This window comes from Peromyscus leucopus, chromosome 5 (assembly GCF_004664715.2).
Source record: "Peromyscus leucopus breed LL Stock chromosome 5, UCI_PerLeu_2.1, whole genome shotgun sequence".
Taxonomy (NCBI): Eukaryota; Metazoa; Chordata; class Mammalia; order Rodentia; family Cricetidae; genus Peromyscus; species Peromyscus leucopus.
The window spans coordinates 119,781,616-120,023,797 of NC_051067.1; the positions used below are offsets into that span (position 1 = coordinate 119,781,616).

The following is a 242,182-nucleotide window of genomic DNA, read 5'->3' on the forward strand; positions in this document are numbered from 1 at the left end:
CACCGTACTGTTACTTTCTCTGCTCTTACACAGGCCTTGACATTGGATCCCCAGTCCCTCTAATCTAGGATGACCTCATTTTGAGAGCCTTAATTTAGACGTATTTGCCAAGATCCTTTTTTCCAAATAAGGTCATATCCGTGAATTCTGGGTGGTTGGGGGCGGTATTCTTGGGGGAAGGTGGACATGACCATCTATAAAAGGATAAGAAGTTTCCACAGGATAAGGAAAGCATCACATGTCCCAGAGAGCATGCACTTCCTGGACCCTATATTCCATGATGGCACCCCAGCCACCATTTTTCTTAATGCCTGTGGTGGTTTGAAAGAAAATGGCCCCCAAAGGGAGTGGCACTGTTAGAAAGTGTGGCTTTGTTAGAGTAGGTGTGGTCATGTTGGAGGAAGTGTGTCACTATGGAGACAGGCTTTGAGGGTTCACATATGGTCAAGCCACACCCAGTAAGACAGTCTACTTCCTGATGCTTGCATATCAGCATGCAGCTCCTTCTCCAGCACCACGCCTGCTACCTAAATGTTTCCCTTTATAAGAGTTGCCATGGTCATGGTGTCTCTTCACAGCCATAGAAACCCTAAGACAATACCTAAATCTTCAACCCCAGCAATGCTTTATCCCACCCCTAGAAATGTATCTTGTTTTATTGTTGTTGTTATTACTATTATTATTTATGTGCACTAGTATTTTGCCTGTGAGGGTGTCGGGTCCCCCGGAACTAGAATTACAGACAGTTGTGAGCTGTCGTGTGGGTGTTGTGAATCGAACCCAGATCCCCTGGAAGAGCAGTCATTGCTCTTAACTGCTGAGCCATCTCTCCAGCCCCTAGAAATGTATGGTAAGGAAGCCATTCATCTTCACAGTGTGTGTGGGGGGGAACCCTCCTTTGTTGATGCTTTAATACTTACATGAAGGCCACCCCCAGGAGAGGAGGTAATTACTTAACTACTTCAATGTAATCTTACTGAGAAGCTGCTGAGAGTAGCCTTTGGGGAAGGCAAGAGTGGCTGTCGGCCTCTGGATGGGGAATACTCAACACCCACAGTGACTCAAGTCAGGTAACCTAGATGAGGAATGGACTAGGAGGGAAATCTCAGGTGTTAGCCAAGCATACACCTATCAGGTAAGAGTTCATGGTAGACAGTCAAGTACTTGAAGCAGGAGACACAGGTGCAGACAAAGAGGATGTCTTTAGAGGATGACCTCACAGAGATGTCACGCTGCCTTCTGGGCCCCAGGTGTGGCCATCCAAACCACAAAAGCATGGCAGCATAAAAAGGCTCCTGGTGCCCGGGATGTGCTTCAGCAGGCAGAGTGCTTGTCTAGTTTTCGTGAAGCCCTGGGTTCTGTCATCCACATAAAACTGGGCATGATGTCCCATGCCTATAATCACAGCACTTGGAAAGTGCAGGCAGGAGGATCAGAAGTTCAAGGTCATCCTTTGCTACATAGTAAGTTTGAGGCCAGCCTGGGCTACATGAGACACTGTCTCAAAAAAATGTTTCTTTTTCCTTATTTCATTTATTCTTCTGGCTCCAGGGTAAGTGCATGAGAGAGAGAGAGAGAGAGAGAGAGAGAGAGAGAGAGAGAGAGAGAGAGAGAGAGAGAGAGACAGAGAGAGACAGAGAGAGAGAGACAGAGACAGAGAGACAGAGACAGAGAGAGACAGAGAGGGAAAGAGAGACAGAGACAGAGAGAGACAGAGAGGGAAAGAGAGAGAGAGAGACAGAGAAAGAGAGAGAGAGAGAGAGAGAGAAAGAGAGAGAATGACACCATCCCATGTGTGGAAGTCAGAGGACAACCTGTGGGAGTCAGTTCTCTCCTTCCATCATGTGAGTCCCAAGGATTGAATTCAGGTTATCAGGCTTGGCATTGGGTGCCTTTACCATCTGGCCTATTTCTCTGACTCCACAAAATGAGTGTTTCATAGTGACATTGGTTATTAGCCAACCAGGGACCAAGGAGTCAATTTTTGCTGGTTGCTGAGCCCTACTTGTCCTCAGAAGGGCCTCCCGGCCCTGAGCATCTATCTGCAGGTGACAGAGCAGAGCGTGAGAACCCAAGCACCAGGGATACTACTGCGGCAGGGTCGCAGCAGAGGCAGGACTCCTAGCCTTCTCCGGGGCTCCAGATGATGAGGTCACCAGAGGGAACCCAAAAAATGCAGGATTGGATAGGAGATGCACCAGTGCACGTCATCAGGGAGAGAACGAACAGCAGGTGGCCTCCAGGGTCTGAGGCAGATGGAGCAGGAACAAGGTGAGCCTCCCCAGGGGACTGCCGTCACAGATGCAGACAACAAGCAGACAGGTGAGAAATACACATGTTGCTGGCATACTCCGGAGTGAAGCTGGAGGAAGACAGGAGATCAGTGGGGGTGTTCTGAGCCTTCTATTGCTACTCATTACCTAGATGGTGTTGGTAAATTTCCTTCTAAATCCCATTTGTGAGACTTAATCTTCCCATCTTTGAACCCTCCTAGGGTCTCCTTCCCCAAAAAGCCAGTGTTCCATATCAATGGGTACTCTCCGAATCCTTACAGGTTGACCGCTGGGATTTAGCTATATTGATGGTTGTCTATGGTTGGTGATGTCTGCCCTAGCTGAAGACTAGGAGAGTCAGCTTCCCTCAGCTTAACCAAGACCCAGAGCTTTGGAAACGCAATCAACACTCGTGATAGGTTTGGCCAATTAACCTTCAGGAAAGATCTACTTAAAGTTTTTAGCCAAATGAAAGAGAAAAATGGATAAATATAGGAATAAAATGGGACTACAGAGAAGGCTCACCAGTTAAGAACATTTGCTGCTCTTGCAGAGGACCTGAGTTAGGTTCCCAGCTCCCATGTCAGTTGGCTTACAACTGCCCGTAACTCCAGCTCCAGGGGATCCAATGCCTTCCCCTGGCCTCTGTGAGCTCTCACTCACATGCACATACCCACATATAGATATCCACACATGTGCATACTTTTAAAAAATATGGAAAAAAAAGAAATAAACAGGCTGGGTAAGAGTGCTTGCTGCTTTATCATGATCCCAGCACCATGTGGGTGACTCATAAATGCCTTAACTCCAGACCTAAGAGACCTAAGAAGCCTTCTGGCCTCCATGAGTGCTCTCTCTCTCTCTCTCTCTCTCTCTCTCTCTCTCTCTCTCTCACACACACACACACACACACACACACACACACACACATCTTCAAATCTTTATAAATAGACTACTGTGTGACTAACTGTCTGGTCCAGGCCCTAGCTACCTGTCAGTCACCACTGCTGTTTAAATTTGTAGGGCTGCCACTGCTCATGCTGAGTGAAATCCAGTCGTCCCTTGTGAGCTGTTCAGGTTCACCACCTTTAACACTGTCCCGAGAAACCAGAGCATGGTGAAGACCACAGACAATGACTGACCATTTGGATAAAGCCTTCTAGTGCTGAACTAGAAATTGAGTCACCTTCTTTCTGCCAGGGGCATCCTTGTGAGCCGAGTGAATCATGACTACATCCTGTGAATGTTCTAGCATGAGATTGAGGCCAGTAGGGCAGACTTGTGTCCACGCCTGTTCCAGACCAGATGGGGTGGCTAATGTGTCCTCTCTCAGGTGGAGAGGAAATCCAGGAGTGAGCTATCTCAGGCTGGGAAATAGTTGGGGGGCTTTGGGCTCTGTTTCCCATGGAACTATGCCCATCTCCAGGAGTCTTAACCCCCGGCACCTCTGAATGTGACCTTATTTGGAAGTGGGTGGCTGTGGATGTCATAAGTCAAGATGAAGTCATGTTGGGTGGGGAGGAATCTTTATAAAAAGGGGAAGCTGGAACATGGACACAGAGGGAGAATGCCTTGACCGTGAAGGCAGAGATAGGGTGAGGCTTCTGTACAAGCCAAGCTATGCCAAGTACTGCCAGCAGAGGCCTGGGACAGACCCTTGCAAAGAGAGAATTATGCCACAGACACCTGGTGTCAAGCTTCTAGTCTCTGTAACAAGGGCTTTCTGTTGTTTAGGGTGTCCCCACACCCCAGTCCAAAGTCATTTGTTAGAGAACAACAGGAAGGTCCTGGGGATGAGGACGGATGGAGGAGGGGAAGAGTCCTGGCCTCCTTTGAGCCTAGGTGACTTAAGTCTCAGGGGCCTGGTTGGATGGAAATGAGCAGGTGTGTCTGGTTTCTTACCTGGATGTCTGAGCGTGGGGACCACTTTGTCCCCCATCTCTCCCCCATCTCTCCCTCATCTTCCCCCATCTCCCCATCTCCCCCATCTCTCCCCATCTCCCTCCACCTCCCCATCTCCCCCACCTCTCCCTTATCTCCCCCATCTCTCCCCTCATCTTCCCATCTCCCCCTCCATCTCTCCCGCCTCTTTTGATTCAGGGTCTCATGTGCCTCAGGATGACTTAGAACCCCTGTCCTTGTGCTTCCCTCCTGAGTGCTGGGCTCACAGGCAGGCAGCGCTGGGTTTGAACACACAGCTTTGTTTGTGCAAGGCAAGCCCTCTACCAACCAGGCTCCATGTGCAACCCATGCTGGACCTCTTGATTTCTCTCTCGATGTGCTTTCACCAAGTGGTCTTGGGCTGTGGCTCTAAGAGATCTGAAGCCAAACTATGTGTCACCAGGTCCCATGTGACTACTGCAGCTTCTTCCCCAATTCCTCGGGATGGCCAGAAAAATCTGTTTTTTCCATTGTCAGCTGTGAAATGTCAGGTCTCAAATTCTCCCACCACCCTCACGATTTTTTCAATAACAACATTTACTTCATTCATTCTCATTTTAAGTTTTTTTTTGAGACAAAGACTCATGTAGTGCAGGGTGGACTGAATTTCACTATGGAACCAAGGAGGACCCTGGACTCGATCATCCCGCCTCTGCCTCCCAAGTGCTAACACTACCGACATGTATGCCTCCATGCCTGGGTTATGTGGTGCTAGGGATTAAGTCTCTAATCTCACAAGTACTGTGTAAGCACTCTCCCGACTGAGCTACATCCCAAGTCAATCTTTTTTTCTCATTATGAAAGACAAATTAGAAAATAAAGGATTGAAGTTAAAATGAGGCAAGCAGATATGGCTGTTAAGAGAGTGGGTCTGGCTGGGCGGTGGTGGCACACACCTTTAATCCCAGCACTTGGGAGGCAGAGCCAGGCAGATCTCTGTGAGTTCCAGGCCAGCCTGGTCTACAGAGTGAGTTCCAGGACAGGCACCAAAACTACATAGAGAAACCCTGGCTCAGGGAAAAAAAAAAAGAGTGGGTCTGAAACCAGATTGGTCCACTTCAAGCTGTTTAACCTTGTTTTGCCTCAGTTTCCTCATCTCCACAATGGACATATTTTTCACTGCGTTATTGTAGGAATTAATTTAAATAAATGAATATGTGAAAATTATTTACAAAATTGCCTGGTACATGGTAATTACTATGCCAGTCTGAGTTAGTACTATTAACAAAATGCCTGAATGTGGTGGCATCTCAGCACTTGAGAGGTGGAAGCAGGTAGATCTTGGGTTTGATGCCACTCTGGGCTACAGAGGGGCACCCTGTGCATTAGTCACTTTTCCTGTGGCTGTGACAAACTAACTCACCAAGGGAGATTCAGGAGGGAAGGGTTTATTGCTGCTCACAGCTGAGAGTCCAGTCCATCAGGGTAGGGAGTGTGCATGATAACAGAAGTGTGCAGTAGCTGTTTACATTGTGTCTGCAGCAGGAAGCAGAGAGAGAGAGAGAGAGAGAGAGAGAGAGAGAGAGAGAGAGAGAGAGAGAGAGAGCAGAGAGAGCAGGTACACTCAGTTTACTTTTTCCTTTTTTTTTTTTTTTTTTTTTTTTTTGGTTTTTTCGAGACAGGGTTTCACTGTGTAGCTTTGGAGCCTATCCTGGAACTCACTCTGTAGACCAGGCTGGCCCTGAACTCACAGAGATCCACCTGGCTCTGCCTCCTGCCTGCTGTGATTAAAGGCGTGCGTCACCACCGCCCGGCTTACTTTTTTCTTTCTATTCAGTCCACATCTTAGCCCATGGTGCTTCCCCATTCAGGGCCAATCTCCCCTGTTCGCTGGATCTAGAAATTCCCTCACAGACACACCCAGGAGTCTATCTCCTAGGTAATTCTAGGTGCTCTTAAATTGGCAATCAAGATTAACTCTCTCTCTGAGAGGGAAAGCAAGAGAGGATGCATCTCCACTCCCCCCACCCCCGCCTCTGCCCTTGTCAGCAATTTGTTGGCCTGTTCTCATGTCATAGCTCAGGTAGGGGAGCCAGATCTGGGGATGTAGCTCAGTGGTAGAATACTTGCTTAGCATGGGCAAAGCCCTGCGTTCAATCCGCGCCACCATAAAATTAAGGTAACTTCTACAGGAATAAAAGACAGGCGTGTGCAAGACTGGGCTGCAGCCAGGAAGCGGTGGTTACTCTAAGTATTAAGAGACCTCTTTGCGGGGTCTGCCCAGCTCATAGTCACTCGCCTCCAGAGGATAGTTACTACAGTGTAGCTCAGACACCGGCTGGAGTGGGCATTTGCTCCAAGCAGGGCCAAGCAAATTCTTCCCTTGGAACTGGGCCACAGGTACCCTAGGTCAGTTTGAACTCCTCTGTAGAATGCCAAGGCCACACTGCAGGGAAGGCCAGTGTGACAGAGAGACAGAAAGAAGGCCCCAGGAGCGTTGGCTCTGGCCACTGAGGTTCTGTGAGACATCTCAGCACTTTGTAAACCACGCCTTCCCTTTGTTAAAGCTGCTCTGATTGGTTTGTGTCGTTCTGACTGCCACCACCTCTCCTTGGTTCTGGACATTCCCCTGCATCCAGAGGCAAGGCTCCCTGGAGCTACAAGAAAATGTTCACTCTTTTCCCTCTCACCAGGCATGTGGGGACAGCTCTGAGTTCATGAAGGTGAAGGAGAAGAGGACTTGAGCCCCCCGCCACACTTGTTCAGCACTGACTTCCACCTAAGCCTTGTTCTGAGCTCTTCACCACACTGTCTCTTGTCAGGAGAGACATGAAAAGATGGGTTGGTGCTATCCAGTTATCCAGGGGAGAGAACTGGGCTTCACTGCTTTCCAAAGTACTTGCTCTCCACATCTCTTGGATGGACTCCCTCCACTCTCTTGAATACCTAAGCTTTTTCTTAAAGTAGCCCAGGCTGGCCTCAAATTTCCTATATAGCTGAGGTTGATCTTGAACTCCTGATCCACCTGCATTCACTTCCTGAGTGCTTAGATTATAGACGTGCATTTCTACACCAGGCTTACAAAATACTTGGAAATCAAACCTACAGCTTCGTGCATGGTAGACAAACCAACCTAGTGATATCTCTTGCCTCAGCCACTGCTGAGTTTTTATTCGTCTTCTTCTTCTCCTCCTCCTTCTCCTCCTCTTCCTCCTCCTCCTCCTTCATTTGTTTTTCGAGACAGGGTTTCTCTGTGTAGTTCTGGCTATCCTGGAATTCAATCTGTAGACTAGGTTGGTCTTGAACTCAGGGATCCACCTGCCTCTGCCTCCTGAGTGCTCAATTCTCCCGAGTGCTCCACCACCACCCTGTGCCTCAGCTTCTTCACATGCAGAATCAATTAGTGTTGTTACCCTTGCTCATCCGAGGACTGTTTGGAGGGGGTCAATGAAGGAGTTGGGGGTGAGTGTGGAAGAACGTGACACTCTCGAGACACACATCACAGCCCTCAAACCTTCCTCTCGTTGCCGCTTAGTGACTGACTCAGCCGATGGAGGTGGAAAGAAAGGAGATCACACGCAAATTGGTCAATTTGAGCAGCGTCAGAGACAAGGCTGGTGCGGGAGAGAGACGCAATTAATATGACACACACAGAGGTTTTGCTTTCTCCTTTCTTTTTTGAGGGAGAGCATTGTTGTTGTTATTTTTGTTTTTCGAGACAGGGGGTTTCTTCGTTTTACAGCCCTGGCTGTTCTGTAGACTAGACGGCTCGAACTCACAAAGATCTGCCTGCCTCTGACCCTGAGTGCTGAGATTAAAGGCATGTGCCACCACATCCCGGCCAGGTTTTTCTTTAAAAAATCAAATAAAAGATCCATGATTTTCTACTCTGTGGCTGGGCCAGGTAGTCAGTCACTTGCAAGAATCAGCCATGCTTAGGGCTGGAGAGATGGTTCAGTAGTTAAGAGTACTGGCTGCTCTCCCAGAGGACCTGGGTTCAATTCCCAGCACTCATATGGCAGCTCACAACTGTCTGTAACTCCAAGGAATCCAAAACACCAATGCACACGAAATACAAATAAATAAATCACTTTAAAAGAAAGAATCACCAGGCATGGTGGTTCATGCCTTTAATCCCAGCACTCAGGGCAGAGGCAGATGGCTCTCTGTGAGTTCCAGGACAGCCTGGTGTGCGTAGTGAGTTCCAGGACGGCCAGAGCTACATAGTGAGACCTTGTCTCAAAAGAAAAATAAAAATTGACAGTACCTGATGTGTTCATGAAGTACCCAAGGGGTTAAGGAAATAGAGTAAAGGCAAGGAAAAGAAACAGGAGGGAGAGAGGGAGATGAAAAAGGAGGGAGGGAGAGAGAAGGAGGGATTCTCATCTATGAACGGACTAGCCAGCATCCAGAGGACCTGACAGCACAGGAACCAGAGGGATCTATCTCCATCGCTGTGCTGAGCCAAAGAAGATGTGGCCATTGGTTCTGTCTACACAGGACCTCTGAGAAACGGGGATCCTGTCTGTAGTGATGGACGGTAGATCAGGGATTGCTTGGGTCAGCTGCACAGGGGCAGAGAAACTTCCCTAGGGTGTGGGGCACCCCATATCTGTATTTCAAGTGAGGTCAAGGTCACATGGCTGAGGAGTCACCCAAACTTGACCTGATCTTTCACACGAGTGTGGTTTATTGCATGTACAGTTCCGCTTCAAGGGTGAAGGTACCAAGGCCTGGGTTCATTCCCCAGTGTCGAGAGCAAGACAAGCAAAACACTTCAGTGTGTGTATGTGCGCACACGCGCGTGCACGCACGCACGCACGTGTGTGAGTACACATAAGTGCGGGTGCCCTCAGAGATCAGAGGCATCAGATCACCTTGGAGCTGGAGTTGCAGGCAGTTGTGAGCCGCTGATGTGTATTCTGGGATTGGAAGGCAGATCCTCTACATGCTCTTGACCCCTGAATAGTCTCTCCACCTCTCTATTTTCTATTTTATTCCTTCCTTTTCTTTTTTTTTGTTTTTTGAGACCTGGTTTCTCTGTGCAGCTTTGCGCCTTTCCTGGATCTCACACTGTAGACCAGGCTGGCCTCGAACTCACAGAGATCCGCCTGGCTCTGCCTCCCAAGTGCTGGGGTTAAAGGCGTGCGCCGCCACCACCGCCCGGTTTATTCCTTCTTTTTTTGAAAATACAGTCTCACCATGAGCACGCACGAGCCTTGTTCTTAAAATTCTCCCACCTCAGCCTCCAAAGGGCTGGGATTATAGGTATGTGCCACCAAGCCTGACTGAGTAACATTGATTCAAGAGGAGGAAAACCAGACAACACCCTGTAGCTGGTTATGCTGTCACATTCCTGTTATCTCAGCATTGAGGAGGTTGAGGCAGGAGTATTAGTGCTAATTTGAGGACATCCTAGGGTACATAGTGAGTTCAAGGACAGCCTTGGTTCTATACGGAGACCTTATCTCAAACCAACAAACATTAAAGCCAAACAAATACTAAGATGTGTGTGTGTGTGTGTGTGTGTGTGTGTGTATACCAGTCAATTTATTGATTGTACGAAATGTGAATCCCAAAGCAGCACTCAGTCCTCCGTAGTGCTTTTTCTTTAAGTCCGCAGACTGTGGTGCAATGAGAGGAGGAGGGAGTGGTGCTTCATGTTCTCTCCTTGGCCTCTTGGTCCCCTGAAACCTGAGAAGGTGGGCAGGGGCAGAGTGGAGTCGACATTCAGTTCACAGTCACGGTCCCAGGTCGACACATATGGAATCACACTCCCACCTCTTCCTGTCCTCGAGGCCCGCTAACGTCGCCGTGAAAAAGACAAGAGCCTCCCAGCAGCCCAGGAGGAGGAGCAGGGAGGAGGAGATCCAGGCTCCAGGAAGCAAAGGACCTCCTCTATACTGGGAGAGTAAATAGGTGCGTTTTATTATCTGATTAAATTAAATGCCATGGGCACGCAGTGTATGCTCTGTGAAGTGGGTGTCTGATGCTTGCGAGAAGCCAGGTTCTGGAATGTTCTGCAAGCGAATGCAATTTCAGCGAGAACCTTTTCATACTAAGCTTCCGGAGAATTCTACCAAACCCAGAGCACCATGGAGAGCTGGGACCATTTGGGGACATACATTCCATTGCTTACATTCAGTATCCGATCTTTGTTACGCACGTGGCTTGTTGCTATTAAGCAGGCACCCAAACCATGACCTCATTCATGCTGCACATTACAGCATCCTATGGGTCCCCACATTTGCTGGTAGTCAGAAAATGGCTGTGAAGACATTTGCTCCCAGCTCCTCTGCGTGACTTCCTCTATAAGGAAGTCACCACGGTGTGAGTATAAATGCTGTAGCCTGTGACCCACAAAATGGCTGAACAGAAGGCTGGCACAGGGGCAGCCACCACAGACTGAGAGGAAAGGGAACATTTCCCTTTAAACCAGGAGTGATTTTTGCCCCCACACCCATCAGGTGACATTTAGAAATGTCCAGAGATCTTTTTATTTGTCACAACTTGGGGGTGCTGGTAGTATGCAAGAGGTGGAGGCCATGGGTGCAGTGGAACAGGGCAGCTGCCTGCCTGTCACAAAGAAAGATCTGTCCCAACTGTTCAGAATGATCAGAATCTGCACCATCCCCACAGAGATGCAGAGAACCAAGTTAGGTGAGAACTTAGGATGTTCTAAGCAATATGGCTTCTAAACAAAAGCAGGGGTGAAGGGGTGTGTGAGACGATACACAGAGTAAAAGTACTCGCCACCAAGCTTGATGGCCTGAGTTTGAGCTCCAGAACCCACATGGTAGCATGTATATGTCCGTATACATACACAAATAAATAAGTGTAAAAAAATCAATAGGGGATGAGAAACAGTTAGTTCTTATTGAAAATGCCATGGACTTGATGTGGGGTCCCGTGGAGCTTCTGTAACCCGGGAGGAAGGTGCTGTGACCACCTCACTTTGTGGTCCATCAACCGAGGATGCTCAGAGCAGGATCCCGGAAGAAGAGACTTTTTTTAAAGATTTATTTATTTTGTATACAGCATGTATGACCAGAAGAGGGCACCAGATCTCATTGCAGATGGTTATGAGCCACCATGTGGTTGCTGGGAATTGAACTCAGGACCTCTGGAAGAGCAGTCAGTGCTCTTAACCTCTGAGCCATCTCTCCAGCCCCTTGTTTTCTTTTTGAAGACTCCTTTCAAGGGATGACCCTTTGGATCTGGCTTCTCCACATAAATGTGAATGTGACGTGTTACCTTTATGATACCTGTCAAAGCCCTGGCATTCAAGTGAGCTATAAGAAATAAGTGTCTAGGGATAGGCACATAGCTCAGGTGGTAAAGCGCTTGCCTAGCATTCATGAAGCCCCAGGTTTGATTCCCAGCGTCATGTAAGCCAACATGGTGACCCACACCTGTAACCCCAGCACTTGGGAGATAGAGAAAGGATCAGGAATTCAACATCACCCTCAACTACTCAACAAGTTTGAGGCCAGGTTAGGAAATGAGACCTTGTCTCAAAAAGCAAAACCCAACAAGAATATGAATCTAATAAAATCAAATGAATGGATGGATGGATAGATGGATGATGAATGAATGAATGAATGAATGAATGAATGAATGAATGGAGGCCAGCCTGACACAGTGGTGTCAGGCTGATGGATGTTAGAAGAAGTTGATGTATTAGAAGATGGATGAAGCAATGATAGACCCATCTATCCCATAGAGAACTCCTGGACACTTGATTTATGCCAGGCTCTAAAGAGGTGTGCAACCATGAGCTAGGCTGACCTCAACTAGCTCATGTGGGTTGACTGTTCACTCTGCAGGAACTTTACAAGCTGGCTGTCAAAGGCTATTTAGAAAGATTATATAGGGGACTGGAGTGAAGGATCAGCCGTTAAAACACTTGCTGCTCTTCCAGAGGAGGGCCTGAGTTTGAGTCCCAGCATTCACGTGGTATCTTGCAACTGTCTGTAACTACCATCTAAAGGGATCACAACCCTCTTCTGGCCTTCACAGGTACTACATGAATGTGGTGCACAGACACACATGCTCGAGAAACACCCATACAGATACTAAATGAATAAATACTTTAAAAAAAAAAAAGATTATGTTAGGGTTATTAAGATGGATCAGCGCTTGCTGCCAAGCCTGATGACCTGAGTCCACCCCCTAGAATCCACATAATGAAAGAAGAAAAAATGTCTCCAATAAGTCACCCTCTGACCTCTACAGTGCACCATAGCACACATTTATCCACATGTCATGTAACCTATGGTGGTATTTTATTTGTACTGAAATGTGATTTTAATTGTATGTTAATAAATAAAGTTGCCCTGGGGTCAGAGCTATTAGAGCCATAGCAACAGCATGGTGGTTAGAAGAGCTAGGTAGATTTCTGTGTGTTCAGTGATACAGCCAGTATTGGAGACATACGCCTTTAAGACCTGGAGGGCGGTACTTACAGGCAGTGACGAGGCAGTCATGTGTTTGGGTTTACAACCAATGAGAAGGCAGAACAGAAAGACTATTTAAAGACAGACACACAGGAAGTAGCTCTCTCTCTCGGGGAAGCTAGGAGCACTGCAGGATTTTAGCTCTGAGCTCTGACCTCTCGGCTTTCTCTTTTACATTGGTTCTGTGTTTCTTATTTTAATAAGACGGTTGGTTACATCTACAGTAACCCCCCTCAAATACATGTAATAAAAGATTATGTTCTATAAATCAATAATTAATGCTATATCCTTTTTAAATATATTCTTTTTTTAAAATATGGAACGCTTCTTATTCTTAAAAATTATGTGTATGCATGTGTGTCTGTGGGTGCGCTATGTGCATGTTGGTACGGTCACCCTCAGAGACCAGAGGCATTAGAGATCTTTGAAGCTGGAGCTGCAGTTGATTGTCGACCTTCTGGTGTGGGTGCTGGGAATAGAACTCTCATCCTCAGCAAGAGCAGTATGTGCTCTTAACTGCCAAGCCATTTCTGCAGCCCCAAATGTTATATCCGTTGTGTTTGTTCCTATTAGCTGGGATTCGAGACCTGTACCATCGTCCCTGGCTCTGGGGTTCATCTCTCCTGAACTTCCTGTTCAGCAATGAACTCAATAGCTCATAATGAGTCTCAGTGGGAGTATTTACACCAGGGGAGTTGGCAAGCTGTGAACCAGGGCTTTCTTTTATTTCAGTAAGCTGACTTGTTTGAACAGGTACCACTGGATGCAAAGGCGAGCCTCTCCAGAAGGAACCCTACTTGCCTGGTCTGCATCAGGATTTACATGTCACTTCACGAACTATGCAAAGGCCAAGCAGAGATTGACACTGGACCTGACCCCGAGCTGCATGTGCCCTTGCCTAGCCGGGACTTTACCACTTCAGCACAGTCTTTAGTAGAGTGGAGGATGCACACACTTATGTTCCTTCTCTTATCTGTACAGCTCTCACATTCAGCACTGGAAGGGAGACTCTCAGGGTGTCTGTCCTGTCTAAGAAGAGTCTGGAATCTTATGGTACCGAGGACAACTTGGACATATGTTCTTCAGCGCACAGTCAATGGGCCTGTGTCTCCTCCTAGGGAGGCCTAGACCTCCTGGGATGGGGCTTCTGAGGCCATCTAAGGGCTGAACTCAGATTCAGTTCTAGGACAGGAACCTGGGGAAGAGTGGGGCAGGGACTCAATCGCGCTATACCTGTCCCAGTCTAGGAGTCCCATGACTCCACCATTACAGGCTGGATATCTAATGCCATCTCATATGGCAACTTCTGAGTCAGCCCTGTGTCTGACACTTTTCCACAGCCAGGGGATGGGTGACTCTGAAGCAGTCATTGTCTTGTCCTTCCTTCTCCTCTTCCTTTTCTATTTTTTTTTTATTATTTTTGAGGCAGGGTCTCATATAATTCAAATCATGCTGGAACTCACTGTATAACCAAGGATGACCTAGAAGCCAAGATGGTCCTCCTGCTTCCACCTCCCAAGAGCTAGGATCACAGGCATGGGCTCCCACGATTGGCTTTCTTGAGCCTCTGTTTCACTGATTCCAACCTAAAGCTAAATGGTAGTATTACCAAAAGATGGCAGCGATCGGATTCAGAGTTTTCTGAGTGCCATCTCGGAAACAAAAAGGCTATTCGTCGGGTCTCCTAGCACTCCTGGAGGAGTGAGCAAGAAGTGGAAATGGAGGTCAAGTCAATCCTGAGTTTGGCTTTGGTTTTTATTTTTCTTTTCTTTCTTTATTATATGTGTGTGTGTGTGTGTGTGTGTGTGTGTGTGTGTGTGTGTGTGTATTTTGCCTGTATATATGTGTGCACCATATATAATGCCTGGAGTCCTTGGAGGCCAGAAGAGGGAGTCCAGTACTCTGGAACTGGAGGTCCAGATGGCTCTGAGCTTTCAGGTGGGGGCAGGAAACTGAACCCAGGTTCTCTGCAAGAATAGGAAGTACTCTTACTGCTGCTCGCCATCTCTATTCTCTCCCTGCCTCGTGTAGCACGGGCTGGCCTTGAACTTCTCATGTGGACATGGATAGCCTTGATTTCTGATCCTGCTGCCTCCACTGCTCATGCTGGGGTTACAGACATCCACCACCATGTCTAGATTATGTGGTGCTGGGGATGGACCTAGGGCTCAGTTGCGAGCCAGGCACACACTCCGGTCTGAGCTATAGGCCCAGTACTCAGTCTTAGGTTGGAATCTTGGCTGGATCTCTCTAGTTCATTAACTGACTCACTCTGAGCCTTGACTCTCTCTCTCTCTAAAGATGATGGCCTTCTGGGCTGGCTGGGAGAACAAACCGAAACCAAACAGAATCTGCCTCTGGGCACTGGCTGCTGCTGTCATGACTTTTCTGCTTAATGTTTAAGGCATCAACCCAGTGACCGCACTGAGTATGGCCATACTAAATCCAGCTTAGTCACCTTTCTGCTGGATCCCGGGACCCCGGAGGAGTAGAGGAAGTGTACAGATGTCCCAGACACAGAGAACAGCCCTGCCAAGCAGATTACCCCACCCAGTGGGATAATTGGACTACCTTGCCTTCTGTCTGAGTGCCCTGGACAGCCTCTTCCTGGCCTTCTCACAGCCAGGCGATGTGGCTGCTGCCTTCAGCCACACCATGCTGTAGCTACTGACCTTTTGAAAATGCCACATACAAGTCACTCTGTGCCTAGTTCAGGAGGTCACTCTCCGCCACTACGGTTCCTGGACTTGGATTTCTGGACACTGGCCACTCACCTCTCAGGCCTCTGCCTTGACCCACTCTGCATCCAGACAAATGGCTATAGTTTTCTGAATGGGCCAAACAGCCGTCTGCCTCTTTGCCTTCTTGTGGGCCATTCATCTTCCTCGGAGCATCAGTCCCTTTATCTGAGTCCTTTTTTTTTTTTTTTTTTAAAGAAAATTCATTTTATTTTCAATTATGTGGATGTGTGTGTGTGTCTGTGTTTGGTGTTGTGCACACAAGTGCAGGTGATCTCAGAGTCCAGTAGAGGGCATTGGATCACCAAAAGTCGGAGTTAAGGATGGTTTTGAGCTGCCTAATGTGGGTTCAGAGAACTAAACTCAGGACTCAGGTCTTATGCAAGAACAGAAAGCATTTTCTCTCTCTCTCTCTCTCTCTCTCTCTCTCTCTCTCTCTCTCTCTCTCTCTCTCTCTCTCCCTCACCCTCTTTTTCTCCTTTTACTTCTTTAGGGCAGGGTTTCTCTGTGTAGCTTTGGCACCTTTCTTGGAAATCACTTTGTAGACCTGGCTGGCCTTGAACTCACAGGGACCCGCCTGCCTCTGCTTCCCGAGTGCTGGGATTAAAGGCGTGCGCCACCACTGCACGGCTCTAGAGAGCATTCTTAACTGTTGAACACCTCTCTGGGGGCTTCATGTGATTCGCAAGGCCCTCTTGGATCAGGGACACTTGTTATGCTCACCCTACCCAGCTGGGTTAGGTACTCCTTCTCTTTCACCTATCCCAGAGTGCAACGTGCCCCCTGTCTGCTTTGGCACTTCTCCTGGGCTCCAGCCCATCCCGACTGGCTGGGGGCCTTGATGGGGCCTTTCAAGGGCTCTGTGTCTTTATCTGAGAGCATCCTTGCAGAGCCTAGGACTGAGAGTAACAGCTACTAATAACCCAACCCCTGGCCTAGGCCCACAGAGAGCAAGAGCTAAACAAAGGTTTGCGTGAACCTAACCCCCACCCCTAAACAGGCTGAAGGGATTTTGACCACCACCATCCTCCACACCTGTATTTCTATCAAGGGGTGGGGACTAAGGGCTTTTTCCTTTATTGCCTGTTGAAGTTTGGCACTCAAGTGAGATGCCAGTAAATTGTGGGGAGGTAATGCATTTCCAGTTTCCAACCTAACAGTGTCTGCCATGGGGCACAGAGAACAGTTTTGTCCATCTCCTGTACAGATGGAATAAGACATGTAGCTCAGGCTGGCCTCTAACTTGTGGTCCTCCAGCCTTAGCCTTCGTAAGTGCTGGGCTTATACACTTGTGCTACCACAACTGGCTAAGTGTTTTATTTAGTGAGGGAGGCAGGCTGAGACCAGTCCTTCCCTCTCCCCAGACCTTGATGGCTGTTCTTAGGAGGGGTATGTGTGAGTAGTACCATCTCAAGGACTCTAAGGACTTTCTGTGGCATTCACCATACAGTTCAACATAGGCTGAACACATGGGACCCTCACTTAACAAGAAGGTAGAGAGTTGCGGGGGGTGTGTGTGTGTGTGTGTGTGTGTGTGTGTGTGTGTGTGTGTGTAAAACATTTGTGTGCATATTCATGAGTGAATGCAGGCATGCGCATGCCATAGCACTGGTGTAGAGGTCAGAGGACAATCCTGGGTATTAGTTGTTGCTTTCCATCTTGTTTGAGACAGGGTCTCCAGTTTTGCCAGTGAATGCCAGGCTAGCTTGGCCCTTGAACTTCTGGGGTTTTTCTTGACTCTGTTTCCATTTTGCAGTAGGAGTGCTAGGATTACAGACACATGTTACTGAGTTCCTGTTTGTGAATTCTGAGGATTTGAACTCAGGTCTTAATTCTTTTTTTTTTTTTCTTGAGACAGGGTTTTTCTGTGTAGTTTTGATGCCTGTCCTGGATCTTATGCTGTAGACCAGGCTGGCTTTGAACTCACAGAGATCCGCCTGCCTCTGCCTCCCGAGTGCTTGGATTAAAGGTGTGTGCCATCACCACCAGGCATCAGGTCTTTATTCTTGCACAGCAAGCCGTTTTGCCTCTCCCCAGCCCTGCTTCAGGGTTTAGAGGTATGATGTATAGGAGGCTGGAGATGAGAAAGTCCCATGGAAGAGCTCTGGTGCTCCTTGCCAGCAATGATAGAAGGGGGCCTGTTTTGTTTCCAAGCTGTCACACTGGTTCATTTGATAGGATTCTCTCCTAGGCAGGTGGGGGACTGAGGACCAGAGCCATCCAGGGTCAGTGTGAGACTCTGGAGCTGCCTGAGTTGTGGGTGGAATACAGGGAGGCTAGATCACTTTGGGAGCTTTGTTACCTGAGATCCTAGGAGGGAGCCTGTGTTCAGGATGCTGGCTCCCACGAAGGACTCCAAGAAAAGGCCAGGAGGCATCAAAGACTAGAGGAGAGGAATTCAGTAAGGACTATTCTCAGATGAGGGAGGGGATTTTTTTTCTTTTCCTTTTTTCTTTTCTTTTTTTTTTTGAGACAGGGTTTCTCTGTGTACTTCTGGTGCCTGTCCTGGATCTTGCTCTGTAGCCCAGGCTGGCTTCAAACTCACAGAGATCTGCCTGGCTCTGCCTCCTGAGTGCAGGGATTAAAGTTGTGAGCCACCACCGCCCGGCGATATTTTCTTTTTAAAGGAATTTAAGTTTTGTTTTGTTTTTTTGAGATATGTACTCCAGGTTGGCCTTGAACTCACAGCCAAAGATGACCTTGAACTAAAATCCTCTTGCCTCCACCTCCCTATTGCTGGGATTACAGGCACATGACACTTTGTGGATCCAGTTTAGGATTTTATGCATGCTAGGCAAACACTACTGGCAACTGAGATACACCCCCAGTGCTACTTAAAACAAAAAAAAATTTTTGAGACAGGGCTTGCTGTTTTGAAGGTCCTGAAATTTACTATGTAGCTCAAACTGGCCTTAAGCTCACAGCAATCCTCCTGCCTCAGTCCCGTGAGTGCTGGGGTTGTAATGGTGTTCTACCCACCATACATAGTTCTCTGTGTGTTTGGGGGACTGGGGGGCGCGATCAATTTCAGTTTCAAGAAACTGTCCTATGGCCCAATCTGGCCATCCTTGGGGAAGCAGTTTGAATTGGGGAGGCGGTCTCAGTGGTGCAGTGGGCAGCACCCCAGCTTTCAGTTCAGCCTTGGACTGGGAAGGGGAAGCACTGGTCTGCATCCTCTCGATCATGGGGCAGAATTTATTTCCCAAGCCCAACCCAGCCCAGGATGGTGGGGTGGCTAGGGGCGCAGGGCTCGGTTGTGCACTCTCGGGGGCGCGGCCCGCGTGACGTCCCCCTGCATACTGCCCACATTCCGGGGCGCGGCGCGGGGACTGTCGAGGCTCGCCCAGCCCTGGCCCCCTCCCCAGAGGCTGCCGCTCCCGTCGGGCCGCGCCCGCCTCCAAGTCCCCGCCCGGGGCCCGGCCCATCCCGGACTCCGCCCGCCCCGGGGAGGCCGAAGCCGCTGTTGCCGCCATTGACGTCAGAGGGCGGGCACATGACCCCGCGGGGACCAATCGCGCGCGCCAGCCTCCCGCAATCTCCCCGGCAGCCGGCGCGGCCCCCGCCCGCAGCACACACTAGCGGACGGACGCGGACACACGCACCGCACAGCGCGCCCGCGCGAGGCCGAGACACGCCCGCGCCCGCCGTCCCCGGCGCCGCCCCCAACCCCCGAGGACCCGATCCTCTCTGCGCCCCGCGATCGCCCGCCGCCCGCGCCGCAGTCGCCAACCCGTTCGCGCCGGCATGCGCCCCAGCAGCTAGAAGGAAGCAGCCCAGGAAGCGCCCCGCGCGCACCCGCCCGCCCCCGCGCGCTCCCGTTCGTCCCCGCGGGGCGCCCCCAGCCCACGCCCCCCCACCTTCCCGGCGGTGGGGGGGTGCGGGCCCTCCGCGGGGGCCCCGCCGGCCCGGCCCCACGCCAGCCGCGATCGCGCGCGCGGCCCCCGCCCCGGCGCGGCCATGGATGTGACGAGCAGCTCGGGCGGCGGCGACCCCCGGCAGATCGAGGAGACCAAGCCGCTGCTAGGGAGCGACGTGTCGGGCCCCGAGGGCACCAAGGTGATGGGCGCCGTGCCTTGCCGCCGGGCCCTGCTGCTGTGCAACGGGATGAGGTACAAGCTGCTGCAGGAGGGCGACATTCAGGTCTGTGTCATCCGGCACCCTCGGACCTTTCTCAGCAAGATCCTCACCTCCAAATTTCTGAGGCGCTGGGAGCCGCACCACCTAACGCTGGCCGACAACAGCTTGGCATCCGCCACGGTGAGTGGCCCTGCGTGGCCGTGGAGCTCCCCAAGCTGGGGTCCCCCGGGACCGAGGCACCCCCGCTGGCTGCCCCCGAGCGTGCGGCCCCCGGGGCCCCGGCCTGCGCGCGGAGCTGGGCTGGAACCTCCAGACCTGATCCTCCAGTGCAGGCTGGGGAGCCCTTCTTCGTGTCCTGGACACTTAGCCCACCCGGACTGAGTGCTTGGGGACTTTTTGCCAGAGCGCCTGCGTTTCCGATGGCTGGGACCCCGGGGTGAACCTTAGACTGGGCCCTCGGGTAGTGGTGTGTTGTTCCGTTTCCGAACTCGTTGCCCATCTGGATTTGAGCTACAGGGGGAAAACAAAACACAGCCCTCTCCTCCATAAAAACCGTAAACCACCCCTCCCCAACCCCCCAGCGCCAACAATTTCCAGAAAGCAACTCCTGCGCTTGCTTTGGCTTTCCTTTATTCTTTTTTCTGCCCGGCCTGGCAAGGCAAAACCGGGTGCCTGCCCTTTCTGAAAACCTCTTTCGCACGTTGGGAGGTTGGAGGGGGAGGGGGTCGAGGTCCAGGACCCGGACCCGCTCAGGCCCTGGGGTAGTCGAGTTCTCTGGGTAGTAGAAGCTGGGCTACCCAGCCTGCCCTTGCGTTGTCTGTGGAGCGTGTGTAAGCATGTTTTGTGGCTGCGTCCTGTTTTGTTAGTTTTTTTGCTGTGTGGCCAGGGCCGGGTCAGCTGGATGAGATGGAGAAAGGAGGATCTTACTAGTTGCTTTCGGAAATCGAATCTGCAAATGGTGGCCTTCTTCCTCCTGGGGACAGACAGCTGTGGTGGGGTCGAGGAGGGGGAGTGGGGGCGGTGGGCAGGGCCTAAACAGGATGCTTTGTGTTTTCCAACAAGGGCAGTTTCAAATACAGGCTCTGGCTGGGCCTTGGCTTGGCGCTTGGGGACCCATCTTTGTAAGGGCCCCCTTCTTGTCTAGAATGTACACGTCCCCCCATGGCAGGCTCCATGGTGTTTACTAAACACCATGGGAAAGGGTAGAATCCACTGCCTGCTCACACCTGTGCCAAGAAAGCCCAGCCAGGAAACAGGGTGTTGCTTACATGCATGCCACAAATGTGTAGCGTGTGTAGACATTTCCTCGGCATCCATGTTCCCTTGGTGGTGTGTCACAGGCTGTGACACATGCTCCTAAGAATGGGAGGGGGAAAAGTTAGCCTAGACTCTGTACTCCTTGAGTCTCGATCCCCTACCCACCCTTGAGAGCACTGTGGCATATGAGGACTTTTATTCTGAATTTTGGGTCTGATGTGCTTAAAGCACCTATTTTTTTTTTTTTTTTCTATCCTCTTCTGGGCATGCTGGTGCAGTAACTGCAGACTTTGTCCCCGGGAGGATTGAGGGTTGCCGGAGGCGGCCCAGTCTTCTCCCAGATCGGTGGTGTGTGTTCTTAAACCCTCTTTTGAGTCATAGGCCTCGGCCTTGATTTTCATTTGATTGGCCAGTCCTGGGGCTTTCGCGTCCCAGAGGTGGTTGGTAACCTTCCCTGGGCTCTGGAGCCCCTAAGTCTGGTTTTAGCATTATTACCTGCCTGAGTTGAGCTGGGCGGGGGCTGGGGGGTCCTTTATTAGGCTCTGTTCTTTTTCCAGCCATCCTTCCAAATGCAGAGGAGTTGTCAGGGGAAGGACAGTAGTTGAGAGGGATAGTGACCTGCTGTAGGAAGGACAGGACATTCCCTGGTCTTCCAGGGCACCGTCATGGTGTGGCTAGCTTGATCTTCCTGCTTTGGGAGAGGCAAGCTCTGGAGACAAGAGGGCTCCCTACTTTCCCTGGCTGCTCAAGAGGTCTGTCTATTTGAGAGAGTCAGAAAGGACTCAGGCCCAAGAGTCTCTAGCAGCCAGGGCCTCTTCTATCCTTGGCCAGCTGAGGTCTGGGGGCTGCCTCTGAGGAACACCTGAGTCCTTCGTGTGGCCCTAGGTTATCTAAGGAGCAAGTTGGGTCTTGGCAGAGCCTTGTTCTCTGATAGAAAATAGGGACTAAGGAACTGGGAGGAAGTGTCTCACAGGCTGCCATAATCCTGCCCTTCCCTTTCTTCACCTGGTACGAGGGAATTCCTTCAGTGGAGCGTTGGCTTTGTGGGGGCGTCAATGGGGGCCTCCAGTGGAGGCCTCTAGTGGAGGTGTGTGGCTCCCCTACCCCTAGGGCCTGTGTGGATGGAGGTGTGGCCACCAGGGCCTGGAGCCTCCAGACCAGAGGTGGGGTTAGGGTTTGCTGCTATGGATCTTGTCCCGTGTTGAGATGTCGGTGGTGTCCACTCCTTGGCAAGTGGAGGAGCCTCTCCTCGGGGCTCCCTGAGGCCTGGGCATTATGTAACCTGTCTGCATTTTATAGTGCGGCCCAACCACGCTGTTGAGAAATATTTGCTCAAATGAAACAAAGGTGGATGTGAGTGCAGTTCATTCCCAGAAAACCCTCTGCAGCCACTATAGCCCAGCCTCGAGTTGCCCATGTAGAAGCATGTCTCGCAGAGCGCTGAAGTGTATGTTGCTCCTAGGAAGCCCTGTTCAGAACTGTCTGGGGATTATCCGGTTAATTGTGTGGGCTTCAGGAACGGGACCCAGAGTGACTGATCTGGGATTCAAACCAGTCAACAAAGACACCACTCCTTTTTGGCCAAACCATCCACTGAGTCTACACGGATTCAGTTACCTGAATCATGACAGATTTGAGAGGCTTGGACCCCAGCTGCACCAGGCTAGGGTATCTCTAAGCCAAATTTCTGGGGTCTCCTGGTCCCTCCTGGCATGGGTCTCCAGCTGGTGACACAGTGTGGAAATCTCTTGGTTCCCTGGGGAGGGAGACCCGAACAGGAATCTGGTGCCATGGAACCTGACACCCCTCCCCTGACCTGGCTGTAAACTTTGCCCTCAGTGGGGTCAGGTCAGGGCCTGCCCCGCGCTGCTGTCTACGAGGCCGGTTACTGATTAAACCCTGGCAGAAGCAACAGCCTGCCTGACATAGGCCAGGTTTGGTGGGCCTAGGAGACTTTGGATCCTTTGGAACCAGAATGCTTGTCAACAAAGAGGAAGCTCCCCAGCTTCCGTGGGAGGGGTCGTGCGGAGGGGGGGGGTACCTCCTGGGAGGCAGAGGCCGCACCTTCTTGGGGAAGGGCCCTGCCTGCCCACGCCCGCCCGAAAGAGGATTCTTTTTCCTCATTTACACTTCCCCATCCCTGGGATCTTTCTGGACTCAGGGGTGGCTGCCCACCCCGCGTGTGTGTTATAGGTTGAAATCGGCAGCCAGCCCAGGCTTTTGTGGACGTGTTCCTGTTGGGGAGGACAGGAATCCATCTTGCCATTCGTGGCTCGGCTGAATTTGATCACCTGCTAGACCGTGTTTGTCTTTTGTCTACATGTAGCCTTTGTCTCCCCTGAGCCAAAGAAGTACAGAAAGGCACCTTACCTTTCATTTCTTGTCACCGTTGAAAACAAAACAGAACAAAACAAAAACCAAAAAGACGATGACGACGGAGGCCCACGGTTTCAGAATGGTGGATCTAATCCCCCAGGTCCTTCCTGGGTTTACCGCGCAGGGATTCGGACACCAGGGGACGGGGTAGCCTTCTTTATTCTGGAACCACGTTCCTCCAGGGCTGCCTGCCGCTTGCATTGTCTCCACGGCTGCTGGGCTGCAATGTCTCCGGGAATCTGGTCGGGTGAACAGAAGCCACCTTCGTTTCTGTCCGGGGCTTTTTTTTTTTAACCCCCTCTGTAGTATCTGAGCATCCATCCTGTGAACTTGGAATTTGTTTCAACAACAACAGCAACAACAAAAAACCGCTTCTGAGAGCTACGGTGTAGCTAAGTGTCACCTCCAGGTGCTGGGATCTTTTCCTTGAGAATGAAACCCTCCAGTCCCCAGGGACCCCATCGGTGTACACCCTACACAGGGTGCTTGTGTGCTAAGGTTTTTCTATTTTGCCATATAGGTCCTTCTTCTGTGTGCCCATTCTTCCTTCCGTTTATGATTCTGGCATTTAGTAAGCACTTTTTTTTTTTATGTCACAAGTAGATTTTGGAGTGCATCAGATTTGTTTTGTAGATAGTTGTGTGTTCAGAGATGGGGGCAGCAGGGATGGCGCAGGCAGGAGCAAGCATACAGCATTCTCTGTGACCAGGTGGTGTGGCCTGCCTTCCACGGGCTCTAGGAAGTCCGTGCATTTTGAGGAGAGATGCTCTGTCGGGCTCCCGATGCCCTTCCAGGTGATGGGTGTTTTGCTGTGCGGCAATGTACTCTGTCCTACCAGGCCACAAGGGAGGGAGTCTTGTGCTAAGAGTCTGGTTTTGGGGACCCAGGGTGGCTTGTGTATGGTCCTGTTTGCTCAGTTGGTAGAGGGAAAGGACTTTGTTGGGGGCATTTGGTGGGGAGCACAGAAGCTGAATCATCCCAAAGGCAAAGTGCCCCAGGGTACCCCACTGCTGGCCGCCTCCCCCTTGTGCTCTCCAAGGGGACCAGCCTGGTATTTCATCGGAATGGATATTTGAGATGGACTAGTTACGCCTTTGATTAAAGGATTAAATGAGACAGAGCCGGGCAGCCTAGCCTTCCGTGTCCCCGCCGTGGGGCAGAACAAACTCGGGTTTTACTGTAGTCACGTGCAGCAGGGCTGGAGCCTGAGGTTGCAACTTCCGGGCTGTGTAACTTTGGGCAGCTTGCTTTCCCTGAGGGGCCTTGCTTTGTCTCCACGTGTAGGGTGACAATTGCGTCTCACTTATTATGGTGACAGTTGAGATGTTGACGCTGGTTCTGGTGAACACCGGGTAGCAGGACGGCCAGCAGAGTCAGAAACAGTTTCTACGGCGTGAGTCCCCTGAGTGAGCTCTGTAGAAATGGAAGGATTATGGGCAGCCGAGATGGCTGAGCACTTAAAGGCAGGATGCTGCCAAGCCCCACTACCCCAATACAACCCTTGGGGACCACGGGGTGGAAGGAGAGACTTCCATAAGCTGTCTTGACCTCCACACACATGAACATGTCTCCTACTCCCTACACCAAAAAGGATTCTTTCTCTCTGTCTGTCTGTCTGTCTGTCTGTCTCTCTCTCTCTCCTTTTTTTGTGGCGGGGTTTCTCTGTGTAGTTTTGGTGGTCCTGGAACTCACTCTGTAGACCAGGCTGGCCTCGAACTCACAGAGATCCGCCTGCCTCTGCCTCCCAAGTGCTGGGATTAAAGGCGTGCGCCACCACTGCCTGGCTTAAAAAAAAATTTTATTTAAAGGAAAGATCTTTGCAATTTTTTTTTTTTTTTTTTTTTTTTTTTGAGACAGGGTTTCTCTGTGTAGTTTTGGTGCCTGTCCTGGATCTCCCTCTGTAGACCAGGCTGGCCTGGAACTTACAGAGATCCCACCAGGCTTTGCCTCCCAAGTGCTGGGATTAAAGGTGTGCACCACCACTGCCCAGCTAGATCTTGGCTATTTAAAAAGAGGGGCCGTCACCTGAGGTACACTGAGCACTTCAGTAAGTTAGGGGTGTCTGCAGAAGCACTGAATAGGAGGCAGTGGGCATTTTAGAATTTCTCAAGGGGTGCTTGAAAATCCCCAACATATATACTACGTGTGTGTGTGTGTGTGTGTGTGTAATGGAATCATCGTGCACTTTTTACCACATGTATCCAAAGTGTGGGAAGAGGCTGCAGCCTTACCTCATGCTCCCAGAATCCTCGGTGGTCCTCTTTCAAGGTAAAACCTGTAGCCTGTTTTCTGAACATGAAGAAACGGTTCTGCGTTGTTACTCCTAGTCCTTGGAGGCTGTGTTTGGAGTTCACTTCAGATCCACACACGTGTGACTGCCCCGTTCTTTTCTCACTGCTTCGTAACTTTCCCATCTTGAAGTGTACTGTACTAATGTGGTGGGCAGACCAGTTCCTCTGTTGCTGGGCATTTCCTCTGTCTCAGTTGTTGGCTGTTATGAACAAGGCACTTCCCATTTTTATAAGCGGAATTGTACCTGTTTTAACAGTTTCAGTGTTTGCCTGCTTTCTCGGGGAGTCGGGGGCATGCATCAGTCTGGCAGAAAGTCACCAGGAAGTGGGTTCCCACAGGGGAACCCAGCCAGCCCTACCACCAAGCTGAGGGAAGAGAGTGCCAGCTACATTCATCTCCACTCTCAGGACAGGGGTCTGGGCTGCTCCAACTGAGAGCCTTGGTTTTTTTTTTTCCCTGCCTTCAGACTTCCTGTTTTCCTCAGGATGGAAGCCAGGTGGCTAAGCCCCATAGTAGAGAAAGGGGGAGTGAGGATTTCTCTTCCTCTCTCCTTATTCTGATGAACAGGTACCCAGTGTGTCCCTCCCTAGGGTGTGGAGGGGTCGGTATACCTTTGAAAAGGACACTTTCCTCCCTGCCCATAGAGCCCTAACCAGAGGTGCCTGCTCTATATGATTTGTATAATCTCCAGACTGAGGGGGGTGGCAAAGCAGAAATTTCTGGGGTTGAAATTGTTCCTGTCTTAAGGATCCACCTCCTCACCTCTGCCATGGGTAAGATGTGCTGTGTATGGGGAGAGAACCGGGAGGAGACGAGACGGTGACACAGACTTGACATCAGACAGGTGATCTGGAATCCTGCAGCTTCCCGGATGACTTGCCTTATCCGTAGAGGGGGGGTTGTGAGGACTTCCTTCATGATGTCGGGGTTACGGGAGGCAGGTATTCATTCAGTAGAGAAATCCCACGGCTCTGGGTGCTTGGAAGACAGCAGGCTAGTCAGACTAGTAAGCAAGGAGTCTGGAGGTCAGGGAAGGTGTAGCGTCACTATCTGGGGGAAGGGCTTTTCAGGTGGGGGGACAGGGTAAATGCACAGGCCCTGAGGCCAGAGGGAATTTAAGAAAGCACCTGGCTGGCATTTAATAAACGCCCAGTGTTCACTTTCCTCTCCTCTCCAGCGGACTGGTTTATTTATTTATTGTTTATTTTTTTTTTAAACCATGTCATCTTAGCACTCAGGAGGTTGAGGCAGAAGGATTGATACTGGTTTTGAGGCTAGCCTGGACTACATAGTGAGACCCTGTCTCAAATATATATATATATATATATATATATATATATATATATATATATATTATTTTTTTTCAGCAAGCATTTAGAATGTTCAAGATGCTAGGCAAATAGGCTATTGCTTGTCCCCGGAAGTTTCATTCTAGTTCCTCTCTCCTTCCCTCCCTCTCCACCTCCCTTTTTCCCTTTCCTTTTGAAAACCAGCTTCTTTCGAATGAAGAGTGAAGAACAGCTTTGTCTTAATGCTCTGAGAGGGTCTTAAATTACCCAGCCTGGCAGAATGTTTTTTTAAAAGCCAACTCCCTTGGTTGAATAACCAGGTTCCAAGGATCCCAGGCTTTAGAGTCCCCGGAGTCCCCGCTGGCTTTGCAGGTGGGGGTGGGCTGATGGGAAGCGAGGCACCCCAAAGACCCCTGAGGTGACTCAGCAGTGGGGGTGCCCACAGTCGCCTCCCATCCTGGCCTTCGCCCTCTTGTTTTCTTGGCTGTTATCAGCAGTGAGAATTAGGCTGTGGAACCAGGCAGGTGAGCTGGCTCCTCCAGTCTGCAGGTGGGCGGGCCTGTAGCAATGGGCCGGGAAGCAGGTGCTTGCTGGGGCTGGGCTCCCTAGGTCTCACTCCGGAGAGGTCACCTGTGGGGAGCAAACACCTGGACTTGTGTTGGTTTTTGTGAGTGTCCTGAGGCAGTCCTGGACTCTCGAGACATCAAGAATAGCTAAAGACAGCAGGCCTGGCTTCTCTGCTTCCCACTCTGGCTCCCTGGCCAGGCTGATTGAATAAAGGCCCAGCTAGAGGATGTGTCAGCCAGGGCAGATTAGCTGTGTAACAAACAGCCCCCTCCACCAAGAGGCCTCCTGGCTGCAGGCAGTGGTTTCTTCTTGCTCATCACAGTCCCGGGGAATCTCTGGCGAGACACTGCCTGACTTATCTCTTAGGTCTCCTTTGTACTTTTTTCCAGCCTGGGCCTCCTTTAGGTCCTCTGTGGGGATGGGGGCGGGGCAAGAAGAGGGCCAGGACCACACCAGAGTCCAGGTGAGGCTGGGAAATGTGCTTTAGAGGTGTGTCTTGGTGCTGCTGTGGTGGAGTGTATCTGTGGTCTCAGCATTTGGGAGTCTGAGGCAGGAGGATCACTAGTTTGAGGCCAGCCTAGGCTACACAGGAAGTTTTAGGCCAGCCTGAGCTACAGAGAGATCCTGTCTCAAACAAGCAAATGAAAACAAACTAACAAAACAAAATAGATGATACTTAGGAAGAAGGGAGCCCCTGAGGAGTGGCATGCAACAGTGGCCTTGAGGTCCCCAAGGCACAGGCAGCGCAGCCCCTTAGAATGAAAAGGACCAATCTCTTGGAGGCCGCTGTTAGGCTTGGAATTTGCTGTTCTCTGGTGAGGAACCGTGGAGGGAAGGAAGCCTGCTGGAAGATGTGTAGAGCAAGATGTTCAGGGAGCAGTGACCGTTGTCATTTACCTGGTGTGTGTGGGCATCGCACTCACTTGGCTTTCAGAGTGAGCCTATGCCTCCAGGTGGTTTTCATGAGCTGGGAGGAAGAAGGGTCAGTCAGGAGGCAGAATCAGGTGTGAGTCTGAACTGATTGCTAGTTACTGTGTAATCAGCCTGAGTACCACAAGTACTGTGCTCATAGTGAGTATTTAAGACACTCACTTAGAGCTGGGTGGTAGTGGCACACGCCTTTAATCCCTACACTCGGGAGGCAGAGGCAGGTGGATCTCTGTGGGTTCGAGGCCAGCCTGGTCTACAGAGCGAGTTCCAAAGCAACATCAAGAAACCCTATCTGGAAAAAAACCAAAAAAAAAAAAAAAAAAAAAAAAAAAAAAAAAGACACTCATTTAGAGAGTGAGTTCTACCCAGGTACCGTGCTCACAGTGAGTACTTAAGGCACTTAGAAAGTGAGTGTTTCAGGTACTGTGCTCACAGAGAGGAAGTACCCCAGGTACTTTGTTCACAGTGAGTACTTAACACAGTCACTTAGAGAGTGAGTGAGTGCTCTAGGTACCATGCCCATGAAGAGGAAGTACCCTAGGTACTGTATAATCAGCGTGAGTACCGCAAAGTACTGTGCTCACAATGGGTACTTAAGACAGTCACTTAGAGAGTGAGTGCTCCGGGTACTGTGCTCACAGAGAGGAGGTACCGCAGGTACTGTCCCTGTCAAGGGAGCACACCGGAGAAGGCCACCATAGTCTTCTCTCCAAAAGGGCTGGCTGTGCCTAAGTCATTGTACAGTGTGGGGTGAGCAGCGGCGGAGTACATGTCTTTGGAGGTTTGCTCCTCCTCTTGGAGTCTGGGGGAAGAGTGTTGGCTATCTTGCAAGCAGGTGGCTTTAGGAAGACCCTTTGTTTATTTAATTAAATCTTTTTTAAATATCTTATCAATAACGATTATTTTGCCTGCCTGTGCGTGTGCATGTATGAATGTGCCGTGGCACGTGTGGTCAGGGCACAGCCTTTTTGAGGGGTCGGCTTGCTTGTTTACCTTGTTTCCGATGCAGGGCGTGCACACTCCAGGGTAGCTGCCCTGCAAGCTTCCAGGCGGTTCTCCTGTCCCCCCTTGAGTGCTGGGATTACAGATGCACAGTGTCTCTCTTGAGTGCTGGGATTACAGATGCACAGTGTCTCTCTTGAGTGCTGGGATTACAGATGCACAGTGTCTCTCTCATCCAGCGTTTTTTTTTTTTTTTTTTAAATGTGGCTTCTGGGGATCTAACTCACGTTGTCCGCCTTACGAGGCTAGCGCTTCCCCTCACCTTGCCATCTCCCCAGCCTTAGGGAGGCCTTTGTGGTGGGATTGGAAGTGGTAGAGGAAAGGCTGGTGGTCAGAGTGGACAGAAGGACAGGTGAGCCAGGGCTAAGGTTGGAGGGGCAGTGGCACATTTTAGGAGGCCATGTGGTTGTGGGTAGCACAACCCTGTGCACAAGTGTGAGAGAGAGAGGGATAGATGAGATGTGATCTGGGGAAGCTCGTCCGAGGGTTGGAGTGGGGGAGCCCTGACGGCTGCTTTACTGGGCAGGTAGGGTTTACTTACATACAGAGATTGGGGACTCCAGGCATGTCTGAGTCACCAGGGTCAGGAAATTAGGTACAGTAGTGACCAGGCAGAGGCCACTCCACATTGGTCGTTAATGACTCTCACAGCCTTGTCAGTTACAGTTACCCTCTGTTTTACAGCTGGGGAGACTGAGGCAGTGTTTCCCAGTCGACTTCCTCCTTAGGGGTGGATGAATACATGGCGCTGTTTACTCCCTAGCTGGGAGTCCTCTCCTGTTGAAAGGGGGTGGCCACGCCACTGAGGAATGTTTGCGCCTCCGGCTCTCCATAGCCCTGCAGCACTTGTGCCTCTCCGGCCATAGGGGCAGCAGCTGGAGATCTGGAGATCTTGGAGATCCCCGCCTGCTACCTACGGTGTGCTTGAAGAACTCCCACCACAGTGTGAGGCACCATGCATAGCTCCCCGACCTCCCTTCCTGTCCCTCTTTGAGGCCTGGGAGGAAGGGAGGTCCAGGCCAGCCCTGTGGGGCTCCATCCAAAGCCAGAGGATGGACAGGCACTTTGCAGGTGACCGAGGGTGTCTCTGCTTTGTGTCCCACAGTAGAGGAAGTTCAGAGGGGTGGCTGGCAGTGGGGGCAGGGCTGCCTGTTACAAAGGGGAACAAGGTCTTGTTTTGCTCTGGCTGGTTCTTGGTTCATCAGGGTTCGCCAGTCTGCAACAGGCTCTCTTCAGGGGTGGGCAGGTGATAACTGCTGCTGGGCTGGGGGATCTAGTAAGCCAGGCAGATCACAGAGCCCAAGAGCACACTCAAGATGGCAGACAGTGATCCAGGTGGTACTGATAACTTCCTCTAGGGTCTCTTTGTCTTTCGTATTTGAACACTTAACTTTGCAGCAGTCCCATAAGGCAGGAGGGGAGACTTCAGCGAACGCTCCTGGTACTGTGCTTACAGAGTGAGCGTCTCTTGAGAGATTAAGGCTATAATCAGGCAACGTGGCTTCCAAATCAGTGGCCTCCAGATGCCACCGTGACTCCATAGGATCCTGACAGCAAGGGCTGAGTCACCAACAAGGTACCGGTAACAGCAGCTTCCCTTACACACTGCTTACCATGTGCCTTATCGCTCCAACCCCTTCCAATAAAAGAGTTCCCCAGTCTTCATGACCGCTGTGAGGTGGTGCCCGTTTTACAGATGAACATCTCAGGAGCATCACTATGTGTGGCTGGTGAGCGGGGCTCTAGAGCAACGGCTGTCAGCCTGTGGGTCACGACCCCCTCGGGGTCTCCCATATCAAGATATCCTGCCTCTCAGACATCACGGTTCATAGCAGTAGAAAAATGACAGTTATGAAGTAGCAACGACATGGTTTTATGGTTGGGGGGGTCTCCATAACATAAGGGACTGTATTAAAGAGGATTATGTGGGCAGAGCAGGGGGCTGCACCCGGGTGGAGAGGGGCCCTGGAGACACCAGAGACTGAATCCGTCACCCAGATAGCTTTCTGAAGACCCATCTCAGTAGACACAGGCAGGTAGCTTGTGTCTTGGCTGCCCCTTGTTGCTCTGGGGACAGCCACTCAGCTTAACCTCATAGCGCCTCAGTCTATCACCTGAATTGGCCTTAAGGGCTGCCCCATTCCAGCTGACCCTGATGTATTAGCCAATACCAGCATGCTGGTTAGTGGCCATGGAGTGGTACCCTACTTCCCTCTTTACCCTCAGGGTCTCTACCCTCAGGGATCCCATGGGCTTTGGTACTTCTAACTTCTTTGTTCTGCCCAGAATTTCTGTCAACCACTCTGATCTCTGATAGCCTTTTAGGGTCATCTTGCCTGCTTGTAATGGGGCATGCTCCCTTGTAGATGACTCTTGCCTTGTAGATGACTCTTGCCTTGTAGATGACTCTTGCCTTGTAGGTGACTCTTGCCTTGTAGGTGACTCTTGCCTTGTAGGTGACTCTTGCCTTGTAGGTGGTCTGGGGAGCCCTCTCTTGATCACCCTCTTTACCAGCTGTCCACTTTCCTGCTTTAATAACAACACATAGTTGAGGACAGTCTTATGAAATAGAGGAAGAAAAACCTTCCCCTCAGCCCTACCACCCTGCAGGGAGCCATGACTCCCATGTTGGGAGAACCACCTCTGCTCTGTGTAGCAAGGAATTCCATTTTCTCCCTTCCACATGGGTTCACATGACTGTCAGTGACACAGAGCCCAGCATTGGCCCCTATGTATCTTGGTGTCTTGTCACTAAGGTTAAGTCCCTTGAGTGTTTACCATCTGCTAAGCGGTGGTCACATGCCAACTCAAGGGGTCTCATTTGGCCACTCTTGTCATGGGGCCCAATCAGCTGTGGCGTAAGACCCGTCCCGTGTATATACTCTGTTGAGCAGCATCTCTGGCCTTGACCTGCACGCTGCTCACACTAGGCGTTGCCTCACGTTCCCTTCCCTACTGAACATAGCACCCATGATTGATTGAGAGCCATTTGGCTTCCTCACAGGTTATCATCACCCCGTCTATGAATTCCCATATTCTGGAGAAGTCGCTGCCCATGGCAGCGCTGGGCCTTCTTATCCTCACCCCAGTCACCTTGTTTCTTCAGTACTGTCTCCAGGGAGTCACGGGAACTGTGGGTGCAGGAGAGTCAGCCCCTTTTCCCATGTAGTAAGGAGCCAAGAACCCAGGAGGGAATCCAGGCTGGCAGAGTGTTAGCAAGCCACCTACCCTAGATTCTTCCCTGTGACCCACTGCTGTTCCTGCCTTGGCTGATGACTCAGGACTTTTTTTTCCTGTTTTTTTTTTTCTTCGAGACAGGGTTTCTCTGTGTAGTTTTGGGTTTTGGTGTCTGTCCTGGATCTCACTCTGTAGACCAGGCTGGCTCGAACCAGAGATCCGCCTGGCTCTGCCTCCCCAGTGCTGGGATTAAAGGCCTGTGCCACCAGCACCCGGTGAGTCCTATGTCTTTGAAGGATAATTGAACCACATGGAGAAAAGAGAGCAAAGGGAAGCTTTTGGAGTTGTGGGTGGGTCCTGCCAGTAGGCTCCATACAAAGTGGGGCATCTTAGAGCCATGCAGAGAATCTTCTGGGGTCGTCCCCTGGGTTGTAGCTACTCTCAGGGCGTGTCCAGGAGACCTGCCACTGGAGGACTTCAGCCTCTGCCTGTTGCCCCTGGGTAGGGCCCTTCCTGCCCAGCCAGAGAATAGCCTTGCATGAAGATGGCCCTGGACCTCTGTCCTCTGGACGTGGCATGGCCCTTCCCATCTTATCAGGGAAGGTGTGGTTACCTGAAGGAGACTCTCAGGAGATCTGCTTATTGGCATTCCCTTATGGAAGAGTACAGGGACGCCACCATCCCTCATGTGGGATTCTGGACATCACCCCTCCTGTGCCCTGACTGCCAGGGTCTCTGGAGATGTTGGAGTGTAAAACATGTGGGACATTAACTATAGGCGGACTCCACCTACGCAGCCTTGGGGAAGTTATCCATACTGGAGTGGGACTCTTTGGTTGATGCGGCTGTTTGGGGGTCACCTATTCTACCTCTAAGGAAGAATAATGCCTCATCGAGCTAGACTTGGGATTTGTTCCTCTGGTCTGTCTTGTTGGTACCCTTCGTGGGATGAATTGACATTTGTGCAGATCTTCCTGACAGCCAGGATCTCTTCTGGGTATGTGGTCTGGGAGCCCAGAGTGCCCTGTGAATAATTGGACACCCTGCCCACTCTAGCGAGGGCTGCCCTGAAAGACGCACTTCTCGGTGAGGTGGGAGAAGTTTGCAAGTGCCTGTGTTATTTTAGATTGCCACCTTTTGCGTGAGCTCATCTCAATATGGAGGACCTAGCTCAGATGTCGCCACCCCCTGCTGCTGGGGGAAGGTAGAGCCCACCACCCAGGGTGGGGAGAGTAAGGGCCTGTGCTGTGGTCAGTGCTTCTTTTTTTTTTTTTTTTAATTTTATTTTATAATTTAATTTTACATGTCAGCCATGAATTCCCTTGTTCTCCCCCCTCCCGGGTCAATGCTTCTTAAGGGTGTACCATTGCCACTCACTTCCTCCAGTGCCGTGGCTATTCCCCTTTGCCCCACACCAGAATCACACACTATGTTCTATGGGTGGGTGAATCTGAAGGTAGTTTTGGGGTTCTCTCACCCATGGATGCCAGGTTCAGCCCAGGCCTTTGAGTGAATGTAGTCACTTGTTGGGGCTCAGGTTGTGAAGAGAGAGAGAGAAAAATCTTGAGCCAGCTGTGGTGGCCCACCACCTTTAATCCCAGCACTTGGGAGGCAGAGGCAGGTGGATCGCTGAGTTCAAGACCAGCCTGGTCTACATAGCGAGTTCCAGGACAGCCGGGGCTACACAGAGAAATCCTGTCTCAAAACCAAAAAAACAAAAACAACAACAAAAACAAACAAACAAAACCCCCAGTTTTCTTGGAGGGTCCTGCCCTGTCTGGTGGCCTTGGGGCCAAAAGACTCCTGTAGGGTATGTGCGCGAGACCACGCTGGGACCCTAGCTCCTTGTTCCAGTTTTGATCCCCACCACCAAGTCTCTGGCTTGCACAGCATGGAGTTGGAGCATTAAGACATCTCCATGGCTTCTACCTTAGCTTTCAGCAGCAGTACTTGGTAAATAAGATTTTGATCTTAGAAAATATGATTTAAAAACAGAATTGAAAGTTGTTTTTATTTTCTAAACGGTATTGCTTGTGACACATGTGTTGGGTCAGAGCGGTGGCCTCAGTCAGAGCATATGAGCAGGAGAAAGCTGCTGGGAGTCCCTCTATGCACCTGGGTCTGTCTGATGGACCGACTCCCCCTGCAGACCAGGCGCTCTGCTTTGGATGCCCTAATAACCTGGGGCTGCTGTGTCTAGACTACCTGCTTCCTACAGGGGCCACTGGGAAGCTACTCTATTCCCTCCTTCTGTCTCTCTGTTTCTGTTTCTGTGTGTCTGTGTGTGTCTGTCTGTCTCTGTGTGTGTGTGTGTGGGGGGGTCATCTTAGCCTTGCTCAGTGTTGGGTCACTGCCAGGTGCAGGGGGCTACTTCTTTAACCTGTCAACCCTGTAATCCAAGCTCAGTGGCCTTGGTGGATTCAGAGAACTCTTGAGTCTAGCATACCAGTAACATTCGGTGGCCTCTTCCTTCAGAGAGGGAAGATCCTCTTCTTCCTGTAGGATGAGTGCTGGGCACTGAGTCTCTTCTGAGCCCTGCTGAGGAGCCTTCTCACAGGTGGCCCCTGGCTGGCCTGGGAGAACTCGGATTCCTGTCCTGACTGTCCCTCATCTGTTCCTGATAGCCCATCCTCCATTCTCCATGTACTCTCCCAGGAGCTGCTTCGAGGCTCTCCATTATCAGGTCCTTCCTGGATTCTGGGACCACCCTGGGATTTTCTCACTGGATGTCTTTTGTCTCAGGAAACTCTGTCCGTGACAGAGAGAGAGGGCTGGTCTTCCTGGGCAGAAGACATCTCTGCTTTTCCCTTCTAGACCACCCACACATTCATGTCTCCTGTCCTTTGTTTAAATATCTTCAAATTCACGCCATTTTGTGTCTAGCCTCTGTGTCCTCCTGGGGATACCAGGAGCTTGCAGAACATGAAGTTGGTTTCAGGTCCCTTCTTGTTAGAGTGTGTGGTCAGTGAACGGGCGTAGTGCTGCTGAGTGTGTCCTGGGCTTACACCAACATTTACCTCTCCGAAGAAAAATGGTAGTGTTGATGCCAGTGATGGGAACAGCAGTCCTTGTTTGTTGAGACCTTGGATGTTCTAGTGCATCAATTACTGTGATCATCCTAGGTGGTGGGAAGCAGAGATGTCTGGCCGTGGTTGATCCAGAAGGTCCTTTCGAACGGTTGTGCACTTATAGGTGGGGGGGCCAGATAGCCAAGGCCACACCAGGCAAACCCAAGCACTTGCCGTTTCCAGTCCTCTTGCTGGGTATGAGGACAGCAGATGTGTCTTCCACTTCCTGGCTTACAGCTTACATTTTGCTGGAATGGGCCGACATCTGTGTTGGAACATGTCTGTCTGTTTTCTGTTCTTCCCTTTCCCCCTTTTTCTTTTGATGGCTAGACTCAGAGCTGGTTGGAGTTGGAAGAGAACCTGCAGGTCATCCAGCTCTGGAGTGACACAGATGTGACACATGCTGATACTTGTCCCTTGGCCTGCAGTAGACATTACTAATCAATTCTTGTGTGTCCGGTCTTCCCGGTGAACCCAGACACAGCCACGATTAATCAGTATTAGACTCAGTGTTCAATTTCTTACAGTGTGGACTAAGAAACCACTGCCCAGAGTCACTGAATGACCCCCTGGGGTTGCACAGATTTCCTGCCATGGTGGTGGTTGCTAAGAGGTGATTTTGAGTTAAGTTGGATGTCGGGGGGCTGGGGAGATAACTTCGGTTGGCAGTGTACCTACTTGCTCTGCAAGTGTGAGGACCTGAGTTCGAGCCCCAGCACCCATGTGAAAATTGGCACAGTGGCTTACACCTGTGATCCCAGCACTGGGAAGGAGACAGGAGGATCCCTGAGGCTCACTTGGCCCAGCCAGTGGAGCAGAACTAGTTCAATGAAAGACCTTACCTCAAAAAATATGGTGGAGAAATGATTGAAGAATATACCTGGCATTGACCTCTGACCTCCACGGGCACGTAGACACACATGCGCTTGCACGCATGCACACCCACACGTGTGCACGTGCCTGAGTACCTGTATACACACAAATGCTTTTGTTTGTTTGTTTGTTCGATTTTGGAGACAGAGTTTCTCTGTGTACCCCTGGCTGTCCTAGAACTAGCTCTGTAAACCAGGCTGGCCTCGAACTCCCAGAGATTCACTTGCTTCTGCCTCCCAAGTGCTGGGATTAAAGGCGTGAGCCACTACTACCTAGCCACACTGAATGCTTTTAAGACATTGCACAGCAGTACTGCACAGATCCGGGCTCAAATCCTAGTTATACTACTTCCTGGTTTTGGCTAGGATCAGGTGACATGACTTCCCTGAGCCCCATCTGCCCGACTGGGAATGATGACACCCCCCCCCTCCATGCCAGGCTTGTGAGGGATAAATGATGCTCAGCAGGTATTTCCTGCCAGGTACCACATATGCCCTCAAACAAAGCAGTAGATGAAGACGAGGCTGGCATACGCCCCCATCCCTGTGCCTTCCTGGAGACCAGGAAGCTGGCTAACTGTCCATTTACCTTCTGTCCTGACCCACCCACTTAGGGTTCGTCCTGCTCACAATCACAGCAGGGGGAGGAGGGGGCACAGCCTGCCCACTGAAGGGGGTTCTGGGATGTTCCGAGCCTAGATGTCTGAATCTTTACGCCAGCCCAATGGTAAAGATGACCGTGCAGGCATGCAGATGAGGCTTCGCACGTGTGCATTTTCCTGGTGTCCGTAATTTAGACAGCGTGGCTTCAGGCCACAGAGCTGCGAGTGGAGGTAAACATGTGAACGACAGGGCATTTCATTAGGAGCGAAAGCTCAAGGCTTCCCTTTGGAGTTCTGCAGGCAAGGGAAGCCACGATTTATCTGTGCAGCTTTCTGGGCCTGCAGAGCCCTGTTTAGTCTTCTGGGCTGTGGTGAAATATTTCTTCTTTTATCCAAGTCTGGAGTTTCAAGGTTGGCACTCCTTGCCCCTTAAATGTTTTTTTATTTTTTTTTTTAATTTGTGGCATCTTGGCACTGTCTGGTAAAGAGACTATCAAGGAAAATGCATGTGGCCTCTGTCCCATGGGGGTCATCTGCAGTCAGACAGGTGCGGCCCCTGGCTAAGGCTCCACAACCTTCCCAATAAATGGGGTGACCTTGGCTACCTCACATCTGTAACCTGAAAAACAGAGTGACCGAATGACCACAAACCCTGACGGCTAAGGATTATATTCCACTGAGCATTGAAAAATCTCATCCAAGCTGGCGGTGGTGACGCACACCTTTAGACCCGGCAGCACTCTGGAGGCAGAGGCAGGCGGATCTCTGAGTTTGAGGTCAGCCAGCTTCTACAGAGTGAGTTCCAGGACAGCCAGGGCTGAACACAGAGAAGCCTTGTCTTGAAAAAGCAAAAGCTAGAAACCAAACCAAACCAGGAAGCAAGCAAACAATAACAACAAACAAACAAACAAATCACACTCAGGAAACTCAGTAGGCCCTAGCGGGTTCTGCCTTTGAACCCTTGGCTTTGACTCTTGAGGGTGGGTCCCGTGTGCTGGGAAAGGTTGGCGGTCTTACTGAATCCGTTCCAGCCTGGCAGAGTCAGCGGGAGCCAGCCAGCTCCCTGCATGCTCGGTTGTAATGCACCTCTTCCTCTGGGGTCTCTGAACACTTCAGTCAAACTAGCAAACTAGCAGGGAGAGCCAGGCCGCAGGGCCTTGGCTGCCTGTTCATGTGTAAAGAGCCCTGGCGGCCGAGTTCTCCATCCGCTGTCTGCCTCTTCGGACTCAGGTGGGCATCGATCTTGAACTACCACAGGGAGTGGCTCTGGAAGACTGAATGACTGGAGGGGCAGAGGTTGCAGGGCCTGTCACAGGTGCAGGTCTGAAGCTTGTGAGGATGCACCCCCCCCCCCCCATCTCACTCTGTAGACCAGGCTGGCCTTGAACTCAGAGATCTGCCTGCCTCTGCCTCCCGAGTGCGGGGATTAAAGGCACGTGCCACCACCGCCCAGCTTTTTTTTTTGTTTGTTTGTTTTTTATTTTACTCTGTGTGTGTTCATTTGTTTGTGTGAGCATGTGCATGCCACAGTGTGTGTATGAAGATCAGAGAAGAGAATTATCGAGAGCCTCTTCCGTCTTCCTTCATGTGGGTCCCAGGGATTGAACTCGGGTCACTAGGCTTGGTGGCGATGACTTTTTCCTTCTGAGCCATCCAGCAGGCTCCTGGGTGCCTTTCTCCAGGTAGCATGATCTTGCCTCTGTCTACCTCTGCTTGGTGGTCTTGCAGGGAGGTGGGGGTGGGGGTCTGGGTGCAGATAGGCGACTGTAGAGTGAGCACTCTGTCTTGTAGGGAGCAGGGCCTGGGTGTGATCTCGTCTGGGCTGTTCTAGAAGTTGGTTTCTGACCTCTTGACCTGGAGGTATGCTCTAGGGGCCTCCAGAGATGGCATAGGCTGATCCTTCTGGTTTATAGCTGGAGATCCAGGGAGAGATGGTCTCAAGTACCACCCCCACCCCAGCCTACCTGACTTGATCAAAACACACGTACCCGACCAGGAAGCAGGGGAGGGTTCATGCACTTGCTTATTCCTGCATTTATCTTAGCATTTAAAGCTCCAACTTAACATTTGTTTCTGAGGAAGGGTCTTATTATGTAGCCCTGGCTGGCTTGGAACTTGATATGTAGACTAGGGTGGTCTGAACTCACAGAGATCTGCCTGCCTCTGCCTCTCTAGGGCTAAGATGAAAGGTATGAGTACTTTTTTTTTGCTTCTCATTGTAGTATCGGGCACACACGATAATGCTGATCATAGCCGGAAGTGTCCAGTTGAGAGCATCGGCCACTACTGATGCTGATGCTGGAGCTGTTGTGCCGTTTCTTCTGCAGTGTGGTGTGATTGTCTCCGACCCCCACAGCCCACACTTCATCCTCCTCGGCACCGCATGAACTAAACATTCCCTCCCCTCCCCACTGCTCACCTTGGAGAACACTGCTTTCTGGCTCTCTGAACTGCTGAGTGCTGGTACCTCCGTCAGACCAGGAGAACCTGGCCTGGTCTGCATATGCCACTTAGCATGGTGTTCCAAGTTTCCTTCTTATTATGTAGTATATATTGGAAGTCCTTCTTAACCTACATTAAATATATTATTGTATGTACGTGGGTACCTGTGTGCCAGGGTACATATCAAGGCCAGAGGACAATTTGTAGGGGTCAGTTCTCTTGGCTTCTTGGGGTTGTACTCGGGTCTTTGGTAAGCGTTTTTTTTCTGACTGAGCTAGCCTCTGCTACCCTGGTTTTCTTCTTTTAAATGTCCATTAGAGGACAATGGTGTATATTTTCTGGACTCGAATCCCAGTTCTACCACTTACCAGCACTGATCTTAGCCACGACCCTGAACTTTGGAAGCCTGGGTTGACCTGTCTGTATCGTGTATGTGGCCTGTGTCCACTTTGTGGGTCACTGGGAAGCCTGGCTGAGACCTTATTCATGTATGCCTCCCTACGCCTTGAGTTCCCAGTTCTGAGCAAGGTGGATGGGACTGTCGTTAGGCTGACACAGAGTGAATGGTTCCCACACACCCTGCCCCCACCAGTGGCTTGGTGGTCCTCAGGTTCACACAGATTTGGGAGAGCAACATCTTTCTCCAGGAGAGGTTGGCTAAACTGAAGCTGTGTCGTCTCACACTGCCCCTGGGTCAGAGTCTGTCTCCTCCCTGGAAACCAGAACAAAAGGGCCCCTCTTGAAAGAGGCCCTTGTTCCTCGGTTAGGGAAGGCTCAGTTGGGGCTGGCCAGGCCTTTTCCTCTTTCCTGGCCTCATTTTGGGCCAAATTTTCTGGATCGAGGGCTGAAATGAACAAAGCATTGCCAGGCATTAAACCGAGGGACACAAACGTCATTTGACATGTGCTAGCCCAGGCAGGGCAGGGACTGGGGTCTTCTAGGGCTCTGAGAGGTTTTGTTTTCTTTTTACTTTCAAAGGCATTCTCATGTAACCCTGGCCTTGAACTCACTGAATACCCAAGACTGGCGGAGAACTTCTGATCCTCTGACCTCTACTTCCTGAGTGCTGGGCTTCCCAGAGTGTGCCACCAAGTCCAGTTTCTGTCATGTTGGGGATGGAACCCGGGGTGCCATGCGTGCCAGGCAGGCCTTTACAGCTGTTGAGAGGTCTTGAGTCATTGACTTTCTGAGGGTCAGATGGGGCTGGGGGAAATGGTGGCAGTATGGGCTTGATGCCCACCTTGGAACCCAGGCAGAGCACCCTGGCCTTGGTGGCCCATAAATGAGGTGCTTGATGAGACAAGTTGTGTTGAGGTGGGATGAAAGTGTGTGCCCTAGGTGTGGGCTCATTACAGATCACTCTTAGCAGAATGCTCCACCTTTGTCCCCCCCTTTGGGGGAGATGGGATTGGGGTGCCCCACTTTCAATGTCATGTGATCTGGGAAGGAAGGACTTTGGAATCTGCAGTCTCAGCTAGCTTCCTTCTGCACCCTTGTCTCTGATGGTGCCTCTGCTCCAGGTCCCTGGGTACTCAGTGCAGGAGAGAACTCATGGTCCTATGCATCTTGAGATGACAAAGTTGGCATCACAGCTGGGATGCAGTCGGGGAGGCCCAGTGCCACCCTTCTCTAGGCGTGGCAAGGCTCTGCCTCTCTCAGAATAAATCGTAAGGCCTCTCTCTCTCTCTCTCTCTGTCTCTCTCTGTCTCTCTGTCTCTCTCTCTCTCTCTCTCTCTCTCTCAACAGGGTTTCTCTGTGTAACAGCTCTGGTTGTCCTGGAACTCACTCTGTAGACCAAGCTGGCCTTGAACTCACAGAGACCCGTCTGCCTCTGCCTCTGGAGCACTGGGACTAAAGGTGCGTGCCATCACTGCCTCCGCCTGTCTTCATTACTTTTCCTCACTGTGACGAAATACCTAACAGAGACAGCTGAAGGAGGCTGTTTTGGCTCACCGTTTTAGAGGCTTTTTAGCTCATCTGAGCAGTGAAGGCCCGGTCGAATGTCTTTGTGTGCACGGCAGTAGGAGTGTGTGGTAGGTGCCGTACGCAGCAGGCGACCAGGAAGCAGAGGAGAGATATGGCCGGACTGTATCACTCCAGAGCCCCAGTGACCTACTTCTGATGGGAGGCCTTACTTCCTGAAGGTCCTACTGCTTCCTAAAATAGTGCCACCAGCTGGGAACTAAGCATTGGGAACACAAGGTTGTGCGTGTGCGTGTGCGTGTGCGTGTGCGTGCGTGCGTGCGTGCGTGCGTGCGTGCGTGCGTGCGTGCGTGCGTGCGTGTGTGTGTGTGTGTGAGTGTGTGTATTTCAGATCCAAACCACAACAGGTGGGTTCACCCACTCCCACACACCCCATCCTCTGCCTGCCTGGCAGTGTGTCTATGTCCTCAGTCACAGCCTCGCTTCTCTCCCTGGTCTAACCTTGGCTGTTTCCTACAAGCATTATAGAGGTCAAGGGTGGAGCCCTCCTGCTAGGTGGGAACCGTCAACTCACAGGTCCTCAGGCCTCTTGGGAAGTCCCTACTCAGGCTTCATCTTCCTGCCTACCTGTGTGTATGTTTTCTGGCTTAGCATTGAGTCATGCACTTATGGGGCACCTGTTGGATACAGGCATGGGAGTCTGGAGTGAGCAGCCTGGGGAGAGAGTGCAGGGGAGTGTAGATTCTAGTGCCTTCTGTGGCTCCAACACAAACAAGGATGACTCAGAATAGGAGCTTGCAGGAAGCACCAAGGTCCCTGTGGGCAAGTCTGCCCATCAAAGCAGGTCGGCTAGGCCATAGAAGGCAGGCCCGGGAGATGGGAGGCACTTGGTGTCGGGGGAGGGCAGCACCCCACAGTCTTGAGTGGGTGGCACACTGTGGGCCCTGAGAGCTGTCTTGTGTGTTGGCTTTGGGACTTTGGATGGCAGCAGGGAAGCCGCCTCCCGGGAACAGCACCGGGAAGAAAGTACACAGGAAAAAGTTGGACTCTCAGGAGAGAAGGGGCCGCCGAGGCAGATGCATCCAGCTTTGGAGTGAGACATCCTGAGTTCAGGCTCTACCAGTTTCTGGCCGTGCTGACACTGGACAGAGCGTTGGTGTTGAGCTGAGTGTGTTATTTACTTAGTGCTTGCCTACTTACTCTGCCCGGATGATGGGCCAATAATGCTGCAGCCCAGAGGCTGTGTGGGGCACAGAGCTATGGGGTCAGTCTCTCTGTGCGAATGGTTTTAGGATAGTCTTCAGGCAGGGGGAGGGGCAGAGGACTCTGGGCACTCTTGACCAGTAAAGTAAACACGTGGGGCAAGTCAGGAGCAGAGCGGTGGATGGTAGATGACATTTGATCAGCACACATAACACACGGGGTGTTAGCTTTTTTTCTCTCTTTAAAAATAATTTTTTTAGATTTGTTATTATTTTTTTTTTGTGTCTGAGTGGTTTAAACCACACGCATGCCTGGTGCTCGAGGAGGTGTTGAGCCGCCATATGGGTGGGTGTTGGGAATCAAACCTGGGCCCCTGTGCAAGGCCAGCAAGTGCTCTTAACCACCGAGCCAACTCTCCAGGCCTGGGTGTTAGCTTTTGCGGGGACTGGGTGTGGAAGGTCAGGCCACTTCCTCTGTAGCCTTGACATCAATCAGGCATAGCTCTGTTGGTTTCAGTTTAAAGGAACCAAAGAAAGATGCAGAAAGTATAGTGAAGCGGCCTCTGCCCTCTGGCCTCCTCTCTCTGTACTTCCGCCATTTGGTGCCTGGGCGGCTCCAGAGGTGCCTCAGGGTGCGTTCTTACACACCCTGGACTCCTTGCGCGGTGGCCTGGGTTCCAAGCACCTAGCTGAGGAGGTTTCAGAGGCCCCACCCAGCATGGTTTTATATTTCCTCTCTTGGCCTACACAAAGGACAAAAGCAGGCTTCCAGGAGTGTACGGGGATGCCAGGCCACCTAGTGGTCAGGTAGACCCCGACTCTCTCCAGTCGGCCCGCCACAGTGGGCCAATGTTGGCTGGAGCAGAAAAAACGTTGCTTTTGCAAGTCACAAATGACTTCGCCCTTTAATAGTCTGTCCTGGTGGTTTGTAAGTAAACACGGTTCCTGACTTCCGGGTGTCAGCTCTGCCAAGCCTGAGTCAAGTTGTTCGAGTCAGCTCAGATGGGAACATGTATGCCCCTTTACACATATAAACACACTCACATATGTGAGTGTGCATTCCTGTACATGTATACATCCCTGGACAGATATAAGTGCACACACCCTTAACACATAAAGGTGTATACAGTTGAACACACACATGGTGTACACCTGACACATACGTGTGTGCAGACACATTGAACGTATACATATAGATAATACATGTGCATACAGACTCACATGCACATGTATACGCTTATACATAGCAATGCAGATATGTGTGTATGCAAACACATACATGATCAGGCACGTGCGCACACATAACACAACCTGAGTATGTACTTGTGTACACGTGTGGGTACACATCCATACAGATACACACATACACGTGGGTGTGTACACATACACCCCGTTCACCCATGTGACATGCGCACACGTGCATCTTCCAAGGCCATCCTTGGTATTTCTCGGTATTCGTGTTGGCTGGATGCATGTGTGGCTCTGGGCAAGCTTTGAGTCCTCCAGGCTTCATTTTCCCCATCTGGACATGAGGAGCAGTACTGCTGACTTGGAATGGGATTGGATTGGTGAGCCTGTGCTGTCTGAGTCCCAGCACCCGCACTTTTCAAAGCCCCCCCCCCCTTCTCGGGTCCCCACTCTCTATGTACGTGAGGAACTGGGATCAGAGAGATGGCAGGCCCTCCGAGTTCCCTTGGCCTGCCCCATGGTGCCTGCCTCCCCCGGGCTCTGCTGTGAGTGCCTTCGGTTTAGCTGAATGTGCCTGTTTAGCTCCAGGTGGGGCAGACATGGCCATCCGGTCACTGACCGTCCTCTTGCTGAAGTTGGGGGGTCATTGCATTCCTGAGGAGTGAATGGCAGGGGGGCTGGGGGTAGGGATGCGGGCCACGCCGCTCTGTAATCTTGGAGTCTGGGCCGGTTTCAGTGGTGGCCACTTTTGCTCAGTAACCAGCAGAGCCTGCCGCCCAAGTCCATAGCCATGGTTGTGAGCGCGTCACCTCTGGCTGGCTTTCTCCTTTCTTCTTTTTGAAATAGCTTCCCCCCCCCCCTATGAAATTAAACTAGCAACTTTGGGTGTGGTGGTTCAGAGTTCGTGGTTCCCCGCTTCAGTGTAGGAATCAAGAGTAGGCTCAGGGAAACAAACGTTTACTTCCTATTAGCCTACCTGGCCTTGGAGGCTGGTGTTGATGTGGCATGATTCCTGGTCTCTTAGGACTTGGGGGTCTGTGGAGGGTTTGGCCCATCTCAGAGTGAGCCTGGGACTCGGTGAGCCAGTGATCTGCTGGCCAGGTCCAGCCTGTGATGTTACACTTGGCCTGTTCAGTAGTTCCTTCCTCTCTCTCCCTCCTTCCACCGTCCGTCTGTCCATCTGTCTGTCCCTCCCTCCCTCCCTCCCACCCTTCCTTCCTTCCTCTGCTCCCCCTTTTGAAAAAGTCTCAGTAAGTTTCTGCATGTAAAAACTGCGAGAGTGCCCTTAAAAAAATTCTAGTTTTCCATTTTTGAATAATAATGATAAAAGCCAGAATTTATGAGCCACTTTGAAGCCTGGTACCACTCCTGGGACTGCGTGTGTGTGTCTCTTTGTTTCTTGAACCCAGCAGCTCTGGGTACCAGTGGGTATCATTTCCCTACTCTGTGGCAAAGTGGAGGCTGATGGGCTCCAGCCTGCCCACCTTCTCTCCTCACCATGGCCTCAGCGCTGGGTCTCTCTCTACACTGGCCTCAGTTTCCAGGGTGTGGCTTTTTACCAGGATGCCCTGAGAGTATACTGCAGCCTCACCCCTACTTTTCCCTCCTCTTCTTCTGGGTCTTCTCCCCCATCCCCGTCCACATGATGCCTAAGGAACCCCCCTGGAATTTTGATGTTGCTCCGTGCATCTAGACAAGAGTCCTGCTGCTTAAAGATCTTGGAGTCAGCCGTAGGAGTCAGGGTCCTGGGCTTCCCAAGAGCTCTAAGACACATAAAGGTGTATACAGTTGAACACACACATGGTGAACACCTGACACATACGTGTGTGCAGACACATTGAACGTATACATATAGCTGTTCTTGTCCTGTGCTAGCATGGGCAGACAGAGGGCTATTTGAGAGACAGAGACTTCCATGCCTACCCATGAAGGGTGTCATGGGAACCTGGGCACCCTCTTCTTGGGACCCTCTGCTGCCCTCTGGGTGTTAGGGGGCCAGCCAGGCTGCTCTCCCCTAGTGCAGGAGAGGAGGGGATGACTGCCGTCTGTGTCTGTTTCTGCGCCACTGTGGGGGGTGGTTGTGCTTCTGGGGTGAGTCATTTTAGGATCTCTTAGATGTCATTTCTAAGGAGGCTTTGGCTACATTGAAGAGGGGGCCCCTCCTCCCTCCTGGAGGACATGTGGCTTCCAGGATGCGGCTGCTGTGGTTGACATGGTCATGCCTCCAGGAGTATTGGCCAGGGTCAGGGGAGCTAGGTTGGAGAACTGAGCCCACCCCCACTCTCCTTCCACACTTTCTGACTCTCTCATCTCTCTTTCTGGGTATATTAGAGTCACTTTGCTGAGGTACCTTGTTCTTGATTTCCTTTTTTTCCCCCCCCTTTTGGAGACAGGGTTTCTCTGTGTATCCTGGCTGTTCTGGAGTTTGCTCTGTAGCCCAGGCTGGCCTGGAACTCACAGAGATCCGCCTGCCTTTGCCTCCCGAGTGCTGGGATTAAAGGCGTGCACCACCACTGCTCTACTATAAAGACATTTTAGTGTATTTATTTTAGGCTTTAAGCACAAGGATTAGGAGAAAGAGGTTTTTCAAAAAGAAAACACACCCAAGATCACAGGTACAGGCTCTTCAAGGGAGAGTCAGAATTGTCTCAGTATTACCTATATAGATGCCGTTTTGGTATAAATATCAAAGTACATCTCAGAGTACTGTTTGAACTTTTATTTTTCTCTTCAAATATTTATTTTTAAAAAAATACTTATTTATTTTATGTATATGGATATTTTATCTGCATGTGCAGTGCCCAAAGAAGCCAGAAGGGGGCGTTGGATCAGCTGGATCTGGAGTCACGGATGGTTGTCAGCTGCCTGATGTGGGTGCTGGGAATCAAACCTGAGTCCTCTGCGAGAGCAGCAGCTGCTGTTACCTGCTGTGGCATCTTTCCAGCCCTTATTTTGAAATTACGTGTATGTAGGTATGTGCACTCCTGAGGGCAGGTGCCCTGTGGTGTCCAAAAGAAGGGACTGGATACTCTGGAGCTGGAGTTACAGGCAGTTGCGAGCTCTCCAGTATGGGTGCTAAGAACCGAACTGGAGTCCTGTAGAGCACGACTCACTCTTAACCATGCAGTCACATCTCCAGCCTTCCCCTCTTGCTCTCCTTTGGTAAGTGAGATTATAGGGTGGCTCTGGAGATGCACGGTATGGGATTAAAATCTGATAAGGTAAAACCAGAAACCGTTAAGGTTGCTACACCAGAGCCTTAGGACATGTCCTTGCTCTGTGCAATTTCTGGTGCATTTCCTAGAAAAAGGACAGGTTTACAGGTTGGGAAAGGAGAAAAGCTTTAATCAGTTGCTAACTGCTGGAATTCTTGCTTCTCTGCTGGAGGGAAACTTCAACTAGATTCCTGGGCAGGAGTTTGATGGCCTTTCCTAGGAATGCCTGGCTGATGTGATGGAGAGAAGCCTGGAGGGAGAGTGGCTGGAGGTTTGGTAGAGGCTGTGCTTGGACTAGGTAGTGTACAGCCTTCTAAGACCCCCCAAGTCTGGGCTGGGGGACCATCCTCAATCCACTCCTCCAGCTCTGGTCTCTGGGGGTCACTTACGACTTTTGCCACAGTGGTTTACGAACTTCTAGACTTTTGCAGCCCTGTTCACTTTTCCTGTGAATGGGGATTGTGAAGAAACTTGAAGGCGGTAGATGGATTGTTTTCATGCCTCTTTCCGTCCAGGGGTCTCTCCTTCAGCCGACAACTTCCCAATTTCTGGGTAAGGTATTGTGTCTAGTTCCGCCTGGTATCTCCCTTCTATATTTAGCTGTTGCAAGGAAAATGAATCAGTCAATATTTGTTGAGTAGCTACTGTGTGTTGGGTTTTCTGCTAGCCATGGGCTTCTGTGGCAGCCAGAACACCCTGTGCCTCAAGTCAATGAATTGACAAGGTACGCCAGGCTTCCACCTTCTACTCTGATCCCCGGGTAGCCTGGAGGCTCACATCAGGCTGTTCTTTCCAGGACCCCTCATCTGTCTCTTCCTGGTCAAATTCTTCCGTCAAAGTTGATTTTGGTTTTGCTGGTCAGCCCCGGGACCAATTCAGGGAGTCCAGGAGGCAGAAACTACCTGTGTTGGCCCCTTGCGGACACCCAACAAGCCCTGGCTTGGACCCACATGTTGGCTGTGGTTGCTACAGCAACCCATTATCTCCCCCCACCCCCAGCCTCACCCCGGGCATGGATTGAATTGTGAGTTGAACTCCACCTTGTTTCTGATGGAGAGAGGATCCCTGCTTGGAAATACCTAAGGTGGAGGCAGACTCCCTCCTCCTTGGACCGTGGGAACGGGGACCTGGTAGGCTGTAGGTCTCTGCTCTGGTCTGTGAATTAATTAAAGCCCTGATGGGATCTTGATGGGTGGGCAAGTGATGGAGACATTAGAAATATTAGGCAGATTCTGTGCTAGGGAGTCTCTGCGAAGGACTCGAAGACCAGAGCTCATTCTTCAGCCTTCCCAGGGTGACTCTGGGTTTCCTGTTCCATGTTCTCATGTCTTTCCTGGGGTGTGCACTCTGTCACCCTCTTCTACCCACACGTCCCTCCTCATTTACCTTAGGGTAACCAGAAGACCTCTTTGTTTTCTGCCCCTGACTTTCTTGGGGGGCTTCCAACAGCAGCAGCAAACCCCTTTGAGCTGTACATCAGAATGACCTGGAAGCTAACAAATCCCGAGCCGGGTCTCCACCGGCGATGAGGAATATTGCCTTTTAATCTAATGTCATCCTTGTTGAGCCACTGAGTGTCTTTCGCTGCTTGATGGTGGGATTTAATCCCCACTACTTCCCTCTTGAGGGTCCTCAGAGTCATTTCTTAGTTTCAAGTCTGAAATATGTTCTGTGTACGTCAAGTCACAGGGGATTGGGCAGAGAGGGAGGTGACGTGGTGTCAGGTGATTTCCGTGCGTCCGGTTTCCTGTTGTCCCTCTGGAGTGAGTGGGGATCCATATTGGTTTAGTTTGCTCTTTTGGAACCTAGCCAGTGGGAATAAGAGGGAAACGTTTACTGGACACGTAGGGTGTGCCAGGCGCGTTGAGAACCTTAAGCATGCATCTTTCCTTTAGCCCTGTGGACACCATTGACACAGGCAAGTAGCAGATGATGAAAGAGACTCTTGTTTTTGTCTGTTCTTTGAGACAAGGTTGGTCTCTATAACTCAGGCTGGCCTCAAACTTTGATGCAGCCATCCTCCTACCTCAGCTTCCACAATACTGCAAATATAATCATGTGCCACCATTGATGGTACTTTCTTACCCCTTTAGTAGTGATAGAGATGGAACATGGGGCCCAGGCATGCTGGGAAAGTGCCCTTCCATTTACCTACTTCCCCAGCCCTGAAATACACACCCCACTTATCCCCCAATGCGGATGGGGGGTGGAGGCAGGAGGTGTTGCTAATGACTCAACCAGCTGTGACTGATCTGTGTCACCGCATTGTGGGCCCCACAAATTTCTTTGGGTTCCGCCCCCTCCTGGAGCCCATTCCTTAGCTGCCTATTCTGAGTCTGTGTCGGGGGCTGGTGACTGTGGCTCCCAGATCATCAGCTGTTCAGGGCTGGGAGCCTGCCACTGTGCCTGGGCAGCTAAGAGGGGCTTCGGAAGGCCATGGTCATAGCCATCCCTTCATGTTCGTGGTGTGTTGGTTTGCACACGCTTTGCCTGTGTGGTCAAACCATTCCAGTACAGAGGGCTGAGAGAGAGAGAGGGGGGCGGGGCAGGAATTTCCGTTACTGTTCTTCCTCAGATGTGCGGTTTCCTTGGACCAACTATGAGGTTTGGACTTCAAAATCGTGTGTGTGTGTGTGTGTGTGTGTGTGTGTGTGTGTGGTGTGGTGTGGTGTGGTGGAGGCCAGAGTACAGCCTCAGGTGTTGTTCCTCAGGCACCATCCACATCCCCCCCCTTTTTTTTTTGAGACGGTTTCTCACTGGCTTGGCACTCGTCAAGTAGGCTAGGCCTGCCAGCTCCGGGAACCTTCCTGTTTCTGCCTTTCCCAGGATTACAAGTGCACACGTTTATGCCTGGCTTTTTTTTTTTTTTTAAGCATTTTATTAGTGTGGGTTCTAGAGATTGAACTCAGGCCCTCGGGCCGCTGCAGCGAGTTTCCTCAGCCTGCGGGCGGGTTTTGGATTTGCCTGTGATGCAATGTATGCAAGTGTCAATCACATCACACCTCATTCCCACGTGCAGTTCCCAGGTGTCACTAGCAAAGTGACTGCAGATACACCAACACTCTGCCTCTGAGGCGCATCAGCCACCCTCAGTCCTAGACACAGACAAATGCGTCCCCATTCATCAGATGGATTATTTGAGGCCATTCATTTGTTCGTGGCTGCTGTCACATCCCATGTGGATCTAGACAGAGGCAGGGCCAGGATATGCTGCACTTCAGGTTCTCAAGTTCAGTCTCAAGGGCTGCGGGAGCCATGCAGCTCGGAAGTCCTGTCCTTGTGCCTTGCCCTGCCAGGGCACCCTCTCAAGCCATGTTACATGAGAGTGTACACACTGACTCTCCAAGTAGATCACAAAGTGCCTTTTCCCCAGGCAGACAGTTTCTAGGTGTCCTTGGCCTAAGGGGGTGCGGCTGGAGCAGGTCAGCCCCTCTCCCAATCCCCAGAGAGACACAGGCTCCCCAGGAACTAGTTTCTTAGCAGAACTTTATGGCGCTTAACTCCCTAAGCGAATCCAGATGCGCCCTGTGGCCGGCGCAGCTGCAGATGTCCTGGCCAAAGCCAACTTGGTTTGGAAGCTCGGCTCCAGCAGCAGCAGCAGCAGAGTCTGGAAATGAAGCAAATGAGCGCGTTGTTCTTGGCCATCTTCCCTCGGCTGGGCTCAAATCATCAGCCAGGCTTTGACCTCAGGCATCACACATCCCATATCCCCATCCTCCTTGGGCTCAGAGGTGCTAGGTGCTGAGCAGGACAGGGATGCGCCACACTCTGACCATGGGATTTGGGGTGGGAGCAGCTGAGGTGATGGTATTCCTGTGGACACCAGTCCTTGGAGGAGCAGAGAGAACTCTGCCTGCTGGATCAGGTCTAGGGTCCTAAGAGTGGGTCTTGGTATGGCTGGGGATAGAAAGGAGGAACAGGGGCTGGTTCTAACCACCCCTATCCCCGCAGAGCCTCTCTGAACTGTCAGGGAGCTAAGATACGACTTCTTAGAAATGGCAGCCTCTTACAAAGGAGGTGGCCTCAGCCAGTCAGCCTCCACAAACTGGCACCAGAATTCCTGAGGTCCCGGGAAACCCAGTTCAAACCTGGGTGGTCAGGGGTAAGCACTGCCCTATGCCAGCACTGCCTAAGGCCTCAAGCCCCAACCACACAGCCCTGCCCGGTGAATCACTTTGAAGTGAGGGGTTCCGGACCTGTGGTGGGCTCGGGGAGCCGCCTTGGCGGGAATGGGCAGGCCCGGCAGTTTGTCCTGCTGGGTTTCCAGGCAACTCCTCCTCTCTGAAGAGGATGCCAGAGCCACAGCACCAAGGTCTGGAACGTGGATCATAGGCTGAGTTTCTAATGACACTTTCGAGCTCTGTGACATTAGACACGCCACTTCACTCCTCAGAGCCCCAGCCTGATTTTTCTGTGAACTTGGAGCATCCTTATGGAGCATCCTCGTGCCACTTTCAAAGGGGTCTGTGTGTCAGAGGAGAAAGTCATGGGCAGTGTTTAGCTTGGTGCCTGGCACAAGACGGGCATCCTGCATGGAATTACTGCCTTTGCCTGCTGTATATGTTCCGCTTCAGGAGGCTCTGTCGGGGGCGGGGGCGAGGGCGAGGGTGGGGGTGGGGGGAGCCTCTGTCTATCATGTTTGGTCACATGACTTTCACATACTAAGCTGAAAGTATTGCTGTCTTCTTTCTCTCTTCCTTTGAGCCCATGTATTTGTGTGCGTGTGCGTGTGCGTGTGCGTGTGCGTGTGTGTGTGTGTGTGTGTGTGTGTGTGTGTGTGTGTGTATGTGTGCCTGCCTATACCAGATGTCAACTTCAGTCGTCTTTTTCATTCACTTTGCTCCTTCCTGTTTGAATAGGGTCTCTTACTCAACCCGGAGCTTTCCAGTTTAGCTAGACAGGCTGGCTGGCCTGTGAGCCCTGGACATCCTCCTCTCTCTACCAGCACTGGGATCGTAGGTGTGTGGCTTTGCGCCTAGCTCTTTGTATGGATGCTGGGGATTTGAACTCAGGTTCTCATGCCTACAGTACCACAAAGCACTTTACCTGCCCAGCCATTTCCTCAGCCCTGTTACTATTGACTGACGTTAGCATCATAAACATGGGTGTATTAGCTCATAATTGTTGCTTTGGCTTCCCGCCAAAGCTAAGAGGCAGCGACTGTAGCTACCAAGAACCCAGGGCCTGAAGGAGTCTGCCTGAGTGTAGGTTCTTCTCCTCCCCTCTAGCTGTGTGACCTTGGGTCTTTAGTGAGGGTCTCTGAGACAGTTCTCCACTCTCTTGAGATAGTGCTGCTACCGTGGTCTTGGGTCCTCTTTATCCAGGAAGGCAGATGAGGCCGGATGTGTAAAGTGCTTAGAATGAGGCTGCACAGAGGGAGTGTGATGTTGTCATGGTTACTGCAATCAGTCCCTCATCCTGGCCAGGGCTCTTTGTGGCCTCCACCATGTCTGGACACCGCTGGTTTTCTGGCACTGTCATGAGAGAGACGTGCTCGTTAGTGCCTTCTGGCGTGGGCCTCAGTTTCTCTTGCTTCCCTCCTGCCTCAATGAGGCTGCGGGCTGGGTCCTTACTCTTGTCCTGCATATCTCATAGGACGTTCATGGTGGGACGGGAACTTCACTAGGATGGAGAAGAAGTCCAAGCCTGTCACTCTTGTTGACACTTGACCCAGGCAGAGTGATGGATGGCCTTGTGGTCTTTCCATACAGTTCTCTTTATGCTTCATCTACACACACACACACACACACACACACACACACACACACACACACGCCTCCTTTTTTTTTAAACTTGTATGTGATATGTGTGATGCATGTTTGTATATGTGTGCGTACACATGCATGTGGAGGTCGGAGGTCCTCTTCAGTGGCTTCCCACCGTTGTTTGGGAGACAGAGGCCCTCACTGAAACTAGATCTCACCCGCCTTGCTAGACTGGCTGGCCAGTGAGTTACAGGGATTTGCTTCCTCCACTGCTGGGATTTCAGACGGTGGCCACCACGCCTGCTTTTTAGATGGGTGCCAGGGATCCGAACTCAGACCCCATGCTTGCACAGCAGGCAGCCTCCCGACTGCGAGTCCCGCCCTCTTTTGTTCTCTTTGCATGCTTTTTACCTTCTTCATTTTGCTCGTGCATGTATCCATCCGTTTTCCAGTTTGGAGAGCCTCTGTTGTGTCTGGATCCCACTCCAGCTGGTGTGGAGTTTGGGCTTGGTACAGTGACCAGGAAGTTATGGCCCGTCTGGTTCCAGACCTGGAGCTTCCATCTGGTCCAGTCAGAGCTGTGAAATTGTCCCTGCAGAGGATGTCAGGCTCTGGAAGTTGACTTGAGAGGTCAAGGAAGCTCCTCTCTGCTCCTGCAGGCAGCATCTTCACGGACCCCCAGGGCAGGGGTTGGAAAGGACCAAGGAGGAAGGGAGGTAGTGTCTATACCCAAGTCCCCACAGGGGCCTTTACAATGGAGCACCAGCCTCCACGCCTGCAGAGACAATATGCAGTCAGAGTGCTTACTGAGCATGTGGGAAGCTCTGGGTTCAATCCCCAGTGCTGCATAAACTGAGTGTCTCTGGCCAGTACCTGTGATCTCATCAGGTATATGTGCCAGGTAGAGGCAGGGGGGATCAGGAATTCAAGATCATCCTTGGACAGGGTCTCATGTAGCCCAGACTGTCCCTTGAGCCCTCTGTGGATCCTAGAATGACTTTGAGGTCCTTCCTGACCCTCAGGCTTCCACCTTCCAAGTGCTGAGATGACTGGCCCCTGCCGCCACACCCAGTGTGTGCCCTGCATGGGGTGGGGCTCCGGGCTTGGTGACTGCTTGGCCTCGACTAACTGAGCTACATCCCGAGCCACTCGCTTTTTTTCTCGGTGGAAAAATATGGGCTGCACTCCCTGCCCCACCTCCCTTCCATGGCTTTTGTGACCATCAGGTAAAATTACCTATGAGAAAGTTCTGTGTCAGCTCCCAAGCCCCGTACGCGAGAATTCTCAAGTCCTTTCCCTTTATGTAGTTGCCAACTCAGTACGAGGCACATTAAAGGGAGTTTAAAAGGAGGGAGTATCTACCTACAACCCTACCTCCTTAAGGGAACCACAGCAAGCCTGCACGGCGCAGTCACACTGGCCCGGCGGATGGGGATGTTCTCAGATGAGTTCTTTGCCGGTCCGCTTTTGCATTTCTTGCTGTCCCAAAGCAGATCCTGGTCACTTGGCCTCCTTCCTGGTTGGAGCTCCCACGCTGCGTGGATCTGGCTGAGGACACTTTCTGTTGACTTCTTACTCCTCTGGGGGCTCTGCCCGTCTCTATGCATGTTTCAGTGTCATTATGAGCATTTGTGAGACCCCAGTTCCTTTTCACTGACCCCTTGCTGCCACCCCAGAGCTCCCCGTGGCCATCAGCTCCCTGTGACCTGCTCCAGAGTCCCACCGTGCTCTAGGAAGCTGCCTCCTGCTAAGCCCCGAGTCCTGCCCTCCCCCTTTTCCCTCCCGAAGCAAGTGCACTGTGAATAGCATCTGTATGCTGCTTGCTTTTCTTTCTCAGTGAAGACGAGTGATTGCTTGGGAAGTTTCCAGGAGGGAGACTCACGGAGCTTGGGTCTGAACAGTGCATTGGTTTGGGTGAGGGTGAGGTAGAGCTGCTCCTCAGAGGAGCCGACCCCATCTGTGATGGATGCTGGCCACTGAGTGCACATGGCTTCTTTCTAATACGGTTCGGTCAGCATCGGTGTCCCTCTTCCTTCCTCTCTCCCTCCCTCCCTTCCTTTTATTTATTCATTCTTTCCTCCCTTCCCACCTCCCCGCCCCCCCCAAGACAGGACTTCTTTGTGTAGCCTTGGCTCTCTTGGAACTCGTTCTGGAGACCAGGCTGGTCTCAAATGCACAGAGATCTGCCTGCCTCTGCCTCCCAAGTGCTGGGATCAAAGGCGTGTGCCACCACACCTGGCTGGCATCACTCTATCTTTTCCCGCTTAATTTGCTTCTCCAGTTGAAAATGCTCGTGCTTTTAGTGTCTCCAGTCAACAACTGACACAGAGCCATGAATGTCTTCAGCTCCTGGTGTGGCCTCTGCCCTGTGTCCCCATCACTCCGTCATTAGGACCACCGTTAGCAGGGGAGATGTGATGGGCCCCCTTCCTATTGACTGAGGTCTTGAGGGTAAAGAGTAGAAAAGAAGGCTTGGCAGCAGGGACCTGGGCCTCACAGCCACCTCTGTTGGGTTTGGGGGGACAAACGCTTCTGAGGAGGAGGCAGAGGGAGAAGGAGGAAAACCTGGAGGGAGGGAGATGCCGGGACAAAGGCCGGCCGCCATAGGCATGGTCAGACGCAGATGAGGAGAGCAGGGGGAAGCGTGACTGTAGCCAGAGCAGAGATAAAGGATGAGCTGGAGCAGCGGGGTGTGGGTGTGCGTGAGAGAGAAGCTGAGAGACTGAATGGAATAGGCTTGGGAGGGAAGGGAAGGGAGTCACACCCTGTCGCGATCTTCCTTGGAAACTTGAATGGGAAGTTGTATTAGTTACTTTCCTGGTCACTGGGGCCGAAGGCTTGACTGGAGCAGCTGAGGTTTAGTATGGGGGAAGGTATGGTGCATGAGGCAGCTGGGCACATGCAACCTGCAGCCAGGAAGCAGGGAGAAGAAGCTAATGCTAGCGCTCAACTGGCTTTCTCCTTTTCAGGAGGAAGAGTTCAAGGTGCAAGCCCACAGGGGGCCACCACTCCCATGTAGGGTGTGTCTTCCCGTCTCTATTAAAGCAATTTAGATAATCCTTCATGGACACAGCCATTCGTTTCCATGGTGATTCTAAAGCCATCAAATTGACATTCAAGAGTGATTATCACAGAGGTAGAGCCACAGTTGGGTCTGGGTGGCCTGGGCTCCTACCTAGCAGCATCCTTCTTCCCAGCTGTCCCTGGCAGAGTCATGAGTACAGTTCTGGCACACAGATGTCCCTGGCATGTCAGCATTATGGAGCTGCCCTGCCCACTCTTCCCCATGGCTGCAGCAGCTTTAGAAGCAGCTTGGGGAGGCACCTGTCTTCTCCCCAGCTGCCTTCTGCTTGTGAAGTGTTGTTAAGCGGGCATCCATGTTGCCTGCCCCCTCGGCTTGCAGAGAGCTGGGGGAATGAGATCCACCACTCACCTGGGGGCAGGGCCTGGTACTTGGTGTGGACTATACAAGGTGTGACCTAAGGGTGATGACCTTGGACATTGGTGATGTGAGGTGAGTCCCTATATGTGACATTTGAGGTTTTTTTTTTTTTTTTTTTTGTTACACATTGGGAAACCGAGGCAGGGTTAGTGTAAATGTGGTAATGTTTCTGTGAGAGGCACACACCAAAAGCATGCCTTGTGACCCTCCACGTGGGACAGCCAACAGGAAATCAAACTTCAGGAGGCCCAAGTCTCTTGTCGATCAGTTCTCACTATGACCCCAGGGTTGAGTAGAACCAGCCTAGCCTGGTTCAGTTTCAGGTCTAGCCTGTGCCTAGCCTGGTTCAGGTTCAGGTCTAGCCTGTGGACTGGTGGTTCCTTTTAGAAAGTTTTAGGAAAGATGACTTACTTATTAGCTGATTTTTTTTTTTTAAATCTCTCAACAAACAAGGGACATGAGCCTGCAAAAACAAACAAACAAACAAATAAATAAAGATTACACTGGCTAGTTTTATGTCAACTTGACACAGCTGGAGTCTTTAGAGAGGAGGGAGCCTCGATTGAGGAAATGTAAGATCAGGCTGCAGGCAAACCTGTAGGGCATTTTCTTAATTAGTGATTGATCTGGTTGCCTGGGCTGGTAGTTCTGGGTTCTATAAGAAAGCAGGCCAAGCAAGCCACGGAGAGCAGCCCTCCGCCATGGTCTCTGCATCAGTTCCTGCCTCCTCGTTCCTGCCCTGTTTGACTTCCTGTCCTGACTTCTTTCAATGATGTGGAAATATAAGCCAAATAAACCCTTTCCTTCCCCAAGTTGCTTTTGGTCATGGTGTTTCATCACAGCAATAGGAACCCTAACTAAGGGAATGATTTGGGGAATAATAGAAGGTCAGAAATGTAATAGTCGCCTCTACCCGGATGAAGAATGTTCCAGAAGCTTCCATTCCAAGTGCCTGCTGGCTCTCTGAAGAGTTCCCTGGGTGAAAGAATGGGGCTAGGTTGGTGCTAGGCTGTTGGAGCCCTCCCCTCCCTCACCCCAGGTCAGGTTTAATTTCGGATATGTGTTTATCATTCCCGTGTGTCCTGAGCCTAGTCCTGGGGACTCAGATCAGTGCCTGTCCGTGCTGTCCACACACGTGCTGAGAACTGAGCAGCTGTGGGAGCCGGGATCCTGTCCCGGAATTAGCCTATGTTGACCCAGCAGGCGAGAGAGCAGCTACGTGGCTACACAGAGTGAGGACCTCTTCCTCCCCACCCCCAACTGGTGGGCCTTCCCGGGGAGTCTGGGTGGCTCCTTACTTCTTTGAGGAAGGGATAAGCTGCCTGGGGGAGGTGGGGCATCAGGAAAGAGGACTGAAGAGGAACTGAGTTTGGAGGCAGTATGAAGTGTCTTACTGGTCTAGGGGAATCATTGCATCCCCTTACCACTAAGAGCCACATAATGCCTAGGGCCACACAAATGGCCACGACAGATACCCGGGACGGCACTGATGCTCAGAGACTGTATTTTAGGCAAGCCAGGTTTCCTCTGTGGAACCATTTAAGCTGTCTGCCCGGCTTTGAATGATGTAAACTCATGGCTAGTGCCTGGCTCTTGCACGTGGCGGAAGCTCGCCAAGTGTCACCTGTGGCTGTCACCACCTGAGTTACAGTCATCACACAAGGAATGTATGTACTTCCATGGTCCAGAGGGACTTCTGGCTTATGGGAAGGGAAGGCCTGGGGAGGGTGGGAGCGAGGAGGCCACAGGGTGCAGCAGCTTGGATGTACCCTGGCGTGCCCAGAGTGGCTCTGTAGAGAAAAACAAAACAACCCTGCCACTCCATTTCCTGTGAAGAAGGAAGTTGCAGATTTCCCCCCTGGCGTCCAGGGAAGGATGGGACAGGCTGCGCAGGGTGTGACCCACGTGGGGAGGATGGTGGGTCTGGCTGGAGGGGATCTGTACCCAGAGCACAGCCTTTCTGCTGCTGTCAGCCCCTGGCTAGAGTCTCGGAGCTACTTCCTCGAGGAGGCAGGTATCCCTGCATCTGGAACAACTTGGATCCATCTCTTCTCTTTTGTGCTGGACAAATAGCAAAGGGTCCAGAGGCCCAAGACACCTTGATCTGTCACCTCCTCTTGGGAGCCACTGCCCCTTCCTTTGGAGTCCCCCTGTCCTTACTCTTCCACTGGCTGCCAGTTTTCTTTTCTACCTCTTCCTAAGGAGACTGGAAGCTGTTACTCCACAGCCTCTTTTCTCCTGACTGTGCACATTTGTGTGATAAGTATCCTGCACTCCCAGAAATGAGGGAACGGTGTGTGTGTGTGTGTGTGTGTGTGTGTGTGTGTGTGTGTGTGAGAGAGAGAGAGAGAGAGAGAGAGAGAGAGAGAGAGAGAGAGAGAGAGAGAGAGAGAAAGAAGTGGGTGAAGTCATGCACTGGATATGGAGGATCCGATAAGCCTTTGGCTGAGGGTGGCGCCTTGGTGACCCTTCAAATCCCAGGTAGTGAGCTCATTGCTGCCTCAGTATTACCATCTGTACTGTGGGGTAGTAATGACCTCACTTTAGGGTTGCTGTGAGTGGCGAGAGCAGGGCCTGCCTGCAGGGAGTGTGCTGTGTGGTTAGTTATTACTTATTGTATTCACTCACCTAAAGTAAGCATATTAAAACTTCTTTTCCTTACATTTATTTATTTTAAGGTGTTTATGTACATGCACACATGCACCAGAGTGTGCATGTAGAAGTCAGGAGACAACTCGTGGGAGTTGGTTCTCTCCACCACGTCGTTAGGCTTGGTGGCCAGCTCCTTTTCCCACTGCGCCATCTTACAGGCCTTAAAATAAATATTAAGCTGATGTTTGCTGTATGCTGAATAAGCTTCAGGTTGAGTAATCCTCTCTGTGCCTTTCCTTCATGAAGCCTGTGCACATCGGGGTGGTGGCTCCCCAGCAGCTTAGGCACCAGCCTGGGCGGAGTTCTCGGCTTTAAATTGGGTGGACTTTGTCCACAGGTTTCCAGTGAACTTGGTGTCCTGTTTCTCTCTTCAGCTGACACGATGGAGATAAGACTCATCAAGGCACACCATCCAGGGTGAAAAGTGGGTGGTGGGCTCCAGGGACTCCAGAGCACACTTGGGGTCCCCAGAGCTGAGGGAATCCCAGCTCGAAAGCTGTCATTCTGCCTTTGAGCCGCTTCTCGGAGAAGTGTGTCATCTGACTCCGAGAAGAGCGTTTTTGCCAAACGAAATAGGGGAGGAGGGACAAAGGGCACGTTCGAGAGGGAGAGAGAGCATCGGATGATGCCTGGGACACCTCCCGCAGCCTGGCACACGGGCCCGTGCTAGCCTCCGCCGGCCAGTGATCTCAGCAGCTGGAAAAGGGTTGCAGGGATGGCCTAAGTGTCTGGGTCCCTTAGAGTGTCTGGGCTCTGGGAGATCTCACTGAGGAGGTAGCTGAAGTTCCTGGCTCCCCAGAGAAGGCCTCGGGGGCAGGTGGAAGTATTAGTTTCTGTATGGAAGTCCCTTCCAGCCGTGGTAGAGCCTGCAGGGTCTGGTAGCGTCTGCCACGTAAAGCTCGGTTCTAGGGCTACCCTTTTAAGAACAGCCTTCCTCTGCGAGGCTCTAGGTCTTGCGAACGTTTCTTAGACCTCGGCCTGGCCTAGCTTCCTGGCACTGTAGCCCTCAGCAGGTGACCCATCCCAGACTGCCTGAGTGAGCCTAGACCGGGCTGGTGCTCCAGGCCTCCCAGAGCTGTGAGCTGACCCCCGGGGCTGCTTAGCTTGGCCGGGTGGGCTCTCGGACCCCTTTTCAGAGGACCTTGAGTTCAGCTGGTAGCTTCCAGAAGGGACCATGGGACTCTCATTGCTCCCTCAGGACCTGATGGCACGGCCCTCTCTGAGAAGTCCTCAATGTAAGTCATCGCGCTGCTGACATCCTAGCTAGGCAGCCTGGCCCTCTGAGGGCATCTGGGCCTTGGCACCTGAAAGCTTGTTAATCTACAACCACACTGGACTTGGGAGCTCAGGATGCCAGCCTTCTGGATTTCCACAGAAGGCTTCCTGATGCCCTGGGCTATATGAAGCCACCACTTCGGCTCTGGAAACTCCTTCCTCATCAGTCCCTCAGTGGCTGTAGCCCAAACAAAGATGGCCTCCTTTGCTTGCCTGGCATCCTGCTCTGCTCCAGGGGTGGAGAGGGGAACTCCCTTCCCACCTGCCCCTCCCATGGCAGCGTCCATGCCGATCTGTCACTTCCCATGTTTGATGTCTAGGTGGGCACTGGGTTTTCGTTTCCTTTACTCTGCTTGGCTCTCTCATTTCCCACGCGCCATCCCTTTGCTCTCAGAGTGGATGCGTGGCAGGAAGGCAGATTCCAGGGTTGTGTATGGGCCTGCAACCCCCCTGGTCACTGCTGTGGGCCTCTGGGTGGACCTGACTCACTCAGAACTCGGTCTTGTGATAGCAGGAGGTGGAGGTTGATAAAAATCACGTGACAGACGCTGGCATAGACTGTGTTCCCATGCAAGGTCCTAGTCACATGGTGTCCCTTGCGTTGTCTCAGGACACTTCCTCTTTTCCTGTTCAGCTTCTATAAGAGCAGGATTCTGGGGGCTAAGGTACACTCTCCCTGGAGTATGGGGACACAAGCATCTCCCATGCCCGGAAGTGGGCAGACATTTGCTCTTGCACACCCTCCAACTTCTAGCTCCTGAGTGGGCACACTATCCGTTACTGTGTGCGGCACACCCCTTGGAGTGTACCCAGCCTTGTGTCCAGTGCTGTAAGTGTCCACACACACTGTTATTGATTTTGAACTGGAGTCTAGCGCAGTCTCACTTCAAACCCCCTTATGCATCTAAGACCAGCTTTTTGTTTCTCAACTTTTTGTGGGGGAGGGGCACCAGAAACCAAACCCAGGGCCTCACACACGCTAGGTAAGCACTACCACCGCGCTCCTGCGGCAGCCAGGAATTTATTCTTTTAGCGCATGTATGTGAAGTGTATGTAGGGCCCTGACCAATAACACTAAGGAGTCGATGACTATTAATAACCTTATTTTATAGATAAAGAAACTGAGGCCAGAGAAGTTAGGTTACCGGCTTGCATGGAGCAAGGCCAAGATTCCATTCCAGTTTGTCTCCAGGACAGGCTCTTAAGTCTAATACAATGCTGTTTTTCCATGCTGGTGTGTGTATGTTTGTGTGTGAGTGCGTGTGCATGCACGTGCATGCGTTCGTTCAAGTCCAGCACAACACCCGTGAGCACAGCTGTGCATAGTTACCAGCATGCGTATGTGGTGCGACAGTGGTGCCAGGTCGTGGATGCGCAGGCCTCACACCTACGCAGCAGAAGACTTGTGCATAGACCTGAGTGTACACCTGTCTCCGTGTCTGCACTTCATGCATACTTCGCCCTTCCCCTAATCTCCAGAGCCCCGACTAGACTGCCCTTGGCTTTCTGGCTCAGAGGTTGGGTGGCGGCAGTAGGCCCGGATTCTCCCATCCCACTCACTGTGCATTGCACACTGGCCCCCAGGCTTGTGACCTCGCTTTCAGAGGCAATCCTGGCCCGGCGTCCTTGTCTCCTATTTGTCTGCCCAGCTCCCATGTCTCTTCCCTCTGTCGGGCCCTTACTTGGCTTTGTAGATAGATGTCGATGCCCATGTCCTCGGCCAGGAGCATCTACACTGTATGGGGTCAGGGTCTGAAGAGACTCCCTGAAGGCTTCCCACGATGTTGGGGCAGGGAATGATGATTATCACTTCTGGCTATTGACTGCCAGCCGCCCCCAGAGAGTCTGTGACTAGAACACTGTGTGGAAGCCCGGCCCGGCCCGGCCCGGCCCAGCTCAGGGCCTGCAGTTGTTGCTCTGGACTATCCGATTCAAGCCTGGGCTTGTCAGCTGCTGAGGCACTCCTGTTTTGACCCCATGTTGGAAGCATCGAGATTCCTCTGCCCTGGCCTTGCCACAACCCCAGCATACTCGGCCGATCCTGTCCCTGTGCCTTTGGAAATAGGGTGAGGGTCTCTTCCTGCCTCTAGGGAGGCCCTTCAGCCTCGTTTCAGGTCCACTCTCTCCATCCTTGTACGTGGTTCATGCCAGCTCTACCTTGGATTTCCTATAGAATCAATTCTCGGCATGGCTCTCTTTGATAGGAGGCCTCAGTTGGGTGTGGTTTAACTTGGCTTTTGGTGAATTTGGGCTTTTTGTTTTCAATATTTTTTCATTCATTATTTTATCCCTAATGTGTTTTGGTCATATTTAGTCCTTATTATCCTCATTCCCCCTTCCTCTCCATCCTAACATGTTTCCCTTCTGCCTTCATGGTGTGTGTGTGTGTGTGTGTGTGTGTGTGTGTGTGTGTGTCCCCGTGTCCCCGTCTGTCTGTCCATCCATCCGTCCGTCCGTCCGTCTGCCTTGCTCAGGGCCCAATCTTGTGCTGGTTGCATCTAGGTTTGCTGTGAGTTAATGAGAGCGAGCATTTGAGTCGTTCATACCCCGCCCTCCAATTTCTCTGTTTCTCCCCTTTCCCCTGCCTTCCCTGTGCCAAGGCCCAAGCACCTGCTTCTTTTTGAAGGCCCCACGAACAGGCGGAAGAAGGAAACCCCAGGAAGATGGGATATTGCCGGCTTGCGTAGGTGCTCTCTGCCAAAACAGTTTAAAAAGTTAAAGGGCTTTTCTGAGCAAATCTGGTGGTTATCCTTTGAAAAACAAGCAAAGGCCGATCACTTCCTGCAGTGTCTTGGAGCTCCGCTCCTGGACCTACCGAGAACTCTGGACTCTAGACTCAGTCTTCCTGGAGAACTCTGACATTTGTGTTGGTGAAATTCCACTGGCCTGATGGGTGGGCTTGGGGCTTGCATCTCAGTCTCGTCTTGTAAACGGCAAGTGACTTGGCAGGAAGCGAAACGGAGGACTTAGGGTCGGGACCATGGAGCAGGCGATGCCCTTCCTATTTTGGGGCCAGTTTTTCTGAGTTTGCTTGCACCATAAAGCCTCAGGGGACTCTAGCCCTCCTTTGAGGCGGCCGCCCTTGGCCCCAGGGGCAGTGCCTGGCCACATGTTGCTCTGGCCTCCTTGCCCTTCCTGCTTGACATGTGTCCCACATTCCTGAAGGGGACAGAGAAGGCTGGAGTTGGCTGATGGCTGCCATTGTGAAAGGGGTGTGTGTGTGTGTGTGTGTGTGTGTGTGTGTGTGTGTGTGTGTGTGTGTGTTATGTGGAGGAGGTGTGAGACCCTGGTTCTAGGGGGATTCTGGTTCTGTCACCAAGGCTAACATTTCCTTACCTGTGAGGAAAGATGACTGCAGGGCCTGTCCTTACTGAGCAAACACCCAAGGGGCTTCTCCTTCCTGATTGGTCTCTGCCAGGCCTATGAGGCAGCTGCTACCTAGCTTCGCTGTGCAGATGGGGAAGCTGAGGTCCAGAGGTGTGAGTCAGCCAGCTTGCTTGCAGGTGGCCAGGCTGGAGTTCAGACCAAGGAAGCTGGCCCCATGTCTGGGCTGTGCTCATCAGATCTTACTGCCTCTCTAGATGGTGTTGCAAGAGGCCCATCAGGGAGATGGCCACTGGTTCTGCTTTGCCTGGGGGGCAGTCCCAGTTTCTGATTGCCATCTTGGTGAAATGGTCATCTAAGTCACACCCCATTCCATGTTCAGTGGGCCCCAGCTTCCTGTGTTTAGAATGATCCATGGAGGGGTAGGGTCACATGATCTCAGAAGCTCATCCAGGGTTCCTCAGTTACTCCTGGAATGGAGGTGTCTTCATTCATTTCATTCACTTTTTTCTTTTTTTTTGGTTTTTCGAGATAGGGTTTCTCTGTGTCGTTTTGGTGCCTGTCCTGGATCTCGCTCTGTAGACCAGGCTGGCCTCGAACTCACAGAGATCCGCCTGGCTCTGCCTCCTGAGTGCTGGGTTTAAAGGCGTGCGCCACCACCGCCCGCCCGGCTTCGTTTCATTCCCTCTTGGGAGATCCTTGAGCATCTATCTCATCCACACCAGACATCTGTGGGTGGACAACAGACAGAGCTAGCAGCTCTGGGAAGAGAAGTCACACCCGAGACCCGCCCTTCTAAGAAATTCAAAGTATGATTCCCCTGGCTTTGTTTGGCAAATCACCACAGTGTGGCCATTGATGACTTCTTGTTTGAAGAGGGGTGGGGGTGGGGGGCGGAGCAAGCAAGAAAAAGTTCTCTGGTGTGAGAACTTTTTTTTTTTAAACTGTGTTTATTCTTGAACGGGCCTCGAGGCAGGGCTGTCTCCAGGCTGTGGAGCCATTTCTGTCCCCAGGTGCCTGTTTATCGGCTTGTCTCGATTGGATGTCCAAGGCACTGTGTCTCTGGCGTTGCCTGCTTGTCACGGTTTTTCCTGGCAGCGAGGGAGAGTTCCTCTGAGCCCTGTTCGTTCCTGTCCACAGACCTGCTAAGTACGGTGGTTGCAGAAGGCGTCTGAACCATCCCCTTTGTTACAGACTCTGTCCGCTTTGCAGAAGTGTGATCTCATACCCTAAAGTCTTGGGAATCTCAGGAAAGTCAGGACAGTTGGACACCCTGCTCTGGGAAGAACTCACCTCTGGGTCACCAGATGGCTCTAAATATCGTATTTAGCCGGACCAAACTTGACTTTCTTCAAAGTGGCCTCAGTGACATCTCAGGGCGAAGCGTCGCTCATTTTTATGAGAAGGGTCCAGCCTCAGGCATCTTGCAAGTGGCAGCGGGCATGGCTTTGTATTGCTGTTAGAAATAAGTTCGAGGTCACAAAGAAAGACCATCGTTCCTAACTGGAGTGTCTGGACAAAACACACTTTGCTTGAGGGTGTGCTGGAGGGGAAGAGCCCACACGCAAGACCGGAAGCGCTTTTGGTTTGTAGTCTAACGCTTTTGGTTTGTAGTCTAACTCCTGTGGTGGCTGTGTCTTTCCCCGTTGCCTGGGCTCTGACCTCAGTTTTCTCAGTTGGCACAGGAAATAGTGGAAGAGGAAAGAGGTCCCTGCTCCAGGGAGGAAAGGGTCAGTGCTCCAGGCCATCAAATTCCTAAAATAGAGGAGGGGCCCTCTGTGTCAACAAAGGTTTCACTGGCTGGGGAGAATTAAAATATTTGCATAAAAGTCTTACAAGGTGAGGGAGAGACAAAGATCTTAGTTTTTTTTTCCCCCTAAACACAATCAGTTTTGTTTGTCTTTATGTTTTTTTTTTTTGGGGGGGGGTATGTGGGGTGGGATGGAGGAAGACAGGGTCTCACTGTAATGTAACTTTGGCTATCCTGGAACTCACTATGTAGACGAGGCTGGCCTCAAACTCTCTGAGATTCACTTTCCTCTGCCTCTGGAATGCTGGGCCTGGCTCTAAACACAAGCTTTGTGTCTGTGATAGAAAAGACTTATTTGATATTTCTTACAGTGGTGATAAATTGTCTTGGGGATTTCCTCTCGTGGTAATAGGCAATAGATGTTATCCTTCCGGTCTCAGTGGGCCATCAAACTATGGTCCCGTCATACATCACTTCTGTTTAGATGTGATCCTGTCCATCATATCTCTAAGTGGGTGTGTGGAAATGAATTCCTAATTTCCGTCTCTGTCTGTCTTGTTCTCTGAGGTTGCCTGAAGTTTGTGGTCATAGCCCAGATGCCCAAGCCAGGCACTGGGCCTGCCTATGATATGGATGTTACCTCGACAGGATGAGAGTGAGCAGCTGACATTTACCGAGCTTGTCTCTTAGACCCTGGCATCATGTGGTATACACTCTGTATTTAAATCCTCGCTGGAAAACCCTCATTTTTACAAACTGGTAGTGGAACCTGGGAAGGGCGGTCAATTATTTCCCCAGTTTCAGAGGTGTGTGCCGGGGCCTGAGCCTGCCTCCCTGAGCCTGCCTCCATTGTGCTTCTGACCTGGACGCTCCTGGTCTACATTCCCAGGGGACTTATAAACTGCGTGATAGGAATCTGTGAAGAAGCAAGTAGAGGAAGCACGCGGAAGAGCAGAGAGCCTTCTAGCAAACTGCAGAAAATCCGGCTTTCCCTGTCAGGAGTTCTGAGAAGCGATACCTTCCACCAGGCTCTTGAACATCCTGGTACCAGCTAGTCAAGCTGGGTCCTGCTGCAGTGACAGACAGCCCCGCCTGTCCATTCCTTGACACCATGCCAGATGTCCAGGGCACACTGCAGTGGGCTTTGTTCACCTGCTCCCCCAGGGGCACATTGTTAGGTTTCCTTTGAGCGTGCCCATGCACATCCTGGGCTACTGGACTGGGCCTGCTCGCTCACCACTCCTCCCCGGCTCTGGCCAAGGCAGGTTATGTGGCTGCACCTGTAATTCAGAGGGCCCCTTAGGGAAGCAGGGGGAGGGGAAGGCTGGGCTTGTTGGGAGGGCAGCCAGAGTGTTGCAGTTTTGCTGTCAGGGCCTCTGGGCCAGGATGGCTTCCTATGGACAGTTCCAGTCGCCATTCCGTCTGGTTTCAGAAGGCGGCAGAACCCAGGCGGCAGGCTTCCTGGGATGGGCTTGTGGGGCTGGGCTGTTGCTCCCCGCTGGAGGAACTGATGCTTTCTGGATTCCTTTCCCATCAGGCCCTGGGAGTAGTGTCAGCAAATTGTGAGGTTTTTAACTAAGACTCCCCTTTCCCTCCTCCTCTCCCTTTCCCTCCTGCTCTTCTGGCCTCTCTTCACTGAGGCATGTCTGGTTTGAGTCAGGGGTTCGACTGTCATGGCCAGAGTTCTTCCTTAGTGTTGGTCACCCCTGTCTCCTCCTCCAGCCACTTCCATAAATTAGCCCCATTTATGGAAGAAACTCAGAACATCACTTATGTGTATGAGGCTCAGAACAAGGCTCAGAGAGGTGAAGGGGCTTTGGTAGGCTGCGCATCCCTGACTTGGCTTACGGGGGTTAGATCTAGGCTTGTGGCATTCTGGGCTGGCATGTGGAACTGGTCCACAACACTTGCTGAATCCGGGTTCTGAAACAGTCATTACCCAAAGGGGATTTGAGAAACATTTTCCACCCTTCAGAGAGAGCCCAGGGAGATCTTGACCTCTGTTTCTTGGGAAGTGAAACTTGGCTCAGTTACATTCGGCCATTTCATTGTAGCGAGATCTGATCCTTTAACTGCAATTTATTGGTCTTAAAAAAAAAAAATAGCAGAGCAGAATTGGCCTTCTATCATGGAAGGTTCATTGGAAACTGGAAGTCACCTCTGGGAATGGTTTAGGAGGGGCGGTTGGAGGTGTGTGTGGGCAGTGGCATAATAAAGTCAATCTCTGAAGTTTGATTGGTGTGGATTGGTGGTATTCCCAAATGTTTCCCGAAGAAAGGAACATTCGTCCTGCACCAGATTTCTGGGGGGTTCTGCTTACCCTTCCCCTGTAGATGTCAAAGAGGACCCCGAAACTCCTTTTACGCTGCGATGCTTGCTGCCTGTGGGGAGATAGGAGTTGGAGAAGCCCGGTCTGTCTTCTTGGTGTGTGCCTTTGACCTGCCCACCCAGAGGAGAAAGGTTGAGTGATTTCACTAATATGTAATTTAAAACACGGCCCAGAGACCATGCCGGCCGGGGTGGTTTGTGTTTCCTCTGAGGTGGAAAGGGGACCGAGTTTAACTGGTGTGCAATTGAGAATGTGGAGCCCTTTTCTGGCCGCATTTACTTTAGAAGATTTGGCTGAGGGGGCAAAGGTTAAACCATTTAAACCAGGAAACCGTTTAAAATATTATTTTGCTATTAAAGTAGGCACAGATTTGGAGTGGAATGTGAAATTCACAAGGCTTATAAGATTAAACAGATGGCCTCAGTGGAATTCTTGATTGGGTGGCTGTGGTGGTACTTGACTCTACTCTGGGTTGGGGTTTTGTGCTTGGGGGTGCTCAGCATGGGGCTGCTGGGGACATTGGCCCAGACTATGGGGTTGGACTCTTCTGTTGATTGTGTGTGTGTGTGTGTGTGTGTGTGTGTGTGTGTGTGTGTATGTGAATGTATCTATGTTCATGCATGTGTGTATATGATCACGTGTAGGCCAGAGGTCAGTGTTGTGTGTGTGTGTGTGTGTGTGTGTGTGTGTGTGTGTGTGTGTGTGTGTGTGTGTGTGTTTTGAGACAGGGTTTCTTTGTGTAGCACTGGCTGTCCTGGAACTCACTCTATAGACCAGGCTGGCCTGAAACTCAGAGAGAGATCCACTTGCCTCTGGGATTAAAGGCATGCTCTACTGCTCGGTTTATATTAGGGTATCTTTATCTCTCTGCACCTTAATTTTTTGAGGCAGGGTCTCTCCCTGGACCTGGAATTCACCCCTTCTGCTCTTGGAAACAAGTATGCCCCTGATGTACCTGGATTTTTATGTGGGCGGGGCATCCGAACTCAGGTTCTTACGCCTGCACAGCATGCACTTCAGTCCCGAAGTACATGTGACCGGCCTCCTCCTCACCCTGTGGTCGAGCCACCTCTCCCCTTCTCCCAGAGGACAGAAGTACTCATCCTTGGGCGTCTCCTTCCAAGATAGTCTAGTTCTAGTACACAGAAGCCAGTGCGTACAAAGTCTATTTCTTTTTTGTGCTTGTTTAAACAAATGACGGAATCCTGTACACATGTCCCAGGATGTTTTTAGTCTAAACAATAACAAGGGGTTGTTGTGGGTTGCGATCCTTCTCCATGGCTGCGGACGCTTCCTTCGTAGGAATTTATCTAAACATTTTCCTGGGGGTGGATGTGTTTCCAGCCGTTGGCTCTCTCAAGTGGTTGTCCTCTGTCCGTCTTTGAGACTGTTGCATGACCATTCCCAAGGTTAGGTGGGACGGCCTGGCCAAAGAGATACTGTGCCTGTGAGAGCCATAGGTGTTCCAAGCCCCTGGGACCATTGGCGCCAGTTAACTGCTCTGGCCTGATCCTTGAAATGAGGCAGAGGGATCAGGTTTTGCTAGAGGGACCTGAGCAGGTGCCAGGGTGGGGATCTGTCTCCCATCCTAGGGCCCTTTCTGGAATGTGCTTAGTCAAAACCTGCGGCGCTGGGGTATGCTGCGCAGGGCAGGTTGTGCCAAAGCTCCCTCACTTAGGAGCCGGACTTGGTGGTTGGGTATGTGGAATGTGGATTCCCCTTTGGACCGGGTAGCAATGTCCACCAGCAAAGAGTGGAGTCCTGAGTGCAGTCCAGGCCCCCTTTTACTTTGCCTCCAAAGTGGAGACTTTGATGACAAGAAGGGATCATTTGTGTATTGCTTTTTTGACAGTCCTATTCTTCAGGGAGAAAGAGTGCCACCAGACCCCATGACAAAGTGCCACCAATCCCTGCTGATTATTTGCAGTGATGTTACTCACACATCCATGGCCAGTCTTCCTTCTGCATTCTCGATGGATGTCACCCTAACTGCAGTGGGCTTGTGTTAGCTCTACTCCGTAGATGAGCAGATGTGTGAAGAGAAGTTTTTAGACAAGGCACTCTGCCATAGTCCCCTTCCCCACCTCCAGCCCCAAGGAGTAATTTTGACTTGTGCCGTTCAGGTAGGGTGCCTTTGGTTTTGGACATGACATGGGTATTTTAACTTGGACTCCACATGGAGGGAGTCCTTGGTCCTTTCCATAATCACTCTGCCTCTGACATTCCTGAATTTAGGATTTTTCAGTTGAAAAACGAGAATGAAAACCATCTCACCCACATGTGCCTGCCAGCGGGTAGGCATTCACGGAGCCGTGCTCCTGGGGACTCCCTTGTCTGCCCTTCTTTTTAAATCTTCCATTCATCCTGAGAGGTTGGGGCAGTGAGGCCACATAAGCAGAGCCAGGCTCCACAGATGGCCTGGGGACACAGAATCCTGCCGGGACCACCCAAGGCTTGAGAAATCTCTGCTCCAGCTGCACATGTCTGGCCCTGTCACCCTGCTGTCTTCCTGTCCTTCCTGAGCAGTTGGGAGGTGGCAGCTGGCTGCCTTGGAGGGCTGAAGCAGGAAGTAGGAGGGATAGGGCTTCCAGCCCAAATCAGTTTGATTGCCAAATGGAGCCTCGTTTTCAGATCGATTGGCATTATAGTTGGAGATGAAGGTGCTTCTCTTCTATCGCGGATGGGCCATTTGGCAACGCCCTACTGACTCTGGCTTTGACTGACCCCAAGTGCCTTAATGGGGGGGGCATTGACCAGTATCCTCAGCATTCCTTCACCACACTGCCATTCCTTTCAGCTACGACTTCCGGTTTTCAAGGTTTGATGGAGATGGAAGGTATCAGGACCTTACCTCTGTCCAGGGGCTCCACAGAGGGACCTTTGTGTCCTTGAATGGGGAACCATAGCTCATCAGAGTGACGTTGCCCAGGTGGGGCCCGTGATTGACACCTTCTTCACTGATGCCAGTGACATCATTAGTTGGTGGGTGTCTGCAACTAAGCTTGATCCGGTCTGCTTGGCTGATTTTACTTAACCCTGGGACAGTCTCTCTTGGGGGGAATTTTTGACATCAGTTCCCCTTAGTAGTAAACTGAGGCTTAGCCGCCATTGGGACATCCTTGAAGTCACATAAGGAGCCAGAGAAGGAGCTCGGTTTTAAACCTCTAAGGGGCCATTCCAGAGTCCGTCCCCCCCCCCCCCCCTTTGCAGGTGCTCTGTCAGGGCAACTGTGCATAAGGCTCTCCTCAGTCACAAGAAGTACAGCTCTTCATTTGGGGAAAGCATATGCCGAAGCCCAGAAGAGTAAAATTAAATAGCCTTCACCTTCATAGCTGCACCAGCCGTTAACGCACTCCTGACCTGTCTTGGGCAGAGCTAAGGCATGGACACTGCTCAGTCCTGGTCACTGGGCTGTTTTGATGCAAATTCCCAGTGTTGTTATTTCTTAAGAGGTCATTTAAATGATGATCTCCCTCCCCTCTCCCCCCTCTCCCACTACCCTCCCCTCCCCCTCTCTCCCCCCCCCCCCTCTGTGCACATGTGTTGGCGCCCCAGGTGCAGGTGTTTTTTTGTATGTGTGCACCCATGTGGAGGTCAGACAGACAACAACTTAGAGGAGGAGTATTTTCTCCTTCCACTGCGTGTGTCCTGGGGCTTGAACTCAGGTCATCAGACTTGGTGGTAAATGCTCTGACGGGCTGAGCCATTTCATCAACGCCCTCTGCTTTAGTGTTGGAGACAGGATCTCTTGCTGAATCTGCAGCTAACCAGTTCAGCTAGGCCAGCCAGCCAGTGAGCCCAAGGCCTCTTCCTCTCTGCGTCTCGGTGCTGGGGAATACCAGTGCTTATACCAGTGCTTGCTGCCACATCTGGCTTGTTATGTGAGGGCTGGGGATCTGAACTCAGTTCCTTATGCTTGTGTGGCCAACGCTTCACTGAATGAGCCTTTTCTCAGCCCAGGTTTTTTTTTTTTTTTTTTTTTTTTTTTTAATTTATTTTTATTTTTTGAGATAGGGTCTCATATGTTCTGGCTGTCTTGGAACTCATTATATAGTCCAGGCTAGTCTATATAATGAGTTCCATATAAAGCTCACAAACCTCCTCCTGCCTCTGCTCCCTATTGCAGGGATTAAAGGTGTGTACTACCACAGCCATTTTCTGTTGTCAAACGGCCAGGCAATATTGGAAACTCTTAACTGTCTTATAAGTTATTTTCACCATGGGTTTGTTCAGATAAGAGTCCAGATAGAAGCCCGGTGGTGGTGGTGGCACACACCATCAATCCCAGCACTTGGGAGGCAGAGGCAGGTGGATCTCTTGAGTTCGAGGCCAGCCTGGTCTATAGAATGAGTTCCAGGACAGACAGGGCTACACAGAGAAACCAGGTTTCGGGGGGTGGAGGGGAGTCTCGCTAGATATGGTTGTCACTGCATGTCTGCCTAGTAAGTCTCTAGAGGACTTTAAAATACCTTTTCCAGTCAGGCGTCCACCCTGCATAGTTTTTCATATGGAGGCCTGGTGATCTCTTCCCCATGGTGTCATTGAACAGTTCGGAGCCACGTATTTCCTGTGCATTTCTGACTCTCAGCCTGAGCCGTGCAGTCCCCCAGCCCCCAGCCCCATGTGACCCATGAGCTCTGGAAATGTGAGTGGTCCTAACAGGAATGTGCCAACACATCAGATAGATGTCAGACTTTAGAGATTTTGTATAGAAAAAATAAACTATCTTACTTTTTTTTTTTAATCACTTGTATGTTGAGATAACATGTTGGCTATATTGGGGTTAAAAAAATGTGTTGTAGTTCACCTCATTTTGTTAAAAATGTAGCTACCAAGGGCCGAGGAGATGGTAGAGTCAGTCAAGTGCATGTTATGTTAGCATGAGGACCTGAATTCGAATCCTCAGCTTCATGCTGGGTCTGGGATTTGGGGGTAGAATCCTCGGAGCTTACTGGCCATTTCCTTTTGTTAAATGAGTGAACTGGTTCCGTGAGACCTTGTCACAAAAAGGTGGCTAACAATAGAGGAAGACACCAGTTATTTACCCCTGGCCTCTACATACGTGTATACATGTTAGTACATGGACACGCAGCCCCGCCCCACGCGCACACTAAAAAGAACGTGGCTACCACACAGAATTTAAACTCACCTCTTGTGACTTACATAATATCTCCATTGGAGATTGCTCATCTTAAGCAATGGTCAATTTGTGTTAAAATGTTAGACTTGAACCTTTGCCGGAGTCACTCCAGGGATCCTTGTGTCTGGTGGCCCCTGGGTGTGATGGGCAACCCATCTCTTAGCAACTTTACCGTCAGTTTCTCTGCTTATGTTTTAGCCATCATTACCAACGAACGCATTGGTATACCTTTCTAGCCATTGCAGAGCATGGAAGATACTGTAAGCCCACTTTAGGGTGAGATGGGTTGTCCTGATGTGGGCTTCCCTTGCCTGGATCCTTGGCCATTCTGATGCTCAGCACGAGCAGGAAAGGTATCAAGGAGGTCTGGTCTTCCCTTGTACATCAAGTTTTAGCCTCAGCAGCTAAATTGGTAGGACCTTCCAGAAGTATGCTCATGCTTTTATGTTTCTGCTATCAGAATGAATTCAGGGATTTGTGTGTATAGTCAGTTCCAGTCTTTTTCAGGTAAACTACTTTGGAATCTCTGGTTGTTTTTGGCCATTGGAGCCTTACACATTGATTGTGTTTCCCTGTCCTTTTCTCTGCTTAGCTGGTTGGGATTCTCTGGATGGAGTTCTGTTTGCTTTGTGTTCTGTTGGCGCATAATAACTGTGCATACTTATAGAGTACACTGTAAGGCTTTCATGCATATGTGTGTAATGTTCAAGGCAGGGTACTTAGCACACCTATTCCCTTTACCATTTACAGTTTCCTAGGGGTAAGTAAAGTCCCGAGTGTGGGAACTGTCTGCATTCACCACTGTCTAGAAGACCCAGGATGTGGGGGCTTCCTTCCAGCAGGATATTTGTAGGTGCCTCCTCCCCTCCAGCCTCATTGCCAGTTTCCAGGGAGAGGCTCCTGTAGAGGGGGCAGGCCAGATCAGCTGGCCCGAGCCCCACAACTAGTAGGTGTTCCGGAAACAGCTGTCGCCTGAAAGATGATCCATCCCACCACCTGGCCGGATTGGATGCCTCTCCAACCCGAGACTCTCCAGGGAGGCTAGCTCCACATGGGGTTGGCCTTTGATCCTCTGCTGCAGCAACTGGGACACCTCTCTGGGGTCACACACAGCTCATTGACCAGGGAACGGAGCTTCCCACCTGATTGCTGTGTGTGCGGTGGCTTGAGGGGGCTCCTATTGGCTGATCCCCAGAGAGGAGCAGCCCCCATTTCCAGGCTGAGCTGTTTTGTAGGGCTGCAGACATCGCCTGACTATTGCAACTTTGTGGTGCGAGCCCAGCATTCTAAGCCTCCGGGTTGTCCTGTACTCCCCTAACACGTAGCCTTTGCACTGTGCATTGGCCACAGCATTTACTTTGCAATCTCTGACTGGCCGTTCTCAGTTCCACGGGCCAGCATGACCGGGGGCCCAGAGGAAGGCTCTGTCTTCTGGTCCCAAAACAGATGACGATGTCTCTGTTGTAGCTACTGCTGCTAGTTTAAAAACGGCAACAAACAAACACCAAAGGCCCTGCAGCCGGCCTGCGCAGTGTTCTGAGAATGTCCACCTCCAAAATAACTGTGTTTATGGAGACTGACTTCACTGGCTTACGAGAGACGGAGGCTGGAAACGGGTGACACTTCCGCTCTATTTGAAGAATGGGTTTATGCTGGATGCTGTGGTGAGGGCAGCAGGTGCTCTGCCTTATGTACTTGGGGCTGAGACTGGCACGGAGGAATGAGGCTTGGGAAACGTGCCTTGAGGGGTGCACATGCCCGCTCCCAGAGGATCAGGGTGCAGTGAGCTTCTAGAATGCCTTAGAGGGAGAAAGGGGCCGCTCAGCCTGAATAGTAAGGCTGGCTTGGGGGAGGGCATGTGAGTTCTGGAAGCAGGCAGCTACTCATTGGTCTGCTACGTTGGACAGATGACTTGGCCTGGATCAAGGCTCATTTCTTTAACCACAGAGAGGGGCTGTCGTGAGGACACCATGGGAAGGCCCCTGTGTGGCTCTGACCTGGCTTTGCACACGACCTGCACACATGAGAAGTGGCTGCAGGGTCTCAGCAACCAGGTAGGCCCCACAGTGTGAGTCTTAGGGATGAGCTACAGTACTACTATATACAACTCTCCTGCCTTCGAGGGTTCTTGTGAAGATCAAGGGTTAGTGTAACACCCTCCCGAGGAGGTGCCTGCCCCTGGATGACGGCCACTGCTGCTTCCGGTGTCACTGGTGCTGCCACCTGTCAGATTAGGTACCACAGGCCCTTTGCTCCAGGGGTAAGCTTCAGAGAACAGCACTCTAGGGTATTCTTAGCTGAGGAACTGCTGTGTGTCCCGGCAGCCTTGGGGCAGATCACAGCCTTCTGTTTTCCAGCTGTGGTCCAGACTGGGGAGTTCCTTAGGGTCACCTGGCGGCTTCCTTGGCAGGGCCTTGACGTCCCAAGTTGCTCAGCCTTTTCCTTTGAGCCCGTGTGGCTCCTGCCAGTGAGGCCAGAGCAGAGGCGACCTGGAGGAACCAGTGTCTCCTTTGAACGCAGCTAGGGGCTGAGTGAGGGGTGAGGCTGGATAAATGAAAGGAGCCCACATTCTTCCTCTGAGCTGAGAGGCCTCACGATGACCCATGGTTCTTCATGGAGAGGTCCTGTGTGGTGGCAATACAGGGCTCCCATTGGCTCCAGCGAGCAGCTGTTTCAGAGAAGAACTGTGGGCTTGCTGCTGAATGCTATGACTCCAGGGCCTAGTTGGGTATGTGTGTGTATAAGCTGAGGGACGGTTCATTAGTCTGAAAGCAAGTGACTTGAAGCCAGTCTCAAGAGATGGTAGGGGTGCGTGTGTGTGTGTGTGTGTGTGTGTGTGTTTGTGCGTGCACGCGCGCTCCACCAAGTGCTATTGTAGTCCTGGAGGTGAGTGTGCAGCTTGGGTCTGTTTCCCGTTCTTTCTCTGATTGCCGCCTGTATCCCAGGCTGGCCAGTGCAGCCCAGGCTGGCCAGTGAAGCCCAGCTTGGCCAGTGAAGCCCAGCCTGGCCAGTGCAGCCCAGCCTGACCAGTACAGCCCTGGGTCCGGGCATCTGTGCTGCTGGGCTCAGCCTGAGCCAGCAGGAAGCTTGAAGAGTCTCAGTGAGCCGTAGCAGTGGCTCAGTCTCCCCTGGGCTCCCTCCTTGAGGCCAGTCTACTGCTGGGTTCCCAGGCTCTGCTCCCAGCTCCACCCCTCTCTCAGTCCTTCTGCCTGCCCCTTATCTCTGGGTTTCTCAGTGCCCCCCCCCCCCTTTTGATTTCTGGTGACTTTATTCTCCCATGTAACCACTTCCCAGAGTTAACGTCCGGTAGTTCCGATGCCTGAGTGGATGGTTGGACCCTGGATAACCCAGCCAGTGAAGATGCCATGGCTGGCTTTTACGTGGTTGCTTGTCACCTGACTCCAGCTGGACCATCTGTTCGTTTAACCTTTGCCATTTGCCACGCATGGAGACTCCTGAAAGGTCTCGCCAACCTGCTGACGTGGCCTTTCCTCGCAGCCTGTCTTCGCAGCCTGAGCTTGTATCTCGGGGTGGCTCAGTCTTGACTCTTCTTGGGCTCTTGTCGCCTCACCTTCCTACCCTCTGGCTGCGAAGCGTCCTCCCCAGGGTGCTGGACTTTCTGTGCCCAGATGATCCGCTCTCTTCACCTGGGGCTCTCTGCAGGCATGTTGTATCCCAGGCCCGGAATCCCTCACTCTGCCGCCCTCTCTCTCTCTCCAACATGCTAATGCTCCGTCCTCTCTTGGCTAGGGCCTTTTATCTGTGCCCTGGTTCCTCTCGGGTCCCAGCTGTGGGGTTTCCCACTCTGGCTTGATGGCTTCTTGAGCTGTCTTTGTAAGCTGTGGGTCTCATGGGGGCAGAGGCAGGGCTGGCTTGTTCACTGGAGTCTCAGCTCTGACTAGCTATGACTGAACGACTGGCCTCAGGTATTCGCACTTCTGAGTGTCTTCCTAGAAGAAGCCCTGTGTCGGCCAGAGAGGCATGCCCAAGGATGCTTGAAGCACAGTGGAGGAGCGGATAGGACATTTGCCGCTCCTATCTGTAAGACGCGGGTTTAGTTCCCAGCATCCACAAGGGTGGCTCACAATTACCTGGAACTCTGGTTTCAGGGGATCTGACGCCTCCTCTGACCTCTGTGAGTTCTTACATGCGCATGGTGCACGTACATACACTCATGCAGTCATGGACACAGCTAAAAAAAAAATGTTTGTTTTTATTTTAAAGAGTACTTGAAACACAACAGGAAAGAAAATGGCAGTCAAGATTCTTAATGAAAGCCCAGGTAGGTACGTTAATAGTGTGTCTACCCAGGGGACTAGGGTGCAGGGCCGTCAAATGATGAGGTGCATCTAACATGCCTGTCTGTGGCTAGGTCGCCAAGATCTGCCCTTCTCCGTGACTTGTTATTACACAGAGGTGTTGAACAGAGGTACCTGACAGGTGTGTAAATGTGTAAAAACAATGACTTGAGGGAACACCTGATGCTGGCGAGAGGGGTGATCTCTGGGGGAGGAAGTGGGGCTGAGAGAGGAGCAGGGGTGGGGTGGGGGAGACCAGGGCACTTTGGGCCTTCATCCCTTCCTGTTTCTATTGGATTTTACTGGCAGCCCTCACATTTGCTGTTAATTGCCAAATACCTTACAAGCTGCTTGGGGAAGCAAAGCCCTTGGAGTCTCCCCTGGCTGCCCTAGGGAGTCAGGGAACGTTTTTCCCCCGGAACTCCAGGGCAGTGGTGACTCTCTGGGGCATTGGTCGGAAATGATCCCATCCCCTGGGAATGCCAATTTTGGAGCTCTAAGTCTCTCCAGAGGCTTGGAAGAAAGACGTAGCTATGGCACAAAGTTGGCAGTGGCGTGAGATGTCTATTTCAGGGCTGACCTCCCGCCCTGGCCACGGGAACCTTTTATTGGTAGAGGATTTTCTAGGAAAATGAACGTGGGTGAAGGTGTGGAATTTCTTCGTAGGCAAAGCGAATGCCAGGGGTCCTATTGTGCCACTGTGGTTGACTGTGTGTGTTGGAAGTAGAAGGGGTGGGTCATGTGGCTCCTGGAAGGCACCCCACTCTTTGGAAGGCTGGAGTCAGGAGCGTGCTATTTCTTGAGTCCGCTTTGACCTGTCGTCTAGGGCCAAAGCCCCGTGGATTACCTCATCCCAACATTTCCTCTTCAGCTCTCTGTCAGATCTGAAGACAGCAGAGCACAGCAGGCTTGTCTGTCCTCCTTTTGAAATCGTGACCCACTGTTGGCTAAGGGTCAGCTTACCTGTCCCAGGGGGCTTGCTGATGTGCAGAGCTGGGAGCTAGGAAGTGTCAACATGGTGAGTGATGACCATGGCCTTCCGGGGATGGGATCTTTTGATGTCCTGACCTGCACCCTGACCTTCCTGGCAACAAACCATAGTCTTGGGAAGAGCTGGCTTCCGAAGTCCCCATGGGACCCAGGCTGGATTACATCTTGGCAAGGGAAGGAATTGGGTATGGAGCAGCACCTAGCTTGCTGGGTTCTTGGCCATATGAGTGTGCTTGCTACTAACCCCACTTGCACGGTTTGTAAGCATCCCTTACCCCATCCTTAGGGAGCACCAGCCGACAGGGCCAAGGCAGATTAGATGATGGTCCACTTGTGTGTACGTCTCTTGACGTTGATTGAAAAACTTAAGACCTCTGATTACCATTACCCTCTTACCACCCTTCAGTTTGAGAGCAGAACTTGGGTGGCTCCCACACAGCCCTGACCCCTCACTCATGTTCCAGCCAGCAGAGGAAACGGGTTCTCAGAGTTGTATTCCCAGTCATTTATACCAGCCCTGGTCTCCAGAGCTCTGCAGAGGTGGGACTCTGCATCGGTGAGGGGAAGGAGAGGACCCTGGGCCTTGAAGCCAAGGAAGTGAGCGTGAGTCATCTCTGTCTTCTAGTCTTCTCTCGGGCACTTCTGAGCTTCCCTGAGCCTCACTTCTTATCCATAAAGTAGGGGTTGTTAGGAAGCTTAGCCATTAGGATAAATCAGAAATTGCCGGCATCTGACTGTGGTGCCGCCGCCGCCGCCGCCGCCGCCGCCGCCGCCACCATCCTCAACGACAACACAACCAGCTTCATGTGGCCAGCGAGATGTTTCAGTGGGCCAAGGCCCCTGCTACCAGCCCTAATGGCCTGAGTTAAATCCCCAAGAGCCATGTGGTGGAAGAGGAGAACCAGTTCCAGCAAGTTGTCCTTTGAACTCATGCGGTGGCACAAACACGCTCACACAGGTGCATGTGCACGCACGCACACACACTTTCACATTTACACACACACACACACACACACACACACACACACACACACACACACACACACGCAATGATCGTGCATGAAGTGCTGGAGAGGCGTTCAGAGGTGTTTGTGCTTTCTCTTCAAGCCCTCAGAGGGATGAGGTGGGAGCAGGAAGGTCTGTCCGAAGGGCCATGACCGGAGCTGACATGACTAAAGATGGCCTTGTGTGTGGGACTGCAGCAGTGGGGTGACATGGTGCAGTCTGGGAGACTGAGCTCAAGTGCAGGGTGATGTATGTGTGTGTGTGTGTGTGTGTGTGTGTGGTGTGTAGTGAGTGTGTGTAGTGTCTGTGTGCAGTGTGTGTGTAGTTGTATGTGTAGTGTGTGTGCAGTGTGTGTGGTATGTGTGCAGTGTGTGTAGTGAGTGTGTAGTGTGTGGTGTGTGTGTAGGGAGTGTGTGGTGTGTGCGGTATGTGTGTGTCTGTATGTGCAGTATGTGTGCAGTGTGTGTGTGTGGTGTGTATGTGTGTGAGTTTTTATGCACACATGCTGCTGCTTGTCTCAGTTGCCAGATTTCTAGGAATAGCATTGGCCAACTGGCCTCATGCAGAGTGGACCCTGTGTTGTTACCTGTGGAGTGCCTGGAGCCCTCCTGCCAGGGGTGTGTACCCCACATTTGCCTCTTACCTGCTATGTGCCCTCAGACAGATTCGTGTCTGTGAGCCTCCATCTTCACATGTGTAGTGGTTTCCACTGTGGGAGAACCTGACACAGAGCCTGACACAGAGCCTGATACACAGTCCTCTCAATGGAGCGGCTGTGAATGTCTAATGAAAATAACACTTATTAAGAAGAAGTCAGTGCTGACTGTTTTAAATAAACCTGTAGACTTTGTATGAGTGTAACTGTGCTAGCTAGAATTTTTCAGATAGTTGGAAAGAAAAATAGCCCAGCCTTTTATGCTATGTGACTCCCCTCCCCCACTCCTGGGCACATCATGTAGTTTCTCTGAGCCCCATTCACCTTTGAAATGTGGTTAGAATGCAGGGAATCAGGTTCATGAGGAGGGCTGGGAGGATGAAGCCATGTATTCTTCTGGAAGGGCCTAACCCCGCAGTGTCTGGTCCTGTAGAATGGTTGACGTGAGTGCACTTTTACTGAGGCCACATCTCCTGCTGGTATCACATCCTCTTTATCTCAGCCACAGCCACGGTCAGAAGAAGCCCAGTGTCCTGTCCCATCCCCCCAGGCTCCTCACTGATGCTTTTGCCTGGGAACTGGAACGTATTTAATTAGGGAGGGGAGTGGGTAAGTCCTTAACAAGCAGGAAGTAGGCTTTTAAACTCTAAACTGCATCACTTGGAAGGCTCTTTGCTGTCACTTCCTGGACCCATGACGGGGACCGCAGGACACTCAGCACCAAGGCCTTGCAGCAGCCTTCCTGAGTGGCCTCTGCATCATTGCTTGCGAAGCGGCTGGTACTGCATGGTTGCCATGGTAGCAGCAGGATGTGGTTTCTATGGTGATGGTCCGCAGTGGCAGGAAGACAGCCGAGGTTTCAGTTATCTGGTGGCTTCTCGTTCTCCTCCCCCAACCCCCTCCCAGCAACACACTGGAGCTTCCTCTGCTGTTGCTGTGTACAGGGGAGAGGGCAGAAGCCAGCTGCCTCCCAGACATTTCACTGCTGGGTATTGGAAGGACAGGCTGCACAGGACAGTTTCTGCTTCCAGAGGGGACTGTCGGCCCGAACAGTTGGGCTGGGATGGGGATGGGTGGCTCATGTTTGAGCCTAGCAGGCTGCGTCTGTGGGGACCCTCTCCAAAAAGTCCCCCTCTAGAGGGAGGCTTTTCTGACGTCTCTGTATTGTTAACTTGCCAGTGGGTGTGAGGTAACGGAGTTAGCAGAAAACAAATAGCTTGTAAGCTCTGCACGTTTGCATTGGGATTTAAAAAATGGCTGAAGTTAGGGGTGGGTGGGTCTTCCCAGGGTCTTTTTCTTCCTCAGGAGCTTACTGAGATCAAGACAAACCACCGAGTGTAGTCAATACACTTTTTCCTTAATGGCCTAATCAGTTGACAGATGGGCGTCTCTGGGGAAGGGTGGGGGTCTGGTACAGAGCAGGGCAAGGTCCAGGGAGATACGCTGCCTTTTATCTACGAGGGAGGAGGAGACAGTGGGGTTCCGTGAGTTTCAGGGTCAACTTACAGTGGAGGGGTGGAATTAGACGACCATCTGCTCCCATGTACCCCTGTGCTAGATGAAGCTGCCCAGGATGAGATGCCCCTGTGTCTCAGCCTCCAGCTGGAATCTTATCAGTCCCATGTGGTAACACTACTTCTCCCCGGCCTATCAGCAGCTCCCATTGGTGATCGATGATGTCACCGGGCTCCTGGAGTATGGCTGGTGGGTTGGACCCTGTCCTCAGCTTTCAGGAGTGAAAGCCTGCTGGCTGCTGCTTTCTTGTCCCTCCCTTGAAGGGACTTGGACTTCAGATGCCCATCGTGGAGAAGGCAGGTCTGGGCAGGGCATGAACAAGTTGCTCTATCCTGGTGAGGTTTCTGCTTGGCCAGGGGAAGCGGAAGCCAGGGATTATGTTCCAGCAGGGCCAAGGTGGGTGCTGCAGCCAGCACTCAGGGTTAGGCTACATCGCCCTCATGAATTCTGAAAATTAAAAATACACGACATGCATTATTTGTGCTGTGCAGCCACTGTTGGGGCGTTTCCATGTTAGCTGAAGACCCGCCCATCTCCACCTCTGGACCTGACTGTTGGTGACATTCTGCTGTCTCCAATTTCTTAAAAAAAAAAAAAAAAAACAGTCAAGTATCCATGGATAAAGTATTGTTACCTCATTGCTCGCTTCTGGTTCACTGCCCCTCTCCAGGGTTCCCTGAGAATGTGCTGTGGATCTTTGCATTGCACCCCACCCCCCCACCCCCACCCATCATTGCACCCCCCCCCTTCGTCCCCACAGCTGTTAGGGTACCAGGAGAGCTTTGTATTTCTTTTTTTTGAGACAGGCTCATCATGTAGCTCAGGCTGGCCTTGGACTCACTGTGTAGCCCAGACTGGCCTTGAGTAGTCTAGATCTTACATTTGCTTCTTTGAGTGCTGTTAACGGTGCTTTTCAGGCGTACCCCAAGCTTGCCTCTGTGTGAGTGTTGAAGATCGTCAGTTCCTAGGGATGGAGCTCCTTTCAGCCTCGAACCCAGGGCCTCATGAATGCCAGGCAGGGACTCTCCCGTAGATCTGTGTCCTTAGCCACCTGCTCTTCTGACATATCAATCCATCCCAGGGACAGCCCTCCTTAGACCCCCCCCTGGAGCTATAACCGTGGCCACTGGGTGGGCCTGGTGGCCTTCCTGCCTCCGCTTCGGTTGGCTTCAAATGCTGGGCTACCCTGCACCACCCCCAGCTTCCCTGGGCTCTGGCCAGGTGACTGACTAAGGCAGCCCAACAAATCCAAGTTCCTACAGCCACCGGCCCGACTGTGTTTGCCTCCCGCAGGCCACTGCCAAGCCCCTCCCTCAGAGGGTACAGTGGCCTCAAGGCTGAGCTGTCTGGGAAAGAATGGTGAGGACGTGCTTCCGGTTTGGGGGACTGCTGTGCCTATGCCCTGACTGACTGTCAGCTTTTGTGGGGAAAGCCCCCCGAGGGGAGCCCGAGTGTGGCTGGAACCCTGCCTGGCTCCAGCCTCTCACCTCCCTATTTGTCCATAGTGAACACACCTCCCCTCCTGTGTTTGTGGTGAATTTTTCACACCCAGTGTCCTTGAGTCATAGGTGTGTTCTCAAGTGTGTAATAAGCGTGTGCCCATGGGTAGACTTCATGCACAAACATCCTGGTGAATTTGTCTGTCTGTCCTTTTAGCTGTGGCTTCCTTCATCCCCACAGCTGTTAGGGTACCAGGAGAGCAACGGTCTGCCACAGGCCAGCTCTGGGGACCTGCAAGCGGCCCCTGGAGAAGCTGCAATATCCCTTGCCTACAGATGCCAATGTCAGCCCCATACACTGGAGTTAGCTGCCCAGCACACATGTATGGAGGACCTATTATTATTCCATGGTGTCTCTGGGAGAGGCATGACGTGAAGCTCGACACCCAGGTGGTGGCTAGCCTGCCATAGCTTGGAGGGACAGACAGACGCAGAGAGAACTTTGAGTCTGAGTTCCTTGGCCAGCTGGACTCTGCCATGCCCCAGCCAGTGGTCTTGGGTAAGTTAACCAAGCTGTAACATGTATCGTGCTAACTGCAATCCTACCAACTTCTCAGGGTTGCCGGGAAGTCTCGGGTCGGTGCGCCAGCCAGCGCATGACAGCCACAGCCATGACCCTTCCCCTCATTTCACAGATGGGGAAATCAGGTCAGAGAGGTGAAGTGACTTGCCCGAGGTGGCCCAGCCCGGAAATGGTGGAACAGCTCTGGGTAGCCAGCCCTGTCTCACTAGGGGCAGGACCTGCTCGGTCCTCGGGTGGCCCCATCTGGCCCACAGTTCTCGGGTGGTCAGATACACACAGCCCAGAGCTAGCTGTTTTAACGGACGTTAGCGCGCACAGCCCCTTGGGCTTACACTCAAGTGTTTGACATCATCAGGGCCTGGCATCTCCCTCCTGAAACTGTTCCGTGGCCTGAGTTTGACACGGAGCTCCGAGGTTGGAAGGACAGCTTGTGGGCGTCAATATTCTCCTTTCACCATGTGAAAGGGTCCTGGAGATGAATTCCAGTTGTCAGGCTTGGCAGCAAACACTTTTTTTGGGGGGCGGGGGAAAGTTTCGTGACAGGGTTTCTCTGTGTAGCCCTGGCTGTCCTGGAACTCACTCCGTACACTAGGCTGGCCTCAGCTCAGAGATCCGCCTGCTTCCTGAGTGCTGGGACTAAAGGTGTGTGCCACCACCGCCCGGCTGGCAGCAAGCACTTTTACTGCCCCTCCCCCGCCCCCTGCCATGTCCCTGTCCTGTTAAAATAGCAGGTCCCCATTTGCCTTTCCCATCCGAGGCCCTTCACCCCATCTTCTTTTGGCTTCTGAATGTGAGGATTTTTAAGCAAGATTCGGTCTCCTGCAACTGGCTTCTTTCACTCAGCAAAATGGCCTCAAGGTTCATCTGTGTTGTACGGAGTGTGTGGACCTCCTTCCTTTTGTTTTTGGAAACAGGGTCTCACTGCATGGTGTAGCTTGGCCTTGAACTCTTGATATTCCTTCCTCGGCTGCTCCCGTGCCACCATACCTGATTCCGATTTCCTTCTTTTGTAAGGCTGAGTTCATGCTCCATTGTGAATGAACGTGTCTGTATGTGTCCGTCCGTCCGTCCGTCCGTCCGTCTGTTAGCATTTGGGTTGTCTCTACCTTCTGGTTGTTGGATCAGGGCTGTGATGCACACCTGTTGCTTAGACTCCCTATTTCAGTGTCTTTGTCTTCCTGGATGCAAGAGTATTTCATGACCAGGAGTGAAACCGAGGTAACAGAAAGAAAACTCCAGCTTCTGGGATTGGCAGTCTTGGGTCCTTGTATAGAATTCAGGTACCCGGGGAGCACTCATCTGTAAGTGAAATTTCCTTGGAGGATGGTTGTAGGTGGTGTGGCCTGATTACCTTTAGAAATCATATCCAGCCGATGGCATGGAGAGCTGGGGACACCATTACCTTCACCACAGTTCCAGAGCCACATAGTCGTCTGACCTGTGGTTGGATTTTGTCATTTGGTAGGTTAATAAGAAGGACGTCTGGCACTCATCATGGATTTTAAAGATTAAATTCTGATAAGCACATTTCTACGTGGTCCGTCTGTGTAATTTCCTCTGAATGGGTTTTCTATGTTTACAAAAACCAACCAAACAAAAACCATTGTTCTAGCCAGGTGTGGTACTGCATGCCTGTAATCCCAGCACCTGGGAGATGGAAGCAGGAGGATTACAAATTTAAGAAGGGCCTGGGGTGTATGACACACCCCTCCCCCCGAAAGAAAGTTTGATCTATGAAAAGATGCTCTTGCTCAGCTGCCAGGGAGCCCAGCATGAATGCACAGGTGCCTAGAGGTCCCCTGGGAGGAGTAGTGTGTGACACACACACACACACACACACACACACACACACACACACACCCAACCCAGGGACAGGTAGGTAGTGAGTGATGTGTGCAGGTAGCAAAGTACAAAGGGCTTCCTCTGTGCTGGCCTCAGCCCCTCCTCACGGTCCCTGTATAATCACTAGGAATCTTCCCTTAGTTCTGGAATGGCTGTGGACATGTCAGGAGTTGTCGGGACTTCCCACAGTGAGCAAGCAGGGTGTGAGCCCTGCAGTTGGCTTCCCTGGGGAAGCAGCGGCGGCGAGTGCAGGTATGGCCCAGACAGCACGTGCAGCCCAGGCAGGCCTGAACCTGAAGAGGAATGTGTTTGCCTGGCTCTCTGTCATCAGAGCACCCTTGTCCCCAGCTGGCCTGCTCTGAGTGCGCCCTGGAGGGGAGTCAGTGGGTAGTCGGGAACGTGTCCCACTCTGTCTTAGCAAAGAGCCCAGGGAAGGGAGCAGGCGGAGCTGTAAGGACCTTGTGTCAGAAACGGCATTTGTCAGTAGTAAGAAAGGAAGGGGTGATTAAGGGCTGACTAGAGAGAGAAGGCGAGACTTGTAATATGTTCACTGTGGAGCCCAGGAGGTGGGCATGTGCATACATTCCCTGGGAGAATCTTTTGAACTTTCCTACTCTCCTTGTAGTAGCAGTATTATTTATGTTTTTTGTGGTGCTGTGTTCAAAGCCAGAACCTCGCTCATACTAAGTAAGTGTTCTACCATTGAGCTGTATGTATCCCCAGCAGTTATTTTATTTTTTGGTGTGCATATATGTGGGCGTGTGTGTGTGTGTGTGTGTGTGTGTGTGTGTGTGTGTGTGTGTGTTATATGTGTGGGTGGAGGTCAGAGGTCAGCCTCAGGTATCATTCCACAAAGTGCCACCCATCTTGTTGTTATTTAATTTAAGAGAGTTTCTCACTGACCTGGAACTCTTTTAAGTGGGCTACACTGGTAGGCCAGGGAACTCCAGGAATCCTCTTGTCTCTGTGTGCCCAGCACTGGGCTGGGAGCACTGGGCTGGGAGCACTGGGCTGGGATTACAGGCATGTACCAAATCCCCCCACCCCGTCCATTCTGGAAACTGAGCTCAGGCCTTCAATGCTCACACACCTAGCACTTTGCTGACTGGGCCGTATCTCCTCAACCTCTGATATTAAAAAAAGGACACCACTGAAATCGACTGTCTTAGTGAATTAGCACACTCATGTACCTGCCACCTCGGCCCGCAACCCAGAAGCCCTCTGGGATCCCCTTCCAATTATCCTCTCCTTATTCTCCCCTAATTCTCCCGACCGCTGCACTGCCTGTGGCTGTGCCGTTCTCTCTAAGGTTCATTTTCACAAACAAATTGACCAGCATTATTTTCTGGCAGCTTCTTTGGTTCAGCGTGGTGTTTGTGAACCTCCTCCCTGTTCTGTTCATAGCTGAAGGTGTGTGTGTGTGTGTGTGTGTGTGTGTGTGTGTGTGTGTTTTAAATCGTCATCGTCATCGTCGTCTCTGTGTAACTCTTTCTCTTAAGTATTCGCCATTTGGGCAATTAGTGAAATGACTCAGCAGATAAAGGTGCTTGCCACCAAGCCAGATAGCCTGAGTTCGAACCCTGGGACCTTCATGGTGGAAGGAGAGACGCGACCACACGTAAATACCCACCCACATCAGCACCGGAGCTGTCTCCTTTCTTAGGCTTTTAGGGAGCAATATTTCTAGGGACCCCGTGACATACAGCTTTCAAGGAACACATGTGGGGTTTGGTGACGCAGGCTTGGGAATGAACCCCACTGGCCTCGGGCTGTATACAGATGTAGCTTGTGCAGTGAGCTAATGCCCAGCAGCTATTCACGTTGGTTGCACCCGGCCATACCCCCCAGGAACAGGCGTGATGTCCTGCTGCTTCCCGTCTGCGCCAACTTGTTATTGTCAGTCTCCAGCTTTAGCCATTTTGGTGGTTGTGTCCGTGTTCACCATTCCTTGGTGGTTGAAGTCTTTTACAATAAAATGCTAGGAAACTATCATTCATACTCGGGTGATAGCGTTCTTACTGCTGTTGAATGAGGGATGTTTGAAACCGGTGCTTTTCTGGTCTTGGGAGACAGACTCTTCCCTCTGCACAGTGCCAAGGAGGCCCTCTCTGCAGTGGATCCTAGGACTAACCAGATGCAGGGAATCTCGGAGAGCCTTTATAAAGCTGGCTGTATATAGAAACTGGGGCTTTGCGAAGCTGGGAGTTCCTTAACCCATGCTTAGCGTTGGTCAACAAGACACAAGACAGAGAGGTGTCCCAGCTGGTGTGTCTGGCCAGAAGTAGTGCTGGCATTTATTTCCTGCTTGTTCACAGAGAGAATGTCTCGTGAATAGCCCAGGCTGGTCTCAAACTCTGGTCCTCTCCCTTCCCCCTGACTGCTGGGGTTATGAAGGCACACGCAGAAATGTGCTTTTGAGCTGGTCTAGGCAGTTGGAACAGTTGCACTTACTTGCTAATTCTGGTTGGTTGTGACCCATTCCTGGAAACCTCCTGGTTCCTGGCCTAGGGTCCCAGCTGCCTGACTGCTGGGGTCTTCCTCTTGGGCATTCTTCTAGTTCCTTTTCAGTGTTGGCCCTGTTTAGCTGATTTCTCTCCACAGGTGGTGGCCTTAATTCCCCCTCTCTCTTCTCTCCCCCTTTCTTGGACTCAGCATGTATTTAGGGAGCTTAAAAGTTCTGTCAGGCACTCAGCCATGTTCTCTCCCATGTCCCTTTCTTTTGTTTTGCCTGTCCGTCCGTCCGTCTGTCCATTCATCCATCTATCATCCACCCACCCATCCTCCCAACCACTTATCCTCTTCCCCACTAACTGAATACTCATTATGAATTAAACCTTGGGTTAGACGGGGATGGATGAGTGGTGGTCCTCACCTTTGAGGTCCCCTACCCAGGTTTCCCTTGGGAGAAGACAAATGAATAAGTAGATGTATCAGTCACGTTTCCTGTTGATGTGACAAAGTATCTGACAGGAAGGACTTACGGACAGAAGGGTTTCTGTTGGTTGATGGTTTGAGAGTGCGGTCCATCACATCAGGGTAGCCATGGCAGCAGGAGTGTGAGACTGCTGTATCTGCAGAGAGATGGATGCTGGTGCTCAGCTCACTCTGTCCTTTTCGCTCCGTCTGCATCCCTGGCCTATGGGATCATGCAGTCACGTTAAGGCAGGTCTTCTCCCTGCAGTTCCTAGCTACAAGTTCCCTCCAAGCATGCCCAGATGTTTGTCTTCTTGGTGAATTCCGGAGCCGATCAAGTGATATCAACCATCACAGTAGACGTCTGTGATACACTGTGGAACAGATGATGGAGTTGGGGTTTGGGGGGACAAGGGAGAGAGCGATGTCTGGGCCAGATGAGGGAAACAAGGACAGGAGAGAGAGGCCACACTAGGTGCTGCATCTGGACCTTGTCCTGGCTGGGTCCTTGTGGGAGGCTAGTGGCTTATGGGTCTATGATGGCTCAAGAGAGGGAGACCGTGAGGTGGGCATTGCCCAGGACTATTAGTGATCCTTGGTCACTATGTGTGATGGGGGAGTGTCAGGGGCCAGGTGGATGATGTGCCTGTAGGGTTCAGCCGGTCAGCTTAGCCACACCTGTTGGCATTCCAAGGAGTGTGGTGTGGGAATGTCGGGGACAGCCAGGCTGTGTGGTAGGTGGAATGATGTCTCCTGAAGATGTTCTTGGTCTAATCTCCAGAACGTGAACATTTACCCGATGTCACACCAGGGTTTTGTGGATCAGCTGTGTCCAGAGTCTTGAGATATGGAAGTTCATATGGAGCATTGGGGCAGGGACAGTGTAAAGTGGTGGCAGGAGAGTCCCAGCAGAGGAGGCGGTGACAAAGCAGAGGAGTCGTGGGATTTCTGTTGTGGCAGGAGAGATGGGCCACACACCTAAAGGTGCTAGGACCTCTGGAAGGCCCTTTTAAAAAGTCCCTCTTGGTTCCCCAGGAGGAGCTGGACCCACCCTGTCCATTGCCCTTAGTGCAGCCCATTGGGGCTACCCTGGACCTCTGAGAGGACAAACCACCAAATCTGGCAGTTTTTTCCACAGCTGTGGGAACCTGTTAAGTGGGCAGGTTTGGGGCCAGGGTCTGGGTAGTGGGCAGGAGCACGGGACCCACTGGTGTCCAGAGGCAATCTGTCTCTCTGACCTGAGAACCCCCTAAAGGGTTCACCTTGCAGCCAGCCTGGGTCCTCTGAAGATGGCCGTCAGAGTCAAGGCTTCTTTTAGGCTGAAGGGAAACCACAGATTCAGCCCCATCCTGGGCTTGGGTCCTACGTGCTGTGAGGTTTGAACCTTCTTCTCAGGACTTCTGATTCTCCCTGTCGCTGAGTGGGCTAGAAGTAGGAACCTGCTTTGGGGAAAATCCTAGGAATGGTGCTGGGTCCTTTGGGACTCATCTCCCACCTCCTGCGTGGAGCAGGAAGGTGGGGCGTGTCGGGAGTATCATGCAACCTGTACTTTGCCGAAGTCAAACACATCTCTTGGGTGGGAGGATCCGTCTTTTGTGGGATCGGCGCGTGGCCCGTCTGCCAGGGTGACTCACCCACACCCTCCGCTGACGCTCCTGACAGCGCCTGCGATCTGTCGCCTCCCTGCTCATGACAGCCTGCTCCTTTACTCAGCCTCCACCCCAGCCTCCCGCCCCCCTCCCACGCCGCTCCTCATGGGGCCTCCAAGGCTCCTCCTGTGTCTCCTGGAAGGGGAAATATCATAGATCATCCGAGCTGGAGGCCTCTTCCACATGTTAGCCACTGTCACAGTGGTGTGCGCCATGCTGCACGCACCCCTCTTTGGCAGGCACTTCCTTCTGGGGCATCAGAGTCCTTCTGTGTTTACAGGCTATCCTCCTCACTGCTGCCCGGCATGGGCCACTGGGGCCCTGACCAGTACCAGCTTGTTCATCCGTAATCAGCGTGAGTCAGCTGTGTGCTACTGTAACAACCGGCCCGAGATGAATCAGCTTAAAAGGAACATGGGTTGTCTTGGCTCACAGATTTGGAGGTTTCTGTCTCTGACCTATGGCCCCATTGCTTTGGCATTTCTGGCAACCCAGTACTTCATGTCAGGAAGAGGGGTTGGAGGAGGCACCTTCATGTCATGGCCAAATGGGATTGGGAGGAAGAGGAAGCATGGGGGTGGGGGTTCCGTTATCCCCTTCAGGGACCCAAGACCTTCCACAAGATATACCTTATCAAGGCTCCTCCACCAATGGGGAATGGAAGGGAGGGCTGTCTTTTTAAGCACATGGGCCTCGTAGTCATTGTACGAGGTGAATGGTATCCCCTAAAAGGTATGTCTAAGGGTGACCTTGTGTGCCTGGGAGGTGACCTTGTTGGAGTGTAGGATCCCGGCAGTGTTGTGGTTTAAGATGGACCTGTGAGGCAAAGGGTGCTCTGGGTACCACTGTGAGGGCTGGAGAGGCACAGAGACGGGGGTCCTGAGAACACCCAGAGGGAGCCAGCCCTGCTGGCACATTGATTTGGGTCTGCTTGGCCTTGGGAGAGAACAGACTGTTTTATTGTTACCTTCAGTACTGGGCATTGAACCCAGGGCCTCACGTGCGCTTGGCAAGTACCTTACCACTGAGCCCCCCCCCCCCCCCCCCCAGTTATCTTTTTACTTTTCATTTTGAATGGGGATCTCACTACATTTTGTAGGCCAGCCTTGAACTTTCGGTCCTCCTGCCTCGGTCTTCCGAGTCACCAGGATGGCAGGCCTATGCTACCAGGCCCAGCCACCTCTGTTTTAAGTTACCTGGCCTGCGGTATGACTGTCCACTCAGCCCTGGTTCTGCTGCCTACCCTGCATGGCCCAGTCTTCCTTGGGCAGGGCTGTGTCTGCCTGCCTGGTTATATAGCTCATGGGGAATCAGAGGCAGCTCCTACCTGAGCCTGCTGTCTGACCTCTGCCTAGGGAACCTGGTTCACTGGGTTCAGTCTCTCGATCTGCTGCCTCCCAGGTCCCAAGGTCAGACTGCACCGTGCCTTTTCTCAGACCGGCCGCCCTTGCTCGGAAAGCAAAAAGGCCTGCCTGGCCGAGCCACGCCGTTGTCGGTGCTGCAAATTACTACTTGGGGGCCGGTTGTTGATCTCACCGGTGCTGCCTTGTGCATTTAGAAACGGCTCATAAATTTGCTTACGTGGGTGGGCCTGGCCCACCCTCCACAGTGAAGCCCCGCACGGTGGGTGGCTCTGGCGGTGTGTGTCAGGTTTGAAGCCTGTCCGTGCTCCCTGCCCGTTCTCTGGAGTGTTCACAGTCACCTGAAGACGAGGGAAACCGAGGCCAGGGAGGTGAAGGAAGCTTAGACACACCCCAAGGTCACGGCTCACACCTGTTTGAGCCGGGCTCCGAGTTCTGTGCTTACCCGCTTATCTTTGTGCTGACTGCAAAAACTTCCTAATTATTAGACACCCGTAAAACAAACAGTTCACCTTTGGACTTACGTAGAAAGCCATGCTCAGTAGTGTGTGCACCTTCATCCACAGGAGGCGTATATGCACGCGTGCGCGCGCGCGCGCACACACACACACACACACACACACACACACACGCAACTGTCTTCTAGAGTACTGGTCATCACCGATTTGAAAATATTTCCTGAATGACTTCTCCTGCCAGGCCAATAAATTGAGTCCAACCGATAGATGACTAGCTTGTTTGTAGCCTCTTAAGGCTCCTTTAAGTCCTGCCAAGGGACTGGGGCCCCGCTGCCCTCCACTCTGGCCTGCAGGCTGCAGAGACTCTCTGAGAAACTTCTATGGAGCTAAGGGAGGGGAAGCCAGGGAATGAGGCCTGATGCCGAGCCGTGTGTCAGTGGGGACTTCCAACCAGGTGTCTTGGGGGGCAGGGTTTGGCTACCAGCCCCCAGACAGAGTGGAGGCTTCCCACCGTGGTACTGGGGATGAGGATAGGTGTGCCTCCCTGGGCGCCTCTCTCAGCCTGCACCGCCTAGCTAGTCTCTCAATGATTAATCGGGAGACCTCATTGTACCCTGTGTCGCCTCCCATTACAAGCAGAGCTCAGCCTCTCGCTTGCAGTAATGATTCACACCTCCTTGCTGGACTTGCCAAACACTCTGCCCAGCAAGGCTGCTCTTCTGAGCCTCCTCTGCAACCTAACCATCCCCTCTGAGAAGTCACCGCCTTAGACCTTCACTTCCCGACCGACCGACCGTCTTAAACGTCGCCTCTTCCCCCGCTCCATTTATTTCTTGCTTTCTGCCTTATCACTTATCGGAAGTGAACAGGCCTGGTGTTTTTATTTTGTCCCTGTCTCCGCCCACTGGGAAAGCTGGGGTTTTGCTTGTCATCTGTGTCCTCCCCACCCCCATCCCCCAGCTGACACGTGTTCGGTGCTCATTGAATAGTTGTGCCGTGAACAACTGAATCCACAGAGCTCTGCAGGTCTTACTGTGCTCATTAAAGTCTGCCTGCTAAGTACAGGCGGCCACTGGCTGCCCGGACTGATTTTACTGATGTCATCCGGAGCTTTCAGTGTGGAGAGCTTGCACCAGAAGGCTTCAGAGCACATGGGGGGGGGGGGGGACGGGGACGCGCATGTCGATGCAAGACAGCAGGGGTGCTAGTCTGAAGGAGTTGGAGGGTATAGCCCTTCCCATCCCTCCCTTGCCCATCACTGGGAGACTTCTACATGGGTTGGGGTGGGGTGGCATCGTCTTACTTTGCCTCCTGATGTCCCCCCCACCCCCAGCATAGGAGAGGTGCCCCATGGCAGCTGGCTGCCACTGCCCACTTTGTGGAGGAAAAGGGGCGTGGCTCTAGTCTGCGGCCACACAGTCTGGCTTCCTGCACCTGGGCACGTCCCAGGCAGTCTGTGGCCAGGCTGTGTCTCTTGGCCAGGCCTTTCAGGAATGTGCCCTTGCCAGGTTGGCCATGGGAGCAAGGCTGTGCTTGCTTGGTCACTCTGACAGTGTGGGAAGGTACGTTCTTGGTGGTCCTCACCAGGGTCTTTCCTGTCGTCTCTGCGATTCTTCATTTTTTGTTTGTTCTTGTTTTTTTTTGTTTGTTTGTTTGTTTTCTGTTTTGGCCTGTCTTTTCAATTGTGAGGGTGCCTTTGTTGAAAAGCAGTTTGTGAGGCTGTCTTTTTAAATACAGAAAAACCCGTTGATGCCATGCATGCGTGCGTGCGTGCGTGCGTGCGTGCGTGCGTGCATGTTCCCGAGGTTAACCGAGGGTGTCTTCCTTAGTCTCTCTTCACCTTATATTTTTTTGAAACGGGGTCTCATGGAACCTGGAACTCACCAGTTTGGCTCAGGGAGCCCCGAGACTCCTCTTCACCCCGCGGAGTGCCGGGATACAGGCATGCACTGCCCAGCACTGTATGTGGATGCTGGGATTTGAGTCTGTGTCCTCAGGCTTTGATGGCAAACACCTTGCTGATGGAGCCACCTGCCCAACTCCCTGCTGATCCTCGTTTAGCCATGTATGAACCAGCTTTTCTTCCCATTATTTTTTCTTTTAGCTTCTTCTTTTTTTTTTTTTTTCATTTTTTAAAACTGGGTTTCTTTGTATAACAGTCCTGGCTGTCCTGGAACTGGTTTTGTAGACCAGGCTGGCCTCGAACTCACAGAGATCTAACTGCCTCTGCCTCCCAAATGCTGGGATTAAAGGCCTATACCACTGATAATGTCCATGTTGATTTGCAATAAGCTTGTCATTTCAGACTATCAGTCAGTATTGTAATAGTTACGTGTGTGTGTGTGTGTGTGTGTGTGTGTGTGTGTGTGTGTTTAAATATCCCACCATCACCTACCTTATCCCCCCTGTCTGATATTGACATCCAAATGAAACAGGCTGGCAGCTCATACAACCATAAGACATTTTACACACTGGTCCCCTGAACTGTGGGGCTCAAGATCAGTTCACGTGTACCGAAGTTTCAGAAGAATTTGTCCACTCTGACACTGAGGCAAGAACACCAAGGTCCATTCCCAGAGAATTTTACCAAAGGCCCCCAGACCTCAGAGATGAGGGCCTGGGCTTGTTGGCTCCTGGGTCTCAACATGATCCTGTTTGCAGTGTGAACTTATAAAGCAGGGACCCCAGGCAGTGTGTTCCCAAGTCTGCAAAGCAACTGACCACAGCCAGTGCTAGGATTAATTTCCCTGCAAACCCCTGGGAATCAAATATGTTTTAATTACCTAAAAATTAGACAAAGAAAGGTCTGTGTGGAAGCTGGAAAGTGTGTCCTTGAACTTTCACGGACGGTGACTTGGGGAGCTTGGACAGACACCTCACTCACTGGAGGTTAGGTGTCTTCTCCCACCTGGCCAGTCCTGGAGCATGCACCTCAGTGGCCCCCTGGCAGCACTCGGCACTTTTCCTGCCTGCTGTTTGTGCACTCGGCTCTGAGAGTCGAATGTTCCTTTAGGTTTCATGTTTATTACTTTCACAAAATTGTAGTAAGGCACACGTCCTATAGAATCGATCCCTCCCTCGATGTTTCTGTGACAGCTTCACTGTGCAGGCTGGCTTTGGACTTACGATTCCCCTGCCTCAGTGCTGAGATCATGGGTGTGCTCCACCACACCCGTCCAAGATTTTTCTAAGTGTGTATGTAGGTCGACAGCTGGTTCTGTTTGTGGTGTTGTTGCAGTCCCGACCTGTGACTTCCGGTTGTCCTAAGCGCTGCCCAGGGCTGCTGCCCAGGATGGGCTCCGAGCTCACGGCCTTTGGGTGAAGTGGGTGTAACTTACCTGCCATTTTATCTACTCGAGAGCGCAAGCCTGGAGCTGAGCCTGGAGCTTCATGTCCAGTGAGTGCCTAGCATTGGCAAGGACCTAGGTGCAATCCCCAGTGCTGAGAGAGATATACTGGTGTGTGTGTGTGTGTGTGTGTGTGTGTGTGTGTGTGTGTGTGTGTGTGTGTGTGTCTGAGAGAGAGAGAGAAAGAGAGAGAGAGAGAGAGAGAGAGAGCTTACAGACATTAGGTTAGTCTGAAGTGGCTGAAATGAGGAGTTTCAGCCAAGTTTAGCAGACATTAGACATGAAGTGTTGAGCCGTTTCTCATGGCAGCCAGTTAGTTTGTGGTGTCGTGCCCCCACCCCCCAGCCCATCCCCAGATAGGGTTTCTCTCTGTAGTCCTGGCTGTCCTGGAACTCACTCTGTAAACCAGGCTAGCATTGAATTCAGAGATCCACCTGCCTCTGCCTCCTGAGTGCTGGGATTAAAGGCGTACACCACCCTGCTCGCTCTTGTCGCATTCTTAAGTGACAGCAAGACTCTGGGGTGGCAAGGGTTGCGTGGGTGAAGTAAGTGTGTGACGGGCACTCAGAGAGACATCACAGCAGGAGCAGAGCCCAGGCTCGGTGTCTCGGGCAGTTGGTGAATGTGGGGTACGTGGGGATCTGGGAGTGGGGTACAAGAGATCAGGTGTTCTGGACAGTGATAATCTACCTGTGGCTTGTTCTGGATTGGATACTGTTTGTTCAACCCCCCCACAACACACACACACACACACACACACACACACACACACACTCCTTACATCCTAAAACATTACAGGATTAGGTAGATGTCCTATTTGTACCCATTTGATTATGGGGAAACTGATGTTTGGGCACCAGAAGGAGACCATGCTGAGCTACGGTGGAGGGTGTCTGGCTCTCAGGTGTGTGGGGCCAGCGTACGCTGTGATCCACCCGTGGGCATTGAAGAAGCAGAGACACCGGGGAAAGACACAGGGAGCAGCGTTGGTGGCTCACATGCGCACCGGAGGAAGGCAGAGCATTCACCGGGGATGACTCCATATTTGTCCTCATGCTGTGACTTCCTCATTATCCCCTCTGGTGGGTCTGCTCTGGGCCGGCATGCTCCCCCTTATTTTTACCTCACAAGCCTACAACTTAAGAAGGGCCTGCTGTTGGAATGGTGAAGGGCTGATGGCGGACCTGAGCTCTATACCTGGTACTCACAGAAAACAAAGCTGGGCATGGTGGTGCACACGCGAACTCCCAGTAAGCCCCAAGTCTCCCCAAAAGAGCCTGCTTTACAAAACCAGGGAGATGGCTCTTGAGGAATGACAGTGAGACTGTCCTCTGAACGCCACATACCTCGAATACATGCTCACACAGGTGCACCTGCATCCATCCATGCACCTGCAGGAATGTGTACACATGAGAAGAATGCACACACATACACGAATGCGTGCACGTGTACACACACACACACACACACACACACACACACACACACACACACACACATGAGCAGCCTGGTTTTGGGAAGGGAGATGATTAGATGATCACGGTTCTGTAAGATTTTTCTCGGGCTGGGTGTGGTCCTGTGCATTTCCTTCAGCTTTGCAGTGGCGACCTCTCTCTCTCTCTGACAGTTCACCCTGGTCACCCTGATGGTCTGTCCACTCCAGAGAGTGCAGGAGAGTGGCCTCATTCCAAGAAACCGCAAGACGGCATGAAGGTCACAGCCCACACGTGACATTCAAAACCCAGACTGCAGTGATCTTGGGCAATAATACCGTTATCTGATTCTTCTCACAGTCAAGTTGATTCCTTCTAAGGCCATTAATTTTATCTCTACCCCATGGAAATTGGGTCCATTTTCAATGGGAGTAAAAGTAACAGTGTTCTTCTGCTCTTGGAAACCCCATCTATTAAGGCTGATATCATCAGACTGTTTACAAGTTCATTGTGGGTCAGACAACAGTGTTTATATTCACACACACAGGAAATTGGATTAGACAGCCGGGAAAGAGCACACACTGGTGGGACGTGACTGCCCCGGTTTCCGGCAGCCCAGAACCTCCGCCTTGTCCAAATGCTTCTTCAAGCGGGGATCCCCGATCGTGATGGTGACGCAGAGTCTTGCTCAGAGCAGCACAGTTGGGGGCAGCCACCAGGGAAAAGTCCTCGCCGCAGGGATTTTATAGGCAGGCACTGCAGTGTCAGAGAAACCCTGTGGGATTATTTCCTCAAGCCAGCAGGGTCTGTGCCCTGTGGTGAGAAGGTTTTCCAACAGTTAGCCTTGGGGGTTGGTGATGTTTTCAGGGCCCTTGGGGAGGGATGTTGCTCTCTAAGGTAGTTTTGGAAATCCAGGTTGCTAAGTCATTATTAGAAATGCAAAGAGTCAGAAAAAGATGAAGTTGCTCTCTGCTCAGGAACGGTTAATAGTCTCCTTATTTTTAGGAAACTTTTCTAATTCTGACTTTGGACCTCAGGGCAGGGGGTGGTTCTGGGTGGGCCCATTTCCCTGACCTTTTCCTGCATCACCTGAGTGTATGCACACCCCCTCTCCCATTCCTTCACCGTTTTCCACACTAAGTGACCTCTTCCAGTGTGGAGCAGCAAGCTGTTGTCGCTAATGCTGACCTCTACATTCCTCATTCACACCTCACCCCCTCCCCACCCCCCTTCTTAGCTTCATGGCCAACTCTGTGTAGAACAGGGAGGCCTGTCACCAGTGGTGGGATAGACACCTGTCCCCACGTGGTGTTTCATTGACACGAAAGGACCATGTCTTTGTTACGTGTCTCTTGAGTGCAAGGTCTGGAGCCACGTGTTCACCAGTCCAGTCCTTAGCTCTAAGCATAGAGAGGGAAGCCATCACTTATTGGCTTGTCTCTTATTATTGGCTTTCTTATGGACAAGTCCCTGACCAGAAGCAACTCCCAGAGAGAAGGATTTGGTTTGGTTTGTATTCTGAGGAGATCCAGTCTATCATGGTAGGGAAAGGGAGGCGGCTGCTCACATTGCATTTGCAGACAGGAGCTGGAGATGAGTGCTGACTGACTCTCAGGTAACTTCCTCCTCTCTATTCCAGGGTCCCAGCGCAGGGAATGGTGCTACCCACAGTGGGCGGGTCTGACCACCTCAAGTCACCTAATAAAGGTGATCCTATACAGTCATGCCCAGAGGTTCATCTCCCTGGCGAATCTAGATCTCATCCAGTTGATGGTTGAGATTAATCTGGATGTGGCCTAGGGGAGCTGCCCTCTCACAGTTCCAAGAAGGAGCATTGATCTAACCTCCGTCCGGTGGAACTCACGAAGTAGGAGACTGTAGGCCTGGTGTCCTGGCACCTGACAACATTTTTGGTTCTGCTAGAGACATTCCTTCAGGTATGTATGCAGGTTGCACCTGGCTTTGAGAACCCAAGGACCCGTTCTAAGCTGACACAGGTGCTCTTGCCTGGTTCTATGGCCGTCCTTGCCCTCAGCAGAGCAATGCCATTTCCACCCTGGTCACATCCAATGTCAGATGACCGATAGAGATCACTCTTGAGGGGCCCCAGAAGAACATTCAGAAACAGTGACGCATAAGCCTTATTGGCAGACATCACGTCGGTCCTCATTTGACATTGATGCTTAGGGCTACCCAGAACTCTGCCCCTGGTCTCCCAGACCCTGTGAAGCCCGCAAGAGGCCTGCCTCATCATAACAAGGCAGGGGGACTGGACATGCTGAGACAGAAGAAGGTCAGAGTTGTGGGGTGACCCTGAGCTCAGATTCTGTGACTTCAGACAAGTCACTTCCTCCCTCAGGGTCTCAGTTTCTCCACTGAGAGTTGGGATGAGGATAAAATAATTCACTGTCATTTGAAGATGGGTGGACAAAGAGAGGTGACGAAGAAAGTTCCTGATTTGCCCATGTCTTTCCTCCCAAGGCAATAAGGAAGCTTGACTCATTGTTTAAGAAATTGACTCTTTGGGTGATAGGGACACATGCCTTTAATCCGAGCACCTGGGAGGCAGAGGCAGACAGATCTGTGTGAGTTCGAGGCCAGCCTGGGCTACCTAGTGAGTTCTAGAACAGCAGAGCTGCATAGTGAATGAGAAGGGGGGGGGCTGCTTTGGACTCACAGCACCTTGCTGTGACCCTTCAAGCCCCTTCACTGTCACTCGGTTTGAGCTTCTGCTTTCTTCGTGGAGAGGAGGCACAGTGGGCTCTTACACTGGTGTAGGCCACACTGAGGGAAAGCATTTCACATCCCAGTGGGATGCAGCTACTTCAAGGAGCTTTTAAATTGTACCCATCCAGCACGAGAACTTGCCATTGTGTGAACAAGCCTTGTCAGGAAACCATGCCCCCCTCAATACAGTTCCCCAGAGTGGTCCTGGGTAGACGAAAGGATCGGCCTTGGCCAGGGTCAGGCGGCCCTTGGCCAACTGTCTTGTCATTCTTTGGAATCTGCTCTGTCCTGCATAGTCAGTCCACATTCACAGACAGGCTCCCAAGTCTGTGTGAGTGTCTTTTACACGAGAGGACGGAGTTAGATCGTAAGTGGCATCAGGGTTGGGAGGTCACAGACCTGAAAAAGAGGGGGCTCTTAGCGCCAAGTCCTCAGCACTGTGTGAGGTGGTGCTGGCGTATAAGGGCTGAGGGCTTCCAGAGGTGACATGGTGCTGTTGAGCTCAGGGAGTGTGCCTCACGTGTGTAACTCTGCTTGTTTGTGAGCATAGTATCTCCAGGAAGCCCGGAGCTGGCCTCTAGGCTCTGTGTGTGTCCTGTAGCACTTCTTTTTTGCTGTGACTTAGGTCCTGGGAGCCCCGGTTTCTGCTCTGGGTGCAGTATAGGCTTCCACGAGATGCCAGCTGTGTTTGCTCACATGTAAATGTGAACTCAGGTGTATGAAGCTGTGTACTGTATGTATGTATATGTTCAGTATTGTGTGTGCATGTAAGTATGCATTATATATGTGTATTTAGATGTGGGACATTGTATATATGCACACTAATATGCATATGCGCAGAGAGTGTGCCCATGCTTACGTGAGCGCACGTGTATTTATGTGTTTAAAGGTGTGTGTACAGGCACACAACATGTGTATATTATATGTTATAGAGGTGTAGTGCTCTGTGTACATATGCATCGATACAGGTGTATTTGCATATTGATATGTGTATGTGTGTGAAATGTGTGCTAATCATTGGATGTGTGTGGTGGGATCTTGCGTACTCGTGTTGATGCATATATGTAGATGGGTATGTGTGAATGTGCGTGAAGGGACATGTATGAATGTGTATGCTGTATGTTTGTGTTGTGAATGTGTGTGTCATGTATGTGCCATATATGAAAACATACTCTGTGTAAAATATGTGTGTGCTACATGTCTGTGTGTGAATGTATGTGTGCCATTCGTGAATGTGTGTGTGCCAGGTGGGTCTATATACGAATGTTTGTGAACATGTGTGTGCGCTTTGCATGAATGTGTGCACCGGGCTGCAATCCCGACCCCCGAGGTAGGTAGCTTTCATGCGGTACTTTACTCTTTAGTCTCTTTGCAAGACAAAGTTCAGCTCCTCATTTTCCAGGCAGCAAATCCAAGTTTGGCTCCAACTTTTCATTCTCCATGCCTGCCAACTCCCTTTGGCTCCCTGGGCCTTAGACAACCCTTTGCTGGCGCCCAAGGAGCACTTGCGCTTGTACACTGCTAGACCTCGGCAGGATCAGGCCACGGCCAACAACAATCCCCTCTTCTCCTTTGTCCAGCCCGAGGCCTCCCCACTCAGTTCCTTGCCTTTTTTCTTATCCTTGGAAACAGTGGGCCCCACTGTGTTTGACTTCGCACACCCATCACTCTCCCTCGCCATCACTGTCGTGTAAAGCAGCAGGGGGCGCGCCTTCCTATCGTGACGGTTGGGGCTCTGTCTCACACTCGGCTGATCTGCTCAGCCCCCCTGTCCTTGGCACCGTCTCTCCGTGAAGGTGGCTTTTGAGCCCACAAGGGGCATGACTGGATATAGAACCACCCTGTTACCCCGACGTGCCCAGAGCCCCCTGCACGGACTTCCAAGTGTGGTTACAGTCTGGGTCTCAGCTGAATGAGAGTGCACGGGGTCCCTACGTGCCTGTGAAAGAACTTCTAAATTTGTCTCAGACAGAGTCACCCCCTCACGAGAGGCAGATCTAGTGAACGCAGGAGAATCCAGCGTGACCTACATTGGCAGGAAATGGGATGAGGCGGTGGGTGGGTGGGTGGGACGTGGTGATGCTCACTGTGAGTAAAGGCATCAGGAACATCACAGCCAGCCGCCAGGGATGAAAGACATTTGGTGTGAAACAGACTCCCAAGTTCATCCTTATAAGTTATATATCGTATAGTTTGCAAAGTCCTGCAGGGAACCCATCACCTGAGCAAAAGGCAGGGAGCCAAAGCCCAGAGAAAGAGGAAGAGGGAGCTGAAGTCTGGTTCTCTGAGTCAAGGGAAGGCGGGCTTACCCTACTTCTTCCTCCATGGCAGGGGTGGTGGGGGTATGGTGGTGGTGTGTCTGGGGTAGGAGAGGACCACAGGAAAGGGTACTTGGCTCACAGTGGTGCAGATGGGAAGAGCTGGTTGCAGGGTAGTCTGCTTAGCAAGGGGACGAGAGGATGTGGCTGTGTTCTGAGGCTTGGCGAGGAAGAGACAGTGTCTGAGTCACAAGCTGTGCATTGGTTCCTGACTTCCTTTCTTCAGCTGATACTTACTAAGAATTCAATACAGAGGGGGAGGGAATAAAAGCCCCTGTGCATCCAGCCCCCCAGAGTGTTTCCAGGCCAAAGGAGATGGAGACCGTGACTGTAACCCAGTGATCAAGGAGGGTCAGTAGGTCATCAAGCACAGATTCTACTTATTGTCATTAATGTGCCCACCTGCCCATCTACTCTGCCCAGTCCAGTAGCTGTGGGCGAGGCGGGGCGGGGCACACAACGAGTCTGCCCATGCAATTAAAGCCACACAGAACTAGACAGTGCAGTCCAGACGCAGGAAGCCTCTTTTCCAGGGCTTCCAGCTCCCTTTAGCTGCTGAATGTCAGACTGGACCATGCGGAGCTAAGCAGTCCACCGCGGCAGAGTTCGGCTTCTCTGACCTGGTATACCAGGTCATGTGGAGTTGGATCAAGACTAGTACATGTCCCTTCATGATGTGAGAGTGCCAAGGCCGGTGCGGGCCTCAAGAGGCAGAGAGGATGCAGTGTGATTGGGTCAGGTAGATGGATGGCTTCCTGGGCCCAGGCAAGAACTGTGGCAAGGCCTGCCTCTGGAAAGATCCGGAGAGGCAGGGAGGTGGATGTGGCTGAATGGCACAGATCCTGGACAGACAGCATGCGCAGCTCAGTATGAGGTGGAAGAAATGGCAGATTCTGCTTCTTGAAGGAAAAAGATATCTACCTCCCCAGCTCCTGCTACCTCCTGGCCAAATGGTCTTTGGGGGCCATCTATAAACCCTGGTACACTAGGTAGAGGGCAGAGGCAGTAGCTTGTTGGAGAGCAGGGCTAGACATCACTCTAAGAGGGAAAACTGGGACTTGGGAACACATCATTTGGGGCAGAAGATGGAGGAGGAGAAGGAAGAGGAAGAAAGTGGTCCACAGCGTCCAGAGCCTTGAGTCTGTCCCTTTGATGCCCAAGAAAACAACCCAGGAGCCATCGTCTTCCCGCCATGGTTGGCAGGCAGAGACGGCTCGTAGAACCTGGGGATGTAGTGGCTACCTGAGGCTTTAGGCCCCGGCCCTCTTGTGCATCAAGGCCAGGTGCCCCGGGAGGAAGGGACAGACCCGGATCTCTGCTGTGCCTGCACTGTCACCTGAGTGTTATGGCTCTGGTCCCAGCCTCCTCTTCAGCACGGACACAGTGAGCGCACATGGCAACAGCAACATCCTTTTATGAAGGGATTTACCCTGACCTGTGCCTCGTGGGGCACTATGAGGGCCTCTTCATACTAAGAGGTCGTACCGCTGTGTTACTGATGTTGAAAGTCGTGCCCATCTTTATCCTGTGCATTGTAGGGTGTTCAACAAGGTACTGACCTTTCACATTCTTGATACCTGCCCGTTTCTCCTTCCCAACCAAAGATGTCACCAGAGAGCCCTTTTGAAAACTCATTTTCATCCACAATGATCCAACTAGTCTCTGGGTCCCCTGCCGCCGTGTGTGTGTGTGTGTGTGTGTGTGTTTATGTGTGCACATGTTGATTTCTGTGTGGGAGCATGGGTGTGTGTGGATATGAGTGCACCTGCGTGTGTGCACGTGGAGCCTATAGGTCACCCTTGTTTTGGTTCACACTGGTGTCTAAGCTTACCAGTCTTTGCTGGGATTTGAACCCAGGCCTTGTTGTTTGGGCCTGTATGCTCAGCTGCAGCTGTTTTACCATTGACTTGGATGGGAAGGTCAGGGTCACGAATGGATGCCCATCAGCACTTGGGAGACAGAGGCAGGCAGATCTCTGTGAGTTCAAGGTCAGCCAGGGCTACCCAGTGAGACCCTGTCTCAATTTAAAAGAAAAGGTGGTCAGGTAAGAAGGCTTCTTTGATGACCTAGCCTTAGTCATCAGCCAGATCCTAAAGTGTAAGGCCTTGAGAGGATACAAGGGGACAGTCCCCGACCATAACTTGGTCCCCGATTCCCTGGGCCTGTGGAGCACCAGGTGACCCGCCTCGGCCTTGAGGGAGACGTTTGCTCTCACAAGGCAATGATTAACCCTGCTGAGCTGGCGAAGCTCTCTGCAGACAGACCTTTACCCTGGAGAATGCCAGCCCTGCCAATGAGGGTGTTTATGTTTCCCATCTGCTGTTTCTTCATCTCACTTTTATTACCAGGCCAGGAGCCGGTGGGGCGGAGAGCCATTAGGAAATTCTAGGGCCGACGTCTCCCACTTTTCCTCGCCAGCCTCAGTCAGCCATGTGACCCCCCCCCAGGAGACTGTCCTGTATAGAGAGAGGATCCTGCAGAGATAGGTTTGGAGCGTGTGAGGGGTGTTGTAGAGGCACCCCCAAGTGACATCCCACTGGTCCCAAGAAGCCCTGCTGAGACCTTGTCTACTTGTGCGGACCAAGGCCAGTACCCACAGAGATGGCCTTTGCTAAGCCTGGGGAGGGAGAAGGGAAGTAGGGGTGAGGTGGCAGAGGCAGGGCAGGGCCTGGCTGCTTAGCAAGATGTGGGGTATTACCAGCTCCTTTGAAAGTCAGTGGAGACCCCCTTACAGGTCGAGAAGCTCTCTCTGTGGGTGCGTGGGTGCGTGGGTGTCTGTACGTTTGTACACATTGGTTATCCACGTGCTCAGATGCACAGTTAACGCTCATGGGTGTACATGAACACCTATCTGTTACAAGGGTGAGGGTGTGCACACGAGTGTGCAGTGGGTCTGTCCTTCCCCACAGGACTGAGTTGTCACATGTACACGTCAGCACGTTCCCATGTTCGCTCTCTGCCGTGTCTCTCCATCCCGGTTAGGCCACCGCCGTCTCCGGCGGCTTGTTCTGTGACTTGACGCCCCGCGTGCATGAACAGTGGTGGCCAAGCTTTATAGTGTCCTAGTCTGTGAAGTGGGAGCTTCCAGACATCTACGGCGTACGGTGTTAATGAGAACGGAGGGTGGCTGGGGGCCTGGCTCGGGGGTGGAGTGGGTGGCGGAGGATGCCTGTTCCCTGCAGTATGGGGGAGCAGCAGGGACCCCGTGGCTTCTCTCTGTTGTTTATCTGTCTTTGCTTTGGTTCTGTGGCCAGAATAGCCCTGGACAGGACAGCGTTGAGGGTCTTGTTGTGTCCGAGCGTGTCTACCTGGCCTCTGCCCATGGCAGCGTCACGTGGCTGCCGTTGCCAGGAGAGGAGCTGTTCATGCTTCCACAGCTCAGCTCGTGAGTTAGCAGTGACTAGAAGGCTGTAGTCAGGGGCTTTGAGGACCCTGGCTTTTGTTGCCCACACACCGTATTGCCATGAAGCAGGTGTCCAACACCTTTCCCTGGCGACGGCCCTAAGGCTCACATTTGCCCGGAAGAGGACAAAGAAAACCTGAGCCTTATTTTGTCGTCCCCCCCCCCCCAGCTCCATCAGTGCCATCCAGAGGGTTCTGAGTAACCATGGGCAACAGAAAGCCAAGAACACAGGAGTGTTTGCTCTGCACCACTGTTTTCTGATTAGTCACTCCTGGCTAATTAGCCAGTGACAAATGGCACAATTAAGCTCTGAAAAATACCCGTCAACCTTCTAGAGTCCTGGCCGTACATATGGCGGATTGGGCCTGGCTGTAAAGTAAAGGAAAGAGGACCTTTGGTCCTGGGGGCCAACACCCAGAGCTGCAAGTTGCCCAGGGCATGTTGGGTAGCGGCCGCAGCTATGTGTCTCTGAGACACACATGGGACAAGCTGCTTTACCATCCGTTCGCTCCACAGTGTATGGAAGGAGTGGTGTTACCCATGGCTATTCTGTGGTTCAGGCAAAGTCCTCTGTCTGTGGTAGAAACACCCCCCCCCCCCAGAAATTCTAGGGATGTTGAGGAACCTGTGGACAAGGTGGCCTCTGCTCCCAGAGGTGGCCCAGACCTTCTGTTGTGGGTACTTGGGTATGACATGTGAGGGACAAGAGTTGCTCTCTCGCCATGGGTAGCGTCAGGGTAGCATCGGCTGCTGTGACATTGTCCAGGACTCCCAGTCCAGGACATCAGCATCTTCTTCCTCTTCCTTCTTCGACACAGATCCTGCTCTGCACGGGTGGTGTGGTGGGCAGGCAGGCAGACCTCCTTAATCTTTGACCTTGGAAGTATGGCTTGTGTTCCTTCTCTCCTCTTTGGTGGGCTAGACTCAATGGGGTAGCCATGGCCCTGTTTCCTGTGGCCAGGGAACCTTAAACCCTGGGAGTGGGAGGAATTTCGTAGCTGTGTGCTCAGCCGCAACCCCATCATGCATCACCTGATTCTCAGTGGTGGCTAGCTGGGGTCCCAAGGGTGTCCTGTATGCAATGAACATTGGTGTCTTAAGGCTGGTGGGACAAATTCTCCCAAGCCTGTCCTCGTACAGCCCTGCATGGGACAAGTCCAGAATGGGGTCTCATGAGTGGAATAAAGGGGGGCGGTGTCCTTGTGTTGGTGACTATCAGCTGCTGGGGGTGGTGGGGGAGCGGAGGGGGGTGCGTGGCCCTTCTCTGTCAGCAGAGTGGGCTCTGTCTGCTTCGTTAACCCATGTCAGTGTCCTCAGCTCCTGACGCTTCCTCTCTGTCTGTCTCTCTGGGGGTGGGGGGGGCTGAGGTCACCCTGACAACCCAGGCGACCTCCTTCTTTGTTTCACACCATCAGGGACCCTTTGCCTCCTTAGAGGCCATTTCACAGGTTCTGGGGATTAGTGGAAGAACACATTTGGAGGGCAGGTCTTCTGCCCAGTTCCGTAGGCTGTTGGTCCTCAGGAAGAGGAGCCAAGCAAGCCCCCCTCCCACCCGACACCACACATCGTCGCTCCTACAGGTGTTACGACCCGCTGGGGTTGACAGAGGCAGGCTTCTGTCTGTTCTAGCCCAGAGCAGGAGACGGGACTACACAGAGGTGTGGAGGAGGGTGCTGGGTGTGTTTCTTTGGGTGGCCTAGTCATCAGGAGGGACAGGAAAGGTCCTTTTTAGACAGTGATCCATTTGCTGCTGGTGGGGGGTGGGGGGTGGGGATGAGAAATTTACTGGCATGTAGGGTGGGCTAGGGAGTAGAAATTGCCGTGGTCACTTGCTTGGCTTCTGGGGTCCCAGGACCCTGAACTTGGACCTTGCTCTGTTAATGGAAGCTGTTCTCTGTGTTTTTCTTAATTGTAGCCTGCCCATCTCACTGCATTTTTGGAAGGTGGGGATTTGGCGAGTCCCTCATGTCCTGTTCGGTCCAGTCACCAGAGCAGGCTAGGACCCTGGGAGACTCATTGGCCTTGGCTGCAGTGATGTGGGACACAGGCCTCTGGCCACTGAATAGCCACTCGCACTGAGGAAGCACCGGCGCACGATGCTTTCCTCCTGCTCACCCAGAAAGGGCGATTGTTTCAGACTTTGCCGATGAATACTGCATTCCAAGCAGACTCGACTGCCCAGGCTGGTGCCAGCCTCAGACAGGGCAGGCGACAGTGACGCACTGTGGCTCCCTCTAGCCCAGTGGTGGGTGAGGTTGCTTGGGCCAGCAGGGAGACTGGTAACTACAGTCTAGAGTGCAGACCTGGGCATGCACTCCAGCCTCAGACAGACGGACACACCATCCTTCCTAGTGTGCAGGCCTACTGGGTTCGCTTCCCCCCTCCCCGCCCCCTCACCCACCCACCCCCTACCCCATACCCTCATCGGTAGCCAAGAGCTATAGGCAACACGGCCAAGATTCTTCTTAGAGTGGAAAAACCAAAGAATGATACATGAGCTTCTAATTAGCAAACAGATCACCGGACGGAGGACCACCCTCAGCTTTGTGTGCTGGAGCATTGGGGCTTCCTGTGGCCCGTTTGTATCACATGCCCACATTCCTTAGCTGTTCAACACCCTTCTAGGCATCAGGGCCAGTGTGCAAGCATCTCCAGTGGGCTGTGAGTAGAAAAGTAATTTTCCACACCAGAGTTCAATTTCCGATAGGGAGGCCAGGGCCACCTTGGACTGGCCATGTCATGGCCCCTGTACTCTCATTTTAAGGCATTTGTAATAACACTTAATGGGTAGATTATCTTAATTTTCCTCTTTGAAGTTGGACGTGGTGGCATGTGGTTGTCATCTCGGTGCTGAGGGAACAGAGATGGGAGGATCCCTGGGGATGTGTATTGATAAGGTAGCCTAGCTTAATTGGTGAGATCCAGGCCAATGAGAGACGCTGTCTCAGAAAACATGTGGCTGGCTCCTGAGGAAAGACAGCTGAGGCTGACCTCTGGCTCCAAACTCACATTCGTGCACACACACATAACATGTAGACATAGTTAGTCTCTCTCACTTTCTACACACACACACACACACACACACACACACACACACACACACCATCAAGTGGAGTCACCTTTGGGAGAACCGAGTTTTGTCTTTGAATAACAAGTGCCAGTTATGATTCAGCATCAAGGAAAGTACTCCCTTCAAAGGGCATTCCTACTAGTTATCTTGCATTGAGTAAGTCTGAGTATTGAATGCAAGGGGGCAAAGTAACAAATATTCAGAGAGGTGCCCCAAGTCACAAGGGTGTGTAGCAAATGCATGACAACAGACGATAAGTGCATACAGTGGTTACCATCACATTCTCCACTGCTGTGCCCAGGGCAGACATCAATAATCAGTCACCGCTCTTTTCCATCGAGCCCAGATGCAACTGTAGAGTCCTTCATAACACACCTCCAGGAAACCACTACTAGGCATGTCAGAACTTTGAAGACACCCAAAGGGATGAATCTGTGTGATTGCATTCATCTTACTTTCCCAAATTCTGCCTTCTGGCCCAGGACTGTCACTTTGCCTGACATTTTCCTTAGTCATCCACTTAAGTAGATATTTTCTTACTGTGGTTACTTTCTTGGCCATGTGAGCCTTGGGTGAGCTCCTTCAGTTGTCTGTAGGGTGGATATTATCCAACTGTTTTGGGCAAAGCTGGTAATGGTGTCACCAACCCAGCTAGAGCTGCGAGTATCAGGTCTGGTACCTGCCATGACCAGCAGTTCCTGATGGTGATGTCATGGTGGCTGGAGCGTGAGGCAGCTGGTCATTCTCTGTCCTCCATCAGGAAATAGAGAGGGATGGATACTTGTCCTAAGCTCACTTCCTCCTTTTTATTTAGCCCGGAACCCCAGTTCATGGAATCCATCCACGTTTAAGTTAGATCTTCCCACCAATGAACTTTCAAACTCACTCACAGACATGCCCAGAGATTTGTTTCCGTGGTGATTCTAAATACTGTCAAAGTGGCCAATCAAGAGAGACCACCATACTGGCAGGCCCTCTGCACACCTCTACATGGGGTGGGCAAGCCCCCACCCTGTCCTGGTTCCTTGCCTCTGTGATCAGTGTTCCCAGCCATGGAACTGTGACCCCCCAAGACCGCATCTCAGGTCTCCCGCATCTGATGGAAAGCCTGAGGTAGAGGGGAGCAGGTCTGCCATTTCCCTCTGTGCTAAGCCACAAGAAGTATTTCTGATGGCGTTACTGTTGTCGTGAGTGACAGGGAGCAGAATTGGGACTAGGTGTCTTGGAGAGCTGATGTTCTGGTCCTTTGCTCCCAGGGGTTCACTGTGGCTCTGGGAATGCAGGTTCCTGCCAGCCCAGGTAAGTGGATTTCCTTTCTTCTGGGCTTTTATTTTTATCTATCTATCTATCTATCTATCTATCTATCTATCTATCTATCTATCTATCTATCTATCTATCTATCTATTGGTTGAGGTGACAGATGGTGACCAGCTCTTTAGTACCTGGCCCCACAAACTTGGGTAGTAAACCCAGCCAGATCCAAGAGACACTTTGCAGGCTCAGGTGGCCGAATGGTAGGTAAGTAAGGACCTGCTTTGTAGGCAGTAGATGCAGTGGGGTTCGAGCTGGGGACAAAGTCGTGCGGTCTGCTTTGGCTCATGGAAGGATGGGCTGTCTCTGGTCAGGTGGGTTTATATCATTTCCTGTGCTCTCTGTCTATGGGTTCTGCACGTGACTAACGTCGAATTGAGTGAGCTCACGGTCACAATTTAAAAAGTAGCCGGCATGGGTGCATTGACTTCGTCTCACATGGTGGAGAACTGCTGCTCTGGGTGCGTCTTTATCTGCCCAGGGTCACACAGCTTTCCAGTGACATGGTCGGGAAGTGCAGCCAGCCACTCGGATTCCAATTAGAGGACTGTGCCACGTCTCTTTTGGGCACATGTTGAATGTTTGCTAGAACCTTCCATGGATGAGTAAATACAACCAGCGGTAGGGGAGAAACTGTAAACTAAGGCTAGAAATGTGAAATCTAGGAGGTGGTTTGCGCTGTGGGTTCCCATGGGGAGAGGGCCTTCCAGCCTTGTGGCCCCATGGCAGGGTTGTGGTTTGGAGATGAAATGTCCCTACAGGCACATAGTTTGAATACTTGTTCCCCTAGCTGGTGGCACTATTTTGAGAGGCTGTGGAACCCTTAGGGTATGAGGCCTCCCCCGTGGAAGTAGGTCAGAGGGGCAGGCCTTTGAAGTGGATTGCTCACCGCAGGTTCTGGCCCTATTCACTCCTTCCTGGTCTACCATGATGTGAGAATCTTTCACTCTCACACCCCACCCCCAGTCACAGTGACCTCTGCCATGTCTTTCCTACCTTGATGAACTTTCAAAACTTCAGACTCAAGTGAGCGCTCTGGCTCACCAATCACCATGCCAAAACGTTCACATCTTGTTCCGATGAGCTCTTCCCTGTACCTCAGCCTCCTCAGTTCTACAAGTCGATGGTGACACCTCCCCATGGGACAAACGCGACGTAACAACCAGGAGGTAAATGTGGTATCCAGTGAGCACCTAATAAATTTAAGTACGCCTTGGTGGCTACCGCTGTACCTTCTCCATCTTGTTCCTGAAGAACACAGAGAGAACTGCTCCGGAGGACACTTCAGAAAGTGAGGTGTCCTCTTCCTGTGGCTGCCATCCCCTCAAAGACCCGTCCTGTCTTCCATGTCATGAGTACCAGTAAGGAGAAGGTTGTTCGTCTGATGCCTGCTGTGACAGTAGCTGGTAGATGCTCCAGTGCTTTGGCCGTTTGGAGCTTGTGAATAGCACCTCTTTGGACTCAGGTGTTCACATCCGAGTCCCTGTTCGCATGTGTATTACTAGGGGAATTGTGGCGTTCCATGGTATCTCCTTTGACTGTCTTTGAGGGACCAGCACTGTTTGCCATCCCTATCAGCGGTCCCCAGCCAGCTTTGCCAACACTTATAAGTGTCTGTTTTTTGGAGTGGTGGCCACCCTCATGGTGAAAGGTGATACTTCAGTGGGTTTTATGTGAGCGTCGGTGATGGAAGGTAGCAGGGCAGGTGCGGGGTGGGTGGGAGGAAGCATGAAATAATCCTCTAAAATGGACAGTGATGCTTGCACAACGGGGTGAGTGTGCTTAATGCCGCTGAACTTGGCATTGAAAAGGTTGCACATGAAGGTCTGTGCACATGGAAGGCCTGGGGATGTGGGTCAGCAGGTAGTGTGTGCTCACCTAGCATGCACAAGGCCATGGATTCTGCTTTCAGCACTGCATAAACCAGACATTGCGTCACATGCCTATTAATCTGGCCCTGGGGGTGGGAGGGTGGAGGCAGCAGAAGCGGGAGTTCAAGGTCATCCTTAGCTGTGCAGTGTGTTCAGGGGGCACCTAAGCAACATCACACACACACACACACACACACACACACACACACACACACAGTTTAAAATAAAGAACTGGTTTGTTGGGTGGGTGGGTGTTTTATCGTACTTGTAGAAGAAGACTTCACAGAGGGATGTTCTGCAAAATGGTGGCCAGTGCTCCCCCACACTGACTGGCAGGCCTCTGGAAAGAAAGGATGATGTGAGCAGATGCACCAGCCTAGAGGCCAGGAATCATGGATCTCAGTGAGATGCAGTGTCCTGGAACTGAAGCCCAGAGGGGACTATGAATACCTGAGACAGAGTTGGCTGTTCTTGACTTTTTCTGCCTTCACAGTTCTTTTTCTTGAAGGGTTTCCTTGCACCAAAATCCAGAGAGCTTTTCATGGAGGTGGGGTGTGGGGTCCTCTGCCTGGTAGACCAAGAGCCTCCCTGGGGAATGGCTGCCATGCCAACGTGATAGAAGGGAAAGACACTCCTGATGTGAAAAAGGGCTCTGTGCATGGTGACGGGGTAGAGGCCTGGACCTCTACCAGGCCTGACCAACTCTCCTTCAGGACACATCTTGTAAGGATCAGGGGCATTTTAAAAGACGATGGGGAAAGGCACACTGCATCAAAGTTACTAAGTCCTAGCCATTTCTAAGGGCGCATGGCTCTGTGGCATTCAGTTTGTTCCCATTGAGGCCTGGCCAAGAGCCTCTGCCACTAAACATGAACGCCCTGTTCCCAGCCTGGGTAGTTCTTTTCCTTTCTGTCTCTGTGAACTTGACCCACTCCCGATCCTCGGCGGAGAATCAAAGGCAGTTTGTCCTTTTGGATTGGTTGGTCTCACTAAGCGCAATGCCCTCGGCGTCCGACTGGTTCAGAGCATATGCCGCACTCTTGGTTGTCTTGGCTCAGTACTGTTCTCTTGCATGGATCTGCTGCATGGCAGTGTCCGTTTCATACTCAGCGGACGTTTAAGTTGCTTCCATGTGTTGGCTTTTGATGTGGGGATGCTGCAGTGAACATGGATTTGAGATCTGCCCTCCATTCTTGCACCATGCACTTGGAAGAGGGGGGTTACTGGATCACGTGGTAATTCTTTCATTCACCCCTTGAGGCACCACTACCCTGGTCTAGGTGGCCACTTTGCTATCTGACATTGCTTCTGATCGGAGATGGAGACATGGAATCTCCATCCACCTGATGGATGCCCTGCGGGGTCAGGCCAGCTCCCACTGCCATGAAGCCCCCATGTCCATAGTGCCAACACATGTGGCCGTCCCTGGAGTGGAGTGTGTGAATCACAGAGCCGGGGAAAGATGTGGGCTTGGTGCCACAGGGGGGTAGAATTGCCCATAGCCCGCAGCATGTTGTGCTTGCTCGTGACTTGGGGCATGGGCACCGCCAAAGAGCCTTTCTTGTTAGAGTAGTAACATTACTGAGTACATGTGGTAGGGAACCCTTAAAGAGCCCAAGCTGCTGCTGCTGGTGATAATGATGATGACGATGATCCGCTGTCCTCTCTCTGAGCTTTGCCTTCCTTTGAAACCTATCACACTTCAAGGCTGGCAGAAGGTGCTAATGGGAGGCTGCACACAGTAGGCCTGTCGCTTCCTGTCTCCGATGTCCTCTGGCTATGTTCCTGAAGATTCTTTGCCCTTTGGAAAGCAAGGCCCTCCAAACGCAGGCCTCTGAGCCCAGCAGATAAGGAGCCCAGTAAACACAGGGTCGCTCCCCGAGTTGGTAAATGACAGGGAAGCAATTACCTGGCAGCCTGACTCCAGGGTTGCTCCCGGCTGCCCAGGGATACCAGGACTTCCTTCTTGTGTGCCGGGCTTTCTGGCATGCCCGGATAAAGGCTGCGGGGCCACCAGAGAGGATTTGATATGAAGGAGACCTGGCTGAGATGCCCAACTTTAGACCCTCACTGCCAGGTGGGCAGCTCAGAGAGAAGGACAGCAGATCATTGTCGTCGTCGTCGTCGTCGTCGTCGTCGTCGTCGTCGTCGTCGTCATTACCATCCGCAGCAGCAGTAGCAGCAGCTTGGGCTCTTTAAGGGCTCCCTACCGTATGTACTCGGTAATGTTACTACTGATTTTCGGCTCTGCTGGCTGTGTCAGAGCCTATGAACAACTATCCACGAACACACGTCAGCAAAGCACATCGTTGCCATGACTACTACCTTTCAGAAACGGCAGAGAAGAAGCATGGGGACAGACACCTCCCAGAGGTTCTGGCGGGGTTTGAACATGGCTGAACTCCTGCTCAGACTGCAAACCCAAGATGCGCTGTCTGCAGTTGAAACCCTGGGTCCCTCCCGTGCTGTTTCTGGGAGCTCTGCACGAGGTCCAGAGGAGTGCCTGCAGGCAGGGACTGACACCCCACCCCGTCTGTATACCTGGATCTTCGTCTGCGTTGTCCCCTTAAATAGAACTCTGGCTTCAGCAACCTCAGTAGCGACCTCATAGCCCAGAAGGGAGGCTAGGGAAGAGACTGACCTCTGGACCAGCCACCATGAGGGCCAAGGCAGACTCTGGTAGTCTACCATGGTGACAGGTAGCCTTCAGCCAGTGGTGGTGGTAGTGGTGGTGGTGGGTGACCCACCCAGGAAGAAGTGGTTCATCTGCCCCACCCAGAAAGAGCTAGGTCCCCTGTTTGATCTGCTCCCAAGCCCCTCCCCACCCCTATTCATCTCTTCCCACCTAGGTCCTCCGTGGAACACATTAGAGTGACCTCCTTCAGGACACACTGGCCCTCACCCATCTTCTCCCAGCTCTGGCAGGGAGTGGGCACTCAGGTCACAAGGGTGGACATGTCACTTGTCCCACTGGTTTTAGGACCAGGGCCAGAGAGCCGTCCCTGGCCTCACACAACCAGCTGGGAAATGTCAGCGAGAAACCCGGGAGACCTGGGCAAATAGGTGGTTCTTGGAGCTGAAGTGATCAGCGGGGGACCCGGGAGACCGTGGCCTGTCATTTGTTTGCACAAGCCAGTCCTCTGCCACCCTGTCTCGGACCATCCGTAGAGAGACAAAGGTGCTTCTCAGCAGAGGCCGCCCTCGCCTTGAGGAGGGCGCGCCGGGGTGGCTGGACGCGCTGTCTTCCAGATAAAATTATGTGCTTGGGGTTCGGTGCACTTAGGCCTCATTCATGCCCTGCTGTTTGCTCAGTCAGCCGGCTCTGTACCTGGTCTCCAGCCTCCTGGGACAGGTTGGGGCCTCGCTGTTCTTCCAAGGAGTGATGGCGCACTGTCGTCCCCTACACGAGCTCTTCTGTCTCTTCCCGTCCACGGTGTCCACTCACGTGAGGCTGGAGCCGTGCGCATAGTCATTCAGTGCCTTGGACTTGCTGTGTGCTCTGGGCATGTCACTAGACTTCTCTGTTTTTTTGGATACCATGAGTTTTCTCTTGTCTGCCTCTTAAGTCAAAGCCTAATATTTTTTCCTCAGACGATCAGGACCCATAATTCTGTTCCCGGTTATGTTCCCCTAGGAGACTGAGTGCTTTGGTCCACCAAAAGACAGAAATGTGTTCAGAGAAGAGCTTATGGGCCTCTCTCAGGAGAGCCCAGGGACAGATGAAATAATTCATGTCACAGAGTGGAATACTATAGGGCCGTGAACAGCAGCACAGCCCGACTGCCTCTCACACACAGCGTCGTCGAGTGATGTTAGGCCAGTGGCACGAGTCTGTCCTGTGGAATTCAAGGACAGACAAAGCTACTTGCCGTGGTAGAGGATGGGATAATGGTTACTTTTCAGGGGAGACACCAGGCTGGGGAACCGTCTGGAGTGCTGGCTGGTGTCACACATATGATATATACAAGCACCACAGATGGCTCTGAAGCCTTGTGTCTCACTCTCCTTGTCTGCTCACAGGGTCCTTTGCGGTGGGCACCAAGCCGGGAGAATCTGAGATGAAATTCCGGGCATATGCTGTCAGGGGAGGCCCTGCCTTGGAAAGCGTGTGATCACCGGGCCTCGGCTCTGTTGCTAGGAAGCTGAAGGACCCCTGGAGGGCTGTGCCTGTCTTAGAAGCCCCCTTGCCGTGGACACACCAGTCTCTTGCTAGGTAGAATGTGATGTGTGCAGACGGTGAAGCCGGGCCCTGGAAGTGAGGGTCAGGCAAGGTTATGTGTCAAGAAGAGAGAATGGCTTTTCCACTGTGCCTCCCTTACTGTGCCACTTGGGGCAGGGTACCATGTGGGCCTCAGTTTCCACTCCTGGGAGGGGTGTGTGTGTGTGTGTGTGTGTGTGTGTGTGTGTGTGTGTGTGTCCAGTCCAGAGCAAAGCTACAATACTCCTTCCCAACCTCCTTGCTCCTGGACGTTGCTGCCACACGCCTCTCCTTGGTCTCTCTGTGCCTGACTCTTCTCATCTTGTTTTCATGGAACCCACGCCCTTCTATGTGTTCTCTTGGGCAGGACAGAGACCAGAATGTTTCTGTCCTCAACCAGGGATGCTGGGCGCTGGTCTCTGCAACTAAGACTTACTCAGTGCTGGGTGGCTTTTAACGCTGGAAGTGACAAAGAGGCCCATTTCGCAGATGTGAAGACTGAAGTCCAGAGAGGCCAAGGCTTTGCCACTGACGGCAGAATTCTGCAGAGTCTGGGAAATTGCTTGGGTTGTCCTGCCTTGTAAGTGCAGAGAGAGTGAGGAGGAGGGACTTCTGCCTCACCTTGGCTCTGACCATGGGCCCCCTGCTGTGGTCAGTGGAGTTTTATCTTCCCCTCACACTCCTGGCTCCCTCTCCCCCACTGCCTCTGGCTGCATGCCTGCCCTCTGCAGGGGCGCTGGGAACTAGTTTGATCTCCCACCCTGTGCAAGGGGCTCTTCAGTAGGGGCCCTGCCATCTAATCATGGCCTGGGTCCTATCACTGTGTGGCAAGGGCCCAGGGCAAGGGCACCGTGCCTCAGCAGTGAGTCACTCTCTCTGTGTGCCAGGCAGGAGCTCCAGGGGAGGGGGTGATCCCACAGAGTGAAGGCCTGGAGGAAGGCACGGCCCTTGGCTGGCCAGGAGAAGAGGGAGGAGAGCGGAAACTTTTACATTGGTTCCTGGCTTTCCAGCCAGTTAGTGGTGATCAGCCTCCCAGGTCAACAACAGCTCCAACCGTGGCTCTCTCTCTCTCTCTCTCTCTCTCTCTGTGAGGAGACAGAAGCCGCCAAGTAAGGCAGGGCTGGACTTGGCTACGTTAACAAAGCGACCTTTGAGCGCGGGGGAAAACCGACAAACAAGCGGGCCTCTCCGCCAGCCAGACTGGAAGGCACATGGTGATACCAGTGAGTTGCAGCATAGCTGGCCAGCAAAGGGTTAAGTGGCCTTCATACAGAAAGAGCAAGGGGGAATCAATAAGAAGCTGTGGCCACCCCAGGGGGAAACACACGCAGAGCAGGAAGACAAGGATCTACAGGCCTTGGCAGTGTGAAAGACATCGCAGTAGCAGAGGCAGAGGTTTCCTGGGGAAACTGCCACAGACTCGCTGTGTCAGTAACTTTGCCAGGAAGGGGCTCCCACAAGGCTCCTCTCGTCACTTTCCTCCGCTTGACTTTATCTCCTGCTCAACCTTTCATTTGTTGTTGCTTTGGTAAAACACTCTGACCAAAAGCAGCACAGGGGAAGGGGGATTTGAGGCTTACAACTCCAGTTACAGCCCATCATTGAGGGGAAGTCAGGGAACTCAAGCAACTGAATACGTCACATCCACAGTTGAGAACAGAGAGGAAGGATGGGCCCACGTTGCCTGCTTGTCAACTTTCACCTAGCTGTCTCAGAGCTCAGGACACCCCCACCTCCCCACCCCCTCCCCTCCCCCTGCCTAGGGAATGCTCCCACCCACAGTGAGCGGGGTCTTTCTACCACAATTAATAATTAAGGTAAACCTCCCTAGGCCAACCTGATCTAGGCAATCCTCAGTTGAGTCTCTCATCTCAAGTGGTCTTACGTCATAGCAAGTTGACATTCAAAGCTAGTCCTCACACCCTCTGGGCCCTTCCTTCTTCTTGTTATCTCTCCTCCTTGTACTCAGGCCCCTGAGAATATAGCTGTGCTGCTCATGGGCACCTGCTGTTTGGTAAACAGGACTGGTATTGGCCACCCATAACTCCAGGCTCTTCCATGAGGCTTGCCTTTCAAGAATACAGGAGGAAGGGGGAGGGGAGGAGGAACGTCACAGTCGAAATTCCTCCTGGGCATGACTTTGGCCAGGCTAGGAGCTTGTGCCCTTCAGAGGATGCAGTGAGAGAACACTTGCCCTCTGGGATCTCCCACCCAGGGACCCCTGACCCCAGTCAGAGCCCAATGTGGGTCAGTCTAGAGTGGATGTGACCAGCACCGCCAAACCCAGTCAGGGTCACCCCAAAACAAGAGGAGTCAGAAAAACAGCCTTGACTCAGAGGAGCCTGCAGGGGAAACCTGATCCCTGGAGCAGGCAAAGCACAGTGGAGAAGAAGCCGGGAGTTAGAACCAAGTCGCTTCATTCATGAAGCTGAGGAACCTGGGCGTGGGAGCTGTGGATGGGAACTTCGTACAGCCTGCAGTTTTGATGTCTGTCTTAAACTGGTCTTGAGAAATAAAAAAGGCTGTGGCGAGAGACTGGCTTTGCATTCACTGCAAGTGCCCCAAGACCAGTTGTGTGACTTCCTGGGAAAGCATGAACATCCCAGGAAGGGGAGCCAGTTCATCCCAGTTAGGGCACGGGCCACAGACCAAAGAAAAAGTTCTCCACAAGTCCAGCTTAGTGAAGTAGGGAGTTCACTGGGGTCCCTTACAGAAGCATGGGTGACTCAAAGGCAGCCGCCGTCACTGAAAAACCCACCCCAGCATGTATGATGACTCCTGACAGCTGCATCCCTGGAGCTCCCTACAGCTGGGCTGGTTGGGGAGTCCGCTCTTCCCAGGAATTATTATGTGCAGACCTCATAAGCTTTCAGGAACTTCCTGAGCCTCGTAAGTTTGGAGACTTCCTGTGAACTAACTGCTCTCTTCCATTCCAGGAGGGAGGTTTCCAGGCCAGGTAAATAAGGCCCCAGCTGCCCTATAGTCCCTTTGCCTCCTACAAGCTTAGTCCACACAACAGGGTGGCCTGTGCATGCGTCCGTTTCAGAGATCTGGCCAACTGTGTCTTGGCATTCTGGACTGTGAAGCCAGGAGCCTCAGCATACATGATGAGGAAACCCTAGCCTCTTACTCGAGCAAGATGTGGACCTGTATATAGCCAACCCTTTAGGGTTACTGGGCCCTGGTCTAGCTCCTGCCATCTCCACCTACTGCCTTGGCTTTTAAGTCTAATTCTGGGAAGAATCACTCCCCTGGACCTCTGGGCCCCGTACAGTCAGTCACATAGCACCCTTGACTCCTCCCTTACCTTCCTCTCAGTAATTCCGAGGTTCATTCTACCTCTTTCTCTCTCTGGATTCTCTGACACACCATTTCCATGGGACCTACGTGCATCTCTCCAAAGGTAGAGGCTGTCTCCTCGCATCTTCAGAGCTGGAGTTGCTGGCAGCTACCACCTTGGGCTCGGGTTCCCATCTCTGTCCCCAGGTCTTGCCTGGAGTAAGGAGATCTCCATGTTGTGTAGTAATGGAGTCTGCCTTGGAAAAAGCTCCTCTTCCCAGAGAGTCTCCTGGGCTGATTGCATTTGATGCTTAGAGTCTCAAAAACTCCACTTGCTGGCTGCCTTCTAGCCTCTGACGGCACAAAGCAGGTGGGAGCCCGTGTTCCTTGAACTCACTGCACATCCTCTCTCCTCTTTGTCTACAACATTCCTGGGCAGTGGCCCCTTCTCATGCATGCAGGAGCTGAGACTGGATGCCCCCTGGCTCAGGGTGCCCCACTTTCCGGGCCATGTGGAATTTGTCCATCATTAGTCTCATGCCTGATCCATACTCCTTTTCTGATAGCTGCGTGCCTCGTAGTGCAGGATTCCGGAGTCAGTAGAGGCCAAGGTTCCTGGCAATGGTTGTGGGATGGGCAATGATTTTCACAGAAGATAACGGCTCTTGTATGAAGTGAGCAGCCAGCCCAACCCAGTTTGCCTGCAACTTCCCTGTGTTAGTATGCAGTTGGAAAGCCCCTCAGTCCTCTACATATTGACGTGTCTGTCCCCTTCCCTCATGTCCAAGTTTCTCTGAGTGACAGGTGGGAGGGGAATGTTAATGTAAAACTTGCAATCGAATGGCCTCTGGCCCTTGTAGTCAAACTAATAGTGAGGTGAAAAACACATTTAAAAAGTAATTAAACTGGAACTCCTTGGCTCTGGAATGATACCACAGGGTCAGGAAGGTCTTCCTTGAGATAGTCAGGGTCTCCTGTAGCACAGGCTGGCCTTGAACTCGTGATCTTTCTGCCTCCACCTCTGAGAGCACCAGAATTACAGGCGTGCTCCTCTCCTCCAGAGATGGAGAGGAACTTGACCCTCAGTTTGGGTCAGATTGAGGGCATCTGGACTCCAGATTTCATAGTTGGAAAGAGGGCGTGGTTTGTAGTTTTGATAGTGAATGCAAAGCTACGTGTTAATTTTCCTGAAAAGAGTTTTGTAGATTGGTTAGGGGTGGGGTGGGGAAGGTGATAGGCAGGTGTGGCAGTGCCCACTGACCATGGTATAGGCGAAGGTAGAGAAAAGCAGACCCATAGCCTGCACCAGCGGAAGGTCAGGTTTCTTTTGGGGTTTAAATCCTGTGGGGGACCCACGAGAGGAAGGAGCTAAAGAGAAGAACTAATCTGACTGGACTGTAAATTCCAGTACTGTTTGGACAAGTGGGTCACTCGGTCCTCAGGCCAGCCCACCCTCTTCTTCAGTAGCCCCTTTCTCTCTGTTCTCTCAGGGAGTAACCTAGCACCCCTGCTGGGAACAGAGTGAATGCACCCCTGAAGAGTTGGCTGTGAGGGGGAGGGAAGGATGGGCAGTGCTGGTGGCTGGGACATGACTCTGAGTGCTCAGACCAGAGCTGGGTCCCCTGTCCCTCTGGCATGTGACAAGTGACTCCAGCTTTCCCAGCTCCAGCCTCCTGGTTTGTAAGATGTATATTGCCATCAGTTTGTGTCCGGTGGCTGTGACCGTGAACTGAGCTGATGTCTTTCAAGCGTTTCAGGATGCACCTGGGCTGGGATTCAGGTTGAACGCTGTCTCGGACCACAGGGCCCTTGACCTCGGTGCTGTCCTTCCTCTTCTTCTCCCTTTATTCTCTGTCCACTTCCTAGGGTGCAGTGTAGTAACCCCAAACCTTGTTAGAGGATGGCTAAAATCAGCTAAACCAAGGAATTGAGTTCCCTCGTCACAATGGCCACATTCTAAGTGCTCAGAAGTGGATGAAGAATGTGACCGCTAATAAGGACTCTTCTGGCATGCACGAGTCTCCGGGTTCCATCCCCAGCACTGTATGAACTGGGCATGGTGGCGGACACCTGCAATCCTAGCACTTGGCAGAGGCAGGAGGATTCACGGTCATCCTAGACTCCATGAGTTATGTATGGGTGACGGTATGTATTAAGTTACAGTGGGTAACACACACAGGACTTTCCCACTACTCTAGGAAGTTCTTGGGGCAGTGCTGATCTGAGGATCCACACTGCTGGTGAGCCAGCCTGACCTTTATTACCACGTGGTAGCTGAGTATTCTCCTTGGTCATCAGGTCTGCTGGTGACTGTGTGGCCCCCTCGTCCAGGCTGCCAGGCCGTCCTGGGACTGCCCTCGCCTGGCACCAACAGGCTTCACAGCCCCAGGAGTCCCGCTAGCTGGCAGGAAGATATGGCAGGGATTCCAAGCCTGGCACCTGGCATGTCACTCAGCAGGACCGGCAAAGCCCGAGATTGTTCCAGGCCCCGCCCCGCCCCGACAGCTCAGGATGTGGGCTAGTACACCAGAGAAAGGCAGTGGCTTCGCGGGAACTAGGAAGCTGGCAGAGGCTTTACTGGGGAGCTGGAAAACTCGAGTTGTGTCGCAGGAGGAAGAGGGAGGAGGAGAGCTGGTGGCGATTCTCTAAGAGCAGGGCATTGACGTTGGCTAAGGCCCCTCTGGCTGCTTGCTGGCTGCACGCACCCACCTACCTCTCTTGTGCCTGACTGACTTTAGGGGGCACAGTGGCTCCAAGCCAGGTCCTGTCCCTGCTCTTCAGGACTCACAGAGCAGCAGGACAGACAGATGCACAAAGGGGCCACGGTCTAACTGGTAACACTGAGTGCAGGGACCGGCCACACCGACCCACAAGAGAGAGACCACGTCATCCCCTGGGGACCTATCCACTGGTGCTCGTGGTTACTGAAGACATCTGCAGGAAGGACATCGCCATACAATGGGGTCCTGCTCATTCCTGGTTCACTTAGTCCCTTGAGAAGGGTACTGATTGTTCCCTTTTGATAGAGGAAATAGAATGTCCTGAGCTGGTAGGACTGCCTACTGGTTCTGGAATGTTCTCAGAGTGTTGCCACCTGATTGAGGTTGAAAATTAACCGAGCGCTTACTATGGGTTAAACACACGCCTGACACTCCCCCCCCCCCCCCCCCCCGAGCCTTCCCCTACCGGGACCAGCCCCGTTCTTCAGAAGAGGGAAACTGAGGCAAGTCGTCAGGCTGTCATCACACAGCGGCAGCCTGGGAAGCTGAAGGCTTCCCGGGAGCTCTGCCGGGCCCAGAGCGATGTGAGTAGGTGGGATTGAGGGACCTTCAGCAAACCTCCTCAAACCCCATGCTGCCATTCCCGACCACTGAGCAGGCGCAAGTTCCACACCAGGGTCCGTCACATCTCTAGGGAAGAGAGATCATGTCCTAGTGGAGCCCATGGGTCTCTAGAGGGGTGATGTCAGCCCCGGAGGGATGGCCCCGCGAGACTGACTTCATCAGAGCCACAGTAAACAGGTGAGGCCCTTGGGGCTGCAGCCAGCGGCGGCTGCTCATCCCGCCCCGCTCACTCGTGCGCTCGCACGCTGCCCCATGGATGTGCTTGCTGTCCGAGACACTGTGCAGGAAAGGGTCTGGGGTCAAGTTGTGTGATGGGTCCTGTCCACAGTGTGGTCTTCAGGACGGGTGGGGCTGTGAGGATGGGGACCGATGCTGGTCTCTCAGGATAGGTGGGCGGGGAGGTTCCTACTCAGAGCTGTTCCTTCACACACACACTCAGGCCGATTGCAGAGGCTGGTCAACTGCTCAGGTGCCAAAGGGCGCGTTCTTGGCTAAGCCAGCTTCCCGTGGTGCTGTGCTGGGCACCAGCTCATCTAACCCATAGTGGCGTCCTATGTGCCGGTATTTGCCGTCAGCCCGAGATTGCTGGGCTGCCCATTCTCAAGGGAGGTTCAGCTGCGTCTTCAGACCGATAACATGCAATGCTATGTACTGGCCGTTGCTCGAGACAGTGAGTTGCTCAAGGGCACACAGCTGGTGAGAGAGAGAGGCCCAGCCAGGATTTGAACGTGAGCATGTGTGCCCTGATGTCAGAGCCTGGCGTCTTGACAGCTTTGTGACCTCCTCCCCACCCCCTCGCGACCCCCATTTTATTTAGTTTATTCGTATGAAGTCAGAGGTCAGTTTTCTTTCCCCACCATTCGGGTCCCAGGGATTGAACGCTCAGGTCATCAGGCTTGGTGGCACTTGCTTTTGCCCACCGAGCCGTCTTGTCACTCTGGATCTGCTGACTCCTGCCTGACCCCTGACCTGAGGTCCTACTACGTCGTCTTCTCGGCCTGAGGTGACTGAGGGTAGGCAGGACTTGGGTGGAGAGTCAGAGGCGTGGCCCTCCCTGAGCTCAGCACAGAGGGTTCTGGCTCCTTCCTTCTCCATCTGTGAAATGAGAGTTCAGATGAGAACCACAGTTTTGCTGGTGCATGCCTGCGATCCCGGCACACAGGAGGCGGAGGCGGGAGGATCAGGAGTTAAAAAGCTACCTTCAAGTGCATAGTGAGTCTGAGGCCATCCATGCTTACTTGAGACCTTGTTTCCACAGCAGGAAGCAAGGGTGGTACAGCTGTCCCCCACAGGGAGGTCTCTGGGTGATCGGTATCATTTGTCCACAGCTGTGAGGGTAGAGTGGTCGGGTCAGTGCTTGGCCTTCAGGCTCTGCTCACTATAAGTGGTTTTTTTTTTTTTTTTAAGAGGTTCCGAGTCTGAAGCTATCCCTTTGACATCTATGGTAGACCCCGATGGGGAAACCGAGGCACTGAGGGATGGAACCACCTCACATCCAACTGCCAGAGTTGAGGCTAGAAGCCAGGAAATCTGATCCCAGAGTCCTTCCGTTCCTGCCCTTTGCTTTCTTCCTCGGGGGTGCCTTCCATGTTCGTGCCCCAACCCTGGCACGAACTCTTCATCTCCTCATCGTAATTTCTCCTGGGAATGTTTGCTTGTAGGTGGCCAGGCCCTCCCAACAAAGGCCAGACTTGACCAGTGGGGCGAAGGCCATGCTCACTCATAAAGGCCTTCAAGTCAGTCCAGCAGGGTGGGTGGGTGGGTACCCAGAAGCCTCCTCTGCATTCAAGGCCCGCCATAAAAGCATCTGTTACCTGCTCCCTGCATTTCAGCTGCAGAGACTTAGAGGCATCATGAGGCCTTGTTTATGAACAGAATCTCCAGCTTGCTCCAAGGCCACTCTACTCCTAAACATGGCCCAGAGCTGCAGAAAGAAGTGTCCCCAGGGGGCGTCAGCCCTGCAAGGTGGCCCCATGGGGTCACACTGGAAGCCCCTTCTCCAGTGCTGAGCACTGCCCTGTGTGGTTTGAGTGCTGGAGACACTGGAGTTTGGACAGGTGTGGGACTCCACTGCTGTCCTCGGGACAGGAGTGCCTGAGACAGCTGGGAGGGGACAGAGGGAAAGCTCAGAGCGTGCTGCTGGTGGTGCTGCATTGCTGGGGACAGCAGCGCTCCACTGCTTGCGAGCTCCTGACGGTGGCAGTGTGCAGCAAGTGATGATCCAGTGACAGATAGAAAAGAACCAAGGCTCTTCTTCCTGCATCTCCTGAGCACTCCTAAGGAAGAGGTGTTTGCATCAGGACCGATCTGAACATTTCTAATGGACTTTGCCCCCTGGGGGTGAGGCGGTGGGAGTGTCAGTTCTGGCTGCCATAGCCCGCAACCTTGGGCATCTGATCAGGCAGTGGAAGGGGGATTATTCCTCGGCACTGGGTCACCGTGTTCCTTGGTCTTCACGTTGATGGTGGCAGTGCTGGGAAGACCTCAGGTCTGTGTGACTGCCCACTAATCCCTTAGGTTGGGCTCTCGGCCATTCCTCCTGCTCTGGACCCTCTGGAGCCAAGCAAGTCTGGTTCTTACGCTCTTACTCAGTTTCAGATTGGTTAGCTGCCCGTCTCTTCTTGCAGCTCCTGATGCACCCATGTGAATTCTCAGTCAGCGTCCAGTTTTGCTTTTTAAAAGCGAAACCATGGGGTGAGGGGCAGGCCGGGGAGACGGCTCTGTTGGCAAAGTGTTTACTGTGCAAATGCGGAGGCCTGAGTTCAATCTCATCCAAATAGCCCTAATCCTGGGGAATTAGCAGGGCCATGGCACTGGGGCATCGTATTTAAATGGGGATGGAGGCTGGGGTTCAGCTCATGGGTTGGCGGTCAAGAACTCTGTATTGTGTATGGATGTGTCCCCGGTGCCTGGGTCACACCAGCTGTGTCCCACAGGAAGTACTCAAATATTTGGCGATCCAGCTAATCGCACATGAACCAAGGGAGGCAAACTCTCAACTCAGCAAGTGGGTGACTGATGTCAAGCCAAGTGTGGGGCAGCCCTCGCAAAGCCGTCATCTGTAGGACTCTGGCTAGAGGGGCTTCTTCAGAGGTCCCTGTGGGCACCGTGAGGCCGTGGGTAGTGAAAACAGTCACTGTGGACTGATGGAAGCTCCACCTGGTAACACAGGCCTCCCAGAGCCCACGTCTTGTTCGAAATCAGTTCTCCATCACCCTGTGGAGATGCCCTCCCCATCCCCCAGGCACTGGTCATCAAATGACCTGCAGGAAGTAGTCTTCGAAGACATCCTGAGGCCTCGGTTCTCTCCTTCTGTCATCCAAGAGGGGCTGGCAGCTGTGTGTAGGGGGCCTGCTGCGTCTGGGCCCCACACCTCTTGTCTTCTGTGATCTTCAAAGTTCCAGTTCCAGAAGGTTCCTTTCCTAAGGGCAGGTAAAGGAAGCTAGGGGGATGAAGGCCACAGGGGAGAGAGGTGGCTAGATTCAAGTCCCTGGTGTCCTGGAATCTTCTGTGTTCACTTCGGCCTGTTGGAATTCGTTAGTTATTAACCATCTGCAAAATGGGCAGAGCAGGTCACGTGAGTCATCTGTGTGACTGGTTGGGTTTTGTCTTTTTGATATCGACCCATTAGACTGAATAATACCAGTTACTGGGTCTTGACCCCAGATGACTGGGCTGGGTAGAGGGGGTTTTGTATATGAAAAGGAAACTGTGTGACTTGGCACGTGGGCCATGCACATGTCCTGCACACTGCTGTGGTTCTCATTGGTCCCTTCCTGTGTCCCTTCAGCCACTGAGTAGCTTTGGCTTGTCCTCTACCTGTGAGTGGGCTAGGCTGTATTTCCATGGATAGAATGCCTGCGGGTAGATGGATGAGGATGCTAATCTGAATCTTGGTCGCGTAGGTACATGTGGGAGTCTCCCTCTCAGTGCCTGGCCCTGGGTCCCCTGAGCTGCCAACCTTCAAAGTCCTTTCCCTTTCAAGCGGTGACAAGTCCTTCTGGGTTATCGTGGCCCTTTGATGGGGGCATTGTTCTTATTCCCATTTCACCAGTGACAAAATTCAGAGTTCAGAAGTCAGGGAGAGCTGTCAGAGGGTGCCAAGATCTGAGTGGTGTGCACCCACATTCTAGAACCTTTCTCCAGCCCACCTGGCTTCGTGACATTGCCCCAGGATGTTTCTCCGTGCCCTGCCATGAGCCTTCTTGGAGATGATCCCATGGTCTGTGCAGGAGCGTCTAACTGTGTACACGGGCTCGGTTCCCTCGGCACCCATTGTCACCCATCCTGGAAGCCCTGGCTAGGAGCCTGCAGCTCGAGGAAAGACCCGCCAGGGACTTCCCATGCATGGAACACACACGGGCTCCTGAGCCCAGCTAGGCTTTGCCAAGAACTGAAGAGAAACATTGAGTTTATTTGTCTAAGAGTCTGCCCTGCTGGCCTCAGCTTCCGGAGAACTCAGCTCTGTAGAGCGAAGGTCCTATGAGACGGAGAAGGCCACCGGGGTCAGACAGAGGGAGGCCCGTGGGACATGAGAAGGGGCTGGTGGCGCTTGTGGGCTGTGAGAGCGGAGAACCCCCAGGGCTGATGTCCAGGTGGCAGGAAAGGAAACGCCCACATTGTTTTGTTCTTGTAGGCAGCATCTCATGTAGCCTAGGCTAACCTTGAACTTCTGATATTGCCTCCACTTCCTGAGAGCTGGCATTGCAGCCATGCGCCGTATACCACTTGTGGTTTATGTGGTTCAGGGGATGGAACCCAGGGCTCTGTGTGTGCTGGTTGAGTACCCTGCCGACCGAGCCATATCCTCAGACCTGTTTCTTTCTGTTTTAGTCAGCCAAAGCCCACAGACCATCCTTCTGGATGTCTCTCCTTTATTAACGCTTTTCTCTCCTGATAGGGAGAAGCTTTGGTGGGGACATGGGGGCGGCACGTGCCTCTGTGAGGTCCAAGGCTTCTCTTTAAAATCTTTACATCCCTGTAACCTCAACACTCCAAAAGTGGAGGGAGGGGGATCAGAAATTGTTCAAGGTCTTCTTTGGTTACACAGTGAGTTCAAGACTAGGCCGGCTACCTGAGACTCTGTCTTAACAAAACAAACGCAGCATAAACTCTTACTTTAAGTGGTTTGTGAAGTTCTATTTGGTTCCAGCCCATGGGGCAGCCTCATCCTGAGCTGGTGACTGGCTGGGGACGCATCAAGAGTTATTTGGTAGCTCTCTGTTGCTGTGTGATGAAGTACCGTGACCCAGAAGCAACTCAGGGAGGAAAGGGTTTATTTCAGCTTACAATTCTCAGGTCACACTCGGTCACTGAAGGAAGTTTGGGCGATGCAGAGGCCATGGAGGGGTGCTGCTTTCTGGCTTGCTCCCTGTGGCTTGCTCAGCCTGCTTTCTTCTACAACCCAGGTCCACCTGCTCAGGGATGGCACCACCTATGGTATGCTAGCCCCTCCCCCATTGATCACTCCTCAAGAAAATGCCATGTAGACTTGTCTGTAGGCCCGTCTGATGGAGGCCATCCCTCAACTGAGGTTCCTTCATCCCAGATAACTCCAGTTTGTGTCAAGTGGACAGGAAATTAACCGGCACACAACGTTCCCCGTCTTTTCCAGCTCGCCTGGTAGCACTCCTGGCTCCCTCCTTTCCTAGCAACTTGAGTTCCTTCTTTAACCCGCCAGCCCTGTTCCTGCCTCCACCTCTTGTTCACCTTATTCTTTTTCTTGTTCACATTTGTCCGTTATTGAAGGTCCCACATGCTTTGCACAGTTATCTTCCCGCGGCCACCATTCTGCGGGGAATTCCATGGGAACAGGGCTGCGAACCAACACATAACACAACAGACTGATAGGGATGCACTCTCACCGAGTGCCAGGCGTGGATTTGCCCCTCAGTCCTCGTATGCCTCACAGGGCCCATTCTCCCCATCCTCTCATGCCGTTCCCAGTTCCCAGATGGGGAAACCAAAGCTCCAAAAGACTTAACCGGTCTAGCTCAGGCCCCAGCCCGGGAGAGGCAGAACTAAGGTGGCATGTTGGACGTTTGCCTTGCCAAGGTGTGTTTGTTACCATTAGATTTCCAGCAGATGCAGAGCACGGCAGACAGAAGGTTGGCTTGTGTTGCAGCAGACATACACATGCACAGGTGACCGGCAGTTACTGGGTTCTGAAAGCAACTGAGGCCATCCTAAACACCCATGTTCTTTGCAGTCTGCATGTACTTCCTGTGGACCGGGTTCGGTCTCAATCACCAGCACATTCCCCAACCTGGCCTGTGCCTGGCATATGTGGACTCTGTGTAAGGGGCCCTGGCACACAAGTGAAAACTACAAAGCAAGGCTGAGACCACCCACCCACCCCCAGTCAAGTTCCATGTTCACAGTCCTTCATCCAGAGCAGTATCATAGCTTGCTAAGACTCGAGAAAAAGCATACCTCTTTGAGCATCATCCAAAGTGGCCCAGGGCCTGCCTTCTGCTTGCATAAAATGCCAGTCAAGGGCCGGAGAAATGACTCAGTAGGCAAGTTGTCGGAGGACCTGAGTTCAGTCCCCAGCGCCCATGTAAAAAGCCAGGCATGGTGAGAGGGAGAGAAGCTCATTGGCCGACCAGCCTTGCCTACCTGCTTGGTGAGCCAATGAGAAACGCTGTCTCAGAAAACAAGGTGGGTGGCTCCCGAGGAGTCAGTCACACCGGAGGTTGTCCTGTGACAGCTGCACATATCCACCCACATGTACATGCCCTCCGCCCACACATACGCCAAACACTTCAAAGTAAACAGACAATTCTGCCATGGTGACTCCTGCCCTGGGTCTTCCATGTGAGTTACGACCAGGGACGGGCAAGCTGTGCATGTTGAGGGGGTAGGGGAGGGCACAGTGCAGAACCCTTGTCTGCTCAGTTCCCAAGCTGAACTGAGGGGCTGCAGCACTCCTGAATGCTAGTCCCAGCTCTGCCACTCTTGGGGAACCCCGGAGTCCCCACACCTCCCAGAACCCTCAGCCTGGACTAGAATGCCATTCATATGCGGCCCCCCCCATTTTCTACCAGGCTGTCTTTCTGGAAGGTACTGCCCCACCCCCACCCCTCTGTGACAGAGGGTCCGTGAACAGGCTACAGTCACACTGAGCCGTTCTGGCACGCTAAGGAGAGCGAGGGCTTGTGGACTCATGGGTCTCACATCTGTGTCACCCCGGTGTTTCTGCTTCCCCAAGTGGATGAGGATAGCTCTGAGAGAAAACCCCCACATCTCCTGGAGGCCGATGAACCTGGGGAACTTTCCCCTCAACTGGTCCTCTGGGAAATTTCTACAGAATTTACGTGATGCTTCCATTGAATTTAGGGTTATGGCCAAGGGCAGGGCTTAGACCATCTTAGAAGGGATGTTGCTGGCTGGAGGTAGGGCTTGAGGGCCTTAGCCTATCTCAGCAGGACCCAGGGCTGGTGGATGCACAGAGAACAGCTTCATGATCGTGAACCCACAGAAACTCTTGTTCCTCTCAGCATTCTTTTGCTGGGATGGTCAACTCACAGGAGAAAGAGTTCACGTTTTTGGAGACTTCAGTTCATGGTCACGTAGCCATGTCACTTTGGGCTTGTGATGAGGTGGAAACATGTAGGAGCATCTGCAGAGCAAATCTGTTCATTTCTTGGTGGCCAGGGGATCAAGGACACCCCCCCCCGTGACCTCTACCTTCCTCTTCATAGCCTCTACTGCCTATGTGTAATAGTGTATAGGGCCTACCAGGGTCCTGCTATGGAGAAGGGGTTCAAGTCAAGGTCACCCCCAGGCTCCTGAGTGTCCAGAGCAGGGTTCCATTTTACCATACAGTTGATGGCTGAGTTTCACCATCATGGAGTCTGTATTTTTGAGTCTTGTGTTCTGAAAACTCACTAGCCAACTCTAGTATCTTTGCACCTGGGGCATTAATGGATGCTGAGTAGGCAGCCTGATGTTCGCGTGGGACTTGGGAGCTGACATGTGTGATTAAGGAGAAAGGGGAGGATGGCTTCCTCGGGCCTGCCACTCTGGGCTCTCAGCCCTGGAGCAGATGGACCTTACCTCCTGGCCTGTGTCTTGAGTGTGGCGAAGAAAGGCCACCTTTCTGCCACATGAACAGGTGCCTAAGTTCCCTGGAGAAGTCTCTGAGGCTCTCAGGATGGCTTGCAGAGCAGTGCCACCTGTCACTGATCCCAGAAGTCCCCCCTATAAAGAGCGCACTTGGTGTGTGGAAATACTCAAGCCCCATTATTGCCTAGTCCTGTCCCCCAAACTTAAGAATCCTTGTGCTACCCATGAGGCTCGTGTTCCTGGGAGAGGACAGCCCAGTCATTTTTATAGACTTCCCTGAAATTTCCTTAAAACTTAGGCGCTTTACCCCAAGACCCAGGGTTTTTACATTCCTAGGTATTTACCCAAGAGTGCTAATGTCATCCATGGAACCTGTGCAGGAATGCTGACAGGACCCCCCACCCCACCCTACACACACATCTATAGACAGATCCATAAACAGACCATGTAGCGTGGGAACATTGTTCAGCCTCAGCAAGGCACAGTGAACTATGGACAAGGGCAGCAGCAGATATACCCCTAAGATCCTGCAAGGGCCCGTGTGGCCATCGCAAGTGAAGACTACAGCGGGGCCCTGCTTGCAGGAAATCCAAGAATACACTGTGCTAGCCTACAGTGATGATGTCCGACTTGCTGACACCCCCAGACAGGTGGGCCAGGGAGTGTATAAAGCCCTCCCAGGTGATGGGGATGCTCTAAAGCTGGTCTTGGCAGTGACTACATGAGAATGTGTACATGCAAGAAGATTCCAGCGTACATAAGATAGGCTCACTTTGCTGTTCATACTGCATGCCCTGGGCCCCAAACCTTCCTCCTGAAGAAGAGGTTCCTGGGGCGGGGGCGGGCTCTTTCCAGGGTCCCTTGGAACAGTGGTACCTGTAGGCAGTTCGCATCCTACCTGCCTGGCTGTTATGGTTCTTAGACATGTCTGTGGACTCTGGATAGAATGGTGCTGACTTTGGGACATCTTTGTGTCATTCATCAGCTGTTCCAGTGGCAACGGCACACAGTGGGACAGATGCCAAGTGCCAGGCCTGGGGACCAGATTCCCACCCTTCCCATGCCTGCAGAGAAGACGGGGCTTGGAAGATTCTGGATGTGGAAATATCTGGCCTTGGCTCTGTTGCTAAACTTCTTGAGGCATTTGGCCATAAAAGGGGGCAGCCGTCGGGGCTGGCTTCTTGATTAATGAGCCCCCTGTATGCCTCTTGACTGTCCCCGTGGGGCCCTGGGATGGCCCTGCCCTCCAGACCCAGCTGCAGGAGATTTTTTTTGAGGGTCTGGGGCCCAACTCCAGTGCAGGCACTGTTGGGGGTGTGCGGGGACCCCACAGTCTGTATACAGACAGGGGAGGCCAGACCTCTGAACCTACTGGCCTTAGCTTCATTTTGCATGATGCATCCTTGAGGTTGACGGGTCCTGCCCATGACTGAAAGAATTGCCCAGGTCTCTGTATCGGTGGTTGCAAAATTGGATCATGGTGGAAAGCAGGAAGCCTGTGACCTGTCATTGCCTCTCTCCTACTCAGTTTCCTCAGGGTGACTGCAGCTCCCCCTTGCCATAGCATCGCAGTGTGGTTGAGTGAGGCCGGAGTAGTCACATGGCGGGGGGACTATGCTTAGTGAGGGTGGGGCTTGTGGGGGTGAGCGGGTAGGGTTTGGTGGGGTGGGCACTTGGGGCACGGGGCTTAATAGAGTGGGACAGGCTTGATGGAGACAGTGTCTGTGAGCTGGGTATCTTCCTGTCACCCCACTGGAGAGAACAGGACGGAGGTGTTCCACAATAATGGGAAGAGAGGAGGGTCAAGTGGCCATCAGTAGGCAGAGAGCATGGAGGTTGTCCATGTCGTGGGGCACACTGTTTAACCACAAGCAGGGGTAAGGCAGGGCCTCAGCTATAGGCCAGTGTAGCAGTGCCCTGAATAAGCAGATTCCTGCAGGCAGAACGTGATGGGGGCTGGGGCAGCAAGTGGCTGGATTAATGGCTGTGGGGTCCTCTCTAAGGTGTTGGCTTCTTGGCATCATGGGTGTCCCCTGCATCTCAGAGGGCTCCTGGTTAAGAACACTCATTTTTGGTGGAGACTGACGCCCAATCTTCTATACTTAGCCCCTTAGCAGAACCGCCATTGAGAACACAGATGCGATCCTGTCCTTGACCTTCCACCAGTGTTGCCTGGCCACCTGGGCTGGAAGGGGCTCCCTGTCGTGCGTGCCATGTGACATTGCTCCTAGGGACCAGAGCAAAGCTTCCTACGGCCAGTATGATGGTGCCATCGGACCTTGCTCTGCATCTTGGCCTCCCCCGAGGGATGACTCAGATAACTTCCACTCATCTCTGCTGTAGCCCACTCAGCCGGCTGCCAGAGTAACAACCATCCCTCCGCTTACAACCTGGGCCAGGATGAGGCTTCTCCAGCGTTTAGCGGCTCCAGTCTGGAGCAGTTGATAGAGGGGAGTTTCCAGATAGGCTTTTCCTTTTGTGGTGCGGCAGCCCTCCACCCCACTAGGACTTACGTCTTGAGTCAGCCTGGAGCCTCATCTTGGGGGCTGGAAACTTGTGAGTCATGCTCTCTGCATCACCATGGAAACCAGCAATAGAGCTGATCTCTGAGAGGCGCGATGGTGAAGGCTGTTGGGTGGTCACCCCATTTCTGAGCACCCCACTGGGTGAGAAGTCTGAGAAAGCAGATAATGTATAAACATTAGCTCTGAAGGCATGGGGGAGCCAGCAGGGAACCCTGGTGAGGAGTCTCCAGCCACCTTCTCTGTCTCATCTCAAGCATTGGAGGTTTTTGAGCCAGGCTTATCCCAGAATCCTAGAGGACAGTTTTCTCCAATGTTTGGGCAGCAAGGGCCCTCTCAAACTAGCCCATATTTGTCCCATAGCAGAAGAACAGAACACAGCTACAACTCAGAGGTTTGTCTCCACCTCCCATGAGGGGGCAGTGTCCCCAGTGCACAACTCACAGTGTCCCAGAAGGCCAGGACCCCCAAGAGGGAGGACCCTGGGTGGTGGAAGTCTGTGCCCTCAGCACCCAGCACATGATGACCCAGCATGGTGCTCAGTCCAGAAACTCTAGTGCCAAACCAACCTGGTCTGAATGTGGCCGTGAGTAGCACCAAGCCAGCCAGCAGTCAAGGCCGTGGGTCCCTCATCCCTGGCCAGGGCTCCCAAGACGCCTTAATATCTCTCTAATGAGAGTAATTTGGCAACAGCAGAAAACATGCACTCACCCTTTGTCCCAGTAATTCCATTTCTGGGAATCCGGCCTAAAGAAATAATCCTAAATATAGGCTAGAAAAACAGGCCTCACAAGGATGTTCACTTCGGAGTTGTTTATCGCTCACGCAAAGCAGAATGGCAGTTCTGTCCATGACAGAAAGGGCGGGAGCAGAGAGAAACTCAGAGCAGAGGCCCATACGCACGGCACAAGCAAGTTTTCTGATTTGGGACTCAGCAAAAATTTGTTTAGGGCCGGCGAGATGACTCAGTGGGTAAAGGCGTAAAGGCGGCCAGCTTGACGTAAAGCGGCCAGCTTAATGACCTGAGCTTGGTTCTTGAGTGGAAGGAGGGAAGTGACTTACAAGTTGTCCTCTGATTGCCACATATGAACTGTGGTGTGGGGTGTGTGTGTGTGTGTGTGTGTGTGTGTGTGTGTGTGTGTGTGTACATGTACACACATTTGTGCACAATAGATAAATAAAGAGCAATACAAATTATGTTTACAAATAATCAGGAGAGCCTGCGAGATGGCCTCAGTGGGTCCGAGCCCTGGTTTCGCAAGCATGAGGACCTGAGTTTGAGTCCCCAGCATTGTGTTAAAGCCAAGCGCATGACAACACACACCTATGACTCCAGTGTCTCAGTAGAGACAGGTGGGTCCCCATAGCTCAGTAGCCAAATCAGTCTAGGCAAAAGCAGACAGGCTCCAGGTCTAGTGAAACCCCGTTTCAAGGGGGTAAGCAGAAAGTGATAACTTTTATCACAGGGTAGCTGACGTCTTCTTGCCTCTGTATAATTGCACGTGGCATGTACCTACAGGTACACGCCACTCATGCACAGATGCAGAATCACATACACACAGTAAAAAACAAAATGAACGAAATATACTGGAGAAGTAGTGAACACTGTGTGTGTGTGTGTGTGTGTGTGTGTGTGTGTGTGAGAGAGAGAGAGAGAGAGAGAGAGAGAGAGAGACAGACAGACAGACAGACAGACAGACAGACAGACAGGGAGAATTGAACTTAGTGCCTCGCACATGCTGGTCAAGCATTCTTCCACTGGGCTGCATCCCTGGCTCTCTTATTTTGTTTTATTTTGTGACAGTCTCACCTGCCTAGGCTAGCTCTGAACTCACTCTGTAGTCCTGGCAGGTCTTAAATTTGTGGTCTTCTTGCCTCAGTCTCCAGACTCTGCTGGTTTTATGGGCTTGTGCCTTCAGGCTCAGTTCCTGAGTGATCTGGATTTAATTTTATCCAAATGCTTAGGATCCGTCCCTCACCTTCCCACGCTGCATTTGTTAGTCAAGTGTGAGTTGTCATTTACATATAGTGACATCTACCCATTAGCGTGCAGATCCAGGAGTGCTGATGGATGGAACCACCAGTAGGAACAGTCGCTTGGGGTGAGCTGGTTCCAATCCCCCAGCAAGTGTGCCCTACCTGCCAGCTGCCCGGCTCACCCCTGCAGCCTGGAGCTTCCCATCGGCTTCCATACAGACCCAGGATGTGATAACCACCCATCTGACTCCATCCCTGGGGTTCTGTGGATTCTAGGGTAGCCTGCAACAGGACCATTGCCCTGTGGGCTTGACTCTTGAAAACCTGTAATCTCTTAGTTGTGCCTGTGAGCTGCCTTTCCCCCACCTCTCTTGGTGGTGAAAGACTCTGTGTTTCTCCTTTCTCCTTCACCTCCAGCCTGCTGTTGACTCTGGCTACTGGGTCACCATTGCTGTGGGTGACGTTGTCTCTGGCCATGTGACACATCTGCTCCCACGTTCTGTTTGCATTGCAAGCCTCACATTTCCTGCCCAGTGAGGACCCCCTGGGCAGAGGCTTTTGTCAGCATAGCTCCACATACAGTGACCACAGAGAAACCTTGGATGTAGAGGAACGTAGAGACGGAAACAGTATCCCTTGTGCCACACCACTATACCCGTTCTTAGTGTTCTACACTCATGTACAAGTGTGGCCCTGACTTGGGGACCCGGTACTTCTTCCTTGTTCCTACTGAGGTCCAGGCCCTGATCAGTCATCTTAATTTCCACCCAGTGACCATCTTGTGTCCCCAGATTCCATGGTAGACTCACTCATCCTGTCCTCCCTACACTTCTCCTGGCCGGGACACTTACTCAGGCATTCCTCATCTTCAGTGAGTCTGGGGCACCCTCTTGTTTTTGGACACACAAGCTTACTAGATAGCCCAGGCTAGCCTCACATTCTCGGTCCCCCTGCCTCCACCTTCTGAAGGCTGGAATGACAGGTGAGCCTTGGCTTGCCTGGCTTAGGCAGGCATTTTGAGGAACAGTCTTCAGTTGGGTTTTGGGGTTTAGGGAAGAGGTGCCAGAGATAAAGTGTAGTCATTTTATTGATCTCTTCAGTATGTTCCAGATGCTGGGATAAGTAAGTCCTTGGCAAATTAGGTCCCTTGAAATATTCTCTGCAATTCTCTTTATTAAATTACCACCAGAGGAGCCAGGTTCAGAGAGGTTCAGTAACTGTCTTAATGACACACAGTAAGGAACTCAAAATGTAGGTCTTAATGGCTCTGAAGGCTGCGTTGGGCCAAGTGCTGAGTCAGAAAGTGGAAAAGCGATCAATCTGGTTTTTAAAAACAACGTGTGCTTATTTATACCCAGCCTTTTCCCAGAAAGCTTTGCTCACAGCTTCTGCTCCAAGCTGCTCTGGACAACCTGGCCAGGTTGTAGAATGGAGGTAGCCTGCAGCAGCCTCCGTGTGCAGAGGTGGTCTGCACAGGGGGCGCACTGGCTGTGTCCATCGGGAGGAGCTAGGGATGCAGCTTGGCCAGAGGTCTCCCAGGAGGCTTTTGGAGACCAAAGCCTGTGGGCTTTCTGCTGCTGTGAGTCTGGGTGATCCAACACCTTCACGATCCTGCCGTGCCTGTTGTCATGGTAGTGGGTCTCCGGTGGCATTTTTGACTGCATCTCTGACACAGCCCCTCTCCTCTGGCTTCCGTGGTTGCTGAGGGTGGTTGGAGTAGCTAACCTTTGGGAAGAGAAAGGGCTGAACAGCCGCCATTGCTTTCTAAAGAGGGCCTTTAACGTAATAGTCAAGGACCGCCTTTCCCAGGTGTGTTGTGGGCTGGCCCTTCATTTGTTCAAATGACAGGCGTCCTGAGAATTAGGCTTGCTGAACAGGATGGCAAAGGCTCATGTCCCTGTGGCACATAACAGCCAGCTGAGAGATGGGACTGTCATCAGTAAACACAGTAAATATTTGAAATTAAATGTCTCCCCAGCCAGGGGCAAGGCTGAGCTGTGTTATTCAAGCACTGGGCCATGTCACTGGGCTGGTGCCGAGGGGGACAGGGAGTGATTCTGGATGTACAGTGCGGCAAGGGTACTTACTCCACAAACTGACAAGGTGCACTGTGGTCTGCAGACCTCGCTGAAGGCCGGTGCCCTGGCCAGAAGGGCAGCCCAAGCTACCTCCCACCTCCACCGTCCTGGCGGCTTCAGTGATACTGCCGGATTTTTCCTGCAGCACCTTCCCCTTGGGGATGTAATCCCCAGGCCCCAGATGGACCAATACGCTCTTCTAGAAGTGGTCCATGCTCCTAAGCTGTGCCTGTCCCTCTTCCCTCCTCCTCCTTGCTGTTCCTGCCCCTGGGCCTTTGTGTTGGCCTTGAGTTTATGCAGCGGCCCCGCCTCTCTGCCCCTGTCACTGAGCCCCATTTTGATCCCCTCATCCGAGGCTTCCCCCATCCCAGCTTACTCTTGGATGCTCTTTGTTGTCTGTTCATTCCACTGGACTCCGGGCTTGCCAGACCCAGCATGGGCCCCCAGAATATACTAGAAGCTCAGTGGGTATCTGTTGAACCAACCTAAGTTGGTCAGTCGTTCTCAGAACTGCTGACCACCACCCACACCAGAGAACGCTGAGGCAATTCAGACGTCAGCTCTCCCCACCTCCGCTACGCCTCAGTTGAAAAAGAAGAAATGATCCGAGGCCTAAGTGTCTGTGGTAGAATATTCAGCTGGGCCACAGAGTTTAAATTGCACCTTCCTGTTTCGGCATCTTAATGGTGGATAGGTTCAGTCTTGGCCATGGGAAGGTCACATGTTCTCTGTGCTCCGGATGGCCCTGGCCCCCACCCGTAAAGTCATTGTGAAATGCCACTCACGATGGAGTTTCTGGAGCCGCGTGTGGACATGCAGGGGTCTGGGGGAAGCTGCAGTTGGTCTTAGCTTGGTTTTGTTCTCCTCTGAGCCTCCTGAGCTCCGGCATCTTGGAGGTGGAGTGTTGAAGACCGTGTATTGTCGTTGTCCCATTCCCCCCCCACCCCCCACCCCATGCTTCTCTGAGAGTGGGACTCTCTTAGGGAGCAGTGTGGATAGCTTTAGGCTTTGCTTGCCTTCTCCCATCACTTACCCATGGTTGGCTTTCTCATGCGTTTTCCCAGCACATGCTGTTGAACCATGTGGAGGACCAGGTACTGGTCTTCAGCCTATGCTCTGGGGGCTTTGGGGTGGGGGGAAGGGAGTGGGATGGGTCAGAGGTCCTGTCAGTGGGCTGCTGCAGGGAGTGACCCCCATGGGCACAGGAGCCATTGGAGGATGCTGACATCCCAGCTCTACCTGAGCTGGGCCCTGTGGTCACCAGGGAATGACCCTTCCCCCTTACGCTCAGGGTTCTTCCCTTGCCTGTTCCTCATTTTGCACCTTAGATGTGGAATGGATTTCCTTCACAGCCCTGCCACACAGTGGGATGCTGCCAGCCAAGAACTCTGGCTCTCCTTTGGCCCTGGGCTAGCTGCGTATCTGTTCTCACACTCTGCTCGCCACCAGTGTGTCACCAGCACTGGCTTCTGAGGTGGGGGCTGGGCCAGCTCTTGTAACCTGGGCATGTTTTCCTCTCTCTTTGCTACAGCCGTCCGGGTACATGGAAAACTCGGTCTCGTACAGCGCCATTGAAGATGTTCAGCCGCTGTCCTGGGAGAATGCCCCGAAGTACTGTTTACAGCTCACCATCCCTGGGGGGACCGTCCTGCTGCAGGTAGGATGAGTAAACATGAGTAAGCAGTTTCTCTCCTCCTTCCCTCTGTCCCCTCCTCTCTCTCCCTCACCTGCTCCCTCTATAGACGTTAGCTTTTGTCAACTCAGAACATCACAAAGGAATAAAGGGCTCTCGGGAGGGCGGGAGGAGGGCTGTGCATGGATTAAGCACCTGCTGCATGATGCCCACTGTCTGGGAGCTTGCTAATTCTCCTGAGCCTGAAAAATGAATTCTCTAGCCTTCATTTTGCAGATAGGAAAACTGACGCCCATGGGCCAGTTGTCGGGCCTCAGACATAGTGAGAAGTACCTTGTTATGAATCTTCTCTTTGCTGGACTCAAGTGAGGGTGTGTCCTGTATCTCACCTTGTTGGTTTAGGGGTTTTGTTGTTGTTGTTGTTTCTGTGTTTGTTTGTTTGTTTTCAAACAATGGAAATGCTAGCTCCATGTGTCCGTCAGGATATCAGTTGGAAATGACACAAACATCATTCGGACAAGATGAGTAGGAATGTCATGCTATTAAAATTGCTGCGAGGTTCTGGAGAGGACTCCGGGAACAGCTGGGGCCGGGGCAGATGATGATGATGATGTCATCAGTACTTAGTCTTTGCCCCTCCCTCTGTGTTGGCCTCGTGTTGAGGCACATTGTCAGTGTGTGGTGGGAAAGTGGGGAGGGGGGTGACCACCCTAAGGCACTGCTTGGAATTTCTAATTCTTGTAAAAGTAAGAGTGCCTTTCCTTCCTCGTGGAACTTCATGGAAGAGTCAGGCTGGCCCTGCTGGTCTTGTTCCCTCCTTGGGAGTGTCCACTGCTCGGGCTCCCTGCCCACTTTTGACCATAGCAGCTGATGGCCCTTCCGGTGGTACCACCGAGAGGCAGAAGAGAGAGAGAGAGAGGTAGGCGCCCCTGGAAAGGGGAAGTAGCAGCTAGAAGCCACTTGCCACAGCAGTGCCTGGGACATTGTGTGACACATCCCTGTCCTTAGTGTTTTCTCTTGGAGGATACCAGAAGCCATGCCCGCCACAGCCCATTTTCGAACTCAGCCACCAAGCTGTGTCCTCTGTAAACTGCCCCCTACTTCCTCACCACGTGCCCTGTGGCCAGCAGAGCTCCCCGATTTCCTTCTTTGTCCCCTGGTTTTTAGTGGGGGATGTGAAACAACATACTCAGCCCCTGCAGTGCCTCCTCTGGCCTCTCTGCCTCCCTTCTTGTTCCTCTCGCCCAGCGGATGTCTGTAGTATTGGGTCCATGCAAGGCTGGGCAAACGTCAGACCCTCTGGGGCTGGGTGACCCCATGAGCAACAACGACCAAGACAAGGAGGACCCTGAAGGGCAGCAGGACAGACTTCTGGAACGTTTTTTACTGCTGAATTATACAGCTTCCAGCCTGGGCCCCGCAGCCTCATCCTCATCCTCACTCTCAGCCTCTAGGGAGACCAAGCCATAAACACATGATTTACCGAAGCCGCAGCTCAGACACAGGCATGTCCCAGAGGACCTGGGGGGAGGGGAGTGTGACTCACTGCCCCCCCCCCGACAGATGGGCCCCAGTGATGCATCTGGTGTGGGGTACAGGGGGATGAGTAGGATGCCCCGCAGGGGGCACATCTAGTATTAGTGTAGGGAGGTCGCTCTCTGATGCAGCTGGGGGCGGGGAGTAGGGTTGATGCCCATGACTGTGTCTAGATGATACGATCTCACCAGCTCCGACTATATATACTGAAGGCATTAGGGAGCCGTAGAAAGCTGTGAAGGGACCGAGGGGACACTAGACAGACAGATCAGGGGCTAAGGGGCAGAAGGCTAGGTGTGTGAGAAATCGTCACCATCTCCGTTGAGGGTGGTCCCCACTCCCTGGCAGGAGAGCCTTTGGTGTCTGGGACTAGAGAGGAAAGGCTAGAGCATCATCTTGGGCCAGAGGAGCCAGGGATGCTGGCCGGCTCTGGGCATGTCCCTTTAACCTGGACATGGCCCCGGCTGGCGGCGGCGATGACTCCCAGGCTGCAGTGGGCCGAGAGTGACGTGTCAGAGCTCCCCCTGTGGGCTGACAAACCAGGCTGCCCCAGCGTCCTCCACGCTTGCCGCCCCTGCTTGGTGGCTGCTCAGTCAGAGGCAGGAGCAGCAGAGGAGGAGAGAAGAAGAGAGGAGAGGAGAGGAGGCCGCGGCGGCATCTCCTGCTGCAGTCCGGAGCCCAACTCAGGGAAGCAGCGCAGTCTCCCTTCAGAGAGCTAGGTGGGTGTAGCCCTGCCCCTGTCCACCCATGGGTCTCTCTCCCGCTCGCACCTCCATCGGGCCAAGGGGGGGCAGACTGGATTGGCCGCCTGTCCCTGCCATCCCTAGGATGGTGACGGGGGGCGGTGCTGGTTAGGGCCCCTGCTGGGCATTCTGGTCCACATGTGTGTGTGGGACGGATGTCAGGGCCCTGGCTTTGTCTTCATTCTTGAATGGCATACTGTGTTACAACCCAGGGCCCAGGTGTCGCCAAGAGCAGCCACGGGTGACTGGGGATAGGTCTTCCTTGCCCCGGGGTGGAAAGGGACCTGGGAAGAAGCCAGGTAGGCTGAAGGGTCCGTGGCCCAGTGGAAGCGCCAAGGGCCTGTGGCAGGATGGCAGAAGCCCTGGAGTGTTTTGAGCTGAGCATGGGCACTGAAGCCACGAGCCCCTGTGATGGTGTGAGCTTGGGTTTAATTAATGTTATCGACTGGGAAATGTGCTTTCGCAGTGCTGAGCCACACCAAGGCCTCGGCTGTGTCTATGCTGTCTAGCCCTCCGTCTCCCTCCTCCCATCATCCTCTTCTGTCTCGGTATCTGTCTTTCTGTCTCTGCACCCTTGTCTCCCTTCTGTTCCCTTCTCTGCCTGTCTCTCTGCTTTTCTCATCCCTTCCTCCCTCTCCAGCTTTTGCCGTTTTTTTTTTTTTTCTCCCTTCTAATGTCTCCTCAGCCTCAGAGCATCTCTCTCTTCCTCTCGATCACCCTCCTGAATTCCTCCTCCGATCGCAGTGTCCTCCTAGGGGCCGCCTTCCCCATTCTCGCTTTCTTAGATCAATAGTCTGTCCTCCTGGAAGTCCAGCCCTTGGGACCTGAGCTGGGGGTTCCAGGAAGGCTGAGTAAACCTTCCCACACATCCCCTTAGGTGGCATGGTGCAATCAATCCCCCTGCAGGTGCAGTGGACAAGGCACCAGGGCTCAGCATGGCAGCCAGTCAGTGCCCCTGGGCACTTTGTGATTTTTTCAGTGTGAGCTCCATAAGCGTGTGTTAGAGGCCCCAGCGACAGCAGAGGCCTGCTGATCTTGTTTCTCTCTTACCCGCCTCTTGTCAACACCTTTGTGAGGAGGCCAGCTTCTAAGCACCTACGCTGTGGTTGTCCTATGTGGGAGACATTGCTGGTGGCTTCTGGTGAAGTGCTGAGCACTAAAGAACCATGCAGTACTGATACCCTTGAGGCAGGGGGGTCTGTCCCTAAGGAAGGGTAGACCGAGATTAAGGTGCTTGAATAGGAAGGGAAAGTGGACCTTCCTTCCCGACAGCGCCCCCCCCCCCGCCCCACTTCTCATTGCCAGTCTTGAAAGCCCCATGGGAGATGGACAACTATTTACCCTACACACCAGTAGCTGGCAGGGACAGGGACTGGATGGCTTCCTTTTTTACTGGAAGTGAGAGGGAGAGAGGGAGAATGAGAGCGAGAGAGCGAGAGAGCAGAGCTTTCCCGGCCGCTCTTTGCTGTTTTTCCTGGAGATTGGACCAGGAAGCTGAACTTGGGAACAGTCCCTGCAGGCTCCGGGCTGTTTTTCTCACCTCGCAGACAATGCAACAATGAGCTAGAACTTGGCAGTCTCTGCAGAGGAAGTTAGGCAGAATTGCCTGGAGCCAGCCCTGTGGGGAGGTTATCACCAGGCACAGGACAGAGAGCCACCAGAGCAAGCCTAGGGCCATGGGGCCAAGGTGGGCTGTGAACTCCCTCTGGGGTTCCTGGGGATTCTCCTCCAAGTCACCCTCAAGGCACTCACTGTGCCTGGTGTTCCTGGGGATCTGGGTTGTCCTGGCTCCTCTCTGATGCCACCCTGGCTGTAAGGGAACTTTGTAGACAGGCACTCCTTCTGGCTGCCGCACAGTCAGGCCGACTTGCCCTCTGCCAGAAGCCACTTGGGAAGGCCCGTACTGGGACTCAAGAGTGTCGCCTGGCACTGAAAGAGATCTCACCTTTGTCACACACTGCCCGGCCCACTCTACTTTCCATGTTGGCCTCTTGGTGCTGGGAATAGTTGCTGTGTTCTCCATTGACTCTCAAGGGGAAAAGCAGGTCCCTGGGACACTTTTTGCCTGCTCCCTAGGGGGGAATTGGGGCAAGCAGGCTAGGAGGGAGGTGGGTCTGAAGTGTGATCCAAGACTGCTCTGCTAGCCAAGTGCACACAGAGCAGTGGGAAGCTTCTGAGCCTCATGTCTTCACCTGTAACTGGACCACAGTACCTGTCTCCTTGGTTACCACGGAGACAAAGATAGTCCAAGCCTGGTACACAGGTGTTCAGGGCCATACCGCCATACTTGTTTTTGGAGACTCGGCAAAAGCTTGGCAATGAAGAGGGTGTCAGCGCTGACGGATTCTTTGAAGTTCCATTTGTGTGTGAATGCACTGGTCCACTTGTATCTGTCAACATGCCTACCTCATCCGTCCATCCACCTACCCACCTACCGTCTGTCTACTTACCTACCTCATCTGTCAATCTACACACACACCTGCTGAGCTACACATTTACCCATCCATCTATCTGCATGCACACCTACCCATTGACCCACTTACCACTCTGTGCATCTATCCATCCCATCTCTCCATCCATGTATGCACCTAACCATTTAACCACTTACCTCTCCATGCATCTGTGTGCCCATTTACCCATTCACCCATCTATTCATCTGTCTGCCCATTTACCCTCGGTCCACTTGCTCATATATCTACATATTTACCCATCTATCCACCCACCTATTTATCTGCCCTCATCCATCTACCTACTTATCTATATATCCACCCACCCACCCACCTTCCTCCCACATACCCATCCTATCTACCTGTCCATCTATACATCTGTCCCCACTTACTCCCCCTTTACCCATCCATGCTTCCTTGCCTTGTGCATATGAACACATGGCATCCACCCAATCAATCACTCGCCCATTTATTCAACACATCAGCCAGTCTTCCATTGCTCGGGGTTTCACAGACCACAGTGATGCTTAAATCACACATCATTCCCAACCTCACAGAGCCATACCCTGGAGGAAGGAGGCCAAATAACAGGACAGAATGATGGTAGATGAGCAGGAGCCAGGAGGAAGCCAGCCTCCAGACAGTCATCCTAGAGAGGTGGCATCCTGGATGTGATCTGGGTGGCCAAGAGTTGCACAGGCACTGAAGGGAACAGGTGAAGGTGGAGAGTTTCCAGGGCAGTGTTCAGCCATGTGAGAGTCAGACAGACAGACAGACAGACAGTGCAAGTATGCTGCACTGATGAAACAGACCCAGTCCAGTGTAGGTCAAAAAGCAAAGGATTCCTACCAGTTCACACTGCCCCATTCCCTGAGGCTGCTGGGCTTCTGTTCTGGAGCACACATCTGAGAGATTTCTGTTGCTGCTGCTGCACGGGAAAGAGCAGGGCTAAGTCATGCACGCACTGGCTCTTAAAAGCAACGCTTCTGCCCTTTGGTGTCACATCAGCTCACACTTACTGGCCAAGTCACCAAGCTCTGTGTGCTCGTACTGTGTGTGCGAAGGAAAGAGGCTGAGAACGAGACTGTGTACAACATGGAGACATCTAGACCCCAGGTCCATGTCAGGGAGGTGACAGCAGAGCCCAGGGTAGGCTGGGCTTGACTCTCAACTCCAAGATGAGTTAATCTTCTCAAGCTGCCTGCTGGGATCAGAAGCACCACACGCCAGTTGTCAGGGCATGGCCAGGGCTCTGCTTCTGAGGCCCAGGAGAGAGTCTGTCTCCTTTCCTAGGGTCTGGATGTTCCGGGGTGTGTGTGTGTGTGTGTGTGTGTGTGTCTGTGGCCTTGACCATCTCCCTGCTTCAGTCTGATTAGCCCTTCTGCCTCCCTTTTACATGGACTCTGTGATCCCATTGGGCCACCACATGGTTCAGGGTGATCTCCCTGTCACAAAAGCCTTGATGTACCGTCTTGGGAGTCTCTTTACCCCCACAGGATAGCACCACCACAGGTGACTAGCATGTACATGTTTTTGGAGGCCCTCCCCCTCCATATTCCTCCCCACCACTGTGATATGTTAAAAGCACAGACAAGGCTGTGGACCAGGGCGGTGCTGGCGCCGGCCCATCCTGGCTTACACTTGCTCGTGAGAGCTGCCAGTCTCCTTGATAGCACTAACTATGGGGATTATTTACAGCAGAGAAACCAGAGCACGGTGTAGCTGGAGCTGTTTTCGCTGCAGAGGGCCTTTGTTGAACATCTGTATGGTATTTTCACTGTTCCACTGTGGCACGCCCCATGGCTCATTGTCATGAGGCCAGATACTGAGCCAGCCAGTGCTGACCAGAGCTGGGGGTGCAGGTGGGCCACAGACTGTAAGGGGTGTGTGTGTTTCTCTTTACAGGCCTCTGAAGGCCTTGTGTTATCCAATGACTTGCTCACACCTAGGCTGTGATCAAGGCCGTGACTTGAGCCTGGGTCTTTTCTGAGGCTCAGCTCTGGTACATATGTGCAAGGTGTTGGAAGCCCGTTGTGGGGAGTGTTGAGAGAACCCCAGGTGTGACAGGCCGGGTTCCTGGACCAGTCCACTCAGCTATATCACCTTCAGCCAGTTCCCACGGCCCAAGGTCAACCAATATGCATAAACACAGGGAACGTGCTCCAGCCAGCCGGGTGGAGACTCTGGTACCCAGCAAAACGATCCCATACTGGCAGCCATGTCTTCTGTTCTGATTTTGCTCTTGAGGGTCAGTGCACCATTTTTCAGGAGACAAGCCGGGGCCTCGGGGCAGATGGCAGTGGTTAGGGGGCTTGTGAGGAGGCCAGTAGTGAGATGGTCTGCGACGTTCCAGAAAATGATGACCTGCCATTCTCCTGTTCTTGTTGTTACAGGCTGCCAACAGCTACCTGCGAGATCAGTGGTTCCATTCTCTGCAGTGGAAGGTAAGTCAGGGCCTTCCTGCTGGTTTGCAGTGGCCACTTGGGACTTAGAGAGTGGTGACTGAGCACCAGGCAGGGCACAGCTGGAGGTGGGGAACGCTGCCTCTTGGGTGGCTCAGTGAGGGGTCAGGGCTCTTGCTGGAAGCTTCTGCCTCTTCCTCAAGTACTGGGCCTTGTGATAGAAGCAGGTCCCTGGTGGTGGCTGCTCATCTTGGAGACTTCCAGCTGGTCCCTTGCTTCCAGGAGGGTCCTAGGCCTGCTTTCATCAGAGGGAGGGCAAACCTGGGGTCCAGGGAGGCTGGACTCTGGGTTCCGGAAGGTTCCTTGAACAAGAAGCTTTGGACGCTTTGCAGAGTAGGCATTTAGCAGAGGTTGAACAACCCTGGCTCATGATCACCAACCTTGCTTCGTTTTGGTGGGCTAGCTCTCCAGCGTCACTCCCTTTCTCCTGGTGGAAGTTTCAAGTTTCTGGCACATGGAGAGGGCAGACTTCTGCTGTCACTTTCTTGGGCCTGGGCCAGCTTTCCTGAAGAGAAAAGCTCCATGGGGACCCAGTTCTGTTGTGTTCAGTGGCCCAGGTGATGGAGTCTGGTCACAGGGCATGCATGGGTGGTGCATACTTGTCTCTTGTCTCCTTAGCCTGAACTGTGGTTGTAGGTGTGGACCATGTCACAGGGTGTCCTCATAGTGGCCTGGAGGGCCTCAGAAGCCAGCAGCATGCAATAAGGTGAAGGAGTCCCCAGCAAGTCACATGACTGTCCCTAAGAGAAGTTCATCTCCTCCCCTGTTATCTGTCCATCTCGCTCTATGCCCCTGGTGCCAAGTCTGAGCTAAGCATGAGTCATCAGAGTGAGACCACACCTATTGAGCTCCTACTGTGTGCTGGCAGCTGGGCAAGGTTCCTGCTCTCCATTTCACGGGTGCCATGCCCCTGTGGAGTTCATTCCTGTCTGTTCCAGGCTTAGCCTGGGAAAGGTGGGCTCAGTCTGCAGCTCGGCCCCCTGCAACCTGAGAGGGCCGAGAAGGAGGGTTTAGGGGTCCTGACTCACCACAGCCTTTTGAGGTGAGTGCTTCCTCCACCTGCACTCCACGCACACCTCTGAGGCGTGAAATGGAATTTCATGCTGAGCTCAGTGGCATGTACCTAATGTTTCTAGGACTTAGACGTCTGAGGCAGGAGGATTGCCACCTTACAAGGAAATGAAATTTCAAGAGACTTTGGCGGAAAGACGATTTCAGAGTTTGAGCCTAGGAGTGTAGGTGGGGTTCACCAAGTGAATCCTGAACTAGGGAGGATGTCATTGGGTTTCCAACAGTTCTTGTGAGGACCCGGACCTCAGTTCTGATGCTGTCCAGCCTCTTTATGATTGCAAAGTTCAGTCAGTGAAAACTTAAGCCAGAGTTGTCCAAGGGTGGCGGTGGCCTTGCCAGGCGCTGTTCCTTCCTCCAGAAGGTGGGTGGTGACCTTCATTCCCACCACAGAAGCTTGTGTGAGATGCTAGTGCAGTCCCCCTGGGGCCATTGGCACCGATGATTTGGGTACGTAGCCACCAGGTGGCAGCGGTCTCTTGGTATAGCAACGTGATTTAACGATGGCCTCCGGAGGTCTACGTTTAGGAGTTAAGACTTGCTGTCCATCCTTGCAAAGTGACAAAGCATCACTTTTAGGGGAATAAGTGTAGCTAGAAATGTCAGCTGGAAGTCCTGGATTCGAACCCTTCCTTTTCATTGTCCCGGTCCAGACAGATCTGGGTGTTTGCTCATGTCACTGAATGCAGTTCCTAAAGTCTGTGATGTGTCAGGCCTGCTGCCCTGGACACTTGTGCTTTGCGGTCATTTGGCCTGTATGGGAACTAGAACCCAGAGAGAACAAACAGCTTGCCCGTAGTTGCCCAGCAACTTTCATCCAGACCCGTGGGTCCATCCTGCCTCCTCTCCATCAAACTGCCTGAGATTCAGCGTGTGACCCTCTCTCTGCTCCTGAGACAGCCCGGCCACTCTTTCCCTCCATGGGTGAAGGCAACCACTGTGGAGTTCTCTTCTTTCTTTATTTACTTGTTCCTTTTTTCATTTTTAACAGAGAGGGAAGGGGGAAAAAAAAAGCTGACAGCAGAACATCAGAATTGAGGACAGTTAGCAGTCCCACAACCACGGTTTGGATTTGTGACTTTCCGCCGGTGGCCCACAACACGGAGTATATATAGCGTGCGCTCTTTTTGTGGCGTGACACACTCCTCCCAGATACTCTGGCTCCCAGTTTAACTTGCCTGGACTTGCCCAGGGCACTGTGTTTCCTCCTCAGGAGGGCAAAATTGGATCTTCACAACTGCAGCTGCAGCCTCCGGCGCTCAGAAGGGTAGGGCTTGCTCAGCCTACGGATGCTGCGGAGCCCACCCCACGCTGTCCTGGGGAACACGGCAGGCTGTGACCGCAATCCCCTTGTAGGAGTCCCGTGATTTTTTTTTTATAGTCGGGAGCTCTCTCCCGGGGTCTCCTGTGTGCTCCCTGCTGCCATCATGGTCCTCTTGGCTGAGCGGTTCCCCCACCACCATTTTCTCTGCCTGGATAGAGTCTCCTGAGCCAGCCGCTGCCCTGAGAAGACACGAGGCCATGAGCCCCGAGTCCTTTCTTTCTCTCTCCTTCCCTTTCCCTCTCCCCCTGGAAAGATGTCTGCTCTTGCTCACAGCAGCCTCGGTCAAGGGAGTCCAGGGAAGCCTGGAGTTCCATGATGGATCAGGGCACAAGCACCTCCTTTACTAGGAGTGGGATGGGAAAGAGTTGTTCTGCCCTACCCATATCCCCAGGAGCCCCGCCTCCAGTCCCAGGGGCTCCCTGGGGAGGCTGGCCTGTTTGGTTTAGGCAGTAGGCCCTTGAGGCCAATTCCCTTGGGTGTGGAACATAAACAGTCGTACAGAGTTAATGAGCCCTCGGTACTGACTCAGATGCTCCTCTTTGCTCCTGCCCAGTCCCTCAGAGGCCAGGGTCTGCAGAGATAGCGTACGCGTACAGCAGGCTTCAAGGGAACAACCTCTCACGGGTACAAGACCATGAGGGCACAGGCCCTTCTTTGTAGAGGGAGTCGGGCTCTTCTGTGTGTGCAAGGCTGTGAGGAGTCAGGCCCCAGCCATGTATACAGGGCCGTGAGGAGACAAGCCCGTTGTGCGTACAAGTCTGAGAGAACAGATAAGATCCCACTGTGTGTGCAAAGCTGTGAGGAGACAGGCCCGTCTGTGGGTAAAGTCTGTAAGGAGGCAGACCTGTTGTACAAAGGCCCTAAGAAGAAAGGCCTAATGGTGTTCAAGTCCAAATATATGTCACTGTGAAAGGACCGGCCCATTGTGTGCACTAGGCCATGTGTGTAACAAGGCTATGAGGGGACAGCCTAGGTTGTGTGACACCCACTGTGTGCCAGGCTGTGAGGGCATGCGTGGCATGTGCTTACAAAACTGTGAGAAACTGGCCTCTTTTTCTCTCTGGACTCTGGAGACCAGAGGCTCCAGTGCACACAGCTGTGAGGGGCAAGCCTGCCTGGACACCTTGAGGAGTAGCTGTGGCTGGTGGGGAAGCCCTAGCCAGGTGCCTGGCCCTCCTCTACGCAACTGGGTCTCTGCAGCTCACTCAGCCTTTGCTTCCTGGTGTGGTTCAGAGGCCGCCGGGCAGAAGCTGTGAAACCCACAATGATGGTATTCTCGAGAGAAAGTGGGTCAGTGGAAACACAACAGGCCCAGGGACAGGGGTCAGCAGGGTGTGTGACGAGAGGCTGGCCAGCCCATGAGCGCGTTTGCACACGCATTGGCCACAGCTGTCTACTTCTCCCCAGCAGGCTCTCCCAAGTCCCCGGAAGGTATGGCCTTACAGCCACCCCTGTCCAGGCCTCTGTCCCTCCTCTGTACTTTGGAGGATGGGAAAAGAAAAGGTGCTATAGTGTGTGAGGGTGGCCATTGGATTCATGTGTTGTCAGTGGAGTGACTGACTGACACCTTGGTTTTCTTCTCTGTGAAATGGGGTGTCAGGAGCACCTCACCCACTGGGTCTCAGTGAAGGTCGTAGAACCAATCGCTTGTGAGGGAAGTGGATCTGTAGAAACCAAGTGGCCTGCACACACACACTCCTGACCTCTTCTAGCCCCCTGGCAGACGAGTGAATCCTCACGAAGACGTGCCACCGGTGTTGGCCACACAGGGTTTCTTTCCTAAGCTCATGGATACCCTAAGTCTGTGTTCCACACATATTTGTAGTCTTGAGCCTCAGGATAGTTCTTCGAAGCCTTGGTCACTGTTGTCTTATAGAAGAGGGGCTGGAGCCCAAGAGAATGAAGACGTTCCCGAGGACAAATGACTTCTTAGAAGTACACTGGGCAGGCAGTTGTCGTGCAGCAGGATTGACCTGTGTGTGTTCAGAGCCCCTGGTTGGGGACAGTCGCTGTCAGGGTCCCTGCATAGGCTCCTTGCCTCTCAAACTCTCAGGCGTCCGATCCTATGCTCCACACAGGGAGGAGGCCTGCCTGGTGTGCCAGATTTGCTGGGGGACCGGGTCAGGATGACAGAAGGCCCTGAGTCGACACCCCGTTTTACACCCCTTGCTGAAGACCAAGCCAGAGCACTCCTGGCATGGGGAGCTTGCGGCTCCGAACAGGATGCTCCAGGGGTGCAGTCACCCTGGCTCTGGCTCTCCCTGGCTAGGATGTCACACTGGGAAGGGCCCATCCCGGGGTCCTATGCTGTGGCTTCGACTCCTCTCTCCACTCGGATCCATGGATCTTCTCCTGGGGTATCCAGACAGACACACCCCCAATCACAAAGCAGCAGGTAGTCACCATGCCCTCTGCACTGAGCCCATGCTTAGCCTCTCATGGCTGAGCATCCCAGCCGCAGCTAGGGCCTGCTTCTTCTGTGTCCCCGTTTCAAATGTGAACAGTGGCGCTGAGAAATTACACCTGAGTTCACCCAGTCACATAGCCTTTGACCAAAGGCTGACTTGAGTCCAGAACCCAATCTTCCTTCCCCGGCCTGGAGTATAGTTCCGCACGCACGCACGTAGAGCACACACATAGGCATGAACTTACTCACCCATACACTTATGTGCCCCATAGGTTGTTACTGGAGTTGTTAGGATCAGATCCTGGGCCCTGGCAGCCTAACAATCCAGGCTTGGCTACCACTCTCTGGATGCCAGTTAAACAGACGCAAAATAGTGAAAAACAGAAAGGAAGGGACCGAGAGTCCCAGTAACCCGCCCCCCCCAGTAGCCCCACCCCTCAGTAACCCCACCCCCCAAAGTCCATATTCAAGACAGTGACATGAAGCTTCGCTAAGAGGCACACCAACTAAGCAGCCTTTGTTGAGGGCTGGCCCCGTCACTCACTGACCCCTCATTGTCTTGGCTCCAGACTCACCGTGAGGTGGTCTAAGGAGTTGTCATAACTGTGCATTCATTCTCTTTGAGGGATCCGAGTTCCTCCTCTGACTGGCACCCGGACGCCAGCCTTTTCTTTCTCTCAGCGTGAATTCCCTGGGAGAAATTCTAGTTGCGGGGGCCCATTGTTTCAGTGGTCTGATAGCCAGGAGGAGGGGGCACGAGATCTCTCCTCTCCCCCCCCCCCCGACAGTTAACTTTCACAGACCGTGGCGTGTCTAGAACGAACACACACACACACACACACACACACACACACACACACGAGCAAGCGTGGCATTTCTTTCCAGGCCTTCCAGATGCGTTGAGGGTTATGGGTGAAGGCTGGCTGGTCACCTGTCCTTGGCTGTCTGCCTGGCTCGCACACCTGCCCAGATACACCACACCACTCCCTTTAACTCAGTGCCTTGCCCTGGCCTGGGCCCCCACTTCCCAGTTGCTGGATGAGCGACACTCTTGCGTGTGTCCTGCCCTCTGAGAAGGCAGGAGAAACAGAGCAGGGCCTCGGTCCTTTTCCAGCCCTACCCCATGCCTGCCTTGCCCATCCAGGTTCGCTCTTGGCATTCAGTCCTCGAAGGATCAGAGGGAGCCTTGTAAAAGCTGAGCTGTAAGAGGCCACCCTACTCCAACGCTGCCGGAAGGCCCTGGGGTGACCCAGAGAGCAAAGGTGACTGGCTCAGGAGGACCCAAGTGTGGAGGCCTTTGGTGGCCCCGGCTACTAGTCTCCAGTGTCTCACAGCCTCAGTGCGGCCCCTCACAGAGTCACTGGGGTCCCCGTAACTAACAACAAGGGGAACTCCTGGGATTGAAACTAACAAGTGGCAGAGGTTGGGTGGCCTTGGGGAGGAGAACCGCGCTCTCAGGCTTCCTTTAGGGTAGAGGGAAGAAAACAATTACTAGATATTGGGAGCCATCCTGGGGGATGTCACGGAACCCCAAGGTTTAATGAGGCCCACCTCGAAGGCTGAGCTGAAAGAACACAGGGGCTGGTCCAGTGTTCCTCTGCTGGACCCAGGCAGGGCTAGGATGTAAACCTAGGCAGGTGGCCTCTGAGTTCGCTTCCTCCATTCCTTCCAGCTTCTTCCACCAGAGTTTGGCAGTTATAGATGTGGAAGGCATGGAGACAGGGGACAGCACCCCACCCTGGACCTACAGTCTCCCCACTCCCCCACATTCTCCTTTCTCTTTCTGCCTGCCTTTCCCCGTTCCGACCCTCTCACCTTCTCCCCAGTGCTGGGGATTCTGTGCTAGGTAAATAAGTACTCCACCACTGAGTTATACCCTCAGCGGCTGTTTTGTTTGCTTGGGGGAGGGGATCGTGCTAAGTTACTCCAATTTGCTATCCTCCGGCCACTGCTACCAGCGTATCTGAGAGATGATTATGGACATGTGCCCTCAGACTAGGCTTGTTACAGGCTCTTCTGTCCTCTAGATCAACTCTTCCCAGTAGCCTAGAGAGAAGCCTGCAGATCAGAAGAGGTGACCCGGAGAACTCTTCCCCAGGGAACGTGAGGTGTGGCGACCAGCCGTGATTGGGTCTCCAATGCCCACGCTCCTAGCAGCATCTGTCTGTCTGGCCTGCTTGAACTCAGTATTGTGAATGGACTCACTTGTACCTTGGGCTTGTAGGCTGAAAATTGGGTTTCTGAGACTTAGACGGGTTCTTTGTGGAGTGACGCTGTGTTCTGCCCCTGCTGGGTGACGTTTGCTCTGCTGTGGGTGTGTTTCAGCTTGTTAATCCTCTGGTGACAGGACATGTCTAGTTAGGCCTGGGACAGACAGGAACACTGTGGTGTCTGTGCCCGTATTCCCATTGCGGGTGTGTGGGAGTTAGTCGCCAGGCTGTGGGGTACACTTACGGTCACCGGAGAGTTACTGTGAGTCGGGCCTGACCACTCTTTTTCCTGAATAGTTACATTCTCACTGCTTCTGAGGGGATGAGAGGCCTAGGGCAGGGTGTACTAAAAAATGCATTTCCTGTTTGTTTTTAAATATTGAAAAGGACAAAGAATTTCCGCTTGCTGTGTACCTGCTTGCCCCTTTTTAGGGCTTTAAAAACTGAACCATGATCACATGTCACGAAGCACACAGATCTTAACTGTCGAGCGTGCAGAGCTGCCTGTCATCCTCACTAGACTCGGAGAAAGTTTTAGTAGAGGGAACAGAATGGAAGAGCCAGAGGACCAGGGCCACATGTTAGATAACATGTGTCTAGATATGACAGAGATGTTGCACTCACAAAATTTCAACAATATAGTTGTCTAAACAAGACCTGGATAATGGTACCGGTTGTTATACCATCGTGGACGGAGGAAATCTTACAAGGTCCCGCCCTTACGTGAAGAACAGGCAATCAGTGGCTACCGAAAGAGGGAGAATCCATTTCCTTCAGGGACAAGCTCCCTGCTAGATTATCCAGTCCCCAGTAGTCACTCTAAACACGTCCACATAGGACCAGCAGAGTCAATATTATATATATATGAAGTTTATTCTTATAATAGATTATATATGTGTGTGTAACAACAATAACTAGAGAAGTTGGGGATTTGAGAGGGAATAAGGGTAGAGATGGGAGGAGTTGGTAGGGGTGATAGAAATACAATACTCATGTATGAAATTCTCAAATAAAAAAATAAATTAAGAAAAAATAACACGCACTGAACCATGCGCAGGTCTGCGGTAGTCCTTTAAAATCACAGGAAAGTATGAATGAGCATCGAGTCTCCCTTCTCAAGCCTGCGTCCCCACAAGCTGTCCCTCCCTGCCGGTGGCCTAACAGGCTGCTCAGGCTGTCTTCCTTTTAAAACACCACACAGACGTTATTCTCCTCACCGTTTGGGTCCTCGTTCCTGTGGCTCTTATATGGCAGGGTGTCTCTGTAGATGCAGGAAGAGATCCACCACATCCCTGGCTTCAACCCTCCCAAAGGGCACCAAAGCCCAGCCGGTCCCGAGCTCTATGTGTGTGTGGTGTTTTGCCAAGTTCTAAACCACCCGGCACCAGAGCCCGTATCTGGGCTTGTTGGATACCCGTAAGCTGTTCTTTGCATCCGTCACGGCTTGTGTGCCCAGGGGCCATTATTAAGTCAAAGGAGGGTGAGATAAGTGTGAACGCTGGTACCACAACAGCTCTTTGGTTAAGGAGGTAACCACTGACAGGCTAGTGGTGTATACAGCGTGGATACACTTCATTTGACCAGAAGAGAGGGAGCTGCTACTATTCATTATACTGCTCAAAACAATGCTAAATGGTAAACCTGTAAACAATGGAATTCTGGAACTTTCCATTTGTTCGTTTGTTTATTGGTTTTTTGAGACAGGATTTCTCTCTGTAGCCTTGGCCATCCTGGATCTCGCTCTGTAGACCATGCTGGCCTCGAACTCAGAGATCCGCCTGGCTCTGCCTCCCGAGTGCTGGGATCAAAGGCGTGCGCCACCGCTGCCCCGCTCCCTCCATTTACTATTCTTAAACCACAGCACTAGGTTTGAATGTGAGATGTCACTCCAAGGCTCATATGTGGAGGGGAGTTGCCAGCTGGTGGCCTTTTTGGAAGTGATTGGTTCCTGAGGACGCTGGCTTCCTGAGTGATCGGTAATCTGACAGACCCGCACAGGATTTGATGACATTGTTGAGAATTGATGGACATTTTTAGGAGTTGGGGCCTCACTGGAGGAAGTCAGCCCCTGGAGGTGTGACTAGCCCTTTCCGCTGTCCCGTTTCTCTGTCCTTCTCTCCTCTTCTTGGTCACCCTGCCACACCTTAAGTCTAGAAACAGTGGAGCCTAATGGCTCTGAACTGGGACCTTTGAGGCTGTGAGCCCAAGTAAGAACTTCCGCCTTGCAGCTGTTTCTGTCCGGCGTCTGTCTGATGGGAAGGAAGGCCACTGACTGGCCCTATGGAGCCTAGATAACGGAGATCCGGGCCCCAGGTGAAGAAGGGCCTCTGGATTCTGTTCAGAGTAACTAGATGGGGCTTCAGATCTCTAGTAATTCACTGATGTCCATATTGGGAAGCGGGGATCCCAAAAAGGACCAGGGGAGAGAATCTGAGCATCCACGGTCTCCAAACAGTACAAGGGGCTATGATACCCGGTCCTCACCCTGGGGATCTGGTGGCTCTCCATAGGCCAAACATCTGGAACCCAGACCGGAGGCAGTGACCTGCCCCAAGCAGCAAGGCTAGAGAGTGGGGGAGGGGAGAGGAAGATGGCTCAGCATGAGGACCTAAGTTTGACCTTCAGAACTCTTTAAAAAAAAAATACGGAGGAGCAGAGACAGACAGGTCCCTGTCTGGCTCAGTGACCAGCCAGCCTCACCTAATCAGGAAGCCCTGAGTCCTAGTGAGAGACCTTGTCTCGGAAGGGAGGAAGGAGATCCAGGTGACAGCTCCTGACCTTCCACACTTGTACATGCACAATACACACGTGCACATGATAGAAGATGGAGGAGCTGGGTCTTCACTCTGTCCTTCCCCAGTCCTCCTAGAAACCTGACAGCTCTGAGATCCCTTTGATACGAAGGCCTGCCTGAGTCCCCAGAGCGGCATGATGGCTCTCCCAGCATTCAGGAAAGAAGTGGCATCTGTGGGTTGTTTTTCCTTCCAAGTAAGGAGGGGACTGGAGCTTCCATGTGTCATCAGCACCCGCTTTGATGGGGACCGATGAGTCACTGAGCCGCACAGGGAGGCTTTTCACATACATGGGTTGTGGGTAAGCCCTCTTTCTGCCCTTTAAGGCAGAATTTTATTTGATTTCTTCCCCCCACCCCCACCCCCTTCTCTTTGTGGATGAGTTTTCCAGACATAACCAGAAGGCAGTGTCACCGTTCGGCATGCCCTCTGCTCCCCGGGAGGCTGTGGTGGCAGTGGGCTGCTCTGATCTGGAGATGCTCTCGGGGTGGCATGGTGGTTGCGTGGCCCAGCGGAGGAGATGACCGGTGGAGGAGATGACCGGTGGCCTGCAGTTCTGTGCTGACCTCAGTGGCTCCTGCCTGCTCATTGGCTTGGAAACGAGGCTAAACAGAGACTTAAAAGAGCAACCACAGCTGTCCCCACAGAGGGATTCACCCTCGCCCTTCCAGAGGTGATCAGGCAGGTCCCAGTGGGGCGGTGGTGCAGGTCCCGGGAAGCGGGGGGAGGCCTGGGGAGAAGCTGATTCTCCAGTGTAGGTGTCAAAAGCCTGAAGCCCTTGTGGCATCGGGTGTTTGGAGCTTTCAGGGTGGCCCTGGAACCTACCGAGCCCCACAGACAGGCAGAGATATCCACTCATGGGGACACAGGGTCACCCAACAGAACTGCTCTGGTGGCAACATTGTGCCAGGAGACTACCCCGAAAGTGGCAGAAAAACCGAGGCAGATCTATGGAGGCTCGAGCCAGACACCCTGCAGGGGCTGTGTCTGTCCTTAGATGGGCTAGGTTTCCAGGACCGTAACAATAAAGGGCACCCAGAAGGTCAGGGCACCCAAGATGGCATCAGGTACCTGTAGGTGCCTACGGGTAAGGCTCTCGTTGAAGTCTGGGTCGGAGCCTCTGCACAGGTTCCCTCTGTCTCGTTGGTTCTCCAAAGTTGGCTCACAGTCTCAAGTAGAGAGTCTGATTGTGAGGTAGGGGAGGGGCCCAGTTGGTAGAGCATGTGCCGAGCATGCACAAAGCCTTGAGTTCAGTTCCCAGCACTTCATAAACCAGGGCCAGTGGTGTACACCTACCATCCGGGAACTCAGGAAGTGCAGTCAGGAGGGTTGGGCGTTCAAGGTCACTCTTAGTAATGTAAATTCAAGGCCAGTCTGGTTGCATGTGACCCTGTCTCAAAGTCATGAACTGGGGGGTAGGGCCACTGTACACTGTGTTGTACCAACATTCCCTCTGGATGGCACGAATGCAACCCAGGCTTCAACAGCCAGAGAAAAAGGAATGCGCAATGAGTGTTTGTTGAGTGACTACTAGATCCCATCCATTCATCCCATCTGTCATCTTATCTAAGCTGCACAGTGTCCCTGGGAGGTGACATTTTACAAACAATAGAACTAGCCCTCAGATAATAATTTTCTCAATGTAGCCAGGCCCCAATTCCACCTCAGTATCTGATACCTCCCTCTGTCCTCAGTAGGCCCCATCGCTGTGTCCCTCAGAGCTTAAGGTCAGGTGCCAATGCCTGGATGTGTTCCCTAGATTTCTCTGTTGTGCTCCCTCCTCTCATTGGTGGCTGAGAATTCACCATGATGCACTTTACCTGGAGCTCACACTCCTGGCATCCGATTGGGTTTTCCTGGGGTTCTCAGTGTTACCGTATGAATCCCAACTCCATCCTGGAAAGTGCAGTTGCCTGGTGCGAGATCAGGAGAAGGTACTAGGATCACACCTCATGCTACATCCAAGGATAATATCGTGGACTGTCAAAAAACACACACAGAAGTCAACTGTACATTCCAGACCCTGGTTTTTCTCCAAGTTCTATTATCCAGGCTCCTGACAAGGTGTCGTGCCTGCAGCTTGGTGGAGGCACCCCTGGGGTGCCTCATAACTGCCTGTGACTCCAGATCCAGGGATCCAACAGATACCTTCTACTGACCTCCAAGAGCATTAGACATGCACACGATGCACATACATGCATGCAGGCAAAACATTCTTCATACACATAAAATAAGTAAATCTAAAATAAAAAATTTAAAGCAACTTAAAGAAGGGTTTGTGTTGGCTCATAGCTTGGTCCTGCAGTCCACGATGTGGGGCAGGGAAGATGTGGGCGCAGGGAGCATGAGGCAGTTGGTCCAGCTGCATCCACGGTCAGGACGCCGAGGGAGAGCCGGACGCTGGTGCTCAGCTCCATTTGATTCAGTCTGGGGCCCCAGCCCCGGAGATGGTTCTGTTACAGGAATGATGGGTCTTCCCACCCCAGTCAGATCTCTTTGAAAACACTTTCACAGGACATGCCTGAGGTGTGTCTCCACGGCGGGTGCAAATCCTGCCACGTTGACGGCGAAGATGAACCATCACAAGGGTTTGTGCTGAACAACTCCCCCTGGCTTTAATGTTTAGTGAGAGGCCCCGCTACAGCCTGTCAGGGTACAAGGGCTTGCCATGGGTAGGGCCCCGGTCAGTCAAGAATGCCTGTGATTGAGGCCACCGAGCCAAAGGCATTGTGAGTGAGTGACCCCCAAGTTGAGGCTGGGTGTCAGGACCTCAGTGGGCCTCACTTTGGTGGCGTCTAGAAGGTCCTGCCTCCGGTACTGTGTGTGAGGTGGCTTGCAGAAGCAGGCGGGAGGGAAAGCCGAAGGAACTGGTCTGGACTAGTTCCCAGCAGGTGTTGAGACAGAAGAGCCAGGTGCTCAGACCTACTATTGATGTGTGGAGCGCTGGTTCTGTGACTGACACCGGGACCCCAGATCTCCTGGGCGTACTTGAGTGGGATGGCTCAGTGGTGTGTGAAGAAGGTGGGAAAGGGCCCAGACGAGGCCCAGGTGGAGTGCCCAGCCCGCCTGCCCCCTGCTTGTATAAGAGTGCATTCTCACTGTCCTGTTACCATCACCACCAACCATCCTTGTCTTCCCAGACGGGGGCTCTATTCCCATCCAGAAATAACGCCCCAATTTCCCTGCCCCAACCCCAACAACTGTACTTCAACACGTTGTCCCCCGAGAGCTGACTCCTCTCAGTACCTTAACGTGAGTGGAATCACAGGAGACTTGGTCCCTCCGCAGAATGTCTTTCAGGTCATGTAGGCTGTAGCAGGGGTCAGCGTTGCCTTCCTTTTAAAGACTGTGTAACGCAGTCTTTGTAATGTAATGTGGTACGTACAGTGCGTGTCTGTACCACAGCTGGTTCATGAGCTTGTGGACTTGGGTTCCTTCCACCTCTTGGCTGTTGTGAATAATGCTGTTGTGAACAGGGGCGTACAGGTACACTCACTCAACAGACTGGTACCCACCCAATGTCTGGGTACCACCCATCTACAGTGCACCCGAGCGTGGAGTCTCTTAAGCCTTAGAATGCTTCTGATGTGTAGCTGGGATTGAGGGTCTTAGCAGGATTTCCAGGGTGGGCGTTAGTCCTGGGGAAGCTTGTGGGAAGAAGCCTTGATTAGTGGGTGTTTTGACGGTGTCTGCTGTTGTGAAAGGAAGATGCTGGGTAGAATCTTCCCCCATGGTTTCTCTTTGCCAAGGACCGTACGTCAGCTGAGGCTGACGTCCCTGTCCGAATTCTCCTGGAGATTCTCCCTGCACCCTGCCAGGTCCCCAGGTAGCTCCCTCTGACATCACGGATGATGCAGGTGTAGAGCGTTGTGGATGACTGGGCCCAGCCTGCTTGAGGCCACACAGGGCTAGTCTTGTACACAGCAGCAGAGCCAGGGCAGGCTTTGGGGGTGGTGATGCAGATCCCACAGCCCGCTGAGGAGTCAGAACAGCCTGGCAAGACTAAGGAAAAGAGAACCCAGCACATACCAAACGGAGGCTGAGCTGAGGGTCTCTCACTGTGAGCCCTTGGTGAAGTGATAGAGCTAGATGGATCAGCCTGGCTCAAGAGACAGCTAGATTTGAGGGGCCAGGGCCCTCGGCCGCAGGTCAGCCCTCACCTGCTGCTTCCCAGTTATATGGGTTTCCCAGGACCTCCAGATCCAACTGTCTTTTAAAAAAAAACTCTCCCTCTCCCTCTCCCTCTCCCTCTCCCTCTCCCTCTCCCTCTCCCTCTCCCTCTCCCTCTCCCTCTCCCTCTGTCTCTGTCTCTGTCTCTGTCTCTGTCTCTCTCTGTCTCTCTCTCTGTCTCTCTCATAGCTCTAGGGCCAGAGTCAAGGTGTGAGCAGGGCCTTGTTCCCTTGGAGTCTTCTGGGGGGTATCTTTGCCTGACTTTGTCCAGCTTCTAGGGACTGCAAGCGATTCTTGGCCCTTCTTCCTTATGGCCATGCAGCTTCGTTCTCTTGTGTCTGCACATGTGGTATTGTGTGTGTGTGTGTGTGTGTGTGTGTGTGTGTGTGTGTGTGTGGTGGGGGAAGTTTCCATGTGATATTTTTGCAAGGGCACCAGTTCAGGACCCAGCTTAGTCCAGCATGATCTCATCTTACTCGATCTCATCGGCAAAGACCCTGTTTCCTAATAAGGTCACAGTCAGATGCCCTGAGTTGTGACTGGGATAGAGCTCCTGGGAAGACACAGTTCAACCCACACTGTCAGCAGGGTGACCCTGGACAAGGGAACGGTCCCTTCCATCACCATCTGATCTGTGCCACAGGTTGGGATGAGTCTACCCCACAGCCAGCCAGCAGGTGTGGGGGTTGGATCTTGCTCTTACAGGGCTCGGGAGTCTCCAGGGTTTCCTGAAAGCCCTTGGTGCAGGCTGCAGTCCCTGCCCAGATCTGCAAGGCCAAGTCTGTATTTGGCTCAGACCCCCGGGGTTCCCTGTCCCTGACAGTTGTTTGAAGGATGTGCCTCTGGTCCTGATGCTGAGGTTTGATTCTCCTCTCTGCCTTGAACAAACTACCAGCAGCAGTTTCATTACCCCACGTGGCTCGGCTACCCTGTACAATACTGCAGAGAAAGTGGGAGCTTCATCCCTGCCTCCGAGGAACATGAGCTCAGTGGGAAGCACAGTGCATCAATGCGATGATCAGTTTGTGCCTGGGATGCAGCGCAAGTGGGATGTGGTACCCAGCTGGGAGTCTGACACCTAGGTGGGTCATCCACGCATCAGCCAGATTCATGGTTACCCAGGCAACCAGCTGATGCCCAGAGCCAGTAGAGCAGGACACCCACCTGGGTCTGGTTTCCTTGGCAGCAGGAATAGCTACAGGGAGCCTGCCTCTGGTGGTCACTTAGGAGGCTGAGAGCCTAAGCTGTGTCCCTTTACCAGACAAAGTACCCAGGAGCTGGCTCCTCAGGCACACGTCAGCTGGGCTCGGCAGCTGACAGGAAGGGACAGCAGATGTTGAGGAACGGAAGGCACAGGTTTTTTAAGTTGTTGTTATTATGTTTATTTTATGTGTACGGGTGTTTATTGCATATATGTCTGTGCCTGATGCCCACGTAGGCTAGAAGACAGCGTCAGTCAGATCTCCTGGGATTGACGTGAAGGTACAGATGGTTGTGAACCACCATGTGGGTGCTGGGATTCAGGTCCCCTAGGAGAGGAGCCAGTGCTCTTCACTGCCGAGCCATCTCTCCAGCCCTGGGTTCACCCTGCTTGATGGCGTGAGGTCACACACTCGGGTTACAAACTCGGCTACCCTACTCCTGCGATGACCAGCTGCGCGGCTTAACCGCTCAGCCTCCATTTTCTCATCTACGATGTGGGGGCTCACCTCGCTGAGGTACTGTTGAGATGACAGAAGTTAATGTGAGGGCCTGGGAAGATAGCTTAGTCAGTAAAGCTTGTCTTGCAAACTTGGAGACCTGAGTTCAATACCCAGAACTCATGTAAAAAAAAAGGCCGGGCATCGTGGTGTGCTCTTGAAATCCCAATGCTGACAGTTGGATTCCTGCTTGCTCGCTTGGCAAGTTCCTGGGCCAGTGAGAGACCCTATCTCAGAAAACAAGATGGACAGCTGCTGAAGAGTGACACCCAAGACTGGCCTCTGGCCTCCACTTGTACCCTTACACCTATGGGTACCTACACAAACATACAAGAAGATAACGCATTAGGTATTGAGTACAGAGCCTGACCAGTACAGAGCCCTCCAAAAGGAAGAGCAAAGGCATCACAACCTACAGCTGCTCCTGTCTAGGGAGTAGCCATGGTTACCTCACTGGTAGCATTGCTGGAGTGTGTTATGTCCCCTCCCTGTCCCCCACACCTGAAAAACAAAAATGGATGAATTCCTCTACTGATGAGCAGGGGCCAGCAGTGACTGCTGGCCAAATCTAGGTCCACTGAAAGACCCACATGGTTCAGCGGAAGTCACCGGATGGCCATCCAGATGTTTGCAGAGAACAGAGGCAGAGATGGGAACAGCCCAGCACCTATCAATGGACAAGTAGCTCAGCAGCAGTTGATTTGGCCACACGATGAATTCCACATCCTGAGAAGGACTGAATATTGACAATTCACTGGGGTGCCTGTCAACTATGAGGCCAGCTTGCTGAGTGACAAAAGCCTGGCTCAAAAGGTCATGTGTTTGTATGACTCCAGTTCCGTGACTTGTCCGGAAACCAGAAGGAGACTAGCTGTTGGAGGGGAAGGGGTGTTGACTGTTGGAAGTCCTCAGTTTCCTTTGGGATGACAGCTATGCATGATGTGCTACGGAACTATATGCTTCAGGATGCCTGGCAGGCAGTTCATCGGTGTCTGACTCCCACCTTGATAACGGACATGTATGTACAGCAAAGACAGCAGAGCTCACTCTCAGACTTGGAGTCCCCAGACAGCCAGGCTCACAGGCTTTCTCAGCTATCTGTTGGCTTTCTGTTGCTGTGACAAACACCATGACCAAAAGTAACTCAGGGAGGAAAGGGTTTATTTCATCTTTCAAGCCTGCGGCAAAGGAAGGATCTTCATCAGAGGGAAGCAGAGTATTCACCTTCGTCTTCAAATATTTCTAGATCAGAAGGGCCCATCTTCTGATAAAAGCAACTTGCATTTACAGCATTTTAATGCTTTTATTAGCTTATTAATTATACATGATGGTGAGCTTCATTATGACATTTTCATACATGTCTATGATATGTCTAGAAGGCTGTGTGTTTGCCCGCACCAACATCCACAGCCCATAGCAGGTGTAGAGTCAGGACAGGGGTGTAATCAGCCTGCCTTTCTCACTGGGTGTGCAAGGGACTCTGGGGGCCACCACATAAATTAGTAACTTTTCCTGTCACTGTGATAGAGTGAGTACCTGACAGGAACAGCTTCAGGGAGGAGAGATTTGTTCAGTCTCACAGCCCCTCGTGGGGGATCACACACGACAGCAGACAGGTGGTAGCTGCTTAGGACATGATGCCAGCTAGGGAGTAAAGAGACAGGGCCAGAAGCAGAGCCCACCTGCAGCCTTCATGCCCCACCCTCACCACCTGCTTCCAACATCCAGAAGGTCTTGCCAACTCCGCAAACGGCTCCAGCACCTGGGGACCGAGTGTTCAAACACACGAGTCTGTGGGGGACATTTCACTATGAAACCACACTTTGGAGGAAAAGCCTGAGAGGGGGGTACCTGTTGAGGCCTGTCCATCCTGCACCCCGTCGCTCATATGTAAGAGGATTGCTTTGAATGTGGCCCAGCACAAAAGTGCTAACATTATAATGGGCATGCGTGCTTGTGTGTGTGTGTGTGTGTGTGTGTGTGTGTGTGTGTGTGTGTGTGTAGGTGTAGGTGTCGTGTTGCAGTGTCAAAAGGTTGGACACACCTACTAGCTGGGGGCTTGGAGAACCCGTGTTCCCTATGGAAGGAGGCAGATAGAGGCTGTGTCCTTGTGCTGAGCACAGTGCTGTCTGCTCTATGGAGAGGCAGATGAGCTGGACCTTGGGCATGGTGACAGGGGCCTGGCACTGCCCCATAGCTCTTTCTGTGGTGACACCAGTGTCCTCCATCTGCACCGTTTGGTGTAGCGGCCACTTCTCAGCAGCTGCAGAGCGACTGCATGGCTGAGAAGCTGCCTTCCACTTACATTTCATTCTAATTAAGTTGACTGTCAGAAGCCCCCTGGGGCCAGGAGCTTTCAGACAGGCCAGGCAACTCCATGCAGGACCTGGAAATCAAGTGTCAAAGCCAGTCCACGTCCTCCTTAGCTTGCTAAGCTCCATCTCCGTAGGGACGTCCTCCCCTCCGCAGCTCCTCAGAGTACCCGTGACAAGTGACGAGGAGCATGCGTACTTGTGGGCATGCGAGCCTCAGAGGCTGCAGCAGGCAGCAGAGCTGTGTGGCCCCCCTCCTTGGGAAAAGCGTTTCCAGTACATTCTGAGCCACACCTCTCCTGGTGAGGGGAGGGACACCCACCTGATGACAGCTTGTCTCCTGTGAAAGAGAGCTAAGAGGCTCCACTCTCTCAGGCGTGAGAACCCCAGTGTCTTGTGCCCGCTTCTGCCACAGGAGCAGTTTCCAGAGAGATGGCTGGTGTTGCCCAGGTAACGTCCCTTCCTTGATAAGCAGAGAGGGTGAGGACAGCCATGGAGTGACTGGCTCTGCCAGAAGGGAAGCAGGAGGCACTGCCTGCTGGCTCTGTTCATCGTTGGCTGGGGGCGCTTTGCCACAAATGCTGAGAGCCTTTCCTAGTCTTGCCTGCTCTGGACCACTCCCTCCTGAGATTGGTAGGTGATGTTATCTGTCTGTAGTTGTGCAGCCAGGAAGTAGATTAAGTGCTTCATGGGTGTTCTTTCATGGAGAATCCCAGCAAGCCTTTGGAAGTAGTTACCGTTTTTACTGCTTTGCGGATGAGGGATGGCAGTCAAACAATAGACTGTAAATCCCAGGGCCTGACTGCTCTTCTTACCAGTCTCCTTAGGACTTAGCATAATACTTGGCATGTTATGATTGAAGGCTTCACATAATCTTTGTTGGATGGGGGTAGTGAGTAGGTAGGTGGTGGGTGAGTGGGCAGATGGGCAAGTGAATAGATGGGTGAAGGATGGGTGGATATATGAGTAAGTGGGTGGTGGGGATGGAGGGATGAGTGCATAAACTTTTGGGTGAAAGATGGGTGGGTAAGTGAGTGATAGATGGCTAGGTGAATGAGTAGGTAAATAGGTAGATGGATATGGATGGATAAGTCAATGAACGGGTAGATAAATGAAGACTAAGTGGATGGTAGATAGAAAGGTAAATGGGTGGGTCGATGAATGAATGGGTGAGTGGATAGATAGGTGAATAGGTGGATAGATGGATAAATGGATGAGTGGGTGGGTGAAGGATAGGTAGATAAATACCTGATGGATGGATGAATGGGTAGATGGTAGAAATAGAGTTTAAATTTGAGCTGAAATCTGCTTATTGCAAAACCCATACTCTTAACAGGCCATGTTGCCTTTGGCTTTGTCTGCTCACCTGTATCTTCCTAGATGGCATTATATATTTTAAAAATAGCTTATTTGAGGTATAAGTTGCATGGCATTACTATTAGCCATAGTAAGTATGCAGCTTGATGGTTTTAGTAAATTTATGGCTTGACCAACTGTATATCATGTCTGACTTCTGTCACTAGATACAGTGACCATGAGGTGATCTAGGCTGTCGCAAGATGCATTCATTCTTTTTTCCATTTTTTCCCCCCACATTTCCAGGGTGGCTCCACCACATTGACTTTGTTCATGGACACTCATGTGCTTATCTCTGTGGGACTAGGCTTTTCTTTTTTTCTCTGGCAGATTTCTAGAAACAGAATCACTGAGCTATGCGGTCAGTGCATGCTTGGCATCTTCAGACTGCCAAACAGCCAGGGACATAGCTCAGCGGTAAGAACACGTGCAGGATCCTGGGTTTGATTCCCCAGCACAAGAGGGCAGGAGGCAGGGACTTGAATGATTTTGCCATGTGTGGCTGTACGTTTTCACTTCACAAGAGCCATGCTCAGGGATTGGTGTGACCACAGCCTTGCCAACATTTGATATTGCCTATCTTTTCCCATCACAGTCATCTCAGTGGGCGTGAAATGGTATCTCTGTACCACTGTAATGTGTATTTCCACAGTAGCTTGCTTGTAATGGCGAGCATCAAAACCATTTTGTTTGGTTGTCTTGCTTTTTGTTGCTTTGCGTTGACACACAGTCTCAAGTTGTCTGGGCTGGGCTTGAATACTTACATAGCCAAAGAGGACCTTGCGTTCCTGCTCCTCCTGCCTCCCCCCACCCCCACAGTGCTGGTGTGACAGTTGTGTGTGCCACCATAGCCAGCTGTGAGCATCTCTCCGTGTGTCTACTCCCAAACTTGGATCTGACTCATGAGCCAGGGCTTGGCAAGGCACTGTTGACGCAGGGCCAGGTGGCGGCTCTTTGGGGCTCTGAGGGCCACACTCAATTTCTGTTGCACGTTCTGTTTGCTTTGAATTTTACAACTCTTAGAGAAGGGCCATGTTTCGGCGTCATTGTATACAAACAGCCAAGCCTGGGTTTGAACATGGGCTTCATATTGTCAGCCCGCACACTAAGTCAAGCCTTATAATAACATCAGTCGTGTGCCCAGCCACATGACAGCTTCAGGACCCTTGCCTCCCCTCCACAACTCCTGGCTCCTGGCAGAGCAGACTCAGTGGGAAGACTGTTGCCTCTAGGGAGCTAGGATTCCAGAAGTGGCCTCATCCTAGCCCCCACCATGACTCACCGCCCGCTGAGCTCATCAGAGGGATGATTCTAACATGTCACCTGGGGCGTGGCTAAGGACCTGGAACCCTGGATGGTCTGCTCCACCCACTCTCTCCTGCAGCATCATTGCCCTTCTACCCACTGCTCCTGCCCATTCCCTCTCATACTTCTCACCCACTGATCACCTGTGTCCAGCTTTATTCCTGACCCTTACCCTGCCACCAAGCCTCCTTGACACCTCTTCAGTGTCTCTTGGCTGACCCATCCTGCCCCTCCCCTTGACACCGCTGCTCTCAAGGGCTGGGGTGGAAAAAGTGAGGCCTTTAGAGACTCTGCAGTCCGTTTTGACTCGTGCCAGTTTGAGTCTCTGTGGCTGCTTGGCTTTAGGCTGGTTGCTTCTCCCTCCTGGCTGTGACGGTCTTGTGAATTGGGATTCCAACGGTCCTACAGCAGATGCTATGGCCGCTCTGTCCTGCTCACGGCATCATCTGCTTTTGCAGCCTGCTCACCTTGGATGCCATGACTGTGCCTGAATAGTCGTGGCCCTGAGACCATCTTGGCTCAGGCTCCAGAAAGACATCAGTATTAGACTTAAGGGAACATGTGGATCTGTGGCCTCTGCTCCCTGAATTGCAGGCAGATCTGCCTGTGTTTGAAAGCCCCTAGCAGGATTGAATTTCCGCTACCCACGTAGATGACATTGCCAGGTGCCCATATCATCAGGGTAGAAAGTGCCCACTTATTCCTTTTTTTTTTTTTAATGTTTTTATGTACAGAGACAAGCATGATCTGTTTCACTGGGTAAGTGACCTGGAACAATCCATTCAAGGTCACTTAAGTCCATCTTGGCCAAGCCCATGCCCTTCTAGATGGGACTGGTAGTTAGAGCAGATGCGGCAGTAGTGAGAACTCTGGCAGAACTTCTGTGGGTGGCACCAGTAGAGCTGCTGGCGACCCGTCTTGCCTTCAGATGGACAGTGAGGAGAAAGGCCTCCCCATCTCTTGCTCACCCTCTGCACCAACGTCTCCTCTCACTGCTTTGCCAATCATAAGCTATTTGACTGAGAATCTGTTTTCAGGATGCTCTAACCTGGGCCGGGCGTCCAGGTCCTAGGGCCTTAGAACTGAACCAGACAGTGCTCATCAGAACCTAGCTAGCAGTGTGCCTACTCCTGTCCTGTGCTAACTGAATGTTAGCCCTTGGCACCGTGTCTGAACGCTATCTCTGAAGGCAGTGTCCCTCAGCTAAAGGAAGGCCTGTCAGTACCACGGCCAGGTCACTGGAGGTAAGGGTTGGTCTCTGAAGCTGGTCTGCCTCTAGTTCCCTTCCTCTGTCTCTATGGCAGTGGTCCTCAACCTTTTAATACAGTTCCTTATGTCATGGTGACAGCCTCCCTCAACTGTAAAATTATTTTCGTTGTTACTTTGTAACTATAAATTTGCCACTATTGTAAATGGTAATGTCAATATCTGATATGTGGGCCCTGTGCTGAGAACCCCTGCTCTATGGTGTCTGTTCTGAAAGCTGTCCATGGCTGCCCACCTCATAGGCTGGTTATATGTTGCAGAGTTCCTGTTTGAAATAGGGTCTCTTTGTAGCCCATGATGGCCTCAAATGCGCGCGCGTGTGTGTTACGTGAGAGAGACTGGGGGGGGGGGGAAGGAGGGAGGGAGGAGAGAGAGAGGGAGGGAGAGAGAGAGAGAGAGGCTGGAGCTCACTGACTCAGCCAGGATTGGCTGGCCAGCAAGCCCCAAGGATCCTCCTATCTCCCCTCCAGCGCTGGGATTATAGGCACATGCCACCGTTCATGCTTGCCCAGTAAGCATTTTACCGGATGATCCAGCTCATGGCAGACCCGTGGTCTCTAGCTCCCAAATGAGTGCTTGGATTACACACATGTGGCACCACAGCCAGCCATGTTGTGCAGAGTTTATATGAGGGTTGGCCATGACCATGCTTGCCACATATATTAATGACGGCTATTTCTGGGTTGTAGGATACCCCCCCACCCCGGCCTTGTGCTTTTCAATATGGTTTCAATTTTTTTTTTTTAATGAGTGAACATCATCTTTACAGAAATAATTAAGTAATTCTTCTTTCAAACATAATAGCTTGCAGAAGGATTTATGGGAACTTCCACTCGGCACAAGTGGCATGACCTGGGGATGGATTGTCTTGGTGATCCTCATTGTGTGACGACACTTTAAAAAAAATAATTTATCGGTCTTTGACAAGGACATGGTTTTCTAGTACACACTGAAACCCGAGAGTCCAGAGCTCAGGGGACGATCAGTCAACAGCCTCGAGGAAAACACCAGTGACAGGTACAGAGGAGCCTGTGTAGACCTGGGTGTATACATCTTGTCATTAAAATAATGAAGTCGGGGACACACTCATGGCCACCCTCTTCACCAACATAAAACATCTGTCGCTGGGGTGCTCGGCCCCAGCAGAACTTGCCACGCTTCCTCCGTCCTCAGAGCGTGGAAGTCCGTGGACGTTCCCGATTCCCTTCCACCCCCGGCACTGTGCACGGTGCTGCTTTCACCTCTGTAGCCCGGTGTCAGCCTCCAAGGAGCGCCGTGGAGAACCGGGGACTCCAGCACAGAGCCGTGAGGTCAAGGAGGTGGGAGGAGAGAGGGGGCTGGGACAAGTTGAGAGACGGAAGAACTAGAGTGAAGAAAGAAGGAATGGTGGGGGGTGGGCATTTAAAAATGCCACGGGGAGCTGGGTGTGGTGGCACACACCTGTAGTGCCAGAGGCAGGAAGATGAGCAGTTGGAGGTTAACCTGGACCGCCTAGCAAGTTCCAGGCCATCCTGGGTTGCTTGATACGGTTCCTCAACAAAACAGAAAACACCCCGTAGATACAGTTTCTGCGTAGATACATGTTAGGCGGCAGGAGGGGTCAACCAGCAAGTGGGTAGCACCAGGAAAGTGCAGAGTGTGCGAAAAAGGATGGAGTGTGCCGTTTGTGTCCCTGTGGGCTGTAAGTGTGTGAAAGAGACAAATTATGTATCAGAGTTTCATTCATATCGGATGTTCTGTCTGGGGAGTGTGTGTGTGTGTGTGTGTGTGTGTGTGTGTGTGTGTGTGTGTGTGTAACTTCATAAAGGAAATGAACTATATGGGACTAAGATGGATGTGGGACTTACTGAGGTGGGGAGGCATTTCTCCAGTACCTCCCATCTCCTAATGTATGGATGTGGGACCTAGGGCCCTTCAGGTGAAATCATCTCTAAAAAGAACCATTCTCACCCTGGTTCCATCCCCATCCTGTGGGATTGGGGATGTACACACACACACACACACACACACACACACACACACCCATCTCCCAATACTTTCTTTTCAGCCCAGGTCCTCAAATCATTTTGTAATTCTTCATTCAGAAGTGGCACAGTAAGGCCCCTCCCCTTCTCTTTTTCCCCATTCAGTCTTTGGCTCAGAGGTTGTGGCATGCCCCCCCATCTGGCTGCTGGCACAGGGTGTGGTGACTCTAAGACTAGGCTCCCCCCACACCCCCACCCCCAACCCCCGAGGAGCAAGGAGTTTAGCACTAAGTGATGAAGCTCGTCCTGCTGAGAGTCCCAGCAAGCAGGGCGGCGCAGGAGCAGGCAGGCAGCCACAGAGACAGAGATGGGAGGGGAGCCCTTGGCTTGGACCTCCGCCCTTCAAGGCCTCTGTTTCCATGATGTCAGAGAGGCGGAACTAACGGTGCCTCAAATCCAGGAGGCTGCAGCCCCTGCCCTGCATTCGGGTTTGGAGGCTGCGCCGACGACTGAGGTGAGCGTGCCTCTGTCTTCCTCGCCTGGCTTCCTTGGGCCGTCCTGGACTCAGTCCCTACCTGGCTGGAGCTGAGTTCTGGCCTTCATCCTGACCATCCTGTTCTTTGCCAAGAGACCTCATCGGGTCTGCACAGGCACAAACGCTGCTCATAGGAATCCTCCTGTGGGCCGGGAACATTCCCACTCTGACTCTGCCTGGCGACTTGGGGACTGAGTTTGGCGGAAGACGCGATCTAAAAGAGCAGTCTCCCAATTCCTTTTTATGTGTCATCGGGAACAGGGTGGGAAATTGCTGTTCCGGCGGCGTTCGGAGCCTGCCTGTCTGCAGACGCACCCTTGACCTTGGATGGAGCCTGTTTCTTTCTTCATGCATCCATTTCCTTTTGGGGAAGAGCTCAGTCCATGTTGACAACTTCCCAGGGCCTTTTCAACCCCCTCGACCAGGGAGATTTCTTTGATCACCTTGAGTCTTTTGGCTAAATCGGTGATGTACTCCCCTCTTCTCTCTCCACCCAGAAAAAGATTTACAAATACAAGAAAGTCCTGAGTAACCCGAGCCGCTGGGAGGTTGTCTTGAAGGAGATACGGACACTGGTGGACATGGCCCTCACGTCCCCACTCCAGGATGATTCCATCAACCAGGCGCCACTGGAAATCGTCTCAAAACTGCTCTCGGAGGTAAGATGCACCCTCGGCTTGACGTGGCCCCCTTCCCCCTTTAAGTTCTCTATCTTCACCCCATCTTGTTGCCAGCTGCATCTGAGTGAGCAGGAGAGAGATCTACCCATGGTGTGCCATTCCCTGTGGTTACTAAAGAAACCAGTGTTTCCCATCAAGCTTTGAGGACATTGAGAGTGAGGCTCGCTGGCTCCAGTTGCCTCCGGCCTGTCTGGAGGTCTAGGGGTGACTGTTGCCTCTGCTAAGTCCTAGGTCAGACCCAAGATTTGGATGGTGGCTCTGCCAGCAGTCACTGCAGCTACCATGGTCAAGTGCCAGCTTTGTGGTCCTCTAACGCCCTAGATCAGTGGTGCTGAACCTTCCGAATTCTGTGACACTGTAATACAATTCTTCCTGTTGTGGTGACCCCAACTACAAAATTATTTTCATTGCTACTTCATAACTGTAATTTTTCTGCCGTTATGAATCGTTGTGTAAATATCTGATATGCAGGATATCTGATATGTGACCCCCTCTCCCCCAAAGGAATCGAGACCCAGGTTGAGAAGGGCTGCCATAGCGGTTACCCCACACTCAGTTCTCGTCAGTATCCAGGCTGGAAACACAGCCCAGGCAGACCCTGTGGAAGGGTTGTTGATCCCCCAAAGGGGTCACCACCTACAGGTTGAGAGCCCTAGATAAAACCTCCCATCCTCAAAAGAAAAAGGAAAAAAAAAAAAAAAAAAAACCTCCCATCCTGCTCTGTCCAGCGAGGCAGGATCTCATTCTGGTTTTGTCCGGCCCTTGCCAGCTTTCTGTCCCGTTCACCCCCAGCTGTCCACAGATAGGCGTTGTTGGCCTCACTCAAACATTTTTGAAGACCAGACCGTGTGCATGATGCAGGTGGCAGCAGGAAATTGTCATACATATATGAAATTGTGAAACAAAACAAGGCAAAAAAAAGTAGTGAAAAAGAATCGGATTTCAGCACAATGGCCATTTCCAGGTTCTCTTTAAAGACGGAAAATCTGGCTACATCGGGCAGCTAGTGCTACTCAGCATCCTGTTCCGGGCTGGCTAGCGCCGTCCACTTTGCCAGGCAGCCCTGTGCTAGAGCCTGTGCCAGGGGCCAGGCGCGGTTATGGATAGTGGAATAACACCAAGCCACTGCCCTCCCAGCCCATGTTCCATCAGGGGCTGCAGCAGTCATGGAGAGGCATCATCCGTTCGCCCCAAGCGAGTTGAGGGAGTATTCCCAAACTCCACGGCAACCCACTGGGATCTGTGCACTGCCCTCGGTGCTGTTTCCTGCACTCTGCAAATAGCCACACCGCTCTCGCTTATGTGCCCTGCCTGGCCCCTGGGGATGCGAGGGTTGCTGGCTCCCTGTTTAAAATAGTCAGCCGTCTGAGTGATGTCTTCATCCCTCTCTCTGGAGAGTGCCATCCCCTTGTGTCGCAGTTCACTCCCGTGCATGCTCCCTTCAAACTCCTGAATACGCCATCCCCCTTTCTCCACTGTCCTAGGCTGGCCACCACCGGGTAGCCCAGGAACTCGGGTCCTCTCTGATGCCGAATATTGGGGGTCCCCCCCTAGAGGAGCTGGGTGAGGTAGAAAGTGGTGGCAGATAGACAAGCGGGGTGGATACGCAGCTGGGAGCGAGCTTCGTTCTGTCGAGGGCCGTGTGCTGGTGGGAATCACAGTCGAGGTTCCAAATCTCAGGGCTTCCTGCCCAGTGTCCAGCCCTGAGTTCAGGCTTCGAATCCAGAGTGAGGGAAAGATGCTCACCTTTCAGAAGCCAGGCTGATAGATGTCCAGTTGTTTAGTAGTGATTTTAAAGTTGATCTGATAAAAACAGCTTCAGGAAGGGCTTATTTTGGTGTGCAGATCGAAGAAGGTGTGGTCCGCCGTGGTAGGGAAGGCATGGGAGCAAGAGCCTGAGGCAGCTGGACACACTGCATCCCCTGTCAGGAAGCAGAGAGAGATGAACGCTGGTGCTCAGCTCACTTTCTCCTTTTTATTCAGCCCTGGACCCCAGCCCAGAGGTAGTGCTGCCCGTTTAGGGTGGGTCTTCCTATCTCAATTAACCCAAATTAGAAACTCTCACAGGCATGTCCAGATTTTTGTTTCCATGGTGATTCTAAATCTTAGCAAGTTGATGTTGATCACCAAGGACGCAGCTGACTAGGGACCACCCCCAGGTCCACCCAGTGACCAGGCTCACGTCGCATGTAGGAGCTGAGATCACCTGTAATCTCCTTGGGAGGTGGAAGCTGAAGATCCGGAGTTCACTTCCATCCTTGCTGACAATAGTGAGTTCCAGGCCAGTCTGGGCTACGTGAGACCCTATCTCAGAAACAAACAAACAAACAAACAAACAAACAAAACCAGACAAATGATTTCTGGAGAGATGGCTCAGTGGTTAAGATCACTTACTGCTCTTGCAGAGGACCCAGGTTCAGTTCCCAGCCACTACATGAAAGCTTACAGCCCTGCACATACATGCAGGCAAAACACTGGTACACCTAAAATAAATTTATTTATCTTTTTAAAAAACCCCAAACCTACAAAAACTATGTAGGGAGAAGTCTCCTTGTCAGTGAACAGGCTGTGCACACCTGAGTCTCCTCAGAGAACTGTATAGGTTTCCACACAGCCCAGCATCGGGAACTGCCCCAGGGTTGAATGCTATAGCGCTGTGCAGAAATAAAAGCTTTGAGCTCAGGGCAGACAGAGTTTCGGGTCCCTGTTCCAACACTGTTTCCTTGTGCATCAGGTCGGTGGCTGTGCTGGGATAAGCCCCAAGTAACTCATTAGTCAGTGGGTCATCAAAAAAAAACAAAAAAAACAAAAAAAAAACCCAGCACCTGTCATCATAAAGCAGGGGCTGGCAAGATGGCCAGGAGGAATAAAGGCCTTTGGTGCCAAGCCTGATGACTCACGTTAGATCTCGAGTCTACCTGGCAGAAAGAGAAAACCAACTCCCGTGAGTTCTCCTCTGACCCCCACCGTACTTGGTGCCGTGACATGCGTGCATACCCACGTACGAAATGAGTAAATGTAATAGAGAAGGTTTTCAAAGTGAAAATGAAGCACAATCCGTGGACCAAGCATAAAGCTCGTCGCCTCCGTAAGGGAAGAGCGGAGCTGGCTTTCGTCTGCTGTGACTCAGAGTGACTAGTGTTTTTTAACAGTTCACTAGAAACAGGCTTCACAGAAGGATAAAGGGATTACAGTCAGAGAAACACCCTTCTGCTTGTCCTGGACACTCAAGATGGCAGGAGGCCCCGCTCGGTGCTTAGAGGCTGGCCCTTGTCTCAGCTTCCTGTACCCCAGATTGCTGGGGCAAAGGCAGATATCCGGCTTGGTAGCTTTCCTTTGGCTTCAGCTGGTGCAGGCCTGCTCGATACCCCTGCTCCCATCAGACTGTTGTGATGATAGGGGCAAGGGCCCCGTCTCATGCCAACTCTCAGCTCCAAATGTGGCTGTTAAGAAATGCAAGTGGGGAGCTGGAGAGGTGGCTGAGGTTAAGAGCACTGGCTGCTCTTCCAGAGGTCCTGAGTTCGATTCTCAGCAACCACATGGTAGCTCACAACTGTCTGTAATCCAAGATCTGGAATACATGCAAGCAAAACATCAATGCCCATAAAATAAAAAATATTTAAAAAGCTGGGTGGTGGTAGCGCACGCCTGTAATCCCAACACTTGGGAGGCAGAGGCAATCGAATCTCTGTGAGTTTGAGGCCAGCCTGGTCTACAAAGTGAGTTCCAGGAAAGGCACAAAGCTACACAGAGAAACCTTGTCTGGAAAAACAAAAACAAAAACAAAAAATAAAAATAAAAAAGAAAGAAAAAAGCAAGTGGGGGGCTGGAGAGATGGCTCAGAGGTTAAGAGCACTGGCTGTTCTTCCAGAGGTCCTGAGTTTGATTCCCAGCAATCACATGGTGGCTCACAGCCATCTGTAATGAGATCTGGTGCCCTCTTCTGGCCTGCAGGCATACATGCAGACAGAACACTAACACTGTATATGTAATAAGTAAATAAATCTTAAAAAAAAGAAAGGAAGGAAGGAAGAAATGCAAGTGGACACTGGTGACAGTCCATGTCTTCCAGAAGAGACCCAGTTGACAGGTGTAAACAAGAATAGCAGGTGCTTTGAATTTTCCATGGTTCCTACCCTTTCCTCCGTACTCACAGGAAGGCTACATACAGTCAGTTTAACAGACGCCAGATCCAGGAGGGAAAAAAGACCAAAAAACAAAGCAAGTTTATTAACCTAATTTTGTTGTAGACACCCATTGTCAAATGTGTGTTTAGCTGGGACATCTCGGGGGCACTCATGGTGCATCAGTGTTCCTTGGGGGGCTACTTTGAGAACAACCGGAATAACATATTGATCTAAAATAAAAGGTTTACCCAGCACAGAGTGGAGACTCACAAAAGGTCCATTTTCTTCCTTGTGTGTCATGAACCCACCCTCTGGTTCTAAGCAGTGTTAGAACTAAGTCTGAATCCTCAGATGGCAGCCCCATGAGGTGCAGGTATCAAGACCCCCATTTGCCAGAGTGGTAACTGAGTCAACAAGACATGAGTCACCCCAGGCCACAGAGCTGTGAGATGTGGGCAGGAAGCTCCGTGTTCCCTTTGCCTGCTGCTCTCGCTTCCATTCTGTGGCTGTGATATAGCATCCTGACCAGAAGTAACTTAGGAAATGAAAGGGTTTAATATCAGCTTACAGGTTGCAGTCAATCACTGAGGGAAGTCAGGGCAGGAGCTCAGGAACTTGAAGCGGAAACCACAGAGGAACTCTGCATGCTGGCTCACTCAGGCTTATGCTCAGCTAGCTTTTTGACACAGCCCAGGACTGTCTGTATAGGGCATGGTGCCGCTCACAATGGGCTGTGCCCTTCTACATCCATCAACAGTCAAATTGAGACGGTCCCTACAGACATGCCCACAGGTCAATCCGGGCTGTGTTAAATTGACAATTTAAGTTAACGAAGATGTACCCACTTTCCTGCCCTGTCCCAGAGTTGACCTGATGTGTTGAATGAAGAAGTGGCTGGGAGAGGGGATTGGGGAACACTGAAAACGCTTTGCTGTGCTGTGGATCCTTGGGACCACGTGCCCGGTTTTGTTGACTGTGCTTTCCTTCTTTCTCTGTCCTTTAGAACACAAACCTGACCACTCAGGAGCACGAGAACATCATTGTGGTAAGTTGCCTTGACGACCTCACTCCCATTCCCTCATCCCTCTAACGGCCCCCAGCCCGGTGCCCAGTCGTGAGATTCTTCCTAAAGCACCAGGCTGCACCACAGCCCTGGCCATTGACAGGTCACTTTGCTGCCCACTCCCCATCCTGCCTCAGTATGCAACACAGAGCACCGCTGACTGGACATGGGCACGATGGTCAGTCTTTGGGGTTCACTGCGAGCAGCTCTCTGTCCCCCTCTCATTCCCAAGTCTCCAGGGAGGTGTGACTTTCACTTACAGCCATCACCCTGTGACTGGCCAGGTAAACCCTCTCTTGCCTCGGTTATGTCCCCTAATTAATCAGTGACTAAAACCCCTCTAGTACACACAGTAAGGTAATCTTTCTCAGAATTCAGCAGCGCTCTAAGCACCTTTGGGTAAAATATTTTCCTGGGCCATTTTAAGCTCTGAGCCGTTGTAATGAAAAGGAAAGAACTGGGATGGCATGTGTGTCCTGCTCTGTTACCCAAGTCCGCAAATGGCAGGAGCGACCCGGCCGTCACAAATTCATCTGTCGTAGGAAGACAAATGGATGGGATCACTGCAAAATAGAGGTCTGTAGTGTGGGGAGTGGAGTGACAGAATCCTGAGAGAGCACCGGGAAGTCTCCCAGGGCAGTGACATCTGAGCTGGGCTTTGAAGCATCAATAGGAGTTTGCCAGATGAGTAAAGGCATCCTGGGAAGAGCAAACAGCTGTATGGTGCAGAGGTTAAAGCAATATGGCGTCCCGTGGACGCTTCAGCATTGCTAGAGCGTAAAGTGTAAGGGAGCAGGAAGCTGGGAAACAGAGCTAGCATTGGAGGTGAAGCAGGCCACTGGTCTGGAGAGAACAGGGAGAGCCTGTGAGGAGAGGCCGCAGCTTTGGGAGTAACATGCTAGGCCTGGTATCCCTCGGGCTTATCCAGCTGAGCCAAGCCCTGTGTGCACATCAGGAGGTGAGCTGCTGGCCTTTCCCAGCTCCGTGGGATCAGGAGCATGTGGGATCAGGAGCACGTCTTCCCCCGCTCTGGCACCTGGTGCATACTTTCTCCTGGTGGCCTGTCAGTGAGTCAGCTTGTGTAGCAGACCTTCACAAACCCCAGCTCTGCCCCACCAGAGGCTGGCCCTGCCATTGAGGACTTGCTTTGTGGAATTCCAGGCCCCCAGCAGATCAGTCATGATTAAAAGTGTGCCTCAGCCGGGGCCAGGGGTGGGTATGGGTGGTGGAAGGTCCTAGGGGAGAGCCAGCTGGTCCTGTTTGCCAGTCAGGCCGCTTCCAGGTCGTCTTGAAGTGTGGGAGAGTGTCACCTCAGAGAAAGGCAGTTGGAGAAAGGACCAGTGTGCACAAAGACAGCGGTGAGACCAGCTGGGTCCGTGCCAGCCTGAGTGAGTGCTGCAGGGGAGATTGTGTCCCGGGTCCTTCTAGACATCATGGCCTGGAGGGAGGATGAGACTCTGGCACACATAGAAGCCTGAGGGAGAAGTTTATTCTGAGGAACCTGGCCAAAATGGCCACATTAAGGTCTGTGTCGTCATCACCCGCCCCCACCCCCACCCCCCAGTCTATAGGAGTGCCACACCCCACCCCACCCCAGCAGAGGCACAAGGGCTCACACACACATCCTGCACTGGCCCGCTTTCCATGCTGGTGAAGAAAGCAGACTTAATGCTAACGTAGGTTCAAGCTCAGAGAATCTAGACCTGGCTGTGACAATTACTTGAAGAACAAAAAAAAAAATGTTTTTTTTAATTATTACTTTATGTGAGTGGGTGTTTTGCCTGCGTGTGTGTCTGTGTACCATGTGCCAGCAGTGCTAATGGAAGTCAGAAGAGCCCATTGGATCCCCTGAGTTACTATGTTGTTGCTGGGAACTGAACCTGGTCCTCGGCAAGAGCAGCCATCTCTTTAGCCTGGGTGAAAAAATTTTAGTGTTACTAAAAACAGTGGTCCTTGGGCTAGACCTTAGCGGTTATCAACCTGTGGGTCTTGACCCTTTGGGGGGTTGGAACAACTCTTTCACAGGATTTGCTTATCAGATATCCTGCATAACAGATATTTACATTATGTTTATAACATATGCGGCACTCCTGTAGACTAGTTATGAAGTAGCGACGGACTAATGAATGGTTGGAGATCCCTAGTACGTGAGGCACTGTGTTAAAGGGTCACAGCATCAGGAAGCCCCTGGGCTAGAACAATGGCTCAGCGGTTAAAAGCACTCGTTACTCTTTCAGAGGACCCAGTTTCAAGTCCCAGTTCCCATGGTGGCTCACAACCATCTGTAACTCTAGGCACTCATGCGGTACCCATTCATACGCCCCTGGGGCACTTAGCTAGCATGTGCGAGGTCCTGGGTTCAATTCCCAGCACCACCAAAAAACAGAAAGGGGGAAGAAACGTTCAAGATAGTAAAAAATAGTCACCCTGAGGACCTGTGGGTGATTTGAGGACCTCTCTGAGGATGTCAGACTCTGCACGTGTCTAAGTCTCTGGTGGAAGACAGGATGGCATTGACACATAACCTCTGCGCATCCTCCTGTGTCACCTCATCTCTAGATTTTAGACCATCTGGTACAATGTGAACAGGTGCCAGCTGCCCCATGGTAGTGCCCTGGGGACAGTGGCAGAAGTCTCTACTTTCTGTCCAGATACAGTTTTTTTTTTCTCCTCCAAATATTTTGAACCATGGTTGTTGAATGCAGACATGAGGGGGCCCACGGATAGAAGGCTGACTTAGCTTTGATATTGCTAGTATTTCGCCGTGCTGTTGTTGTTGTTGTTGTTAAGTAGGTTTTGAGCCAAGCCTAGTAGCACAGGTGTATTTTCCTAAGCTACTTAGAAGACTGAGGCAGAAGGATCACAAGTTCAAAGCCTGCCTGGGCTACATAATGAGTTCAAGACAGTCTGGCCAATTTAATGAGACTTTTCTGGAAATAAAAAAATAAATAAAAAGGGGGCTGCGACATTGGCTCAGTGGTAGAGCCCCAGCCTAGAGTGCCCCAGTGAGGGACTGGGGACGTGGCTCAGTGGTAAAGCACTTACCTTCCACTAGAGTGGGTGAAGGCCTAGATTTTCTATCCTTAGAACTAGAAAAAGGACGGGAAGATGGCTTTGCCCTTCTCCCGTTACCATTTTAAGAGGCCGTTTACACACAGTAACAATTTCTGGCAAGGGTCTTGTTCTTCATGAGAGCAGTGTGACAAGGGACATGTTCCACATCTGTCTCCCCACCTGTCAGTGCAGCCTGGAGATCCTTTCAGGTCTTTCCGTAAATGTCTTGCTCAAACGCCTCTGCCTCTGCGTAGTGACAGCTGCAGAGGGAAATTCCTCATTTTGAAGGTACCCTGGGTATTATAAGAGTGCGACAATTCTTCCTCCCTGGCCTTCACTCTCCAGAGGCCTTTGGAACAGAAATGTCTCTAAGTGTACCAGGTACCCCTTGGGGCCACTTCACCCTCATGAGACCTACTTTCATAAAGATTCCTCTAGGAGACATGTCCAACCTTTTGACATCACGGCACAGCATTGGCATCTGCAAAATTCATGCTCGGGAGCCATGTGTTGAGTTACCAAAATCATTACCCCCAAAACCTCCATGTTTTAAATGTACTTACTGTGTATGTGCCATGGTGTATGCGTAGAGGTCAGCAGGCAACTCGAACCGGTTCTCTGGTCCCTCCTATGTGGGTCCCTGGAACCAAACTCAGGTCATGAAGCTTGCCCAGCAATCCCTTAACCCTCCAAGCATCTCACCAGCTCTGTGGGTAAGGTTTTGAAGTTTGCGATTTTGTGTACTGCATTCGTGGCGATCTAAGGGCTGCGATCTGGACATGCTTGTTATTTTTATTTAACTGCTGTCCTTTGCAGTCCAGTGGCTTCAGTGCTCAGACTCCATAAAATGCCAGTTTGGTGCCCTTCGCATGGGCTGCTCCGGGTTCTCTGAGCCATCCTACCTAACATGCCAAGCAAAGGACCTGGCTTCTAGAAAGATTCCGCAAAGAAAAATGAGAGCTTGCTTATTGATTATATCAATATATTTACATACAGTCGGCACTTCTTGGCCAGCCGAGACCTGGCAAACTCCCTGACCCACAGTCTCTTTATCTGCACCCGCGGGCCTAAGGATCAGCTGAGGTTATGACTTGGTTGGCCTTGGCACTTGACCGCTGCTGTCAGCCCTAAACCAGCCCCACCCCCACCCCCTCTGTAATTCACGTCCATTAGGAAGGAGGCCTGGCGTGAAGGGACTAGAGGGACCCAACCCAAGGGGACCACACCCTGCCCTGCACGGGTACCCGGGTAGACCATGGGCAGTGCCTCGTGAGCAGAGAAGGGGCCTCCCATCCTGTTGCTGCCTCTGTGACCCAAAGCCTTCTTTTGTTTAATGAGCAGGGCTGTGCTGGGTTGTCTGGCCCTGGGGTGGAGAGTTGGGCACGGTCTGCTTCCAGGAGGCAGAGGAAAGACGGCAGATAACTGAGGCAGTGACCGGGATGGTCAGGTCACAGGGAGGCCTACCATTGCCTTCCATATCATGCTGTCTTCATTGCCTGGTTGTTGCTGGAGGGCTTCTCTCCAGGTTCCCCAAGCCCCGCAGTCCCACAATCCACTTATAAAATAATCACTCAGGCGCTTATATCACTTATAAACTGTGTGGCCGTGGCAGGCTTCTTGCTAACTGTTCTTTTATCTTAAATTAACCCATTTTTATAAATCTATACCTTGTCACATGGCTGGTGGCTTACCAGAGTCTTTACATGCTGCTTCTCCTGGTGGTGGTTGCAGTGTCTCTCCTCCTTTCTGTTCCCCCAATTCTCCTCTCTCTTTGTCCCGCCTATACTTCCTTCCTGGTCACTGGCCATCAGTGTTTTATTTATATAGAGTGATATCCACAGTACCTGGTTTCTCCTTCAACATCGTCCTTGTCCCCATACTCTGGTCTGTGCCGTGGTAATGTGAGGAGTGGGGCTGTCTATACCTAGATGAGTGAACAGTAACCCACACATAAGGTCGCCAGAGTGGCTCCGAGTCCTGGTTCTGCTGCCTGCCAGCTGTGCACCACCCGAGGCCTGTGCCTTCGCCTCTCCAAACTCGGCCTTCTGTTCTCAGTGGATCAGTACAGACTCCTGCGTGTGGACGGGTCACACAGTTGTAGTCAAGCAGGCTGGCGTAGGGCACTGAAGACCACCATTGCGAACGCTGTCATTTAGTCGTCTACATGGCAGTTGCTCCGTGTCGGGGTGGGATGGTGAGAGGTGGGGCTTGCCCTGCACTGGCCTGGCCACCCCTGACCTCAGTTGCCTGGGACTGCCCAGCGGAGCAGGGAGCCAGAATGACAAGGTGATGATCTTTTTTTTTTTTTCTTCCAAAAATCATTGGTATTGTGTCAGTTGAAATGGAAGGTGTCACCTGTGGCTGGTGGCCACCAGCCTGGATAGGACTAGACAGAAGAGAAGAGGTCTGAGCACAGCTCTGCCTGTTGGTCTGAGTGGTGGCTACTGTCGCTCTGTCGGTCGAGATGACTTCCTCTCAGAGGACTGCCCACCAGGGTACCCGGTCACCAGCAATCTCAATCTTTTAATTCCTCCTCGCTGGTACCAGGCATTGAACCTGGGACCTCACACATACTAAGTAAGCACCCCATCGCCAAGCTGCATCTTAACACTTTTTTATTGTAACTTGTTTGTTTGTTTTGTTTTTGTTTTTGTTTTTTCGAGACAGGGTTTCTCTGTGTAGTTTTGGTGGCTGTCCTGGAACTCGCCCTGTAGACCAGCCTGGCCTCGAACTCACAGAGATCCACCTGGCTCACAACTTGTTATTTTAACATAAAGTCTTGTTGTCCAGTTGCCCAGGCTGTCCTCAAACTCACTCTGTAGCTCAGTCTGACCCTCCAATTCCAGACCCCTGCCGCAGCCTCTCAAGCAGCTGGGGTGACTCCTGGACTCATCTCCTCTATGCAGTCTTTTCCACTCTACCCCTAGAACCAGCCAGGCCTTCGTGTTACCCAGCAGACCCCAAGGAGACTTGGGCTGAACTCGAGACAAAGGCACTTGCTCTAGTGGTCTTGTTACTAGGAGGGGGCAAGACCAGGATTTCAGCCAGGACTCTGCCCAGCCTGTGTGCTCATCCCTAAGGTTGGTGCCAGGAGCCCAGCCACCCCTCCCCTCCCCTCCCAAACATGCACAGATAGGAAAAACATGCACAGATAGGAACATAGAAGGTTCCCAGATCCCTTAATTTTTTTAATGATTTATTTATTTTTGTTTTATGTACATTGATTTGCCTGTATGAGAGTGTTGGATCCCTTGGAACTGGAGTTACAAGCAGTTGTGAGCTGATCTGTAGATGCTGGGAATTGAACCCGGGTCCTCTGGAAGAGCAGCCAGTGTTCTTAACCACTGAGCCATCTCCCCAGCCTCCTGGATTCCCTTGTTTAAAATGGCATGATGTTCACCCAGTAAGATGTCCTGCTGCTTAGTCAGGAGTTGTGGACTTGAAGGTGATATGGATAAATGCCAGCTAGGCATGAAACTAAGTTAAGTTAGATGTGCCACTGTGGGTCTAGCCTGGAGCCCCCCTGCACTCTGGAGTCCGGATCTGTGCATTAGCAGAGGAGCTCCACCGAGTGGAGGTAGAGAGGGATGTTTGCATTTCATTGCGTGGGGCTCTCTGCTGCAGACCACTCCCCTCGATCCCTCCCCGCCCCCACCTCCACCGAGTCCTGCTGACTGATGGCTGTTCCTTTTCTTGTAGGCAATCGCACCTCTGCTGGAAAACAACCACCCACCACCAGATCTCTGTGAATTCTTCTGCAAGGTATGGTATCGCCGCAGTGGGCTACCAAAGGCCACCACCTTTTGCACCGGTGTGCAAGCTAGAGTGCGTGTGAATGCACTGGCTGGACACCAGTCTAGTCAGGGTCCCAGGTGCAGGCAGGAAGGAGGCTTGCAGGTACCCGTCTTGGGGGCCGCTGTCCTCTTGACAGACAGGCTAAGGAAGAACCGGGCGTCTGGCTTTTCTGTGGACTATTCCTGGCTGTCTTGGGAGGCAGCTTGCAGCCAGTCTTCTGGATTCCTGACGTCAGAGCTGGGTTATTCTTAGCTGAGGCTCCTCTGAGCACTGGCTGGCCCAGGGTAGGGGCCCGGCTGCAGGGCTTTCCCTGGACAAGGGAAACTGGCAGCATGTGCCAGGTCAGCTTGGAGGAGCCACAGAGCAGGGCAGCATGCCCAGGGACCTGATGCCAACCTCACAGCAGTTTGTATGCAACATAGCCAGCCACACCAGGGGACAGGGCCTTCCCAGAACAACAGCTCACAGCCTGGAAGGGCTGGGCTGGTACACAAATCCGTCTGTCCTTTGTTCTCTCTCTCTCTCTGTCTCTGTCTCTGTCTCTCTCTCTCTCTCTCTCTCTCTCTCTCTCTCTCTCTCTGTCTCTCTCTCTCTCTCTCTCTCTCTCTCTCTCTCTGTGTGTGTGTGTGTGTGTGTGTGTGTGTACTGTAATAACTTGATATCCTTGGAAAGACACATGCTTACATCTTTCTCCTCCCCAGCACTGCCATGTCATAGCCCCGCAGACTGACTTCCTTTGTCCTCACTCTGTGGTTCCCTCAAGCACCATGTGGGGCCCCTGCCGCCTTCTACAGCCCCATGCTGCCCGTTGGGAGCCTGTCGGCTATGCTCATCATGGAATAAGCATGTGAAGCAGGAACAGGGTCCTGGGCGGAAACCCTAGTTTTTCCGTCCCCTGGATGGCCGGCAGCAGAGTGCTGGGGGTGGGGCTTGGAAAATGGGACAAGACTGTGTTCTCTTTGCCTCTGCTTCACCTATAAGGAGACCTTTCCCAGTGACTCACTCATTGGCCAGCCCATGGCGTCCAGGGGGGGCAGTTCAGGACCCAGCACAGAAGCCCCTTTTTCATGCGGTATAGGCAGTGGGCCCTCTCTCTGGTCCAAGCTAGCTAGCATCCATCAGCATGGCAAGCCCACACAGGAGAGAGGCCTCTGTTCCAACATTCATTGTTAGCTCCTAGGCAGATGGAGTAAGAGAGCCCGGGCCTTTGGCATTTGCTTATTCTATGTGTTGGTGCACATATATGTCATGGTGAGTGTGTGGAGGTCACAGGATAACTTGTTGTTGGGAGTCAGCGCTCCCTTTCCACCTTGTGGATTTGGGGAATCAAACTCAGGTTGTCAGGCTTGGTGGCAAACCCCCCTATCTACTGAGCAGCCTCACCAGACCCCCCAAAGTAAGTCTTTTCCCTGGGGTTCCTGTTAGCGGGAAGTAAAGTAGGAGAAAACGGACCTTGGCTGTCCCTGCTGAAAGAGGCGAGGATCTGGCCAGTGCCTTGGGGCTTCAGGCTAAGTCCAGGGAGAGGAGCTTTGTTGCTACAAAGCCCTCCCCTCCAGCCCCCAGGTCCTTTCGGAGAGTCTCAGGAGTCTCCAGACAGTGCTTCCTGCTAGACATCCAGGCCTCAAACACAAAGGTCTGAGGAAATTTTGCTGGCCGGATTTCCCAGAAAAGCCCTGGGCTCTTCCTCCCAGGTCCATTGGCCTCGATAAGAGTTGCAGATGGAACTCCTCCGGGGCTAGGGGGCTCATATGTACAGCAGGTCAGTCGGGTAAGATCAGTGGGGCAAGGGAGCTTGTCTGCTCAGCGGAAGTCCTTCTCTTCCAAAACAAGGCACCAGGGGATGGACGGTGTGGCTTAGCGATAGAGCGCTTACCTAGCACAGACCCCGAGCCTTGCATTTGATCCTACCCCTGCATAAAACTGGGTGTGATGACTCACACCTGTAATTTCCCAGCACTCAAGAGATGGAAGATAGGAGAATCGGTGTCAGAGTCATCTTTGGCCAGCCTGGGCTATGTGAGACCCTGTCTTTAAAAAAAATGCCAGTGTGAGAGACTCCATGATGATGAGGAAGGAGGAGCCAGCCTTGGCCTGTGGACTCCTGCAAGATATTGACAGCAGCCACTGAAAAGCCAGAGGCCGCCCCACACATGCAGAATGTTCGTCAGCTTATCAGACAAGCCTGCTGGACCTTACATAAGGAAGCTATTTGAGGCCGAACAGACCCACCTGAAAGGGTCCTAAGAGCAACAAAAGATCCTATATCCTGTCTGTTTTTTCCTCCTTATTCTCATAAAGGAAAAGCAATGATGCTCTGTGGTTTTTCACCCGGTTGAGTTAGAAACCTAAGTCCACCCACAGATGTGTATAGCAGGTTTAGTCAGTTGTAACCAAAAGTGTTCCTCAGTAAGTGAATGGATATTAACTGTGGTCCGCCTATGCAGTGGGATCTGTGAATGCATGTGCACGTATATGCACATGCATGCAGAAGTCAGAGGACAACCTCAGGTGCCTTTCCTCAGGCAGACTTTGTATTTTGACAACAGTTTCTTCACTGAGGTGGGGCTTGCCAGTTGGCTAGGCTGGCTGGCCAGGAACCCCCTCCTGTCTCTGCCTCCCCGGTGCTGGGATTACAAGCATGTTGATTTTCCCTTTTATGTATGTGTAAATGTATGTCACATGTTACATTTATGTGGGTTCCCTCGGAGGCCAGAAGAGGGCACCAGATTCCCTGGAGCTGCAGTTACAGGTGGCTGTGAACTGCCCAGTGTGGGTGCTGGGAACCAGATTCCCATCTTTTACAGCTTAACCTTCCTAACCTAGTTCCTCTTAACCATGGAGCTGTCTCTCCTGCCTCCTGCCTGGGTTCTGGGGAATGGAACCCAGCAAGTGCTCCACTGAATCATCTCCCCAGGCTCCATCAAGGGACTCTTACTCAGCACTGCAAAGAAATGAGCAGCCAGGTGTGGTGGTGCACGCCTGTAATCCTGGCAGTGGGGAGACTGAGGCAGGAGCCTGAACTACTTAGTGAGACCTTGTCTCAAAAAAGGAAGGGAGGCCGGGGCGGTGGTGGTGCACACGGGAGGCAGAGGCAAGTGGATCTCTGTGAGTTCGAGGCCAGCCTGGTCTACAGAGCGAGTACCAGGACAGGCTCCAAAAACCCAAAAAAAAAAAAAAAAAAAAAAAAAAGGAAGAGAGAAAAGAACGGTGAAGCCTCAAATAGCCAGCAGGGAACACTAGCCTCACATCCATGAGTGTTACCACTTGGGGACACCATACTGCACAGGCTGCATGCCTTCGTGATTTCAGCTAGGAGTTAAGCATCTATAGTTCCCAAATCTGAGATCCAAGATGCTCCAAAACCCAAAACTTTGAGTGCGGACCTGACACCATGGACAGGAAACTGTCAAAATCGGCGCACTAAAATCGTGGCATAAAATTACCTTCAGGCTGTACATAAAAAAAAGAATCTACTACTCTTTAAGTCTCCATATTTCAGACAGGGCCTATTAACTTGTGCATACGGCTCTGGGAGGGGCAGGCTGCTAGCGAGGTTCAGAGTTCAGTGGTTGCAAAGGCTGGAGGAAGGGCAGGGTGCTGGGCAAGCAAAGTTCAAGGCAATACTACTATATACCACTGTCACGGTGGTGCGTGTCTTTGGCCTTGGGTCCAGACCCTTAGAATGTGCATCCAGAGGCCACCCTAGTGTAGACTGGACTAAAGACCCTGTGACATGCACTGGCATGTCATAGGCTAATCCCCTGGTACCGTGAGCAGTTGACCGATGGGAGACTATGACACACCTCCACTTTGCAGTTTCTCTGTGAGCCTAAGCCTGCTCTAAAGCATGCGGTCTTCCTAAATAAGCTGCAGCAACATTCAGCCGGGGAAACTGTCTCTGTGTTGGGCTTGGTTAACATCCTCTGGCCTCTGGAAGCAGCGGGCTGTGGGTGGGGCTCCCCGAGCCTGCACTGACCCTGTCCCTCTCCCTCCCAGCACTGCAGAGAGCGGCCCCGGTCCATGGTGGTCATCGAGGTGTTCACACCGGTGGTTCAGAGGATCCTCAAGCATAACATGGTGAGTGCCTGGACAGCCTTGGGGGGGTGGGCGTGGCCGGTGGCTGTTTCAGGAGCTGCAGCTTGGTGCAGCCTGTCCTCCAGGGCTCTTTTTTCTTCACTAAAGCAGGCAGAAAAACCTTTTTCCCCAGCTGTGGCTGGGGGCGTGGCTTCCATGCAGAGCGGTCGCAACTGTGGGACATATAGGTTGTACTCTGCTCTTCGGGATGTGGAGGGGTTCTCCTCACTCTTGAAGGATGCACTGAGCACAGTGACTTCCTTCTGAAGGGCGTGTGTGGAGGGGTGAGAGCAGCGCCAAAGGGAAAAGCCTAGCACATGTGGCCTCGGCTGGACATAAATATCAACGTCACAGTGGTGACTGCTGGACCCTCACCCTGAGGATCTTCCCCCACTCCCCGTAGCCTGTCACCCCAGCACAATCTTAGGAAACAAAGTATCTGCCCAGATCATTAAAATCAGGAGAAGTTTGAGCAGGTGCCCAGGCCAGAGGAAGGACCCATGACAACTGAGTGTCATGTGCAGTCCCCGATGGGACCCCAAAACAGACAAAGGACATTGTGAGGGCTGGAGATGTTCAGTTAGTAGACTGCTTGCCCAGCATGCATGAGGCCCTGGGTTCTATCTCCAGCACCTCATAAGTCAAGTGTGGTGATGTACCCCTATAATCCTAGCCCTGGGGAGGTAGAGGCAGGCAAGCCAGTTCAAGGTCATTCTCAACTACGTTATGAATTTAAGGCCAGCTTATTCTACATGAGACTCTGTCTCAAAAGCAGCGGTGGCAGGGCCATACACATTAGGGGGAAGCGGTGGAAATCTAAACAGAGTGGAGATGAGTTCATTTTTGAAAACATAAAGGCAGAAAGAGCCCTTTAAGGACCCGGCACTGAGTGTGAAAATGGCAAATGTTTTCTCAGTGCTTCGTCTAGGGCAACTGCAACTTAAAGAGCAAGACCTGCTGGCTGACCACGGGCCTACAACACAGACAAGGCCTAAGAATAACAAACGTGTATTCCTGGAGATTTACGGGGCACCTTTTCGGAGCCAAGCAGTGTGGTGACATTAACTCAGTGATAGCTCTCTGACATTATGTACACAGACGTCTGGGACCAGAAAGACTGGGCAGGGTCACCAGGGTCTGTGTCACCCTGAGTGTGCATGATGTGGGGAGTGGGCATCTAAGGCCAGGACACCTCGAGTGGTCCTGAGCCAGCCATCAGCTGGCTTGTTCTTTTCATGGCTGGGCACATGAAAAGCCTCTGAGAAAGGGCAGCCTGGGAAATCGGTTCCTGTGCCACACACTATCCTGTGTCCACAGCAAGCCCCTGGGGGCGAGGCTTATGACCCAGCCCCTCCCCCAGTGGGGAGTGCGAGTACTTGACAGTTGCATTACCCCACCTTCTGTACTCATGGCAGACATCACTAATCAAGTGCAGCACACTTGCAGCATCAGTGAGAGTTTTCCTACTCAGTGCTCCAGGTAGTAGGAGCAACTGGAAACTGTGTTGGAACCACGAATAGATCCTGCCTGCTGCTTTCAGACATAAGCAATTCTGGGTGTTCATTGATAGTCAATTAACATTTATTTCATAAGGGTTCTTTGGGGCAGGGGGCTTAAAGGGATAAAGTCACCAGTCTGGCCTCCAAGGGCTCAGCCGTGTGCTTGTTAGCCTTGTACTTGGTTCATCTCATGGACTTTTAGGAGTGACCATGGGATAATATTTTCAATACAAATAAGAAATGACTCCAGGGCAAATGCATAATTTACATCGTCTGCTGGCCTGGCCTTTGAGGGATTGCCCCCTCAGCCACCACAGGCCTCGGGGACATTAAGTATTTGGGCCACACTTGACTCTTGGTGGATCTTGGCCGTACACAGGTTGACAGGAAGCACAGACAGGAACCTAGGGAAGAACAGGAGCTGTGGGGGTGTGGCTTGGAACCCCGTGACCACACACCCTTACCAGGCCTCGGGGAGGCAGTGTCTGTAGACCCCTATGATCCTAGAGATGGAGCGGGTAGAGGTGGACTCCCCCACCCCCATTCCACAGGGCCCCTCAGGCTGGCCCAGACTGGCTTGACAGCCTGAGGCCACACAGCTTTTCTGTCACCTTTGGTAAGAGAATGGGGCACCCCGGGCACCTTCCTCTATAAGAAGGCAAGAGAAAGTACCTCAGCGTCTCCCGGCAGGACTCCATTCCAAGCTCAGTGTTGTATGTGTGCATGCCCACAGTCTGCACACGTGCCTGTGCATGAGTGTGTTTGGGTGCACAAGACTTAAGCCCCTCCCTAGGTTCTGTTCTTTCCCCGTGTAAACAAATGACCTCAAAGAGCACGCTGTAAGGAAAGCTACACCCTTACTCCTGTGCTAGGGATTGAATCCAGGGCTCCGCCCCTGAGCCTACAAGTTGATTTTTTTTTTTTTTTTCAGTAGGTCCCATTGAGCGGGGGAGGATGAGTCGGGTGACACCAAGTGTCACCCATGAGGCATCTTGCTGGCCAAATACATCATTTTTTCCCAGAGCTGGTGCAAGCCTGTGTGTGTGTGTCTTCCTCTCACTGACCAGGCTATACACCTGTGGCAGAGCAGTGTGGGCTGCTACCTGTCAACCTCACCATCCCGTCCCTAGCTGAGCATGGGACGGAGCACAGACGGACAGTAAGGCCTGAAAGGCTTTTCCTAAAAGTGCTGCCCTCTTCCTTCATTATCCAATTCTCTAGCCAAATCCAGGACTCACCAAGCCCCTGGGCCCCTCCAGGTACTTGGCTTTGTAGTTCCTGGTCGGGCTTGCTCTGCCCACACCTGCTGATGTCACGCCCACATTGTGCCGCTCAGCTAGAGCAGGAAGAATCCCTTTGTCCTTGGCCAGGGCCTGTAATTAAGCCTCAAGTGCAGTCGCAGATGGATGCCTGTGGTTCTAGATGCAGCGGTCCCCCAGGTTAGGAGCACGGCCTTTCTAAGTGCCCATCTTCCTCCTCATCACTCCCTCCCCCTCCTTCAGTGATGCAACCACACTGCCCCTAGCTGGCTGTGTTCTTGCTCGCTGGCTACCTCCTGCGCGCCCACGCCGAACACCCACATCTCCTGCCGGCTCCCGGTCACCACAGGCGCATCCTCATTTGTGCATAGTTCTCACTGTGGTCTCACCGTGGCCCAGGCTGGTCTCAGACTCACAGACTGCCTGCCTCCCAAGAGCGGGGATCCCAGGCGTGTGCCATCATGATGCCCTGGCTCTCTCTCTGCCTGTGAAGGTTGTTTGTGGTCTGCAGACACTCTTTGCTCTGGACACCAGGGGTGTCTGGGAAAAGCCCCTTGAGGGACTGTGCCTGGACTCATCCCCACTCTGAAGCCAGCTTCCCCAATCCCACCTCCACTCAGGAGGAAGCTGGTGTCTCCTCACTGCCTGTGAAAGGGTATGTGGAGCTACACAACACTCCCCCAGAGCCATCTTCCATTCCCAACCCCAGGAGATGAGTATCCCTTCTCACTATTCCTCTACATCGGAGTCTCTCTGACTGCCGAGTGCCTCGGACACCAGCTCAGAGGTTCAGGTGGCTACCTCAAAAGAACTTGTAGTTTCCCGGGGCGACCAGGACATCTGCCACTCAGGGTCCTGTGGAGGATAGACCTGGACTTGATAACCTCTGCCTGCCCAGCAGAGCCATGGGGTGGGAACATGCAGTCTGCACCAGGACCCCTCCTGACCATGGGGGTGCAAGTGTGATTGTCCCCCTTTCCCCATCTCCTGCTGGCTGTGCCTCAGTAATTCTGCCTTTGCTGTCCCTGCAGGACTTCGGGAAGTGCCCACGGCTGAGGCTCTTCACCCAGGAGTACATCCTCGCCCTGAATGAGCTCAATGCAGGCATGGAGGTGGTAAAGAAGTTCATTCAAAGGTGTGTCTCACCCACCCACCCGCCTTCTCTCCCCCTTCTCTCTCTGTCCCAGACGTCCTGGCTTATGATACATGGGGAAGAACTGTCTCGCCTTGTAGGAGGCATTTCATTGGACTCTCCCAGCCCTGCATGGTCCCAGCTACTTACTTGTATGACAGTGAGCCTGTCACTCTGCCTCTGTGATCCTGGGAGGTTGTTGTGCAAATAAATACCACATGAGGAAGCCCTTAGCCTCCTGGAGGGGATCTCCTGAATCATGTTCTTGTCTCTGTCTGTTCCCCATCCCTGGAGGGGGCGGGGCGGCTGTGGGTGTTGAGGGTGAAACAAGGACCAGGGACAAGAACAGCATTGGCTTCTCACCTTGGCCTGTACTCTGTGAGGTTTCCTTTTTCAAACATTCTCGTGCCTCAGTTTCCCCGTCTATGAAATGAGGTTCCCAATACCCATGCTATCCAGTGACAGTCCCAGTGAGTTGTCCTGTGGTTTAAGAAAACCTGACTTGGGTGCTGGGGGTGTGGCCCAGTAGGCAGATTGCCTAACCTGCTTGAAGTCTGTGGTTCCAGCACTTGGTAAGTGGAGGCAGGAGGATCAGAGGTCCAGAAGTCCAGAGCCAGCTTTGGCTACATAGCAAGTCCAAATCCAGCATGTGCCCCCTGTTTGCAAAAGAAGAAAGAAAGAAAAAGAGCCTGTTGATCCAGTGATGAAACCGGGGCCTGTGGCCTGTGCCCACTGCAGTTTCACAGTGTGTTCCCACACTCAAGCAGGTTGTTCTTCTGCGGGGCCTGGTGTTAACAGGGTCCCCTTCTAAAGGGGCAGGGCAGGCCTGTCTCAGTGACAGCTGTGATGACAGTTTCCTAGAGAGGTTGCATACGTCATCCTGGGCACACAGGCCAGCCCACTTTACAGATAAAGGCCATGTCACAGAGACCCCCATAACAGACAATAGACGGTAACATGTATTATGAACTCAGTAATGCTGGAGGGGCCGTGCTCAGCTAAGGTGACTTGAATGACGTGGGGTGTTTTTGTTGTTTTGGGGTGGTGGTTTTTTGAGACAAGGTTTCTCTGTATAACAGCCTTGGCTATCCTGGAACTCTCTCTATAGACCAGGCTGGCCTCGAACTCACAGAGATCTACCTGCCTCTGCCTCCCAAGTGCTGGGATTAAATGCATGCGCCACCACCACCTGGCTGCATGACTTTTTTTTTTTTTCACAAAGCACACTTTGAGAGTAAAATTGTATCATGAAGAGTCATTCCAGAAACACTTGTACAAATGGGACTGTCCTGGGACAGAGCCACCATATGCTGCATCCTTCTGCGAGCGAAGTTTGATCCTCTGTCACCACTGAGGAGGGGCTGTCTCTCCTCACATAGCTCAAGGTGTAGGGAGAGAGTCTAAGCAGCTGGCCAGGCCACTCAGCTGACACCCCAGCTCTGCCTGAGTCACCAGCCACATGGCACAGGCTCCCCACCTGTCCTCAACAGGGCTGGCAGAGTAGGTGGTCTCACGCCTGGGCAGTACCTCAGCACCTCAGCTCCACCTCAGGCTAACAGCTGCTCCACAGCCTCCTCACCTTCCCTCTGCTCTCTTCCAGCATGCATGGCCCCACAGGGCACTGCCCACATCCCCGGGTCCTGCCCAACCTTGTGGCTGTGTGCCTGGCTGCCATCTACTCCTGCTACGAGGAGTTCATCAACAGGTCAGTGTTACTGTGGTGGGTGGGTCTGGGTCGGGGCACAGTGCCACCCTGTCCTGGGAATGTGTTGCACAGGACAGTGGCCTGTCACCCCTCTCTGGTGGGAAGGCGGAGTGGCTGTTGCTGCCTTGACCTCATGCTCTTTGCCAAATGCCTCAGCCCGTTTGTGTGGGCCCAGCCCTAGGGTAGGGCTGAGAAGGGGTCAGTAGCTGCAAGGCACCTGGGCTCCAGTTACCGGTATCCTCTGCTGGAGGGCGCTCACTATGGGGCACCCTGATGGAGTGGGGTGAAGGACTGCTGTGACATGCAGGTGCGTGTGACACTCTAGGCGTCGTGGTAAACACTTGTCATTTTAGCACTCTGGAGGCTGAGGCAGGAGGATTACAGGTTTAAGGATACATAGCGAGAACCTGTCTCAGAAGAGAAACAGATGCGTGTGTGGAGTGTGCACATGTGTGTGTGCACTCGTGTGTACACAGGGGAGGGAGCATTAAGGTGTTTCCGTCCCAGCCTTGCCATTTGGGAACGCGGGGCTTGGTGTGTGGTCTGCACATTTTTTTCCCTCAAGAGCCTGCCGCAGAATAGTGCATTTTGGGGCGTGCTAAGAAGTGACTGCATTGTGCCTGTGAACATTTCCTCTCCTGGGGTCAGTGTTCTTGGGGGGCACACCTAGATCTCTTGACTACACCAGAGCCTGTCTAGTGGGGAGACAGGCATGCACACGGTAAAACTGGGTAGTGAGGGAGCCAGAAGGGGGTTCCTGGGGGGGGGCTTGTCTGGGAGAGGAGCCCCAGGAAGAGTTAGAGCCTAGGATTTAGGTGGAGCATGTGACTACTGTGGGCAGCTGCTGCGTCCCGTCCCCCCCCCCCAGCTGGGACCCCTGACTCAGGAGACTAGGTATGGCACATTTATTGTGTGTCTCATCCCTCCCCCCCAGTTTTGATACAGACCCCGTTTGTCCTGGGTGAGGCTTCTTAGGGGTTACAGAGGGTCACAGGTGCCATTGATCTGTGAGCAACTTTCTCTAGTAGACTTCTAGGTCATCAGAGGCTGATACGCAGGACATTGTGGAGTCTGCCGCAGCTACCCAGTTGTTTAACTGAGTCAGCACAACTCCAAGGAGCCCCCACTGTCTAGGCATCATTAGAGCGGGGGTGGGGTGGGGGGGCAGCATATACTGGAGAATTCTCTCAACAGAAACCTCTAGTGCCTTTGGGGTCACTGTACTTGGACAAATGGAGCTTCTAAAACTAACAGGCAGAGGACAGGAAAGGTGCTGTGACAAATAGGTAGCAGGGCACGAGAGCAGAGGACTGTTGTTCTTGGTTCTGGTCCTGATATATTACTGCCTGAGAGGAGACCTCAGGCAATAATAAACCATTTCCTTGTTTTGGAAAGGGTGGCTAGATCCCAGGGGTCAGCTCAAAGGCCATGGCTGACCCTTCTCATAAGAATACCAGCTCCCAGCCGGGCGGTGGTGGTGCGCACGCCTTGAATTTCAGCACTCAGGAGGCAGGGCCTGGAGGATCTCTGAATTTGAGGCCACCCTGGTCTACAGAGGAAGATTTAGGACAGACACCGAAACTACAACAGAGAAACCCTGGTTCAAAAACAAAACAAAAAAGAATACCAGCTCCTGTTTGCCTTGGGCTGTACATCCCTTCCCATCCCACAGTTGGTGGTGACATCACCTCGGCAGCCAGTGATCACGTGAGGTGGGATTTACACCGAGGCAGTTGGCTGATGCTGCAGATCAGGGCACCTTTGTCCTGGAGAAGTGGCTGTTAGTCTTTGTCCAGCACAAGACAGCGTCTATACAGCTTAGAAAAAAGAAAGGAGGAGAGGATACCCAAGCCCCCACTGCCATTGTGGATTCATTGGCGTGGTCTTGGTAGTGTTTGTTTGGACTCTGCTGGCCAGAGCTAAGAACTCTTGCCAGGAGGATCCTTTAGGGGGGTGCTGTTGAAGAAAAGACTGGTAGAGAGGCAAGAAACAGGAAGAGGAGCCTCCAGGCAGAGGGAACAGCATATGCAAAGGCCTAGTGGTGCCCGGGCTTGCCGGCCCTCACAGCATTTTCCCATCTGAATGCCTGCCACAGAGCCACTCAGCCTGCTGAAATTACAGGCAGACTTTTTCGGCGGGGGAGGGGATTCGGGAGCCTGCTTGCTTAAGACAGAGGGTCCCTGCAGAGGAGGAGCCCCTGGTCTTGGTGTGGCTAAGAGCAGTGACAGAGAAGCTGAAGATGAAGGGACGCCCCTGGGATGGTGTTGATAGCATGCGGAGCTCACTCAGCAGGTAAAGTGCTGGCTGTCCAAGTGGGAAGACCAGAGTTCAGATCCCCAGAGCCCACACAGAAGAAGCTGGGCTTTTATGAGTGGGCGTGGCAGCCATTTGTAATCCCTAGCAATGTGATAGATCCCCAGAGCAAGCTGGCTAGCTCGGCAAGTTCTGGGTTCGAATGAGAGACTCTTCTGCAATACGTAAAAGGTGGCGAGCAGTCAAGGGAGACACCCAGCATCGACCTCTGACCACTGCACGGACCCACACTTACATGGCACCCACACGCATGCAGACATACCTATCTGCACTCCACCACACACACTCATACACACACTAATAACATGAACGAAAAATAGATTGAGGTTCAGTGTGTGGGTGGGGGGGGGGCCCAAGGTTTGCCGACGGACAGGCGGCAGATGCTGAGCCAGAGGCCACACATAAGAGGAGGCTGGCCTGGGGTTATGTTTTCTGAGAACATGGGTGAGTCAACAGAAGGTTTAAGTAGAGGGGGGATGTCATGGGATTGCTCTTCCAGCACTAACCCCCTACCTCTGCTGGGTGAGAGATGGACTGCAAGGGCCTCCCTCAGTCATGAGGGACTGTCACGATGAAGGCGTGAGGGGGATGATACGATAGGTTGTCCTTCCTCCCACACAGGCTGGCCTTGGCTTCCAGTGGGGCCCAGCTGAGCCTCTGGGAGCCCTCGAGAGTTGGGGGGTCCCAGCTGCTGGCATGACTCCCCCCCTCCTCTAGGCCTGGTTCTGCCAAGTTGTTTCCTTTTGGCCCATTGGCCAGTCCTCCAGGCCTCTGCTCCACTCCCGGTGAGCACACGATGTTCCCACACTCGAAAGAACAGACAGCCTGACCCAGGTTAGCGTGGCTGTCTGGAAAAATCACCGCACAGAGCCAAGAGGCCTTGAAAAATCCACTCCTCGACCCCAGCAGAGGCAAACAGAGGGAGCTGGAGTGCGGAGCACGAGGTGGGGGGGGGGGAGCAAATGAGGTCTGAGCCCACGGAGAACCACAGGCCCCCACCTCACAGGCAACATGTGGCTTCCGCCCGCTGTGGAGTTCACAGATTTACAGAAGGCAGTGATTGCTTTCCCCCAGCAAAGCCAGAATGTGTTGATTGAGCGCCCTCAGTGGGCTGTGCTCAGCCCTGGCTCACGGCAGGTGCAAAATGGATTCAGGCCTTGCCCTGAGTCTCTTCTCAAGTTCTGCACATGGCCCCGGAGCTGCCACGTGGAACGCCAGTGCGAGGCCGAGTCCTGTACACCAGAGCACGTGCCTGCTTCTCTGTGGGAACACGGCACACGTGTGACAGGTTTGAGAGGGACCTAGGCAAGTAAAGTAGCTCTTCCTTTTTCTTTCTTTATTTTTTTTTTGTAAGCACTTTTTTTTGCTTTTGATTATTTATTTATTTATTTATTTATTTTTTATTGTGGGAAGGCTTGTGTGGCCAGAGAGTGACTTAAAAGATTGTCATTCTGACCTTTCTCCATGTAGGGCCTAAGTAAGGATCGAACTCGGGTTGTCAGGCTTAGGTACAAGCCCCCGCCCCCTGCTGAACCATCTTGCCAGTCCAGTGAGCAGCTGTCTGTAGCCATCCCCGGTGCCGTGCTCAGTCATGTGGAAGCCCTGACATTTGCTTGTATCAGGCCTCCCTAGGGCTGAGCTCCTCGAGTGTGGGGGTGTTTCAGAAGTTCCCTGGTTCAGGGGAAGGTTCAGTGGCTGTCACAGCGAGGGGTGGCGTTGGTACGGGTGCACCTGTACTAAGTGGCTGTCACAGAGGGAATGTTCACTTGTTCAGCAGGTGTGGTTGAGTGCCCGCTGTACTAAACTGTGGTGGGTTAAGGAGACAGGCAGACTGGTCTGGACTCCAGATTCAGTGCTCCTCTTACTGAGCTGTGTACACCGCAAGCCGAGCTCCACTTCTTCGTTCCTCGTGGACTTCCTGACAACCCCACTTCATTGTGGCCCCGTTACAGGGATGTTAGGGGAACCCGCAGCTCCCCAGAGCTGATGCATGAATGCCCAGGAAATCTGGTGGCCTTTTGTTTTTCAGGGTCCATTTCTGAGACCGGGACTCGCTATTTAGCCCAGGCTAGCCTTAAACTTCCAGGCATCCTCCTGCCTCCGCATCCCAAGCGTAGAGATTTATTCATCTCTGCTCAGTGCCGGGCTCTCTGGTTGCCAAGGCTGACCCCTGCCCACACTTGCTGTTTTTCTTCCCCCTCTCCAGCCGCGACAACTCCCCCAGTCTGAAGGAGATTCGGAACGGCTGCCAGCAGCCGTGTGACCGGAAGCCCACCTTACCTCTGCGCCTGCTGCACCCCAGCCCAGACCTGGTGTCTCAGGAAGCCACGCTGTCCGAGCCACGGCTCAAGTCGGTGGTCGTGGCCTCCAGCGAGGTCCACGTGGAGGTGGAGCGCACCAGCACTGCCAAGCCGGCACTGACGGCCAGCACGGGCAACGACAGTGAGCCCAACCTCATCGACTGCCTCATGGTGAGCCCAGCATGCGGCACCATGAGCATCGAGCTGGGCCCCCAGGCCGGCCGCACACTCGGCTGCCACGTGGAGATCCTCAAGCTGCTGTGAGTACCCTGGAACTCGCTCCGAGGAGGGCAGGGGTCGGGAGGCCGGTCCTGCTGCCAGCCTGAGTCCTACAGGGGTGGGTGTGACTGAGGAGCCTGTGTGTATGCACACTCGAGTTAGGTGTGCAAACTGTGCAGAGGCAAGTGTGTCCCAGGGCTAAGGCAGGAGGAGGATGGCTGCAAGATTAAGGGCAGCTTGGGTTATATAGTGAGTACCAGGTCTGAGCAAGACCCTGTCTCAAAAACAAACAAGCCACCGGGCGGTGGTGGCGCACGCCTTTAATCCCAGCACTCGGGAGGCAGAGCCAGGAGGATCTCTGTGAGTTCGAGGCCAGCCTGAGCTACCAAGTGAGCTCCAGGAAAGGCGCATAGCTACACAGAGAAACCCTGTCTCGAAAAACAAAACAAAACAAAACAAAAGCCAGTATGCCTGTGAGTGGGGGAGGGGGAGCTCCAGCACCATGTGATGTCACCAGTCATTTAGCATTTGTTAATCTCAGTCTCGGTCACACTGAGTTGTGTCAGGATTCAGAGGGCAGAGGTGAGTTTCCAGGCTCGTCCACCACAATGGGGGTGGCGTGGGGGCACGCTGGGGTACTTTGTGTTCCCGGAGAGGTACTGTGGTGTCTAAAGCTGAGTGTGTGCACACGTGTATGGTATGCCCAGTTAGACCATGGGCTCCTGTGGCTGAGGGAGAGTATGGAGGCAGCCACCCCTGTCTCTTCTTCCTGTTGTCCTTGAGAACTCGAAGGGGCCTGCTGAAATGAGTGCCAGCCTCTCTGTGTCCCCTCAGCTGAGGCCAAGAGAGGGTACAACCCAATTTATTGATCCTGCAGCCAAAGGAATTCAAAGTCCATTCAGAGCACCGAGAACTGAGCTCAGATCCAGGCAGAGGAATCTCGTTTCTTTCCTGGCCACGGCACCCTGAGCCTCCCCAGCCCCTTGGCTATGGGCTCCTCTCTGAGCCACACTCAATGGCAGCAGCTTTCCAGGCCAGAGCTGGCTGCCTTGGGCTGTCTCCCATGGGCCCCTGGCCTCTTGCCGTCTGGGTCCTTTCTCCTGGGAACACACAGGACTGAGAGGTGTCACACTACTCCTTTACAAATGTTCCTGAACAAGTGTCCTGTTCCACCTGAGCTAAAACTCCTGCTTGCTGCAGCTCCAGGGCATGGGTCGGGGGGTCAGGGGCCAGGAAGGGTCACACTAGAGTGAGACCAAGTTTCTAAACTCTTTCTCAAACCAAGATGGCTCTTAAAGCTGTGGTCCTCGGGCCCTCAGACTCCCTGGATCTCAATAATCACCTGCAGGTCAGAGGGTTCCCAAGTTCAGAGGAAAGCAGGGTTAGGTCATACGGAGCTGGGTGCATGTTCCCAGGTGCCACTTAGTAATCTGTGACATAATTCGGTCATATGATCTCTCTGAGTTTAGCCCTACAGCCGGGCCTTGGTGACATAGTGTGAGGATGGGATGTTGTACCTGTTTCTCAAAACCTCCAGAGACCACCAAGGAGCCGGTTTCCGATGCAAACACATAAGGGTCCTTTTATTGTCAGGTTCAACCTGGGCCACTGCACAGCAGATGGAAGGAAATGTGGTAGTAGTGGTGAGCCCAGGTGTACAGAGTTTTTATAGGGAAAAACCACAAGCCAGGAATTGGCAACTTGGGATATGGGGCAAGGTGATTTTTTGAAACTATTGGTCTAGACTTTCGGCACAAAGCCATATTTAAAACTATTGGATTGTACTTTTGGCAGGAAACCACAACCTGCTGAACATGATTATCTGGACTTCTCAGCAGGATTATCTAGATATCTTCAAGCGCCATAAACCACAGACAGATAGATGTCTGCAGGAGCAAACTACTCTGTATCTGTTCGAGTTGTCATGGCACATTCCTGAGGTCCTTCCTGGAACTGAGTACAGCAGGTGGTCTAAGATGGCGGCCCTACCCTAAGAGGGAGTCTGTATTGCCTTCAATAGGAGGTGCCAGCTGCAGCCCCAGCCCAGAGCAGACACCAGCACACATAAATGGGCACCCAGAGTTGGGGAGTCACCACAACTGGTGATTGTAGTGTGGTGGTGTTTTCTGTCCTAGAGTCAGGGGAAGGCACATTTCTAATTTCTTGACAACTTAGGAAAAGAACACTGTGGCATTCAGCAAGAAGCTTTATCTGTGGAGTGACCTGAGACAGTTCTCCTGGCTCCCCTAGGCCTCAGCTTCCTTGTCTTGCCTGCTTCGCGGAGGGCTGCTATGAGATTTCAGTAACGGGATGTTTTCCCCGTTGTCCCGTGGTTCTTGGTGAGAGCGAACATTTGGTAGTACAATTCAGATGAGAGCTAAGGAAGAGAAGATAGAGCGAGGCGTGTTGGCGCACGCCTTTAGTCCTGGTGCTTGGCAGGCAGAGGCAGGTTGATCTCTGTGAGTTCTGGGCCAGCCTGGTCCACACAGTGAGTTCTAGAACAGCCAGGGCTACATAAACAGACCTTGTCTAAAAACAATAAAAGAAGAAGAGAAGGTGGTGTGGTGTGGAATTGAGGTGGCGCTTCACAGGGCATTGTGAGGGTGAGGAAAGCCACACTCAAAACTCTGGGCATGCCGCTGGCCACAGGGAATACGGGTTAGTATGGCCAGCCAGGCAGTGCGTTGTTCTTATCTGTTACCAGAAGCTCCCCATGGCAGACTCTTGCATCACTGGAATGTGACACCTCTGAAGAATCATTGAAAGCCTCCCCAAGAGACATTTGAGAAGGGACCATACTTCAAAGACACATCAGGATTGATCTGCTTTGGGTTAGCCTAAAGTAGGCTGGGTTGGCCAAGCCCCGGTAGAATAGCCTGGGGTCTTCAGTAAGGAGAGAGCTCAGAGCTTTTTCAGGGTCCCCATCCACCCATCCATCCATTCACATAAGCATTCCTCCATATATTCTTTAAGCATTTGCTGCACATCTATGCTAAGCCAGGGTCTCATCTGTTTCCTCCGCCCTATCTCTCAGAGTGTGAGGAGGATGAGGTGCCCAAAGGAATGAATGACATCAAGATCAGGGTGTGGTGGGGTCCAGTGTGGCAATGGGACCCACTTCCATCCAGGAAGAGAAAGCAGCTGAGGTGGAGGAGGGATGATGTCCCTGCTTCCGAGGTCCCCAGGATCTCCACGTCCACTCCTTCAACCCCATTCTGATTGAAGTGTGTAAATCTCCTTTGAGCTCGCCAACAGCCTTTCTACACAGAACAGATCTTGTTATGTTTATATGTGTGTGTCGTATATGTGTGTGGGATGTAAATGCACGTCGTGTGCACTTGTGAAGGCAAGAGGACAACATTGGGCATCCTCCTGTCTCCGTCGACCTTGTTCCCTGAGACAGGGTCTCTCTAAATCTGGAGCTAGGCTGGCAGGCAGCAAGCCCAGTGACCCTGCCCACCTCAGCACTAGGGTTACAGGCATGCGCTGTTTACATGGGTCCTGGGTTTTTGAACTCAGGGACTCACGCTTATACAGCAAACACCTTTACCTACTTCGCCATCTCCCCAAGCTTGAAAAAGGACCCAACAAGTGTAGCCTTCTTCTTCAGGTATGAGCTGGTCATCTTCTTGTGAGGCATTGCACTGTCTGTGGGGCAGAAGATAGATAGGAGCCAGGATCCTGGGTTCAAGACTCAGCTCTGACCTGAGACCAAGGCTGAGATACCTACGTTCCAGCTTTTGTGTTTATAAAGCAATGACAGTAGGTGACACCCACCTGACCAGGAAGATTCTCAGGAGGGCCTTGGAAGAAAGCACGTGGCACACAGTGAACACTACATAGGAAGTCACATTTCAGTATGCTGGAGACCATGAGTCAGTTAAGGGTGAAGGGGATCTCATCATGGGAAGCGAGCTAGCTGCGTACATAGATGATGATGCTCTCCCCCACCTAGGAAGGAACCAAGGAGAACAGGCACTTCTAGAATGCGTCCCTGAGGCCTCTGAGCTCTGAGACCCTCGGTTGGCGCCGTCCACAGGTTTGCCAGCCTCCAGCACTCACGTGCAGCAGGCTACCACGCCCCTCACCTCCTGCTGCCGAACCCAGACATCCCGTCCCCCCCTCTCTTCCTCCTCACGTGGGTGCTGCAGATGACGTGACCGAATCTGAGCCCTGTACAGGGCACACAGTGCGTGCCTAGAAGTCAGCCATATCACTGTTAAGACTTATCTAGCACCACCAGACCCTTCTGGCAATTCTTTTTCATGTTGTCCATCTGGGCCTTTCCTCAGCGCCTTCCAGGGTGTGATCTGGGTCCTGAAGGCTTTGTCATGGGTTCATTCAGTGGGCGGGAGGGCGGGAGTCGTCCAGAGCCAAGGGTTATCTAAGCTGTTCTTTGTAAGAAGGAAGCATTTGTTCTGGGGCCGAAAAACAGCAGGCTGTTTTCTATGGGAAGCCCAGGTAAAGGGACAGAACATACACGGGTGGACAGGATATCAACAACGTTAAAATCAAGAAGGGTTGGCCAGACGTGACTCAGTTGGTAGTGTGCTTGCCCAGCTTTCACCGAGTCCTGGTGTCCACTCTTACCATTGCATGAACCATACGCAGTGGGGCACGCCTGTGATCCCAGCACTGGACAGGTGGAGGCAGAAGGACCCGGGAATTTAAGGTCATTCTCAGCTGTATAGCAAGCTCAGGGCTAGCCTCGGCTACATGAGCTACCTATGTCAAAATCAAAAACAAATAGATTGAATGGGATTGGAAGAACAAGAAGCGAGGAGGGGGGCAGGCAATGTGGGAAACTCATTTACGGAGGTGATGGTAGGAAATCTGAATTCTGAATGCAAAGAGGACCAAGAATAAGGCTTTGAGCCCAGGGCCAGCCAGCTGCTCAGCTGCTAAGAAGATGAGTGAGTCTCAAGGTTTGCTCTTCAGCTACCTAATTTGTGTGTGTGTGTGTGTGTGTGTGTGTGCGCGCGCGCGCGCATTCAAATGCCACAACATACATGTGGAGGTCAGGGAAAGGTGGGGGTGGGAGGTGGGCTGGAGGGATTAGTTTCTTCTTCAATCATGTGAATTCTGGGGCTCAAACTTGAACTCAGGTTGTCAGGCTTGAGGACAAAGCACCTTTACCCACAGCCATCTCGCTTGCCTTGAGACCCTATCTAAAAAGAAAGAAGTTTCTGGTAGACAAGGACGGTGCCCCATACTGTGGTTGGTTGGTTGGTTGGTTGGTTGGTTGGTTTTCCTTGTATCAGTCTGTAGGCTTCCCTTTGGGTCTGGTCAGTCGGCTGTGTGGCTGGGACCACAGTGTCTTAGTTATGAGGAGACAGGTGAAGGCGTGGCAGGGCTAGCCTGCCCTGGCTCCCTTTCTCTTGAGTCCTTGGGGTCTTTTCTCCGCACATACTTCTCATGTCAGTCAGATTGGGTTGGGTCCAAAATAGTGGCCCTGTGTCTCTCTAGACGTCACATTCTGAGGTCTTAAGGGGCTGGGACATCAACATGGATTTAGGGATTGGAGACCTAGAACAGTCCCTCGCCCTCGGCCATGGCTCCCAAGGGCAATGAACTGAGCCAGGAAAGTCTCAGTTCTGAGCATGGAAGATATGGGACCCTGGGGAGCTAGGTAGTTGCCCTTCGGTTGTTTGAAAATCTGGAGTGTTGACTCTCTTGAAACTCACTCTGTAGACCAGGCTGGCCTCGAACTCACAGAGATCCGCCTGGCTCTGCCTCCTGAGTGCTGGGATTAAAGGTGTGCACCACCCCCACCCCCGACGGGAGTATTCTTTATTAATTCGTGCCATGCTGTGGACACTGTCTGTGAAGTGGGAGGGGCAGAATCCATATTGTGTGGTGACACCAGACAACTTCCTACCTTATGGCCCAAGCAGGATTGCATGAGGAGACCTCTCCCTGCGACCACCCCTCACCGGCTTCCTCTCTCGTTCTAGGTCTGATTATGATGACTGGAGACCATCTCTGGCCAGCTTGCTTCAACCCATTCCATTCCCCAAAGAGTAAGTCCTACTGTGCCCTGTCCAAATGGGAGGAAAGCTGCAGGAGAGGAGGTGGTTGGTGTCAGAGGCTCACAGTGTTACAGCGGGGGGTGGGGGGGGAGGGGAGGAGGGGTGGCGGGCCTGGGACCCACAGCCAAGACATGGAGATGTAGCCTGGCTTTCTGGGCCTCTGTGAAAAACCAAGAATGTGGTAGGAACAGTCTCAGGCTTCATGGAAGCCATCTCTGCCAGGCCTAGTCTATAGTCACTTTAACAGTTTTTAATTATGCACCAGGTGAGAACAATAATGCCCTCCATCCCCGGGGGACAGTAAAAATTAACAGTTAATATACTACTGTGATAGGCATGGCAGCACATGCCTGTAAAGCAGTGGTTCTCAACCTTCCTAATGTTGCCACCCTTTAATACAGTTAGTTCCTCACGTTGTGGTGACCCCCCCAACCATAAAATTATTTTTTTCATAACTGTAATTTTGCTACTGTTATGAATTGTAATGTGAATATCTGATGTGCCGGATATCTGATATGGGGCCTTCTGTGAAAGGGTCATATACACACACACACACACACACACACACACACACACACACCATGGGGGTTGTGACCCATAGATTGAGAACCGTTGTTATAATTACAGTTCCAGGCTAACCTGAGCTACACAGCAAAATCCTGTCCAGAAAAAGAAGGGAGGAAAGACTGGAGAGAGCACCTAGCATGCACAGTGCCCTGGGGTTAGTCTCCAGCGTCAAAAACAAAGGAAAGAAAATGCATACGGAGAGCCACTTCCGGGCTGTGCAGGGCAAGGCTAGCTCCACTCCCTCCGCCTTCATGGCCGTTCGCTCACACCACTCTCTGAATATGGCCAGAAAAGGACCCTCTGTCCCTTTCTCACCCACCCTCATACTAACATGGAATGCCTCATGGCCAACAGTTGTGTGGTGGGTCCGGCTGAGCCCCTGGCCTCACATGCCGGTAGGCCTGTTTTGACAGATTGGAAGCTGCTGGGCCTTGGGAGGCACTCGGGGCTCTCTGCAGAGCCCATTAGTGAGCCTGTGTTTGTGAACGCAACTCCTCGGAGGGGGGCATTACACCCAGTAATTGCCCCATTTGCTGGCCCGGCTGGTTCCCTCGAGGCCCCCGAGAATGGAGACCGGAGAAATCCGACTCCTCAGAGCCTCCTCTGTCTGTGGCATCATTGGCTACAGCAGCCGTCCCCACAGGCCCTGGGACCCGCTTGACGGTGGCCCATGATGCAATTCACTTGGAAGAATGGTCCCTGATTGCCTGGCAATGTGCACTGGTAATTAGTGCGGCCTCGCCTTAATTGTGGAACAATTAACAAACACACCTGGGTCCCTGGAGCCCTCGTGTGCCTTCACGGAAGTTCATGGACCCGGCTAGCACCTCTGCAGTTGAGTGGTGTGGGCCTGGTATTTGTTGGCTTTGGGGACACCGGGGGCTCAGCCTATGCATGTTACTACGATCCTCACCTTCTCAAAGGAGGGACAAGACAGCCGAATTTCTCTGTCCGTTTTCTCTACATTCTTCTAGTCAGAGCTAAAGTCTAGATGTCCCTGGAGGAAATGCGATCACTGTCCATCAAAGGCCTCTAACACCTGTCTCTTTGTTTTTTTTTTTTTTTTTTTTTGGTACAGAGCTCTCGCACACGAGAAGTTCACCAAGTGAGTATGCCAGAGACACCCACCCCGCCTTCTCCTGCTGCGAGTGCCCCCTGCCCTGGGTCACCATCACACCCCTGCCACCGCCAGCCTCCTTCTGCCCATTCTTTGGGTCACATGCACTTTGGGAGGCTGCAGAGGCACCTTCTGTGTGGTCCCCGATAGGAAATGTCCCATGTGCCTTGTCCTGTCTACCCCCACCTGCTCCTGGCCTCTCTCCCCCCCCTCTCCAAGCCCCCCCCCCCACCCCATGTCCACTCAGGCCTGCAAATGACCCATCCTCTTCTTTCCAGGGAACTGAAGTATGTGATTCAGAGGTTTGCAGAGGATCCAAGACAGGAGGTAAGCCTTTTTTTGTTTTACTTTTTCCTACAGAAGGAAAAAGAGTTTGGTGGCCTCCTAGGTCTCCTTGCAGAGGCCGTCTTGTCACTGGATCCTTGATACAAATTTTGCAGGCCCCTGGCCTTGTGTGCAAACACCTTGTGTTGAATCACCCAGGTGTGGTCTTGGACTGTCACTTTGGCTAGCCAGAGGCTGGCAGGCAGTGTCTCCACGCCACATTGGAGACTCACTCACTGCCCTTGCTGTCTGTCTGTGGGTCTCTGACAGATGACTCGGTAGCATTGTCCCTTACCCTCAAGTTGATGATCAGTCCCTACTCACAGTCTGCTTCTGAGGAGTAGGAGGGAGGGCATAAAGAGCAGGTGTGTGTGTGTGTTGTGTGTGTGTGACAGACAATGGGTATAGGTGTGGAATCCCTCCCAAACATGGATACACATGTACCCATGCACTTGTACCTACCCACACAGCTCTGGGAAGGGATGGCAGAGTCGTTCTTTGGGCCCTAACATTGTCCTCTACTCTAGACAGAGACCCTTTAGTAGAGAAGGACAGGTAGACAGTTAAGGAGGTGAGGATGAGACCTCACAGAAGAGAATCTCAGGGTTGGAGAGAGCTTGAGGTTACTTGGACAGGCCCAGAGGGGAGACTGCCCACACAGGAAAGGTAGGGAGGGAGCAGAAGAAGGCAAACGCCCCAAGCCTGAGGCTTAGTGATAAACCCCAGACGGGGCGGGGCAGAGAGCAAGAGAGAGCCCTCGCCACAGAGACAGGGGAGGCACAAGCAGGAGAGAGAGGAAGTGGCCCCCCTCAGAGGGAAACATGGGAAGCAGGTATAGAGACAGGGCCTGTTTATGGCTCTCCACCCTGGGAGGCCACAGTCCTGTCTCCCCCAGGGCTTTCCCAGCGAGGTGGGCCTCATGGCTATCTAAGATGCTGAGGACACGTGGCCGGACTAGAGGCCCCTGTGTGTCCCCAAAGGCCTGTGGAACTTAGTAGGAGGCCAGTGGTTGTGGAGCTAAAGGAAGTCCATGCACTTCCCGACGGCCTGGCTTGTCGCCGCCATTCCTATTTCCTTTGTACCCGAGTCTGCTGGGAACTGACGATGTGTTTGTCCTCTGCCCACAGGTCCACTCGTGCCTGCTGAGCGTGCGGGCCGGCAAGGATGGCTGGTTCCAGCTCTACAGCCCTGGAGGGGTGGCCTGTGATGATGACGGAGAGCTCTTTGCCAGCATGGTACATGCGGGTCCCCACAGGGAGCTGCTGGTGGGCTTTGGGCTGTTCCATCCTGAGTTGCTCAGCAGCCAGCCCACTGTGTGGCCTGCCTGCAAGTCTTCTGGCCCGCACTGTGCCAGCCATGAAGAGGGAGGTGACCCAAGGCGGGGTGTCGCTCATCCCTGCTTGCCTGAGCCAAGACCCTGAGGGCCCAAGATCGCGCTTGGTTGTCATGGTGATTTTCTGTGTAAGGGACAGAGGGCAGCGTACCCCAAGGAACTGCGGTGCCACCTGCTCAGCCAGTCCTCACAGTGAGGGACTTGGTTGGGGCCAGACTCGGGGTGCTCCTCCCCACCCCAGATGAAGGTATTGAGGTCACTGAATAAGTAACTGCATCCACAGTGGATTCTGCCACTTTCTTACCATAGAGCAGTGGTTCTCAGCCTTTCTGATGCTGTGACACTTTAATATAGTTCCTCATGTTGTGGTGACCCTCCAACCATAAAACTATATCGTTGCTACTTCATAACTGTAATTTTGCTACTGTTATGAATCGTAAATGTCTGATATGTGACACCTCCACCCCCCATGAGAAGGTCATTCAGCTCCCCCACAAAGGGGTCAACAGCCCACAGGTTGAGAACCACTGTCATGGAATCACACACCCTGGGCAGCAACAGAGAGGTCCAGAGAGCTCCAATGGCTTGCTTGGCAGGATTTGTTTGCAAGCCTCTGGTAGGCCAAGCTACTCTCTAGAGGTAGTGGCTTCCTCTACAGCAAAGGGACACCGACTCCTCTTTCCCCAGTGACCTCAGCCACTCTGTTCCCTGACACACCCAATGCCATTCATAGATCACACATTCTTCTGGGGTCATGTGACATGGAGAAAATGCAGACATCAGCTAGACCTGGGCCTTAGGTCACTACCCAGTTTTCCACCAGTTGACCTTGCACGCTGACTCGCCTGTCTGGGCTCCAGCTTCCTCATATGTAAAAACAAGACAAAGAGATTTCTCCAGCGCATCATAGCACACTGTGTATAGTGGCAGGCATGAGACACTCATGGAGCCACCCAGGACTCTGAGACACCCCCAGCTTGGGTCAGGTTATTCCTGTCTCTACGAGAGACTGATGGGCGGGGTAAACGGTTACTGGGGTGAATTCGGAAGAGATCTGTGCAATGATGATAAATAGGTGTGTCCTCTGAGGCGCCACCTCAAGGGGTTTAATTTTAGGTCCTTTTCCTTATGAATCTGCTCCAAACCCCTCGCCTGCTGCCCGGGACCTGCTTTCTGAGTGTCTCTTGTACCCAGAAACACGCCTAACTGCCTGCTTGCGCCACGTCTTCCTCACTATCCCCTCTCTGGCTTCCTCTGATGTCACAGCCTCACCGTGGCAAGGCTTGGTGTTTCCCCGTCCCCGGCATGGGGAGACTCAATGTGAGAGAGGACACGGAGTCAGCTCCCACCCAAGTGATTTCATTGTATGCCAGAGTTGTTAATGATGGGGCAGAAGCAGCGTAGACAGGGAAGGAAGCAGGCAGCCGTGGGCATAGAAATGTGTTGTTTCCATGGAGACGCATGGCGAGAAGTGGTCCCTGGATTCGGCTGCCGTTTCCAGAAGGCCTTTGGCAGGGTGTTTGGTCTCCCTCACCTCTTTGACAGGGTGCGGAGCCCCTACTCTTGGGCTCTCGCCTCTAAATACAAGCAGCACCCCCTCCATCACGTCTCAGAAGGGAGCAGGCTTTGCTGGGGGGGTGGGTGATCTCTCAAAACATCTTTTGGTTCCGCAGAGAAAGCAGGGCCCAGAACAGCCCAGCTGCCACACGAGTCGGGCCTGTCGTTCCCTCACCTAGCGAAGACTGCCTAGAAATGTCTACCTGGGACCCTCAATGCTAGGAATTCACAGGACCAACTACCAGCAGCCCCCTAAAGGGGGCTGGGGGGAGGGCCTCCTTTGTGTCCATAGTAAAACAGATAAGAGTGTGAGCGATACCATCCTGTGCAGGAACATTCCACCCTTCAGATCCGCGGCTCTGCTACCGTCAGCACCGCCCGTCTCGGGGACGCGTTGCCTTCCAGCTCCGCCTCTGTGCCCTTTCATGCTAACTCTCCGCTCCCCTGGACGGCCCCGGTGGCCACTGTCTCACTTGTCCCGGTGACCGTGCCTGTTGCCTGCACCCGGAATCAGTGTAGTCTGACACTTGTGGGGTGCCACTCAACATGTCCTTGGTCACTGTCCACCCTGCGGGGAGGTTTCTGTCCCCAAGGATGGTCTGGTGGTCACTGGAGACCAGGCTGTTGGCACAAGCAGGGAGCGTCACCGCCCTTTGGTTTCCCACCTGTGTCCGTCCGTCCATCCGTCCATCCCCCGCAGGGGGCTGGCACTGAGGGTCACAGCGTCACCGTGGTGTCCCGGCTGCTTCACCTGAGTCTTCTTGCCTCCCAGGTGCACATCCTCATGGGCTCCTGTTACAAGACCAAAAAGTTTCTGCTCTCGCTGGCGGAAAACAAGCTGGGCCCCTGTATGCTCCTGGCGCTGAGAGGGAACCAGACCATGGCGGAGGTGAGGAGCAGGCAGTGTGGGCAAGGCAGATGTGGTTGCAGCCTCTTGAGGGTGCGGCTGCCCTCAGACTGCTGCTGGTTCATTCCGGTTGGGGACCATCATGTTGACCACAGCCATCTGGAAGTTTCTCTTCTGATTACCTACACAGCGACTGTCTGCACATGGAGGACAGAACCGTTAACAGACTAAGGGATAGCCAGGCTTGTCTGACTTGTTCTCCCTTGGGGTTTCCTGGGGTTGTCATGGGGGTTAGAGCCCTTGGGGTCCTTCACAAGGCTCTTTTCTCTGACCAGAGGACTGAGGCAGCCTCTCTGCTTTGTGTGGCTTCAGGGTCACTGCTCAGTTATCAAGAGCACAGGCCCTGCACCCTCATGACACTTTTAACTGTTCCTCCTCAGTCCCCTCTTCCCGACTACTCCACGAAGTCCTCTAAAACCAGACACTCCCAGAGCACCTGATCCATGAGCAACAGGATTTTTATAGCAGCCGTCAGAATTGGGGAGCACCACCTTGCCACATTCTACCCTCTAGAAAGAAGTCACCAAGCTACCCGTCAGTCAAGGGGGTGTGAACAGGAAAGAATTTACTGGCCCGTTAGAAAAACCTAAGTTTCTCTGGAGGTGGGATTGAAGCATTAACATGGGGACAAGGACAGAGAGTACTCCAAATGTGGAGAACAGCATATGCCAAGGTCCTGTGGCAGGCCACTCCCTGACACCCCTTCATGACTCCCGGCAGATCCTGTGCTTGATGCTGGAATACAACATCATCGACAACAATGATACCCAACTGCAGATCATCTCCACGCTGGAGAGCACGGATGTGGGCAAACGCATGTACGAGCAGCTGTGTGACCGGCAGCGGGAGCTGAAGGAGCTGGTAAGTCCTCCCCACTGCCCGCTGTTCCCAGAGATGGCCCCTGTGACCTGTGACTGCTCCTCTATACCCAAAGAGTTTGGGATCGTTCCCTGCTCTTCTTACATGATTCTAGATGGACCCAAGAGAGGTAACGCAGGTGGGCTGAAGTCACCCAGCCCACTTCCACTTGATTGCAGGGACCCAGGTGTCATTGACCTACCCAGTCCTAGCTGAGAGGCGATGTCTACACATGTGCACACACAGGCCCATCAGGGCTGTCCCCCCCCCCAGCCACCCCACCCCCATGGCCCTTGGCAAAAGGTGTGCACAACCCAGGTCCCTACCGTGAGACATCTGGTGTAAAACGTCTCTGTCATTTGCCAGCACTCTTGGTGGAAACGGGTGCCACTTAACCCCGACAAGAATTGGATAGGTGGCGGCGTCCCTTCCAGTTAGAGCACCCCCCCCCACCTCTGCCCGTGTTTCTTAGTGTTACATATGCCATAAGCTGCCTGTGCCGTGACCACCGTTGTGCTTTCTGCCCGGGAAAGTAGCCACCATGGCGTCATGAGGCTGGTGGTGGCAGAGGGGACATGTGACTCAACTCGTCTCCTTTTTTTCCTGCAGCAAAGGAAAGGCGGGCCCACCAGGCTAACACTGCCCTCCAAGTCCACGGTAAGTAGGTTTATAAGTCTCTGCAGGGGTGGGGTGGCGTGGAGCGAGATGGGCGGGGCAGGGAGGAGGGATGACCAGGAGGGGAGGGGAGGGATGAGGATGGGACAGGGAGATAGGCCAGCTCTTCCAAGAGGCAAATGGAGGAAAGGGAAAGAAATGAAATCCAAGCAGAGTTAGGATGTTACTATGCTAGAGCTTGTTTCCGATATTGAGGCTGGGGTTGAGCTCACCCGTAGAGCACCAGTTTAGCTAGCGTGTGTGGAGGCTCCAGGCTTAGTCTCCAGCACCTTGAAAAAGACAAAAGACTGCTTGCTGGTGACATCAGCAGTATTACCGAGGGGTTGCTAGTAACCATGGTAACAGTAGCTCATCGACACTGGATGGTTAGTCTGTTTGACTTTTACAAAAGGCGCAACGTTTTCCCATTTTCCAAAGCCTTCGGGGATCTAATTTCCTGCTACCCCACTGTCCTCGAGGCATGGCTTCCTGCTCATGTCCCAGGAAACCTGCCCAGGCTCCAGCCACCGCGGCTCCATCCCAGCCAGCAAGGAGGAAGGAAGTGGCAGGGTAGAGCCCGCCCTTCCCATGAAGATTCCTCTTAGAAGTTCCATTTACATCTCATTGTCCATATTCAGCCCCTAGCCTGATAATTAGCTGCAAAGGAGGATGGGAAATGAGCTGTAACTCAGGGGACGGCTAAAAGTCAAAGACGAGACCTCAGTCCAGGGCATGCAGCACGTGTGTCTCTCTGCTGGCTTGGGGCTAAGGGTGGCGACTGCCTCTTCACGTGGAAAACCCACAGGAACTGCCGGCTAGGGGGTGTGCATGCATGTGCATGCATGCGTGCAGACACACACACACACACAGGCACACCACGCATGTGCATGTGCATGTGCACGCTCTGCTTGGGAGGGTGCTGGTCTTGGTTGCAGCCCAGCCGTGACTCAAGCTGTGAGTCACACCACAGGCCGGGCCACCACCCTTCAGCTCCTGGGGACATGAAGCCCTCGGTGTGGTCAGAGACGGTGTTGGCTTCAGATAAGGCGGAGGGGGAGAGGGCATGAGGCCCACCTGATAGCTACCCCGGCCTGCCCTGAGAGCATCATGCCAACCCACTGCAGGATGCGGACCTGGCCCGCCTGCTGAGCTCTGGCTCCTTTGGAAACCTGGAGAACCTCAGCTTGGCCTTCACCAACGTCACCAGTGCCTGCGCCGAGCACCTCATCAAACTGCCTTCTCTCAAGCAGCTCAATCTGTGGTCCACGCAGGTGCCGCCCCGCCCACACCCCGTCCTCTTCCTCACCCCCCCCCATACTCAACCTTTCTGCCCAGAGCTCATGGGCCCAGCCACTTGCTCTGCACACATAACCCTAACCCATTCCCCCCATACAGGAAGAGGTTGGGGGCCTCATGCCAGTTGACAGCCCATTTCCCAGATGGGACCACTGAAGTCCAGGGAAAGCTCTGTACAGACTCCTGAGGTGGGAGACACAGGACTGAGAGATCACCTTAGGCCTCTCCAGCCTGCCAGGGAAGGAGTACATGAGTATGCTCTTGGAGCCTGCTGGGTCCCAGTGTGGCACCACTGGCCTAGCCCTTTGGGGTACACAGGCTCCTCCATCTCTTGAAAAGGCCACCATGCCTTCAGACTTCAGAGCCCCGAGTTCAGACTCTCACAGAGGCTCTTGCCTGGCCTATATCCCAGTCAGAAACTAGATCTGAACACAAGACAAAGGGGTGTGTGACTCAGGGAAGAGGGCATGGCCTCCTAGCTAGATCCCGCCACCTCCCACTCCTACCCAGCCTTAGGGTCTCCTCCCCTGGGCCTGGAGAGGCTAAGAATCCATGTGCCCCACAGTTTGGAGACGCCGGCCTGCGGCTCCTGTCGGAACACCTCACTATGCTCCAGGTGCTGAACCTGTGTGAGACCCCAGTCACCGACGCCGGCCTGCTGGCCCTCAGCTGTGAGTACCTGGTCTACAGCAGGTGGGCTGGCCCCCAGCTGGACACCCTGAGAAGGAAGCAGGCAGTTTATTAATGAACCCGTTTGTAGCAGACCTGTTGCATGCTGGCAGGGTGCTGGGAGCAAGCAGAGGGGTGGGTGTCCCTGCCCTCGAGGAGCTAGAAGTCTGGAGGAAGAGGGGAAGTCCGTGAGATTAGCCTGTGTCTTCCACCCAGCCACAGTAAAAGCCACCGTGAAGTTCTCTAGGCCACCATTGTCACCGGTGTCGCACCCAGCGGCTCCAGCCTTGCCAGCTGCTCAGAAACACGCCTCGGGACTACTGGGGTCCCCAGGCATTCCTGGGCCTGTCCAGCTTGAGAAGCATTCAGTAACAGAAGCTTAGGGAAGGGGCTAGGGTACGGGTTTCACAGAGCTCTGATCAAGGGGGCATTGAGCCTGGGAATCTGCATGTGCCGGGGTCCCTATTTTCTACCTTCCTCCCTTAAGACAAGAGGCCTGGTGATTCAGCTGTGAAATGGCCAAGCAGGCCTCTGGGAGGTGGCAGAGAGTCTAGCACTAGGTCACAAAAGTGGCTGTGGCACTACTTAAAAAAAAGCTTATGGACCAGTTCTGGATGGTGGGAGCTCTGATAGAGGGGAAATTGGAGCAGCTCCCTGCAGGATATTCCTGCAGGAGTCACTCAGGGGTGCGTGGGTCTAATGAACCCCCACTGGTCTGCACCCCACCCCCACAGCATCTCAACATAAGCATTTGGGTGTGTCTGCAGCAAGCACCCGTATGATTCCAACATGAACCCCAACTTGGTGTTTGCTCTTGAGACCAAAAGCCAGAGATGCCAGGGAACATTCAGGATCTCTAGGGGCAGGGCTAGAGCTGAAGGGGAGAGAAGGTCAGAGGTCAGGGACCAAGAAAAGACCCAGCTCTGACGCCAAGAGCGTGAAATGGACTACCTGGTGGTCATGATGGCTGACCTCACACCATCTCAGCTCCCTTAACCATCCACACTGAGAGTGGCCTGCAGCTTGAGTGTCCCCATCCTGCCATAGTCTACCGTGTGGACTCACTGTCTGTCTGTCTATCTTTACCCAGCCATGAAGAGTCTTTGCAGTTTAAATATGAACAGCACCAAGCTCTCGGCTGATACCTATGAGGATCTGAAGGTAAGCCCTCCCTGCTGGCTCCCTCCCTTCCTGGCTGTCCCCAGCTCCCTCGCTAGCCACCCCCCTCCCTCCCTCCCTGGCCACCCTTAGAGCTACTTCTCCAGCACAAGGGCTGGCACACCAGGAGCAGACCAAGATGGGTAGGGGTGAGGGCATAGTAACAAAGGAAGCCAGCCAGGGCTCTGTATTGGCACGGGAAAACGAAGGACCGCCTTTTTCAAGAAGAGGCCGCATATGTTGAATTCAAAGGATGAGAAGCCTGGGGTGCCCAGGGTGAGAGGAAGGTGTATGCAGAGAAGACAAGCAGACCCTGGCCGTGGCAAGCACAGCTGGAGTAAGACAGAACAGGAGGGCTGATACAGATCCTCATTGGGTCACAGAAAGGCTGGATTTTTTTTTTTTTCCCAAACACCCTTGGGGCTGTCGGTGGGGTCTCACGTCCTTCTTTTAAAAACCTAGCTGTTGTCTGGGAGATGACCTGCGGGAGTAGGAGCCAGGGCAGAAGCAGGCCATGTGTTCTCTAGGCTGCTGCAGGCCCTCCAGGGCCTGGCCTGGCACCTGGGAAGGAGAGGAGGGGGCTCGAGAGGAGTGTGACAACTGGGACATTTCATCCATCAGAACATATGTGCGTCGTAGGGAACCTGGAACCCTTGGTCAGGCCCCTCCTTCGCCAGGGTCTCCTGGCGGCTCTCCAACCATTACCAATCACTCTCTCTGGCTCTCTCACAGCTGGGCTTATTCTTTGACCCAGGCGTGGATGTAGCACCTACCAAGCCCAGGCAGGGAACAAAGGCCAAAGAGCAGCTGCCATGATGTGTGACCAGAGAGGTCACGAGTCCCAGAAGGCACAGAACTTAGCAGTCCCCAGGGGGAGGGCAGTCGGTGGGAGGGGTAAGGGCTCCGACTGTAGAGCTGGGTACAACGCAAGATGTCTCTGCGGAGCAATGCTGTCTGCCTTGGGTCAGGCTTGAAAGAAGGGTGGGCCCCGGGACTCGTACCTGCTAGCTACATCTGTGCATTTACACGCGTGCACACAAGCACCTTGGGGGCACCTGTGCACGTTGTAGTGGAAGAAGCAGAGGCCTCACAGTGTCCTGCGCTCCAGGTCCCCAAAGCCACAGCGCCCCTGAAGTCAAGTGGGAGAGGGGAGTGAGAGCAGCCGCCTATGAGGAAAAGTCAATGCCTTCTCTCTTCATTTTGAGAGAGAGAATCACATGTGTGTGCATGCATTCAGAAGGCATCAGATCCCCTGCGGCTGGAGTTCCGGATGGTTGTGAGCCATCTGACGTGGGTGCTAAGAAAGACCCTGACTCAGGTCCCTGGAGGAACAGCAATCACGGAGCCGTCTCTCTAACCCCTACTATCTTTAAAAAAATATTACTCTCTCTCTCTGTGTGTGTGTGTGTGTGTGTGTGTGTGTGTGTGTGTGTGTATGTATGCATGCTCGCGCAGACGTAGAGGTCAGAGGACAACTGTGTGGAGTCAGTTCTCCCTTCCACCTTTATGTGAGTTCCAGGCATCAAACTCAGGTCACTAGGCTTGTACAGCGAACGCCTTCATCTGCTGAGTCATCTAGCCAGCCCCTTATTTATTTTTTACATCCCAGAGGGCCATGGTGCCAACTCAGTGATACTAGTGTTTGACCAACCTCCGTCCTTCCTCTCCTGGGGCATCTGGGAACTTCCTGACTTTTGAAGAAGGATGGTTGTGCTAAATGCCAGACAGGCAAACCCACATGGTTGGGTATGCAGTCCGGCCTGGTCTTCCTGTTCTTTCCAAAGAACCTGGACATCTGTATTTTTCTGTTCAGCCTCCTAGACTGGCAATCATGGCTTGACAGTGTTTCCCAACTCTGTATTGAGGACCACAGGCCCCAGCTTGCAGCTTCTGCCTGGGCAGGGGAAGCCATTGAAGATTGTTGGGCACAGGATAGAGGCAATGAGCAGGCTCCCTTTGTGTGTGTGTGTGTGTGTGTGTGTGTGTGTGTGTGTGTGTGTGTGTGTGCGTGTGCGTGCGCGCGCGCGCACAGATGTGCATGGAAGTGTATGTGTGTTACTGAATAGGGCTGGCGGGTGCAAGGGATGTTGGGAAGTCAGGAAGTAAAGACAGGAGACCATTAAGGAGACAGATGCCTCTGTACAGTGAAGGAAAAGGCTAGCTGTTGAGAATAGTCTGCCAGCAGGAACAGAGGGCAGGGACTGAGAAGAATCTTGCAGAGTGGATTGAGCCGCGGCTGGGCTCAGTTGCTAGAGCACTTGCCTGGCATGCGCAAAGGCCTGTGTTCCATGCCCAGTTCCGTACGGACCAGATGAGGTGGTACATGCTTGTAATTGTCTCACTCGGAGCCGAAGGCAGAAAGATTAGAAATAGGAGGCCATCTTTAGCTTCATGGCTGTTTGAGGCCAGCCGGGACTACATGAGGCTCTATCTCAAATAAATAAATTTTATTAAAGTATCAGGGAGAACCATATTTCAGTGGAAGGACAGGAACCCAGGAGGAAGAGTGTCCAGGCCAGCTTCTGGTGCTGCCCTGGTCCCTCACCCACTCTGTCCATTCTCATTCAACAATGGGAAGGGATCTAGAGATACATAGTCTATTACATGATGCTCAGGGCTTTCCCACAACGTCACATTTAATCCTTAATGCCACCTGGGAGCCAAGGACAGGACTCAGATCAGCCGTAGTCATGAGAAAACAAGCTTCAGGGTGCCAGATGTGTAATCCAGTCTCACAGAGCATCTGTGGTTCCACAGAGGGCTGTGGTTTCTGCAGCCACTGTCTCGTGTCTCTGAGGCCACCTGCCCTGTGTGCTGTTTAAGGTCACCAGCCCCTTCCAGAGCCTTGAGAGCCCACAGCCTCATAATGGAGAGGGTGTGGGTGGTAGGAGACACACACACACACACACACACACACACACACATCTCCAGCCCTTCGAGGATCAGGCTGTCTACCCTCTGGTTGCTGAGGGAAATGGCTGGATTTTGACCAGGTACCTTCTTATCACCCACAGGCCAAACTTCCTAATCTGAAGGAGGTGGATGTCCGCTACACGGAAGCCTGGTGAAGCCCCCTGTGTGCACAGGATGGCGTCGCACAAAATAAAACGACTCTTGACTAATAGCCGTAGAGCAGTGGGTCCCAGGGTGGCCCCAGCACCTGGCTGTGGGTTAGATGGGGGAAGTCTTGGGGGGGCGGAGGGGGGGAGGGGTGGGGGATCCTCAGCACGCCCAGCCCCCGCCTAATTCTTAGAGCTTCATATCGGAACCTTTGACTTTGATCAAAAGCGGCCTTGGTGGCAACGAGAGGAGGAAGAGCGGGTAGGGGGAGGGCAGGGGAGGGGCGGGCGGGGATCCCTGTGTGGATTTTCTTTGCCTTTGTTGTGTGATGCCATGTGTGGGGGCATCCATCCAGCCTGATGCCATCGACTCGGGCCAGAAGGAGGACGCGTTTTTCTTCCTGGAGGTGCACCGAGCCGAGATCTCGCCCCTGCCGTTGGGACAGGAATACCCAGTCATGTCATCCATCGTCCTGTGTCCCCACCATCGCTATGCAAAGTGGTTCTTGTACATAAGATTTAAATAACGCACCTATTTAAGAAATGTTGACAAATTGCGGGTCTGGGACCCGCTCTTATTTATGAAGTCTTTGACCAGCCCTCCCCCCCCCTCCTGCCCCCCTGGCGTGTAGTACTGTCTGGACCAGTCAGCTGTCGGGTTAGTGCTAGTAGTTTTGGTTTTGGTTTTTAAAGGAAACAAACAAACAAACAAAACAACAGAGGAAAAAAAAAAGGCCTTTGGAAAATTAATTGCTTTTTTTTTTCCTTAATGAACTCTTGTATGCTAATGCTCTCCCGTCAGACTGCCCACCTGCTACTCTGTATTATTTCCAGATGTTTCCAGCTTCCTCGTGGGTGGGGGTCAAACTGGGGGAGGAGGAGAAAGGAGTTTAGGGTCTCCATACTGTAGCTCACTCCTCCGCTCTGCTGCTTCTGTAAATCTGGAAGGGTCCCAACCTTTCCTCCCTGTATACCCCATAGAAGAGTTGGTCCTCCAAGGTCCTGCTGCCGTCCCCACCCCTCTTTAGCGGTCCCTGTCCCCTGCTGAGACTTGCGACCTGTGGCCTCCCCACCCCGTGGTTCCCTCACGCATGCCCCATGCCCACCTCTCTGCATGGTCTCTTGGGAGAGAAGAGCTATGTCACCCAGCCAGCCTGACCCGACCGTCCACACCTCCTCCTCCCCACTAATGTGATCACTGCGGCATCCCCTCACCCGTGTGCGGCCCCCCCCTTTCCCTCTCCCCCCGCCCCCGAGGCAGACCAACCTCATTTCTTTTTACAGACATTTGGCTTTTTCTTACCAAGCCCTCACTGTACAGATCAGCCCTTTGACAAATTCATTTGGGGTCCCCCCTCCCTCTTCCCCTTTTTTCTGTTCGTTTAGCACAAATACGTCCCCTCCCTGGCACCTCCCAACCAAACCCACCAGTCGACGTTCATTGTTTTATATCTATTTAATCTTATTCGATGGAAACCACGCTTCAGTTGTTTTATACTTTGCCAGGTAGGACTTTATTACCCCCCCCCAAACTACGCCCTCATTTTTTTAAAAAAGGGAAAAAAAACCACACACAAAAAAAAAAACACAAAAACAAACAAACAAAAAAAAAACAGAGACTTTGGGTTTCAGTCTCAGTCTTAATTCTCTTTCTGTGGCAGGTTTTCTTTCGTGCGTGTGCCCGTGTGTGTGTGGAGTGAGTTCTGTTTTGTGTTTGTTTCTCTGTTGATTTCTTCGGTTGTTGTTGCTTTCTTCTCCCAACTCTCCAACCCCGGTTCCGAACTTCACAGCACCCTGGTGCAGAGAGACGCAGAAGCAGAATAAATAAATAAATAAAAAGGAAAAAAAAAAAACCAAAAGAAAAAAAAAAGGAAAAAATTTTCAAAAAGATAAAAAAAAAAAAAGAACTAAGATGCCCCACCCCGCCCCGCCCCGCCCCGCCCACCCTGCACTGTTGCTTTTCTTGATGGTTAATAATAAATACTGTCACGTAGCTGTGTACAAAGAGATGTGAAATACTTTCAGGCAAAAATAAACTGTAAGTGACTCATCCAAGGCTGGCCTTGCTGTGTAGTCGGGTTGGGGGGGGTGGGGAGTGGGGAGAGGCCCCACTCACGGACAGGACGCACCTGAAGATTGGCTTCTCACTCTGGGTGCTTGACCATGGCACCTGAGTCTGTCACCCAGGGCTGTCGTATCCCACTCATGGTCCGAAAAGCGGAGTCCCTGGCCAGTGCCTACCAGTTGCCCTCTCATCCACTGTGACAACCAGCTCTCCTGCTACCCTTTGCCAGGGCAACGTCACTCCCCTCTGTAAAATCCTACTGGAGACACCCAGGGCCCTGCCTCTCTCCAGAGGGTCCTCGTAGGCCGTAGCCCAGCACCTGACCATCCATTGCTTCTTCTCAGGGGTGTCTTCCAACAGACAAATTCAGTTTGTCTGAAAAGAGACGAGAGATCACCAAGCATGGAGGCACGCGCCTGGAATCCCGGCTCTCGGAGCCTCAGCTGTGTAGTGAGAGCGTGTGTCAAAGCTAAAAAGAGCGAGGTGGGAGCAGGGGAGGAATCTTCGTAGGTGACATGCTTGGTCCAGAAACAATATGTAGACCTGAGTTTGGATCCCCAGCACCTACATCCAGAGCCAGGCACAGTGGCGTGCATGCATTTACCATCCCGGTGCTTGGGAGGGTGGAAACAGACCAAGGGAGCTTGCAGGCCGGTCAGCCTAGCTGAACCAGTGAGTTCCGGATTCCGTGGGAGACCCTCTTTCAGACATCTAAGGTGGAGAGTGACGGAGGGAGACATGATGTTGGCCTCCGGTCCCCATGCTGCACCGCACAAACGTCTCCACCACGGTCAGAGAAATCGTTTCCACCCTCTCCCAAACTGTTGACCTTCAGTGGCGGTCCCCACTGCCCTGAGTTACCCTGAGGGATCCTACGCCCCTGTGTCTCCTCCCTGATATTCCACCTGACAGCCCTAGTCACCGAAGGCCGGACGGACTAAGCCTGGAGTGCCTGGCTGCCCCACACACTCCTTCCTCTCTTAGGTTTCCCCAGTCCTGTGAGTAGAGAGGCCAGGGGCCAGCTGCCCAGCTGAGGCCACACCAGTGTGTGCACCATGGAGAAGCAGCTTCCATGGAGTAGAACAGACCTCACTGAGGGGACACACTCAAAAGAGGTGCTCTCAAGAACTGGATTGCCTCATCGTCCCCACAGCCAACCATGGGCACACGGGATGCCTGTGTGTGACATTTCACACGATGTCAGGCCTAGGCCGGGTGGGAAGAGCCCTTCGGAGGTGCCAAAGGACGCAACGGCACAGATGGCGGACACAGCCACAGCACGTACTGCCCTGATAAAAGAGCGGCTAGTCCTGAGGATCTGGGACCAGGTGAGATGGAGAGCGCCTTCCAGGGTAGTCTAAGCACCCTCCGAGAGAGCTGTATGGTCACCAGGTCTCTGTGCCTGCCGCCTGGAAGGACTGAGTCAGCTAGCGGGCTCTCAGAGCTGGTGCCAGGGGCGGTTAGGAAAACTGGGCCTCGGCAGGTGGAAGCACAGAGTGGACTCGCTGCTTTTGCGGGCTTGTCTGCTCAAACTAAACGAATCGACACCCTGTAGCCGGCAGGTGGGTCCCCAGACAGCTGTAGAACCGAGCTCACACACCCAACACACAAGCAAAGGTTTATAGTGCATGGCTTAAAGGGAATCATGTCCAATGCTAGACACTGTGGGGCAGGTAGACAACAGGGCCACCCAAATGTCTGGGTCGCTCAGGGAATACACACAATCGTGTATACACATGCAGTTCTACAGAACAAGAAGGAGCCACCCGATACGATGACATAGATAACTGGGGGGAGTACCGAGGGAAAGGAGCCGTGTGCTTCACTTCTAGAAAGTTCTGGAGCAGGTGCAAGCCCTCAGTGATGACAGAGATCGCTGTGGTGCTATCTTGGAGTGGCTTGCTACTGGCATGGTCGGGACAAGAGACCTGAGAGTTCTTCAGCTTGGTCTGTGGTGATACGGATAGCTAGACACCATGAAGCTCTCCTCTGCAAATTAGTGCCGTGCGACCCATCACACAACAACTCTTTAAAATTAGCGTCAGAGGGAAGCAGCCCAAATACCTATAAACCAGGGCTAGGGAAGTAGCTCGATGATAAAGCACTTGCCTAGGGTTCAGAAGGCCCATATAGACAATGGAATATTATTTACTCATAAAAAGGAAAGAAGAGGACCAGCAAGGTGGCTCAGCAGGTAAAGGTGCTCGCTGCCAAGCCTGAAGATCTGAGTTCTGTCCCTGGACCCCACATGGTGGAGAGAGAACCAACTCCCACCTCTACCCATGTGCCTTGGCATACGCACACACAAAAATAATACATTGTTTACAAAATATCCTATAACATGAATATACCTCACAAACATGGCTTGGAGGGAAAGTGGCCAGACACAAAAGTCCAGGTGTGATTTTATTAATAAGAAATGTCTAGGGGGGCTGGAGAGATGGCTCAGAGGTTAAGAGCACTGACTGCCCTTCCAAAGGTCCTGAGTTCAATTCCCAGCAAGCACATGGTGGCTCACAACCATCTGTAATGAGATCTGGTGCCCTCTTCTGGCCTGCAGACATACAGGCACTGTATACATTAATTAATAAATAAATCTTTAAAAAAAAAAAAAAGAAAAGAAAAAGAAATGTCTAGAATCAGCAAGTCCAGACTCCTGAAAAGCCGCCTGATATTTGTCAGGGTTGGGGTGGGTGGACTGACTGCCAGTGGGTACAGGGGTTCATCTTGGGGATGACAGGGTTCTGGGGCTAGAGGGAGAGAATGCAGTTTCACAGCATGGTACCGGCTCCATGTGCCACTGGAAAGTGCACTGTGAGGGCTCCTGAGTGGTTGGAGAGGTGTCTCAGCAGCTGGGTGCACCTGCTGCTCTTGCAGAGGACTAGAGTTTGGTTCCCAGCATCCTGTGGACTTGTAACACTATTTCCAGGGTGGGGGGCCGGCAATGCCCTCTTCTGGCCTCCAAGGGCATGGCACCCATTTGCATATACACACCCATACCCAAAATTAAAAATAACTTTTAAAGGTGTATTAATGTCACAGGTGTTTGCAGTTCAATTAAAAAAGAACTTGTGCACATCAAGCATGCTGGCTCATATCTGCAACCTCAACTGAGTCAAGATTGCCATGCTGACAGCCTGTTGGGGTTGTAGACATGCTCTGTAACCCCAAACAAAACAACGCAGCTGACTGAGGGCAGGGATTGGGGGGGGGGGCAATATTTTCTGCATTTTGTTTTACTTTTCAGTGTATTTGTTGTTGTTGCTGTTGTTATTTGAGACAGAGTCTAACAGAGTCAGGGTAGCCCTGACGGACCTGGAAATCACTATGTAGACTGGACTGGCCTTGAATTTGCAGCGACCCTGATCCTCCTGCCTCACTAGATGCTGAGATTACAGGTGTCCACCACCATGCCCTGCCAAGAAAAAAAAAAAGTGTTTCAAGGGACACGACAAGTGTTCTTTTCACTTACAGAATTCATCATGCAGGCCTTAGAAAACCGCTTCTGAAGAGGTAGGCCTTTAAACTCTATTGCCACCTGCTGGGAAATCGTAATAAAGATTAAAAGCTCTGCGTTTTATATATACAGGTGTGTATGTTGGGGTATGCGGCTTTGGGTTACTTCTCAGTAATTTCTATCTAGATTTGGATACCATCCTAAAACTAATACTGGCGTTCTTCTCGGTCTCCACTCCAATGTGGATGATACTACCCAGGAAAGGAAGTTGGCATCTAGAGCCTTGCTGTGGTCCACTTATGAACTGCACTATGGTGGTGATGGTCGGAACTGCAGACCCTGGGTCTCCCTCAGACCCTCTGAAGGCTCTGGGTGCTTAGCAAGTCTCCCAGGTGATTCCTGTGTGTGTGGTATTCTGCCCTTGGGGCTGGTTGCACACCGGAGTCTGTTGTGGGGCTGTGAATACACTAAACATTGGCTCCCTCTGAGAGAATGAGGCAGCTGCTGGCGGGGAGGCGGGCTGGTAATGCAAGATCTAGAAGCTTCCCAGATGATTCTGCTGTGCAGCCAAGGTTCAGACCGCTGCTTTAGAAGCCTGGCCGCTAGGTGCAGAGCTTAATTAGGCCTGACAGTGCTGGGGTTCTGGGGGGCCCCTTTGCAGTGCAGCAGCTTGGGCTTGCCCTAAACACCCGCTACAATCTGTATGTGAATGAGCTTCTTGAATGACTTCTACTCACCCTCCTTGGAGAAGCCTCAACTGGGAGGTGTGGTGTCTTTGTGGAACCAGAGATGAGATCAGGGAGGTGTCCTATTTGGAAATCAAGAATTTGGGGCCTTGAGGGCAGAGTGTTAAACCAGAGTTTTGGTGAAAGCACTGGTCACATGGCTGCCGAGGACAAAGGAGCCGCATGACCAGATGGCTTCCCTGAGACCCTTTAACAGAGACATGGCTTTCAGCAGAAGGGCCACGTGGTAACTGATCAGCTCATCAGGATGAGAAAGACAGAATGGAAGGGATACCTCCCAGTGACAGACAGACAGACAGACACACACACACAGAGAGAGCTGTGTGGGTATTTTGTTTATTTATTTATTTAGAGACGGGTCTACTCACTAGGTAGACCAGGCTGGCCTCAAACTCACAGAAACAGGCCTGCCTCTGCCACCTGAGTGCTGGGACTAAAGGTGTGCGCCACCGTGCCTGGCCTCCCCTTGGCTGATTTTGCTCCACACAGCAGGGCTGCCTCCCCTCATTTGTAGGGAGAGAAGAACTGAGGACCCAGAAGGAAGTTGGGAAGCCCTGTGGGAATAGGGTGCCCTCAAAGGAGCAATTCCCTAGGCCACTCCCTCCCATACACACCCTGGCTTCTGGGAAGCAGTTGGGTCAGGTGTGAGGTTATAACCCTGTCATTACAGCACCCTGAGAACACCAGCATGCATGGAAGGGGGGTGCTGTCTCCCTTGTGGGGCCTGTGCTAAACCAGCTCTGGGAACAGGAGGCTAGAGGACACACGTGTCATCTAAGATGGAAACAATTTGCTGGGTATGGTGACATAGCATGACGAAGCTGAGGATTGCCCTAAACCCAAAACTAGGTTGGGCTACAGAGCAAAGCTTCCAGGAATTACATTTTGAGACACAAAAGGAAACAGATGGGAACTGGAGAGATGGCTCAGAGGTTAAGAGCACCGACTGCTCTTCCAGAGGTCCTGAGTTCAATTCCCAGCACCCACATGGTGGCTCACAACCATCTGTAATGAGATCTGGCACCCTCGCCTGTATACATACATAATTAATAAATAAATAAATCTTTAAAGAAAGAAAAAGAAAGAGAAAGGAAGGAAGGAAGGAAGAAGAGAAACAGATGGAGCCGGGCGTGGTGGTGCATGCCTGTAAACCCTCCACTGGGGATGCAGAGGCAGTCAGATCTCCATGAGTTCAAAGACAGCCTGGTCTCCAAAGTAAGTTCCAGGACAGCCAAGGCTGTTATACAGAGAAATCCTGTCTAGAAAAACCAAAAAAAAAAAAAAAAAAAAAAAAAAAAAAAAAAAAAAAAAAAAGAAAGAAAGAAAGAAAAGAAAAGAAAAGAAAAAGAAAGAAGGAAAAGAAAGAAACAGGTGGAATTGACTTAGGACAGTTTTTGATTATATATAGCCCAGAATGACCTCAAACTCAAGATCCTCCTGCCCAACCTTCCAGTGTGATGATGCATACCACCATGTCTCACTAGAACTGATTTTAATAATGTGCTTTCTTTATCCACAACACTATCCTTTCAACATGTAACCAATATAAAAAATAGTAATGAAGCATCTGGCGTACTGTTATTTTCCTTAAGAGGCTTCACGATGCGGTGGTGTGGGCTGAGAGCACACCTGAGTTCAGCCATTTACATCTGAAGGGCTCAGCCGCTGTGGTACAGCCAGTTCTAGAATCTACAAAGCTGGAGTCCAGGGAGTGACTGAGAAGCAGAGACCCTCAACGGCTGGGGACCGAGACATGAGAGCTGAGAGGCTGAGCATCTGATAGAAGGCAGCTTGTATGACCATAAAGAGGCAGCCGCCAGCTCAGAAAAGGCTCCTGGGGAAATGGTAGGGCTGCCTGGCAGAGCTCAGGCTCACAGGCCTAGCCCAAGGCCCCACTCCAGAGCAAACGTCCTTGTTCGAATTGGCAGAGTGCGTGCCTTCATCCTTTCCTATCCGCCAGGCCCCTCTCCCAGGGTACCAGCATCCACAGGTGCTCAGGTCTCTCAGAAAGGGATGGAGTGTTCACTGGTGACCCACATGCATCCTGCCATGTGCTCAAAGCAGCTCAAGGTGGCTTATAATGCGAGATACAAAGCAACAGGAGAAAACTGTATTTTATGGTTTAGGTTACAGTGGCTCTCAACCTGTGGGTCGTGACCCCTTGGGGGGATTGAATGGCTTTTTCACAGGGACCACCTAAGACTATCAGACAACAACAGATATTTACATTATGATTCACAAGAGTAGCCAATTTTCATGTATGACTGGGGGTCACCACGACATGAGGAACTGTATTAAAGGGCCGCAGCATTAGGAAGGTTGAGAGCCACTGGTTGAGGGGGAAAAGTGCACATGTTCATGTTTAGTGCAGACTCATTCTTCCTTCCCCCCCTAGTTTTGCCCTTTAACAGGGTTTCCTGTAGCCCAGGCTAGCCTATGACTCTCTATATAGCCGAGGATGAACTTGAACGTCTCATTCCACTGTCCCACCTTCCCAAATGCTGGGGTTGTGGTTGCACCCACCATGACTGGCTTTACTGGCGTGGGGTAGACTCCAAGGTTTTGTACATCCCGGGCACAGTTGGTTGAATCCATAGAATGAAGCAGCCAAGGATATGGCAGCCTACTGCCTCTACATTTGGAGGGAGAAAGAGATCTGCCCCACACATTTACATGGCGTAACTGAGTGGGTAAGTGGATGAGTGGCACGTGCTGGCGTGATGGGTGATAGAAGAGTCAGCGAGTCAGGTGCCATATCTAACATCCACGATTGGAGGGCGAGTCCGGATTTGGGGGAAATCCGGAGACCTAAGGACTTGAGCTTGCTGGGCAGGCGCTCTAGCACTGAGCCACGCCGCACACAAACCTGGATTTTTTTTTTCTTTTTTTGTTGTATTTTGAATAATTAGGTGTGTACCTGGGTAGTCAGGTCAGAGATTCCTTAGAATTCTGGTAGTCCCCCTGTGGCTACTACAGGGGCACCCGCCCTTTGTTGGACACAACCTCACATTCACAGTTTGGTGATTCCATATGCATGTGGCTTCCAGGGCAGGAATCCAGAGAGTCAGAAGTGGACCTGGGGTTGAACAGGAAGACATGTGCTGGTACAACCAGGTTTCATTTGGGACAATGAAGGCACCTGAGATGATTCGAGATACAATAAACATTGGCGTGTGTGCACTGTATGTGGCTGATCTATGAACTGAGTTTCAAGGCTGTGTGAGGATGTATGTGGGGAGAAGGGTGTCTCCGTGTGTAGCTCAGGGTAAAGCCTTTGCCTAGCATGCAGGAGGCCCTGGATTCCATATCCACCTAGTACCCCCCCCCACACACAAAAGTGTTATTTAAAATGTTTTTATTATATTCATGTGTGGGTGTGCATGCCAAAGTGTGCATGTGAAGGTCAAGGAGCAGTTTGTGGGAGTGAGTTCTCTCCTTCCACCATGTGGGACCTGGGGATTGAATTTAAACTGTCAAGCTTGGGGGCAAGCGTCTTTACCTGCTGAACCATCTCGCCGGTGTGTGTATATGCATGTGTGTGTTCATGTATTTGTGTGTCTCTGAGAGAAGGAGGGAGAGAGGGAGGGGCAGGGAAGGAGGCAGGAGAGAGGGACGGGGTGGGGGTGGGGGACATATCTATTGTACACAAGGCACCTTGAGGACGAAGGAGTGGACAAAACACAGGCCATCTGTGACCTCAAGCCACACAGTCTGAGGGAGGAGGCAGCCATTGTAATCACACATACCATTTTTCACAACAGCCACGAAGAAAGTGGGTCAAACCCAGAGACTACCATGAGATCCTCTGAGAGGAACCCGCACTCAGGGCCTGCCTGGGTCCAGAGAGGAGCCAGGAATGACTCCCCAGAGTGAAGAGTCTTCCAGGTAGGGAAGAGCATGTATGGACACCCTAAGGCAGGGCCAGGCACTTTGGAGGGACAGGAAAAGCAGGAGGGGAGACCTCTGGATCAGCCAGAGAGAGTTAAGGCCGCTTGGGTCTTTATCCTAGAACAATGAACTGGGGTCGAATGTGGAGAGAGGAGGACTAAATGATAAGCTGGGGATTGTTTGCCTTCCTGGCCCCTCCCCCTCCCCTCATTCCTATTAAATGCACACGCTCTCTGGGAGGGGGCCGACCGATGGTAAATGGAGCAGGAAGCAGGGTCTGTTAAGCAAGCAGCCAGCTGAGGGCACTTTGAGGACAAAGTGGGGGCTGGCAAATGAGGCCGGACCACCAGGATGCCCCCACCTGTCGAGAGCCTCTGGCATCCCCGCATCCCCAAATGGGTCAGATCAGAGGGCCAGGCCAGTGGCTCCCACACTCTGGGGTCCCAGCTGCTGCAGATCAGGGCTGAAGCTGGGCCAAGCTGGCCACTGGGGGCGGGAGGCCGCATTCCCAACCTGGGCCCCTGACGTCAATGTTGCCATGGAGACCCAGCTTCCCTTGCAGGAGGCAGCTGCTGCAGCCCCCCCACCCCTCCCACCAGGCTGGGAAGGCTGAGCGAAGCTGAGGCGAACAGAAAGAGTGGGCTGAGGCCCACAGGCTGCAGCTCAGCCTGGAGCACCGCCCTGTAAGGAGTCAGGGTGTGAGAACCAGCAGGACTCCCCGCCTGCCCTGGGGCTGCTTTCTTGCACTGGCTGGCCTCCGAGGTAGAAGGATGGGGAATTCCTGAGACAGAACCCTGGTTCTCCCACTCTAGGGTCCAGGGATTATCATCTCAGAGTCTACAACCTGGAAATTCTCTAGGGATCCCCTTGCAGCATCCCCCTTCCAGAGTGACTAACAAGGGACAAAGAGAACACCACTTTTAGGCAGGGGCTATAGCTCAGTTGATAGAGTGATTGCCTAACATTCACCAAGCCCTGGGTTCGTTCCCAGGTACCAGCTAGAACTGGGTGAGGTGGTCTATACATGTTGTCCAGCGCTTGGAAGATGGAAGCAAAAGGATCAGAAGTTCAAGGTCGTTCTCCACTACATAGTGAGTTCGAGGCTAGCCTGGGGTACAGAGACTTTGTCTTAAAGAGAGAAGGAAAGGAGGAAAGGGGGCAATAGAATGGGTTTCTACTTGCCCTCATTCCTCTCTGGACCTTGGCAAGGCTCCTTAACTGGGTGAAGCATTGGGCTCTGGCCCTGCCCAAGAAGGCTCCACAAATGTTTCTGGGGGCAGTGCTTACATCAGAAAACAGCAGCCAGTAGATGGAAGGGTGGGGGAGGCCAGCATAAGGGCTCAGCTGCCGCTTGATGGTCGCCCCCGAAGGGGAATGCTACAGGGAGAGCCCTAGAGAGTTTCTAGGTTGTAGACTCTTTTTGTTTTTGTTTTTTCGAGACAGGGTTTCTCTGTGTAGTTTTGGTGCCTGTCTTGGATCTCGCTCTGTAGACCAGGCTGGCCTTGGACTCACAGAGATCCGCCTGGCTCTGCCTCCCGAGTGCTGGGATTAAAGGCGAGCACCACCGCTGTTCGGCATTAGGTTGTAGACTCTTAAGAACGGGCTGAGACCCACAGGCTGCTGCTCTGCTGTACGCCGTATGTAGCTCTGCCATAGGCTTCTTTTTGGTTTCTTAATGGTGTTGTCATCAAGCCAGCCGGAGAAGGCTCCTACCTCAGACCAGTTCCTCACTCCTCCTTCCCTGCCCCCGAAAGTTCTTTCCCCACAACATGGGTATGAGGATGGATAAAGAACGTTCTCTCATTCCCCCTGGTGTTACCCTTGACAGTGGGTGGACATTGTAGCTTCTCTGGATGCTTTTCTAGTGCTGGTCCAGGCGTGAGCTTTCGCAATCTCTGTAGAACAGAGATGAGGTAAGAGCTTGGTCCTCGGCCCCAATCCTCACCTGTGAGCATCCTCCAAACTGGTGTGGTGTCTCTCTGGCCTCCTCTTTTGAGTGGGAAGCAGCCACAGACCTGCTTCCTCCCCGAAATCGGTGTGGCTCCCTACAGCTCCCAGCTCCCTAAAACCCTGAGTGTGAGCAGTTGGCCACGGCTCCTTCTCCCCACCCAGACCCTTTTGCCACATTTCTTCTCCTTGGTCAGGCAGGGGCAGGATGGCAGTAGATCACCTCTGCTTCTTGAAGGCAAGGTATCTGCCAGTCTGTGCACAGCCTTTTAAACCTCTGGGATGAACAGATAAACATCTGGAGGCGCTAGCTGTTTCCCCAGGGTACTAAGACCTGAGACTATCCCTGAATTAGCTCGCGCTCTCTCTCTCTCCCTCTCCCTCCCTCCCTCCCTCCCTCCCTCTCCCTCCCTCCCTCCCTCCCTCCCTCCCTCCCCCTCCCTCCCTCTCCCTCCCTCCCTCCCTCCCTCCCTCCCTCCCTCCCTCCCTCCCTCTCTCTCTCTCTCTCTCTCTCTCTCTCTCTCTCTCTCTCTCCTGCATGGAAAATCCCCCAAACATTTTCAGTTACCTGGGCAAGAGATTTGGAACATTGCTGTGGAAAATCCCCCAAACATTTTCAGTTACCTGGGCAAGAGATTTGGAACATTGCTGTCCAGTGGGTGTGGTTAGCAAGCACTGGACCATGAGATGGCTCATTGGATGAGGACGCTTGCCACTAAGTCTGATGATCTGAGTTCAATCCCCAGGACCTACATGGTGGGAGGAGAGAACCAACTTTCAGAAGCTATCCTCTGATCTCCACAACATGTGTGCTTTGGAATGTGCATCCTCCCCCCTAAATAAATGTAATAAAAGTGTGTATATCCTAAATGTGTGTGATATGGTGCTGGAAATGGAGCCCAGGGCCTTGCACATGCTAAGTACATACTCTGAGCTCCATTCCAGTGCCCGTTTTAATCTTTTCTTTTTCTTTCTTTCTTTCTTTCTTTCTTTCTTTCTTTCTTTCTTTCTTTCTTTCTCTCTCTCTCTTTCTTTCTTTTTTTTTCTGTGCATGGGTCACTAACTTCTTATCTCCACCACCTCTCTCAGGACCTGACAATTCATTTCTGCTGTTTGTCTCCATCGCTCCGTTTAGCCAAGGGACCTTGGATAAGTGGATCCAAACAATGTATGTCCTTTTGTACCTGGCTTATCTCCCTGAACATGTCCTCTAGGGTCATCCTGATTTTGGCATGTGTCATTACTGCCTTTTGTGTGGCTGGAGAGATGGCTCAGAGGTTAAGAGCACTGGCTGTTCTTCCAGAGGTCATGAGTTCAATTCCCAGCAACCACATGGTGGTTCACAACCATTTGTAATGAGATCTGGTGCCCTCTTCTGACCTGCAGGTGTATATGCAGACAGAACACTGTATACATAATAGATAAATAAATCTTTAAAAAATATATAATATGCCACTGTCTATACATGCCCCACACTAAAATCGTTTATTGTGTTTTGTTTACTAGTGTGTGTATGTATGTATATATGCATGCATGCATGCGTGCGTGCGTGCATGCATGCATGCGTGCGTGCGTGCAGACATATGTGTGCTACAGTGTACAAGTGGAGGTTAAAGGGTAACATTTGGGAGTTGGTTTTCTCCATCTACATGTGGCTCCCAAGGATTAAACCCAGTTGTTTTGTTTTGTTTTGTTTTAATTTGGGGATGGGAGCTGGAGGGAAGGGTTGAAATAGGGTTTTTCTGCGTAGTCTTGGCTATCCTGGAATTTGTAGACTAGCTGGCCTTGAACTCACAGAGATCTGTCAGCCTCTGTCTCCTGAGAGCTGGAACTAAAGGTGTGTGCCATCACTGCCTGACTTAAACACAGGCTGTTAAGCTTGGTGGCAAGTGTCCTGACCCCATGGGCCACCTCAAAGCACACACCCCACATTTTGCTCTTATTTCATCCATCAATAAACATTTGGAGGCCTCCATATTGGTTTATTTCTCCTTCTCCCTTGTTCATTCTTTTTTTTATATTTTGAAGTCAGGACCACCTGTGTTCACCTGGTAACTTTTTAAATTTTTGAAATTTTTTGTTTTCTTTACATTGTTTTTTAAAGTGTCCAAAAGAATTTAAAAAAAAAAATCACTGGGACTGAGGAAGTAGCCCAGCAGAAGAGCACACGCTTTGTAGGGTAAAAGGGCCAGCCAAAGAAACCCACCCTGGCCCTGAAACCAGAGCCAGTGAAAGAAACACTTTAGCCCTGAACCCAGAACCAAAGAAACACACCCTGGCCTGGAAAACAGAGCCAAAGAAACACACTTTGGCCCTAGAATCAGAGCCAGTGAAAGAAATATGCCCCGGCCCTGAAATTAGAGCCAAAAGGTTTAAAAGGGCCAATGAAATAAACACACTTTGGCCCTGAAACCAGAGCCAAATCTGCCCCTGACCAACTTAGCAGAAAACCAATCAATCCCTGAACAGGAAAACCAACCAATCTCTGAGCACGGAATCCAGCCAATCTGAGCTTGTCTAAGCTCAAGGGACTGAAATCTGACCAATTCCCACCCTGAAAACCTTCTCCCTGGAAAAACTCTGCCCCGGAAGAAGCCCTGTATGAGCTCTGCGCCTGTTCAGTTTGCTGCTGTCCTTTTTCCACCCCGACAGAGGCGGCCACCCTCCCGGTTTCTTCCCTTCCAATAAATCTCTGGAATGAGGTTTGGGTGACGACCTTCTTTTGACAGAGCGGAGATGGAGCCTGGGCGGAGCAAGGCTGTAACACTTTCGCCGGGGAAATCTTCCCCTGCCAGGGCAGAGGTGTTCCATTGGGGAAACCTTTCCTTGGTTAGCATATACGAGGCCCCAGGTTCCATCCCCAGGACCATTTGAAAAGCAAGCCCTTACTAGTCATGCTATGGAATTTTTAACATCTATCTATCTATTTGTTTATTTGTTTATTTATTTATTTATTTATTTATTTATTTATTTATTTATTTATTTATTTATTTATTTATTTATTTATTTATTTATTGTGTGCCACAATGTGTTGAAGCAAGAGCACCATTTGCAGAAGCTGGGTTTCTTCTACTCTGTGGGTCCTAGGGACTGAGCTCAGGCCATCAGGCTTGACCTGACCACAGGCCCCTTTACCTCGCTGAGCCATCTCAGCAGCCCTTCACGTGGTGTTCAAATCCATGCAAAGCAGGATGATATTCTTCAGATATTTTCATCTCCTTAATATTTTCATCTCCTTAATCAAAAGCCCGTTTCTCTTGTCTCGGCAGCATTAGACTCATGACTAAATCAAGAGGGGGCTCGTGAGCCCGCCCCGGCCCCCGTCTATATTGTACATGCATCACAACCTCCTTCCTTTCGCCACCGTTTATAAACCACATGTGTGCACTGGCAATTTTTTACACCCTTGGGTCACCGCTATACAAATGGTGTCAAAAAACCAGGGCCCTCAACCCGTGGTTCCCACCCCTGTCTAGGAAATGGAATCTCCTGAGAGCTTTCAAGCCCCCCACCAAGTCAGCCTGGTATCATCCACCTTAGAGCAGGAATTGGGGAGAGCGAAGGGGGGTGGTGGTGCGGTGTGTGGATCTGCAGGCACTTCCTAGTCTCTGCTGCCCCCTGGTGGCGCCATGGGTAACAGCCTCTGTGTGAGCCGGCCTGCTCAGCCTCAAGGGTTCTCAGAGTGCCCAGTAGTGGTGGCCCGGGGAGGGGGCTGGGACCTGGGGACACTGGAGGGCTCCACCCTGTCCTTCTTGTTCGCTCCTTTCCTGGAGGACTCTGCACAGCTCTGCCTTGAGTTAGCCGAGAGAAACCACAGCACAAGACCACAACAGCTCGAGGCACAGCACCCAGGCTTCGGTTTCCCTGCCTTGAGCACAAGAGACCTCTGTGCCTTTGGAGGTGGCCCTGAGAATTCTGTGGTGTCTGTGTTCACGGGGCCCCTTATCCTCAGTATGCCTGGCACCGAGGACTGGATGGTTCTCTGCCAAGGGACCACCCTGCACCCTTGCCTTGATGGCATTGGTCTCTGAAAACATTCGTTACCAGGTGGGACAGACGACGTGTCTCCAGACAGGCAGATGTCCCCTAGGCATAGTGGCTGGATAAACCACACATGTCTTTTTGTGGTACTATTCCCCAAGTATTTTACTTGCCCAGTCTAGAAAACCTACCTTGGGGTCACAGTCACACTGATTGACAGCCAGTGCCCCAGTGAATTGTGGGTGCCTGTTTAGATAAGACTGCGCACCAGACCCGTGCAGAGACCACAGACCGGGAAGTAACAGCTGGGGCAGAACTTGGTGGGGCCTGGAGGGGGTGGGACACTGCCCCAGGGTGCTGTGTGTGGCTGCCCAGCCATGGCGAAAGCTGGACTACAGAGTCTGGGTGTCCTGTGGTGAGAGCTTGAGGGCCAGACTGGGAGAGGGAGACCTTCGATTGTTTTAGCACTCAGAGGTGCTGCTGGGGCCCAGACACTTCGGGGCTCACCACAACCTAGGCCATAGTTCCCCTCTGCTTTTCCCTAGAGAGAACCTCATGACCTCAGAGACGAAGAATTCAAACACTGCTAGTTCCTATTCAAGAAAGAGAAAGAGGCCCAGAGAGGGGCAGTAACTGGCCCAGAGCCACACAGCTGACAGGGTAGTGAGGCAGAGCTGAGCTTCAGGTTTTCAGGTTAGCGCTTTTCCCTGGGGTGGAACCTCAGTCCTCCACTTCTGGAAAGTTCTCTGAGAGTCTCCAGAATTTTCCAAAGGACACTGAAAGCAGGCTGCACACTAGAGCAGAGCCGCCCCACCCCAAAGTCTAGATGCTTCCAGTAAGTACTATTCTGTGGAGTGGCCATGACCCCCCCTTCCTCTCAGCTTCACCTGGAACAATGGTGTCATTCTCGGACAGAGAGAGGCAGTGTGGGGTGGCGTGGGGACTTGGAATCATGGCGTTCCCACTCCATCTTTTCAGTTTCACATCCTGGTCATCCCAGGACTTGAGAGGAAAGGCACTCTGGTCAGGGTGCTGAAGGGTCCTCTCCTCTTGGCAGAGCCCAGGTCAAGGGGTCCCATCCCAGTGTCTGGATCTTGATTGATCTAAGCCAGTAACTGCTGCTCCTCCTCCAACCCCCACTCCTGGGACAGGATAGGAGCATGACCTAGCCGGGCTGCCCAGTGAGTAGGAAGGAGGGAGGTGGCCTACTTTGGTGACCTGTGACCACAGGAAATCTCTTTTTCCCTTTTATTATATTTGATTTATTGTTATTGTGTGTATGACATGTGTGAGTGTGGACGTGCATATCACTATGTGGAGGTCAGAGGACGATTGTAATCACTGGAGATCAAACTCAGGTCTCCAGGCTTACAGGGCAAGCGCCTTACCCACTAAGACGTTTCGTTAGCCCCAGGCAGCCTCTTAAGACTGAATATCCTCTTGATCATCCCATCTTCCCAGCTTTGAACTCTGTTCAGGTCCATCTGGGTGACGAGTGTAGCTTAGAGCTGTGTTCAAAATAAGACTGGCCAGTGACTGGACCACTGGCCCCAGACAACTGGTCATGTGGTAAATATCCTAAGGGCATCCCAGTTGGGCTGGCATGTGACTAGGTTCTAGAGAAAGAGATAAAAATGCTGCCCTCAAGATGGTAGCTTCTATAGCCCCATGAATCCCAGGAGTGGCCGCAAGCAAAATCAGTCTGTGCTGAAGTGGGGTGCAAGGTGCCTCAGGGTCTCCCGGAGTCTCTGGGTTTATAAACATGTATATTTTATTTGTCCACATGAGGCTCATGCTTTTTTGTTTGTTTGTTTGTTTTTGTTTTTTGAGACAGGGTTTCTCTGTGTAACAGCCCTGGCTATCCTGAAACTTGCTCTGTAGACCAGGCTGGCCTCAAACTCACAGAGATCAGCCTGCCTCTGGGATTCAAGGTGTGCACCACCACACCCTGGCTGAGGCTCTTGCTTAGACAACCAAGGAGGTCTTTCTTGGCCTCTAGTACAGGTGGAGACCACAACTCCCAGAAGTCACCAGGGTCAGAAATAAGGCAGCAACTTGACCTCTCTGCATTTCGGGAAATGTAGTCCAGAGGGGTGCATTCTGGGGAAGGTAGTTTATGTGGCTTTCAAGTCTGGATTTGGAGTTTCTGGGTAGGATTTGGTTTTGTGACTCCTAAGTCCCCACATCCAAAGAGACATAACAGCTGTACACAGCTGTGTGATGGCACCTGTCTAGATTTACTCTTTCTCACTCACACTTGGGTAAACTGACTCCATCTGGGAAGGCAGTAGGGCTCTGCTTTTCCTGAGGCCTTGGTTTAGTCTGGGTAGTTGAGGAGTGCAGAGTGGACCTCTGAAAATAAAGGGGGTTATTCTTGCTTGTCCTCAAGTTTCTGGGAGGTGGGGGCAGGGTGGGCCTGGAGAGATAATGAGTAAAGCACTTGCTGCCCAAGAATTAGGACCCCAGCTTGGATCCTCCAAAGCCAAGCATGGCACCGAGTGTCATGGAACATGCCTGTATTTAATCCCAGCTCTCGGAAGGAAGAGGCAGGTGGATCTCTGTGAGTTCAAGGCCAGCCTGGGTTGCATAGCGAGCTCCAGGCCAGCCAAGATTACATGGTGAGACCCCGAGACTCTGTCACAAACCAAAAAAAAAAAAAAAAAAAAAAAAAAAAAAAAGAAAGAAAGAAAGAAAGAAAGAAAGAAAAAAACCCCAAAACCAAACCTGGTGGCACACTCATGTAATCCCAGCACTGAGGGGGCAGGGTCAAGAAGATCTCTAGGTCTCCCTGGAGAACTATCTAGTCAAATCTGTGATCTCCAGGTTCAGTGAGAGACCCTGTTTCAAAAGTGAAGGTGGAGAGTGCAGAGAAGGAGGCCCAGCTTTGCCCTCTGGGCTCTATTTAAACAGGCACATGTGCACACCTGGACACCTGTGTATATACAACACACACAGAGATGTACAGTTCTTACTCCGCTCACCATTGTTTTTCTCTGGAAATACCCTAAACTGAGCCCTCACTCCAGGGTCAGGAAAAGAAGAACCTGTGAGCCCTGGACCCCAGAGACACCCCTGTATGTAGCAGCCCTGACATGCAACTCTGACTGCATGCCAAGCAACACCTTGAACTTGTGTGCCTTCCCCTCGTGGATTCTCACCTCAGCTGCTAGCAGAAAGAACTCTGCCAATACGCCCTGGAGCCTGGATTCAAACACTCAGCCCCTGAGGCACGTTCTTCAACGCTCTGCAGGGCTTCATGCTCTCTGAGCCTGAAGCGGTTGGTGTTGGTTTTGGGGTTTCCATACTCCTCCCCTACACTGGGGTCTTGAGGCCTGGACATCAATATTGGGGTTCAGCAGGTTCTGCCTTCCCTAGTGGGGAAACTCTGGGCACCCCGACTCAAGTCCACTCTTCCGCAGAGGGGAGGGGGTGGCCAGGGTTGGGACATGTCCTCTTTCAGGCTCTCCTTTGCTGGCCTCTGACCACTTCCTCTTCCCCTGGGTGGAGGGAGGGAGGGGCTGTGGCTGTGAGCAGCAGAGCAGTGGCCTTGGCGGAGACAGAGGGGCCTCAGGAACTCTCCCAGGAGCGGCTCCCAATGTCTTCACGGATTTTATCGTGAAGAAGAGTTGTTGGAATTTGTCAAAAGACCTTTCTTCCTTTAATGAGATGACGATGAGGTGTTTGTCCTTTAGCCTATTTATGTGGTAGATTATGTGTATTGATTTATTATGTATGTGGAACCATCCCCACATCTCTGAGATGAAGCCACGTTGATCATGGTGGACAATATTTTGATGTGTTCTTGAATTGCTCGTCTAATCAAGAATTTTTACCTTCATATTCATCAGAGATGCAGGCTTATAATTTTCTCCTGTTGCTGAGTCTATCTCATTTTAGTGTCAGGGTAACACTGCCTTCAAAAAAACAAAAACAAAAAACAAAAAGAATTTGGAAATGTTCTTTCAGTTTCTCTTGTCTGGAACACTTTTTGGTTACATGGGTCAGTTCTCTTTTAGGATCTGGTAAAATTCTGACCTCAGGACATCTGGCTGGGCTTATTTGGGGGGGTATTTTAAATTATTGTTTTTATCTCATTGAATGCTGTAGTTACATTAGAATTGTTTACTTCATCTGGATTTAAGTTTAGTAGGGTGTGTATGTCTAGACATACACACATATCTTCCAGGTTTTCCAAATTGGTGGAATACTGAACTTTTTTTGTTGGTTTGTTTTTGTTTTTGTTTTTCAAGACAGGATTTCTCTGTGTAGCCCTGGCTGTTCTAGAACTTGCTCTGTAGCCCAGGCTGGCCTCGAACTTACAGAGAGCCACCTGCCTCTGCCTCCCAAGGGCTGGGATTAAAGGCATGCGCCACCACTGCACAGCTGGAATACCGAATTTTAAAGTATGACCTAGTGGTTCCCTGAATTTCTTCATTGTGTGCTCTCATATCTCCCTTTTCATGTCTAATTTTATTATGTCATGCAGCCATTATGATCGTCCTTTTCTGGAATCTTCTCATCTTCCCAGCCCCAAACTCTGTCCCCATTAAATGATGACTCTGCATTCTGCTCCCCACCTCTGGCCCTGTCATCCCCTTTTTGTCTCTCAGGATGTGACCCCTCCGGGGTCCTTCTTTAACTCCACTTGTATGGGACTTGTCCTTTTGTGACTGGGTTTATTTACCTTAGAACAACATCCTCAAGGCTCATCAGCAATGTAGCAGGTATGAAGACATCCCCCCTTTTCCTGGCTGAGTAATATTCTACCTCAAAAATATACCACATTTTGTTTGCCTCTTCACGTCAGGGGACTGTTGTTCTGTTTCTGACTCTTGGCCATTGTGCATGGCGCTCCTCTGAATGCTAAAGTGAGTCCCCGTTGGGGTCCCTGTTTGCAGTTCTTCTGGGGCTGGATCATTTGTGATGACCTGGGATCTTAAGCAGGGTGGGCACTGGGAAGTCTTACCCCTGCCATGCTGTGAACAGGGCTGTAGGAAATCAAGAGACACATATAACGGGGTCAGACCCTGGCTCCTCCACTCCCCTGGGGTAGGACATGTTTAACTTCACAGGTGTGCAGTCCCTACAATCCTTGGATCAATACTCAGACACAAGGGTAGGCTGGTTCCTGTGCTCTGGGCAGCGGCAGGCCTGGGACCAGCTCTCACTGTCTTGGTGGCAGCACATGAATCCGATCCCTCGCAGGAGCCCCCTCTGGAGGCTGGCCTTTCTCCCTCCCAAGGACTCAAGATTCCTTCTTCGATTTCTCAAGTCTGTCTTCATCTCACCATCCATGGCTTGAGCTGCTGGAGATCAAAGCTAGGGAGTCATGGTAAGGGACCCTGAGGTCCATCCAGTCTGTGGGTGCCAGCAAGACTTGGGCCCAGAGAGTCCTTCTCACGTTTGACCATATTCATTCTCTTTGACTGGGCCACTCTGGGAGGCCAGTTTGTAAGGGAACAAAGTGAGGCCAGGAGACGGGCAGCCCAGCCAGGACTGAAAGGTAGGCTGGCTGGAGTGAGAAGAACGGGTAAAGGGGGGGGGTTGCTGGAGGAGAGATGGGTCAGGGGAAGGGGTGCTGGAGGAGAGATGGAGCAGGGGAGGGAAGGGGTGCTGGAGGAGAGATGGGGCAGGGGAAGGGGTGTGTGCTTTGGTCCTTTCAGGGGTGAAGAGTGTGTCTTAGGGTTTCTATTGCTTTGGAGAGATACCATGAGCACAGCAACTCTTACAAAGGAAAACATTTAATTGGGGTGGCTTGCTTACAGTTTCAGAGATTCAGTCCGTTATCATCCTGGGGAACATGGCGGGGTGCAGGCAGACATAGCGCTGGCTACATCTTCATCAGAAGGCAACAGGAAGTGGACTGTAGCACTGGGCGTGGCTTGGGCATATATGAGACTTCAAAGCCCACCCCCACAATGACATGCTTCCTCCAACAAGGCCATAGCTATCTACTCCAACAAGGCCATACTTCCTAATTGTCGTGCCACTCCCTTTTATTGTATGTGTTTATATATATATATATGTGTGTGTGTGTGTGTGTGTGTGTGTGTGTGTGTGTTTTTCAGGGCTGAGGACCAAACCCAGGGCCTTGCGCTTGCTAGGCAAGCGCTCTACCACTGAGCTAAATCCCCAACCCCTGTTTTTCTGTATTTTTTAAAAGCAGCTTCATGGAGCCCATTCCTGAGGCCCATTCCATGCAGTGCACATCTAAGTGTCTAATTCCATGGTGTTTAGTGTGTTCACAGGGTGGCGACGCTCTCCCACGACCTTTGAACCTTCCTATCACCAGACAGAACACCTTTCCCATCAAGCAGTCCCTCCCATGTCATACCCTGCCTCCGCTCCAGTCCCGGCCCTGCTTTCTCTCTGACAATGGGCTGATTCTGGGTATTTCATGTAAAGTGGAAGCCCCCTGAGTGTGGTTTTTCCTGACTAATTTCTTTAGCTTCACCACACTTCCTTTCTTTTTATGACTGAGTAATATTCCATCGTGTGAATAGACTGCTTTTCATTGACCGGCCCATCAGCGGATGGGCATCTGGGTTCTTTCCAGTCTTGGAGACTGTGAATAGCACAGCTATTCATACACAGGTCTCTGTGTGGACCTGCCTTAATTTCTCGGGTATTTACCTAGGAGTAGGATGGCTGAGTCACACACGAGTCTGTGTTTCGCCTTGGACAGTCAGCAGGTGCTTTGACAGTAATGTCATCATGTCACCCTCCCACCTCAACACAGCGTCCTCAGCACCGGACAGCAAACGCTTATTTGTTTGTTTGTTTGTTTATCTATCTATCTATCTATCTATCTGTCTGTCTGTCTGTCTGTCTGTCTGTCTGTTTATTTATTTATTTATTTAACAGAACGGAGGATTGAATCCAGGACTTCACAAACGCTGGGCAAGTGCTCTACCACTGAGCTGTACCCCCAGGCCTCTTTTTACTCAGGCTGTGTCCTTGCTTGAACTTATTCTGTAACTGAGGCAGGCCTTGGACTTGTGATCCTTCTGCCTCGGCTTTGAGAGCAGCTGGGATGACAGGCCTGAGCCACCGAGCCTGCCTCTGTTTTTGTTTTTGTTTTTTTAGTTAGTATTCTACTTGGATGTAGTGGCTTATGGTTGTCATCATTGCACTTGTGAGGCAGGAGGATTGAGAGTTTGAGGCCAGCCAAAGCCACACAGAGAGACTCTCTCTCTCTCTCTCTCTCTCTCTCTCTCTCTCTCTCACACACACACACACACACACACACACACACACACACACACACACACCTTCCCCCCCCCACACACACACGTGCGCACACACATGCACACATTCTCACACGCTATATATTGCTCTCTTTGCTGGTGTGAAGAGACCTATCGTCATTTTAGTGTGCTATCTTTACATGTATTTTTTGGCCACGTGTCTGTGTCTATCTTCAGTGAGAAAATGTCTCTTTGAATGCTTTATTCACATTTAATTGTGTTGTCTTTTACTTATAGAATTCTTTATAAGCCAAGCTCAGTAACTCATACTCATAATCCAAGCACTGGGAGACTGATGCTGGATGATTGCCATGAGTTCAAGGCCAGCGTAACCGACATAGGAAAAACCTAACCTGCCTCTAACAAACAAAAGAGTTCTTGGTGGGAGTCCCTTAGCAGCCGTGTGATTTGCAAACATCTCCCATCCTGTGGGTTCTGGCTCTTCCCAGTGCTATCCTTTTCTGATGATTGATGTCGGCACATCCTGATACCGATATGTGAAAAATGCAGAAATGCAGACCAAGGTGGGGAAACAATCATCTGGAGAACTTTCTTTCTATTGTCTAACCACTGTCTTTCCTGTTTCATTTTGTCTTTTTGGTACGCTCACTTCTATTTTTATTTTTTGATAAGTAAAATCTGCACAAATACAGGTTTTAAATTTTTTATGCTTTGACCATGCGGCGGTGGCAGTGCATACTTTTAATCCCAGCCCTGGGGAGGCAGAGGTAGGCGGATCTCTGAGTGGGAAGCCAGCCTGGTCTACATGTCCTGTTTAGGGTTGAGCACTCAGCCCTCACTTATCCTAAGTACCTTGATCAACCGAGAGTCTGCATTCTGGATGCTGGTGGCAGAAGGGTCGGTACAGAGCCTCACAGGTCTATCCTGTCTCCCTTTGTCCCGAGCCTCTTGCAGTAGACTCAAATTAACAGTAGCCATGGATAGATAGTTACTGTTAACAATTAAAACCAACAAAACCAAACCAAAAACCAAACCAAAACAAAAGAACAAAACCTGGAGAGTTGGTGTCTTACTTTTCTATTGCTGTGATGGGACCCCATGGCCAAGGCAACTTATAAAACCAAGAGTTTACTTGTGATTAAAATTTCAGAGGGCGAGTCCATGGTGTCATGGTGAGGAGCATGTCAGCAGGCAGACAGGTATGGCGGTGGAGCAGTAGCTGAGAGCTCACATCTTGAGACAGCAAGCCCAAAGCAAAGAGAGATAACTGGGCATGGCCTGGGCTTTTGAAACTTCAGAGCACACCCCCAATGATACATCTCCTCCAACGAGGCCACGCCTCCTAATCCTTCCCAAACAGTTCCACCAGGGACCAAGCCTTCAAACATATGAGCCTGTATGGGTCATTCTCATTCAAACCACCACCTCAGCATTGGCTTCTTTTCCAGAGGATCTGGGTTTCTTTCCCAGCATCCACATGATAGCTCACTAATCCAGTCCAATACCCTGGGGATCCAATACCCTTTTCTGTCCTCTTTGGGCACCAGGCATGCATGTGGTACTCAGATATACATGCAGGCAAAAACCCTATACAGATTAAAAAAAAAAAAAAAACTCACTTACTTTGTGTGTGCATGGGTGTGCAAACCATAGGGCCGGTGTGGGGGGTCAGAGGGCAATGGGCAGTTCTCTCCTTCTACCATAGAGGTCCTGGAGGTCCAACTCAAGTATCAGCACCTTTGCTGGCTGAGCCAACTCCTGCACCATTTCCTTTCTTGATGGTCTTCTGCAGGTAACGATCCCCATTGCCACTGTGTGGCTTACCCCAGCAACCTTGTATCAGTTATGCTTGGTGTTTATCTCTAAGCAGCTCCTTCTTAGTCTTGGATTTGCAAGGGGCTTCTTGTTTTGGGAAGAAACCAGAGCAGGGCTCCTTGAAGTGTTACCAAAAATAAGGTATAAAAAGTTAGCAATGGCTGAGGCTGTAGCTCAGTTGGTAGAGTCATTGTTTTAGCGTGTGCAAAGCTGTGGATTCAAACCCCGGCACCTAGTAAAAACCATATGTGATGGTTGAAGCTGTGATCCCAGCACTTGGGAGGTGCTGGCAGAGGTTATCTTGGGCTACAAATAGGGATCAGCCTGGGATATAAGATACACTATCTCAAAAAAAAAAAAAAAAAAAAAAAAAAAAAAAAAAAAAAAAAAAAAAAAAAAAAAAGAAAAAAGAAAAAGAAAAGAAAAAAAAGATGTTAGGCATGTTCTGGAGGTCTAAGGATGCTGCGACCTTTGGTCCTGTTGTCCTTTCCAGGTGGCTTTGGCCTACCTTCTCCAGATGCATGCCTTCTTACACTCGCTTATTACACCCTTGCTGGCTTCTAAACAGGAGCCTGGTGCTAGAGCCTCTGAACGATGAAGCGGAAGTGAGCATTGCTAACACAGCTTCAAGGGAGTTGGGGGAAGCAAGAGTCTGGCTTCTGCCTTAGCCAGGTGTGCCCTTTTATGGAAGCACGCCCCAAACACGGGAAGACGATTTGCCTGGCATCTAAACATGGGGGAGCCCATTCATACTAACAAATCAGTGTTTCAGAAGTGCATAATTATGATTCTTCGGGTTAGAAAAGCATTACATGAGTGCAAAGTGATGTGCGGACATGGCTAAGCATGTACAATCTCAGAGCTGATAGTCTACCTTCAAGTCTGGTGACCTTGCTCCTGGCTCCAATTTGAACATGCCCCAATGGGCATGGTGGGTGGGCCGGCAGCCCCATCACACTTGACACAGAGGCTCAATTCATAATGGACACTGGCAGGGACA

General features: G+C 52.2%; 1 protein-coding gene and 1 long non-coding RNA gene across 3 annotated transcripts; one reads left to right on the plus strand and one right to left on the minus strand.

Annotated features, from left to right (window-relative positions):
- The first annotated feature begins 18,927 nt into the window (after nucleotides 1-18,927).
- LOC114697456 (c-Maf inducing protein) lies at nucleotides 18,928-217,934 on the plus strand. 2 transcript variants are annotated; one of them, XM_028875715.2, is made up of 21 exons: nucleotides 18,928-19,605; nucleotides 137,629-137,754; nucleotides 144,850-144,900; nucleotides 169,825-169,986; nucleotides 175,138-175,179; nucleotides 181,951-182,013; nucleotides 186,043-186,123; nucleotides 189,910-190,013; nucleotides 191,611-191,715; nucleotides 196,235-196,588; nucleotides 202,502-202,567; nucleotides 204,222-204,248; nucleotides 204,539-204,587; nucleotides 205,712-205,819; nucleotides 208,247-208,363; nucleotides 209,102-209,242; nucleotides 209,849-209,896; nucleotides 211,018-211,164; nucleotides 211,755-211,860; nucleotides 212,949-213,019; nucleotides 216,031-217,934. In XM_028875715.2, exons 1-21 carry the CDS (start codon nucleotides 19,306-19,308, stop codon nucleotides 216,082-216,084), a joined length of 2,322 nt encoding a protein of 773 aa, XP_028731548.1. In that variant the 5' UTR covers nucleotides 18,928-19,305; the 3' UTR covers nucleotides 216,085-217,934. The 2 variants fall into 2 exon arrangements, with proteins under 2 accessions (XP_028731548.1, XP_028731549.1); XM_028875716.2 differs by lacking the exons at nucleotides 18,928-19,605; nucleotides 137,629-137,754; nucleotides 144,850-144,900 and adding an exon at nucleotides 163,145-163,351 and having other exon boundaries at nucleotides 216,031-216,084.
- On the minus strand, nucleotides 20,039-20,834 carry LOC119088087. The gene is made up of 2 exons (XR_005091676.1): nucleotides 20,694-20,834; nucleotides 20,039-20,398 (listed from the first exon to the last, which is right to left on the minus strand). It is a non-coding gene; the product is annotated as an uncharacterized LOC119088087 (long non-coding RNA).
- Nucleotides 217,935-242,182: the final 24,248 nt, after the last annotated feature.

Coding starts and splice junctions, on each gene's coding strand:
- LOC114697456 (XM_028875715.2), top strand. CDS start 19,306: ATGGATGTGACGAGCAGCTCGGGCGGCGGCGACCCCCGGCAGATCGAG. Junction 202,568..204,221: donor CCCATTCCATTCCCCAAAGA/GTAAGTCCTACT, acceptor TTTTTGGTACAG/AGCTCTCGCACACGAGAAGT. Junction 213,020..216,030: donor ATACCTATGAGGATCTGAAG/GTAAGCCCTCCC, acceptor TATCACCCACAG/GCCAAACTTCCTAATCTGAA.